Genomic DNA, 288,358 nt, shown 5'->3' with positions numbered 1-288,358 from the left:
AATGCTGCTTTGTTTAAAACAGACTGCTAATTAGTCTTTGTCCCTTGGCTCCATTTTTAGTGGGTCTGTGTGGAGGGGTGGGGGTTGAAGTTACTTAAACTACTACACTTTCTTAGAGGTAGTTCTGTATCTTCCTGATGTTCTCCCTGATCCTTGATTCCTTGCCCCCAGCCTCCTTTCCTGTACTGGTTTCTAGATCTTGAGTGTGCTGCCATGGAGCTATTGCACTTGGAAGCTCAGTTCCTATTGAGTGCATATACAGTGGCATGTTGCTGCTTTAGGTCTTTGCTGTCTTGTCAGATTTTGAATGCACTTCACACAGATGATTCACAGCAAATGCTTTTCTAAAAGTAAGGATGCAGCAGATTAAGTCAAATAAGACTGAATACTTGCTTACAGTTAAACTTTGGCATGAGTAGAGATGTTAGTTGCAAATCATGCCAATACACAGCTGAATATGCGTTAGTGTATTGTTTATCTGAACATCATAATAAGCAGACACACTTGGAAGTGCTTGCACTCAGTGTAAAAATTATCTTTAAGCTTTTTTGTTCTGTTTTTATTACTGACAAGGAATAGTTTTAATGAAAATTATATTTCTGGGATTTCATGAAGTTTAGGCAAGCTTTCAGGCTTTACTGAGATTCACTTACTTTTCAGTGTCTAACCAGTCCATTTCTTATACAGATGAACTTCAGGATGGAGAGCTACATTTCTTGCCTTTGCTGGATTCTTGGGATCATCTGACATAGTCTGACCTGCATTCACCTTACCTTTTTGACAAGGCATATCCATTCTTCAGGAGAGTTTTTTCCGTATAGTACACATTGAACCTTGAATAGTTAAGCAGCACACCAGAAATGTAAGTCTGATGCATACTGATAAAAGTTAAGATCAAATTTATGCAGAAAATGTTGCAGGGTGGTTTTGTTTGGTTGTTTTTTTGTTTGGTTGTTTGTTTTTTTTTGCCTACTATGTTCGACAAGCTATCATTTGGAAAAAGAATAATGAACTTTTTACATTGGTGAGGAAAATATAAATCTTGTGTTTAAAAAAAAATAAAATACCACTGGGAACTCTTAGTAATTACAGCTGTAATGAGAGATCACAGTATCACTAAACATGAGGTAAATTTCTCTTGATAGTCTTGGTGCTTCAAGTTCTGGAGAAGCTGACTTTTAAGTCTCAGCTCAGTGAAGCATAAGTTGTATTTCAGATAGTACTGATTTAGCATGCTGTTTCTAGCTTTCATATTGGTGGGGTTTTTTTTTTTGTCTGTGTAGGGCTTGCTTACAGCTGTATTTGGGGGATGTTTGCTTCTGCATTTCTTAGACCACTGAAAATATTTCATTTTGTGAAGGAAGGATGGAACCATTTCCATAACTTAATGCATTTTTTGCTTTTCTGCAAAGATATTTACAGTCATGTCTTCAACATCTCACCAGGCTCCAGTCGCTGTTAAAGTGCTCCTAAGACCGTTTAGTAGTGGTAATACTAATGGTGCATTTGGCAGACTACATCTTGGACTGTACACAAAACCCACCATGTTTTGAACCTACTAAAGCAGCAGTTCTAGACAAGATCAGACTTAATGTTCTTGATGGCAGTTTCTAGTACTAGTTCTAGGACGAACATGAAATATGCTTGCTCCTGCTGTATAAAAGCAAGTTCTGTAAAGATGACAGTCTTTCTGGTTTATGGTCTCTGCTTGGGGAAAGCTAGGAGTCTGCTCCTTTTTAAAGAAATGTAAACTTGAGATGGCTAATGCTCTAAACTTATTGTGAGACTTACTGGAAGTGGTGCCAACTTTATTTTTTAGATAGTGGAATTAGAGATGGAGGAACTTTTTTATCCCACTCAATTACATTGCTATCAATCATTCATCTAAATCAGATCTAATCTTTCTGGGCCTTCCATCAACTTTTCATTGAGTTGTTATACCTGAGTACAAAAGGAACAAAGAACAACAATTTACTGTAAAAATAAACTTGATTTTTTTTGAACCTGTTTGATCTGTACAGAGTTACCTTCCCTGTTTCTGGGTTCAGCTTCACGTAATTGGGAAGCCAATTACCCTGGATATGTACTTAATTCACCACAGTTTTTAATATTAGAATTCCCTTGTTCATTAGATGTATGGGACATTGATTAACATGGAAAAAGCTGTGATTAGTGTCTTTTATGAAAATGCAAAAGACTTTCTGTGTAGGCAGAAAAAGATACATGATTTAAAAATTTGTTTGCTTTTGGTCTGCAGATTTGGCCACATCACGTGGGATGTAGCTATATTTCTATAATAGATTGCCAGATGTGCATATGCAGTAAGGAATACGTAAAGAATTGTGTTAGTGTGTTTTAGTATATTAATAGATTATTGTGATGGGAAGGGGATGTGAGCTGGAAAGGTGAAAGTATCAAATGTGAGAAAAACGACATTTTTTCCTCTCAGGTGCTTGGCTGTGCTGCATTTGTTGACATTGCCAAGTGTGTGTGTTTTCACAAGCTCTATTGGGTAAAAATCTTTAAGCTTGATGTTTATGCCCAGCACTGTACCAGTGGCTTTCAGCATTTATTCACTGGTGGAGCTTTTAAGTTTTCTAACAAAGTGCTGGGTAATTATCATTTCAGTATAGTTTTATTTGTTGTGTCTTTGCTAGTCTGCGTTAATCGGAAAAGTTAAACCCTCATATTCAACAGATCAGTCTTGAGTACCACTGTGCTATGATGTATTGAGACTCAATTGCAAACTTAGATTTAAATTGCCATCTTAATAAATTATTGCAAGCACATCACAATAGCATTTAATAGCTCATTTACGTTGGCTTCTGTGGAGACATTTACTTGTATAACTACATTGACAAAGCCTTAATAGAATATTTGTTGCATAATGTGATTGATTCTCAAGCTGCAAAATGAGAGGCTTTCCCATGATAATTCCAGTTAAGGTAAGCTATAACAGGATTCTTCAGTAACTTCATGTTTTTTTTTTTTTTTAACTTTATGCCACAGATGGAGGAGGGGGACCTAAGTGAAAGAGGATTGCCACAAATTGCTTCAATCATGAGTAGAGTTAGAGACTTGAAAAGCAAATACAGAAATGAAGATAATATCACAGATGAGCTTAACTGTACTAAAATCTCAGCTGACACAACAGGTATGTGTGTTTTGTTACTCTGTTGTCACTTACGCAACACATATTGGAATCATGGAATAGTTAGGGTTGGAAAGGACCTTAAGATCATCTAGTTCCAACACCCCTGCCATGGGCAGGGACACCTCGCGCTAAACCATGCCACCCAAGGCTCTGTCCAACCTGGCCTTGAACACTGCCAGGGATGGAGCATTCACAGCTTCCCTGGGCAACCCGTTCCTGTGCCTCACCATCCTCACACTAAAGAACTTCTTCCCTATATCCAATCTAAACTTCCCCTGTTTAAGTTTTAACCTGTTACCCCTTGTCCTATCACTACAGTCCCTAATGAAGAGTCCCTCCCCAGCATCCCTATAGCCCCCCTTCAGATACTGGAAGGCTATGAGGTCTCCACTCGGCCTTCTTTTCTCCAGGCTGAACAGCCTCCTCAGCATATCTTCATACGGGAGGTGCTCCAGTTCCCTAATCATCCTCGTGGCCCTCCTCTGGACTTGTTCCAACAGTTCACTTGTCCCTTTTATGTTGAGGACACCAGAACTGCACACAGTACTCCAGGTGAGGTCTCAGGAGAGCAGAGTAGAGGGGCAGGATCACCTCCTTTGACCTGCTGGTCACGCTTCTTTTGATACAGCCCAGGATACGGTTGGCTTTCTGGGCTGCAAGCTCACACTGAAGCTGGCTCATGTTCATTTTCTCATCAACCAACACCCCCAAGTCCTTCTCTGCAGGGCTGCTCTGAATCTCTTCTCTGCCCAACCTGTAGCTGTGCCTGGGATTGCTCTGACCCAGGTGTAGGACATTGCACTTGGCATGGTTAAACTTCATGAGGTTGGCATCAGCCCACCTCACAAGTGTGTCAAGGTCCCTCTGGATGGCATTCCTTCCCTCCAGGGTATCAACCGAACCACACAGCTTGGTGTCATCGGCAAACTTGCTGAGGGCGCTCTCAATCCCACTGTCTATGTCACCGACAAGGATGTTGAACAAGACCAGTCCCAACACTGATCCCTGAGGGACATCACTTGTTAGTGGTCTCCAGCTGGACATTGAGCGATTGAACACAGCTCTGTGTGTGTGGCTGTATCCACTGAGTGGTCCATAAATCATAGCCTAGACTGAGTGAAAGAACCGTTAACCAAAATACTTTAAGGTTTAGCATTTCTTCAATATGAATGATCACACAATACATTTCATCTCCCCTTGTTTCTTTAACTGTAGTGCTCTAATATTTAAAGTCACTACTCATCTTGAATGAAAGCATATAAAAAGTGTTTTCCTCTGTTAATAGTTATTGGAGTTTTAATCCATCTCCTTTGTCGTTTTTCTGTCAGATAACTCGGGAACTGTTAATCAGATAATGATGACGACAAATAATCCAGAAGATTGGCTGTGTTTTTTGCTTAGGCTAGAGAAAAAGGGTATTCCTCAGAAGGATGTTAGCCTCCTAAATAGACTCATTGGTCGCTACAGTCAAGCTGTGACTGCATTACCTGCAGAAAAGTACAGTCAAAATGAGAGCTATGCTCGCATCCTTGTGAGATTTGCAGAGTTGAAAGCGTAAGTATGAATGTTCAATTTGAGAACTCATTATTAAGAATTCTGCATTTTATTAGAAGCTGATAAAAATGGCTTGTTCTCATTAGTGATTTGTGCAACAAAGTATTTTATGTGGATGTTTTCATATTGGCTTCTTCAAACTCTTGACTGGTTTTGACTCATCGCTTATCTGTCATCTCCAGAATACTTGCATTTTTTTATATATGCTCATAAACATAATTGTTCAGAGTTATTTGATTTAGAGACACTAACACTCCTTTGGGGGGTTCTGTGTGTGAGGTATATAGAGAAATAGTATGAGACTTTTTTTCAGCTTTATACTTGAGCTCAAAAAAAAACTGTGTGGATAAAATCTGATATAACTTTTGGTAACTATAATCTGTGTATTAAACTGTGTATGTGGTAAGTTAGCATTAGTTTCCCTGTGGTGTTCTATGTGATTTGTGTGTGAGGCAGAAAACTTGCTATTATCTAATCCATCTAGTCAGACCTTAGTGGTCTTATGCATATCTTGTCTGCTTTATCCCTTACCTAAGACTGATCCTAGCTACGCTAAACTAGCTGCCTTAGGGTAGGAAGAATGTCTTGGAACATCATTGAGTAATTCCACACTTATAAAATTAGTTTTGGTTGTGGTCATTTATTGCTTTATTCAGTCCAAGTTTGAACAGTGTGGGTTGTTCAGACATTTTCCGACATAATTTTGGACAGGGTTATAACTTGATTCTTTGGTAAGCAGTTCTTTCGTCACTTGAAATAATACAGCAAGTATTTTGATGAAGAGCTGTGTTTTAACTTGCAGCAATCCTTAAAAATTATGGTTGAGCAGGTGATCTTCCAGTGAATATAGCTAGTCTTTCTCACATGTATAACACCAGAACATGAAATTGTTTTTGACTGATCAAGTCTAAAAAAGAACAGCAGTGTTGCATGTCTGTAGCTTTTGGAGATTAATGTTATTCAGTGAGTAGTTAGTTGGATCTTCCGTGTTTGGCATGTTTACTTATTACTTGTAACTTTCTTGGTGTTTGGTTTTTCCCTAGTGTTTCATACTTGCCTTCTCTGTGCCTGTTTGTCTAGTACTATCTATTTTGTCTCTGCTCAATTTTAGTTTCTGTTAAAGTCCTCTCATCTCATGACTCCTTAGAGTGCTTCCAATATTTTTTTTTAAGCTATTGCAAGTGGAGTAACGCTTTGATACATAGGTGCTCTCATGATACTCCCTTTGGTGGGAAAAGTGCTTTTCATTAGACTTGTTTGTTCTGTGAAATATTTCACTGAACAGAAAAAACAAGTCAGTGTCAGAGATCTTCAGAAGCAGTGACAATGGCTTGAGATTTTAGCATCTATTGGCATCAGCACTTTTCTTCTGATCAAAGCTGGACTATTCCATTGTTCGCATTAGACCTATACCATTCTGGTATCTTCTCTAGCTGCAGTCTGATTATGCCAAAACCTCTTGACCTAGTATGATACTGAGTTTGTTTAAAGAATCATTAAATGTACGTGAACAGGCAGCTGCATCTGTGTTTATCTGTCTTGCACATTAACCATGCCAGGCCTGTTTTCATGCAATGCTTCTGGCTGTAGCACAGTGCCACCAAGTGTGTGGCACTTGATGCCTGTTGCTAACATTTAGGTCTTGTGTACATATTCTTATCCAAGTTATTGCTGCTATATACAGGAACTTGATTTTTTAACCTGCTTTTTGAAAGTGAATGTAATTAATGTTACAGCTTAATTTCTGTTACTCTGACTTGGCTGCAGATGAATTATTCTGTGCCTGTCCAATTGGTTTGGATGATCAGAGCTGTATGTGTTAAAGTTACTGGAGTTCAGTAACATGCCTAAACTGTGGCTTTTGTTGTTCTTAATTCCAGAGAATTCTACTGGAAACACATTCTCTTTAGCCTTGTATTGTATTTGTCTTGTATTTTTTTTTAAGCTATTGTATAAATTTTTTGCTGTCCCCACTTCTATGTGTTGCCTTTGCCTGTTGAACCAGGGTGGAATTCTGGAAGAAATTAATTTATTTCTTGGTTGTGGATTTTACTAATAAGTGTTATTTTTTTTTTCTTAAAAGGGGGAAGGGAGTCCAATGAAACATGACGTTAATCTGTTATTTCATAACGATATGGATCCAGGCCTTTTGTATCTTGGCTAGTATTTACTTAAGCTGCAGATCCTCTAGAATATTTAAATGTTGTACTGTGATGCAAGCATCTTAGTTGTCCTCCTGTGCCAGCTATAGCTGAATGCAAAACTAGAGTTAAAGTTTAGTAAAACTGTTAAATATGAAGTATCTTGTCTGGATTTTGTGGCACAATCTGTTTTTGAAGTATACCATGTCTGCTACTGCTGCTTCTGGTGTGTCTGCAGAAAACAGGCTCAAATTCACCTTTGCTAACAAATTTTAATAAGACTGTTACCTAAGAGTATGACAAAAAAGGGTGTGAATTCTGTACATCTTCGAAGGAGTCAGTGTTCCCATGGAACTCTATCAAGGATTAGGTGTTGGGTGAATGCCCATGTACTAGTTTTCTATAGGTATGGTAGTACAGATGTACCAACAAACATCTTCCTTCAGTGACCTACATCTCTGCTAAGGGAATCTGACAGTTTGGGTGCAGCTGAAGAAGCTCTTTGCAATGTAGAAAAGTTTGTAACTGTTCGCAAAATTTTGGAGTTCAGTATTGATTTATTATAATGGATTGGAAACCGTGTCCATATTGCTGCAGGATATAACTTAAGTGTATATAATGTTTCTTCTGACTGGTGAGATACACTTTTCCACACTTCCTGTATCTAAAGTAATCTCCTCCCTGTTCTTCTGTCTTGCAACCTCCTTAGTATAGGAGTGGATACATCTAGAATAACAGAGTTTTTGCTCTGGATAGTGTCGGCATGTAACCTGGAAGGGCTACAGGTGGGTGTTCCGAAGAAAAATATCTATGTTTTGCAAACGAAGTTGTGACACTTAATCTTCCGGTTGAGCACATTCTGGGTTTGGAAAAGTATCTTTCAGAGATTAATTTAAGACTCCTTGCTTATTTGTACTTTACTGATGACTCTAAGGAAAAGGAAAACTTCAGTTATAGATGGATTGCTTTTCTGGAATTACCTAAAACCATCACCTAGCATGTAGAACTTCATCCTTCTTACTCAGGCTCTCCACCTTCATGTGCTGTCTTTACAGTCTTCAAGATCCAGAGGAGGCACGGGACCAATTTCATCTGGCCAAACTGAACTGCAAGAAATTTGCTTTTGTGCATGTGGCTTTTGCACAGTTTGAGCTGTCACAAGGTACGTAGATAAACTTGTTTGGTGTTCTGGGTTTTCTTGTTTTAAACTTCTGCACTGTTAAATAGTTTGCAAAGAAACTGGTTTTGAATCAGAAAAGAAAAATCTGCATTTTCTTTTTTGATTGAAGTTTAGCAGGAATATGTTTTTAAGCCCAGTTCTTGGTAGTGTTTTCTTTTTTTCTTTTTAGAGATAAGATGAAAATTAGTGATTTCTTTTTCATCTTTGATCTCATGGTGGAAGTTATGTGTAAGGCTCTTGCTGCGTTTGAAAAATGATGCTCAAATTTGGATGGTAATTTGCCTTTATATACTTTCCACTTGCTTGTGGAAGAAATTGTCTCATTCCAAAGAATCTTCTAACTGGAGATGTGTTGGGTCTATGTTGTTGTGGATTTTTTGTGGTTTTTTTTTTTATTTGCTTGTTTGTTTGTTTTTATTTGTTATTTTTTTTTGTAATTAAACCAAAATGTGCTGTAATTTGGTCCAGTTAAATTTTTCCCTCTGCTACTCAGGTAGCAATTGGATTTCGATTGATTCTTCTGTTTCCTATTCCATTGTTGAACATTCATGTTGGGACAGTGGACATGGTTCATATCTTCTTTGCTTCATAAATGTTGTGGACTGACTTTGACGGTGTCATTCCTGCCATGCTCCAGCTGGGGGGCAGTTTGTCAGGATGTAAAATAGAATGATAAGTCTTTGCGGTATAGTGCCATACAATGTTTTAGGCCAGCCATTCTAATATGAGAGTGATGTGTCTCATATAAGATTCTGGTTTCCTACTTTTTTTCTGTTTGTCTTGTTCCTTGGTATACTGGATCTGGTTTGGGTGGGATTAATTTTCTTATATGATGCTGTGTTTTAGACCTGTGACTACAACAGTGTTGATAACACACCAGTGTTTTAACTGTTGCTGAACAGTGCTTGCACGGTGTCAAGGATTTCTGTTTCTTGCTTGGCCTCTTCTCTTCTTGAAGGCTGGGCATCGGCAAGAGGCTGGCAGGGGATGCAGCTGGGACAAAAGGGGTATTTCATACCATATAGCATCATGCTTAGCAATAAAAAACTGCTAGGGGATAGCCTTTCCTCAGCAGCAGATGATTGGAGACTCGCTGGGCATTGGCCTGTTGGTAGGAGGTGATAAATGATCAGTTTTGTACCACTTGTTCTTTTCTTCCTTTTTCCTTGTCTTATTAAACTTTGAGGTTTTTTTTCCTTTGCTCTTCCAGTTCCCTAGCTAGACTATTCTAGATTGAGTTATGTTCTAATATATCTAGAACAATAGGTCTTCAATACTTTGCTTCATTAGTCTGCAAAGCTCACCTGGGCTTATATCACTTCTGTCCTATTGTGTGTAGGGGATGTGGCTGTGGTCCTTGGTAGCAGGGTTGTGCTACCTACCCACAGGATCATATTTTTGTGTGTTGTCTTAGTCTTCCTTCCGTGGGTGATTTGAGCAGTGATCTGTTTCACTCTGTTTATCTCCTTCCTTTAATAGCTTGCTGTATCCAGAAAGATAAGCATGTTCCCTTTTAGAAGCTGTTTTCTTCTTTGAAAGAAGCAGCCTTGATGGGTATATTTTGAGGTTTTTGTTTTTTCTTCATGTTTTTTTGTCAGTATCATGCAAGTTGTTGTATACTGTCTGAGAAATTATCCCCCAAATTAACTATGATAAATAATTAAAGGAGATTAAACTTCTGTTTAATCTGTAGTCTGTTCTACACTATGTGAATACATCTATGTACTATATGTGCTATATATGCATCATATACTATGTTCTACACTATGTGAATACATCTGACTCAATATTGTGTTGTTTACTTCTGTTTTTTTATAGGTAAACTCACTACCAATGGAAAATAGACTTTTGGTCCAGTACTTTTTTTAAACTGTATTTTAGGATACATTTTTGATGTTCAAAGTGTCTCATGAAGCAGAGCCATTTTATTAAAACCAATAACTAGATGCTCATTTGTCTTTTCAGGCTTTTCATTACAGACTTTAATCTGTTTTTATTTCCTTGATTTGTAACTGTTTTTTACTGCTTAGGAAATGCGAAGAAGTGTAAGCAGCTCCTTCAGAAAGCTGTAGAGTGCTCTGCTGTTCCACTAGAAATGTTGGAAACTGCTCTGCAGAACTTTGATTCACAAAAAAAGCAGTTGCTTTCAGATGAGGAGAAAGAGAACATAGCAGGTAATTGCAGTTACTGAAGATGTTGGTTGAGTTTATGCATGTTTTAATTCTGGATTGGAAAAAGTCTAATGTTTATCTGTTTTAGATAATTCATAATCTGCTATTGTCTAATAAGCAGATATATTTATCTCTCTTGATCTTACTCCTTCAGTGCTTGGTTCCATTTTCAATGCAATAGCCTGTAGCTTGTAAGAGCTGTAGGATATTTTTGGTTTTTTCTCTTGAAATAAATACAATCTGCAGTATTATCTGAATAATCGTAACTAATTTACCTATAGTATCAAGCACACAGGAGTCTGGACTTCAGAGCATATTTGGAAATCACAGAAGCATAAAAAGGAACGATTGTGGTGAAAATTCTACTGTTACCAGACTTTTGCTTGGGTAATGGCTTGATTTCTTAACTTTAATTTCTCAAAACATCATTTAAACCAAAACTAAACAATGTTGTGTTCTTTTTTCTTGCTTTCAGGGAGGAAAAATCACAGGAGCTTGATGCTGTAGTTAATTACCAGAATCCATTAAGACCACTAAACAAATCTAACCAGGTAAAACATGTAACACTTTGTTTCAAAATCTTAAACTTACCAACTTCTGCTTTACACAATTGATAACTTTCAATTCCTCCTAGATCTGCCCCTTTGGGAGGGTTCCTGTTAAACTAGTAACTGATGATGATGTGGCGAAGACAGATATACCACTTACAGCTAGTGTTATGAAGAGGTATGGTTGCTGGGTTAACTACAGCACAAAGCACTGTAATACTCATTTTCAACAGTGTTTTTATTGGACAGTGGGAATGTAAGATGTTAATGTTAAAATTGATCTAAATATTAACAACAAGGTCTTGTAATGTCAAAAAATGTTTAAATGCTCATTTTTAGCATAATTGCATGATAATGATTATATTAAGAAAGTGGTTGTACTTGTTTAATTGTGAAGTAACTGTTCAGCGCGGAAGAATCTGCCAATTAAATTAGCACTCTGCTACATGTTACCTGACTGTAACAGAGCCTGAAAGTAAACAGGAGAGCTTTTTTCCCCCCAGTCAAGCCTGTTATGCTGACTTTCTTCCTCTCTTAATGCTGTGTGATTAAATTCATGCTGAAATAGGAACTCGTGGGAGAAACATCTAGCTAAAGGGTAAAACCCACAGACTCAAACTCTCAGAAGGTAACTAAAGCATGATATTCTGAATCTCTGAAAGTAGTTTATTAAGGTATTTTGCATAATAATATTCTTCTGTCAGGATATAAAAATACCACACTATTGGGGTTTAGGATCCTAGCCCATAGCTTATTTCTGTTTTCTATGGAAGACAACCAAGCCTGTTACTTCCTAGAATGATGTTGGCAGTGCTACGAGGGTTTTTTTTGTTTTCTCACTTGGCTGTCAGAGTAGATTTGCCTTTCTGTATATCTGAAATTTGTAGCCAAAAGTCTTTGTACAACTGCCTTTTTAATCTGGTTCACAAAAGGTAATCACTACATTATATGTTGGCATGCAATGTAATTAACAATGGTGTTTCAACAGGCAAATATCAGGCTCCAGGCTTACAGCCTTCATTGCACCTTTTCCACTATCAGAACCAAAATCCAGTGGGAGTGATTCATATGACCTGAGAGACTTGCAGGTAACTGGAATCTTATTTTAAAACAGGTATAAGGAAATCCACCTGACTGTCCTATGGTATTGAAAAATAACACTACTTTTTTTTTTCTTCCCAATTCAAGTGAAAATTGTACCTTATTTCTATTGTTAAGTAATCCGTTGTGAATAGAAATGTTGTAGCTTTTATGGTTGAAAACTGTTATGCATAATAAAGTCAAGAATAGAAAGCACTTAGTTCTTTATTATAGAAACTTTATGGTGGAATTTCAGAATGTTGATGGATTTAAAAATACTATCAGTAATACTTGTTTGTTTATCCTGAACTGTTTTCTGAAGTGTATTTGCTTTGTGATCCATCAGTCCTTAATTACCACAAGGAAATGCCTTTCGGACACTGTGCTTAAGGTCACCTTTGATTAGTTTTAGATGCTTTTTGTTTTCTTTAGTCCTCAAACAAACAGAAAAAATCTTTACATTTGCAGATGTTGGATGAGAGCAGCTCAGAAACAGCTACCAATTCAACTGTAACTCTCAAAGCCAAAAATGGTACAAATCTTGCAGTGAAAAAAGAAGGTAACTATTAATATGTGATGTTCTTGTAGTTCTTATAGGTTGTCCATATTTTCAGAAAACAGACTTAAAATTGGAAGTATTGCGATGAGCCTGTCATCAGCGCTTTACAAACCTGGGTCGTGTCCCCAGGATGTTGTAGTGCAAATTATGAATATAATCTTGGTTCTGTGTGTTGAAGGTAATAATTGAGTCTCTGTTACAGTTACAGTAGTATCCTAAGATTTTTCTACTAGTATCCTAAAATTTTCCTAAGTTGCCATGTTACTACACTGAACTGAATGTGAATCCTGAAGATCACATTAATGCCTTTTAATGCATGATTCCAGTAAGTCAATGGTGTTTGTTTATTCTGACTTGAAAAATGAGGTAAAAGTCTTCTAGAGACTGTGTGAGAAATCTGCCAGAAACTTTCAAGTACTAAATATCAAGTCTTTTTAATAATCTGATTTTTTTTTTTTTTTTCCTTCTTCCTTCAGAAAATGAAGTCCAGCATCAGGAGTCAAAGATACCAGAGCTAAGGAGTCTGGAAAGTCAACAGCAGCAATCTAGTTCTGGTGAAAGCTATAGAAAGCAGTTGGATCAGATTAGATTAAACTGTGTTAACAGCAGAAAAAAATGGTCAAGTCAAGAAGTGACACAGACAAGCTGCAATAGAGAGGTAAATTAACAGGAATATGTAGTGGTTTTCTGGCTGCAGTAGCCTTCACCTGTTGAAAAAATGATTTCTTTGTTCCGAGTTGTGCCTTCTTGTGTAGAATAATATCATGCTTTGCCCACTGTAGGGAAAACAGTCAAGCCTTGAACAATCTGGTCATCCCGTTTCAAAAGGATTATCACCGCCAGATGCTGTTACAAAGAAAGGTGATCTGTTACATGTCTGTGGAACACCAAGCACCAGATACAGGGATTATATGGACTGGTAAGCTACTTCTTTGAGCTACACACTCATGAATGGTAGTCAGTCTCTGGCAAGACTTTAGCAGTTTTTATAACAGAATTTAAGTTTCTCTTTAGATAGCAGATGGTTTCTGAGTGTTTCCAGTACTCGATATCAAATGCCTGACTTAAAATTCAGATTGCATTTAGGGAACTTTGCCTTGCCTGTCAGCTTTTCAGCATTTGAAAATATACCATCAAATTATTAAATCCTTATTAGAACATTTACCTCTTTAATACCTGCTATGTGACCCTGTCTTTTGGATGCCTTGTTTTCTTGAGGTTGACAGGCTTTTTAGATTGATAACTGCATATCAGTCTAGTTCCCACAATGCAAGTGTTTGTGGGCTTAAAAAAACAAGCATAAGGAGTCTAGGTGCTTGTGGAATTGAGCACTCAAGTTAGGAAATGCTAGCATTTATTTATCTATGTAATCAGAAATAGGGCATAAACCCCTGTGTGTACATTGATGAATCCTCCTAATTATATGATCAGTTACTATTTTGATAAGTCTCTGGGATGAATCACATAGGTGAAGTGGCAATGAGTAACCGCTATTCCTGTGGATATGACCTCTGTAGCTGTGGAATTTAAAATATAGTGAATAAAGTACATCATCTCATAGTGGAACTTGATAAAATCAGTCCTTGAACAGGTTCTGTTCTTGCTTCTTTCAAACTTCTGGTAATACATTTTTTTTTAATTAAGCTATCATTACACACAGTATATACAGCCCATAGTTAATATGCACAATTGTTGAGTGCTTTTGTGTTCAGTGAGAACATTGCTTTTGACTTTTTTTCCAAAGTTCATCATTTTATTATCTATAAAAAAAGTCCTAGGCATATGAATTATTTTCCAGTTCTGCTCTTATCATCACTTTATGTACATACTGTAGGGGTGGGGAAAAGTGTATTTGGTAACATAATGTACAGTAAATACACCAAGGGTACAAATTAAAAAAATTCAAGGATTTCTTGCAGTCTAATTTTTTTAAATACATGATGTTTCTGCTTATATACAGCATAGCTGCAGCTCTCAAAATATCCTCTCATGATTGCCTCAAAGTTGTTTGTCTCAATATGCTCACTTAAAATTCTTCTTCATTTAAAAAGGTTTTGAGTAAAGAACAGTAAGCTGGAGAAAACTAACTGTGGTGCAAACTGTCTTACGGTCTTCTAGTTATATGGTGCTTTCACTTTCCAGTTTGTGGGGAATATCCCTATATCCACCTGGTATCTGGATATAGGGATTTAATTAGTGACTATGTTAAGAAAAAATTCCCAAGTATGTTATAGTTGAAGTGTACTTCTAAAGGCCTTCTAAGTGAAGAAGTTGAAGTGGTCTTAATGCTAATTATTGAATGTAGTAGAGGCTTAGATTTTTGCTAGTCAAATAGGGTTTAACTTTTAAGGAGCACTGTAGCCTTAAATTTTCTTAGAAAAACGTAAAAATACAACTAAATGCACACATTGTTCACAATTTCTTTTAGTTTCAGAACGCCAGTTGTAAAGAACAACTTTCTACCAGGATGTCAAATTTCTACTCCCTACAGCCAGCTCCCATATTTCCTATCACACACTCCAGCAACTCCATTTCAAAACCAAGTTGGTTTGCAGGTAACAGTTTTAGGCTGTTTTCTGCCATTTTTCAGTATGTGTTTTTGTTGGAGACTTTTATAGGTTAAATGTATGAATGCATTTTTTTATCTAAAGTACTGTTCATTTTTTTCTGGGGGAAAAACTGAAATACTCTGCTTATTCTCAAGATAACTGTTTCTTCATATATTCTTCATATGTATTCTGAGTTTAGGTTAAAATAGGTAGCTCTTGAAAAATCAGTTGTGTTAAAATTCTGAAGTCTTTATGTCTGAAATTTTGTCTGTTTCATTAAATAAGATATGAGAAGGCTGAGAAGTAGAGTGGCTATTTTTGTTCTGTTATGCTTTTATAGTGGTACTACCCACTGCAGTGGAGTATCTATAAAGCGAAACAGCCTGTGTTTAAAAACCATGAGTCTGAGGGAGGTAAACAATGAAGAAGGAACATAACTCTTCATTTTAATGCATTTGTAGTGGCCTGAGATTATGCAAAATTGGTTACCTTAGATGGGTTGTACGTTCAGGTAGACAGAATCGGGGATAGGTTTAATTTATTTAAAGTTTGTGGCTGTTCTACAGCTTGGTGTAGCAGGTGTGGGCAATACAGCCTATTTCAGTTTCACAGCAGTGAAGTTTACTAGTTAGTAGCTAACTTCAAATAAAATAGTAGGTGCAGTACAGCTCTAAATATGCTGAGATTGAAAGTCTCTTAAATAATCTAGGTATGATAGTTTCCAACACCTCCTGTAAAGAGGGAGGTGTCTCTAATAAACTGAGAAGTCTTCTTAAAGAAGACCCTTTTCTTGACTTCCAGTATGAAAAGCATTGGTATCTTTTTATAAGGTCAATGTTAGATGCCAAGTGATGATCGTTATACGAATACTTTAAGCTATGATGATATTTAGCTTTCAGTTAGAGTTTAGCTTTATACACTTTATCTTGCTCAGAAAGACCAAGTCAACTTACTAACTTAAAAAGTAGAGCTCTACCAAGTCCTGCTGCATGTATATCAATAGTTATTTTCTTACTTCTTTCTGTATTTATATAGGTTCCAGCTTCTGTACCTTCACATGAATGTCTTGCCATCAAAGGAAAAGTTTATACAATATTAAAGCAAATAGGTAGTGGAGGCTCAAGTAAGGTAAGATGATTTTCTGTCCTTTTACAATCACTCATACACTTACATAGTAGTAGTTGTATTGTAAGCATACATGTTGAAGTCATCTAAAGACTGCCTAGTGCTAACAAGTACAAAGTGTTTTATCCAGAGAACCTAGACTTTTTTTCAATTCTGTGCTTAGACTTTATCCCTCATGGATGCAGAAGAAACATAGCACAAAGATTAGATTTGGTACAATGCAGTATTATGTGAGTCTTCAGATAGCCTGCAATAATAACTGAATTAATGTATTATTTTGAAAACTATTCTTCAATCATTACAGGATGTTAAGCACAGTACTGTTCACTTTAGTGGAGAAATAAAGTAAATCCAGGGAGTAGATAAAGGGGGTGGTATTGAAGTAAAGGATGAACAGTTAACAAAACCCTGAACAGATGTGGTCAGAACACTGAATGGAAGCTACAGATCTGGGGAAAAAGTGATCACCCAACTGTCAAGAGCATTTAAAAACATTTCACTTAAATCAGTAAGAAACGGTGGGAGCCCACTTCCTTTTGCCTTCTGCATGAAGGCCTGAAGGTAGATGTGTTGAATATAATTTCTGTGGTGGAGTGAGTATTAAAATTCCTAATAAAATTGGTTTTTCTAAGATGTGCTGCATTATTACTGTACATCTTAATTTGAGATGTTGTTGTTTAGGGTGATGTGATTACATGTTGGGAAATACATGATTTGTAAGGTTGATTTTCCTGGTTTGGACAGACCATCCCATGTTACTTCTGTAATTTGTGTGAGAAGTGGAGTTTAAGTGTGACTGAAGTGGTGAGTTGCTTTTTGTAAAGAAATTTGAGGCCATAGGAGCTTGTGTAACAGTTTTGGCAAAATCTCTTGTTCAGAAGAGAGAACTGTAACAAAAAACCAACACAGTTTTATGTTACTTAAATTTCTCTTCTGCCTCCCACACTTCTGCTTCACCTATTGCTTCTGTCTGTGAAGACTGTATTACTAACCACATGCACAGCCTAAGGATTTCTGTAAGGGAAATTTGCCGCATGCATTGATTAATCCTCACTAACAGCCTATGTAGTGCTTAATCTGCAGTACATGGAAAAATCCAGCTGCCTTCTGTTCATCCTCTAAGTGGGTGACCCTATCACTGAAGGATATAAAATCGGCTAAAAGGACTTGCCCCTTGTAAACCCATGTTGACTGTGCCTGATGATTGCATTGTCTTAAAAGCCTTTCAAGAGTACTCAGTATGATCTTTGTAATTTTGCAAAGAACTGAATTTAGGCTAACAGGTGTGTGGTTTCCTGTTTCTTCCCTTGTGCCCTTCTTGTAAATTGGAGTAACATGGGCTCCAGTCAGCGGAGACCTCTGGGAAGAAAAGCTTCCTATGTTGGCAGCGTACAGTTGTAGAATGAGACAGGATGCATGTCAGTTAGTCCAGTGGTCTTAAAGCAAGGCCAAAATAGAGCAGGTTGTTCATGGCCTTTTGCAGTTGAGTTTTGAGCATTGCCAAGGATGGAGATGCCACAGCCTCTGTGGATGACCTGTTCACCTGTTTGTCTACATGATAATAAAAAATTTCCTGATATCTAATTTAAGTTTTCCTTGACATTAGCAATGCCTGTTGCCTCTCATAATGCAATGGTTTAAGAGGAATCTGTCTTTTACATACGTGTCTTTTGAGTAGCTGAAGACAGCAGTAAGATTCCCTCTAGCCTTCTTGTCTTAAGACTGAACAGACTTGGTGCTCTCAGCCTCTAATGTGCTATGTGGTCTAACATCAGTCATCTTTGGTGTGATGAAATAGATGTGTGGTGGCAGGTCAAATTGTTAGCTCTGTGGGAGGTTTTATTTTGTGTTCTTTATCTTAGGAACATTTCAGACTTGTGATCAAATATGCCTAGTGTAATATAATGTGGTACCAAGATGGTTTCTGATAGAGGACTGTTTGTTGTAACTGGTGGCTTCTTTCTTAATTTTTTCCTTATGCTGCCTTGTATGAACTTCTTTGTAAATTTAGCATTGCTTCTTCCTTTTGATAAGGTAGTGTTTTCTTTGAACCTCTGGCTATGGTGAGGTAAAGTACCATAGTAAGTCAGAACTAGGATTGAATGAAGCTATTAACTGATAATGTTTTGCAGGTGTTTCAAGTACTGAATGAAAATAAGCAGCTGTTTGCTGTCAAGTATGTGAATCTAGAGGAAGCTGATCAACAGACTGTTGAGAGCTATAAGAATGAAATTGCTCATTTGAGTAAACTGCAGCAACACAGTGATAAAATCATCCGTCTTTATGGCTAGTGAGTAAACAATTTTATTAAACTTGTATCTTTTTACATAAAGAAGTTGCCTTAAATTTTACCATAAGTATATTTATTTATTTTCAGTGAAATTACTGATCGTCATATCTACATGGTAATGGAGTGTGGAAATATTGATCTCAACAGCTGGCTCAAAAAGAAGAAAAAAATTGATCCATTGGAACGAAAGAGCTATTGGAAAAATATGCTGGAAGCTGTTCACACAATCCATGAATATGGTATTAAATAATTATAGGTATTTGTATAGGTTACGGCAGATGTGTTTAAATTTTGGAGGTGTCACTGCTTTAATTTTGGTGTAAACTTGGTGATCTTCAAAGATGGGTATTGTCTTATGAAAAATTTTCAGTGAGACAAGTAAATCTTGATGCAGAGGTAGACTGATTTTGCAAACTCAAAGGGATCTCAAGGTATTACCCTTGTATAATACTTTCTATTTCCTTGCAATAGTGAGAAAATAATCCTTTTTTGTATTAGACTACATTGTATGCTCTAAACACTGCTTATTCCCCATTAAACTCAAATTTCAGCCACTCGTCCTCTCCGAAAAGCTATCATTAATGTCAAAGCTTCATACACAGCTCTATTGTCTTTACTTTGATACAGTGTATCAGCTTTTTCTCACAGTTCTTCAGGTCTTCCTTTCTTCTTTACCTGTGTAATTGAAGTGCATGCATATGTATTGTTTGGCTTGTAACATAAAGGAGAGCAGATTTAGATCCTTTTCCTACGTAAGAAAAAAAACGAAGAGACCTGCACATATAGCAGAGAACATCACCTCGTTACAGCACGAGAGCACTGGAACATTTAATAATACAGAAAGATAGCTAAAACACAGGCTACATGCTATTGTGGTGTGTCCTTGAAGCAAACAGTTGTGCAAAATATGAAGATGGATTGGTTGATTATATGGGTAATAACCAAAATTCATAATAAATCATGTAAGTAGGGTGTTTGAGAGGTCAGTCGTGTAATCCTCAGTGAATGGTACCTTTGAGATAAGGAAGTAGAAAATATCTAAGCAATGTAATTCCTTTAAGTACCTGCTTAGCTGATTATTGAAGAGAAACCTACAGGAGTTTAGAATTGCTCCAGAATGGCAGTTCAGGATGGCTGTGTACATATACAGCCTGTCCATAACTGAGAGAAACTATGCAAGTCAAGTCTCTTGGAGTTATTTTGGGGTTCCTGCCGATCTGAATAAGTAATAATTCAAACTATAAGCTCATGCAAGTCTTAACTCCTTAAAAAAAAAGGAAACACCTGTGAAATTTGCAAAGAATAATTTGGTTTTGACCTGTTAAAACTGATCTGCACCTTGTTTGTATGCAAGTTCCCCGTAAGGGAACTGATCATTAAAAAAGCCCACAGTGGTAACTTGGACTAACAACCTGCGTTGACTTTAAACTTTTCTTTTTTATACAGGCATTATTCACAGTGATCTGAAACCAGCAAACTTTCTAATAGTTGATGGTATGTTAAAGCTGATTGACTTTGGCATTGCAAACCAAATGCAGCCAGATGTGACAAGCATCATTAAAGATTCTCAGGTGAAATACTTCTGGAAAATCAATGTACACTTCTCTGTGGTGTATGTACTACTATACTGCTTGCTGATTATGTTAATGTAGTAACTTCAATAAATGCTGAATGCTTATGCTGAATGGTTTTTATATGTGAATATAAATATTCATATATATGAATTTTTACATGTTTTAATCTAAAAGAATAACAATGGCCTTCAGCCTTACTGGAAACAAATGTTCAGGATGCTTTTCAGTGCTTTGGGACAAAAATCTTAACTTTTTATTGAGTTAATTTAAGTGCATTCTTTACTTGAATATTTTTACATTTTTATGCCTAGGTTGGCACAATGAATTATATGCCACCTGAAGCAATAAAAGATATGTCTTCCTGTGGAGAAAATGGGAAATCTCGATCTAAGGTAACACATGATCTTTTTTTCTCCTATTCCCTTTCTGTTAAGAAGCAAGTGATTCAGCCATGTATTTTAAGACTTAATTTTCTCTAAATCTTCCACTGAAACCAGAATAGAGAAGATCCATTATGCCACAATGATGGGCAGAGAGTGAAGGCTAAGTTTATTCTTTTCCCTACCTAAAAACATTTTACAGACAGTGTTTAGAAAAATAAGTGCTGAATTAATCAGTAAAATTGTAAGCAAAACATAGTCGTACTTTCAAAGTCTTTTAAGTGAAAGGCAGGTTTTGGAAGAAATGTGTGCTACCTGATAAGGTCTTTTAAAAGATGATGCAATGAAGTTTAGTGTTTTAGGGGGAAACATGTATGAGTTCTGGGTATCTTATTTTTCTGTGCTACAGAGTACTGTGTATTGTAGAATTTCTTGTAATTCACAAGGGCAATGGAATGTGAATGATGAGGAAAGTACCGAAGGAAAGCAGTTTCACATTGGAAGTCAAACTTCAGTTAAGGGGGGTACATAGTTTTGTGGAAAAGTATTTTAAAAAAATCTTATGTGCATATGCACACTCAAAGAGTGTGACTTTTTCACAGCTAAATAGAAGTATTACTATGTAGTGAATCACAATCTTGTCTTTCTAAATACAAAATAGAATGGTTTATAGATGGATTTCTTTTGTTAAGGATGAGACTTTTTTTGCCTTTTTTACGCTTAAAAATTGCATGCCAAGTGCAGGCTTGTTCTGGAGCTTGGCTGATGTAAGCAGAAATCAACCTAACCATTATGTTCCCTGTGTGCCTCTTTCTCCACCTCCCTCTTCACAGCTCCCCCAACCTTATGTGCTTTTCTTAACGTGCTTCAGCTTCAATAGAAGAAGTGTAAAGTCCTTCTGTCACAAATAGCACAGGGGTGGTGGTTGAAATATGGATCTGAATCCATTAAACCCAGAGAAACTGAACTCTGGCTTCCCATTTCAGGGACATAGCTGAAATATCTCACAGGTTTCTGAATGCTTTTATTTGTATTTACTCATAAATCTGAAATCAGAATTCTGCGGTTAACAACTAATCATGATTTTAAGTTCAAGTAAAGTGATTTTCAAAGATGATAAAAATAGGTTTCTTGCAGAATATTAGTGAATGAAGACACATCACTCTCTTAGTAGATAATGGCATGCTGTCTTGGTAATTTTTGTGTGATAGTTACCAAGATCTGTTATGTTTAACATACAGGGTAAAGTGAAATGACTGTGTAATTGTATGATAAATTAACTGAAGGGGCAGTTCCTTAAGAACTAATCTTTTTTGTTTGGTGTTTTTTTTTGTTTGGTTTTACTTGTTGTTGCTATATTAGATAAGTCCCAAAAGTGATGTGTGGTCATTGGGATGCATTTTGTACTGTATGACATATGGAAGGACTCCATTCCAACGTATAACAAATCCAATGAATAAAATGCATGCTATTGTTGATCCTAGTTATGAAATAGAATTTCCAGATATTGCTGAGAAGGATCTTCAAGATGTGCTAAAGGTAACTGTCCCTTAAGATTAATTTTGTGTCAAATAATGGCAAGTTTTTTAAAGCATATTTTCATAAACTGAGTTATGCTTGAGAAACTTCTTTCATAATTAAATGCTCACTGCTACTTGTAGTGACAGGCCTTGTTCCAAAAGAATTAAGCTAGAGCTGCTTCATACAGTTTCCATGGTAAAAGTTTGGCTTAACTCCCTTGGCTGAACAACATAAAGTAAATACAGTAGCTTTTGTACTGACCATCCCTTTCCCTCACCCTGCATATCTGCCTGCTTTTAAAACTTGGTTCATGCTTTTACTCAAGCCCTTATTGTGTTGCTCAGCAGATAATAAACTGAAATCCATAAAATCTTACTCCCTTAACTCTCAAATCTGTGTCTTTATCATTTGGAATAAAAGGCTATTGTAAATTCTGGTCTTCACCTTTTCTAACGTTGCTTGAGTAAAACAGGATTCTAAGCTTTAGAATAAAGATAATTGCTAGTGGAAGCAATTAGGTTAATTTGGGTCTTTGAGTATGAATTTTAGCAGTAAGTAGTTCTGACATGCATCTACATGGTCCTTTAGAGATACTCACTGTTAATTAGTAGGAAAACTCTTAATTTATAGGCAAAGCATCTTCCTCTTTCTTCATTTGCAGCGCTGTTTAATAAGAAACCCTAAACAAAGAATATCTGTTTCGGAGTTGCTGGTGCATCCCTACGTTCAAATTCAAAGTCATTGTCAAACAGGTACATTTATTTTCAAGTATGCTTTTATTAAATAATATTTATAATTCTGTTTAAGAAAACAAAATGCTTTACTCTTACATGCACTTACCACCTGTTGGTGTAATGGTCTATTTTGTTTGCCTGTGTGTGTTTCAGAAAAAACTTCAGTATTTTAATTTTTAAGGCTCTTACAAACTGCCCTGGTAATTTATACATAGTTGTGTACAGCTTTAGCATAACTGTAAATTAATTGCAGGTGCTCCAAATGCAAAAGGAACAACAGAGGAAATGAAACGTATCCTTGGCCAACTTGTTGGCTTGAATTCTCCCAACTCTATTTCTAGAGCTGCTAGGGTAAGTAAATTGTTTGTGTGAGACTACATGTTCATGCAAAGGTTAGGATATTTGATAGTGAAAGCTGAAGTAATACATCCACCAGAGCATTAACTACAGCTGGAAAAAAATTGCACTCGTAGTGCTTTTGTTTACAAGCATGCAGAATCTTCACACCCTTCTGAATGGGAAGGGTGGAAAGGTTGATGGTAATTTTTTTTTCTTTCTTTTCCACCTTCTACTGCATCTGTAATGCTTTATTTCCAAGTCCCCCACTGCTCTAGCATCTCCTCGCTAAAACGGTCCTTACTGTGCAGCCTTGCTTTTAAGCTGCCCAAAGCTCTAGTAGGTCTTCTAATTTAAGAACCATTATTATGTGGAAATGATCTAGTGTGCAGGCTTTTGGACTGCAACTGTTCTTACTTCCTGGAAGTCGCTGAATTTTTAGCACATCACTATGTGTAGATCGGTCCCTGTATGTTTAGGTATTCGAGCCTCTGCTTACTGCCTGAAAGTAAAGCTTAGTAACTTTTTACCAGCTTGGTTCTTCCCACCTAAGTTGTCTTAAGGATGTATACATTTTCTGATTTTCAGAAATTTTAGTAGGGGTCTGGAATATTTCAGTACATGGTGACTTATTTCAAGTGGCAATGTTTGTTATAAAGATACAGTTTGAATGCATATGTGATACACCTGTTTTGATTAACTTTCAGACTTTATATGAACAGTGCAACAGTGGTAAAAGTCTCGATGTATCGGCATTTGCAAAACATGAGAGTCAAAAATCGTGGACCACAAAATGATGTACTACCGTTCAAGATGCAACAGAGATGTCTGGTCTGTTCAGAAGATATTTTGTGCTGCTAGCTTTTAAAAGGACACTCGGCATAAAGTTTGCGTTTTTAAATGTTCTTTGTATCTTCTGGTAACACTTGCAGATCATTACAAAGAATTTGACTGAATGCTTTTTCACTGTGGGCTGTTTCACTCTTTTCATGCTGCAGTGAAAATTACTAGTTGGTGATTATGGTCTTTGTTACTTCCAAAGCACAACAGTATTTGAAGTACAAAAACTTGTATGAGAATCTTCAAGCTGTTATCCCCCTGAAGCTAAAACAAAGAAGTTTGTAAAATGCCAACTGGTGTACATGAAAAAAAATATCCAAGTGTGTTTTGACATATCTCCTATGGTATGAATGCAGGGTATTATGCTCTTCTGTCCTTTACCAGCAAATGTCTGTTTATATGGGGTCAGTTACAATGCTGATATAAACATGTAAATGTCACCTAGTTTTTGAGGTGTTCCTGTGGTTAAATGACATGGTGGAATTGCTGTTCTGAAGCTATATGAATCAAATGGCTTTTGTTCTATTAAAACTGCTGCTAAAAATTCAGTATATTTTTCAAACTTCAGAATAATGGAACACCCATCAAGATTCATGATGGTCAGGGATCACAAATTTGGATTTTTAAAAGCACTAAGTACTCTTTAAAATGTACCAAACAGCAGGACTGGTTTTTATGTGATTGTTAGTGGGTTGATTGGGCATTGTTTTAAGAGTTAAATTTCTGGTGCAAGTGTAAGAATTCTAAATTTACCTAATTCAAAGATGTTAAAATATCCAGTAGCTTGAAATTGGGGAACAAAATCCCTTGCCTTCAGTTTCATGACAGCTGCCATGCTGCCCTTTGCCTTCTAAAATGGAGTGCTCTCTATTGATCAAGCATTTTGAACAGTCTGCCTATCATTCATAATAGCCCTGCTTATAAAGAGCCCAACTTCATTATTAAAGTGTCTCTTTCATTGTTTATCTATGTGAGTTAAGAGTATGACATACTTCTTGATCAGTGATGGCAAAAGCTGGTCAGCACAAGGGAAACTTTCCTTGACAATTTCTGCCTCTTGGATTACTCGGGTCGTGTTACCTTACCTTCAGATGAACACTGAAATATTTTAAGTCTTTGTGATAGCTTCTGTATTTTGTGTTTAAGTTTGGATAACTCCAGTTGGGAAAAGATGTCATAATGTAATGCTTCACAGAGACTGAAGTTGAGGGAAGTTTGTCTTTTATTGTAAGCATGTATTTAAATAGTCACTTCCCCCTTATGAGTCATTTTTTTCTTTCAGTTTTTCTGGATTCACAGTTGTTTTTTTTTCCATTTTGATCTTAATGTCAGGTTTCACTGATGTGTTACTGCCAGTTAATTTCTGTACCTTTTGTTTCTGTGACTCGTGAAAGATTGAGGCTCAAAAATCTGAGTGGCTTGGTGCCACTGGTTACCTGTGAATCTGAAACTGGGACAGTACTGCAAGATCTCCATAAGGCCTCTGAGTAAGGGATGTAGTCTAGTTTACTCTGCCAGGTTTTGCTACCTGACATTATGCATCCAAGCACTGGAGTGCAAATCAAGTGCCTGGAAGTTTTTTCTGCCTTGGCAGTGGAGGTGCGTGTTCATAGCACTTTTGTCATCCCTATGCCATCGGGAAGGTCAACTTTGAGCATCACAAAACACTGGGTAGTTGTGGTTGATATTCTGAGCATGTGAATATTGTTCTTGAAAACTTTCCTTTTGACCCTGTGAAAGGTGAATTTACCCTGCCTTTGTCATATGTATTAGCAGGGCTGAGATACTTTTATCTTCGCTTTGTCTAGGTAAGCTTGTCTTACACCCAGAGTAATAAGCATATTGTACTGCAGGCTGTAGTCTACTTTCCCTTAGTGTTTATAAGGGATCACTCATTACTGACACCTTTAAAAGATAAAAAAGTGCCTGGAATATTTGGGAAAATACTTAATTTCTGTGTGTTCTTGTTATCTTTCCTGCCATTGGTTTATCATTTTTTTTTTTTACTTGGCTGCCCTATAAGAACTGAGGAATGAGAGAAGAATAGTGCACACTTTGTCAAATGGTAAAAGAAACTTGGAAGTATTGTATTCTTCCCCAGACTTTTGCTTTGATTTTTAAATAAAGACTTCAGAGCATGCTAATGTTAATAAAAGCACCTCTTCCTAGGTGGGAAACTTTGTTCTCAATTATCTCATATTCAAAGCAGCAAACTAACTCTTCAAATAATAAAAAAAGAGTTCTTTAATGAAGAACAGTATTTGTGTAATTTTATCAGGCCTCTGCTTAATGTCTGTGTTTAAAAACCTCTTAAGCCCTCCCCACCTTCAATTGCCAGGTATGACTATCCTGCTGTGACAGAGCTGGCTCTTATAAAAGAGTGTTAAATATTCCAGGGTGTGTTCCCGTGGCTGTGCAACATGGGCCCTCTTTGTTTCAGGTTAGCAGTGATTGTCGGGGTTACACAGGGATAGTGATTAGGGATGGGAACTGCTCCTGCTATCCGCCCTTCTCAGCCTGTCACCGGAGGAGGGCAGAAGCAGGGGCCAGAGAGTGTGTGCTCACCTCAGTGCTGGGGCACACACAGGAACAGCACATCTCTTGTAAGGACAAACGTGGAATGATAAACTTTTATCTAGTTGTTGTCAGATGAAATGGATTGTGGAGTCTCAATTAGTCAACAGTGGGGGTGGGGGCTATCCCATATTTCTAGGGGAAAAACTTAAAGATATGTTCCATGTACTGGAATTTTTTTAATACCCAATGTCACTACTCCCATGGAAGTTCAGTGATATTTCAAGTACAGTGGGCACATACACCAGTTGTACCCCACTTCCACAATAAATGCTAAAGCTTGAAGCTACTGAAGAAAAACTACTGCTGTTCTGCACCTTTCATTCTTGACAGTCTGGGAGACTACTTAATGGTGCAGGAACTGAAACACTACCTCTGGCTTCCTCTGGAGGGAGGTGAGAAGTATGAGCCTATTCAGAGGAAGATCTTTACTCTGCAGAAACACCTTTTTGTGAAGTGTTACTGAAATATGCTTCTGAGGTGGGCTGATGCCAACCTCATGAAGTTTAACCATGCCAAGTGCAAGATCCTGCACCTGGGTTGGAGCAATCCCAGGCACAGCTACAGGCTGGGCAGAGAAGAGATTCAGTGCAGCCCTGCAGAGAAGGACTTGGGGGTGTTGGTCGATGAGAAAATGAACATGAGCCAGCTTCAGTGTGCGCTCGCAGCCCAGAAAGCCAACCGTATCCTGGGCTGCATCAAAAGGAGTGTGACCAGCAGGTCGAAGGAGATGATCCTGCCCCTCTACTCTGCTCTTGTGAGACCTCACCTGGAGTATTGTGTGCAGTTCTGGTGTCCTCAACATAAAAAAGACATGGAACTGTTGGAACAAGTCCAGAGGAGGCCACGAGGATGATCAGGGGACTGGAGCACCTCCTGTATGAAGACAGACTGAGGAAGTTGGAGCTGTTCAGCCTGGAGAAGAGAAGGCTGAGTGGAGACCTCATAGCAGCCTTCCAGTATCTGAAGGGGGCCTGTAGGGATGCTGGGGAGGGACTCTTCATTAGGAACTGTAGTGATAGGACAAGGGGTAATGGGTTAAAACTTAAACAGGGGAAGTTTAGATTGGATATAAGAAGGAAATTCTTTCCTGTTAGGGTGGTGAGGCAGTGGAATGGGTTGCCCAGGGAAGTTGTGAATGCTCCATCCCTGGCAGTGTTCAAGACCAGGTTGGACAGAGCCTTGGGTGGCATGGTTTAGTGTGAGGTGTATCTGCCCATGGCAGGGGGGTTGGAACTAGATGATCTTAAGGTCCTTTCCAATCCTAACTATTCCATGATTCTATGATTCTTTAAATGTCTCTTAACTACTTGTCTATAGATTACAGATCTTGAGATATTTCTGCATCATTATTATCATGTTATAGTTGTTAATTTCCACCACATTATTTTTATGGTTAGTGTGGAATACGCAGAGAAGCAGTGCTGCATGTCTTGGGTTTTTCTTGTGGGAGTATAAGATTTATCAACCCTTTCTCTGATTCCATGGTTGCTAAAGAACCCACAGGAAATAGAGCTGACATGAGAGGGAGCTTATGAAAGAGGACTGGGGCTGATGAGAGGCAGTGGGTTGTTATCAGTCATCCATTTGTAAATAAAAACTTCCTATTGCAAATAGGCAATTGATTTATACTCCTTCCCTGCCTCGGTGATGTGCTACAGGATGCATACCTATTCTGGCAGCTGCTGCTTACCAGCCCTTTGTCTATTAGTACTGGGTTTTTTGCTTTACAGGCAACCCATCACCCTTTTCAAAGTACAGGACAGTTATGCATGAGTAGCTTTAAAATTCAGAAAATACATATTAAATGTTGGGTAACAGGGGTTGCTGCCTGGCGCTTTGTTGAGATGACAAAAAAATCCATCATCCATTACTGTCACCCTCAAGGCCACAGCTCAGGACGTTGTCTATGTAAATGGAGAGAGAAGATGTCTAATTAAATTACAGGATGTCTGCTGTGGTCACTGTTACTGGATACATGTATATGAGATACCACAACTGCATCAAGAGCGGAAAGGTAAATGAGAACACATCAGTAAATTACCTGTTTGAAATGGGATTGGAAACTTACACCTTAAAATCTAATCTTGTCATCCAGAAAGCGTTTAATTGGCAGCTAGCACTAAGAAAAGCTGAACTGCAGAGAGATGGCTTTTATTATCAGATGGATATAGCATTACTTTGTCTGAATAGCTGTATATGTAATTGGAATTCAAAGACTTAAGTTTGGAGGCTCTGGTGTTATAGTCTGACTTGGTGTACCAACATCCAGAACTGTGTTCTGGGCAAGTGCAAGGGGAGCCTGCTCTCTTATGTAATTCCCTGCTTTCAGGAGGCTTGCCCAAGGAGCAGTGCAAGTCTGCCCCCATGGCCCTGCAAAAGTCAGACTTCTGTATATCATCTGGCTTTCTTGAAGGCAGTCTAAGCTCCTGCTGCTGAACAAGTAGCTGGGTGGGAAGGGAACCACAGAATGGTTTAGTCATTTCATCTAACCTCCCTGTCAGGGCAGAGACATCCTCTACTGGACCAGGTTGCTCAAAGCCCTGTGCAACCTGCCCTTGAACACTACTGGGAATGAAGCATCCACAGCTTCCTTGGGCAACCTGTGCCAGTGCCTCACCACTCTCATGCTAAAGAACTACTTCATTGTATCTAATTTATATCTGCCCTCTTCTATTTTAAAGCCATTCCTCCTTGTCATGTCACTACATACCTGTGTAAAAAGTTCCTCTTCAGATCTCTTGTAAGCCCCCCTTTAGATACTGGAAAGCTGCTCTAAAGTGTCTCTAGAGCCTTCCTTCTCCAGACTGAACAACTGTGCTCTTGGCCTGTATTCATAGGAAAGGTGCTCCATCCAGCCTTCTGAACATGGTTAAATCCTCAACAGTAGAGAGGGTATAGCAGGGTGTGAGTCTGAAAGTAAGGTGTTAAATTGTCATTCCCTTTTGGTCCCTCCTGTGGGTTTCTGTTCTTTAAGCACCTGGTAGTGGTTTCATGCTAAACAGGTAATTAATTATGGGACTGGTGATGACCATCAAATTCAAAAATTAAACAGTTGAACTAAACCTGAGTTTTAGTCCACCTTGCACAGTCAGTTTGCTCCTGAGCTCCTGAGCAAGGATGACAGGCTAAGGTATCAGCTGTGGCAAGAGCTGAAAGCTATTTGCTGCTTCCATCCTGTTTACATGCCTACTGTCTTGCTGCTCCCTCAGCAAGGGTAAAACAAATACTTTTAAATCATTTTTCTGTCTTGGACACTGTTATGACTAAGACACAACCTGTTCCTGCTAAGTATAACCTGGTAATTCAACTCTTCCCTTCCTGCTTGGTGTGTGCATCGCCTCCCAACTCGGTTTTCTGTGCCCGCCTGGCAAGAGCCAAAGTCCGTCTGTCAGTGAATTTGCAGAGTACGTATGCCCTTATTTGCTCAGTGCTTCACATAAGAGAGGAATCCTCTCGCAAGATAAAGGCTTTAAGGAATGGAGCAGGCACTGTAGGGTGATTCCTTGTAGGATATGGAGGTGTACACCTGTATAGAAACAGGAGTCTTTATACAGCCTCCTTTCTCAACTCATGGGAGTTGCTGAAATGAAACCTGTGATAAAAATCTGACTTCTCACCTCAATTCCTCCCTTGGCAGCTGGAATATCCGTAGCTAAACAGTGATGCAATGCCAAGATGCCAGCTCTAATCAGATGAATTGCTAAAATCAGAGTGCCTTTGCAATGAGAGAGATGACTAATTTAATGAGGAGTAGTGGTGCCACTATTTTGAACCTTCAATAAACACAAGGAAAAGGTTAAAGCATCAGCCCATTGGTCTTGATTCTTACAGTATTGTAAAGACCTGTGGCCTGTTTCTGTACCCACTTACTGTGCACATTATGTGGTAAGTAAGTGCAAGTAAACTTTGGATACATGCTTGTTACTTTGTCTACTTACCCAGTTATTTTCCTGTTTTACATAGCTGTTGAAAACCAATTAAGATACAGCTAAGTAAGTATATTTAAGGAAACATGAATTAGGTTCTTGGCATTTAAACTTGCTTCCTGTGTGGTCTTGGAGAGGATAGCTTAGGTTGGAAAGGACCTTTAAAGTAGAGTTCAACCATTAACCTAAGACTGCCAAGTGAAGGGTGAAATACTCCTTTGAGTTTTTGTTCTTTACATTCCTTGTCTGCTTACAGTCTGGCAGAAAGCTGCTTTGTACCATGAGTCTGTGCTGAGCTTGTTGAATTTGGTGACTCTGGGGGATGGAGGTCTTTATGCTGCTATTGCAGAGTGGCATCAAGCTCTGAAATACTTAGAACAGGTATATAATTCATCATCCACGTGGCATTTGGATGTTCATACAATGGGGGTCTGATTTACAGAATCACAGTTCTGTGCAGCAGATGTCCCCCCATGGTGGCTGAGGGGTGCAGAGCAGGAACTCCTGAGCCCTCCACCAGGAAGCACTGACCAAACTCTGCTCCTCAGGCAGAGGAAGGCCTGCAGCCTATGTGTTTCACCCTGCTGATGCATGTTAGCTTTTGCGCTGTAATGCAAAGCACAGCTTATATGGCCACCTCTGCTACGTGCAATTTGGACACAGCTAGTGGCCTGGGCCCTTCAAGGGACTCAGCTGCTGAGACGGCTTTCAGATTCATGATGATTTGGGTGAGAGGCAGCCAGGTGCTCATTTCTGACAAGCCAGTGACGCCTGTTGGCACAGGCAGTGGTGGCACTGTAGTGCACCAGTGAGTTACAGGTGAAAGTGCCCACAGACAATAAGGTACCTCAGTAATGAGCCAAGCAGGAATTTTAAGTCTTGAGCAGGACTTGGATGCTTGACTCAAAGGTGAGTGTCTGCCTACTTCCCATTCAGTCTGATCTTTGGACTTAGCAGAGGTCTGGGCAATGGCAATATGAACAAAGAATCTCTATTAGGGAGAGCAGATGAAGACATAAAGAAATCTTGGCTTTTGGTACATTGATCACCTTGAGTTAGAGAATGCTCCTGCTGCTGCTCCTACTGCCCATCTTCTCTTGGAAGGCTGTGACAGAAAGGCAAAGTTGTTTACCTGCATCAGTGTTCAGAGCAGATGAACTCGAAAGTTTTCATGTCAGAGCCTTGCTCTGTAAGAGATTAGTCCAAGGAACTATTTGAAATTGATGTGCCAGTAACAGCTTTTTAGGGCAGTTGATAAACTCCAGGCCCAGGTGGTATTGACTGAAGGAGTCTAAAGGAGTTTGCAATAGCTGTGCTAGACATTTACTGTGTGATTCTTAAATTAGCTTTAGGAACACAGAAATGGAAGGTAGTAAATGGGGTACTGGTCTTCAAGAACGCTGCATCTTGCAAATTGGACTACCAAGTATGACTTCTGTAATAAATAAATCAAAGGGAGAAATACAAAGAGAACAGAATGAAGGGAATGGCTTATGAATTGAGAGAGAATCTTTTGTGAAGAGATAATGTTTAGAAATCTTAGTTCTTTCCAATGAGTTCATGAGCCATGATACTTGTATATCATTTATTTGGGTTTTCAAAAGCTACTAATGCAAGGTCCTTCAACAGCTTTTAAGAGAAGTTAATATGCCAAGACAAGGCAAAAAATCTCGAGGCTAAATGGGTGGGAGAAAGCTATGGAATAAGTGGTCATTCTCACCTAAGGACAAATAACAGTAAGGTGCATCAAGGAGCCCTGGTAATGCGCATTTCCAAGTGACCCTAGGGTTAAATAGCAGATTGGCTGTTGATACAGGTCAGTTCAGAAAGATGAAACTTAGAGCTTCCTGTGCGGAAAACAGGTAGAAGAATCTCATATTATTGATGAAATGGCAGAGGAAAGCCTACATTGGCAGAACACAAAGACATTTACATGAGAGGAAAGAATCCTAACACACGAGTAGCACAAGCAGCTTCAAAGGGTATTTGGGGAAAGATCTTCTGCAGTATGCATAGTTCTCTGAAACCATCTGCCCAACCCTTGTACTAAAGGAGTCAATTAGAATATTAATTAATGGTAGAGAACAAACCAAGACATCAGTGTGCTGCTATAGAAATGTATTTGGTTTGAATGTTGCCTGCAGCCCTTGAAAAAGATCTAGTAAAACCAGAGAATATGGAGAGAGACAGTGAAGGTGTCCAACGAGATGGAGCCACTTCCACACAAGACTGCAAGCTGTGTGACTCACTTAGGAAACTATCACTGTGGCAGAGTGCTGGAGGGGAGAAATCAGCATTGCATGGGGCCAGGAGCTGATGAAATGGTCCGTCAGAATTATCAAATGGATGAAAGGAAGATACTGGGGTTTAGTGTGCGAATGGATTACATGTGAAATAAAGCTAGTGGGGGATATTGTGGAAGCCAAAGGTATATGCATGTTCAGAAACAGATTACATGCATTGAAGGAGGTTAGGATGATCCTTGGCACTGAGTAGAAGTGGTGGGGATGTAATCTCTGGTTTGGGAATTCCCTTTAAGTATCTGATCCCAAGCGCCTGGGATGTTTTGCCAGAAATGGAATTGCTTACCTTGCTGAAAGGGTTCATGTTGGAAAAGAGTATCAGAGCACACCTCCTCTTGCTCTGACCCACTGTGGCAACAATTTCATTCCTTCATCAAAACCCCACATTCGGGTTTCTTTGGGTACAGGACACTTGATTTCAATCTCCATGCCTGTCAACGTGACAATTTCTGCAAGCAGCTTTCAATTGCATTTATTCAGGTACATCAGTGTCAACTGGAAAGCAATTGTGTTTAGTAGGCGTTTTGTGAACTGGCAATAGCTTGACCATACCTGTATGATGTTATCTGGCATCTCACCTTCACCTTCTACCTGAGCCACTGCCTCAAGTACTCATGCAGGTCTGGTAACTTTGCTGCTGAGATCTTTTACGCTGTACCTCAGAAGGGCACCTGGAAGCTAGGATCACAGCAGAGGCACTTGCCTGGATGCAAGCTGGGAGCAAGGCTACAGGAAAGCAAGTAGCAGAGTAGCCAACTACCATGCTTTGTAGTAGGAGCAGAGGTTCTAACAGCCTCTTGTTAGAGGTTTGGTCTGCAGGTTTGCTCTTATGGGTTTGCCTTTATGTCCTATGCATGCACTATCATTTTCTCAACTCAGCTTGTAACCACATACTGACATAGTTGGCACTAGGCCTGCTGATAGTGCCGGCAGCAATTCCCGCCGGGAGCGTAGGTCTGTGCGGGTGGTGATGTTCCAATAGTCAATTTGGCACTCTGGTGGGTTTTTTCTACATGGGTAGGTCTATAACCAGTCCTGTGAAACTTGTTTAACTAGCCCCTTCCTTTGCATTGTTACCCCATAAGCTCAGCCTTCCCACAGAGCCTTGCCTCACACTTTGCTACATGCAGTCCCTGTTCTAGGGCAATACCTGGAAGCTTTCTGGTAGCGGTTTCATGGGGAAATGCCAGTTCAAGGAGTTTACAGTTTTCCTTTGAAATGCCTCTGGATTTCAATTTTGATGAGTGTCTGGTACACCCTGCGAAGACTCCTGCATAGTTCCCAGCATGAGGCCTCCATGTCCTGAAGTTTAAGTTCTTTCAGGATCTGGAGTAAGCCTGCTGGGAAAAAAAAAGCCCCACAGTGTTTCCTCACTTTGTGTTCCTTCATTATATTGGAGCACTAAATCTTGCCCCTTCAGCCTCTGGGCAGGGGTGTTTTTGAGTTCAGGGAGGTTCTGGTTCATGGAAGACTAATGGAAAATAAACTTTTGTGCTTGTTGGACATCCTTCTTTTGACCATGTCTGGAAACCTCTATCCTCCCAGAAGAGATGTGCATAAAGACTGGTTGTGTAATGAATTGATCCATAAACATTGCTAATGCATGAGCTGTGCATCCAAAGCTACTGCATCCAAGCACATTTTCTGTAACACTTTATTTATCTTACTTGCCTACAGTAAACAGTAGTCATTGCAAGTGGTGACTTGCTCATTCGGATCAAACAAAATATCGTATCTTTCTCTCTTAATTTTTCAATTATAATAATAACTTGAAGCCTATATTGAGGTAAGTTATCACAGAGGTTAATTGCTTTTCATCTCAAGCATCCCTTAGAACATGGGTCTAAAAATGAAGAATTTTCTTTCCCTGACACAGGCCAAACATAAAAGAAAGATGAAGGTATTAATGCAGGATTAGATGCAGCATCCACTTCCCTCTGCCCATAAACCGTGCTACAGTACCGTGTTTACGGTACCGCAAATGGACCCAATTTTAAACAAGGGGCACACAACAAAACAAACAGAGAAGTCCAGCCAGGATCAGGGAGGTGCTGTGTCTGCATTGTTCTGCCTTGTGAGCTGCTGAAAGCCTCCCTGGAAGGGTGAGAAACCATGCGGTGCCCTCCTGCTTTCTCCCAGCCTTCCATTTGGCTGAATGAGGCTTTTCTGTGAGCATTTTCCTGACCCACACAGTAACCCATCTTTGCCCTTTTGCACATCCTGGTTGTCCGCTTTCAGAGAAGATGAACTGAAAATGAAACCCTCAGAAGTCCCACCAGATGCCTTTTAGAGGGAATTGTTAACAGCGCCTTGTCTTTTCAGTGAACACAGAGTACAATCCCTAAACTGCATCTTTTTTATTGGCTTAAGCAGTCATGATCAATAACTAATAAAAAACAATTCCCTCTTTCACCTCTGACTGTTAAGCTCACAGCACACAGGTGAAATTCTTTGGCTTTAGTTCTAGGTGCTTGACCTGCTCCTTGTACAACTGAGTTTATTGCAACTTATTTTTACTCCTACCCATGAAAACAACCACCTAGACCTGAATTACTGATCCTGAATTGAGGACGATAAAGGCAGAGGTAATGGTAATTTTCATTAGAATGCTGGTCATTTGTCACTGATAAAATGACCTTTTTGTCACTGATAAAAACGTGAGTTGTGATCCTTAACCTCGAGCTCTAAGAGCCTCTTTTCAGCCTACTGAAACTGGTCTTGCTTTGCACCAAGCTCTGCAGGCTTCTGATTTCCTTATGACCAGCAAGGTGACATCCAAATCCACATGATGAGCAAGACCAACGTTAGTACTGTTGTATTAGATGTACGTTCTCATCTGTCTTAATAGTTCACTTTTTCCCATGTCAATCAGTGAGAAGCATGTTGTGCCAAAAGCTGTATGTGAAGATATATGCAAACACTTCCTGATCACCTGACTGTCCAGAGGAAAGAAATTCTATAGTGGGTCTGATTTGTCATTAACAAGCCCAAGCTGTATTTTGTGTCACTTCCCGCATTAGTATTGTTGCATATTTGTAAATCTAGATGTAGTTTTCAGATCAGACTAATTAGTCTTGCATATCTCAGCACATTTTTGCTTTTTTTTAAACCTTGGCAGTCTTCAGACAGGTAACATTCACTTTAAAATGTGTCTCCCTCACCTGCAGTTTCACATGCCAATCCACTTGAAATTACCAAGGAGCAGCTTGTTGGGGTCAGAATTCAGATCCATGTAGTCTATACCTTGTCTTTGACCAATACTGGATATTAAGGAAAGAATTGCCTAGGGCAAGTGTGCAGTGATGTTTCTGAGATGGTGACCAGTGCCTTCCCTTGAGCACAAATGAAGTTGCCCTTCCAATTCCAAAATAATGGAGTTGTGCAACACCACGTTCAGTTCCAGTGGCCCTCCTGCCTTTGCTCCATGGAGACATTATGGTCCTCACTGAAAACTGAGGCACAAAATTGGTTTCTTTGGGGGTTATATGTAAAATTTTCTTTTAATTGCTTAATGTTACATTTCTGCTGTAACTGCTGCTTCCTGGATGTCCTTGATTTAATGACTGCCAGCCTTTGATGTGTGTGGTTTTGACCATACCAAAATCAGATCTGTACCAGCAGCAGCCAGACTGAAGGTTTGCTTTCTTTGTGGTTATTTGACTGTCCCAGTGTCATGGTCAGAACAAAGCAGTGCCAATGTGTGGGGTGGTTTTCTCTTCATAATGTTGTCAGGTACTGTCCAGGGGTATGTTATGGTCAGCAATGATGTTCTAGAGCAATAAGTCATTGTCCAGTCAATGTCAAACTGATACCAGCACTGGTATCAGAGCTGGTATGCCACTGCCACCATTCTTTTCTGCTTTGCATGGGCGTGTATTTTTGGCATAAACTTGGCAGGTCTTGATAACGTCTTCAATCCACCTAATTCATTTCAGGCTAAATCAAAATGATTTCTACCCTTCTTAGGTCTCTATATGTAAAACGATTTTATTAGTCAGAGTTGAGGTGCCCTTAAACAGGTTTCTACCTGTACGGACTGTTTCCTCATATGCCAGTAGGAGGATGTTCATCATCTTTTGTGTTCATAGCTCTACCTCTTTTGGGTATGGTTTTGTTTTGAGTTCCAGCTGTTGTAATTGTTGTCTGAGCTGTACAATACTTCATTGACACACCACTGGGCTCTTAGCTGTGTTTTAGGTCACTTCTCATGGATCATTAGGGAAAAGCTTCTGACATTGCCAAATCTCTCCCAGGTTGACATTTGAGTTGCAAATTACACTTGTTGATTTCAAACATACAGAGCCTTTTGATGATGTCTGAAAGGTATAATTCTTCTGGCCATTGACTGTAAATGTGGTTTTTTGTCCACAGTCAGACAACAGTGGTCTGCCAGTGAACAGGCCTAAAGTTTGTTATGGTTCTACACTGTGACCAAACCTACTGTTTCTGCTCAGACACGCTGGTCACTGATACCTATTGGTACCTAGTCCACATACTTCTAACCACCCCCCTTGGGCTGAACCACGTGCTGCTGGTGTTTTAGGAGTACAATGCCCATGCACTTCTTCAATGTCTCACTGTAATCAGGTTCTTTAACTCCTTCAAAAGTTAAATCTTTACAAAGACTTGTGTCAGTGTGTTGGATATTTCTTCATGGAAGTGCTCTAAAGTAGCTGATTTGGAGAACTAAATGAGGTACCTGTTTCTGAACTTATTTTACTGTTTCAAATAAGTTTGTATTCCTTCCTGCTCTGCTAGACAGCTGTTTCTGCTTGACTCCTATTGACCATGATTTCACTATATACCTAAGAATGCTCCTTCTAATAAATATAGTTTGCTGTAGCTCTAGTATTATATTTCTAGTTCTTTCTACAGCTGCTCAGAAGATTAAGTCACACTTGAGCAATCTGATTACCTTCTATAATGAAAAGATTGGATATGGGGATGAGAGGAGAAGAAGAGGTGACGTTTACCTTGACTTTAGCAAGCAAGGCTTTTGACACTACCTCTCACAATACTCTTGTATCCAAGGCAGGATATTAGGGACTGGAGATTGTTCTCTTTCTGCCCATCTTCTGCTGTAATTGTGAAGAGCTGTGATTCTGGCATCTGTTTCCAGTTAGATGCTGCAGTGTCTCCTGATGACAAGCAGCACACTTGGCTCAGGACTCATGCTGGTTTCACAGATCTGCTTCATGCAGTCCCCAGCTTGCACCTTCACCCTTATTATGTGATACAGACCCCCCAGGGGAGCAGCTTTGCCTCAGTGGCTATGTCTGCTCTGGCAGGTAGAGCAGCCCCAGGCTCCCTCCCTGTTCCTGAGGGCTGGGGCACTGCATGGCTTGCATCCATACACCTGAACCCCTTTCTGTCCTAGTCTAAGGTCATCTCATCCAAACTTCCTCCCCTGAGCTTGTGCTGTCCCTTGAATCTTCTGGGAAGGCAGTAGTTGGCTCCAGCAAAGCTTCTGCTGTGTAGTTTGCCACCTGTGAAGCAGTAAGGGCAAAGTAGGGTGTTCCACTGGCACAGTGAGTTGACTGGATGGTGAGGCTGGTGTCAGGCAATTCAGCATCAAACACTGCATTCCAGAGGAAGGCAAACCAAGCTGCATCTGGGGGAGGCAGAATCAAGATCTTTGGCACAGGGTCTGTGGTTGGGCCCCAAAGCCTCTTGGATTTCTGCTTGCTCCTTGCAAGCATCAGGAGGGTCATGCCTCAACCATGGCGCATGTTGGGTTTTGTCGTAGATCAAACCATTTCTTGAAAAAGAAAGTTCTTTTTATGAAGTGGGAAACTTCTGGTCTGGCACTTCTAATGCTGAAGTGCATTTATGCCTCTGGCCTTGCAAAGGGCTCTTAGGGTGGGTTTGCAGTCTGGGGTAGCAAACCAGAGAGCGGGGACCACCCTCAAGAAGAGGACATGGAATATAGCACATATCTAAGTGTTTTGCATCCACTTGAGGGCACCACCGTATTGCGATAGCAGATTTTTTCCTGACCACATAGTTGACTGTTCCCTGCATATTAAAGGAATATTTTTTGAGGAAAAAAAAATACAAACCAGTTAATTTATTTAAAATTACCACTATCTTTTAAGAATGCCTGCATCTGATCTGTTTTATCTTCCCCCAGATTATAGGCATCCTGTGCTAGCACACAAGACCCTCTGTTGTGGTACATATCTTATACCAACCCTTTCAGTAACTCCAGACAGGGAGATGAGCTTTGTGGGTGAACAGACTCAAAGAAAGAGGAAATGAGGAGTAACTTAGCTCTGAGCTGTTGTGAGATGTGACCTTTGCTTGGAGAGCCCGGGTGGTGACTACTCATTCAATTGAGAAGGGCAGGGAAGATGAAGGCAGCTGCTGTGCCCAGCATTGCAAGGTGGGTCAGGCAGGCAGCCCCCTGCGCTGTTGCTCTAGCAGGCAAAGCCTCCTCCACTGAGATGCTGAACTTCTTCCTTCTTCTCTATCCCTCCTTTCCCATCCTTCCTCTCCCTTCACTGCTCTAATCTCAGCCTCTGATGCTTCCAGCTGCAACCAAGCTAATGCAGTCGTGGTGTTTATTACCCCTGCAACATCCCCTGCAGGCAGGGTTGAGTCCAGAACTGGGTGCAGCTGCATCTGCTCAGCAAAGAGTCCCTTATACCAAAAGGTCACCTTCATGTGGCTGCTCAGGTACACCTAGTATTGCACAGCTCCTGAGAGCAGCAGAGGATGAGCAAGCCCCAGGACCTTGAGTCTCCCTGCTTCCATCTGCTCTTGGTTTTGTGACTTGAAGGAGGGGGATGCTGAGGGTGGCTGATGGACTTGCGGGTTTTAAGGGAGTCTGAATTTTGCCAGAGAGGGTTAACTGGGGGTCTAACTAAACTGGAAAGGACAAAAGAGTGGTCTGCTCTTGCCAGGGACAATTGCTAACCATGCAGGAGTGCCTCAAAGCACTGCAGAGAGCCGCCTGGGGGAAACATGCTGAGGGGTACTTCAAACTTAAGCGTATTACCTTGGAAGAATAAAAAGGAGGAGGTGTGTACTTCTCTGGCAAGTGCTACAGGCCTTGGAGTTGTGCCCCAAAAGTGTTTCTGTTGATATTTCAGAGGCTGGGCTGCTTCAGGCTTGTCAGCACAAGAACAGGCTCTCAAATGCATAAAGCTTCAGTAGGAGTGTTTTGCCCTACAAAGCATGAAAGAGCGTGAGTAGATTTAATTTGTGGCTCAGTCCAGGACTCCAAAGGTCCCTGGCTGGCAGGGCACCAGGCAAAGATCAGGAAAAATGGTTCTGAGCCTCAAATCTACTGATGGGCTCTGTGGCAAACTGCTTGGCTTCTCTGAGCCTCAGCTTCACTGCACTTCCTTATGCTCAAATTCAGTGGCCTAAAATGCAAGGGTGACATTGCTGCCTAGATTTGCTTTTGTTATTTATGGTCTTGTTGAGGACCTTATCTTTCTCAGTGACTCATCTCTGCCATGCAACAGATGAAATTTCACCTGGATAAAAGGCTTTAGGCAGGCTGGCATTGCTCTAAGGGGTGGGAAAGATGAACGCCTCTCCTTACCAGGTCAACTGCTTGCTCACCAAATATTTATCTCTCTGAGATTTTAGCTTTGTTGAAAGAGGTTGGTGATCAGGCTGTGAGATTTGGGTCTGCCAGTTATTCTGGTGAGCTTGTGCCATCCAGGGGTGAGGTGCATCCGTGTTCTCTAAAGAGGTTGCAAATTGGACAATGGCTGATTTTTATGATGTGTTTGGAGAAAGAATATTGATAGGAATAAATCCATGGCTTTCCGTGGTGACAACCCAGGTGTCTCCCCCTTACAGGGCTGTCAGACTGGGAAAGCTGCATGAAGGTCCCTCGCCGACCCAGTCAGTCTGTGGTACCAGGACTGTCTCTTGCTTCACATGTTCCAAGACAACCTGTGGTTTGAAATCCCAGGGATCAACTCCACAGGTTGTCGTGTCCATCATCTCCTTCCTCTGTCAGGCTAGCTACTCAGTGATTTTCTGTAAAGAAGTCAAACTATGAACTGTGAACGCTGACTCCAGGAACATTTCTGGGTCACCTTGTCAAAGCAGTTTGGTATTGGTGTCAGAAGAAAACTGTTCTTGTTCACCATCATCTAAGAGATTACTATTTGCAGGCACCTGCACAGTTCAAAAAGGCATTGAGGCTTGACTGTATGCTTTTGTGGCTGTTTCTACCACCTTTGGAAGCCTGTAGGCCCTCCTCCAGCTGTCTATGAACTCTGCACTCTCCCTTCAAGGTGCTGGGTAGCTCAGCTCTGCTTCTCAGTCTTCAGATCTTTTCCTTTCCTGCCCAGTTGTTCCATCCATGCCATGAGGAGTGCTCACCTGTAAATCCCTCTTGATCCTTCTTTTCTTTCACATGACAGTCTCCAATACGTTTACACCCCATTTTCTCTGGTGCACGTTTTTCACATCAGTTCTTGCTTTGTCACTGGAGATCCTCCTACCCACCACCTCTGATGCGGTGAGATGAACATTCCATCTGTGTTGCTGCAGAGCGGTCTTTGCAAACCTGGTTTGTATTTCTGACTCCACCTCATATGGCAGCACTTCCCAAAATAACCTTTGCCCCCCCCCCCGTTTTTGCATGGAAATCTTATTAATTTAAACTGAAATATTTACATGCAGTGGAACAAAGGGATGCAGGATTTTGTCAATAAATTTAGGTGGAGATACACAGTTTGCCTTTGGGTTTTTTCTCTGCCATATGCCTTTTGCGAGTATAAACTGAAAAATTATTATTAGAATTGCATCACTGGTAAGGCATGCAGCAAGAAGGAATCAGTCATAGGTGATGCTAGCTTGGGAAAGCTGCCCCTGAACTTTCTCCTGCACTGCTCTAAAACAGGGCAAAGCATATGTAATAGCCTGACTAAAGAGGCCTGCTTGTGCTGCATGTGTAAATTATGATTTTATTTTGATACCCACACCCTTCCCCCCCCCCCCCCCCCCCCAGTTTGGTGTCTTTGCAAAATTGACATTAAAGCACTGGTTTCACAGTGTGAAGTAAAGACAAAATCAAACCAATCCTACTTGAGGCTTGGTGTGGAAAGGTACTCACTGCACAGTGGCTTTATAATCTATGTGACACCAGAGAGTAATGTTTTCCATTAATTTTACTTGTTGAATACACAAGTTGGGATTATGCATATTTTTGCTTCTGAAACTGCATATTTAGCAAGCATATGCTGCTGCTGGATCCCAATTAAAGGTTAACTACACTCAGCTGTCATACTGGTCTCTTATCAACTGTTTTCTATTGTGAAGTCAACCTGCATATCATTCTCTGTCCTTGGATTCTGCAATTGCATCTGGGAAGTTCGGTTTACTTTTAAGGCAGAGTGAAAAAAAACCATAAACTCCTGGAGATCATGGTCAGACCAAAAGCCACTGGGTTCATGCAAAGAAGTACCAGGTGTGTGGTCATCATCCTGGTCGTAGCTAACCTCTCTGCATGTTCAGGGACTCAGAAGCACTCCTGGATTTGTGAAGTGATGGGGTGAAAAACAAGAACTGTTGGAAACAGAGTGACAGAGCAAAGCTTCAGAATACTCTACAAACAGGGAAGTATTTTTTCATCACTGCTGCTCTTGCTGTTTGTGTTACTATAAATAGCAGCTGTTGCGTGTGATACACGGACATGAAGGTTTATCTCGGCAGGTATTTTAGAAATAATGAAATTTGGTAATCAGGGTTAATCTGCTTTCTGTTTTTACTTTCACATTTAGCAATGTTATGGGGCTTTTGGAGAGAAATGAACTAGGATGAACCTGCAAGTTGCTACAGTATGTTTACTTCTTATATTTATTTGTTTTGTGATGACCCCAAAGAAGGTCAACGTCCACTTGTTTTACCTGCTCTGCAAACACCCACTGATAACCAGGCACACACCAGAGAAGGCATAAAGGAAAGGGTGGCAGAAAACAGTTGATTCTAAGGGAAGGTAATGCATATTTTAATGTATCTTCAATGCTATTATTTCTTTTAGCATGTCTGAATCATACCAGCTATGTGCAGCTGAGGTACATCCAAAACTCAAGCACTTTTGTGCTTTCTTGTGAACATCCATGATAGAAATGTCTTATTCACATGGAAAATTTATTTTGCTATTACCAAAGAAAAATAGAGGGAAAAAAGAATCTTCCTGAATTCCTGGTTTTTATCTTCTTGGTTATTAAAACTTGCATAGTAAACTCCTAGCTCAGACAGTGAACTGTTGTTTTATTAATAAAAAATATCAATGACAAATAATAACCAGTAATAGTATTTTGTCCAGTAATTTCATGGTTTGGGTTGGAAGGGACCTTAAACCTCATCCAGTTCCAACCCCCATTCTATGGGCAGGGACACCTTCCACTAGACCAGGTTGCTCAAAGCCCCGTCCAACCTGGCCTTGAACATTTCCAGGGATTTCTTTTATTTGCTTTCTCAGTTTGCTTACTCAGTTATTCTCTTCTTCTAAACACCTCCATCTGTTGAGATTTCAGCGTCAGGATTTAATATGTAACAGAATGCAGGAAAACCTTGCTCTTAATCTCACCCTTATCCTTTTCAGCACCAAAGCAGTTGCGTGACCAGGTGGCATCAAAACACTTTTCATGGGTTTACTGTAAATGGCAGAGGTGTAATAAAACTGGGAATGGAACACATCAGCACTACTGCAATGGTGAAGTCATTCACTTTGATGACATTAACACTTTCGCATATGCTGTTCTGCCAAAATATCTTCAGATGATTTTTCAGAAGAAAGTTTGGTTTTCCAGAGACTTCTTTCTCTTCTGTTATTATGATGGGTGGGGATCTTCTATGTTCTACTCATTGTTTATTGTTCTCTTGCGGCCCCAAACAGTGTTTTGGGTCTAGATATGATGCTGTATTAAAATCTCCTAATCCTCCCTGCAGACTAAAACATGAATTCATACAGAACGGGTGGAAGGCTAGCTTATGGAACACCTAGACTCTGCTTGCTGTTTCTTCAAACCATACAGCTTGCTGTGGATATAGTAGAGAAGTTCTCACAAAAATAAATACTTTTAGCTAATCTATGTGGCACTTTTAATATATTCTACATTGTTTGTTTTAGCCTTAGAAGAGACATCTTGCTTTGTCATTTAAAATAAAAACAGAGTTACATTTTTCCCCATTTGTTTTGATTTCATTATTGCTCCAGATTTTGGGGGTTTGAAGGTGACGCTTGAAGTCGCAATAAACTGAACATCTCATGTTGACAGTTGCTGAAGAGAAAAACGTGTGTGAAACTAAAAATTCTGCAAATTTGTTTCCACTGTGTTTTCCATTATTCTCTTTGATCTGAAAAACAAGTCTGTTCTTTGCCGTAGTTCATATTTTATTAGCAAAGTAATGCTAACATGCACGACAGCAAACAGAGCAAACATGAATTCTGTCCTTCCAAACAGACCTTTTGTAACTGAACAGGCCACAGATTCTGGCTCCCATGCTCAAAACAAGAGCATGGCAAATAAAATCACTGGTGGATGCCCTGGGGTGGGAAATGTTGCTGCTGGCTGTGAGTGAGACTGAGTAGGACAGGGAGCTGGAGCAGGATCTTCTCTTCCAGCCACCTCCTACAGGTCCTGACACATGTAAAGGTATACAGGACCTTACTAGTCAGGTTAACATGCAGTAAAAATCAGCATTACTGCCATGACAAAAACATAATTTCTCTCTCTCATTTGAAAACATTGCAGTAAGAGGTGTTATCTGTCATTGCTGAAATACCCATGCTGTGCACAGTCATCATTTCCATGTCCCACATAACCTGAAGAGTTGGACGGAGCCCTGCTGCAATGTCCTGGTAAGGGTCTCACTTGAGCTGGTGAGACTCCTTCTTCTGAACCAGACACAAGGTTTTTGCACATTCAGCAGTCCAGCTTTGCTCTGCTCTCTCTTTTCACTGATGAGCAAGTTCAAGGTAATTTTCTTCTCTCTGCAGATGACTTTTCTCCTGCTTTCCAAAGCAGGTAAGACAAGCCGAGGAGTCTGGTGGGTGCAGAATTGTGTGGGACACAGCAGGAGCATAAAGCTCTGGGGGGGTGGCCTCCTATCCCAGGATGCGACCTGTTGGGTAAACTTAGTACCTTTGTCCCAGAAGCCTCTGCAAACACTGAGCTGGCAACTGGGCTGAGGTACCCTCCAAAATACTGTCACCTCCACATATGCAGTTGCCATCAACTCTAGTCTCAAATGAGATCAAGTAATGAGCTATGTTATTTGTTCACACTTAAGATATTGTATAAAACAGGGCTCATGGGTACCAGATTAGCAGGGTACATGGTGAGGGCACAGAATAGGAGGTTTCACATGAAACATTTGTATCCTAGGATATGGCCATTTCCCAGTTCAGCTCTATTTTACAATGACCTGAGAGCTTGTTAGGGGTCTTGGCCAGTTATGGGAATAGCTGGGACCTGTTCAGCTCAACCCTCCAGCCCTGTCCAAAGGAGATTCACATCTCCACAACCAATGGTATCAAGTACTGGCTTGATGGAAGGAAGTGCTAGAGACTTTCCTGCTTGACCTAAAGCATGAAGTATATGGGGCAGGAAGAGAGGAAAAGGAGGTTTGGACCAGCATGACCGCCACTGTTGGACCTGAGCTACAAAGGGAAGCAAGTTCTGAAGGTATAAATGCTTCAGTCCATCCAAGTTTGAATGTACCCTCCTAAAGGACTGCTGTGAAGCTCTTACCATCTTGTCACAGGAATTGGGGAGTCTAAAGTGTTGTTGGGCATTAACCTAAATGGCCGGCAGACACATGCTCCTCTTGGTCTTTTCTTTCCTTCTACATGTTCACACAAACCCTGCAGCTCTATTGACTGATCTGTATTTTCCACCACTCTCAGTTGCTTTCAGATGAATCTTGCCTTTCTGAAGATGATTTCAAATACATGGCTGGATTCTAAGCTGTCTGTTCCCTTCAGGGGTATATAGGGATATATAGGTTTGATACCTAGTTATAGGTCTCAGACACTCTGGTCTCAGATGCTCTCTCAAGGACAATGCTCCTCATACATGTGTTTCAAAGTGTAACTAGAGGAGAAAAAAGTATGTCTCCATTTCAAAGGCCAGTTTGAGAGGGCACAATTTTCCTCTTAAGGAAAAATACCTTTTGTTAGCCACTGCAAGCTGGGAGCAGTCACTGGCATATTGCATGATAGGATCACTCCTGAACTGTGTGTGTCCCAGAAGGGAATTTTACACTAAGAAGAAAGAACACACTTGATTTCTTTCCTACTGTTTTATAATGTGTTTGAAATCACTACATTGCATACATTTCAATTTCCATTCCTCTAATGATCTGACGGTTCCCTGAAACACTTTAATGGAGTTTCCACTGACCTTAAATAGTATTTTTTAAAAGTGCTTAAGCGCAGACTTCTTGAGACAAATGGAGCCAGGCTTCTTTTCAAAAATACGTTTTTTGCAAATGTGCTTGCATCTAAAAACCTCAGAGCTGTTTTTCAGAGAGACAAGAATAACATAAATGCCAGAGTGAGCAGCAGTTGATCTCAGAAATGCCAAAATCTCAATACTGAATGAGTAATGCATTCATTTGCTACATACAGAAGTAGGTCTAGAAGAAGGTTTGAATGTCTTTCAAACTGCCAGTGAATGGTGTGGAAGTGCTTGTGTCTTGTGGCCACTTTTGTCTCCATGGGCAACTCACATCTTCATATGAATATTTGCAAGTAACATTTACCTTGTAAAAATCTGCTCTTATTAAGTGTGCCAACATTTATCTTCTCATCATTTCCCTCCCTTCAGTTTTTAATCTGTTTAGGAAGAATCAAACCCAAATTATGTAGAATTTTCTATCAGTTTTTAAGCAGCCCGAGCTGTAAGGAAATCCAAATTTTGAGATAAAACTTCTTTCTTCTTTCCCCTCTCCCCAATCTGAAGAGATAGATATTCAACTTAAGAGTTACAGATAGAGAAATTATCCTGTGGCAAACAGTAAGGGAAGTTTGGGCATGTTAAATTTTGTCACAGGGAAGATTCAATGTATTAGTCTTATACCTCTGGTTGAAGTTAGTCACCCCTCATATATTTCAAATAAAATGCAAATGTCTGAGACTTAGGTTTTTGGACCACAGGTTACTTGGTACACCCTTGCTCACTCCATCATAAATAAAATGTCTAAAGACAAGACTAAAGATATACACTGCATATCAAATCTGCCATCTAAACTTCACTTGCTAATCACTAGATTAGACATTTACCTTCAGTGATATAAGACAGACTTAAGTTTAGTATGATAGTGGGCTCCATATTACACTGAATATTTTACATCTCAGCCACTGCTCTCAGCAGGGAAGGCGTCCGAAGGGAGGACTCACTTTTTCAGTGCCACTCTGGAGGTGGAACTGCCAACCAGGAACATTTTCCAACATTGCTTTTTTAAAACTGTACCCGTTCTCTACATTGCTTTCCAGTATTTTCCACTTGTAGAACAATAATAAGTGGTGCACCTATCTACATTTAAAATGACAGATGGTGCCTGTCCCAGTGCTGATAAGGGTGACTGTACAAACACCGTCTCCTTGGTGGGGGAGCTGCAGAAAAATGGCACAATCTGGTACAAGGTCATTTCTAGTTTATTTTACAATCTCTACATCCCAACCCCCAAGGTGTGCCCTTACAGAAATTCGCCAATTTGCCCTCATAAAAGTTCACCAATTTTTCTAATATGAAGAAATCGAAAGATTGGTGTTGGGGAGCTTAAAACTTACTCATATCTCAAGATTCACATCCCTTTAAAACAAACCCTAACCTTTAATCAAGGGAGAAATGGCCTAGTAACCAGGTTTTTTATCCACTTGCATACATGGAATCCATTGTTGCTTTAGAAGCAGACGTGCCTTTTCTCTTGCTTGGTCACCAAAGGTAGACTTAAAACAGGCTTAGTTTCAGCGATAGACACCATTTCACTGGAGGGCCTCCTGGGACAGCTACCTCTATTAATTTGCTACTTCTATTCAAATGGCTATCATCAAAAAGAAGTTGATTTTACCAGCCCTCATCAAGTAAAGTGTTTTAAGGACACATCAATCACTTGAGAAGTTCACCCATGGGCCTTCAAGATAGATAAGCTAAACATGTTTAAATTAACTGCATTTATAATTTACATACCCTTGCTTCGGATGTAAGGCCAGACTGTAGTTTGCCATGGCATTACCTGTTGGATCATAAGCTAAAGATGCTGTTTCACAGCTTGTTTCAAAACTGAGTGGGCTTTAACTGCGGGGTTATACTTTCCTCTATTTGCCTAGTGAAAGTAGGTAGTCTGAACAGCAGCTCTTGGCTCCTCTAGTTTAGAAACAAACACCTTTATTGCTCAAGAAAGAGGGTATGCAGCAAAAGGTAAGTAGGAGCTGGAACCCTTCTAGAAAGACATCAGTTTTATTACTAGCTGCTTTTGTCATCATTAAGGCTGTCAGTGAATCAGGTGTCCTCAAAAGTACCAGTGACATGAGATTCACCCAGCGCCTCCCTCTGTATAAAACTCTCAGAGAAAATCCTGTTCTGAAATCACGTAGATGTTTATAGACCAATTAAATGCTTGTTTTTTTTTTTTTAACAGGAGATCAGAGAGATAAGAGATCACTGAATCAAGCAATACGTGCATGTATCAGACTGGTGTGACAGGATGACCTCAAAAAGGCTGCTGTCAGCTTCCTAGGAAGATGTTTCTTTCTTGTAGCCCATATGAAGAAATAGTGTCAGATTTTTCTCCTCCAGAAATGCATCTTATGCAGAGGATGACTAGGGCTGCCGGAAGAATTGCAGAAGGGGGTTGGGAAAATCATCAAGTAGGTGTCAAATGATAACTCAGTGTATGTATATGGCAAAAAATGCACATAAGATAAAACACTCCTAACTACACTTCTCACTAAGATGAGAGCCTCTGAGCTGATGACTGTCACTCAGGAGTAAAACTTGGGGGCTGTGAATGTTTCATGGCAACAACGTCTCAGTATTCAGGAGTGACTTCTGGGAAAGACAAATCAGAGGACTTCATCTGTCCTTGTAAAAACCCATGTTCTCCTGAGTCCTAGATACTATGTCCTGTTCTGATACTTTTCCCACTTCTCCTTAAAGAATATCTTAGAAAAGATGTAGGTCTAAGAAAGGTTCAAAGAAGGGCAACAAGATGATCAAGGCACGGTACTACTCTAGAAAAACACCTAGGTTTGGAACCTACATCTCTTTAGTTTGGACAAAGCATGACTGTGGGACCCTTATCAAGATTTATAAAAGGAAGCAAGATACAGAGAAGGTGAAGAGGGGTTGACTGATTCCTTTTTTTTTTTTTTCCCCAGTGCCAGCAACAAGACATCAAATCCAGCAAATGTTATGTTTGATCCAGTTTTGTCTTACATACAGCATCCACAGAGCTCCTTGACACAGGCTGATGCGGATGTTCATGTGGCTTCAGGAGCAGACTGCATGAGATTATAGGGTAGAAATAAACAGAGAAAATCACTCTTGTTCAGGAATTCCATAAGTTGTAAATGATTGAAGACAGGAAAAGTACTCATGAGAAGAGCAGTATGTATGTACCTCTTTTCCTTGAGGACTCACATTTGGCTACTGCCAAGGCAAGGATGAGATGGCCACTTAAGCTCCTGTACTATCTGACAAGTCTCTTCAGCCTTCCAAGTAATCTATTAGGCAGATATGGGCTAAGAGCCAAAATCACTATATGCCTTATGCTTTTGCACCTGATAGGATATATAAGAAAGCGCACAAGTCACTGGGTATTTAATAGTAACAAATATCCCTCAGCTCCGGGTGACTTCAATACACTGACCCTGCTGTTACACACTGGTCAGAGAGGGTAGAAGCATGGGACCATCTATTGCTAGCAGGCAGTTTTTGCAAACCTGAGAAATACTGGGATTTTAGGAAAAAGTTTGCATTATGGGTGAATCTCCTAAACAGCAAAGACAAAGATCTGTATTTATTACTTGTAACAGTAACATACACATGTGCAGAGCAACATTACTCAAGGGAGAGATGGAGATGGCAGCCTTGCTTGCAGCAGGGCAGTTCCCAGCAATAGTGTGAATATCCATAAGCTGCCTATAGCAGTTTTGTTTGTGAACTTAGGATACAGTTTCTTGTTGTGCAAATGGTGGCACTTGTGCCTGGGGAGAAATTCTGCTGGCTTCAGAGAGCATATGGTGGCAGCAGGTATTTGTGAGGATGTGCTTGCTTTCCTACTGAAAAGGTGTATAAATTCAAAGCAGAAAAAATAACACTGATGTGGCTGTGTCTCACTGTTCTCAAGGCATCATGCTCGAAACAGCACGTATTTGTACAGCATACTTTCTTAACATTTGAAAGAAGTGTTACTACTGTAGCAACAAGACTGTAGATGCCTGGTATCTAAGTGCATGTGCTGGCAATCATTCTATAAGTAAGATTTAGAAAGAAAAATAACTATAGTCTAATATATAAGCATAGAGGTGAATTTTAGCTGTTGGTCCTCTACATTTGAGAAGATCAGGTCACACAGAAAGCTCATCTCAGGCAATTTTGGATCAGGACCACCAGAGTCAACTTCACCTGCAATTCCATATTGACTCATGATTCTAAGTAATCATTCTCGCAGAAAAAGCTGATGATATATTCTTAGCAATTGTATTGTGGCAGTAACCTTTACTCTCTATTTCTGGTAAACAGTCATAAAGCTATTATAATATACCAGGAATGCCTGTTAGAAAAATATCATTTGCTTTTCCTTCTTAGAAATATAGACAATCGAAGGAAATCAGTGATGACAGATAGAAATGGTATCCAATGCCATCTGTTACTGACATCAGGACTCTGCATGTGACTGACGCAGATCTCAGAGAAAAAACTAGGGAAGGAACTAATTTAAACTGGAGTAGAAATTTAACAAGCCCAATTAATAGGAACTATGAATGATGACATGAATCACGATGGTGAAATGATAGTGAACAGTGAAATGGTGCTGATTTCAGCTGAAGTCAAAGATTTTTCTTCCTTGGAGTAGAAGATTACTGAAACACCATCAGGCTCACCTGCAATTAGGAGACAGAACTACTTTTCACAAGCAATCTCTGGGTCAGAATGGTTCATGCAAGCTCAGCCCATTGCAGGGCTAAGTACTGTCTGAAGAACCTCAGACAGTATTAGCCCTGCAACTGGAGCTCATTGCATTGACCCTCTGCCCAGCTGGAATTTTACAGTGAGAATAAGAAGAATGAGACTTTCTGGGGACTTCTCTGTTGCTGTGTCATTTAACCTAAAAATGTCTTGAAACCTTAGCAATAGACAGCAGTTGAATGGATGGAGAGGTGAACAAGAAAATCCCATCAGGTGTTCAGTGCTCTGGGCCCCCTGACCCAGCAGCACTACACTTTCAAATTGCTCAGCTTTGAAGCAGTCACTTCTTCCTCCATTTTTATCTCCTCAGAAGGGGAAAATTTTGCAACATAAATATAACGGAGAGGCAAATAAATGGGAATTTTTAAATGGCCCAGCATGGAAAAAAACAACCAACTGTAGCAAAGGACAAATTTGTGGCTATGCATCTGGTGGCATGGCCTTTACACACCTGGGGCCTGAGACCTAACAGAAGTGGCTCTTGGAGCTGTTGTTTTTATGCTCAGTTTTTGTGAGGACATGCTAATAGCCCAGACGGTAGGGATGCATAAACATTATGCTTGGTGAAAAATAAACATTTTCCCCTGTATAAGAGCAAGCAAGAGAGAGCGAAGTAAAAAAACACTTGAACTATTGATTTCTTCTTATTCTGGTCAATTTCCTTGTATTCCTGCTACTTAATGCTCCCTGATGTTGGCTGAAGAGTAATGTAGCTCTTGCTCTGCTACAAAAGTTCCTACGTACAACAGTGCAAATTGCCATTTTGCTTTCTTTCTCCATCAGTTTTATTTCCACAGCTTGTATGAAGAGCATTTCATTACACAGTGAGTCTGGGAGAATTCCATATGTTCTGTGTTTGAAATTATCGTATGCGAAATGCAGGAGATAACATTGTCATGAACTATAGCAGCTGACTTTCTTTGAAATTTCTCTCAGATCTCCCAGCAATGTTAAGTAATTCCTACGTATGGGATTTCCATCCCTGGGACTTTCAACTGTGAGCTCCTTGACATAGGAGCCACATCCTGTTAGCTACAGTGTAAAGTACACACACACTGTTAAGTGGTCTGTGAAAAGCAGTGTTAGATATCCAGTGTCAGACATCCAGTGTCTCCAAGTAGCTCCTTTCAGCAGGAAATTAAAGTGTCTACTCAAGGTCCTGCCAGCACAGCATCTTTCATAAGTATAAAAATATTTCTGTGCATCCCAGAGCATTAGCTAGCGGGCAAGGCAGGTGGATCAATATGAATATCGACAACTTGCTCCTTCTTCCTTTATGCCGTTGCAGTTTTCACTGGGCTTCCCCTCAGGGGCAGGCTGTATGTGTTATATGGCTGTAAAAGTGCCAGTGGTGGCGGCAGCAGCACAGAGCCACTGGCAGAAGGCTGGGCACAGCCTTGCTTCACCAGGCAGGTGGTGAGCAGTGCCCATGCAGCCGGTCCGTGGTCCGCGGCGCTACCGCAGCCTCATGCGACTCCAGCTGCCTGCAGCCCCACCTCATATGGTGCAAATAAAGTTCAAGGTTGCTTTACAGATCAGGGTCATGCCACTTTTCACCCGCCTGTGTACATAAAAAGCACACAATGGCTCTCTTCGTGGCAGGAATGCTCTTCCCTGCTTGTTGATGCACAGCTCCACACGAGCTGCTTCCTTCCACAGGGACCTCTGGCTCAATGGCTACCAAGATCCCACCCAAGAAATGCGGGAAATGTCAGTGTGAGACACACCATGCAAAGAGCATCCTGTACCAGATCCTTAACAAAGAGCATGGAAGTGAGACCAAGTGCCAGCTGTATTGCAGCCCCCATGACTCCACAGGAAGTATGGGCTGCTCTTGTGCAGACAGAAGAGTTGTCCTAAAAATGCCAGAAGCCACGTGGAAAAGAGCCTCTGAAGTGCTCCTGAAGACTTTAAATTTCATTAGGAACTTGCCTTCTTTTTATCATGTGCCTTGGGAGGATCAGCTCGTCCTCATACAGCAGAACTGGGCCCCTCTTTTTGTCCTGGGCATGGCACAAGACAGGGTGGATTTTGACCTGAGAGAGATTTCAGCCCCTAGCTTACTGAAAAAGATCCTCCTCAATCAGTCTTTGACAGCTAGCAATGAACTGGACAGCTCGTCACTGGGAGCATCTTTCGCAGAAGTACAGAAGATAAAGAGTTTATTGTGGAAATTCTGGGACCTGGACATAAGTGCAAAAGAATATGCCTATCTTAAAGGAATTATTCTTTTTAATTCTGGTAAGTCCTCAAGGAAATCACACAGCTCATTATGTGTATAGAAGGACATTTTCATAGACAAATGTTTAATTTCATTCTTTCCTATGAATGTAGCAAAATGTGCTTTAAAAAAATCTATATTCCACAGTTTCATGATTTTCTGCCTGAAGTAGTTTATTTAGGTTCCTTGGATAGTCACCCACTGTAAGCCAAACAGCTTCTATTAAACAAATTTTAAGTCATAAAGAATTAACTGTGTCACTTCAAATTGATTTCCAGTACAGAAGCCTCACCCTTAGTACAGCAAAGGAGAGGTGGTCCATGGGTATGTATATGATGTATTAGAAGCAGTTTAACAAAGACATCCTCTGTAGCAAGAACACTGGAGAAGATGATAGCATAATCTATATCATCTGATTTTCATCAGTGAGGCAAAAGGATTCTGCGTTGAGGTGACACAGCTTTTATTTATTTATTTATCCTTTAGTACCTCTACATTTGAAGTCTGGGACAGCAGTCACAGAGCACACTCAGACTGGTGATTGCATCCTCTCACTTCTGGTGCCAAGTTCAGCCTCCTAGGAAGGAAGGTTGCCTAGGTGAGCACCATGGAGTGGGTGAGTCACTAAAAGATGAGCTCTAAGCCCACTAAAGTAAATGGAAAGACTTGCTGACTCCAGTCAGCTCAGATCCCCAACTCCTTCCATTGAAATCACTGCTGTTGGCTGCACTGTCAGCAGAGTGCTGTACTTGGGATTGCACCAAAAGGATATTTGAGTGCTTTGGTTATTCCATGATAATTCTTGTGGTGAATGGTTTATAGGCTACTTAAAGGCTGTAGTGACTTTATTTGTTTCCAATAGGATTTAAATTATGGTTCTTGAGATGTAATGTCATCCACATGTTTGTATTGTCTTGTTTTTGATGCCGCAGCATCAAACCAGTGGAGTTCCTTTCAGTGCAAGTTAGTTTTTCACAATAAAATCAGGCTGAAAAACCCACCGGTTATGGCCAGGCTGAGGGTAAGAGGAGAAATCCCTCCTCTGCAGTGGCTTACACAGTTTAACAAGCAAGCATTTTTATTATCTCTGTGGATAAAATACATTTTCACTTAAAGAAACAGAAGCAATGTAATGGTCTGGATTTGTGCCTTCCAATGCCTTCTCCTTCCCTGGGGTGCTGTATGAGAGGCCCAGCAGCCCTTCATGCTGCAGACAACATCCAGCGTTTCAGGTGACTCCCTAGTTCTTAGGTGGGATGACCCCATTTTCTGGCTGCAGAAGGAGGCTGGGAGGGCTTCAGCTAAGCCTAAATTGCCTCCAGATGAAATGAAGAGCTGCAGTCTAACTCTGGGCTGAAACAGGTAGTCAGAGCTTGCACACAGCCCAAATTACCCTTCCCCTACCTCCTTTGCTGCAAACAAGCCTGTACAGCTATTATTTCACAATTACTATTCTTAACAGTTTATGAACACTTTCCACCAAACTCAGGAAATGTTTTCTATATACATGCAGCACATTTTCAGCTTAGTTTTAGCTTGATGTTTGGCCAAATATTAATATTCTGCAGGCCTCAGTTCTAAGAGAATTTCAGGGAGCACCACAGTGACTTTAGGCCCTCTCCTGGATCATGGGTTACCTTGTGTGGGCTTCCACCAGGAATGTTTCATTCCTGTTAGGACCACTAAAACTGGCTGAGGCAAAGGGGAAGGACCAGGCACAGAGCAGTCCAGAGCTCAGCCACAACAAGGTGCCCAGAATTTCAGCTGTATCAGCACAACTAGGCCAGCGCTTGGGCAAGAGGCATGATGAGCAAGTATGGCAAAGCTTAGCTTGTACCCTAAATGATCTCATGTGACATAGACACTGTGCTCACCATCATAAAAAAATCTCTGGGGACACGGTGGCAGGCAGCATGGAATGTAGGTCCCCCCACTAAAGCACAATCTATGCAGTACTTCTGCATGGGAGGCTCTGTCTGGGTTACTGATTGACCATATCTGGGCAGGCAAGAACCTGTGAAAGAGTAAGTGTCCCATCATTCATGAACAGCACAGAGTGAGGTGAAAGTGCTATTGCTGCTTTTGACACTTGTCTGAAAATAGGAACTACACAGTGAACAGATGGGAATCACGAAAAATATTGCCATTATTGTATCAGTGCCATACATGTATGTTCATGGAGTGTGATATATATGTATTTATCTCCAACAAGACTGCGACAGGACTTCTGTTAAAATAGGTGCTTTTAAGAGGTTTACAGTTCAACTCGGAAGGTGTTTGACTGAATATTATTACAACAAATCTCAGAACAGTAAGTTTTTCATTATTTGAAATGGAAATTGGTGTTTGATTAGAAAAAAAAAAAAGAACAAAGGGGGAAATTACGCAAATTTGAATGGATATAAGCAATAATTGCAATTTCATCCTGAATGTACAAAATCCTGACAACTTCCTTTCCATGAAAAATATAACACTTGGAACCATTTCACAGCTTGCAGCTGCTGGTAATCATGTGGGAGAAGATGATTTTTCCAAACCCTTAATTTCTGGCTAGCCTGGTTGCGGCCTTGCTGAGGGTTCTCTGGCAGTGGTGTCTAGGGAGAAGAGAGCTGCTAAACACTGACAAAGGGCAGTCAGCCACAGACAAAAAACCCCAGCCAGCTTGGTTTTGCCCTGCTACAGGGCACTAGGCAAGAAGGCAGAACCTCCCACACTTAAACAGATAATCCTGTCTGAGACGTTCCCATCTAAGCTATTCAGACCCCATAGCAGGGAGATATGGGATCAGTCACTGTAAAAGATGCTAAAAGGGCCTGGAGTGTATGTTGGAGGATAGGTTAAAGAAAACATCAGAGGTCAGAGAGGCAGGAGTCAAAATTTGTGGATTCATGTGGCCCCTGTCCAGGCTGCAGCAATTCTAGGAAAGAAAAGATGGTGTTAGCCTAAGGCAGTGGAGACAGGAGGGAAGAAGTCGATGAGAGCTACATGACAAGGTGATACCACCAGAAGGAGAGGATGAACTGACCCCTGGCAACCACAAAGACCCTCAGTGAGCCAGAAGGTTTGAAGTCACATGCTATGGAAGGTAAGTGACTGAAGCTCAAGGCCATGTGTCCATAGGGCAGAGACCTCTCCCTCTTCAGAAATGACTGAGGAATGGGAGTAGAAGAACAGGAAATACAATTATCTATCCTACTCCTGTGGGTCATGATACATCTCACAGAGAACCTTTATGCTCTTTTTAGACTGCAAATGAAGGTATCTAGATAGTAGGGTGAACCATAGTGCCCCAGCTTAGTCTAGCAAGCAGAGGCAAGCAGAGGAAGGAGACAGGGCTGGGTAGGCTGTAAACTTATATCTTCAGACTGCCAGCCTGCTTGCTGCTTTGAAGCACCACCTCTATCTTCCTGATATTGCCTCCCTATTTTAGATTAGAACTGGCAGGTTTCCACGTACTCAGACTACAGTTTCAGCATCAGCTGGTGGGTGGACGACACTATAAAGCTTCTTCTCCATCTGTACCAAGTCAAAGTTACCTCCTGTTACCATTTCAAATCTGGATTTAATGTAATGGGCTGGATTCCAATGTGCTTATGATGCTGCACCATCCTCCTTCACATGACTGAACTATGCATACCAAAAAAAGTATGTTTAGAAATTGTTTAGAAAATGTTTTTATTGTTTTTTAGAGAAAGTAGTACTACAAGCTAGAAAGCCAGAAATCCATCATTACAAAGGGCACAGAATTAAAGCGTTCACGCAAGATTTATTATTTTGATATTTGTTTTGACAGGATGCCATGCCCTAAAATGTCTCCCGTATGTACAAACACTGCAGCAGGAAGCTCAGCAAGCCTTGATGGAGTTTATCTCAACAATGTTCCACAGAAATCTAAGCAGGTTTGCTTGGATTCTTCAGCTAATAGCCTCTCTTCAAGACATTGATGCAGATGTTATTGAAGAGCTCTTCAGGCCCATCCTAGGGGAGGCCACCCTAAATATATTACTTCTAGAAACTCTGTATATCAAGCCGGACTGGCTTTGAAAACAGATGACAACTGTGCTCTCAACTACCTGTTTTTGAAGAGATGAGAGGATTTTATGAGCTAAACACATTTCAAACAAATCATTGATTCATCTTTGTAAGCCATACATATTTTTTGTATGATGAAGTAATTTTGTAACATTTTAGAATTAAAAGCAGAGAAATCTATGCCTTTTATGATTCTGTGTGCTTTTGAAAACCATTAGTATAACATACTTGAAGACTGTCCAAGGGCACCAGCATACTTTCCAGTTGTGCCTGGTATTATTTCTAGTGAGCATCTTCATAGCTTTTCAAAACTATATGCTTTGGTTTTACAGAAGTTTTTGCTTTCAGGAAAAAGAGCAGGTAAATATTATTTACCAGCTGAAGATGAATACATACATAAAAAGCTGATCAATGGTAAGATCAGTATAAATCCTTCCTTCTCTTGGGATGTTATTTCCTGATCCCAAACCCTCTTCTGTTCCACTGTAAACTCTAGCCCTTGGCTGTAATTGCTTGATGAAGCACCCCCTTACTAATTGCTTTCTTACAGGTTCCTTTCCTAAGTCTTGCAGTAAACTGTGGGCATTAAATCCTTCTCCCATTATTCACCATCATAAGCAGCACAACTAATGTAGCCCAGTTTCCTACGTATTTAAGACTTTTTGCCTTTAGCCCTCCCCCCCCCCCGCAGCCTTCTATAATTACCCTAATTTCCCTCCAAACAGATGTCAGATGTTCCTTGGACAGCAGAAATGCTGAAATATAGTTTCCTACAGACGTGCACAATCTGTTCATCCCTCTCTCACTGCAAGAGTTCCACGTCTCCACCTCCAAGTGTGTTGTGGCATCACCTCTCGCTGTCTTCTCTCTGGATGGCTGGAAAAGAGGCAGCACATGCTGCGGCTGGTGCCAAGCTATGTGTGTGCTGACTGGTTATCCATCAGGATAAAATCACCATTAAGTTTACACTTTAGCAGCATGAAGGGAAGCTATTTGTATCTCTTCTCTGTCCCATTCCTCTCCCAAGTTTCCTCTAAGTTTCCATGAAAGAGAAATTAATTTTTGATTTTTTTTTCAGTAGAGGGTCCACTCTAGTTTTGTTTGCCAAGGGGGCTCAAATTCACCAAACAGGGACTGACAGGCAGATACACAGAAAGGAGGACAAAGGGTATGATAGTGTAATCCACACTTCCTTAGAAAATCAAGCTAAAACCATAAGAAAAAGACTCACATATATATACATGCACACATCAACACGTATTTACATAGAGATGGATATTCAAAGGACTTTAAAAGAAAGTCGACCAAGGGAAAAAGAAGTTTAAATAAGACAAAAGAGTTTACTACCTACCACTTTTGACCAAGTACCACACGTTTCTCCCCTTCCCTCCCCCTCCTCTTTGTAACTGAGGACTAAATTGTAAAAATAAGAGGAAGAAAGCAAACCCCAAACAAGACAAGAAAGACAACTGAGCCCCTGGGTATCAGTAATCATGAAAGTAACAACCTCTACAGTAAACATAACTCACCTTCTTGTGTTACAAGCTACCCAAACCTTTCAGAAATGCAGCTTTTTGGACTGATGTTTTCCATGGAAAGCCTTCAAGCTAGCAGTTTTCAGTAAGTTTTTGTTAAAATGGTTCAATAGTATTGACACAGATCAAGTGGTAAGTGGTAAAGGTATTTCATAGTTGCTTGTGTTAGTTAATGGAAACATTAGTTCAAGAGGTTTGCATTTTGTCTGTTCTTTATAAGATTCACCCAAGAAGTATACGTCCAAAACCTTTATTTTGGTATTGACAATACCATATGGTAGTTGACACACGAGTTTCTCTCAAACACTGCCCAAGTCCCAACAGCTTCCAACTTCTGGCTACTATAAATGCTCCACTTGTACAAGTGACAGTGGAGCACAGGCCAGGGCTGCAAAAGCAGGACCCAGCTGGCATGCAGCAGCTTCTGCAATAAGAATGGGAGGAAGATCCATGCTCTGATCTCAGTGCTCCCACTGCTGGCGTGGAGACAGCAGGGAGAGGAAGAAACACCCCCAGTGCAGTGGAAACAGTGAGGAATTTTGGACAGAGGTAAAAAGTACAGAACATGTCAAATGAGAAATTGTCATGGGTGGTTAGAGACAGGAGCAAAAAGGGAGGTCAAAAAAAAAAAGCAGGAGAGGGGGAGAGAAGCAGCTTATTAATAGAGCTAATTTCTGTGTAGTGTCCAGTTTACCTTCATAAGCCAAAGGGCCTACCCAGTGATTCACGAACAACCTGAACTCAGGATGAGGTTCATGACTCAGTAGCCTGAATTTCAAGCTACTGAGAGCACATCAGTCTATGCTCAAAGCTTTACTTATCAAAATCTGCTTCAAGGTCTTGGGCTTTATCTTCAAGATATACAATGGCTTCAATTCAACTTTGAATTGGAAGGCACAATGCCACCAAGTTCCCATGGCTTGGCTCACCTGGAAGACAATGCTTTATTTGCTGACTACTCTGTGTCTATGCAACCAGCTGTTTGGAAAGAATGCCTAGTGCTCCACAGTGAAGATCCTGGTCAGCATCTTGAGTTTTCAAGATGGTGTTATCTTCTACCACAAAGGCAAATACTAGGTTTCAAAGGGAACTCTCACAAGATCTGATATGCGTGGACTTCACCTCACTGTGCTCTGAATGCAAAATTCAGTCCTTCAACAGGCCTTTAACAAAACACATCTTTAGTACTTATGCAGTTAAAGAAAAACAACCACCTTTAGCTAAAGCTCTATGTAATCAAACATTCTCTATCTCATAGACATCACAAAGAAAGCATAAATATTAGCAATAATTTGCTTGATATACTGTTTAAAGGGGCTGACATACCATTGCTTTGCTGAGGACTGAGTAAGAATCTGTACCTAATGTAACTAAGCTGCTGCATATGACGTAGATGCTGTGAAGACACAAGAGGCAGGCAGGAACAGGAGAAGTGAGGGATCATGAGCAGAGGTTAGGAGCAAAAGCAGGAGCTCTCTCTGGAAGAAGGAAAGGTACAGAACAAGACAGCCTTTAGAAGTGGAGGGGAATAACGCATAGGAATGGAGAGGCAGAAAATAACAGAAGGCAAGAGGAAGATAAGGGAAAATTCTCTCTTTCCCTTCTACCCAAAGAACAAACAAACAAGATTAAAAAACAACGAGGAGAGAAAGGTTTGTCACTACTTAAGGAATTATTACTTCTGCTTCTGGAATGTAAACCATTTCTCGTCCTGCTGTGAAATCCACCAGCAAATCATGTGCATCCACCCCCCCTAGTGCCCACAAGACGACAGTATTGCCACCACAGAATGGAAGCTTAGCTGACGGAGACCTGCCAAATAAATTACCTAGCACTGCTGATAACCCAGGCAGAGCTTTCACTCAGAGGCACCTCTCCTTTCCCAGCTGGTGACTGCTGTATGACAGCATTTTTAAGTTGTCAGAAGAAACTTGCATTTGCAAAATCAAGAATGAAAAAGTAAATTTATTTTGCTTGTGAGACCTTGCTCTAGCCTCCTTTTGAATGTTATCATAAGCTCTTTTAACAATCTGATTACAAACTCCTGTGGTTTCCTCTCAGGACTCCCTACCTTACATGGGGCAAACAATTGCCTCTGCTGTGGGGTTTTGTTATGACTGTGCCATGGAGGAGCCTGCTGTCTGCTAAGACTCAGCTGCTTTTGTTGCAGCACCGACATTGCAGAACCTGGTTTAAAATGGGTCTGCAATAATAGAAACAATGCCCTTTAAAGTTAAATTGGATGAATGACTCCTTACAGAGTGTGGGGCAACCATGTAAAGTCAAGAGACATTACTCCAGGCATTCCAGAGTGGTATGTGTCCCAGAATAAATCTGCTGCTAACAGTGTTAACTGGAATACATGCTTTCTGTTTTCGTCATGGCCAACATGGGGCTGGGGGAAGCACGGTTTGTAGAACTCACAACATCCAAATTGATGCATAGTGCTGCAAGCACTGAAGAGTCAGTCTGTACACATCCGAAGCGCAGGAAAGCTTTCAGTGGCTCTAGTCTTTCTGCTTTTCATTCCCTCGTTGTCAAAAGAAATCACAATATTATTGTGATATCTGTTTTGTGACACATCTTTGAAGATATTAACCAGTGTTTTTAAAGAGCTAACAAATGCTCTACCTGAGTACCTAAGAAAATCCCACTGAAAATGAGTATTTCTGTGTTCTATGCTATATTCAGTATCACACAGTAAAATAATGTGGAAGCCTACACATTACAGGGAAAGAATAAAAAGAGAAGATACTGAAGAAGCACTAAGGCAGCAATCCTATGGCAAAAACAACATGCCATTTGCTATGGAGGGATCTACCTTGAAAGTAAGTCGCTCTCTCTGTACAGAACAGACATGAGCATGCTCTGAGGAAGAAAAGCTTCCCTTCTCTTAGACACCTGCCTTAGGTTTGGATGAAAGCACTATGACAAAAAAAAAAAAAAAGGATCTCATTGAAGCCAGTGTTACTAATTGTACAGATATCCTCAGTCTTTTTGAGTGGGTCAGGAGAAGGAGGGTGAGTCAGTAGTTCTGTTTTGCTTGGGCTTGTTATCAGTTGTTGTCCTAGGTGAGGTTGTGATTTTGAAAGTACAAGTTGTCATTTTTCCTGTGGGCTTGCTCTCTCTCTGCCTGGGGGGGTAGCAGAAATGTTGCAAGATGACGCACTCCACATCTCACCTAAGATAAGAACTCCTTCATCAAAGGAAGACATGGCCACATCTATCTCTAGCAGGTAGTCTTAGGAGCCAAGAATACAAAGTTTCAAGTAGCGTGAGAATAGTCCCATTTCAGTTACAGGAGAAACAGTGCAAGCCACGCACAGTCATGTAAGTCATATATGTTTACTAGGAGCATAGAATGGAATTTTAGTGTGGTTGTGACAGTAGTCAGGATGTCAGAAGAGGAATTTGCAAAATAAAGGTCTTCTTTATGGAGATGACCATGCAGTGAAGGGTCTAACGATCTATCACCACCAGACCTTATTAGCAATTAAAAATAATCTGTCATATGCCTAATATATACAAACATTTGTTTCCAAATATCCAAATGTCAGTCAGTGTACTGAAGCATGACTTGATGCAGTAGATGGCTGTGGCCACTGCAGCATGAGCAGTGGGCTGTACATTTGTCGAGGAGCCACGTAACTTCTGGGAGCATGACAAACAAGGAAGGGATGCTCTTACTAGGAGAAACAGTGGCATCACCTCCACTGCACAGTGTTGTCTAGGAACTCAGCACAACTGGGAGAGCAATCAAAGATGTAAGTCATCATTACTGGTGATATGTTGTACACAGTGCTGGTGAATCAGACTTCACCAATAAATCAAACACCACACTGTCGTACAGACATGACCAGAAAGATGTTGCATGCACCCCTGAGCATGCCAGTGCGGTACCCTGGATTACTAGATGTTGCTACGATGTTTCTTCTGGGATCTCAAATCACTTCAGCCCTGATATGTCAGCTTGTACAGTCCTAACCTAAGTAGTTTTCACACTTTTTTGAGGCACTGAACATAAGCACCCAGCACAGCCCTCTGAGTGTGTATGGATAGGTGGGGACTCCCTCGCCCACACTTCAAGTTAGGCAAAAGTAAGCCAGTTCAGATCTGAAAGTTATATATTTGCACACATTTAACGACTTGGGTACACCCCTGCGCCACTCCAGCTACACAGATTCCAGATGTGGGTGGCATTTAGTTGGCTTGGAAAGTGAGGCAAATACATGTCTGTCTGCACCTGCCATGGTCAATAAGCATGAGTCAACAGCATCATTATTAGGAAAATAAGATTAGGGAAGGGACTAGGAAGGTCCTCCTACAACATCCAGTCTGGTCTCTCTCATAATGGATATCAATCTCGTATATAATTACATCCCCAAATTTATCAAGCTCCATCTGAAGATAATCTAGGATGTGTCTGCATGCTCTGCTCCTAATAGGATAGTATGTAGAGCCTCCTGATCCAATGGTTAGGAACTTTCTAATTCCAATTCAAGATTATTAACAACTAATATATGCAATTCCTTTCTCGTACCAACATTGACATTCAATTCATTCAATTCAAATATCAATTAATTCAGTTCATTCAATTAAAATATCATCTCCAAGGTGGTCATCCAAGATACATCGCAAATAAAAGACAGACTAGGGATAACGTGGGCCCTCTCTGGAAGCTATCAGGAGAACTGGGGAGCCTGGATTTGGAGAAGGCTTGGCTTCCAAGTCTTGGAAGGCAGACACAGGGACTGTGAGAATGAAGACCTTGGGCCCACTGTAGAAGAGGAACTGGTTGGAGACCATCTAAAAAATCTGAACGTGCACAAGTCCATGAGTCCTGATGAGATCCATCTGCGGGGCCCGAAGGAGCTGGCAAATGAAGTTGCTAAGCCACTGGCCATCATATTTGAGAAATCATGGCAGTCAGGTGAAGTTCCCGATGACTGGAAAAAGGGAAATATAACCCCCATTTTCAAGAAGGGGAAAATGGATGACCTGGGGAATTACAGACCAGTCAGTCTCACCTCTGTGCCTGGCAAAATCTTGGAGCAGCTTCTCCTGGAAGGCATGCTAAGGCACATGAAAATCAACAAGGTGCTCGGTGACAGCCAGCATGGCTTCACTAAGCGAAAATCCTGCCTGACCAATTTGGTGGCCTTCTATGATGGGGCTACGGAACTGAAGGACAGGGGTAGAGCAGTTGATGTCATCTGCCTGGACTTGTGCAAAGCGTTTGACACTGTCCCACATGACATCCTTGTCTCTAAATTGGAGAGACATCAATTTGATGGATGGAACACTCGGTGGATAAAGAACTGGCTGGATGGCCGCACACAAAGAGTTGTGGTCAATGGCTCAATGTCTGGCTGGAGACCAGTAACGAGTGGTGTCCCTCAGGGATCGGTGTTGGGACTGGTCTTGTTCAATGTCTTTGTCGCTGACATGGACAGTGGGATTGAGTGCACCCTCAGCAAGTTTGCCGATGACACCGAGCTGTGGGGTTTGGTTGATATGCTGGAGGGAAGGAATGCCATCCAGAGGGACCTTGACATGCTTGTGAGGTGGGCACATGTCAACCTTATGAAGTTTAACCATGCCAAGTGCAAGGTCCTACACCTGGGTCGGAGCAATCCCAGGCACAGCTACAGGCTGGGCAGAGAAGAGATTCAGAGCAGCCCTGCAGAGAAGGACTTGGGGGTGTTGGTTGATGAGAAAATGAACATGAGCCAGCTTCAGTGTGCGCTCGCAGCCCAGAAAGCCAACCGTATCCTGGGCTGCATCAAAAGGAGCGTGACCAGCAGGTCCAAGGAGGTGATCCTGCCCCTCTACTCTGCTCTCGTGAGACCTCACCTGGAGTATTGTGTGCAGTTCTGGCGTCCTCAACATAAAAGGGACATGGAACTGTTGGAACAAGTCCAGAGGAGGGCCATGGTGCTGATCAGGGGACTGGAGCACCTCCCGTATGAAGACAGGCTGAGGAAGTTGGGGCTGTTCAGCCTGGAAAGAGAAGGCTGTGTGGAGACCTCCTAGCAGCCTTCCAGTATCTGAAGGGGGCCTGTAGGGATGCTGGGGAGGGACTCTTCATTAGGGACTGTAGTGATAGGACAAGGGGTAACGGGTTAAAACTTAAACAGGGGAAGTTTAGATTGGATATGAGGAGGAAGTTCTTTACTGTGAGGGTGGTGAGGCTCTGGAATGGGTTGCCCAGGGAGGTTGTGAACGCTCCATCCTTGGCGGTGTTCAAGGCCAGGCTGGAGAGAGCCTTGGGTGATATGGTTTAGTGTGAGGTGTCCCTGTCCGTGGCAGGGGGGTTGGAACTAGATGATCTTAAGGTCCTTTCCAACCCTAATTATTCTATGATTCTGTGATACTTATAGACAATGATTGTTCCCTATCCACCTACTTCTGTTAGCCCCTCCTGTAATGCTTACTCTGATAATTTTCAGCTTTTGGTCCATATCTCATTCTCTTGGTTTTGACCTAACATTACATTCACTTGATCTGTTTGAGTCAGGGGATGAATCTCTGGTAAAGAGGTGAATCTCATATTTGCTTCCATCTGTTCTCTCCTACACCTGGAGGTTGCTTTGTTTCCTGGTTTATGTCAGTCTCATGCGTGTCTTCATTGCTCTGTCTTAGGCTCCACCTCTTTGCTATCTCAATCATAGCTTCCTCTCCTCTGTTGCAACTGGCTTCCCTAATCTTCTCTTTTGCTGTTCCATCATCTGCTTGCTTTTTCACATCCTTTTCCTTTACAGGAGATTCATTTCTCAACTTTTGTACCAGCGAGTCTTTTTTACTTTTGTTTTGCAACTGCAAACTTTTTCCTCTCTTCAGGTTCTCTTCCTAGATCCCTGCCTTAAAGGATGAAAATCCCCAGACCTCCTCCTCCAAGTTACTACATAAACCACTCTTGCTGATTGTTTGTTTTGGGCAGGCAGAACATTGCTTGCAAGAATAGTTTTTCCTTCAGTGTTGTCTGTAACAGTGTTTCACAAGAAGCTGAATGTGTGCAGCTGTATGTAGGCAGTTGCTTTGACAGTACATATGAAACCACCAGTAAGTCTTGTACTACCTCCTGGCACACTTGAAGGAAAACAACCCCAGGCATTCATCTACTGCAATGTAAATCATCCCCGTATCCTGCACAACTGAACAAAAACACCCCTATTTTCTATCTCATCCTACTTCTCAGCATGCTAAGAAAAGTGTACTAAGAAAGCGTACTTCTCTCTTTCCGCTAATCTCATTGCTGGGTGATGTGATAAGCCTAGCAGGGAAGACAAAGCAAGATAGTATAGATCATGAGTCTTCACAGAGTAATCACATGCCTAGGAAATACACACTGTCCTGCTGCTCTCCAGAATTTTTTGACTTCTCCAGCTTCTACTGTCAGGCCTGAGAACTCCCTTTCGAAGGAAACTCATTCATTAACTTGAGTTAGTTCAGATGAGGGATTTTTCTTCCATCTTACAGTGAAATGCTATCCCTTCTTTGCATTCTGAAATATGTTTTAGTTTACTGGGAGCTTCTCAGAAGAAAGTACTGGAAATTACAAATTTACAGTTTATTACTTAGTTCAAGAAAAACAAAACCAATGTTTTGTTTGATGCTCTCCACAAAAGGAGATGAGACAGAATAGCAATAAAAATTAATATTGGGGTTTGGGTTTTTTCATTGCTGAAGCAGATAATTTGTCATGTTCTTGTCTTTATTACATTCACCTCAGAAAGTAGATGGAAGATACAAAATCCTGCAAAGGGGGCTGACCTTAGTCCTCTTGGACACAGCTCAGGAGAAATCAAGGAGGTTTGTGGCCATAACTCCTGAGGAGGATGCAGTGAGACTGAATCTTGTTTAGGTCCTTGCATTCTCAAATATGACAGTATCTCAGAACATGTTTATCCTTTTCTGGGGCAGGCTTTCATATCTGACTGTAAAACAATGAAAGAACCAAAGGAACAGGATTTGGGCCCAGCTGAGTAAGCAGTTCTTGACATTTCTCAAACAACTATGAAAAAAATCATATGGAAAACAGCCCGATAACAGATAAACAGTCTTACCTGGCTTCAGCCATTTGGTAACCCACATGTGAATCATACAGACTAAAAAGACCTTTTTTTTCTGGAGATCAAAATATTTCATACAACTTCTATGTTTTAAAAATGTAAGGCACAATAAGTGATCACCTTGATCTTTATGATTGTTCCCCCCTTTTCCACGAAGGTAAGTAAATCACCTCTTTCCCAGACCCAGTCAACAGCTTTAACCAATGTGCTGTTAGGCACCAAGCTGCTGAGAGCACAGCAGCATTGTTAGTATTTACAAGTGGAGATCACTTCATGTGAAAACCAAGGCAGAGGCCACAGTTTTGCTGTGGGCTTCAAAGGCAAATTATAAAGTGTACACAGCTTGCACTATGTATTGCACTGCATGACACTCAGAAGTTCCCAGCAGCCTGTCCTTCCTAGAGCATGACCAACCCCACTGAACACAGCCCCCATGACAAACACACTTGCCTAGTGACTCCCGTTTTTCATCAGATCTTTCAAAGACAGTGATTTTTGACTGATGAATGGCTCAGGGCACAGTAGAAAAAGTATCGCTTGTCTGGTTTCACACAGGGTCCAAGTTCAGCCTCCTTACACACTGCAGCTCCTCTCCTATGGGCTACACTGCATCTTTCCTAGACTAGGACATCCCTAATCTAGAGAGTTACAAGGTAGAAATAGGGCAGGGTGATCTATGGATTAACTGTAGCACTAATCCATTTGGACTAAGACTGCTGTCAGATGCTGAGGCTGACAGCATGCTGAATTAGCTTCGATCCATTTGGCAGCTTTCTGAAATCTGTGATTTATTTGTGAAGGAAAAAAACGGCTTGTTGAAGATGACCCATGTTTTATGCAAACAGCCATGGTGCCATGGGACTGGGATGTGCACAGGCAGTATTTCTATATTTTTGTAACTATATTCAAATTGATAGGATCTGTTACTTAAGTTATCTTGTGGTACCAGCATTATCACTGGGCTTGGGATTTTTAACTATTAAAGATTCCTGTTCGTATACACAGTTACCCACAGGATTGCCCCTGTCTGGACTGGGCAGATAAAACACACTGACAGAAACTCAGCAACTGAGATAAAAAATACTGAATCCAAATCCAAGTAGACATGTAGACCTCACAAATACTAAGACTACAGCTTGTGTGCTTACTGTCAGTGTTCTCAGGGAACACCGGGGGGAACAAAGAACTCCCTTCTTCCAAACCCAACTGCCTGGAACAAAAGAGATGCACCGCAAGTTGCTATAACACATTTTTCTGCGGATAATAGATTTCAGTCGCTCTGCTGTCACTCACTCAGACACATTAAAACTGCATTGAGCTGAATTTCTCTGCATATCAGACTAGTCAATAACAAATCAACAAAACATCCCTCCTGTGCTTTTCCTCCTCTCAAGTGTTAGCTTAACAAACGGGTATGGTGAACTGCAGCTGTAACATATTTTGTGGAATTGCTACTTCTTTCTTTGGCATGAGTTTGTTACGTAAACATACGGAAAAAACTGCACTGTGACTTTCCAGTTAAGCACATGTGATAATGTCTATGGCATGGCTCCTACCAATAGCACTAGAAGAATTTAGGAAATAAGAACAAATCTCTTAGGGGAGACTCCTGCCAGGCACTTGATTCTACATCTCTGGGAAATGCTAAGCATAAGCATCCCTAACTCCTACAAAGCCACAAGTAGCAGAATTAACTTCCCATTCATCAGTCATCGAGTGAGTTATCAAGGGGCAAGACTTGCTCTGTGATTCTTGCTATCTACCCTCTCACTCTGCAATTCTAAAATCAGCAGTCAGAGAAACAAATGTTGCTGGCAGTATAAGTTTGCTGTGTTTTTACACCCACCTGTCAGCCTACCCCTTAAAACCAGTTTAGAATCAAGATTCCCAAAAGAATAATAGCTTCTTGCCTCCCACTAATGCCTTCTTGAATTAGCCTGGCCTAGGAGCTACTTCCAGCAGTCAGATTTAGCCTGACCAGAAGCAGAAGTAGAGGTTAGAAGTAAAGATACAACTGTGGTGAGGTTTAATTTTTCGAGATCTCCCAGGAGGATGAATTGTATTTTCTCTTTTGACAAAAAGATTGCAAAGAAATGAAATCTGAAACAGTCTTTCTGTAAGTTGTGAGCCCTGTTGGTAAGTCATTCAATAATTAACTACACAAAGCTCTTGACAGTTCACAGTTGGAAATAATTCTGATTCAAAAAGGGTGGAGAGAACAATCTGACAGATCTGTATTTCAACATATGTATGACATTTCAAGTAAATCTTTATTGTTCCCTGCCACCTAATGGTGTGCGTGAAAAATTACAAATCAGTAAGACTCTTCTCAAGTTACGCTACTTCTAATAGACTTTGATATTTAAAGAAAGATCAAGGTTATGGATAAAAATGTGAATTACTACCATTTTTACTATCACTGGCTTTCAGTGGGATCCTAACTCAGTGAGTGCCTTATTTAGTTTAAATTCTGCATGTTAGAGAAGCTGTATTTCTACATTAAATGCCTGTGCTGCCAATGGGTGCCTCTGAAAGCCTGCTACAAGCTATTCTGTTCATCTAAATTACACTTATGCAGAATTTTGTCATATACCTACTTGAAACAATTCTTTATATAAAAAGCAGGAAGTATAAATGTACAGCACTGCCACAACTTAGTTGTTCTTTTTTTTGAATGAGGCACAAAAATGTTGAACTGATCTAAGGCTTCCCCAGAGCCATACAAATTGCATGAGTGCTAAGCATTCCTGCTTTGAATGGGAAAAAAACCCAGAATTTGCAGGGATACTGTAGTAATGAAAACCTGTAGTCATAGCATATAAAAAGATCCACACTTTAAAAGTTTAATTAAAAATACACCTACAAATTTCTTCTAGCATGAAGAAAATAGTAAGAAAATAATAATAATAATAATAATAATAATCATCACCACAATCAGCTACTTTATTTAAAGATGGCTGCAGGTGGGTTGACTGCATTGGGTGCAGATACCAGTGCAGCACTGACTTCAGCATTAAAATCTGAATATGATCCAGTATGTGAAAACTTTGTAATACAATTAGCTTAGGAAAAAAAAAAACAACCTAGAACATCTCTAACTTTAGAGATGGTCAAACTAAAGGGGTGAGGTACGTAGCAGGAAAAGAATATGCCATTTGGGTTAAATATAGGAGAGCTGATAGCTGAGTAAGGGGTTTTGCTTTTATAAAATTAGTAGCATAGGTGTCCCTAGAGTATGATCTAGTTTGGGGGAGTTTTGATTATTCACATCTTGAATACAGTTCTTTTTCAATCTCCTCATGTTTGAGAGCAAGGAAATGTGGGCCTGGATACTACACTGAGTTGTGCAATATTGCCTTGCTGGCTATTCAATAAATGGGCAACCGATGCATTGAAATTGATATACTTACTGGTAGAGTATGAATCCCGTATGTTTACATTACAGAAATTACTATTAACATTATGGGGTGAGATTTATTATTTTCATAACGGATTACAACTCCCACTCTGATCAGCAGCACAATGTCAGTCTGGCAAGGAAAATGGAATCTCATACACTTACTTAAACCTATAGAATGTGTTTCTTGGTACATGGTTATCTCTAGAGCAGCATCTGCTAGCAGCAGGCAGAACACTGTGAAAACCTGTAGAGAACCCATGTGATCCAAAAGTAACTTCTTTAGATCATATGACCATTACTTAAAGCCAACTAAACTGAACAAAACTGTATCTTCTGATAAAAGATAATTCATGGACAGTGGATTTTCCTTTTTATCTCCTCCTTTAACATACTTCTACCTGCGCATGTGGTAAGGTTTACAGATGATTATTATTTAACTCAGACCTCACAATATTGGTCTGAATAAAAAAAGCAGATAGTCCTCTAATAAAAATAATAGCAGAAAGAATAAAGAATTACGCTTTAGACTTAGGTACAGAAGACAAAATGCTTTATAAAGGTGGCTCAATTGAACAGAAATGTGAACTTCAGTGTGCTCTAGGGGAATGACTAACTATGGGAAAACAGTGAGGCTTTGGCTCAGTGGGTTCCTGGGACTTATTGACCCATCATACTTTTTCATTCTCCCTTTTTTAACTTTGACTGAACACAACTATACTATAAGCTGGCCAGTATACTGTAGTATATTGCCAAAACATTGGAGAGGCATTCCAGCATGTTTTATATATGATCTGTTGGATGGATATGTTTTATCACAAGAATTCTGAATATGGGTGTCCTGGGTTCAGCAGTAGCAGTCATTTTTTCTTCTCCTTCTTAGTAGCTGGTGCAGTGCTGTGTTTTTGACTTTCAGCCTGGGAACAGCACTGATAACACCGATGTTTTTAGTTGCTGCTCAGTAATGTTTACTCTGACCAAGGACTTTGTGAGCCTCATGCTCTGCCAGGGAGGAGGGGAAGCTGGAAGGAAGCAGAGACAGGACACCTGACCCAAACTGACCAAAGAGGTATTCCATACCACAGCACATCATGCCCACTATATGAACTGGGGGCAGTTACCCAGAAGGTAAGGCAGATCACTTCTCGGTCAGGCTGGGTATCGGTCGGTGGGTGCTGAGTTGTATTCTTTTCCCTTGTTATTTCCCTTATCATTATTTTCATTGGTGGTAGCAGCAGTGATTTGTGTTATACCTTAGTTACTGGACTGTTCTTATCTCAACCCGTGGGAGTTACATTCTTTCGATTCTCCTCCCCATCCCTCTGGAAGTGGGGGGGAGGAAGGAGGGGAGTGAGACAGAGACTGCGTGGCTGACTGAGTTTAAACCATGACAACAGGACTTCTGTGTACTTGCTTTTTGACTACTGTTTATAACATCAGTTTTAAATATGTATACATATATATATCTGTGAAGAATTCATCTCGCTGCTTGTTTCTGAATCTGAGATTTTTTGGCATACTTTCCTAATCAATCAAATGGTAGTTCTTGCTTATTAATGAACAGCAACAGATATTTTAGAATGGGAGGTGTTAATATTATTTCATCATGATGTCACCCAGTAGTTTTGGTATCAAGATCATAATTTTGTTCGAGCTACAGAACAGCTAAAGAAATATAGCTACTATTTGAAAAACAGAAGTGATGAGAATTCAGCATGTTCTCAGATAAATTGTTCCTACATTTAATTATTCTCAAGATAAAAAGTGTGGTTCTTATTCCATGTACAAACTGGATTTCATTATGACTTTTTTTTTTTTTTTTTTTGTTGGAATTATGAACTTGCAACTATTAGAAAGCATTTTGCTGTACAGGTATTTCTAGACTGAGTCACAGTCTAGAATACGCTCTGTGGTTTTTCAAAGCAATTAAAACTAATTGAATTAAACAGTGGAGAGTGGGATTGTTTTCCCATAATTATGAAATACCAAAATGCCTTATAAAAAACAGCTTAAGAACGTCTCTGTGGATAGACACCGCTGTTTCTAGCACTGCTTCACTTAAGGTTAGGAATAACTCATATAATTTAAAAATAGGATTGTCTTTTACTCAAGTGTGATCATTCTGGTGAAGTGTTTAAAAATCTAAGAAGCAACTGGGGATGACAGCCACAGTTACTATTCTAGACTGACAGGGAAGCACCGTGGGTGATATGGCAGAAGTAAGTGGATGATTTCTGATGCTATGTGCAAATGCATACAAAATCACTTTATTAAAGCTCTTTTTCCTTTTTTTCTCCTGCTCTCTGCCAGACTACAACTTGGATGTAGTGCCCCTGGTCTGGACTGCTTTTTATCAACAATATCTAAAATAATTTCTCTGCTAAACTGCAAAATGGTACCAGGCATTTATGCTACCTAAGATGAAACCATTCACTTCTAAGTCCCTTTGCTCAAAACCACTGCTGCTCTGCTTTTGTTCAGTTTGTCTTACTTGTTCCTAGGGGTAAGACTATCCTTTCCATTAACATGTCTAATCTGTACAGGACTGACAATAAAAGCAGCCAGGCCAAAAGCTGCATCTCCTCATTTCCATAGTGTACTTTAGAAAACAGTTCCTCAGTTATACGTACTGAAGAAAGAGATGACAGTCTAACCAGCAAAATAACCTATTTGCGTGAGCGAGGAAGTAGGGACAGAGGAGAAAACAGATCCAAATTACCAATAAATTACAGAAAAAGAAGGATGAAGCAGATCATAATTAGGGTAGGAGAACAACAAAAGACAGCAAACAAAGCAAGAAAACAGCTGCAGTGCCAAGACACAGTATCATGAAAGAAGTGCTTACTAGGAGGTCCTCTAAGAGGGAATGAATCAGCTAATTGACTGTTGGCGTGGAGAACATGCTACAGAATTCCTTCAATAAAACACAGAGAGGTGAGGAAAACTTACAGCAACACTACAGCATGACAGACAGAATTGATAAGAAAGCAACAGTGAAACTACGCTTGAAGAAATGCAACAGAAATCACCTGGATGCCTTCTCATCTACAGAGATAGAATTTAAATAAAGCAACATACTGGGAAACGTGGCAAGCTCAGAAGGACTCCGAGGTTCAGTTGCAAGCTATGTCCAAATTTTGAGAGATTTTGAAGTAGAACAGTAGGCATAGAGCCATATGCTCATGTCAGAGTCCAATACTTGCAGTTTGCTCCCAATTAGCTTCATGTCAATCAGAGGTAACAGCATGGACTTCAAAGGAGTTACATCTGATTAATGCTGGCATAAACTTGTCAGTAGGGTCTGCAATCATCATCAAATCCTCATTAATTGCTGTGCATGATTATTCAGAAATAATAATAATGACTGCCAGGGTTTTTTAATGATTGTCAGCAACACTAAGGATGCACATAATGACTAATACACACAGATGGGGAATGTAGCTGATTTCAGCTCTTCAAAGTCTGGTGTATAGATTTAATAGAAGTGGCCCTAAGTGGCTGAACAACTTCCAAATGAGAAAACTGTCTTCAAAATGTAATTGAAGTTGCTGGAATATGGTAATGTATACCAGGAACAACATGGATATAATTATGACCCCATCAGATCTGGAAAGACATGAATGCTAGGACTCATCTTCACTAACATACTAGTCAGCCAAAATACATCTGGATAAACCTTTTTGATTGCCCATTCATCCTGGGTTCCCTTTTTAGTATCAGTGCAAAATCCCAAGGCCATGTGGACAAACTACTTTCTCTACTCAAAAGGCAATGATAATTTACGTGGCAAGCCTCATCTCCAGACACTTTCTCTCTTTCACCTAGGTTTGAACAGCAACTGAATGGGTGTTACTGAAGGTATTTCTTCTTTCCACCCTTCCATCATGAATGCCATAATGTCTTCTGTAGGATACTGGGCTCCACAACCATTCTTTTGCTTTTCAAGTTTCATGGGTCACCAGATGTAGGAGACAGCAGTCACTGAATGAAGACAGCAAGAAGAATCCTTTTTCTGCCCATGTTGAAGACTGAAGCATCTCCTGGAATATCTGACCAAGGTTATGCCCACATTTTATAAATAATACAGCATGACAAAACTAACTGTACATAAACCAAATATATCGCATAGTTTACAGTCAGAGTTTAGCAATACTCTTCTTTCATCAGAGAGCCTGCTTGTATTAAAATTCTCATGTCCTTTAGATAGTCATCAGTATTTTGCTTCCATGGAATATACTGAGGCATGTCAGAAGAACTTGTTTGATCCTATCATCTTGGGTGCTTTGTCAGCAGTCTCTAAAGATAAAGGACATGTTAAAGAGCAAGTGACTGGTCTTCCCAGCCAGTAGAAAGAAAGGCTTTTCTCTTGCAGAAATCCCAATAATGAATAAATTAAACATGATTTTTTTTTTTTTTCACACGATACATAATGAAACAATGGTCTTCACTGCCACAGTCCTGTGGTCATTAAGCGGGATATTCCATAATGGCTTGGAAGTCAGACAGAAAAAAAGAGTATCTAATCATAATAGTAATATGTATTTCATACTAAGTACGAAATCTTATATTCCAGTGTTTAAAATAAGATCCTTTCCAGACTGGGTTACACATGAGCCCCCTCATTTGAAAGAGGTGATGCCATATATACATTATTCTAGTTTCTAGTCTTTTTCTCTGAGGCAAAGTTTTGGAATTAGAGTTCTTGGAGCAGGGTAAAAATGCTATCCAGTATGGTCAGTCTTAGAGATAATATCAAGACAGACAAGAACTGAAAGGGGATTGTCACAATGTGTTGGAGGCTGCATGAAAGGTGTTGATGGAGAAGCATGTGTATGGACAAGATGTGAAGCACTGGTAAAAGTGGAAGGATTGATGTAGAGGTGCCTTTCAATAGAAGCAACTGAAAGGTGTCAGTGATGGACATATGGAGGAAGAAAGGCTGCAAAGGTAGAGCAAGAACCTTCACCTGGGCAATGGGAGCATCTGGGGAAGGAGTGTGAGGTGGTCACTTTGCTAAGAACGTTAGACAGAATGTTTTATAAAACCTTATAAAGAGAATACATAAGAAACTGTCATTTCAATTGCTTAAAAAAAATTTAATTATGGTATGAGCAAGAGTGTGAAAAAAAGGACCTTGGAAAAGATGAATAATTAAATATGAGGCAGAGGTTGGATGCGCAGTTGCGAGGCCGTTTCAGGTCTATCATTTTTTATCCTTCCAGGACATCTGCTGGGGTAGAATTTGAGGATTTCTGACATTCGTTCAGTATTTCTCTCTGCTGGGATAGCAATATGAAACCCCCAGTGGAAGAAAGCATGTTTATGGGAAAAGGTGAAGCCTTTTGTTTCAGCCACGCTTGTAACACTTCTGTGAGAGGCGATGCCCAGTTTCGCACTGCCCAATGCGCCCAGTGTCTGTCACACCGGTATCCGCAGCACCATCGGGCCGGTAAAAACACCCGCTACCCTGCTCTGCGCATTCTGCGGGGCCGCCCTTGAAGGATACAGACCCAACCCCTCACACAGACCCAACGGCAACGGCAACGGCAACGGCAACGGCAACACGCGCAGGACCCGTCCCCAGCGCCCGACGCGCGGCAGCCGCGTGCCCAGCACGTACCCTCACCTCCCTCACCACTCCGCGGCCGTGCCCAGCGGCGCGCCTCCCGCGCAGGCGCACTCAACCCTTCCCCTGCCCTCCCCCCCCCCTCCACCCACCTCAGAACGGCTTCTGATTGGCCCGTCCTCCATCCGCCGCTGGCCAGTGAGGAAGCCCTCCCAGGACCCCGCCTCTCTACTACGCGCGGCGGCTGCGGCAGCCCCTGACTACGGTGGCGATGGCGGCGGCGGGGCTGGCTCTGGCGCTGCGAGGGGCGCTCCCCTCCGGGGCGGTGGCCGTGACGGTGCGGTGCCGCGGCGGGTTCTTGAGCCGCCTGCCCCCGCCCGCGCCCCGCCGGTCCGCGGCGCACTTCTCTTTCCAGCCGGACCCGGCGCCCACCGAGTACGGTGAGAGCGGGGCTGGGCCGGGGTCCACCCTGAGGGCCGGGCTCACGCTCAGAGTGCTGCCGGGTCCGCCCCACCGCCGTCTTCTTGGGGAAGTGCCCGGCCGCGGTGTGGCCGTGGGGAGGGAGAAGGGTGGGCGCTTCCCGCCTCCGCCCCCTCGGGCGGCACTGCCCCAGCCGGGAGCGGGGTTGTCGCGGTGGGGTACTGGTCAGCCCCAACGCTGGGGGCGAGACCCCGGGCGGCGGCGGCCTTGGCCTGGGTGTTTGTCCTCCGCTGTGCCTGCGGCTGTTCTGCCTGCGAGTTTGGTGTGAAAAAAACCTGGTTTCTGGTGAGAAGGCCCCGGAGTACGGCTGGCGGGGGTGCCCCAGGCCTGTTCGGTCCCTCACGGCCCTGATGGAGTGTTTTTGGGCAGTCAGTGCAATAGTTGCAATAAGCCTACCTACCCATCATGAGCTCAGACCTGCAAGCACCTTCCCTGACCCTCTTCTGTTTCAGTGGTGAAGCTTCTAGTAGGAACTTAATGACTTAATCCCTCCCAGTGTGTTATTGCATGGTTAAGTTATCAATGTGGTGATAAACTTGTCGTTAAGAAAGACTGCTGTATAGTGAAAACTTGGAGGTAATTGCCGTGATCATAAGACTGGGAGTAAACACGGATCAGTTGTAAACAACTAGCTCAGGATGAAAGTTGGTGTTTTTGTGTCTGAGATGCAACCCTGAAAATGAGTTGTGCTGAGTTCTGGAAGAAGCCTGCCAGCTGCATAATAGTGGTGTCTCTCGGGTGAACCACACTGTCTTCTAGACAGGTGCTACTTGACTGGATGCCTTTGGTCTTCCAGCTTGGTCATTAGGTCTGAGAAAACTCATGTCAATTTCTGTTAGTCACTGGGGGCTGGAGGCATCCAAGGTGTCAAGGTGTAAAGGACTGTGTCCTTCAGGTCCCTGCTTGAGATCATAGTAAAAAAGCTCTAGTGGGTCAGGCCAGTTTTGTTGCCCTATATCAATAGAAATCTATTTCCTTCCTTTGAAATTCTGTGAAAAACAGTGAAAGTGAAATAAAGTTAAGCTGCTACTCAGCCTGATTTGCTAAGATAATGCTTCTCCAACTCCATAGTTCAAATCTGAAGGACACAATTAGTTTCTCCTTTCCCAGGATGCCTTTATTATAAGTAAGAACAGCAGATCAGGACAGTCAGTATGAAGACTTTCTGACAGTTGCTAAAGCATTTATTTATAACAAATAAGCATTTATTTATAACAAATACTGGAAGGTTTGTATGTTATGGAAAAGATAACCTAAATACTAATGTGGATAACTTGGAAAAAAGAGAAACAACTGCTGTTCCCCAGCTTTCTGTCCCTTGAATTTGTAAATGTTGATTATCTGTAGCTTTCATATAGTTTGAACAGTTTCACATAACATGTTATTTTTTACAGTTTCCCCTTCTTAAGGGGCAGTGTAAAGTGTAACAGGTGAAGCTACCAAGTACAGAAACATATGGGAATGCAGCTACTCAGCCCTGGTGTGGCATGACATAAGTCTTGAAGAAAATTTGCTAATGTTAATTAGCAATACAGGAAGAAGGAAAGCTTGAGAGATAATGTCACTACTGGAAAAAGAATATTGTTTGCCTGTCTGATTTCTAACACCTGTTCTCATGTTTGTGTGGGATCATCACCTAACAGTTACTTTATTGTTTGTTTGTGTGTGTGTTCTTTTTTAATGTTTGTTTGTTTGGGATTTTTTTTTTTTTAAGTGCTGTGTGTGCTGGTAGGTAGGATTCTCCTGGTCTGTGGCTTCTAATCATAGCTTAGATAGAGGTTTTTTGCCAGTTAAAGAGCTACCAAATATCAGCCAGGCAATTTCTTACTCACTTAGTTTCTGGAAAGGCATTATTTTATTTCCTTGGAGAATTTGAGTTGGTCACAGTAGTGGGGACAGGACTATTGTTTTATTCCATCTTTGCATTTAGGCCTGTTTGTTTTTCCTTGCAGTGCTTGAGTGGAGAAGGGCATTTGGGTCTTAAAGGTTTTCTTTCAGTCTGCGCTCTGGAAGACTTTAATACGACAGTCGGGTGCATTTTTTTTACCTCTTTTAAGTATAGCTGTTCAGCGTCAAGTTATCTTTCTTTGCAGTGTGGATTTGATGCTTCTGACGCTTTCTAACTGCAGTTCAGAGAGAAGGCTGATCGGAAAACTTCTGACAATAATATGAGTCTATAAGGCTGGAGCTTTAAAAAAAAAAAGTAACGAAAGAATGATGAATTAAGCTTAATAAGATCTGGTGGATCTTAGTTGAAAGGATCCCAGTCCTCAAAACAATAAAGCTTTACTATGGTTTCTTCCTTTGAAAGACTGTTGTAATAGTCATTGTTCCTAGTGTTTGACTAAGCATTGGAAAGCTGCATTTGCTCTAGCCAAGAGCATAGTTTTTGTAAAAAGGTTTAATGCAGGGTAGTAGACTTATAGTCCTTGGGATTGCAAAGTATACCATGCTCAATCCCCTCCATATCATAATTTAAGTTTACTCAGCAAATGCCTCTCGGGTACTCCTAACAGGGATCTTGTTTATGACTGTTAACTAAGTTTTTAGTCGTGCTTTGTGTTTTCTAATATACTTTGTGTTTTGAACGAAATTAAATTGTTAACTAATCACTTTCACACAGGTGAGACACAGAAGATGAATCTCTTTCAATCCATAACAAGTGCCTTGGACAATGCTCTAGCCAAAGATCCGACTGCAGGTATACTGCACTTATTAGTGTCTTTTGCTTTCTTCAAATTTCTGGTTGTTTTCCCTGATTATTAAATGCATTTCTTGTGGCCTTTAAAGCTTTCTAGCAAGTTATTTCAACACTTTGATCTCAAATCTTAAAAATATGTTGTATTAACAGATTATTAAGGGATTATAAAATCTAAGATGCAGTTGTGTAACATTTTTGAGTGACATGGTGTCCTGAGTTCAGCAGTAGCAGTCATTTTTCTCCTTCTTGGTAGCTGGTGCAGTTCTGTGTTTTGACTTTCGGCCTGGGAACAATGCTGATAATACCGATGTTTTCAGTTGTTGCTAAGTAATGTTTACCCTAACCAAGGAGTTTGTGAGGTTCATGCTCTGCCAGGGAGGAGGAGAAGCCAGGAGGAAGCAGAGACAGGACACCTGACCCAAACTGACCAAAGAGGTATTCCATACCACAGCACGTCATGCCCAGGATGTAACTGGGAGTTACCTGGAAGGGCTGGTAGACGGCAGGGTTGGAGGAGGTATGGGTCAGTGCTTGGTCGTGCTGGGGGGAGGGCGAGTTATCGGTCGGCTGGTGGTGAGATGTTGTATTCTCTTCCCTTGTTATTTCCCTTATCATTGTTATTATTGGTGGTAGCAGTAGTGATCTGTGTTATACCTTAGATACTAAACTGTTCTTTTCTCAGCCCGTGGGAGTTGCATTTTTCATATCCAACCCTCCGGGAGCAGGGGGAGGGAAAGAAGGTGGGGAGTGAGTGAACGAGTTACCTGACTGGGTTTAAACCACGACACATGGTTTAGTGTGAGGTGTCTGCCCATGGCAGGGGGGGTTGGAACTAGATGATCTTAAGGTCCTTTCCAACTCTGACTATTCTATGATTCTATGTGTCTTCTGTGGTAGCTGGGTTAATTTCACTTTAAAATCGGGACAGAAAGATACATTTCTTAACATGCTTCTGGTATTACTGATGTGAACTGTAGTTAAGGGCAGTTTATTTAACTTAGTTAAAGGCACTAGTAGGTAAAGGAGTTTTAAAAATGTAAATCTTATTTTTTAACTCCTTCAACTCTCTATGCTCAGAAAGTTTTCAGAGACTATATATTCCTCACTTTATCCATTCTTCCTTCTCTCCTTCCTGCCCTTCTTCGCCCCTGCTCAAAAATTCCTTTCCAGGTTTATTGATTTCTGTTCATCATCATGCATAGGCAATGTAAGGTTTTTCTAGGCTTTTGCAGTCTGGATAACCTATAACTTTGAAGATGCTAGTTCATCATAGCTTGATTTAAAAGGTTTATCCTAAATTCTTTTGCACAAAGCTATTTACTCCACTTTTAATTCTTATACATAACAGGTCTCTTGCTTCTTTTGTTGTAACAAAGGCATGATGGTGGCCAGATATCTGAAAGAGATGTTTATTTTTTTTTTTTTTTTTTTTTTTAGTGTGTTAGTAACACTTTTTGGCACTGCTTGAACCACTGCTCAACCTGAAGTCTGACTAACTATCTCATCTGTTACGGAAAATTCTGTGTTATCGGTCCAGTAGTATGCCTGTATACATTTCCTCTCAATCTACAGTGTTATTATCACCTTTATTAAATTAAAGCTTATACAAGCGAGGGTGTGCCCTTGTCTAAGTGCCAAGAACAGATTTTCATACGATTTCTGTAGAATCAGCCATATAAAAATAAATAGACTGTTAGTAGACTATTAGTTCAGCAGTTAGTCCTCTGGAGGGAAGGAATGCCATCCAGAGGGACCTTGACATGCTTGTGAGGCGGGCTGATGCCAACCTTATGAAGTTTAACCATGACAAGTGCAAGGTCCTGCACCTGGGTCGGAGCAATCCCAGGCACAGCTGCAGGTTGGGCAAAGAGGAGATTCAGAGCAGCCCTGCAGAGAAGGACTTGGGGGTGTTGGTCGATGAGAAAAAGAACATGAGCTGGCTTCAGTGTGTGCTTGCAGCCCAGAAAGCCAACCTTATCGTGGTCTGCATCAAAAGGAGCGTGACCAGCAGGTCGAAGGAGGTGATCCTGCCCCTTTGCTCTCGTGAGACCTCACCTGGAGTGTTGTGTGCAGTTCTGGTGTCCTCAACATAAAAGGGACATGGAACTGTTGGAGCAAGAATATAGGAGGCCACAAGGATGATCAGGGGACTGGAGCACCTCCCATATGAAGACAGGGTGGGAAAGTTGGGGCTGTTCAGCCTGGAGAAGAGAAGGCTGCATGGAGACCTCATAGCAGCCTTCCAGTATCTGAAGGGGGCCTGTAAGGATGCTGAAGAGGGACTCTTCATTAGGGACTGTAGTGATAGGAAAAGGGGTAACAGGTTAAAACTTAAACAGGGGAAGTTTAGATTGGATATAAGGAGAAAGTTCTTTACTGTTAGGGTGATGAGGCCCTGGAATGGGTTGCCCAGGGAGGCTGTGAATGCTCCATCCCTGGCAGTGTTCAAGGCCAGGTTGGATGAATCCTTGAGTTCATGGTTTAGTGTGAGGTGTCCCTGCCCATGGCAGGGGGGTTGGTACTCTATGATCTTTAGGTCCTTTCCAACCCTAACTATTTTATGATTCTATGAATCTAAACTCATGTATAATCCTTAGCCCTTTAGTCACTCTGAGGTTCCAGTCTTGTTCCTCAGCTTTCCCAGGTTAGATCTTTGCAAAGCTCTTTGCAAGACCATGTTGGAGTTCTGCAGTCCAGCCTTGTCAGTTGTCAGTATCACCCTGCTTACTGAATTAATGAGTATTTCATGCAATAGAAAGCATGTTCTTCATATGTTTTTAGTTACATTGGAATTGATCAACTTTTGTTTAACTAGTGGAAATCCTCATATTTGTTTTGATGCGAATGGGAATCTGTCCAGGAAAATATTTTCAGCAGCTGACCAGAATTGCTAAATCCAGGCAAATTTGCTGATATCACCCTTAAATAGGATTTTCTTTTTTTTATGTCAGCTGGCTCAAAAGTGAGTAGTCACGTGGTCATGGAAAGGCCTTACAAAGATTTTAAATACATAAACCCTGAAACAAATTAATATTAAAAATGAATGGGGCACACTTCAGTCATATACTCCATGACTGCATTGTTTTTTACATCATTATACAAGTTGTTTTTCTTTAAGTGGTGTCATTTACATTTTCAGAAGTGTGTTAGCCCCTTTTAGTGCCTCCCACCAGAAATGTATTTAAACAAAAATAATATTTGAAGGGTAAGGAGTCTAATTTATTCTTTTTTTTCCCTTTAGAATATCTAGGATATCGAGGGATTTGGGAATTATCAGAACTGATCCCAGTTCATGCAAACTGCTATTGGTGGTACTGCTGCACATCTCTTACATGCTTAAAAAAAAATTGAAATGGGTAATACTTATTTCTGTGAATCAAATAACAACACTGTATTAAGAAAAATTAAACATCATTATTCCATAAATTCAAAGGAAAAATAAACAAGCCCAAGATTAGTTGATTTGAAGCAAATTTTAAGGGCAGTTACTTTTAGAGATAATACTTTATTGGCTACATCACCTGCACTGTAAGGTTAGTAGTTTGAATACTGAGAGTTGTGCTGGTCTTATGTTAGTGTCTCAAAAACCTTTGAAACAAGTTCATTAAAAGTGAGATGCATTGGAGTAACATTAGCCTCCTCTACTGTTCTTATTTTTCAGTAATATTTGGTGAAGATGTGGCCTTCGGTGGAGTCTTCAGGTGTACAGTTGGCTTGCGCGACAAATATGGTAAATTAACTTTTAAATCTGGCATTTTGATATTAGCCTGTTTGTTCTTTTGTACCCCTCTGTGGTTTGTGGGATAAGAGAAGAACATGTGGGAGAGAAGCCCTGTAAATGAACTTCTGTTTTCCTTTCTGTCCTTGGAAAGAGAAAAATTTTGAATGTATTGGCAGTTATGTAAGCTTTCAAAGCTTTCAAAACTTGCTGACATAATTTCTGGAGTTTTATCATTATTCAACTAACTTTACCAACGTAACTTTGTATTTTTTTTAAACTGCAGTTGGACCGGATATTCATAATGTGGCCCCATGTAATTACTGTAATCAAATTAAAGCCTCTTAGCAATGATACAGGGTGATGTTTTTTGTCCCATCTGTCAAGAAGTGAAAGAATTACATTAAAACAGATTTAAACTCTGGAGGACATGAGTTACTGCCAGCTTGGAGATCACCATGATCCACATCTTTCTTTTGGAGTGACCCATAAAAGGGAGAGGAGAAAGGCTACACTTTTAAGATGGTTTAAAAACATAATCACATTGTTGTATTTTTTTTCTGCCTCAGTTATTATATAGATGTTTTCTCACGCTCTGTTTTATATGTTAATATTCAAATAGTTTGGTTGTGACTTTTATTAGCAACGATCATTAGCGCTGCATGTTGAGGTTAAGAGTTCTGTAATTCTACTTTAAAAGACAAAAGGAATAAATTTTATATTGTTAGGCTGTTGCTTTGAGGGTAATTTGTTGGTTTTCTTTAACGTAAGAAAGTAATATAATATTGGAATGAAGGACAGACATTATTTAATTCCTTTATAACTTTTTATTGATGGTGTATTCAAAAGTGCTGTTCAAAGTCTCTGTGATAGCCTATGCCCCAGTTTGCACAGGCTACTGTTGAGATGTACAAAGAACTATTTACACTGAGTTAGTCAGTATGATAAGCAACAGTTACAGCCTATCAGCAGTTTAGCTAGAATCAGGTTTATTTTGTGGGTATAACAACAAAGGATTTTAGTAAGATCTTTTAATAAGATAAATCATTCATAAAATGACTTTGGGGATATTTGGAAAGAACTTTATGAGAGGTAACATGAGAAATTGTAGAAGTACTTAGATGAACATTGAACAAGGGCTAATGAAAGCTAGTATTGCTATTTATAAAAAAGGGGTACTGACCTCTTTATGTTAAATAAGAGGATAGATTTGATAAGCAAAAGCTAAGAAATGCTCTTGTTTCATGTGACTGTAAAATACAGTGGGTGGGTACATAAAGTGCTGGTAAGATCAAATTAACAAGGTACAGAACTGTCTCCTCATATTCATTCAGAGCATTGCAAAGATTATGTTTGATAGAGGAAAGTGTGTTAGCTAGATGAGGAGAAATTTGAAAAGGTTTTGCTGGTTTCTTACTCAAATAAAAACAAGTTTGTCTTACAGATTCATTACAGAAAGATCTTCCTAAGATCCATTTGTCCTGCAGATTCTGAGATTTAGGTCTGGATGAGAAGTGAACTGAAGATGCTGATAGTGTTTGAGAGAGAAGGGCATGGAGAAGGCATGAAAGAAAAAACAAAGAGTTCTTATGCTGCTAATTAGATGGCCAGAAGTAAATGAAAGCAGTTATCTGAAATACAAGTTTGGACAGAGAACCCTGAAGGTAACATCAGTTTAAGGGTTATTTATATAATGGTAATTCAGCTTTAAGGCAGGTCAGATGACACAGGTAACTTGGCTTCTTCACGAATAGCAAAATCCAGTAGAAAGCTGCAGTGGCTGAAAAGGGAATGGTAAAGCCGAACTAGAGAATGTACTGAAAATGCAATTACAATACTGAGAAGAACCAGGAAAGACAAAATGCAAAAACTGAAGGAATCCAAAGTTTTGAGAGAGGAGTGGCTGTCCATGTAAGTGTTGTCCTAGAGATTAAATAAGGTCTGAATGCAACACTTGTTTTATGCAAAAGCTAAGAGTCCATGTAAAATGAGGAGGAATTCCAGAAGGAATAGATGAACAAGCAATGTCGTGGATCTTACCTGTATGAGGAAGATAACATACACTTACTGACTCTTCTTTCCTCATTCCCCTCCTGCATTTACCATCAAAATAATAATAACAGGAGATAAGTGATATAACATTGTTTCTATATGTTCATATAAAATATGAAGGAATTATTATTTTTTTCTCTTTTCTCCTGGAAGAGGAAGGTTGGTGGTCTGTTCTTCTCTTTTTTTTACTCCCCACAGGTAATAAAAATCACTAGGTGGCAGTCTATGCCTATAAATAGCTATTTTGATACAAACGGATAGTCCCTTTTCAAACACTTTTATAGAGGTCAAGGTCTAAATATCACCTAATATTATAGTAGGGAGAAGTTAGGATGTTAATACTCAGTACTATAGAGATGTTGGTTGCTATCCAGACTGTTACTGGAGTGTCTGGGGAGATAGAGAAGAAATTTGCTTTTAGAATCCATCTGTCATCAAATCTAAACCCTTTTTATTTATTTATTTATTTATTTTTTGCCAGGAAGGCAATTTAAGCCTGAGTGTAGAGTAGTGTTGTAATATAAACACAGATAGAGGCCTATACTACTAAGTGAAAAAAGGCTCATTGACCTTGTGAGGAAATAATACCTAATATTTGATCGGATTAATTTTTGACATGCTGACTGGATTTTGTTTGAAAATGTTTAGTTGAGGAATCATGTGTAAACACATCAGTATGCGGAAGTTTATTTTGCACACTAGCCATGACTTAGGTTAGTATGTTTCTTCCTGTACATCTGGTGTATAGGAAATGGGCAATTCCATTCTTTTCTGGCATTGCTTTGCTGCTCATGATCCCTTTGCATTAACTGAATGCTTAGAAATCCATTGCTGTATAATTCTCCATCCTGAAAATGAGTAGAGTCCCTGATGTTTTTATGTGGAGAGTTACTTTTGGATAAGGGAAGGGAAATAAATCTTGTACAGTCTTTTTCCTTTGTCCCCTCTCTCTGCTCTTGCAAACTGGAAAGCATATTTTTGTTTTATTTCTTGTCTCCTTCTCCATCACCCCCTGCCAGGTTTTTGGTTGACACCATTTTGCGGAGGTTGCATACTCTAACCTGTAGAGTATCTTTATTGAAGTAATAAGTGTCTGCCATTCCACAGTTCTGCTGTCTGGAGATGTGTCCTGTGTCTGTAGCAGACGTAAACTGCAGGATTGATAGTCTGCTTCCTTGTCTACTGTACTTTTGAAGAAAATGCTATCTGAATGAAATAGCTTGTACATTTGTCTTTGAGTCTGCAAATGTATTTGAAACAGTGATGTTGGAGTGTGACTACATGTCCTATTGCTCTAGCCTGAAGTGTGAAATAAAGTTGCAGCATGTAAAGATCAGTATCGTCCACATGACAAAAATAGAGAGGAAATCAGAGTTAGGGATTAGATGACAGGAGGTAAAGAAAAGGGAGAAAAAATGCCAGAGGATAAGGTAAAAATGGAGAAAGTGGGCAGAAGGAAAGCCTGAGAAATGAGAATAGCAGAAATAGTGATTGACAATAAAGGCTACTTGGAAGAATGACAGAGCAAGTGTAGTTTTGCATTTTTTTCTTTTTTTTTTTTTCTTGTATGGGTTTTTTTTTTTGTTTGTTTGTTTTTGAATAATCTGACATTCTCCAAACAGTCCTTGAGGACTTCCTTACCTAAAAGTGCCTCTGTGTAGTCATCTGCCTTAGTCAAGACGTATCTTTAATATTATTCTGGTATATGCTTGAAGGGAGGCTCTAATGTGCACTTATTGCAATGTCAAAAACCTTTTCTTAGCGAGCATAAAGATCAAGAGCTTTATGACTATTTCAAAGCTTAATATTCTGAGAATGTGGAATAGGAGCAGTCTTTTCTCAGGACTCTGAGGATCCAACAGAAGTGAGATTGGCTTGGTAGGTCTTTCCCTATAACAGTGTTTTGGAGAGACTGAGTTTATTTGTTTGTGTTCACTTTTATAGATGAGATTTGGGTATGTGATAGAAACCAAACTCAGAAGAATTGGAGTAATTGAATTAATTTTAAAAATTGGAATCTTAGATTGAGTTACTGCCCATGCTTGTTATCATGTCAAAAAGTGATACACATCTTTAGTAATTCATGTCTCTGTGCTAACAGTTATTTATGTATAGGCTTTCCAATATTACAGCTGTTTGTAGGTCTTACCAATTACATGCAGATAATACTATAGGTGCACGAATGTGTATGTATGTGTTTGGATAGTGTGTTTCAGTCAAGCTACGTTTCACTCAGATGCTGAAAAGTTACTATTCTTGCCAAAGTTTGCACTATAGAGAGGAAAGTTGACCTAGTAAGGAAACATGAAGGACTAAAGCTTAGTTTTTCATGTTGCTAAGATTTCAAGCAAGTTTGAATAGCCAGGGAACCAGCAGTTTCCCCTTACAACAGGAATAGTGTTTGAGCCTTGTATCTCTTTAACTAGGCAGATTGTAGTTTATTTTAGGAACTGTTTTTGTATATGTGATGTTTAGAGTTCATTAGAGCTTTTCATGTTTCTTACTCCAGTCACTTCCCTAGTCCTGCGGGCTACGCTATCTCTGATACAAGCCAGGATGCCTTTGGCCTGCTTGTCCACCTGGGAGCAAGCTGGCTCATGTTCAACCGACTGGCAGTCAGCATCCCCAGGTCCTTTGCTACCAGGCAGCTCTCCAGCCACTCTTCCCCAAGCCTGTAACATTGCACGGGGTTGTTGGAACTAGATGATCTTAAGGTCCTTTCCAACCCTAACTATTTTATGATTCTGTGATTCTAAGTGCAGGAACCAGCATTTTGCCTTCTTGAGCCTCATACCTTTGGCCTTGGCTCATTGGTCCAGCCTGTCTATATCTCTCTGTAAAGCCTTCCTACCCTCAAGCAGATCAACACTCCCACCCAACTTGGTGTTGCCTGCAAACTTACTGAGTGTGCACTTGATCCCCTATCATACAGCAGCCTCCATTTCTGTTTCATGGCATGTCTTTCTGTTTGAGACCAAGGGAGTCTAGGTGTCTGCTTAAGTTAGATTTGGATGCTTGATTAGATTACCTTATAAGTTTTTGAGCTATTGGATTTTTTTTTTAAGTGAGATTTTTGTTTTTTACTTTTCAGTAGAGACGTCTTGGATAATGCCATTTTAGTTCATTTGCAGCTATTTGAAAATATGGCTAGAATGTGAATGCTTTCAATGGAAATCTTTATTTCAAAGATTCTCTCAGTTCCTGGAAAATGCCACTGTCATGTTTCCCACCAGAAGTAAGTGCTTGCCCAGGGCAGAAGACACTTGTCCTCAGTTCTGTCCCTGGGGAGTTTTGAACTTACTCCCAAAAGAGTTGGCTAAGGTATCAAAGCTGATCTCTGTAAAGATGCAGCAGAAAGAATTTTGACAGCAGTTGGTCTTTTGAAACATTTTGGAAGGGTTTTGTCTTTTGCTCATGTGATTCATTTGTCACTGTTTGGGATCTTCTGTGTGATAGCAGAGTGAACAAGAGGAAGATAGATTTCCTCTTTTCTGCATTAACGTTCCATTACTGGTTGGCCTTTCAGTCATGGCTTTTATTTTTGTCTGTTCTGGTTTCTTTTAGCTTTTCTGTTGGTCTCTTTTATTGCTGTCCTCTGTTTGTCAGTGCTTACAGACGTGTACTGCCCACAGCAGCTTATGGTACTCTCATACAAAGTCAATTAGAACAAAATGGTTTTTATAAGGTTTCTGTGTAACATTGCTAATATGTTCTGCAGTGATGTTTGCTGCCTATATTAGCAGTATGGTGTTAAACGTCAGTTTGTGGCATGCTTTAGTCCCCAAGTCCTTTTCCATTAACTGCCATGCAGCCAGTAATTGCTTCTTTTCCAGGTGGACAATTCATAAAGTGAAACTCAGTAAGAGCAAGCATTCTTATATGTAGGATAAAACAAAATAAATCTCAGATCATTTCCTTTCAGGTAATTCTGAATGGTTAGAGACATTCATACTTGCAGACAGTAGTAAATGAGGAGTAAGCATCTAAAATAGGTTTCCTTACATGGAGTAGAAAGGGTGCAGTTAAGTACAAAAAAGTAACTTGAAGTTTTATTGCTTTCTTGCCCTATTCTGTTCAAGCATATAGGCTTGTTTTATAAATAATCTTCCTATGCTGTATTATTTTGATGCAGCTAGAGGTGTAGATAAAGTTGGTCGGATTTTTTTTTTTCTTTCAACCCATATTTTAAAAAAAACCCGAAAAGTGTGAAATAGATGGGGAGCAGATTGTAAACAGTAACTAGTGTTTGTTCAGTTTGTCCAGGATATCTTCTTTCAAACTGGAAAATCATGGGGAAAAAAAAAAGGAAAATCAAGAGAAGAAATAATGCTTGTATTGAATCCCATGAGGGTGGGAGAAGTTGAGTCCAAGATTTCCCCTGTGGAAAATTTCCAACGCATCAAAAAGCAAGTGATCGAACTGCAAATGAAACCAAGAAAATAATACCTAATGTCAGAATGACCTAGTCACGTTAGCAATCAGCAATCAGCTGGATGCTTTAAAAATGATTTTATTTATCACTTCCATATTTGTTTTCCTCTACTTTCTGCCTGCCTTAGAGAATTAGAGCTCTGAAGTACAGGGCATGGTTTTGAACAGTTGGCAAAGGCTGTTTCTTAGCCTTCAGTGATCAAGATTCTCTGGCTTCCCTACACACACAGTCCCAGTGGAGGATTATTATTATGGTTTGAAGATTTTTTATTACTGGTTAGTTTTCTCTGGACTCTGCTTGATGCCACCGCTGGATATGGACCATCCAAAACTGGATACTTTGTGTCTTACTGAGTAAATCCCTGTTATTTACAGCTTTCTATTGATACTTCTCACAATAATGCTAGCTTGTTTTGTAGCAGTAGTGCTTATTGACAGTGTCTGATCCACTGTAATCCCTGGTTGTTATTCTGCAGACTTTGTGCCTGAGGTGTAAACACCTGTGTGTTTTCAGGGAACACTTCATTCTCAGTAAATGAGTTATTTGTTTATAGTAAAATAATTCAGGTTTTTTTCTTTATTTGACCAGAAGATGGCTGTACCTAGCCATGCCCAAGAAACATCAGCCTTTCTGAAACTGCAGTAGTCATTCTTTGAAGAAAAGTACTTACGTGAACACAGTGTTATTTTATGAGCTTAAACTGCAGAAAACTCCTGAAGGCAAGTTTTGTGTTTAAGTGAAATGGCTATGGAGGAAAACATGGGTGAGAACATAAGGTTGTCCCCAGGTTGTTATGGCATTTGTCGAAATTTATTGGCCAAGGATTGGATGTGCTTACAAAAACTGCTTAATGTCCTGATGGCTTTTAGTAGCATGAAATAGTGGGGGAACCAACCTTTTGAAACTGAGCTAATATTGGTAGAGATAATGTGGTTTGGTTTTTTCTTTTTTCTTTTTTTTCTTTCTTCTTCTAATAATTTGCATCAAAATCTATAAAATACTTTAAAATGTTTATATTATAAATCCCTTCTGTTAATGATTCCAGGAAATTGTTTATTGTGGAGACTTCACAGCATGTTACTGTCAAGGGAGCAAAGATCTGTCAGTGGAGGTTCTTTGTTCTTCTGGTGCCAACATTATAGTGCAAGAAGTACAAGAGCACAGTTTGGATGGGTTGGTTGGGGCCTGAAATGCAGTGTATTAAGGTAGTGTGTTCTGCCTCCCAGGAGTTATTAGTGGGTTGGTATTAACTTCAACAAGTGGGGAGACACACTGGGTTTTTTCTTTGAGATTTTTTATCAGTAATCATGGAGTCTTTTGCATGCTTTAAGAACATAGGAATATGCTATTATAGGGAGAGGAAACTCAGCACAAAGTAGCATCAGGAATAAGTGCTAGGGGTTTATTGAATAAAGAGGAAAGCTTAGTGCTTCAGAAGCAGACTGAAAGCTTGTTGGAGAAGCACTGTGCTTCCTCTTCTATGCAGATGCTGGTCCATTATAATGTATTGCGCATGGTAGAATAAAGTAGCTCAGAATTTTTGACATGGTGGATTTAAGGTGAGGGTGGAACGTTTTATTCAGAGTTAAAAATTACTAGTTCTTGTGTACAGATTGAGGAAAACATAAGTAGTCTGGAGTTGGATTATCCTTGTTTCTTTGTGGATGGATTTAAGACGGAGAATTCTGCAGCTTGCTTATCTGGTTCTTCCAGAGCAATTGGCAAGATCTGGATTTTGTTCTGATTTATATGAATGTCTTTGAACACTAACATCTGTAAAACATGTTCCAGGCTCATTCCACAATAGAACATTTTGTTCATTTTGATCTGAAATAGCCAATTCTTAAGATTACAACTAGGAAAAAAAAAAAAAGTTGAGAACTTCATACAATGTCCCGTTACACTGTTTGTATCTGTGGCATACTGATAAAAACCAGTTGGTGTCAGAACTAGATAGATTTTTGTTTTTGTTTTATTCTTTTATTGTTCTGATAGTGTGCCTAGTATGACAACGTTTTATTTCTTTGGGACTAACTAATATTTATTATGTTTCTTTTTATATATTGTAAACCTGTTTGAGAGAAAGGTAAAGGATGTAAGTTTCAGTATAGAACTTGATACTCAGTACAGGGCTTGTCCTAACACATTTTAAAGGTATTTCAAGATTCATTGCTGGGCAAAAGAGTATGTGCCACTGAACTTTACAAATGGAATTTTCCACTTCAGAAAATACTTGCAGTGAAACATGTAAAAGTAATATTTTGTAACACAGTGTTAAGGAGGATGAAACTTTATGTACTAAAGGCACAAGATGGAATCAATGAACGTAAGGTATTTGCAGTCTGTGTTAATACCAGGTTTGCAAGTACAGGTTGTTTACCTTGTTTTAGATATCAGTCTTAAGGCCTTTACTGTTGCTTAGGTAGAATTTAGTGATTCTCAATTTCTTTGGATAGTCCTGTGATCAGTATGCTCTGTTTCATTTGTGCTCATCAAGTGGCACTAATTTAGCATGTCTGCTGTTTTTTCTACCTCTGAGTGTAGTGATACGAGTGTATTATCATCACTCTGGTTAAAAAAGGTGCTGCAGACTTGTTTATACGGAGTAGAACTCTCAGTTTTCTTGGAAGTAATTTTCTAGAAATATAGAAGGGTCAAAAAAGGCAAGTCTAAGACTACTATCCAAGTCCAGTCAATTGCCTAAGCAGGTTTGCAACAGAAGCACCCTGAGGAGCTGGTTAAACTTCGTTAAACTTGATTCAGAACCATCTTCCAGTGACCATGTTGACATAACATGCTAGTCATTTATCATAAAAGATCTCTTCTTTTTTTTTTTTTTTTTTTTTCTGATTTGTAGAAACATTAAATCCTCAAAGCCTGGTAAGGAGTTTTCACACTTGTATAGAGCCCCAAGTATAGATCAATTGATTGATTTTTCTCATACATGCATTATTAAGGGCTGACATGGCTACAAGTGAGATTCTTGAAATGTTTCTCATTTCTGCAGATTGCTGCTTATTCAGCACTTTGTTCCTATGTACTTCTTTAGCACCATTATATCCTTGCTATTGAACAGTTGTTTCACCATTCAGGGTAGATCCAACATGCTTTCGAATTTCCTAGAAAGTATTTCTACACTGCTCATACCGAGTAGTGTTTGAGTGGCTGCCTCATATTTGACACAGTTTTGCTCATTCCTCAGTTTGTCATCCAGATAGTGTACCCGGCCTATTACAGGACGGTTTTCATTAACACCTTGTATTATTTAGCTTTGGTAACTGTTACATATTTTCCTGTTGGATATCTTGTCATGTCATGTAGTGTTGGGGACCTAAGGCTCTTAACCAAGGCACAATATATCAGCTTTATTTATACCCTTTATATTAGCCTTGTTTATCAGCTTTATTTATACTTATAAACGTATAAGACTTTGGTAGATGTTGATTTTAAGGCATATCTTTGCAAGTAAGCATTCTGTCATCTGGTGTAGCTTCACCAAGAACAAGTCAGTTATGCTTTTCTGTAAGTATGCTTCTCACACAGCAGTTTTTTTTGTGGTTGAACAAGGAATGTTATTAATCACAGCTGGAGTAACACTTGAATGCCTTGGTGTGGTTAGGCACTGCGCTTTTTTTCTTTAGGCTGATACAACTGGGTATATGAGCCAGATGATCAGAAGGAATTCAGTGTGGAGTGAGCTACCTGCATCGTCATCAGTAAAAAGATTCTGGTGAGCAGATCTGCCACTTTGGTGTAAGCTGCTTATTGAATACTTTTCTAGCAGTGTGGAGCTGAATCAGCTCTATTTTATCAATGTCATGAAATGCTTCCATCAACAGGACAGGCACAGACATAAAAAAATTTGGGCAGTCAGCATGTAACCCTGTTTAGGACTGTTAATGAGTCATAGAATCATAAGGGTTGGAATGAAAAGACCTTGAAGGTCATCTGGTGGAAACCAGTACTCAGCATAGAGCTGGTTTAGGTTGTTTGTGGTCTTGTCCAGGTGAGTTATGAGTATGTCCAAAGAAGGAGCATTTGCAACCTCACTGGGCAGCTTGTTCCAGCATTTGACTACTGTCATAATTAGTTTTTTTTCTCTTACCTCCTCAGTTTCCCTTTCTGCATCATTCTTTCACTGTGTACCTGAACGGAATCTGATATTCCCTTGGTTATACTACTGCTTGGCTGCTTTTCATGATGGAAGGATGAAATGACATGCAAGTTTATCAGCATTTGAAGTTATGCCAAAGCTTTGCATCAACCTTACCTGACCCTTACTGTTCCCACTTCTTCTCTGAGAAAGGGAGATAATTAGATAATACATTTTAATGTTTCTGTTTTTTTTTTCTTTACCTTTCAATGGGATGCTAGTTTGTTATACATGTCAGGAAATCTGAAGTGGAGGAGAGGGTCAAAAAGCAAATTTTCCCTATTTGCTTTAGGAAGGTAGAGCTCTTTATAAATAAATTCATGGGTCTTCCCTCATCCAGGAGGCCATAAGATAGACAGTTGAGTAAATGCTTAATGTTATGTTCATGCTGTGAGCAACTTTAAGAATTTACTAAGTTTTACTAGAAAGCAAGATTCCTTTCCAAACCCACAAATCAGTAACTGTGCAGATTATATGAACTTGTAGATAGTGGAGGACATTGCTCCCCAACCATGTTAACATTTTCTTTATACTTAGCAGTTCTTCTGCCTCTGAGATTGTTTAGGGTCTTTGAGAATGAGGATTAAATGAGAATGCAATAAAAAAAAAGAACTGTCGTGGTTTAAACCCAGTCAGGTAATTCGTTCGCTCACTTCCCCCCCCTTTCTTGCCCTCCCCCTGCTCTCGGAGGGACGGAGAGGAGAATCAAAAGAATGCAACTCCCACGGGTTGAGATAAGAACAGTTTAGTAACTAAGGTATAACACAAATCACTACTGCTACCACCAATGATAATAATGATAAAGGAAATAACAAGGGAACAGAATACAACACCTCACCACCCGCTGACCGATAACTCGCCCCCCAAGCCCCACCAAGCTCCAACCGATACCTCCTCCAACCCTGCAGTCTCCCAGCCCTTCCGGCTAACTCCCAGTTACATCCTGGGCATGACGTGCTGTGGTATGGAATACCTCTTTGGTCAGTTTGGGTCAGGTGTCCTGTCTCTGCTTCCTCCCAGCTTCCCCTCCTCCCTGGCAGAGCATGAGGCTCACAAAGTCCTTGGCCAAACCAAAACATCTCTATCAGCTCTGTTCCCGAGCCGAAAGTCAAAACACTGCACTACACCAGCTACCAAGGAGGAGAAACATGACTGCTACTGCTGAACCCAGGACACATGCTTTTCACCTCAGGCAATCTTGGAGAAGAGGAGGTGAAAGTGCAGTTTGGATCTGTGGAGCTCTCGGGGGAAAAAAAATGCACTCTCTTGAGTAAAAGAATGACGTGTTGAGAACACTGTGAGCTAGAACTGTTAGTTCAAATATGTGTGTCTATTCAAATGTATGAATGCTTTGGAATTAGTAACTGGAGGAGACTTGAAAGGAAAAATTGCCCTTCAGCTGTTCTTAATTTCTAATTTATTTGAAGTACTCATCAGAAGTATGGGTTATGTCAGTGGAATAAATTATAAACCTGAGGAATTCCTGTTACCAGTTACCTGTCAGAACAGGTGTCCTTTTTTTTGGGCAATACTGTGGTGATTAGTGCTTCAGAAGGGTGCTTTCTTCTGTGCAAGTGATTTTATTTTTATTTTTTCCTCCCCAAATAAAGCTTTATTAAGACTTCTGTTAACAAGTGAAACTGAGTAAGAAAGACTTATCAGTGATTTGACCTTTATAAAACTTTTGTCTAGAATATGAAGTTGGGTCATTGATTGCAGAGTAGAGTATGATAGCAGCTTTAGCTGACCCTGTGCTTGGTGGCTCACAGATTTCTGAATTATTAACTAATTTATGTATCTTAATTGCCATAACTTGACTTTTTGGAATATTTAAGGAAAACATAATGGCATTCCGCCATAGAATTAGTGGCCAATTAAACAAAACTTGAACAAATATTTTATTCAAAGTAACTAAATGTTGTCATTCTTTTCGAAACATCCACATAATGAATTTTGTGTGTGTGTGTATATGTTTCTCCTACAATTGACACTACTCATTGCACTTGATTTGTAAATTTTTACATTGACTTCAGTGAGAGTTGAGACCTGGCTGCTCAGCTGTATAGGCTGCTCTGATCTACACCAGAGGAATTGGTGAATCCTTGAAGTCTGCTGTGAGTGTATTGGCATATACAAATGGTCTTAGCTCAGTCTGTACAGCTCTTGTAGGATACAGAATTGGGAAAGAACAGGAAGGGAGTAAAGCTCAGTTCTGTAAACTGTGTTATTTTACACACAGTAGGTAAAATTCATCATGAGTTTTAAGCTACTTGCAGATGAAATCCTTTTCATTTCATACAATTTTTATCTGCTAGGTAGGTGAAATGATCTATTTTAACATGGGCAGCTCTGGAAAAAGCAGCTTTTTAAATGACATGGCACGTTAGTGTGCAAGGGTTCGAGATTAAGAGGTAAACCATCTCTGTATCTGTGAAACAGAAGCTCTGCTTTGGACTTGTAGGTTTGAAATTTATATATTAATCTGGAAAGCTAATGTGTTTTTACAGATGTTCACTACAGAGGAACAGTGCCCATTCCACACCCTTTTTTTAAAAGCTGAAGAACTGTGACTATGATATCAATAGAAGTGGCAGAACAGATTGATTAAAATGAATAAGAAATTACTAGAACATTTTAGTGTTCAGCCAGGAGCTGTACAAGAGCTGAGTTGTAGCCAGACTATTTCCTCTGATGCCTGCCCTCTCATATAGCGTTAGAAAAATGAAAGATGATGTGTCACCAATTGTGAAACAGGGCTTAAAAGGAATTGTGGTACCAAGGAAGTATGAATACTGGATAGAATATGTTAAATTATGTTAAATGTATTGAATTAGTAGACTTGTGTGGACTACAGAATTACTAGGGTTGGAAGGGACCTCTGGAGATTATCTAATCCAACTCCCCAGACAAGGCAGGATCACCTAGAGCAAGTTACGCAGGAATGTGTCCAGGTGGGTTTTGAATGCCTTCAGAGAGAGAGACTATGCACATCTGGGAAAGAATCCCAGATACTGTAGGATTAGAGCAGGTTTTTAAGGTAGGACTGATTCAAAATCAGTGATTTCTATTTGAATTTTCACAAAGTACTCCAGTGAGAAACAAAGAGCCCAATCTGCTGGGACATCAGTTTCTTTTCAGTCCTGTGTTTCTCTACATGCATCCACGTTGTTGCAGTTGAGGACAGAATGTATTTAGCTTCTTGGACTCTCCTGTTGACTTCTAGTGGATGCTTTAAATGGAAATTACAGAAATTATGGGCACAAATACAATGCTGTCCAGGAGTGTTGTTAATACTACTCAGTACCGACATCTTCTAAAATGTCTTTTTTTTTAATACAAGTGATGTATAAATGTATAAAAAATGAACTGAAAACCACCTTCCTTTGGCTAGATCACCAGCAGTACTCCTTAAACTACTCAAATTGTTCAATGTATACTCAAAGTGATGCAAAATTACCCAGAGTTGGAGCCTTGGGTGGTGTGCTAATGTTACAGGGGGTTTGATATTGTTTGGATATCTCATTTAACTTTTTGAAGTTAAATTAAGACAGGAACATGATTCATTGCAGATACCAAACTCTGAAATACTTTTTTCCTGATGGCTTGGAAAAAGTAAAGATGAAGCAGGCCAAAACCTTAATGCACAATAATCAACTACGTATGTCTGTAAACATGTTCTGTTAGGTTGCTATGAAACTTTTTATTGCTGGTGAGCAAGAAGATGACTGTAAGGCTGCCTTAAAGCTGTTGCCCCTTAGGCAAAGGGTTAGTGGTAATTTGAACCTTTGTAGGGTACTTAACTCATTGTTCCAAAAGTTGGAGAGATAATTTTTTTTTTTTTAATTAAAAAATAGATCAGAGGAGGATGAAGTAATTGTTTAAAAATTGTTTCTAATCAAATAGTGCATTTTTCTTTTAATCTTGTCCGGTTTACCTTATTCAGTGATACTTCTAGTGTATTTACTCTCCTGCTTAATGTACACATCTTCTTCCTGAGTTACTGGGATAGAAAGATGAGAAGAATCATCTTTTATGTGTTTTTTTCACATAGCCCTGTTTGCTACATTGCTTCCCTCACTGCTTGGAAAAGGGCACCAGCCTGTTCAGGTGGCTGAAGCTAGGGATGTTGATAAAGCTGGGCAGGTTAATTGAAATGGACACGAGCATAACATCTTTCTTCAGAGACTGACACACCTGGTTTCAGATAATGTGGAAGTATTGCTTTCATTTGGAGTGACAAGTCACCTTGTGGAGTTTGTGTAGCTTGTTTTGAGCTGCTGATGCAAGTAATTGTTTTGGTTGATGCATGTAATAGGAGAAGAGTACATTTTAGGAAATGTTTCTTCATTGCTACGGAAATGAAATATGGCAAGACAAAGTATCTCTGGGTTATTTGCTTGCTGCAGTCAGATTTCAGCTGAAATCTGACTCAGATGCTTTGCAAGGGATGATGTGAACGGCAGTTTATCAAAATTGACTTCCTTTTTCAGATTTTGAAAAAATGTGAAAAATAAAAAATGTGAAATAAAATAGAAATACATAGGCTTAATGCCTTTAAATGTTCAGTGATTACTAAAACCAAACAAAATATTGAATGTTTTTCATACTGTACCAATAACAGTAAGATGTTAAAGGCATGCCATACAATTTTTAATGTTCAGGGAAGTTAATAGATTTGTTTTAGCCCAATGATCTACATATCTTTTTGTCCTAAAGAGCTAGATTTTATGTAGAAAACCCCAAGACTTTTTTCACCATCTAGGGAATAGTAAAGTGCTCTAGGTTTTGCTTTTAAGGGTGTTAGCATTATTGTTTTAAATGTGCAATCAAGGCCATTTCTCACTAATAAATATCATTCAGTCACAGTTACTTGTCTCTTCCTTTTACTGTTTAAGCCATAGTACTTCAGGATTGTGCCTTTAGTTCTAAAAGTTCGAATTAGGTGCTTCAAGCTGATCCTGTTGTAGGTGTCATGTTGTAATTCATGTTTGCTTTTATTGATTCTCCCTTCATTTGCTTCATCATAGTCCATTGGTAACAGCATGATGCCTTTAATACTGCAGTAGTATTTCAGCAGTTTTAGTAGGGTGTATTTTATGTTTTCAATCAGAGTGGCACACTATTGTGCTTTTTAAATTCGTCTACCCCAAATTGATACTAAAGAATTGATTTTGAAGTTTTTATTAATTATTATCTAAAATTGGTCATTTTACAGGACTGAATACATTTAATTTTTTCGTGATGAAATAAAATTATTTATGGGACCAATCTGTAAGGCTATTTCAGTGTACTCTGAAAAATCTTGTTAATAAGGAATAAGGCTAGATGTGCTTAGTACGCTCTGACTTCAGGGCACTTCTCAACAGTCTGAGCTTTTTTGCTCTGCTAAGAGTAAATTTTGTAGGCTATTTGGTAGAGTCTTAAAGCAGACTTATCTGTATTTCAGTAAAGTGGTATGTGTTAATGAAATAGAAATGCACATGGATGGAAAAAAGGGCCAATTTAATATTTTCATTTCAATATAAAATGCTATATTTTTAAAGTTATTGTGAATTTAAGATTTTTTTTTTTGTTAATTCTGTCTCTTCTGTAGTCTTATTTTTTTTTCAGTGTTTTCCTTGCTGTTTATGTCCTATATAAAAATGTAATCAAATGAAATGGAATATATTGATCTGCCAATAGACTTTTAAGAAGTAGGAAAGAGCAATATGTCTTGGTAATGTTAATACATTTTTAGTTTATTAAAATCTGAGATGTTTTAATTTGAAAAATGCATCAGTGAAAGAGACAGAAAACAAGATGTGTAATTCATGGTACCCTAAATTAAATAAAAAAGAGGGAAGGAGAGGTTTGTCAAGTGAGAATAGTCTTACAGATGGATAAAAGTACAGGGACAGCTCTTGTGGTTGCTTCCTCTTGTGGTTGCAGGGCTTCCTCACCTTCACAGGTGGTGGTAAAGCCTGGGGTAACTATACATTGGCATAGGCAGTTTATGTTCCTCTTTCATTGACCATGGTGCCTGTCAATGGAGGGAGCACACCAGAGGACACTGTATAGCTTGGGAACTGTGATTACAGCCATCATTCAAGAATGAGAACAATTTACACAGTATGTATGCTCTCTAGGTTAAAAAATAATTGTGTTCTCATTGTTACGGAAGTTCTTTTGTCTTTGCATGGCATTATTTTCCTTCTCCATCCTATGGATTAGTTTACTGCTCTATTTATTCTGTAGAAATGGGACTAAATAGCCCTGAAAGGCAAAGTTTCTTGTTCTGGGTGGGAGAAGCATGGTACTGATGTGACTGAAATCCCCTTTTGTCTGCTCTTAAGGGAAAAGATGATTCTGTGTGACCCTTTCTGAACTCATTTTTGTTGTGCCTTGGGCTTTAATTAATTGATATGCGTCAGAATTTAGTATAACTTAATTATAGGACATGAAAACAAGTTCCATCTTCAGTAAATATCTTCCCCAGTTCTAGGTCTCCCAGAGCATCCTCTCTTTCTGCTGCTTTGAATGAAAACCTGTCAGGGCTGGGCTGTTTTTATGTAGTGACATTGCCAGATGCATGGGTAGTACTAGTAAAGAAAGAATAGAAATATGCAAACTAGTACTGTTACTGCAGCATCCTGGTAAAATAAATGCCTAGCAAGAGTAAGTGGCAGCACTGTGAAGTTGCTGCCATTCTTACTTCCTATGCCATCTTCAGTGTGAATAACCTTTGAGTACACTACCTGTAGAGATTATTATTTCTCTTCCAAGAGATGGAGAACAAAGTACAGATCGCCCACATCTAGAAATTACTGAGGTCATCTTGCGCATTTACCTGGGAAATGAGAGCTAGCAGATTTTTCTACTTGTAAAATGTTCTGTGATCTTCAAGGTGCTTTGCTGCATTTCATTGTTTATAGGGGTGTGTTTGACATCCAGACAACAAAATCCTACTTTCTTTCAAAAGCTATGCAATAATTTTATTAATCTGGAACTCAGTTTTAATTTCTGAGCTAGCTGTGGTAACATTTCTGTTCTTCAGCAGCAATAGCAGGACTTCTGTCATAAAAATTTAAAGTTTCTTGGACACTTATTTCTAAACATAAACCAGCCCAGTGTGTATGTATCTTAAAAGTATTGTCTCAGGGATTTTTGTTTCAAACAATGATTTGTAAGAAATGAGTAGAAGTCATAGAAGTTTGGAATGACTAATCGGAGAAAATGGGACTTCCCCTCTAAAAGGTGATATTTAAGGTGCTTGAAAAATGTTTCTACTGTTCTGTATGCAAAATCATAGAGTGTCCTACAGTTATGGACTTGGCTTGGTTTGTGTAGCCTCACTGACACCACCAGACTGTAGTATCATGTGTTAGCGTGTGGCTTTTTTTTTTTTTACTTGCCATAAATGAATGATGTCTTTGTCATGTTCGTGGTGGAGGGGAAAGAGAGTAAGGCAAAAGGAGAACCAAAGACTAATTACTGATGACATCTCAAAAAAAGAAAATCCCCTCCAAACTTAGCGACCAAACAAAACCCCGAAACAAAACCCAACCAAAAAAAACCCCAACAACCCTAACCAAAAACCACAAAAAAAACCAAACCCCAACCCAAAGCAAAGTAACCCTTGAAGCAGGAAACTCAAAACACCATATAAAGCATGCGGACAGGGTATAAGCAGTGACAGTGGTGTGCTGGGTGATGTGTGAAGATGAAAGAGGTGTACTTCAAAGATTTGTAAAACATGTCTCCGTTAGTGTATTGTAAATACTGCTGTGGGCAGTGGTTCTCCTCTTATCATCCCTTTCTAAAAACTTTTGTTATCTTCCTTTTCTCTAGTTTGTTAACTTGCAGCTATTGAAATTAGGAATCTTCATAGTAACAACTTGTATAATTATAAATCAATTACTTTAGTTTTCTTTTTAGTTCTTTATTTGGTGGTTATTTAGTTATTGCTTAATTTATTTCATAGCCACTTGTGTGCACTGTGATCACTTTTTTTCCCATCCAGTTTGAAGTCTTAGCATATTCATGCATAGTGGACTCCAAGAGAAATCTCCTGTCTATTTCCCAATATTCTAAACAGAAAATTTAATAGCATAAACTAGGTTCCCCTGCTTATCTGCCGAGGGAGAAAGCTGGCAAATATTGTAAACATGTCTTGTAGAGGATATTGTGGTTGTGTTTGAGACAGTATTGTTTATGTGGAGTGTGGGGAAGAGACAGTGTACTTTCATACAGATGCTCTTGTAGATCCATCTGCTTTGAGTATGGACAGTGCATTTTGACTGCCTGAAAAATATTGAAGTAATGGTACTGCTTTTTATTCTAAGCTTATTTTAGATGCTTATAAGTAGTCTTTATTTCTCCCATATAAGCATGAAGGGTATGTGTGCTTATCTCTATATTCATCAGAACAAATGATTTTCTTTGAAGCATTCAGAGCATTTTAAGTTACAGAAGCTGTTCTTATTTTGTTTCTCCTTGTCTTCCTCTGAGCTGTTACTATTAAAATGAAAGTACATTTACCTGTAATGGATGTGTATTGTTCCTACACCCATCTAAAGAGCCCATCTAAAGAGCCATATGCTTAATTACAGATGACTTGTTTATAACTTGAATGTTTCTGGGCTGTGTTTTTGACTTGCTGGCTGAGCTTAAACCATGACAGTGTGTTAAAGGAATGCTATTTATTTATTTATTTATTTATTTATTTATTTTAATAGGTAAAGATAGAGTTTTCAACACCCCCTTGTGTGAACAAGGAATTGTTGGCTTCGGTATTGGAATTGCTGTTACGGGTGCTACAGCCATTGCAGAAATTCAGTTTGCAGATTACATTTTTCCAGCATTTGATCAGGTTAGTACTAATAAATTTGAGAGAAGTAAAAAGAACTCTTGTGACTGTTTAAATTACTCTTCTGTTGGCATTAATACTTGGTTTGAATAATTAAGATTTGCAAATATATCCACAGCTGTATTACTAATATTTATGCATGCTTTAAGTAAACAGGAAGGTACCCAAGCCAGTTTGAAGGCTCATTAAATAATGGAAATTAAAAATGTGGTTTGAAGCAAATGTCTCTTTGTTTTCATTTTTGGTTTTCTGGGTGTGTTGGCTTCAGCAGCCTTAAATTTGTCAGCTGTGTCTTCCCAGCACCACCTCTCATTTTTCTATGCTGCTGCAGTTGGCCATGTGTCCACAAAACAAACTACAGATTTAAAGTGGGCTGATTGACATTGTGGGAATGGGGAAACAACTGGGTTATATGGCAACTCCCGAGGCCTAGGCATCTAACTTACACACACTGCATTATTGCTTCCTTTGCCTTGGAAATGGTTTGCCTTTCCACTGTCTTACAGGATTCCTTTGCTTTTAATTTGGTCCTTTGAATCACATGCATGGTGCAAATGATATAGTTGCATCTCATGTATTATAGAGGCTTAATGACACATAACTAAAGGTACTGGACTGAATATTACTTTTGTCTATAAATCTTCCCAGATTGTTAATGAAGCAGCAAAATATCGTTACCGCTCTGGAGATCTGTTTAATTGTGGGAACCTCACCATCAGAGCTCCCTGGGGCTGTGTGGGTCATGGTGCACTATATCACTCTCAGAGTCCAGAAGCTTTTTTTGCTCATTGTCCTGGAATAAAGGTACAGTAACTCATATTTTATGAAGATTAACTTTGTTAGTTTGTTTTTTAATGGACCTGACTAACAATGAGTCTGGGTGCAGGCAGGGAAAAAAGAGTGGAAGTCAGTCCTCACCAAAATATCTAAATATGTTAATTAAAAACTCTTTGAGAAGTTTTCAAGTTATAAAATCTAAACTGTGTTAAGTGTTTGAGAATTTATCACCATTATTGAAGCAATTTGTAGTAGATTTTAGTAGCGGTAATAGCATTTTGTATTTGTGTGCTTTTTGCTATAAGAGCATGCATTTTTAATCTGTGCCTAGTATAGCACAGAAACTAAAAGCTAACAATAAATAGTACTTTCCTTTTTTTTTTTTTTAATTTCTGCATCCGTCATGTTAAGTGCATTAATAAGTGAATAATCAAATTCATTTCTATGACTGACAGTGACTGGCAGTGGGCACAAACTGAAACAAGAGATTCTGTCTGAACAAGGAAGCATATGGCATAGGTTGCTCAGAGAGGTTGTGGTATCTCTGGCCTTGGAGATATTCAGAAGTTTTTTTGGCAGCTGGCTCTGGGTGACCCTGTTTGAGCAGCAACGTTGGACTAGATGACCTCTGGGAGTCCCTGCCAACATCAACTCTTCTGTGATTCTCTTATAATAACTTTAGAGAGGCTTTCTGTGCGAGATGGTGGCGTCCCTTGAAGCTAAGATTCCTGGGAATTAGATGGATAACTTTGCTAGAGAAGAGGGAGGGGTGGGATTTTCATATTGAGAGCACTATTTGCCAGCTCTCCATTTTTCTGGGTAAAATTTTGCCTATGGACTTGAACTTCTGGATTGACTGGCATCCAGTCCATTGAGAAATGACTCACAGCTTGATCAAAGTGGAAGACTTAAGCAAACCCAGTATTTGCATGCTGAAGACACGTGTTCATTGTTTATCTGTTTAGACTATTCTCTAATGATTTTGGTATTCTAAAACTCCAGATATTATTCATTTACAGGAAGGCCATAGATCTCCTACTTGTTTCTCTTTACTTAAATGAAACATCTGGTATTATTCATATTTCATGGTATTTGAGATAGAATGAGTTTTTGTCTTCGGGTATTCTTTAGGGTCTCTGAGGTGTTCCTATTTTCATCTTGAAAATGTTTCCCGATATAGACAAAAGCAGTCTAGAATGTTTTTTGCCAGGTATTTGAATCAAATGGTTTCTTGAGCTTGTTTAAAAACTAGAGTAGTTTACCATCATATGGAAGCACAATATAACTTATATGATTAAGACACTGATGCCAGGTCTAGCAAACTTATTGTGATCTTGTTGGTCAATCTCAAACCTTTATGTACTGAACCAAGTGCTGACATTTAGTGGTACACTCTGGTAAGTTAATTATTTAATCATTTAATTTATCTAATTCATAGTGAGCTAGTACTACTGTGCTTATTCTTCTAGTAAGTTAACAAGTCAGAATTTTATTTAATCACTTAAGGTGATTTAATTTCTTTGCTCTCATGTCTGATCTTTTGTCTTGTTGATTTTTCACTTTCTTTCACTTTTCCTTGGGTAAAGTGCTGAAATAGGTTGCTAGCTGTAACATCTCATTTAAAGGTATAGGGTACATTAAATTCTGTGAAACTGATGGAATAATATAGAATCATAGAATCATAGAGTAGTTAGGGTTGGAAAGGACCTTAAGATCATCTAGTTCCAAGCCCCCTTCCATGGGCAGGGATGCCTCACATGAGACCATGTTGCCCAAGGCTCTGTCCAACCTGGCCTTGAACACTGCCAGGGATGGAGCATTTATATGCTAGTTTTTGATGCACAGAGAAGTATTTCAGACTCTTATCTTCTGAATTTTGTATTGTTGTGAAAATAATGTTGTTGCTTTAATATTTTTTTGCACAGCTGTTCATTAATAGAGTTAATGTTTAAGGCCTTATATTCAAAGTTGCAGGTCTTTTTTTGAATGAATCCAAACCCAGCCCTTAATGTATGAATCCAAAAGTGCAAATGGACTTGTGGTTCAGATGCATTTGCAAAAGTCTCAATCTGTGCATATTTTCTCTGAATTACAGTAGGAAAGGTCATGTGTTACAAGCTGGGAAAGGTAGGGGACATCTGGGGAGAGAGGTTTTCAAAAGTGCCCTCTTTATTAAACTCTGACCTAACATTTTTTTTTTTGCCTTTCCTAAGGTGAAGTTTGGGTATTCCAAGCAAAAGGGAGTTTGTATAACTTTCAATGCTCAGGAGAAAGACTGTAATCATTAGTACTTAGTACAAGGCTTATCAGGGTGACAAGGACATTGCTAGGTGGTTGTATCTTTTGTTGTGAGGATATATGTCTTAATGAATCTGACTGATTTCCATAATCACTGTATTGACTCTCATCATTCTATTGTTCCAGAATATTTGCTGTCATGGCTGGAAGCTTTCTTTTAGTTTCCAGTCTAAATTTATTCCTGACCAACTTATGTATTTAACATCACTGTCTTTTATCTTCCTGTTCATATACTAAGAGAACAATTGTTTTCCCTTTAGTCTTTGTTTTATTAGACTAAGGAAATCAAAATATCAGAGAGATGTTAACAATTTCTGAAGCTTTATTGGCACCTTTTTCAAATTTTCTTCCAAAACAGTTGATATAGTCATGAAGTATTCCAGCTGAGTTTCTAGTAGTACTGACAATTCCTTGCCTATATTATTATGCTTTTTTTAGGGCTGCATGGCATAGTGTCCTAGTCATCCTTTGAGCAGATAATAAATTCAGATCTGAGTTTCTACTGCTGTGTTCTAGATTTGTAACAAAAATGCAGTCCTTAACTGTATGACTTTTCAGTATGTGTTGTTCATTTTCCTTGTGCTTTCATCAGTCATGTTTTCAGTGTGAACTAGGTCGTTTTGTTACCATCCTCTGTAGTGGCTGTAGTGGTAGTGACTCTCAGCTTTTGAACTGTTTTCTTTGCCATGTTCTGACTTAACGTCATGAGTGAATAAGGTAAATAAAGTCTGTCCTAAAAATGATGCCTAAGGAGCTGCACTAGTAATATCCATGGGTAAATTCTCATGTGTCTTGTTACCAAATACTTTGGTGAAATATTAATAGACTGCTTCTATCCCTTGCTTACAAAAATCATGTATTAAGTTAATTTGATGTGATAACAGATTTAAGTTGTATTTTGACTCTTTTCTATTACTTTCCTGTAATTAAATGTTCTTACTCTCAAAAAATATTTTGAAGCCTTCAAACTCCTGGAGGCAGTCAGTTACCGTGTCTAGTTACATGGATTTATTTACTTTTTTTGCTTTAAACATGTGCTGCAACTAATGCTTTTAGTCAGAGGAGTTCACAGAAGAGTTCACTTGTAACTTCGCAGCTATAAAAAATGTTTGCTAGTAGCCTTAATGCTGTATGTCCCAGCTCTTGAAGATCTCTGAGATGTAAATTAGCTGGACCTTCTGGTCTGAGGGAATAGAGTTCTTGGGTTCTATTTTCAGTTAAACTGTGACAATTTGGTAATATTCTGTTCATAAGCAACATTCTGTTAGATCATCCAAAATTAACTCTTCTGTTGGCAAGTAAATTATACTTGTCCTTCCAAGTATTCAGATTACACATGGAGGCCTTGCTTAGTTTTCTCTTTGTTTTATAATAGTTTAAGGCATTTTTTGGTATTTGTTCATTTCCGGAAATGAACATATTTCAGGCTTCCACCATAAGCAAAGGAAGTCAACTTTAAATAGCTATTTATTTTTTAGTCTTTAAAACTTACAGGACTAAGTCTGAATATCTTCTGGGTCTGCTTTGATGAATCTTTACCCAAGCAACTGAGGATCACTGAGCTGATTTTTTTTTTTTTTTGTTTATTTGTTATACATCTACCTTTATTTTACTAAACTCGCGACAATATATATATGTATATATATATTCTGATTCTATATATAGTCTGACCTACTTTCTTCTGTTCCTTCTACCTCAAAATGTGGTTGTTAAGATCCTAGTTCTACCTTATTGGAGGGGAGTCTGTTAGTATTTAAATCATGGTGTAGAGGGAACTATTCAAGCCTGATGAATGAATAAAGTAAAATTAATAATTTTGAGTGTATGTCAGTAACATCGCACTGATGTTACCTCACTTTGCAAGAATTGCTCAATCTATACATAGGTTTACATAAAGCAAATAATTTTTTTTTTTTTTTAATTTTTAATTCTGCTTGTAGCAGAATTTCGGTTTAAAGAAACTATTTTAAAAATATTTTTACAGATTGTTATTCCAAGGAGTCCTCTTCAGGCCAAAGGACTGCTCCTGTCATGCATAGAGGACAAAAATCCATGCATATTCTTTGAACCTAAAATACTTTACAGAGCTGCAGGTAAGGATTTATATATGTATTTTCCAATAAGCAACACTTTTTCTTATTTTTAGTTTTTCTCACAGATATATGTTGATAGTCACAGTTAAACCAGTACTGTAGCAAAAGTCTTGACTTGTTTATAGCTATGTTTGGGTGTTGTTTTTTTTTTAGAGGAATTATGAAAACTGATGAAGATCTCTGAATTTGGCTGCAAGGATAAATTAACATTAACAGTGTGATTCATGCTCAGTTAACTTTGGAAGTAGAATACTCTGTCCAGTCTTGGGTTAAAAATAAAAAGAATAAAATAAAAGAAATAGAACTAAGGCATTATTCCTTATGAAACTAATATAAATTTGACAGAAGTTAAACTGCCTTATTTTTTTTAACTTAGATACTAAAGTAAATTTCTACATCGTTTTTTAGTTTTCCAAAAGAATTGAACATCTACATCACTGTTCTTGAAAAGTTAGATTTCTTTTAAATGCTGTCTAAAAATCTTCAAAATCTGCTTGATAATGCTTGAGTTGGTTGTAACAATCGGCTTGTTACTTCTTCGGGCTAGAGAAATTGGACTGAGAACAGATAATGGATGAAAACAAATTTTGCATGTGGAGATAGGCAGAGTGATCTACAGAGCAACTGCTAAAATAAACTTCAGCCATCACTTACCTTCAGTGTTTCTGTGCCTGTACCTCTGTATGCCAACTATACTTGAATCTCTCAATTCAGTTTATAAATTGACTGAAGCTGAGGGAAGGACAAAATGCTTGTATCTTACTTTGAACCTTTTAACACTGCATTTCCATTTATCCTCTTCCTAGAGAAGAGATCCAAAGAATAACAAGGGAAAGAGAAAGCAGACATCAAAGCTACATAAAAATAGCAGACTAACTTGGGAGCAAATTGGATATGTACTGGAGAAATTGCTAATTTGCTTTTATATTTTCAAACAAGACCCAGAATACATGTTAGCAATGTATTTTTAAAAGTGCAGCTATTTTTAGTGTGGGGTGGTGTGATGTACCCAAAGAGTATTGCATTCCTTAATTTTTCAGTGTGTTTTGAGAGCTTACTGAAATTTAGCAATAAAGACGTCTGACCCTTCATTTAGATGAGGTAATTGAGAAAATGAACTTGGGTCTTTGAGTCATGTTAAACAAAGAAAAAAAAAAGTCCAAAATTCTTGTCTTTAAAACAACCCTTTTCCTTTTCCTTTTTTCCTTTTTTCCTTCTCCTTCTCCTCTTTCCCTTTCTTTTTCTTCTTCCTCCCCCCCCCCCCCCCCCCCCCAGTATTTGCAAGTCACAAAACCAGACTGGAGTTAATAGAATGCTTGCTTTCATAGTGGAATGAATGGCTGCGCATCAGTATCACACAGCTTTTGGGAATATAGGGAGGTTTTTGTGTCTGAAGAAATGACTTGTAAAGCAACTGCTGGAACATCTAGTGAACATAAATAAGTCTTGTGACTGAAATCTGGAGTGAAGATGTGCTGAAATAGTGGCTAATGTGGTTTATGTGCTGGTCAATAACCAACCTCAGTGTTGATGCGAGATGATGTTGGTAGTTTCTGAAAGCCTGTAATTTCCTCTTGTGTTCCAATGGCCTGATCGTCAGAGACATTCTCTACGTTTTTGTCTTAAAATTTCTAAGAACATCAATTAAGTGATGTAGGCTGAAATTTATCCTGCGTTTGTAGCAACATGTTATGAAGGTTATCATGACAGGTAGCTTCCTTTTTGGATATTAATAATATGACATAAAACCCTACCCAAGATTTGGGACCTCATTGTTCCAGGGGAAAAAAAAAAAAATCATTATTTCTATGACAATGGCTAAGGCACTGAATAATGGAATTATATTGACCCTACCATAAACTTTTTTATTCTAGCTTCAAGGGGACAGAGAACTTTATGACTAATGTTACAGTGGGTGTGTAGGAACTTCACTGAAAAATTAAGGTGTCAAAGATGATAATGGGAAGTAGTTTTTTCTGTCTGTAAAATTAATGTAGGCATTTGAGCTTCATCATTCTCCTCTAATGGAATTTTCTTTTTCCCTATGAGGCCTCTAAATAGCTATCAATGATATTTTGTTCACAGTTGTTAATATCTTTGAAAGTTTAGCTGAAAATAGGCTATAGCTGGGATAGTCTTAAAAACACAGGATAACTGTCCTTGTTCATGCGGGTTGAAGCTACTAATGCTCTGTTTAAAACAAATAAACAAAGCAAAACAAAACAAATCAAAACTGACATCACTCCCCACCACACCCCAACCAACCAAAAAGTGATACCTTCGATTTCTCCTGCTAAGTATTGCTGTTATTGTTGAAATTAGATGCTGGATGCTAATGATGGAGGATAATATGCATCTAGCTTAGGATGTATAACCTGAAGTTACTTTTTGAGAATGTTAAGCTGGGTGCCAGGGTAGGAGCTATGTAGGCTCACCAATTGCTCTCATGTTAAAGTGGAGTTTTTATGCTGGTAGATTTTTTTTTTTTGGGGGGGGGGGTGGTGGGGAGGTGGGTGGGTGGGTTGTTTGGTGTTTTTTTTTTTCCTAAGATTCAAGTATGCTTGTACAGAAAAAGAATTTTCAGAAGTGTTTTGAAACATAAGTCTGGTCTCCAAGGTAAATCAGAGCTATAGCACAAAATATTTCAGTGTGACTATCACATGGATGTTCTGATAGCTTGCTGTTTTTATTGAATATTAAATTTAGCTGGATGTCTTCCAAAATGCATACAGATCTGCTTATTCATATATGTTGTATGCTTATTCAGACATGATGTAAAACTAACCATGTTATTAAATGAACATTCATTTCTATATGAATATTTGTTATCCAAATGTGCCTTTGCCCACAGAAGATACAAGAATAAAATTAGGCCTTATACCTTCACCCTAGTTATCCCTGGAAGAAAAGTGGATATCGAAGTAGCAGTGCCTCAAATGCACTGCATTGACACTGTGATGAATAGAAGAGAAAAGGCAGCTTCTGAAGTGAAAAAAAGCTTTGCAAGAAGATTTTGAAGACATTTTCCAGTTCATTCAAAAGTCACTCATACCTTAGATATGAGAGCTGTGGTAACAGCAAAAGGAGGGAGTGGACTTAAAGCTAAAATCTGAAGCACTGCCTAGGTGTATGTTAATAGTAAGTTTTAAAAGTTACAGAAAGCATCTATTTTGTTTGAATTAAATGCAGTTGATAAATTTCATATTCTGCATTAGCTCTGATGTGCAGCCAGTTTGAAATTGTCCCTATATACAGATATATGTGTTTATATGTAGGTACATGTAGCATGTTATTTATGTGCATATATATGTATATATAAATATATATGTATGCAAGATATATGACAAAGCAATAATTAGATTGGAAAGAAAAAAGTATATTTAGCATGTGTACTTGTACCTAGTAATTGCAGATTTCTTCTACCTATGCTCTGAAGCAGCACAGTGCTGCATCTGTGGCTAAGACTCCCAGTGGCCGGACTGCCTATTTTTCTTGCACAGTCACCCCAGTTACTAGCAGTTTGTTTAACAGAGGACTTGCTGTTCCTCAGTGTGCCTGGGCTCTTCGGTGTGCTCATCTACTCTTTGGTTATTTGCTCAGTTTTGGCAGTGCCACTGCTAGATTGGTTGTACGTATGTGGGTGGGAATGACAGTGTTTCTTCTCCTGGACAACTCTTAAGTGGAGGATCTTAGCCAGTCTAGCAGCATTTCATGGCTCCCACAGGAGACAAAACAGCCTTTCACTTGTCTCATTCCAGTCATTGGTGGTAGCTCTTGTGTGGGATACATGCTATTACCTCCCCTGTAGCTGGTGGCTAAGACCCCCACTTGCTCCTGTAGCTCACACCACAGACCCAGGGTATCTGCAATCTGCTTTGACTCCCGTTGCTGCTGGCCCAGTGTCTTGTCTTCTCATGCTGGTCTCACCAGCAGCTGGCATTTAGTCCTCACAGCACACACCCCTGCACAGGTTGGGATTTCAAAAGAAGCTAGTACTGACCACCATGATGAGGCACAGGTCTCAGCCAGACGTGCTGACTGGCTCCATTTTATGTGCAACCGGCTCCTTCTACAACCCTTTATTTCCCACCTTGCTCCTCCCCAACGCCCTTCACCTTCATATGCCTTCATCTGCTGGTGTAGTTCCACACAATCCCTTCCAACACCCTGGGCCCTCAGGTTTGCATGCTTATCAGTTGCAAAGTCCTGATTTGCTCATAGTTACCTGATAGCTCGTCACTCACTGTTCCCGATCAGTTTGTTTCTTGGTTTTGTCTCTTTATGCTTATCTTCAGGTTTGTGTCTCTTGATATTTTGTTTATAGCTTTTCCTTTTTCTTTATTATCACATATGACAAGGACTTCTGTCAGATAATCTTACTGAAAAAAAACACTCCCACATTCCCCATCCTTATCAATAAGTGAAACTGAGCAGGTTTGATTCTTCTTACTGCCTCCCTCATCGTTTGCTGGCTCAGTTTGTGTCCCTGTGTATTCTTCCTTATGGCTTCTCCCTCCTGCCATTATCCTCTTTTGCCCTGAAAAAAATCCTTGTCCAGACATGCTTAAAGGAGCAGATGTTCTCTCCTTCCACATCATAACCTTACAGTCATCATCAGAAGTTTTGTGTATGTTGAATTGCCTTGTATAGAATTAGAAAGGAGAAAAGAAATACAAGCCTTTTCTGGGTAAAAGTCCAGAGGTAAATATACAAGTACTCATACAGAGAGAATTCTGTTGCTGGCTAACTTATGAGATTATAATGATATTGAAAGTGCTGTGGGGACATCCCCCTAAATGTCAGGGATACTAAGAAAATAGCTGAATTAAAAAGAAAAAGGAGGCTTTGATTTATAAAAAGTAGTTAACAGTCTGTGCAGTGTCAAGGACACATAATGATTATAAATCAAAGGAGAAGATGAGTCACCTTGACATTATCAGGTTCAGACATCTTGTGGAGAACCTACTCTGATGTTTTTTGACCTTTTCAGTTTCATTTAATTGTACTATATATGACATTGGTCATGTAGAAATAAATACAACTTGCATCAGTGGTTGTTATAGAGACAAGACAGGTAAGATGAGAAAACGTGTTTTCTTTCTGCTGTTCAGACTGGTCTTTTAGAAAAAGCAACAGATGGTGCAGCCTCTTAACTTGTGGTCCTTTTTTCTCTGATAATTACAAGTTTTCATTAATTGCTTTGTTTGAAATCTGTATTTGAAGTATTTTATTTAAAATATTTTGTTTATCTTTACTAATAAATTAATAGGCTGCTTTCTATATTAACATTGTTCTGGTTTGGTTAATTACAATGGAAGAATATGCATAGAATAGTTTAATATGCTACTTTTCATCCTTATTATTGGAGTTTCATAAAGCATTTGAATAAAATTCTCCCAAATCTAGATTAAATCAGTGTAATTTTTTTGAATTTTGCAATTAAAATTATTAGGAATCCTAGGTTAGCTTATCCAATGGCCATCTTGTTGCAGAATATTTTAGTATAGTAAGAAATCAGTTAATTTATGTAATTTTATGTTATATTTAATTTCCATGTGTGGATAATACCATGACACAGGAAGGAGCTCTTTTTGTATTCATGTACACCTTCCAGTTTTTCCTCTGGAGCATCTCACTGTCACTTCAAAACCTTTCTAGTCATGACAGTTGCCCATGATCCCACTCAGAGGTCCTGTGGCATCTTTATAAAAGGTTCTTTTTCTCTAGGTTTCAGGTAAATGACCATGAAAAAGACAATTATGCAAGGCCAATTAGTACAGTTGTGGGTTTCATTACTTTCAGAATCACTGCTTTCTTTTGTCTGAGGGTTTTTGATGTGCAAAAATCCTTAGAAGCCTGGCTTGCTTTACTGCCAACCAGTAATGTGCAGTGAGCAAGGGCTGGATGTACCTTTCCACTCTTTCTTTCTCTGACCTATATTCCTTTAGCCACTTGTTATTCAGATAAATTATTACAGGAAGACACTGATATTTTCATATATTAAAAATGCTAGCTTGCAAAGAGATCTGATTTTGTGCTATGCTTAAAAGCACCTTGAGTTGAATTTTTTTTTTCTTTTCTTGACATGTGTTGAATTATGCTGGAAAAAAACCAAAAATATTTCTGCTTTGTTTTTAGGAAGGATGATTTAGTTAATATGTACATCTCTTCTGTGTCTGCGCGGGTGAAGTGAGATATCTCTAACTGGCAAAAACTTTTTTTACTGTGAGGGTGGTCAAACACAGGAACAGGTTGCCCAGGGTGGTTGTGGAGTCTCTAGCTGCGGAAGTACTCGAAACCCAACTGGACATGGGCCTGAATGGCCATCTCTAGGTGACTTAAGGAGGGGGCTTGGACTAGGAGACCACCAGAGGTTGCTTTTTACCTCAGCTATTCTATGAAATTTGTAGTACTTATGCATCATTGCTGGCAAAAACCAAACCAACCAACCGAAACCAAACATCTGTAATTACAGTTAAAATAAATAAATAAATAGATAGATAAATAGAATTACTTGAGTTATTAGAAAGTTACATTTATAATTTGTAAGCCAGGAAAAAAAACTAGGTCATTCTACTTTGTATTGGAACATTCATACCAGTGAAGGAAAAATACAAAACACTTTATTTCTCCTGATGGTATCATTCAGTAGGATTCTTTACCATAACTTTAAGAAGCAATTTTGTTCAACAGGAAGTCAATAGCTATTTTATGAACTATGAAATATGTTAACAAAAAACCCCTAAAACAAAACCAAACTCTGCCTTCTTTATAAATTAGTTTTGTGTGTTTAGGGAGTTGAGTAAGATTCCCATACACTTATCATTACAACTTACTTTAAAAACTATTTTTTGACTTTCTGGTGCAGAGACAAGTTCACCTTTAGATCAAAACAATGTTTATTTTAAAATATTATATATGGATGCCTTTTATCACCATTTTAATCATTAAACATGTCAATGTATAGTGTGTTGGATCGTTGCTTCAAAACAAGCACAACTGACCTAATGTGTTTCCATCTGAAAAGTGGTAAATGGGTCTTGAGTGGAACCACCTTAATGCCTTTTTAAATACTCTCTCGTTGTGATGTATTTTAGGTGAATAGATAACTTTTTTTTTTTTTTTTTCAAAGCAGAAGTATTCAGACAAATTAAAACTGTGATCACAAGTTTTTGATGCCACTTTCTGTATAGGTCCTGAAAATTTTTCCTTCTATTGAGACATCAAACTGTGGAGCATCATTCTTTGCAGATATCAGGAGGGTGCTGGCACAACTTTTTCTTCTCATCTGATTATTGAAGTACACTTTCAAGGCTTTCTTTTTGCTTATTAAAATTCGCTGCAGTGATAACTTGAGATTTTTTGATCAATTGTAGTTTTGTCCATCTCCAAAACTGATGCTCATATTTTGGCTTGGGACACACCAGGACTTACTATCATTTTTTGTGTGTATATATATATATCTTATTGCTGTGATATCTAACGTAAATTAAACACTAGAGAGAATGTGTTTTTAACAATATAATTAAAAATCATGATTATAATGAAAAAAACCACGGCAGTCAGGTGAAGTTCCTGACGACTGGAAAAAGGGAAATATAACCCCCATTTTCAAGAAGGGAAAAATGGATGACCCAGGGAATTACAGACCAGTCAGTCTCACCTCTGTGCCTGGCAAAATCTTGGAGCAGATTCTCTTGGAAGACCTGCTGAGGCACATGAAAATCAACAAGGTGCTTGGTGACAGCCAGCATGGCTTCACTAAGGGGAAATCCTGCCTGACCAATTTGGTGGCCTTCTCTGATGGGGCTACAGAACTGATGGACAGGGGTAGAGCAGTTGATGGTATCTACCTGGACTTGTGCAAAGCGTTTGACACTGTCCCACACGACATCCTTGTCTCTAACTTGGAGAGACATCAATTTGATGGATGGACCACTCGGTGGATAAAGAACTGGCTGGATGGCCGCACACAAAGAGTTGTGGTCAATGGCTCAATGTCCGGCTGGAGACCAGTAACGAGTGGTGTCCCTCAGGGATCGGTGTTGGGACCGGTCTCGTTTAACATCTTTGTTGGTGACATGGACAGTGGGATTGAGCGCGCCCTCAGCAAGTTTGCCGATGACACCAAGCTGTGTGGTTCGGTTGATACGCTGGAGGGAAGGAATGCCATCCAGAGGGACCTTGACACACTTGTGAGGTGGGCACATGCCAACCTCATGAAGTTTAACCATGCCAAGTGCAAGGTCCTACACCTGGGTCGGAGCAATCTCAGGCACAGCTACAGGTTGGGCAAAGAAGAGATTCAGAGCAGCCCTGTGGAGAAGGACTTGGGGGTGTTGGTTGATGAGAAAATGAACATGAGCCAGCTTCAGTGTGCGCTTGCAGCCCAGAAAGCCAACCGTATCCTGGGCTGCATCAAAAGGAGCGTGACCAGCAGGTCCAAGGGGGTGATCCTGCCCCTCTACTCTGCTCTCCTGAGACCTCACCTGGAGTATTGTGTGCAGTTCTGGCGTCCTCAACATAAAAGGGACATGGAACTGTTGGAACAAGTCCAGAGGAGGGGCACAAGGATGATCAGGGGACTGTAACACCTCCCGATTGAAGACAGGGTGGGAAAGTTGGGGCTGTTCAGCCTGGAGTATCTGAAGGGGGCCTGTAAGGATGCTGGGGATGGACTCTTCATTAGGGACTGTAGTGATAGGACAAGGGGTAACGGGTTAAAACTTAAACAGGGGAAGTTTAGATTGGATATAAGGAGAAAGCTCTTTAGTGTGAGGATGGTGAGGCACTGGAATGGGCTGCCCAGGGAAGTTGTGAATGCTCCATCTCTGGTGGTGTTCAAGGCCAGGTTGGACGAAGCCTTGGGTAAGACGGTTTAGTGTGAGGTGTCCCTGCTCACGGCAGGGGAGTTGGAACTAAATAATCTTAAGGTCCTTTCCAACCCGAACTCTTCTATGATTCTAAATACTTTGAATTACAGCAAAACCTTTGATGTAAAGGCTTATACCCAATGTGGTTTTGGCCTATTGTTTTAGATGGCATTAACATTTAAGAATTTTTTTATTGTGTATTTTTAGGGGATAATACAGATTAGTAAAGTAATCTAACACTTATTTCTCCCCTTGTTTTATTTTACTCAGTGGAACAAGTTCCTGTGGATCCCTACTACATTCCCCTGTCTCAAGCTGAGGTACTGCAGATGGGCAGTGACGTGACACTGGTTGCTTGGGGCACTCAGGTCAGTAAGGATCTTACAAGCTATTTGTCATCCAGCAAAGCCTAGGCTAAGTTTTAGGTGATGTTTGAATTATGTTGCATTTGGTCTCAGGTGCCAGATAATAAACTGCGTTCATCTTCCATCACTGTATGCTTGAATAAATGATTACCAGTGCTTATATTTATATGAAACCTGCTTTTTATGATGTAAGATTTTACTTGATTTTGGTTCAAGCTGACTCTGGAAATGCAAAAGAGTACCTGCGCATGAGGTTAATGATTTATCCGTGATTCTGAAAGTGATATGTTTAAAATGGGGCAGAGATATGACTCTGAGGAAGACAATGGGAGAGTTCAAAGTAGTATGCTGAAAGAAAAGTACAGATTTTTACTATATCATTTAAAACAGTGCAGTCTGGGGTTCCCTTTATATAAAGAGGTAAAATCCACTGAATATTTAATACAACTAGGGATTGATATAGTTTTGATTCAAACAGTTATATTTGAAAGCTGTTTAAGAAGGACTGGAAAACCCTCGTTCCCCCTAATCCCCAAATTAAAATGTGCAAATATTGAAAAATGTAGTAAGAAAATAAATGCTCTTTTTCAAGAATTGTAGAGAAGAAATTTGAGTCTGGTTTGCAATTAGCAATTTTTTATTGCCTTTAACCAATAATTAAGAAATTGCTGTTTTCCTGGCCTATTTATATCTGAGAAGCTTTTAGAGGAGGGAGTGTTATAACTTTTCATCATTACAAGGGTATTGAATTGATCGCTGTGTTGTGCCTTTTGTTTGTTGCGTTTGTGTTTTTTTTTTTTGTTTTTGTAATCTATAATCTTCAGTGCTTTTCTGTGATGCTTTCCTTGTTCTCAGACTTCGTGATCTGCTTTGTGATCTTTTCTAGCTATAGTTGTTGCTACTAGTCTTTGGCATTAAATTATGGAGTACTTCAGTATCTTTACTTGTACTCATTTCTCCAGCAGAAAGCAGTTTCTATAGTTCTCTGTGTTCCCTTTTGAAAGTGCAAATTTCTCTACATATGGGTGAATTCTTAATGTTCAAAGTATTCCCAAAAATTTAATTGATAAAATAATGGCTTTAAAGCTGGCTATGGAGACTTAAAAATAATCTTGAGTTTACCCAGTAGGCAGTAGTGCAGAGAGAACTTGGAGTGACATCCGTCAAAAAAGATGGTATGCTTTGGAGCTTGGAAAATATAGGCCAAGTGTTCAAAGAGGCGGTTCTTTTGATGTGAATAGTAATAGGACAGATGTTCAGCCCTAATTCAAATTTGGGAGCTGACCAAACCATGGGTGTGGCGGTATAATGCAACACAGGGACAGATGCTTAGTGCATGCACAGTAAAACAGCATATTCTGGTTGTGTTGAGCTTCTGCAGATCAAATATGTTCAGTGAGTTTGTGCTGAGGGTGTTTGCAGGCTGTGTACATAAACTTGGAACTTGATTGCTAAATGTGCAGCCAATCCAGAGTTTATTGTCAATGGGCTTAGTGATTGCAGGTACTCACTGGTTACTTCTTGTGTGATTTCAGACATTAGGTAGTTGCTTGGCAGCTGCTGCTCTGGTGGAATGGCCTGATGCTTGCTTTTCTGGGTGGTACTAATGAGGAGAGGGGCAGTAAAGGCTTTTAGTCCTTCTGCAGTTGTGCTCAGTCTTTTATTGTCATTAAGTAAAACTTATCCCCTGTGAAGTAGGTAAATATTCTCACTTATACTTCCAGAGAAAAAGCAAAAATATCTATCCCATGTGTCATGTTAAAAATTCTCAAATCCTTTTATTACAGTCGCAGAAGTATTAGAAGTTTAAACAAAACCACTACTGCAAGTGAGATGTCATTTTATTATTGCAATGCTTGTATTGATTTACCTTTTAAAATAGTCCTTTGGTGTTTAGTTATTCATATTTGTGTTTTGTGGATGCATATTTAGATATTTAATCATAGAATGGTTTGTGTTGGAAGGAACTTTAAAGATCATCTGGTTCCATCCCTCTGCCACAGGCAGGGACACCTTCCTCTAGACCAGGTTACTCAAAGCCCCAAGCAGCCTGGCCTTGAGCAATGCCAGGGATGGGGCAGCCACACCTTCTCTGGGCAACCTGTGCCAGTGCCTCACCACTCTCACAGTGAAGATTTTTTTGCTAATGACTAATCTAAATATATCATTTTGCAGCATAAAACTATTCCCCTTGTCCTAATAATCCTGTTTCAGCATAGATTTTTGCTCTGTGTAGAAATTAATACTTCTCTCTGACCATCAACCACTTGACACTCTCTGACTGTGTCCATTCTGTTAAAATCTGTGGCCTTCCAGACCAAGATGACCTCCATCCAAATTTTGTTTTGGGGATGGTCCTTGGCCTCCAACCCCTTGTGTGTGCATAGAAGTTGCTCAGTGTAGGTCATCTGTCTCAGTCCAAACCTGTATTATTAGATGTTCTAACACTGAGGAAAATATCAGTTTATTTACAGTATCATCTGGAAAAGTTCTTTTTTACCCCTATATCTCATGAGCAAATACTTTTTGCAGAGGTAATTGTTGAGGGTAATCTGAGTTGTTATAACAGTTGTTACTTTCCATGTTGCAGCATTTGCTTGCTAATGTTTGCTTTAGGGAAGCCAATGTTTACAATATGTTTTGCTTTAAAGTGTGTAATATAATGTCAGGATACAATTTTAAATGTATGTAGTATTGCTTTCTCTTCATATCATAACGTCTTGTGAAAAGGGTACTGATGGATGTGGGCTGTTTTATATCTACATTGATGCACTTACATACGCTGCTAAATACATTCCTTGACTGATGGATAGTAAACAACATATATTCTAATTCAGTACAAGCCTCTTACTAGAGGGGAATACTTTTTTGTTTTAGTAAAATGTTAATTATAATAGATAATGTAACATTTGTAATGTTATTAAACTGTATTATTTATTAATTAAAAGACCAATGAATGGCCATGTTGTCAAATTGCCAACATGTTATTATTGTAGGGGTTGTGACTGGATGTTTACAGCTAATTTTTTTTTTATGTAGTACTTACTATCTCTCCTAACTCTTAATAAAATAATGCTTTAGAGATGATCACTTGGTAATCTATTGCATTTTCAGTAGATTCTAGTAAGCTTAGAATGCTTCTTGCAGGATTCCATGCTACTGCTCCATAAAAATATGTTGATACATCTGATACAGCTGCTTAATTGCAGTCTTAAATACTCCTTATCCTAAACCCCAGACTGACTAGAAATATAAAATAGTGATACTGATCACTGCAATATACTTTTCTAGATAACAAGTTTTGTTTTCAGTGATTCTTCACTGAAGTTAGTTCTTGAAGCACTCCTAAAATACTAGGATTAAGGAGTAAATAAGAATGAACTGAATAATAAATGCTTATTAGATTACGGAATAAAAGCATTTGTGCTAAACATGGAGGTATTATGTTAAGTCATTGCTTGTATTCAGTATGCATAACTGAGAAAATCTTAAACAAATTAAATGTTTACTTGGTGATAATACATTGCCTTTTCAGGTACATGTGATCAAAGAGGTGGCAGCAATGGCTCAAGAAAAGCTTGGTGTGTCCTGTGAAGTTATTGATCTGAGGACCATCTTACCCTGGGATACAGAGACCATTTGCAAGGTAAGGAAATGATGCATATTAATTTAAAAACACAACAAACCAAAAATCCCCATGAATAACAACAATTTAAATGTAAATAATGATGACCTTGTTCTTTAATTTTTTTTTAAAGGCCTACGTTTTGTTCTCTTGTGCATGTTGGTCTGTATTTTCTGTTCTGAAGAGTAAGTACTCATTACATGGACGAAACATTTGCTTTAGCATTGAAAGGGCATTATGTTTCAGGGTTCAGAATAGTGTTAGAACACATGCTCTTTGCATTGAAACAAAGAGCAAGATTTAATCAGTCTTGTGCTTGAAAACTGCATTTCCACGATTTCTGGTTCTTTCTGAAATCTTTGCTGTTTTGGGTCTGAAGAGATCAAGTGAGATCTTTTATTCCCTGATGTTCTATACCAAACCTTTATCTAGTTTTAGGTCTGTAATAATGTGCTTTAGTTTTGTTTATCCATATTTCACAAAAACCAACAACAGCAAAACCAAACTGGAGATCATTAAAGCAAAACCTTGTATCTGGAAAACTTGATTTCTCTCTTCCTGATTATTGTCTAAGTTTTTTTCTGTTTTCCTGAATTAGAGGTTTTTTTTTGGTGCATTTACAAGCCCTATAATCTTCCTCCCCCCTTTAATTTTTCACTTACCCATGTGATGAGGCACTTTTAACATTATAGATATATGAATAAACTTAGATTTTGCAAAATAAATGTTAGTATTACTGCTTTGTGACCACTCTTATAGCCAGGTCTTTTCCATAGCTACCTCATGAAAGTTAGTCTGAAGTCTCTTCCATGAAAAGACTTTTTACCAAGCTACTTGAGAACTGTAGGAGAAGAGAAGCTGCCTGGCTGCCATCCAGCAACACAAATGCTAGTGAACGTGCTTTTGGACTGCAGTGCTCCAAAAGGTTGTGCAGGAGTTGTTGTCTCTGATTATTTACAGCATTAACAATTAGAGATTAGAGCATAGCTGAAGTTTTACTCCTTACTTTGTTAATGGCTCCCTTGATTTAAGCTTGGACAAGTTGTGTGGGTTAGCAGAATGCTTGCTGCCTTCTGATGGAGCTGCAAGTTTCCTTCAGCTGGCAAATCCACAGTCCTACAGGAGTGCGGCTAACAACTCATTGTGTCCTAATTCAGTCTCTGTACACTAGCTCATTTTATGCTGCTGATCTAATCACTTTGAAACTTGAGAGATGTCTGCAGCTTAGTTAATTCAGGCCTAGTAACTTTAGCATACTGAGATAAAATAACATAGGGAATGGGAAGACCAATGGGCTTAAAAAAGATGTGTAGTTTCATCAAGTACCTTCTGTGCTTGCAGTTTATAATTTAAGACAAAAAGCTATAATATCTACTGCTAAATTGATTTCTACATACATTTAAATAGGACAGACTAGACACACCTTACTGACACACTCTCTCTATGTAGAATATCTTAATCATGTGTTTTGTCATTCTATAGTTGCTCAGTAAGGGGCTTGCTCTTGGAAAGGTAAAGTATAAACAGATTAAGTGTGATAAAGGGAAAGATAAACCATTGGTCTGCTACTCTATGGTAAGACTTGTACTTCTCCATGGTATTAATTTTACTGTTATATTTGTCTGAGGGGCTGCCAGTGGGGCTAGATGGAGCAGATTATGGGAGGAAAGATCCATGTTGGACATCCACTATTGGCAATGTCCTATTGTCCGGTTATGGATGTGTAACAAATTGTGTACTTGCATACATAGCTATGTGTTGCCTCATATAAATCTGATCTTTTCAATTGAAGTGTTTTCAATGTTTGTTTGCAGTGTATTTCACATTACTTGGATGTACTATCTGTAAAAATTGAAATGAGTTGTCATCAATAAGAAGAGAATCTTTGGCAGTAATAAATCCTTTATAATCCGTTATGAAGAAGTAAAGTTATTCCTATTTTCTTTCTTTTTTTTTTAGCAAAGTTTTTTCCCACTCTTTAAAAATTTGAGTTGACATTCTATGAAAACAAAGTATCTTTTTGAAAGAGCCATTAAGTCTGTTTTGTTGGACTGGACCTGCACTGAAATGCTGTCAGGAAAAAACACAGCTGTGCTTAGGTAGTGCAGAGCTTTAGTTGTACAATGTTTTGCAAATCTGTACATTAAAAATATATATTCTGTGAAGACTTTCATCTTATGTTCCATCCTGAACCTCTTTTAAGGTAACTGTGGCATAAATAGAATAATGGAACAGATAGACCTGTTGCTTTAAATCTGTTAATGAGTTACTATTAAGAATTATAAGAGAAATAAAGTGCACATGTCTAGGCAGCTGTTCAATAATACCAGATAGTGAATGTTTTTAGCATTGATCTTATGTTAGTATGTCTGCAGGCTGCCCAGTCTGGTGGGAAAAAATGTTAAATTATCTACTTCTGTAGATCTTGTATGTTTTCCTCAGTTGAAAATAATCAGTGTTTTGCATTTGGTACTATGCAGCACTTAACTTTTTAACTTAATTTGCCTCCTAGATAGCCAGCATAAATAGAAGGATGGAAACTATAGCTGTAACTACTTGCTGTAGCCTCATCCCCAGAGGAGCTGCTTGGTGTAGCTGTTGGAGATGACAGTGGCTTACAGGTCAGCTCTGGTGACGAGACTTGTTTTCTTTCTGAGATGCCAATGTCAAAGACCAAGAGAGCAGTACAAAAGCTGGCCATGCCAGAGAAAGTCCTCTGCTGTCCATTGGTCTACTTAAGTTCTTTTTGGGCCTCTTAAATGATAATGGGATTGCTTTTACTTTTGTCCAGCCAATAAGCAAATCATCAACTGTTACAGGCTGTCCTTTGCCTTAGATGATTACTTATGTCAGCCTCCATAAATCTGAGGACAAGTGTTTATGTTTTTCTTTGTCTTATATGTATGTTTGAGATATATCTATAATTTATTTATCCTCTGAATGCAGAGGAAAAGGACGGTGCATGTGATACACTGCAACCTTATTGCTGTTCTGCTGGTGCTTGGGTGCATGATCCTTTGCTGGTGGGAGTCTGTGCTGTGATCTTGTCAGAGAACAGGACTTTGGGTTTTGACATAAAGATACATCTCTCAGTCTTGACAGCTGTGGTGTAGGCAAGAAAGTGGGTGGCCTGAAATGGTTAGGCCTTTGGAGATGAGCAGTAATGTCAAAATTTTCACTGAAAATCTAACTGCTAAGTCTGCTGTCTGTAGCTGTTGCTATATAGAAAATTATGTCATCAAAATAGGTATTTCATAAATGTGCGAAGTTATTATTTACAACTGCCATCAGAGGCCTCTTTAGCCAAGTTAATCAGCTGCTTTGTCTTTCCATTGCTCTTTTGAGTGTGTTTATTAATGTATAGCTGTGAGTGAAACATAAATATAAATAATAACTTATAGTGAACATAAATAAAAATTGCTGCCTAATTTTAATAATATTTTCTTTGTGTTTTTAAGATTTTTGATGTTATCTTTAGTTTTGAAATAGGTCAGCATTTGTCATCTGTGAGACAAGTAGATGAGGGTGCATCTGCTTGTAGCAGACTGCCATGGGCTTTGAATGGATCCCAGGATTAATTGAAAACTTCTCACTGGTACAATTCCTAGGACAGGTAAATGTGCAAACAGGGTCTAGATTTTTCTTTTGTCAGTTTTCAGATGCTTGAGTACTGAAGTTTGAGCTAGTTACAACAGCTCACAGACTACCTCCTGGGGATCATTTATCCCAGCTGTTTCAGGAGCCTATTCTGGGGTGAGATAAATTTGCCTCTGGAAATGCCTTAGTTTAAAAGTTTGTTTTTCTTGCCTTTTAAAAGAAAAAAAAAAGAAAAGAAAAGTTAAGGGAGTCCTGATTGAGTGCAAAGTCAGGTGAGATAAATCACACCCTCATTGAAGGTGACACCTACTGCTGACAGAAAAGATGTAAGTAGTTGCCCTGCTAAAAAATATCTGACGCCTCTTTGCTAGAATAAAAAGAATCTCTGTGTATGTATATTTAAATACTTTTATGTAAGGTTTCATTACTATTTAACTTGGGAAAGCTTCTTGTGAAAAAAAGATATTGTTCCCTATTAAAGGCAACAGATACAAACAGTTCTTTGCCTCAGAAAATTGATCTAGTCTGTTTCATGATTCTCTAGCATTCTTTAAAAAATAGCATTCCTTCTCTGGATCAAGATAAATCCCTGATTTCAGAGGCTGACAGCTTAAAAAGACATACAGGAAATATTTTAAGTCACATAAATTAGTTTAGACCTGTATTTTATACATTGTTGCTTTTCACAGAAATCTAGACAGGTAAAAATTTGAACTACATAAAGTGTAGTATGTTTCTTAGTTGTCTATATTCAGTCTGAATTTGTCATTTTGAACATATTTCAAACTGCTGAAACTATGACTTCTGTGCATATGTTAATTTGATCGGCTCAATGTGAAAGCTTGATATGTGGTCTCTTCTGAGGGTTTTCATGTACTTAGAAAAATAACTTCTGAAGTGATTATTTTTCTGACTTTTGTGAAGTGTTTATACCAGAGAATTCCTCTTATTTATTTATTTATTTATTTTAAATCCCTGTTTTTTTGTTTTCTTATGCTGATGGCAAGGACTGGTTTAGGTTTGAGCTAGGGTGCTTGTATGTCATGATCACTTAAGGTTGGACTGTTCTTCTCAAAAGATTCAGATCACACTGAAAGTGTCAGTAGTTGAATCTGCCAGAATCTGATACCTTTTAAGGTCTAAAGCCTTTTAATAAAACACAGCACTTTGAAGACAAAGATGGGAAGCCAAGACCTTTTGGAGAGTAACCTCCTTACAGGAGTGATCACATTCCCATTTGTTTTCTCTCTTACTGTGGTTTGGTGCTTATTCTGTGTGATTTAGTGTAGTAACAGCAATAGAATATGAGCAGGCTGATCTCCCAATTTAACCTATAATTTGATAACAAGGTCACACCCTAGGGAGGATGAAGATTGGAGTGGAGAGCCCTTGTGCTGACAAGGGATTGAATCCAAGTCTTGCTCCTCTTCATGTGCCCTTACTACCATCTCTGATTGAAGAGTTGAGTACCTAATGAGCTTATGTCCACAGGGCCCTGACAGTTTGCTGTCAGTTCAATGTTAGCAGGTTATCAGCATGCAGAAAGCACAGTTCAGTCTCTGAAGGATATAATTTATTGTGGTTGCTTAAGCAGTGGGTCCTAAAAGGCTGAGTGTATGAACTGTGTGTTTAGGTTCTTAAGTAAGTCTTTCATCATGCCTTAGTTGAGAAGCACGGATCTACTGCACACTTGATGCAATAGATGTCATATCTTCCTGTCTATGTGATCTGCTTTTGTGCCCATGTCAGGTTGCTTTTTGCTCTCTTCATATAACATTATAATGTAATTTGATGTACTGTGAGATACCTGGGTGGTTACATGTAATTATTTTAGGTTACATGTAGTTATTTTGACTTTAGCAGGTTTTTTAAACTTTTTTTTTGATACATTTTTGCTCAGTCACCATAGCCACTTAGTTCAGCCACATGGAAGAAATGCAAGATCTTAGTAGTATAATACAGCTGTCCTTATTTGTAGATGTGTTCCTAAAAGGAAGAAAAATAGTTGTATTTATAATTCCTTTTTCATGATGGATGTTGGAGATTTCCCTTATGGAGGTGGGGGCTCTAGCCTTTTGCAAGGGAAGTCTATCAGCGGTTTATTTTTACTGAGTGTAGAAATAATTTTATGCACAGACTGATCTGTAATCTTTCTAAAGGCTTTCACAAGAAAAATGGAACGGGTTGTACAGGTTGTATGTGCATAGAGCTCTGGTATAGTGTTTCTGAATGAGATATAATGTGATTCTTTGTGCTTTAACTCTAGAGGATTGAATATAAATCAGTTGAATATAAATCAACTCCTAAAATGTAGCTAAATAGATCAGCATAAGAATTGTGTCTTAGGGAAGTGACATGAGGCTTTTCAAAAACTATGTGTTGCCTCTGCTGCCTCCTTAATAAACGTAACAGTGAAGGCTGTCTTTAGATTACTGAGCCTCTTGTCTATATGTACATTCTCAAAGCACTATGTTGTTTCATGGACAAGTGAAAAATTTAGTAAGACCCGTGTTTACTTTGACTATCTTTGCTGATTTCTGACTAAAACTTTTTATTCCCTAGGGCTGGAGTACGAGTGATACAGTGGTTGTGATTCAGAGGAGTTAGCTGTTCACAGAGTGGGTTACTTTCTTTTGAGGGAGGGAATGCATGCCCTGTGCTTATTGTAACATCAGCATCCTGCATCTTTGTGTTTTATTCATGTATGAGGGAGCTGGGATCAGGAGTGATTTCTCCCCTTTATACCTTCAGCTGTAACCTTGAATATCTGAAACTCGTGCTTCTCAACATACGCTGCTCATAAAGAAACCTCTGCCTGACCATGCTCTGCTGACTCCTCAGCTGTTGCATGTGGATTCAGATGTCTGCATTTAGTGCAGGCACAGCAAAGTGTGAGTTCCTACCCAGGCAGGTAACATTTTGCTACTATTTGATTGATTAGCTGTGTTTTTACTGGAAGGCTAAGCTATCACGAAAAATGCTGCTCAAGAAACTGAAACATGAGATGTATATGAAATATCTATAAAATATTTTACTTTACAACCTACAGAACTGTTTAAAGATGTTTTTTCTCCCTTTGAGAAATCAGGCAAAACTTTTTTGCCTTTAACATGCTCAACAGATTTGCTTGGAAGCTTTGGAGAGTTTAGTCTGTGTGGATTTTTCTGGCTATGAACTGTTGGGTGGTGTGGTATTGATTAAAAGCCAATGGAACACTTCCCAGTGCTTCAGTGGTCACATTCAGAGTAAAATTATGTGTTTGTAGTGGTTTTTTTTATGTTGAAATGCATGTATTACTGGAAGTAGGAAATCTATTTCAGGAATAAGCACTCTTAAGGGATTGTGTGAATTACTGCATTTTATTCACCCTGAATTGAATTGAGCATGTTATTTAAACTTTAAATTTATTAGTATCAATTTGCCATTTTCACTTTTGCAAGGGAAAACTTTCAAATGCATATTTTTGTGCTGTTGTATTACTTAAAAGGCAAGTATTTGGCACATATAATCATAAAGATTTGCATTTATTACCTAATTAGTCATCCTAACTTTCTGTGACCTGTTGCTACTGTAAATGCAAAGGAATACTGGGAACTATTCCTTTGTGAGTTCATAATAAAAGCACTGTAAATTGAACTGCAGCATTAAGGTTGACATTATCACCAGTAGTAATTCTGAGGTTGCTTTTTCAGGAGGCTATAGCACAGCCCATTGAAGGGGTGTAAGTTCTTCTGGGCTCTTGGTGTTGCTTTGCTCTTCTGTAGGAAAGGTTCTGTAGAGGTCAGAATAAATGCTCAACAGGCTGGGAAAAATGTCTGCTTTCTCACTGAAAAGAGCAACTCTGAGCAAAAGAGAAAGCAGCTGCAGTGAGAAATGGTGGGTACTACAGCACTGGGGAGCAGATTAGGGAAAACTCTCTGCCTGTTTTCTATTAACCCTATTTGCAGGGAGCCATTACACACTGTAGAAATTACAGCATGTATTAGAGCTTTCTCCTTAATGCACAGGTACCATTTTTGTCAACTTTTGTCGTGAGAAAGGTGGAATAATTGTCAGTTGTAGATCTTTGGTGTCCTATACTTAACTGGCAGCATGTTTTAGGAGATCAATTGGTCTACCAGCTTGTTGTTCCCATTCTTTTAAGTTTACTTCATCTAATTGGACTGTGAATAAAGGAAAATCAAGTTCAGTGAGCCTGATGTGGGTTTTTATGTATTAACTGCCCTCACCAGGCATTGAACTGAATTGGAACCAGATTTATGTTTCTTTGCTATCTGTTCTTGATCTTTTGCCATTTTACATATTGCTCCTTGGATTTCTTACTGAATGGATCTCATACCTCTAAAACGTGATTAAAGTTGTACTTCTTGCATGATGACATTTAACTTTGTCACTGTTTCCATAAGAAACTCCTGTCTTTTGGTCTTGTAGTTTCATGTTGCTACAGTGTGCTGTGGACTGTTGCTTGGCTTCCAGAAGCAGAACTCTGGAACCGTGCTTGCAGGCAGCAATGTTAAAGTTATGAGAATATATGTAACAATTTTAGAAAGCAGTTACTCACATCTTTTGCTCTTCTATATTTCAGGAAAGCTTTGAATGGAAGCCTTTTTATTTGGTCCCATGCATCTTGTTTTAGGGAAGTACTTCAACACTGAGGCGTTTATGTATGTGTAGCTCTGTTTTCTTCTCCCTCCCAGTATAGAAATAGTCATCAGTCTTTAAATCCCTGTGTCAGGTTTTCATGTACGTATTGGTAACTGGTACTTGAAAAAGAGGCTGACTATTGAAAACCTTGATTAAATAAATAAAGGCATTTCTGTGTAGTTTAACTATGTGTATAGTGCTGATATGGTCTGTGAATTCCTCATAAAACCTTTTCGCCTTTGCCTGCGATCATATTACAAGCTTCAAATTGAAAGGCACTTATTCACATAAATGAGTAGTGACATGTAGACTGTGTTTAGAAGTTATTTTATAGCTCTATAAATATATGATAATAAAAACATGATAAATATATTTTATAGCTCCAATGTATGGGTTTTTTCTTTTCCATTGCAAGTGGTGCTGATTGAATTCTAATGGTACTTGGAGTGAAGTTTCACAGTGGTGTAATAGTGTAATGCATTGTATTTGTCTTATTGTAAGTACTTTTCTTTTTATGGTGAGCTTTCTGTGAAGGCAATCTGAAATTCTTGGAATATGAACATGGGCTGCAGAAATTGCCAAATGGAGGTGTTTGATTTTTTTTTTCTTTTTTAAATTTATTTTTTGAATAATGAGTAGGTTTATTTTTCGTTTTTTTTTTTTTGGTGGTTTTCTTTTTTTTTTTTTTTTTTTTTGGTGTATATGTGTGGGTTTTTTTCCTTTTTTTACAATACTTACCAAAAGTCTTAGACCTGTGCCTAGTAGGTTGACAGGCTAAGTGCTGACCTGATAGATATATTGATTAGGCTTAGTTTTCATTATGCTATTACCCTTTCCAGTGCTACTAATATAGAACCGGGCAAACCATTTACATTCCCTCCTATCTTTTTTCTGTGCTAAAGAGCCTGGACTTATGGACTGCTTTCAATTTCGGTCTGCCACACAACAGTGCTCACCAAAATCGAAGGGTTTCTTCTAAATAAACTCAATATATTGTATGATAACTTTTTCTGTTAAGCTAATATGGAGTACTCCTGAAATCCCCCAAGTCTTGAAGATTTTTTAGCCTGTTTGCCTCTTTCCCCCTGCAAATCTGGTGAGTTGAATTAATGCATGAAATCAACATTGTAGCTTGTGAACTAGAGGTGCTGATGTTATATGGTTGTTTTGCAAGTTTATTTAATTTTTTAAAAAGGTAAGATTTTATTTATAAAATTTAGTTACAACAAAAAAGTCTTTAAGAGGGATTAGTTCAGGTTGTTTTGTCTTTGATGATAGAATACGAAAGATAACATATAAGAAGAAAAACAGCCAGAAATTGAATTAGTAAAGTACGTCTTTAGCAATCTAAAATAACTTTGTTAAGCATTAGAATAATCTTTATCACTTTTTAAAATCGGGTGATGTGAGGGGAATTGATCATTCACCAAGAGAAGAGACTGCCAGTATTATAAATACTTACAGTGATATCATTTTCAGATCATGAAATTCATTCTTTGTTCTGTTTGAACTCTATGTGAGGTATTTATCCACTTGCCTGAGAAATAGTCTGTTTCAACTACAGTACATTACTTAGATTAGTAGTGCAGTCTAGTGGAAGCTGAGACTGCACTTGCGTTTATGTCTTGTAGCTGAAGACTTGCAATTGTTTACAGACAATGCTAATCAAACGTTCTGGATGAGAAAAACACTAAGTGGTAATTTAAAACCACTTGGTTAGAGTATAATGCTTGTGCTGTAAGTGTACATGATTTTACCATCCAGCTGGGAAAAAAAGCATATTGACAGTTTTGTTAAGTAACTTGGTCTGCAAATGACAAAACTGCAAAACCACTGTTTTGGTGTGTGTTCAAACATTGCCGCTATGTACTAATGTATACTACATTATCTCTGGAATTTGTGGTGCATTGAGAGACTCAGTGCTTTTATAACTAAACATTAGAAATGCAGGAGTATAGAGGAAGAGATTGTGATTTGCATTAGTCAAGTGCCTTACAAGTACTTTCTGGCACATGCTACTTAGGATAATTGGTTAGATATTTAATCTCTTTGTGCCATGGTCTTACCATTTATAAAATACTTATAAATCTCTCATTTTTCCTATGTTGTGTAGTGCAGATACATAGTTTCATAGTTTTAGGCTTCCAGTAGCTTTAAAGATTTAGTACTTTGTCTAATTTTCTTGAACACACTACAATACAGTTACGTAGTCCCTTTTTCCAGTTTTCTGAATTCTGCATGCCAGCTGTTTAATATCTGCTTTACCAGTTCTTCTTTGAGGAAAATAAGTGACATCAAAGACTAAGCAACAGTCTCTCTCTAAAATTATATTTTATTCTAAACAATTTTACCTGAGAAATCTAGATGCTGTGATGAATCCGCTCATGAAAGCCTTTCTGCAAAAACAGAGCTCTAAAGAATGTCAGAGAACACAGTTTTTGTTACTGAACAATAAATAGATGAGCTTCTGTGAATGCGAGTGTATAGTGGTTTTCTGTAAGCAAATGCAAATGTTGCTCAGAGTAGGAAAATGGTAAGAACAGTAACCACATTTTGTTTACCACCTACAGTGCTGGGTAACTGGTCTTCCCTCTAGCCCTTCCACTGCCAAACTAAGTTTTATAAAGATCTGTAATAGATCGATAGCTCTGCTAAATTATTTTTCTTCAAGTATGTATTGTCACTCTTGTCAATACACTTGACATATTTGGCTGTGCTTTTTTATTGTTGTGCTCTGAGGTGTACAAAGCTTCTTGGTATTTCAAGGAATCCATGTGTAGTATTTTTTATCTCTGGTCCTTGCATATGTAGGGAATTTAAATGGGGAGATCTCTACAGGCATTTCAGTGATTACAGTGATACAGAATTAATTTCTGACTCAATGCTCAAGGCCAGGTTGGATGAGGCATTGAGCAACCTGGTCTATTGGGAGGTGTCCTCACCCTTGGCAAGGGAGTTGGAACTAGATGATCTCAAGGTCCTTTCCTAACCATTCTATGGTTCTGTTCATTATCACTGTGTTAGGAAATCAAAGCTTCAGACAAGAAAGGCTCATGTGCACCATGTATGGTTCTTACACCAACTTCATGGTTTTCTGTTTGCATCATATCTGCCATAGAACATAAAGATTTACTTAGGGACTGGGAGAAAAATCTTCCTGTGACACTTAATCTAATGCTAATCACATTTCAAAGTGTTTAGAGTAAACACTGTGTCTCAGATATGTTAATAATGAGCAGAAAGAGGGAACAAAGACTTTATTCAGCAGTATTCAGAACTTTGAAGTAAATGATTTACTAGCTTTGACTATTCTGTCACATACAAATATGACTTGTCTTTTAGTTACCAAGCATATAAAGGGTCAACATATCTTTTAAGTTGTTGCTTTAAGTGGAAAATTCTATTTTCTGTGAATCATTGAATACAAGAAATGAGAGTTGGTTCTTTGAGGAGCAGACAATAAATAGATATGGAATATTATAAATGCTAAATGCTGATAATTTGTTCATGTTGATGACTTTTTGATGCTATGGTGATCAGTACGATGGAAAAAACGTATATCAGTTAATGGAAGCAGGCTGTTTCTCTCAGGTTACTTTCACGATTTTTTTCAGGTCTTAGAATCATAGAATAGAATCATAGAATAGTTAGGGTTGGAAAGGACCTTAAGATCATCTAGTTCCAACCCCCCTGCCATGGGCAGGGACACCTCTCATCAAGAAAGGCTATTTAAAAGTAAAATGTTTCTTGGTTTATAGATAGGCTTTCTTTTGTGTACATTTTAAAATCACTATAAGTAGTGATTCGTGGGCTAACACTTGAATCTGTTAAAAGATTCGGTGGAGCAATTAAATGTAGCTTTATTGTATGTCAAGGTCTGTCTCAAACATGAGGCTTGATTTGGTGTTGTCCTGGGTTCAGCAGTAGCAGTCATTTTTCTCCTTTTCGATTCTCCTTTCCATCCCTCTGGGAGTAGGGGGAGGGAAAGAAGGGGGGGGAGTGAGTGAACGAGTTACCTGACTGGGTTTAAACCACGACAGGTGTTTGTCATTGAAGAGGCTTCCATTGACGTCAATGAAAAATGCATATATTTTGTGGCAGCTTCTAGGTCACTTTGTATGCTACTAGTTTATTGTGTCATTTGTATGCTACTAGTTTATAAATGTCATTGGCTTACTGGTGCTCTAAGTAGCGTGTTACTTGTGCACAAAGACCATTAAACTTAATGGAAATGGAGAATGAATTTGTTTGAGTATAAATAGAACTAAAAGGCACATGATTAACCTTTTAAATGTCTTTGGCATTGGGAGGAGTTCTTAATGTAATGTAATGTTTTTATTAGTTTTAGCCTGAATATCAAGACAAGTTGATGGAACAAGCTGCATGATTTTAGTAGTAGCATTTGCCAGAAAATGGATTAATAGGTTATGAAACTCAAGTTTATTTGTAAAGGAAATATTGCTGAATCTCAACCTTTGTTTACATCATGACTCAGTCTATATAAATTTGTAGTTTTTACTGAATTGAATGGGGTGATTCAAAAAGATCAAAGTGAAGTTATTGTAGTAGAAGCAAAAGAGATGTTACATAAATAGAAAATAACTATTGTTTCATGTTTCGTGGTATTTTAACGTAAATTTAAATTAAATGTTACAGGCATATTACTGAGTGATAGCTCTGTGTTAATGATGTAAAAACCCCAACAACATAGTAGAAATGTTCTGTGAAATGGAAACCTGAAAAAAAAAACCCACCAACCAGAGAACTCTCAGAGACAGGTTCCATGTTTTGATTTCGTCTATCTTTTCTCATGTGGTGCTATGAAGGTATAGAAATTCATTAATTTTTTTACTTTGGGTAACAACATAATGATAAAGAATGAAAGATAATTACTGCATAAGTAATGAAGTCTGGTTTTGTCTGGATTTATATTTATATATTTATATTTATACCTGCCAGCATTCCATATTCTCTATTTACCTACACTGGGATGCTCAGCTCCTTTCTAAATGGCTGCCTAGACAGAAGGTAGCAAAAAACCCCCAGTTTATTGGTGCTTCCTGGTTGCAGAAAGATCTGTGGGAAAGATAGCATTAAGTGCAGTTTATCTTTTATTGGATTATTACTAAATTAGTAGGAGTACTGATCTCACTGACCCAGAGACACTGATTCTTACCAAGCTTGCAGGAACTTAATATGTTTAAGACTTTCATTTGGCTGCAAAATGGCTGTCAGGAGACTGACAAATGGGCAGAAAAAGAAGATCAGGTTGCAGAACCCTCATTTCCTTGGGCAACAGGCTGAAAATGAATATATACTTCAAATGACTATTCATTCCTCCGTAAGTTGAAGTAGGTCAGATACTGAGTGTGTGTAACTGATGGAAAAGAATGGAGATCAGAGAAGAAATGAAGGTTTCTTACATGGTTTTAATGAAGAGGGAACAAAAAAATTGAAGGGATTGTAAGACAAAATATAGCACTGAAAGAATGAAAAGGGGAGTTGGTTGTTGCTTTAGAAAAATTAATTTAAATGGGAAGTAGTGTTCAGAAAAACATTAACAAGGGATACAGTAATTTTAAAAATACAGGTTTATAAAATATTTGCCACAATGTTCTGTAAACCATCTGTATTATTTAAATATTCATCACATCCATCAGAGATCTGCTAATGCTTATTTTTGAAAGGAGTCAAAAATGGCACAGGTCTTCTTTTCAGACATCTACTTAACCATCTTGGTCTACTTCATATTTTTCGTAGATTATGTCATAATTATTTTGCTCAGATCTTTCCATTGTATTGCCTCATGCTTTCCTGTATAAGCCATGTTAGTAATTCAGATGCTAAATCCAATGAATCCTCAGCATAAGTGGGTTCAACAGCTGCAGTGAAACAGATTTATCTGTCTTGTCCTGAGCTGTATGAATTTGTGCTACCTGAATTGGAGTTAAGTACAGGAAATAAAAAAGAAGCGACTGCTGTATGCATAAATGCTGAAGCTCTTGCTTTCTGTGGAGTTTTAGTGCTTCAGATTATAAAATGCACTAGCTTTCCCATTGAGCATACATACTGTAGTCTTCCTTGGTGTGATTCTTGAAGTATAACTTGAAAAAGACAGTTGCTGATATGAAAAGTGTCAACAAAATGGTTCTCCCCTCACACTTGAAAGACATCTTCACAGATGTTTATTGGTATCTAGAAGCTTATTGATGTTCCCTTCCTCTGTGTCTAAAACATTTAGTGAACATATGGCAACTAGAAAACAGTGCGTTAGGTCTGAGTTCATTGTTTTTGCCAAACTCTGGATATATGAAAGTTTGAAGATCTAGAACAACCTTTTTTAAACATCTGTGTCTCTTTTTGGTTGAGAAATCTTGTTTTAAATCAGGCTAATAGTGGACTTCTGTGTCCTGAACAAAAGTCTCGTTGCTGTCCTGGTCATGCTAGAACTCCAGTATGAAGCAGAGTGAAGAACAGACAAGTGTTATGCCACTTTTCTCTGTTCCTTTTACTTACCTTCCAGAACCCAGATCTTTCCTGCATCTTGGCATCTCTCTTGCCTTGGCCTTTTCTTTTTTCCTGCTGATCATTTCTTCATTTACATTTCTGCACTTCTCATTTTCCAGAATTCAGGTTTTTCTTCTGTCTGTTCTGCCTTTAAGTTCTTTTCTTTTTGTTACAGTTTTTTATATTCATTTACAGCTTTTAAGAAACAGCAGTTTCATTTTAATCTTTCTATTTGGAAAATAGAGAGTGCCCAGGTGGTAAATGACAGGTTAATGGCAGTAAATTGCAGGTTATCTTGTGTCTATCATCTCCTGTTGTTCTAACTGCTGGCTTTCAATCACATGCTACACTGTAATGACTTGATAGCCTTTGTATGAGATGTGTGTAACTTGCCATATACTTTTTTCATTACAGTTTTAATGTAGTTGTACCTGTGACTGTTAATAAACAATATGCCCATAATTTCTGAAAGGCAAAAGGAGGGCTAGTTAATCTGAGATTTAAATATTAACTTATTAATAGAAGTATAACTTCTGAGACCTAAAATAAACATTAGTTTTGAGCATGAGTATAGAAAAACTGAAGAAGCAAGATAACTTACGAAGAGTATTTTGTATGTTCAACAGTGTAATTTAAATGGTAAGAGAATAAAAAGCCTCAGAAGAAGACTGTGGAATGTCAACTGAATGTTGTTATGCCATACAAACTTGAAGGGGGTCTTATATGTCCATGATGATTTCTGGGATGAAAAGGATCTCTTTAGTGAAAAGGATCTGTTTAGGGCAGGCAGCATTGTCTTGCTGTATTTGCCAAGACTTGCTGCTTTTGCTTTCATTAGTAGGAAATTAAAAAGTAGTTTTGAGGGGAGGGAAGGTCAAATTTGTCCATGGTGTGCTATTATCTAGTGGTCAGACTGGTGAAGTTTAGAGGCTGCTGCTGAAGCTCTTGATTTCTGAAATCTTTACTATTAAGTTTTATGTTTTAGGCTACACACTCAGAAATTCTTTATATAGATGTATTTAATTGTGGTTAACTAGGCAAATACGGTTCAAAGTATTGAGGAATTATGAGTCACCAGTCTAGCGGATTCATGAATATTTTACATCAATGCAGTTGCCTTTATACTTAAAAAGATCATTTAAGGAATCTGCTCGTAATTATTTCAGACAACGACTGGGAGATTTAGAGGCATTTGGCCAAAAGCAGCTATTTTTCCTATTCATGTTACGTATTTCAGTAGTGTTACCCAGGTTGTATGTAGTGTCCTCAGAAATAAACAGGGAGTCCTTGCACCAGATTAAATATTCTCACTGTTAACAAGAGTTTCTGGCATCAGAAAACAACAGATGTGAAAAAGTGGAGGACAAGAATGCAATAAAAATCAGTATAGTGTAATGAAGTGATAAGAAGAGCCAGGTGAGTTTTATTTTCAAATTTACTCTTGACTTTTGAATCAGTTTTCTTTCCCAAACAATTGATTCTAGTGCATATGGAGCAATTTATCTTAAGACTATTAAGGGGTCATGCTATGAAATTCCAGCAGTAATCTTTCTTTGCCTGTCTCTTACTGAAGTTGGTTAGTATGTTCTTAAATATTTTTAGGTTAAGCAGGAGTATCTGTCTGCACAAAATGAAACTTTTCTCTACTGTCTCCACATTCTCTGACCATTATTAGCAGCTAATGTTTTCTTAGCAATTTACTGCTCTAGGATATATAGAGTGGTGTTATGAAAGCATTACAAATGGTTTGATAGCAGCAAACTGGGGAAAAGATCCATCCTGATGTGGATTTCAAAGTGGCAAGATTGTTGTATGTTGTATGTTATACAACAGCATAATAGCATAAACTATGCAGTCCTGTCACATGTCATCACTGAAAAGAGCCTGGCTCTGTCTTGTTTGCACCCTTCCTTTGGGTATGCGTGTACACTGGTGAGATCTCTTAATCCCAGTCACTTACAAGAGTAAGTTTACTGCATGGCATTAGGAAGTTAGTTACTGGCTGATAGAATATCAGTTTAACACTTTTCTATGAAACACTATACCAAACAGTGTTGAGATGCACCCTGCCGTGTGTCATGTCTCTTTTATCTTTCCACAGTCTCGGCTATTTAAATTGAAAGTTGTTCTGGAGAGGAATCCTCTGCTACTCTGTATTTTTATGATGCCTAACACATTAGTAAACTGTTCTTGGCTCTTGGCTTTTCAGGAAGCTTATAAATCTCTCTTGAACATCTCCGCTATACCTTGACAATGCTGTGTAGGACGTAAATGCCATAGCTGTTTTATTACCTACTCTCTTCATTGCTTCTTAGGATGTTCTGCCTAGCTCTGTAGCCAGCCCTTTTGGCTTTGACCATAATGTGTTAAACTTTTCAGGCTAGTTTGTATTACTTGTGTGTTTGTTTTCATTTCTTATCATCTCGTTTCACTATCTTCACACTACGGCATTATGTTTTCAGTGCTGTGCAGGAAGAAGCCACGTTAGTATTTCAGAATTTTTTTTGGCATTTATAGTGTAAAATGATACATATTGGAATAATAAAATCCTGGTGTGTTGAGGCAGTAAGTTTTATGATTGCACTAAAATTTTTCTGCAAGACATTTTATATGTGCATCCCAGCTGTGATCAAATTAGTTCTTTATGAACTGTTTCTGCCATATGTACATTTTAAACTGGAGGAAAGATCCATCCTGATGTGGGTTTCAAAGTGGCGAGGTTTAACCAGTATGTTATGCGACATTAGCATAAGAGCTGATTTAGAATATAGCTCTGCTGTATTGAGATAGCTGGGGTGCTCTTAGCTATGGGTCATCTTAGTGACAGCACTCAGACTGCTTAAAGATGCATATCTCTTGCTTCAGTGAGCACTCAGTTGCCTTTCTGTGATCAAATTTAGGAAAATGATGTAAATTCATAAAATAAATTATACATTTCATAAATGATAATTCTTAAAAGAATTAGCAATAAATTCCTTTCTGCTGTTTTCCATTGCTAAAACTAGTGTTCTTCACCGAGACTGAAAGTTTCCCATAATTTCTGAACATATAGAGGAGAAGAAAAGTATGATCTTACTGAGGCTAACTCATGCTCATCCAATGTGGTTGCCTTCTGTGATAAAAGTATCTGGATTTGTGATCAGGGGGTGAGCAATGGATAATAGGTACCTTGACTTCAGCAAAGCTTTTGATACTGTCTCAGAATACTCCTGTATCCAAGTTAGGATGCACAGCTAGCTGGGTAAAATCCTATTTGTGTGATTGGGCTTAGAGGGTCATGGTTAGTGAGGAGAGTATGGTATACTGCCTGGAGGTCAGTGAGAGGCAAATGCTGCAGGAGTCTGTACTAGGACCTCTCCTGTTCAAGCATCATTATCAGTCATGTGAGGAGGTGATGGAGTGGGCCCTCATCAAGCTTAACAGATGAAACAAAACTCTGGGGATTGATATGCTTGAGGGCAAGGCTGCCATTTGGAGAAACATAGACAAGCTGGAGAAATGGGATGATGAGGAATGGTCAAATGGCAGGTCCTTTACCTGTGAAGGAAGAGCTTGTGACAGCAGAGACTGGGAGTGCCTGGCTGGAGAGCAGGTCAGTAGGCAAAGCCCTTGGTGGCCCTGGGAAACAGCGAGCTGAGCATGAGCCTGCAGTGTCTCTGGCAGCAACGAGGGCTGACGGCATCCTGGGCTGTGTTAGCAAGAGCATGGCCTGGTGTTTGAAAGCAGAAATTGCCTCCTTCTACTCAATAACAAGTCTTAGGGACCCAATAAAAGAAAAATATTGATAAGGTGAGCAAGGGCAGTCAGGATGGCTGGGGGCTGGAGCCCTTGCCCTTAGGTAAATGGGCACAGTCTAAAGGATACAAACGCTGACATAAATAAATGGGGCAGGCAGACCGTTACACCAATGCTGATGATTTTATTTATAGTCCTTCTTATGAACAGGAGTTGTTTAGTCAGATGTGTTGCTTGGAAAATGTGCTCCCATATAGGAGGAAATTGGGATGAAAACCTAACCTGTTGCATGGACCTCCCTTGCGCTTAGAAATGTTAAAGGCTCATCTGCTTAATGAAGGACCATATTTCTTCCTGGGAACTGTTTTTATTCTGACATGAGAGGCTGTTTGGGTTTGAACAAGAGCACACTACTAAATTGGTTAAGCGGAGCTAATAGTCAAACTGGGAATTAGTTGTTGGATGTCTATTTTTATACAACATGCATGCTATTTATACTGAGTCTCAGAACAACTTGTGAACCTGAGCAAAATACTTTTATTGCTTTGGTGCACTGAATTTGAGCTATATGTTTTCAGAGGTTTTTATTTGTTTTGTTCTTAATCTTCTGAGACATTGGTGTAACAATGCTGTAACAAAAGAAATAAATATATAGACATATGCATCTGCATATAGATAAGTAGGTAAAAATATTAAAGCAGAAAAAGTGCAGAGAAGTCTCTTAAGTAACTTTTTTGAAAGTTTGGCTGGCACTCTAACAATTTATCAACTGAAACGCTTTTGAACTTCCTGTTCATTGTTCACTGTAAGAAAACGAAGCATAAAAAAGAACAATTCTACCTATTATGCTGATTTTCTCTCTTTCCTGCTTGGTCAGAGTTCTCAGAGAATTGTCTGAAAATAGTTTTTGAGATTTATTGCAAGCCTATTAACTTGCTTTCTCACTCCAAGTCATCTAGTAGAAATACAAAGTTATTCTGCAGAATGTGCAGGTCGATTTCTTGACCACCAGCTCAAATGTAGCTGAAAATCCTAGAAGTGATTTATTCACAGCCTTTCTAACAATAGAACCAAGGGTCACCAACTCCAGCAATAGGTGATACACATGTATGGGCATGGGAATGTTTACTGTCTTTGGGTCAGGTGAGTCATGGACGTATATGCACAATCTATATATATATCTAGAATTATATCAAATGGTAAACCTTACAAATTTATTATGAATCTCTGCTTTGTTTAACATATCAGTGTGATTTCATTTGAAGTCTCAAACTCTTAAAATTCCCTGGGACACAGAAACATAATGTTGCCTTTACTGTATAATTGATTTTTTTTTCCTACAGAGAACATTATTTATAATATGAAATCTTTCTTGATACTTTAAGCTTATTCTTAAACATAATTTTAAAGACATGTTGAAGGTCAGAGCTGTGATGGACACCTGGCTGTTCCTTCCTCATCATGCTGTTAGCATCCCCTCTTGCCAGTGTCAAAAACGTGGTCCAGCTTTTCCCTGTGTTCCAGACTGTTTGTTCCTTTCCCTTCCTTGGAGCTACCATCGGGATTTTCATCCAGCTATATTGCATTTATGCTATAGATTTGATAAAAGGAGTAGCCAGGTGAAAATACAGCAAGACTGACCTTTTAGGAAGAAGGGATTTAAAGTGGCCATGTAAAATTAACTTAAGGCCTTTTCTTGGAGCTTTACTCCTTATTAGAAATCGATATTTGAATGCACAGTAGTAACTTTAAAAGAGCTCAATGGACAGTAGGACAGCTGTATCCAACATGCTACACCGTAGTACATGTTTTGATAATTATTTAATGTTTTTTTCAATTTATTGTTTGTTTTCAGGTAAACAGCTCATTCGGCAGCAAATGCATCTCTAAGACTTCTCTTAATTTTCCTAGGTTTATTCTTACTGTGATATTTGGAGTTGTAATGCATTATACTTTCGAATCTTTATTTTCTGTAATAGCTGGTCTTCTACTCCGGTTTAAAATTAGTTGGGGTTTGTTTGTTTGTTTGTTTGTTAGGCTTTGTTTCTGTTTTTAGCTTTTCCATCAGAGAAGGCAGGTAAGGATGTAGACACCATGTCAGAGACAGGTTGTGCAGCAGGACGGCCTCTCTTATCACCCATGTGCTAAGGTCGCATGCTGTGTTGAACACTAGTAGAGGGCTGTTCTCTGTTCTTTCCCTTGTTTCTGTTTCCTGTTAGTGTTGTCTCCTTCTATGGACTGTGTTTTGCTTCTCTGTTAGAAACCAGAATCAATGCCTCTTCATTTCTGTGCACTTTGCAGCCTGTGAGCCCAAGTGGATCTGCCCATCCTTGCTATGATGTTGGTTATCGCAGATCCTTTTGCTTTGCGGAAGGTCATTCCGTGCTTCTGAAGCTGGCAGTAGGTCCGAGCTCTATTCTGGGCCACAGCCTGCAACAGGAGCCTCAGCTGTGCCATCTGCAGTCAATGAATTCCAGGCTTGTAGGTCAGAAAACACAAACCTCAGCTGTATCAGCTGAACAAGCAGACAGTGATGGATTAGAACCTTGAAAGACAAAGATTTGTGCTCTCCTAATATGGATCAGTTAAAATGATTGGCAACTTGTTAGCTATTTGTGTCAAGCTAAAAAGAAATCAGATTTCTTTTTCATTCTCTGCTGTTAATCAGCGTACTCATCTACTCTAAACTGCCCATGCCATTTAATTGTATTATTTGAAAAAATTTTGTTTCCTTTCCAAGTAGTTTTCTCTTTGATCTACATACATTGTTGCCAACATACTGCTAGGATTCTCTGCTACATTATTGTAATACTGTGATATACTTACAGTAGCCTTACGAATCTTAGCAGAATGAGTGTAAGGCTGACTGTCTTATTACCGGCAGTTGTGAAATCTTGTTCATACTTTGAGCTGTTGAGCTGTGTGTGATGAAATAATGGTTTTTCTTGTAATTTGTTTGTCTTCGCATCTTGAGTTGACTGATAAATGAGTTTCAACTTTTGGGAGTGTAGTGTAGACATCACAACATAGTAGATTTTAAGACTCACTCTAATTTTTCTTCTCTGGGAATTTAGTAGTGTTGAAAACCACACCAAATGATGTTATTTTATTCTGTTTTAATTCAGATTAATGATTTAATATTTTTTATTCAATGGTAAGGGTTATTTTTGTTGCTAGATTGGCGCTTTAAAGAGTGCGTACTATTCCTAGCTTTTACTGCTTCTAGGAAAAGGTAGTTCATCAGGGCAACTGTGACAGTTGTAATTTGCAAACTAGATCATAATCCTTAGGAAGTTACAGGGCTTTCTCATTTCCAGGTTATTAGGACACATCCTATTTCTCTTCTATTCCTTCTTTTGGCACCCTAGTAAAAAATGTTCTTCAGGATTTGTTTGGTTTTCCAGAGATCCCATAACCCCAGTAAGAATCTGATGTCTGGAAACTGGGAATGCAATAACTGCATTTAAGATTGTCAGTATATCATGTGCTCAAACAATTCACTGTATCTGGGATGTGTCATCCTATGGATATTTATGTGCTAAGTAAATGTAAACCACAGTGATTCACCTGTCAGGTTATGTTATGTATTTCTCTAGGGAAAGTGTTGACTAGAAATCCGGGATCTTCTGTCCCTGTGCTTATGGTGTTCAGTACAAAGAATGCTGCTATGCAATTTCATTTGTTATTGAAACATTAAAAGGAAAGTAGCCTCCCTAAGGTTTTTCATTGAAGCTGATCTAAAAATGAAAAAAAAAAAAAGTTTTTTTGAGGCATTTGTTGAAACTTTACCAAGTTGTTTTTTTTTTTTTTTTTTTTTTTAAGCTTCTGTATTTGGGTTTCTTTTCAGGAAAGACACACATCAATGCTCATTTTTGTGTAATTTTATAATTGTTTCATACATGCTTAGTGCAAAATGGATATAATAACAATAGAATTTCAGTGCTTTGCCAGCTTCTTTACAATTATTTTAGAAAGCAAGTTTTTCAGTTATGCAGGATACTTTTACACTCATAAAGGATACAGTGAAAAGTATGCAAAAATTTAACTGTGAATGTAAGCATCAAAATATTTCCTTTTCTGTGAGAGATGGAAATCTTTTATTTCTGAGACAATTTTCTTCTTAAAACAGGCAATTTGCCATTGTGACACAATGACAGCCATTTATAATAAAATGCTGACTTTGATAATTTCAATAAGGCCGTTGCTATGTTAGTGAAGCAGCTGGTTAAGCTGGAAGTAGTGCTGTTGCTATGTGTGGAGAATAATAGTGTAAAATGCAGTTTACCGTCAAACTAATTTTGGTTTAAGTCTGCTTTTTTCTAAGTAAGGGCATAGTATGTTATTGGTAGTGTCAGCACTTAGATTTCAAAGTGCCTGGAAGAGCCAGACTTGTGTTGTTTTCTTCTGTCATCAGTGCCTGTAGGAGGGGGGAAAGCGGCCAACACGTGAATTGAGAGTTGAACAGAGAAATGATTATAGAAACTCTTGGATAAAAAGTGTCACCAGGGAGGTTGAAAATAATTTGCTCAGCTGCTTCACTGCAAAAATCCTGGGCTGCAGTTCAGAAAGCCTTCAAAGTGCACTCTGAAAGCACTAGTCTGGCAAAGTCACTAGGTTTTCTTTTACATTTCATTATCAGGGTGATCATGCCACTAGCCTTTTGCTCTGACACAAAATCAGTGGCTGTCCTTGTGGATGACACTGATGTAAACCGGTCCTGACAATGAAATTGAGGTGGAACGGTACCTTCAGTATTGGTTTCTGGTTTTGTTTTAGGGTTAATTTAGTAGTTGAAAGCCCTAGAGTCTTTTCTCTTAATAACTGGATATAGCACAGGTGACAGTGGTGTGCCATGACCTGTGTGTCAGCTGCCTTCTGGAGAGAGGGAGAACTGCTGAAGTTCTCATGAGCAAATTCTGATTTGCCTTTGATGTCTGAATCTGTCTCTGGGGTGGTGGCTGCTGCTTTGTGCTAACTGTCCACTGCTGCAGGATAAATCCAGTTATCTCCTTCAGCTGGTTTACCACATGGCCCCTTTATTGCTTGAGGAGATGTCAGGGATGGGCTGGGAACAGGAGGTTCTGGGTAGGGTAGGACCTCTCCCTTATGGGAGCAACCAAGGTTGCATCAGCTGAACTTAGCTGTGAAAGTGTGGAGTGGCAGTGACACAAAGAGGAGCTGTGCTCTCTCGAATGCCTGGGTGTTGTTTTTTGCTTTCCTCTATGGTCTGTTATTAAAGATGGCAAAAAAGTTTTTCCATTTTGATTTAATTTGAAGTAGGTTATACCTACAGAATAACTTAGTACCCCCAGAAATATCTCTGGACTTTAAAGATCAGCAAGCAACAACTTCTGATTGCGCATGTAAAGAAGGAACGTTTTTATTGATGCCGATCTCCTATGCCATACCATATTTTTTTAAGATGCATTAAAAAAAGTATTCTACATGAGCTGCAGAATGTTCATACACTTCAACATTTTAATCTTCTATTGAGGTAAGAAGAGTGTAAAGACTGGGGTTTTAGCAGAAAAAGTGGGGATGTTGGGGAAATGGAGGAGTATCAAGCACTTACAGGATATGCAACAAGTTGTGAGGGGACAAAACATGCCATTCTTTAAAACACCATCCTTTTCTCTAATTAAGCCGAATGGAAAAGAAACCCACTCCAACTACCCACCTTTTTAAAAGGTGATAAAATGGTAAAATTATGTGCTGGCAAATTTGTTACACTGATTTACTCACTGTTTTCTCCAGTTTTATGTCACTGCTATTTCCCATGAATTTTGAAGGTTGAGAATGCCATTAGATAATGTTACTGTGCTGCACTTATTTGAACTGTAAATGCTCTTCTGAATATTGGGCTTCAGTTGGGCTGACTTTAACTGTATGGCACAGAAAGGCAGTGTTGGTGAATAGAAATACTAAAGTCATGAGGTCCTGCAGAGTTGGACTTTTAACCTGTTTTTCAATATTTCTGTACAAGATATAAAAACTTTTGAAACCATTATTGATAAAAACATAGAGGTAACAAACAGCTGGAGAAATAGATAAAATAAATAGTTACTGATAAAGAGGAGATACACTCTTTAACTGAGTTGCGTTCTGGCACACAGTGTATTTTTCAACATATCCAAATATAATTTTGTATCTTGAAATAATAAATGCACACTGTATTTCCATCTTTATTCCAGGAAGTAATTATCCTTCAAGGACAAACCCCTCTGTCCCAGGAACAGGGGATTGCAGTCATCAGTTGAAGCTGGACTCAGTGTTGTTATGTTTTGGCCAAAAGGCTTCACGCATCCAAGAGCTCCAATATTGAGGTTATATTATCTCCATATTTGGTGGTGGTGTGAAAAAGTCTGGAATGCTGTTTCCAGATGGGTGTACTTCAAGAAGGATATTGAAAACTGGAGGTGATTCGGGATATGGTCATAAGAGTGATGAAGGAATTGGAAGTGTGCTGTTTGGTGAAAGATTTAGAGCTCAGTGTGCTTTGTTTAGCAAAAGTGTGGTCAAGATACCATTTGATCACAATCTTAATGTATTCATGTAGGAAGCAGATACGTGCTGATGGATAGTTTCTCCATCTAGCAAACAGAAGAAAAAGAACCAACAGCTTGAAATTGAAGTCGGCCAAATTAGTCTGGAAGTAAGGTGCAGAATTTTAACAGTGAAGGCAGTTAAACACTGAAACAACTTACCAATGCATTTGCAAATGTTGGAAATACCATAGCTAAGATTGCACGTGTTTCTGAAAGACTGACTATCATTTAGGAGCAAGTGTTAATGTGAAGTAGAAATTGATGCAGAGGAGCCTATAAGACTCAGGAATTGCAATACTTGCGTCCTTCCTTAAAAGTTCAGGACTGTATTTGCAGTGCAGTGTAGTGGTTAATTTCTGCTTCTTTTGATTCTGGTTTAACCAGTGGGAGAATTTTTATGGTATTTCTGACTGGTATGATGTCATGCAGGTATCCATGCTGACCCTAAACAAGCTATGATAGGTACTAAAAACACCAAAGCTATGCTAGTTTTCCAACAGGAGTGACAAACAGTGCTTTTTTAACAGGGCTGAGATGCTTGTATACAATACTTGATCACAGCTGCTTACTCATTCTTAACAAGCTCCTACAGGTAAGGAATCCTTGAAGCCTTGGGAAGTTATATGTAAAACTAAGGCTTTCTCATATAGGAGAAGCAGGTTTCCAAACTGAGATTTTTCTTCTTTTTATTTTTTCCTTTATTGTTTACATGTGTTCAATTTGAGAACAGGTAAATTAATACAGGAAAAGTTACCAGCTACTTAGAGCAAGAAGCTGTACTGGACTCAGGAAACCTGAGATGTGAAAATATTTGGAGGTTGAGAAGCTGGGAAGGAGCACATTAAAGATCCTATTTTTACTCTTTCCTAAACATCAGATTATCTCCATTGTGTAGACAGGATACTGGACTGCTAGATTACTGGTCTGATCCCATGTGGATTTTCTTATATGAGTCCTAACAAAGTCTGTTTCATACTACTAAATTCTGAGAAACCGAATCTGTAACTTTGATGATAGCTTGTAATTTTTCAAAGAAGTGTGAACCTCTCACAATAAACACATGCAAAATAATATTTGTTTAAGAGGATTAAAAAAAATCTTTGAAATTGATTAATTGTATTGTTTTTCCCATGGCAACTGAAAACTGATTGTATCAGTTATATCAAATTAAAACTGGAGTGTACATTTTGTTCACTTAACTGTCATTTTAATTTATTGGACAGACTTATAGTGCAGTTAATGTCTCTGCTCTTTACATAGGAGTTTCCAGTGCTGGCAAAAGAAATTCAAGAAATGGGCCTGCATAACTGCGGGTTACTTTCCAACTGTTGAAATGCCTTTTCCTGCCTTGTTTAGCTCTGAATGTTGTCAAACCACTTCATAGTACAGTATATGGATCATCTTGTTTATAGGCCTGTGACTTGCCAATACATCTGTGGATGAGCTATGTAGAGCCATTGATTGAGTCATAGCTAGAAAAGCAAAAGAAATAGAAAAGTACTTGAATCAGAAGGAGAACTGTACAAATTAAGGCATTAGCTTTGTGAATTCTATTATGCATGCAGCTGCCTGACTGGAAATGTGCTGGCGTAGACATTAAATTGAAGATCACAGCATTAAAAAAGTGTGACCTGATAGCCTAGCACTGTCGTGGGCTTTTGCACTTGATGACTAACGGTGCGCCAGCAGTACACTCTGTACTTATCTTAAAAATCAGACTGTAACTGTTCTTGAAAGATTAACATACACATTATTCTGATTTTTTTTTTTCTGATATATGTGTCTCTAGAAGTTCATGAAACTTTTTTATGCACCTTCTGACTATATGTGTATTATGAAATGTGAGATGTTGCTGCTGTATTTCTGACCAAAGGTATCTCATGTTGTTCGATTCTAGGCAATTTAGCATGTAGTTGCAGTAAACTGTAAGATATTTGAGTATGGTGAAGCTTTATACTCCCACCAGATTAAAAATATTTTTCTTCCATTGTTATGTTTCATATGAATACTTTTTTAAATTAAAGATACTTAAATCACCTTCTATGTATATTGTGCTATGTGATTATTTATAAAGTAGATCACGTAAAAAACACACAAACTTTGAGATCTGAAATTAGAAAATGTTGCTTCTAACTGCCATGTAAAACTTAAATAAGCATCATGAATCTATATAATTGTTTCCTTCCTGAAATTTTTATTCGATAATTTTACTTTCTGAATAGTTATGATTCATAACTTTACCTGGAATCTGGTTGTGCAGAGATATGTGTCAGTGAAGGATTTCTTTACATGTTTTTCAGGATCCAAGTTTTTATCAATGACTTGTTAAAATCCTTGTTCTCCTACAGAAAAGTTACAGTTTGCATTGATAGGGTGAATTCATAGTCAATGGAATAAATTTTTATTCTTGATATTTACTTAAAATGGAAGATGGAAACACTTTTACAGGAAATATAAAAGCATCCTATTAATTACTCAATTTAGACTTTTGATTTATCTTTCAGTGAAAAATGCAAGAGGGGAGAAATAGCTGCATTCTAACACTGCTAATAATGACATATTTTTCATATATTCCATGTGCAGTACAAGTAATAAATCACAAGAGCTACAATTTGATTACATTTTTGGGGTTTGTTTTTCCTTTCAGTCAGTGGTGAAGACTGGGCGGTTGCTGATAAGCCACGAGGCTCCCTTGACAGGAGGATTTGCGTCTGAAATCAGTTCCACAGTTCAGGTACACAGATCATTTGTATGAAAGTGTTCTGAGTGGATTAATATATTTACTTATAAAAGGAATATTTATTACTACATTAAAAATTGAGGTTTTATTTTTTAAGTTATTCTTTTACATTTTAATTAGATTTCAGTTTTGTGGATGTTTGCAATACTTTACCTCAACATCTGAGAAACCATGTACCAACCAGGCACTGTGCATAGCTTCTGCTGCAGTAGAAATTTTAACTTTTAGTGAAAAGCAGGGAGGACGCACTGTCAGATGCAAAGGGAAAATCTTTATGTATGGTCTGATTTTAGCGTACTTTTTTTACTTTTCTCATATTTTTATCTCTAAAGCTTCTTTAAAATACATTCTAGGAAAAGTTGAAATCTGACACAGAAAAAGCACCCAAACCCAGTGCAGTGTAATGTGGTGTTACGCATAGTGTTCAGAGATTCAGGAAGTGATTCATGCATAGTTATGTAGATGCTCACACTTGTGGAGAGCTTGTATGCACAAGACAGCTCTGTAAAGTTGAGGTGCACGTCACTAGCAGTTGTTTGGAACATTAGGCTTTAACTTTTCTGGAAGTCCTTTTGAGCTTTCTGACATGTTTTATACCTGTACTTGCATACAGATTTTCACCCTAACTTGATTTCTTTCCTATGCACATCAGTGATACTGATTTATAGAAACATCTAAACTAATCGTGGCCATCACCATCTGATTAGCATTTTCTGATAATTCTGTTCTTAATTTAATTATAGGCCTAGAGAGAAATGGGATTCTAAATTTCACAAAATATAAACTATGGTTTATATTTTGTGAAAGTAGTAGTAGTAGTTAAAGTCTGGGAATTAGCCTTTTTGTAGGAAGGAATAGAGTTAATTGTTCTGTGAATGTAATTTTGAATTGCATATGCATAAGGAGTCAGAAATCTGTTTCTTGATCTGTAGTACAATTTCTTTTAAAGAGTAATTGTATTCATTTTAGTATCATTAAATGGAGGTCAGTATTTTTTTTTTCCTACCAAAATTTTGTCTCTGTTAAGAACCAACTATTTATCATCCTGTTAAATAATTAATATTTGACCTCCTTTCTCTTATAGGTAGCCTCTTTGATTAAAATAGGTCTAGGAAAGTCATAAGGTACTGCAAAATGTTAAAAGTAATGATTTTGCTGAAATTCTTACAAAAATGTGAAATAAACTCAACCAAAAGAACCTGACTTTCAGTGTCTTGCATTATTAATAACACTGGAGGAGAAAACTTTTAAGCCGTGCAGTATTCTCATAATTTACTGACATAGCAAAGAAAAGCATATGTGTTGGAGAAAAAAAAGTGAGTTGAAAATTAAGAATCCTCATCAGTAAATATTACTGGAAGAGTGCAAGATGCGAAATGTGTTGCTGAAACTACAGAATGAAGGTTTAATCTTCTCAGACCTCCATTAAGAAAGTTAATTACCTGATTGATCCATCTTGGGGGTGTTTTCATATCAGAGGTATATCTTGGTATACCACTCAGAAAACAGAAAGGAAAGCTTTAAATGCTTTAATAAAGAGCCATTTATTTTTTTTCTATTGAAAACAAATATTTGTTTCATGATAGCTCATAATTTTATATTAGTACTTTTTAGGAAAGCAGGATTTGTATCTTGAATTAATTTATCACACATACTACTTCAGAATACATTGGAATATAACTATGGCATTGAATGTATCCATAGGGAGATTCTTTCATATAAATTGCTTGACTTGAATCTATGTTATAACCATATTGTCATTTCTCTTTATACCCATTCTTGAAGATTTTATCATCTGTACTAAAATTTTGATACCAGTTATTTTTAATAGTATTCATACTGCAAAAGAGATTAGAATAATATTTGCAAAGCATTACAACTTTTTCAAGAAGAGTATTGTTTTAGGCATAATAAAGACCTTGCTTTTTTTGTTCAGTTAAAACTCTTTATCTCTAAATGATCGAGATAAGTCCATATGTCTAATATTACGGGGCTGTAAAAATGAAAACAAGAAGTGAAATTCTCCTGCTGGATACAGTGTGTACTGAGGATGCCAAATATTGGGGATTGCAGTTGGCTTTAGTTTCTTCTTGCACATGGAAGTAATAAGGCTTCAATAAAGTGTGTCCAGTTGGATTAGATGGTTAGTTTCCATATTGTTATTCCATCCTTGCTGTGGGGTCTTTTATCATAGAAATAAAGTGAATAAAAGTACATAAGTTATTTTGAAAACTAACTGTCCCAAACACTTCATGGTGGTGTACACTTCAAGGAAAAGAGTATGAATGGAAATAATGGCTTTCACCCATAGACTGGATGAAAAAACTATATTGAACAGTTTTCTTTTTGCATATGAGAGATTAAAAGCATTGTTTGGAGAGCATATTAAGTAAGATTTGTTCTGTGTCAAATAAGGAACATTTGAAAGGGCCACATTATTACATTAAGTAGTTATTTACTCTGATTTCTCACGTACATAAACCAGAACAGGATGAAGTGGTGTAGTTAAAACGTTGTGATATGTAATCTCAATGGGTATTCTGAATTGAACAACAGATGATTGGATTCAGCACAGGTGAAGTTAATCCTTTGCATTGATTATATTCTGTATAAAAGCTTGCAGACCTGTCATGCTCAGCAGTGAGGGCACTAAACTTCTGCTTAAGGCATATGGTTGGAGCACAGTTTGAGAAGCCTTGGAGAAGGGCCCACTGAGATGTCACTTCCAAAATAATGAGGCACTGGGTGTGGAAATCACCAGTACATGAATCATTTGTAATATAAAAGAACATAAATCCAGTATTTGTGTCCCTGTCCTTCCAGAGAGCTCAGTGTGTTTCCTAGAGTTACATACAGGTTTCAGTCTTGATATTAATCAGAGGATAGATCCCAGCAAATTCAATGGAATAACCTGTTTCTGAGGATTGAGTTACGTGATGTTATTTCCAATTCTTCCGTTCGGTGTCTAAAAATTGAATAAAATAATATTTGTCTATTTGGATTGGTGGTGCTTTAGGTTTCCTCCTGCTGCTGCTAAATAGGGCCTAATCTCCAGTAAGTATTGTAATTTCCTACTAGTGGCTAACATTAGGAGAAAATATTAGATAAGCTATTTTTGTCAGAAGCATTTCAGGAAAAGGAGGAAAGGATACGTCTAGGAATATCTTTCAAAAACATAACAGTTTTACAGCAATCTAGTTCTAAAGCAAGTTACCATAGACAGAATGTGCCAAAACAAAAAAAAATCCTGAATTAAAAAAAGTAATTCAGTGATTTCAACAGTATGAACATTCAGAGTAAAATGGCCCGAAGGCTGATATTGGACAGGGACTGTCAAACTATTATTTTACAGAGTCCTAAAAACAAAAATCATCTTTCTAACAAAAAGCTTTCAGAATGTTTGAACTGAATAATTTTTCATATCACTACGTGTCTTTAGAATCTGAGATGCTGAGATATTCCAAACAGTCCCATTATTTTTGTTTTCTCATGAGCAGAAATTAAGGTGGAATTTCCCAATGAGCTGTGACAGTCCATGGCTTTTTGTGATACTTTGTGGAAACAATCACAAGACAGTACCCCAAAATATTTTTGAGACCAGGTCTGGGCTTCAGTTTATGCATCTGTGTCTGTACTTAGTGCAAAAGGGGCCAACCAATAACATGGTCTGTGGGATTTGTTTTGAAATTATGGTGAATGATTAAACTATTTAACTTCACCACGTCCGCTCTTTTAGCCCATCTGAGCAGGAATCACGAGGTCTAAAAGCCTGGCTTTATATATCATATCAGTTTCTGTCACTAGGAGTATGAAATAGGAAATGTGGGTAGAGTATATAGAGGAAAGCTGGAATAAATACATGGAAGTAAATTCAAGTTTGGCATAAAGTGGATAGTAATTCCATAGAAAAAGAGCAGTGAACTGAAGGAAAAGAAAATCAAAAACGCATCGAATAATGAAAAAAAACAATGTTATTTCAGAAGTAAGGAGTTGGGAGTAGTAAGGGAAGTATCATCAACATAAAGTTGCCAGCCAGTAACTTGAGTCAAAGATGTATGTGAAAGGTGAATGAAGATGTTCCTTGTGTTTATAAAATAGGAATATAGGGAGTTCAGGAACCTCCAGTTTATGGTGGAGCATGTAGTAGAAGCAAATTTGCTATGCAAGTCTGAGTCTTACATTGTGTGGAATGTCACTGGCATATTTTGATAAGCAATGTAGAAAATAAAAGTAAATGGACAAAATGTTACAAAACCAAGATTTCTCAAAGGAAATAAAATGATATTCATAAAAAAAATTAATTTTGTATACTACAAAAAATGTTATAAAAGATTTCCCTGCCCATGGCAGGAGGGTTGGAACTAGATGATCTTAAGGTCCTTTCCAGGCCTAACTATTCTATGATTCTGTTTACCAGTGATACTGAAAAGTTCAGTAAAATCAGTATGAAAAAAGGATCTTTCATATTACAAACTTGACTTGCTAATTATCAAACTAGCTGTTATACTGTGTCATAAAGAGCTTGGACACAGCAATAAACACTCAAACTTTTCTGTTTTCTTTTGTAAACAGAAGAACCAGTTTAGTGCCTGTACTTCCCTGTGTGTCACTGTTTAGACCTCTGCGCCTTCTTGCAGCAGTGCTTGCACAGTACCTGGGGCTTGGGAGCCTGGCTCTAGGGTAGCTGTTTTTTTCTGGCAAAGGTGGTACTTTTCTGAACCTTTATCACTTCTAAAAAGAAAGCAAATTTGAACAAGGAATGATGGTTCGTAGGGTGGTGCCTCTAATTTCTCCACAGTAAATTTTTGAGGCAAAAAATTGTTCTTGATGTTACACCCAAAGGCTCTTATTGTGGTTTGACTCACTAGGTGGAAGTATCTTAATTTTTATTTTGTCTCATGTTCTGATGCCTGTGACCCATATGGAAGTCTTGTTTTATAGCTATAAAAAATGCAGCACAAGATGGATGGAATTTTAAGAAGTTTTGTGTGATGTTATCATGTCATAAACTCTATTTTACTCATGAGACTTTATGCATGCTTAGTGTTGGTGGGCATAGGAGGAACAAATTAAAATGCTAACTGAAAATCATTTTAATAGGGATATGTGTTATCAGTTCAGGATACAAGGGGGTGTTGTGTTCCTCTAGGTTGGAATACATTCAGTCCTGAGAAGAGAAAAATGATTTAATGAATTGCATATAGCCAGATATTAAGCAGGATACACAGTAACCTGTCTGTACTGTGTAAAACTCCCAAATACATTTCTTAAAACAAGCAAACAACCCTGAAATCCTAAAACAACATTCAAGTTGGAAAATGAAGTGCTCAAAGATCATGGTGGATTCTTATAAAATCTTCCCTGAAATACATACTCTAAAGTTGTAAACACAGAGTGTTTACATGCCCAATTAGTCCAGTTCTAGACGCAACAAAAATCAAAATGTCTTATTCATCTGCCGCTCAGCTTGACGTTTCTTCATCTTCTGTGAAACTCTTCATGGAAAGTTCTATGCAGGAGTGGGCACGTGTACTAAGAGATGTCCCAGGCATGGGGTTGCTCATGCACACTCTTGTTTTTGGAGACGGTCTCATGCCCTGCAGGAGGGGGAGCACAGACCCATGTCCTGTCTGCTCTGCCTGCGGGCTGTGTTTCAGGCAGCTACTCGTGGCATATCCATCTGATGGCAAATGATTAGCCCAAGCTTGAATCCCACTGGTGCTGATTTGGATGTGGGTTTCTACACAGTAAGTGTGTGCCCTGCCTACTTAGTTTTGGGTCTGTCCTTTCTGAAAATTATGGGTTAGAGTAAGCTTTCCCATGCACTGAGTATCCTTGATGCTGGCAGGAGTGAAAGCTGTTTCTTTTTTATTTTTTTTTTCTCTAGAAATACAGAGGCAAGAATGAGACAGGAGCTTGGCAGTTCCCATAGGCACTGAAAGAGAAGGGACAGTAAGTGGTGCCTCATTAGGAGTCTTTTATAAGTGAGAGAACAAAGCTACCAGTAAGGTTTTGAGGGGCCATTTCCACTGTTTGAGAATGAATGCCTGCCCTCTTGGAGTATGTGATACACACCAGATTTGCTGCTATGGGAGCAGAGTTCAGACATAGAAAGGGTGGGTAAGATGACAGGTATGTGCCAGTAAACAGCTGGCAATGCATGGGGCAGAGAAGGCTCAAGACAACAATCAACTTGAACCTGCCTGCTTCTCTAGACAGGCATTTGGGTAAGCAGTACCTAACAAGATCAGGCACTTTTTACAAAATCATTCATAGAGAAACAATATTTTAAAAGGTTGTCATTAACGTGCATGCTTTCTATAGATTTATTATTTTCAGCTAACATACTGAATAAATGCTTTTGGCACAGCAGCAGAACAACCTTCTCCTGTCCCATTTTCAGCTGTGCTGACGGTTAGACAGGGGCAGCATTTCTGCCAGATGCATCAAACCCCATTTATCTTCTCCTGTTTGAACTGGTTTTCCTGCATTGGTGGGGTATGCAAGTGTGGAGCCAAGTACTCTTTCATTCTTTATGCAAATTCATGAAGAGGCAAAGGAGTTTATCCCAGGACAATACAAACTGATAAAGTGGCAGAATACACTGAGAGTCACTGTGGTTCAGTGAAATCAAAAGTTCTGGCTACTGCGCGAGTTCATTGTTGGCTTCAACTTAATCAGTCAAGTGTATAGTGTTACGTATGCTCTTACTGAATTTACTGAGGATGCTTTTTCCGTGTTCTGATATTTAATTTGACATGCAAATGTTCATATGCCAGAGGCTGAGCTCCAGCATCATTGTCCTGCTGATGCATCCGTGTTTATTCATATTCATTGTGATTTATAACTTTGAACAATGTGTTTGGCCTTCCATACACTAATTCTGAAAAAGACCAAAACCATGAGCACTGAGGCAGAATTAAAATTTTCTTTGTTATGCACCCTTTCCCCACTATGTGCATGTTCATCTTTCTAGCTACTAGAAATTGTCCTTCTAAGAGAAGGAGATGTTTTTTATTTATACTTACTCCAAGATGCATTTTACAGTTTAAATTCAAACTGCTTTAATTAGAACCATGTTGTGATTCTGATAGCCCATGGAGATGATAGGAGTGAGATCTTACTACAAAGAGTGAGGAAGGCAAAAAACTTTGTGGAGTGCATATCCAATGTTTTCTGGTCTGTGGTATGGTGCTATTTTTCCATTTTAATCTCCAATTCCATGTTAGAGTTCAGTAGCGTCAGCATTTTAAACTGGTATTTAAACATAACTAATGATGATTTAGGAGAACATCAAAGCTATGAACTTTCCTACAGCAATTTTGTGTGTTAACGCTGTTACTGAGCAGGCCTTTATATTATGTCAAATTACCAACTCCTTGCTTGATTCAAATTAATAAGAAAAAATCCCTTCCATCTTTAGTAGCTTTTACAGTGCTTTGTAAAGGTGATCTGAGGCAGGACTCTAGAATAAGGCAACTGCAAAGTAATTGCTAACTCAAGGATATCAAACTTCTGCTTGACAACCTAACAATATTGTGTTTAACTTGCTTTATTTTGTTTGGCATTATCTTTTCCTCCATATGAGTTATGAGTCACTTTAGAATGCCAAATGGAGCTCTGGACAACAGTTTACAATGGCGTGCCCAGGAGTGCCTCATAAAAGTTTGGTAATGACCTTTCTTCTAATTTAAAGCTATAAAAACCTTGGGTGGTTGAAGTCACTCAGCCTTTCTCATCTTTTCTCAAAACACTTCAGTGAGATGCTATAGAATGCTTTATTAGCCGCAGGTATAGCAGTTCAGTAAGTATTAAGGCATCTTGACAAGTCAGGGTAAAGAGTAATGTGGAGTTTTTTAGTTGTGCTGTATGTCAGGTTTACTTCTTTGATGCAGACAGTAGCTTGTCTTCTTTACTTAAAAATTTAATGGGTTGATTTGGTGTTGTAAAGTGTTGACTCATGAAAGCATATTTTTCTGGGTTTTTTTTCCCCCCTTTTTTTTTTTTTCCCCTGTTTTTTCATAATATGATATGGCCACTAGAAATGGTCTGGCTAGACTGTCAGTTTAGAACAGCAGATGCAGTCAGAGTAGTTTCACTGGAGTAGTCTGTGGCATATAAAGATCTATGCAGAATAGAGTTAAAAATATAGCATGAAACAAAAATCTGTGCTTTCATGTTAATGTCTCACTGAAGTTTTTAAAATACTATACATAAGGAGTATTGCTTTTTTTTTTTTTTGTACAGGTTTAATTAATACATAAAAGGCCTGTAAACCAGTGTGTATTTATTGATGTTTTATGTATGCATACAAGATCAAATTATTTCATTTCCGTACTGAATGTGTTCATAGGAGAGGATGTAAAAAGAGCCTCTTGAACCCTTCTGCGCTGCTGTGCCTTTCCAGCATGCCATGAATGTTATACTGTTATTGTTGGCTACGTTAAGGTCTTTAATACTGAAGAGAAGATGGAGGCTGCTGTTTTACTGCCTGAAAAAACAAGTCTAGCAGCTTCTGCTGCATCCTGGAGACGGGAACTGCCTGCTCTCCCTGGGGACAGATACAGTTTGTCAGTGCCTGAGTGTCACCCTGGCTTAAGGTCTCATATGTTTGCAGGATATGTTATGACAGTGCTGAGTTTCCACATGATAGTTTAGGTAGGCACAGAAGAAGAAATTTTGGAATGGTCTATTTTGTTCAATAGTCCTTTTGAATGTAAATGGAGATATATGTTCATTGCTGTCATACAGGGATGCAGCAGTTTAAAAGCTGTAATTAGAAAGCTACAAAAGCAATTAAAACTGATTAAGAATTCCTGAGTAGCAGTTGTAAACCTGCAATTAGTTCCTGAGAAAAAGAAAATTTCTAATTTCAGTCATTTACATGAGAAGAATAGCAACGCTGAGGGACAGCCCTGCATGTTCCTTCTGTTTCCTGTGGCCTTATCTGAGACAATGCTTTAGGCTGCTCAAGGAAGGTCTGTTATATACTGGTAGCAGCAGTATGAGAGAATGAACATGAGTTATTCTCCTAGTTGTTGATATGATTCATATGCTGTATATAGGCAGCGCCTGTGATGCTTTATGTAGTTGTGCTGTATTTGCTACCACAGTGAGATTTTGAAAGGCAGTTTTATTGAAAGAGCAGTAGCAGTACGGGCATCTGTCTACTTCCAACTGGAAATGTTTGTTACTGTTACCACGCTTAACACTGAACATCTAAGCAGGAAACAAGTTGCAGGCTCACATAGCACATATCAATCTACTGACAGTCATCACAAGGAGCAAAAATTGATGAGGATTTAATGCTAGATGTGACTGAGTGGGGAAGGAAGGTCTGCCTCCAATGTACCAAACAGTGGTGATTTTATAAAACACCCTTCAAAACTGAAAAATTTTATTTAGCAAGAGCCAAACCCATCTTTTATTAATCTATATATGGAAGTTTCTGACTTTGGAAAAGTTGATATATGTGGCTGGAATAGTTCCTAAGATACATTGGCTTGGAAATAATTCTTTGCTCCCTGTCATCACTGAATAAGTGCCTTTTGTCAGTGTTATGGCAAGTGGAGTTCTGATCACCCAGCTCCATTTTGCTGAAGCACAAAGCATGACCAAATGACTAGCACTGCAATAACTTTGATGTTCAAGGAGTATATTTACTTGGATAGAAGTCATAAGTGGGAGGCAGAAATACTTTACTCTCTCACATAATTTGGTGAAAAAGTACAATTTCTCCTGTATATTTTAAAGAAATTGCTATTCTACGCTTGGGGTAATACAGATTAGGAAGAAATATAGATTAAATGGAGCTTTTCTATTACTCAAGGTAATATAAAATACCAAGCTCTTCAGTGGGGAGGCAGTAGGGAATGTAAGCTACAGAGATTTCAGAGGCGTTGTCTGGATACTGTATGCTCTCCCTTCCCATGTGTGTCTGGCACTATCAACTTGGCCTCAGCTCACACCGGGTGAAAACATAGGTCCAGGCGATGAAGTCAGTGGAATTAAGATTTTATTCTGAATACCTGTTTTTATAGTATTCCATGTGGAGAGTATGGTTGGCCCTAAATGTCACCTGTTATTTTTTTTCTTTAACTGATTGCACATGTGTAAAATTGGAAAGCTCAAGTTCTCTAGAGCAAAGCTGCAGTGCTTTGCTTTTTCATACGTTCTTTTGTTCAAGAACATTAGTTGTATTGTGCACCGATGAATAACCTTGCAATAAGTAAATCCCTAGAAAGTGCAGTGTTTTTGAGCAAAGAAAATACCAAGAATGTTTTCTAGTATTAAAGTGTTATGAGTAATATTACCAATATATTGTAAAAAAAATGAATGTCACCAGGTCTTCTAGAAAGGAAATATCTCCTGGTTTTGCTTTCTTTAGTTTTGTGGATTTCAGAAACATTTCAAAATCTTATGTGGCTTTGTACATTATGTTACATGAAAAAAACGAGCTTATAGTATATTAGAAGAGATGTGTGAAGCTGTTTAGCAGCTAGCTATTAAAGTAAACTTGTAGCTTGGACACACTTATTTTAAGCTATATTAGTCAAACTGTTACACATTCTTTGAGAAGACTTGGGTTTTCTCAAGACAGTGATTCAGTTCAAAATTGCACCCCTGCTACATCAACAGGTAAAAGCAACAGTAAAGAAGGAATCCTCATTATCCATTAGTCCTTAAAAAATGCAAGTTAACTATTAGAAGTGTGTTTTGCCTTGCTGGAAGTTATGAAAGGCAATGCAGTGCATTTATAGACATCGCACAAGTCTCTGAAATATAGGCCGCAGTTACAGTGGGTTTGTGGTGGAGAATCAAAAAAGGTAATTATATTTTTTGTCACCTTTGGTCTTAAAAGCTATTTGTGAGACTATAGTTTTCCTTTTTCCAGTTGTCGACATAGCTTTCTTTTTAAAGGAGTCTATTATTTTTCTTTATATGATACATGTAGCAAGAAGTCTGTGTTTGGTTACCTAAATATGTGGCCTGACTTATAAAAAATCTTCATCTGTCCTGAAGCTTAATGAAACGTTCCTGCTGGCTTCTTTTTCTTTGTACTTCTCATTCATGAAAAAGAGTGATTGTTCTATAAAAAAGGTAATCTAAATATCTCCTAGTTCTTCTTCTTAAAGTTGATATCCCATAAATCATCTGCTTCAGAAACAAGGGGAAAAAGGATGTAATCTCAGTGATACTTTTTCATAGGAAAGTGCTGAAAGAAAAAGGAAAGAAGCATCATGACTTAATGCCAGTGACATTAGTAATTGCTATTAATTTATCTCAGGTTATCACTGAGATCAACAAGTCATTAGTTAACTTTGGTAAAGCCAGCATTCACCAGTCTATATAGAAGCTTTTCTAGAATAACAAATCTTTAGCAAGGTACCTTTTGAGAGAGATCAGGTTTTCATGCAGGAGCTTTGAATTCATAATTGTGTGACTGAAAAGGACTTAGGTTTTGTATGCATATGCCTATTTATTTTCTGGTTTGAGAACATGTTTGAAATTTAGAGTGCTTTAAAAATAAAATAAGTAACTTGTTTAAAAGGTTCTCATAATACGGATTGTAGTTTAGGGAGTATCTTATTTCTTCCTGAGACAGCAGCGCTTTCATGGTTTACAAGTTCGATGATGAAATTCATCTTCCCAGGGACAGAGATTGATCCTTAACTTGTTCATGTGTCATGCTAAGAAGTACAGAATTCTACTATGCTAATATAGTGAGAATTGTTTTTTTTTTTAAATAAGAATATAATTAACATTTTGAATAAAATAGATTTAATTTTCTTCCCTCTGATTTATTTCCTCATCTATGGGCTGAACTTGCCTCAGAGTTGTATAATGAGTAGGTGGGATGGCTTGTGAAAAAGGATAGCTGAGAATTATTGCAAACTGTTTCAGGCATCTTTCCATACTAAATTCAGAATTTTCATATGTCAGGGATGTGCACCTTTTAATGACTTAACTTGTAGAAAGTTGTCTAACTTCTGTGATTATACGAGTACATAATTTTGGCCTCTGACTGTTGAAAGACTTGCTTGTTCAGGAGCTGGTTGACTTAAAAGGTGCAGATGTAATCATCTCTACTATGTACCTAACATTTGTTGGACAGCGGAATATCCACTATGATAAAATGTTTTTTTTCCTGTTAAATTGATCATACATTTTACATTTAATGTGTGAGAATAGTCTAATAAAAATTAAGCAGAAATAATTGAAGCTCCATTCTGATCCCATGGTGAGGGTATTAGTCATTATTGTTTCTTCTGAGTATCACAGTTAAATACACTCTAGATGGCATAATAAAATTGGCTGCTTGTAATTTTGAGGAGAATGCCACATACCGTTTTTTAAGTGGAATACAGAATTGCAGTGATACATGCTAGAGTTGTCCTAGGAAAACTCTTGAAACTCTTACAGGCAAGTGACTTTATATTGGAAAAGTAAATTTATGGTCTGATTTGGGGTAGTACATGCTACTATTTGAATTAAAGGAGAAAGAAAAATATGCTTATGAAACTTGGGTTCCAGTGCTAGTAGCCGATGCTATGATCAAAATAAAATGTATTTCTAAGCATATAAACATGTATTGCAAAAGAGAATCTCAACACTAATCTTAACTGCAGCCTGGTAGTTAACTAAAATGGCAGAATATCTTAAATAAAACAGTTTTACAGTGTTAAATAAAACGGAGTTTTGGTTTGTTACTGAAATTTACGGGCTGCACAGTTTTATAATTACATGGGTGATTTTTCTTTAATCAGCTTTTAAAATATTAATTATGCCTATGTTTCATACTATTAAAAATAATTCCTCACTGACATTTTAAAATATTTTTCTGGGGGAAAAAAAAAAAAGCTGTTTGGCTGAATATGTTCCAGTGTTTTTACTGTGGGATGCGGTTCTGTGTACTGTTAGCCCTACTCTGAGTCATTAGCTGGGAGCTCTGCTAAAAATACGATGATGATCATTTATACCTGTGGAAGTAATTCAGCTTTATCTGACTTGAAAAGCCCTTTGCAATATTAAAAAAATATTGCAAGTGTGAGAAACAGTTCTCTATTTGTGTGCTAACAGGTATTGTGCCAGCTTCAGTTGGGAGCCCAGTGCTCTGCGCTGTGGGAATTACCTGGCACTTTAAAATATGAGAGGTATGAGTGCTAATTATCAGACCTTGTGTAATGCGAATCTTAGCCCAGTCCTGCTTCTGCAATTGTTAAGATTGGGTAGGACTGAGACATATAAAAATAGTGCCAGTGACTGCAGTGTTTCAAAACAAGGCTGAAGTAAATAATGAAATATATAAGGGTCAATGTATAGGTTACTTCTATTCTTGACGGAATGCAACAGTGCTAGCATCACAGCCAGGACTGCAGCGAATCAAGTGAGCCTTATCAATTTGCTTGGAAATAGCTGCATTGCACAATAACTTTATTCCTGGTAACTGACAGTTTATGCAAAGGTGTAAAGGCAAATTCCTGGCTGTATTCCTGGCAGCCCTACTGCTTAGGAGATTTCCACATTCATCATTCCTTCACCCGTAAGTTTCACAATTTTCTAATCTGTTCGCTTCTAATTTTGTCATAATTTATTAATAGTAGGTATATTAAAACAACAAAGCAGTTGAGGAAGATGGCTGATGTAACGAGTTTTCAAGTTACGATTAATTTTGTCTTTATAGCTGAAGAGATGAAAAGCAATACTCTTTTTCTCTTCAGTGAAGTGGCAATGTTTGTGCTTTCTAGAACCTTAGGGTACACAAATCAGAAGGAAAAAGAATGAAGAAGTGTGGCTGCAGATTTTACTGGCAATTTTCAAGTTCAAAAAGAAACAGTGAAATAAATATTATTGTGATGTGCTTTCAAATGGAAGAATTCCTCTTATTTTTTTTTAACTGTAAAAAGATTCCTTAGCTTTTTAGGAAGGCCTTGTTCTTCCCAAGATTTCAATTGGATTAAGTTAGACGAATTATTGCTGTATAGTTTCTTTAAGGCTGAAAAGTTTGTGTTCATGCTACTGTTCTTTTGGGCCTTTTTCCCTGCTTTCTCATGTGTGCTTGGCAATGTGGGCTGCATCTCTCTAGAAGATCATTAACAGATCTCGGGGACATTTTCACAGCCATGGCCACTCTTCTGTTTTTGCGTGCCTTGGCGATGGACACAGAAGGCAAATAATGGCTCTTGATTAAACAGAGAAATACATCATCTTGTACTCTGTGTTTATGGGTTTTACATTATATTGAAATTCAAGGATGTTATGTTAGCAGAAGGCATGAAGGCTACTGACAGGCAATGCCTGGGACTGTGCCTACCATAGCAAAGAGTGTTAATTAGGGAACCCAGGGCAACAAGGGCTTACGGCCATCTCGGTTCTCACAGTAAATCCGTATCTGTTATTTTAGAAAGATTCAGATCATGAAAGCTTTTTGCAAAAGGTTGTCCAGTGTTTAATAACCCTACAATACTGATGTCAGTGACTACGCAAGCAGGCTTTCTAGTTTACTTTGCACTTCCCCATATACAATGCAAACAGATAGCTAATGACTGGGTAAATACAAAGGAAATGTACTTTGTGCACTGTGTGTTCTGAGCTTGAGTGTTTTGGTCTTTATTTGGTTTGCCTATTTTTATATTCTTTCACAAGCACATTTTGTAATGATGGAATATTACAGAGTTCCTAGTACAGTACAGAGGAATAGCACAAGGAATGTATTGTGCTCACTCTTTTAAAATCTGAAATCTTTGCTGATGCCAATTATTTTTGGCTTTCATTCTTTTAAACTAATACAGCATGAACAGGGGTTATGTGTTATGATTCTTTAGCACGAGTGTTCATTCAAAGCAAAAACATCAGACAAAAACATGTCTGTCAGATTATAGTGTATCATTTTCTTTTCTTACCTTTTCAACTTATTTTCCTTTTAAATGAAAATCCATAAAAAGTTTAAATGTGTGAAAGAAATGACAGTGGGAGCTGAGGAAAACATCATTAGCTGAAAACTACTACCAGTTGTAGTATTAACCCACAAGGATTACGTTTGAGTCATGCGAGCAATATGATTTACAAAACCACAAAAGACAGACATTGAAAGCAAAGTATTTAAACTCAGGATAATCTTGGACTAGCTAACACAGCCCGGCACACTGGTCCGTGCTGCTGCTGGAAATGCCTGCTGCTGCCTGGCACGCAGCTGCACTGCCCAGCAGGATTCCCAGCTTCTTTTCTGCAGAGCTGCTTTCCGTCTGGCTGCACACAGTGTGCAGTGGTGCACAGGGGCTTCAGAGCCAGGGTGCCGGGTTTGTGCTTCATGAGGTGCCCGTCAGTCCTTTTCTCTGCTTGCCGAGGTGCTACTTCGTAGCTACTCCACATTGCAGCTTACCATTCCTTTCCCCCTAGTTTGGTATCACCTGCTGTCTTCCTCTGGGAGTGTATGCCATCCTATCATTAAGATTTCTAATAAGGATGTTGATGAATGTTGATCCCTGAGGAACATGTCTACTGACCTGCTGCTGGCTGGATTTTCTCCTGCTGATCACCAGCCTCTGAGCCTGACTGATCAAGCCAGTTTTCCACCCATGCTCACTTTCTCAAGGTGTGTTTCATCAGTTTGGCTAAAAGCGAGACTATGGGAGGCTGTTGATAGCTTTGCTAAAGTAATGGTAAAATGGCATCTGCTGTTCTCCCCTTGTCCATTATGAAGGCAAGGCATCTTAGAAGGCAACCAGTTTGATCAGGCAAGATTCTCCCTTTTTAAATTCATGTTGTCCTTTCCAAAGGACTATATAAACATGGCCATTCCCAAACAGCTTGTAGCCCTTGGTGTTCTTGGACATGGCATTGAGGATGGCTTGCTCCATCTTTTTAGGAACTTGATGTTAAGGCTGACTGGCTTACAGCTGCAGTCACATTTCTGCAGATCCTCCTTCTTGCCCTGCATGAAAATGTGAGTTAATTATGTTGCTATGCCTGACTGTGTCTTGTTCCTGAAATCAGACTGGATTTGAGGAAGAAATCGCCTATTATAAATCTCTCTCTGGTATTAGAAAGTTCCTTAGGCAAAAAAAAAAAAAAAAAAAAAATCCACCCTGTGTCAGCTACTTGATCTAGTTTAAAGGTTGTGCAGGGTTTTGTTTGTTCAAAGGCAGTGGCCTGAACAGAAGGGGTTGGCAGAAGTGCATGAGCTAGTCTGTTCTTATGTAACTAATTTTCCAAATTATTTTAGAATATTATGGTGGAAAGAAAGGAAAACTAATGATAGCATTTCTGTGGAAAAATCCCACCCCAGTGCCCAGCAGTTATTGTGTCAATATGAAAAGCTGCAGTGACAGTGTGAGAGCAGAGTGCTTTTGCCCACATATTGTGTTAATCTTTCTCACTGCCTAAATTACCTGTCATATGTCTGTCAAGCCCAGCCATCATCAAACAGGTCAATTTGGGTTTTGGTGTCTCCTGACATACTTATCTTTAAGGTTCAAGCAGTGACGCTTGCAAATAATTGGAAAAGATAAGCTAAATGAATATTTGATCTGAGAAAAGGAAGGCATTTATTTTGGAAGTTTTGCAGGAAGTTTTGAATCCTGGAGTGAAGCGTGAGTTTTAGCATTAGATTTCTCTGAAGGTTTTTTGCATTGCAAGCGTTTGCACCAGCTGGAATTAGCCTCAGAAAGTGGACAAATGGAACAGTCTCTGAAGAAAATTTGGAAAATTTTCTTTCCTAGATTGCTGTTTTGTATGCTCCTGGCTGATTTAGACAAAACTGAGCTACAATTTGGAAAGTTTGGAAGCTTGTGATGTCTTTGTGTGGGAATAATCAGCATCAAAAGCACAGTGTTGCAGTTTGGGTGTTTATCTGTTACTGGGATTACTTGCACATGTGTCTACTGATCAGTTCCTTGATGCTGGATAAGCCCTGGCTGCTCTTGACAAATAGCTTTCACATTGTCACTTAGATTTTGGGGTAAGAGAGTTTCTACAGAGATTTAGTGCTTGAATTCATTTTAGGTTTGAGATTGCTGGAAGCTATCTGTGTGAAACATAATTGCTTCTTCTTTATGGGGCAGTGGACTCGATGTTCTGAAGAACACTTAAGATCTCCACACTGTTGAGTTAATATGGTGATGTTACATAGTTAAAGAATTGCCTTTGTTTTCTTATTCCCTGTTTGTAATATACCTTTTTCATTTTAATTTCTGCCTTTTCTCAAATTCAGCACTGTTCACTTATTTTAGCAGCTCTTTCAAATGTTCTTGGATGGGAAGCAATCATATGGTCTCATTTACAAGAAAATATTTTGAAATGATCTAAGGAAAACCTGTAATGGTAAACTGATTTGTTTTTAACTCGGGCCATAAAAAAGTAATTAAAGACGTGTGTTGAAATTGCAACTAAACCTGTTATTGTCTTAAGATGAATTGCAAAGTAAGCATGTTCCATAAGGGATTTTGCAGAATGCAGCACAAAATATTTCTGCAAATCATAGAGGTGCTGTGACTTAGAATAAAGGATATGTCTCCTAAACCTTGGCAGTGTGAGCAAGCAGATAATTGATCTTGCTGAGACTGCTGCAGTAGGTGGGTGTTCATGAACAATTACTGTCTAGTTGTATTTAATTACTATTTAACTGAGCTCCACTGCTCATCTAATTTACCTCTACTTGGCATCAATGTAATCCAATAAAAATGTAAATAATTGATAATAAGTTCCTTAAAATTTCAGTTGTACAAGGTTTGCTAGCTTCAGTTACAAATGATAACATATGGTCTTTGCGGTTCAGCTCAAAGATGCATTGGTGTGATTGGTGTACTTGCTCATTTTGTATTACTTAAAACAATTAAATAAAATTTTTAATAAAATTCAAAGATGTTTGATTATATAAAAATCAATAATATATAGTATGCTATAATATGTATGCTACATATACCTATGCTTGAATGTGAATGTTCTCCAAAGGCAAACATGCTGCTTCTGTAATTAAATATTAACGAATAGTTTTAAGTTGCATTGTGGATAGTCAGTTTCTGAATACAATCTACTTTGACAGAGGTTTAATCAATTAATGTCAGTTTTGTCTCATTTTTTTTAAATAGCAGATGAAACAGACTTTTAAGGCGAATAGCTGACCCTTTACAGAAATAGATTGACATATGCAAAGGGTGTGTAATCTCTGCTGTGTTATATAATTCCTATCTAAAGAACTTTGATGCTAGGTTAGTTAAGATGCCTGACTTAAGATGAAGTTAGGCAGTTCGACATATAGAGGGGAAGATAACAGATAGCTGAAGTAAACACACAGCACAGAACAAACTACATTGTTCAGAAAAGACGATTTATGAATTCTGTGTCTGGTAGGACATGCTGAAAATCTCAGATGTTGAGGAAAACGTGCTGATGTCATCTATTCAGACAGTTCATAAACATTTAAAAGACAGAACATTGATTTCAGAAGTATTTTGCTTGGTTTTATTGTTGAAAGGCAACATGGTAATAATAGTAAATTATTTGTAATTAGCACTTGGAGACACTCAGGTTTGTCAATTTAAAGTCAAACAATTTATGTCCAGAATAGACATTTGTTGCCAAATAAAAGAGGACTATTACACTATTTCAAAGGACAGTTGTACATTTAGGATACTCTCAATATTTTTAATAAGGTAGATAATGCATTTAGAACTGAGATTAACATGCTTATCTCTGCAGGCCAGGTGTGGAGGAGATTAGCTTTAAAATTAGAGGCCATTAAGAGTTTTGCGCTGAAGGCAATATCTAATAGGAGTAAGACATGAGCTATAACGTGAGGAACCTATTAATAAAATGCAAACAAAGCAGAAGGAGCAGCTGCCCTTTAAATATATGTGTGTATATATATCTTTTACTGTATCTACATACCCCTAGATTTCTGTAAAATAAGGACTCTCAGCTATAAATCTCAGTGAGGGAAAATGCTTTCATGTGATTAGTGTGTGAATAGGTATTTATGGGACCAAAACCCAATCAAAATTACAATTTAATTTACCATAGCTTTTTCAGCGAGGTTACACGCTACATGATCTAGCAAGGTCTAATTTCCTAGTATCTAGAAGGCTTAGTTGTGTATGATAGCTTACTGACTTGTAGGAGCACCTTGCAATGGTATCTATGAAAAGGAAGAATTAAGGGCTAAAGAAACTTTTTTTCTGAAAATGACTGCAAAACCAGTCCCTTCCCCGATAACAGCAAGTATTCAACATGAAGTTTTTAAGCAAAATAAAATTAAATTTTCAAATGTCAACCTTAAATTATTCTCCCAGAAGGGATCACATAGCCTTTAAAACATTACTTGCTTGATGAATGACAGTTTTGAAATCATTCATAAGGAATAAGCAGTAGTGTTTTACCCAATGCAGCTGGGAAATGTGGGGTTTACAAGTTTTTGAAAATGAATTAAATAATAATTATCTCAGAATTTATAATACAAGAAGTTGAAATAGGTCTGTCAAAAATGTGACTGATTTAGTATAATGCCATGGACAAAATGACACTTTACCAAATGAAAGTAAGCAATTACTACTTAAAGTCTTTAAATATTAGTAAGAAACAAATTAACATTGTGAGTTGACACGTCTGGTACATTTGCCGGATGCTCGAGTTTTCAGATATCCTGAATGAGTGACTTGGAAATCTGAATTTCTGTGGGAAGCAATTACTCTAATTCTAATTCTTACTAATATTACAGAAAAGGTATATGGAGTTGAAAATGGAGTCCAAAAGTAGAACTGACTTTGGGGAATTCAGGAGTGTTTGCAAAGTTCAGAATTCATAATGAGAAAAGGAATGGACACACAATCAAGATGATAGTCTTGAAAATGACAGATGGCATTAATTTTGGAGGACAAGCATATGAAGCACAGCAAAATAAGTGTGATTGAAGCGATGATATGAAACTGGATCTGCCCTTGATTTATTAGCTTTAGTAAACATGTAGACTAAGAGGACTGCGTACAGAAAAATATTCACAGAATGTATTTAAAATGGAAGTGGACTGTGTCAAGTAAATATATTCCATTGTTGAGATGTGTTCTTTCATCTTAGGCTTTTTTTCACAAATATTTTATTTGGAGAGTTGTTTCAGTGCTTATAATGGTTAAATTCTGTTGACACTTTTCTGGACTTTCAAAATGTGTTTTTTTTTTCTCAGTTGAGAAGCACAATTTTTGGAGAATAAGATTAAGAATAAAACGTACTTGATTAAAGCTGTGAAGGCTCTTATTTTTTGCTCAGGTTCATAGGATCCAAATTTCTATGCGTGTGCCAGATTTTTCAAGTGAGCCGTATTCAACAGATTTAAGGCTAATCTTTTGTAGCTGAATTTTTGAAAATCAAGGTATTTGCAGTAATTTGCTCTGCAAATGCCGTTGGTGCTGTGATTCAATCATGTACTATAGTGTCTGCCTACTTAGTTTGCTGGAAAAGCTGATGCAGATTTAGCAGAGCAAAACATTCAAGCCGTTTGGAATCGCTGACAGTTTCAATTCCATAGCTGGGAAATGGTGAGCAGCCCATTACTTGTCTTTTCCCTGCAAGTCTTCACCCTTGAATATTAGGGAGAGAAAATTCCTTCTCAGCTCAGGAGTGCTAGATATTTATAGCAAGAGAGTTGAAAACAAGGATTCTCAGCTGCAAAATGTGGGACTTTGTATTAAACAAAATGAGGCCAGAGCTGTTAATTCCGGATAGATTTACTTATTATCTAGACACTGAGCGATGCCATAAAATGGTCAAGTGCTGGAGCTGGTGTCTGACACTAGAGAAGTAGGAAAAGAGTTGATCTTTGATATAAACCAAGTTAGTTTAAGACGCTGCTGTGCAGATAAGCATGCTGATAGTCGAGTGTGTTACAGTGGTATAAATTGCTGAATATTTCAATACCACAGAAGTATTTTTATACTTTCCTTTTACGCTTAGCACTTTTTGGCATGTGGGAGTTTTTAGTCCTGGTTGTTTGCATTCTTTGGCTGGACAGTTTTTAGCTATTCCTCAGTGGCTCTCTTGATTTAAGACCGGCTTTATAGTGACATCTAGCAGCATGTATTGATTTATTGCTCTGTGTGAAAAATAAGGATATCACTTCACTGTGTAAGCAACCGTTGGGATGACCAGGGCTCATGGTAATTGTGTACACTGTATATGTAGTTCTGTGTGTTCTTTATGGCTTGAATAACTTAAATTTGGTGTTGATAATTTCTTTTATAACAATGATGCTTAATTTTTGATATAAGTGTTGGCTGACTGGACAATTGCCTGGACCAGATTAACTGAGGGCTTTGAGAAGTTTTGCTGCCGTAACTCCCACTGCAATCGTAAAGCAGAAGTCTCGGTCATGCAGAGCTCTCAGGGACTGCCTTGCCCCTGCAGAGGGGGTCTTGCCTTCTCCCTCAAATTGTGAGGAGGTTTCAGACAACTAGCTTAAACCAGATCCTGGCTCTAAAATAGCTAACTGAGGTTAGAAGCTGCCCACTCTAATGGACTGATTTCAGACATTTTATTGATGAAACAGTTTTGAATTAAATATTTTAATGTCCAAAATGCATTTTTAAATTCTTTCAGGTAATACTCAGCTGCGGTTGCTGCCATTTCCCTCTGGGTAATACAGTAACACAAATTTATTCAGTGGCTTCTGAGTAACAAAACCTAGTTTTAGATGTCTTAAACCTGCCAAACTGGGGGTGCAGTGCTTGCTTTGCAGCTTCAGGGACCGAATTGTGCCACCTCTGGCAGTTTGTTAGAGAGAAGGGGTCTGTCCCCTCTGGCAGTGCTCTAAGTGCCTCCTGAGCAAGGCGGAAGTTTTGGGTCCGGAAGTCATTTGCCTGGAGAATTCGCAGAAGGTGTTTGCCACTTGAACTCCGAAATAAATATGGAGTTGGGCACACAAAATTTACTTAATTGAAGCAAACTTGTGATGAATGGAGCACCCTACCATTGCCTTCAGGGCCTTACTTCCAGACAAGTGGTTGTAGAGGACTGATTGCTATATTCCAATCAATTCAATTACAATAATATAAAGTGTTAAGCATAAAGCAAAATATTAACTATTATTGTATTAAACAAAATCATTATCTTAGCTTTTACAGTTTTTGACCAGATATCACAGAATGAATATTTGATAGTGTGGATGTCTCTTCCTGTATGGCCAAAACACCTGTGGTGCTGAACTGGAGTCCTGCCTGAGGACACAAAAAACAAACCAGGGAGTTGTTTTACAAATGTTTCATGCTTTAAATCCACAGTTTAGTGGGCTGTAACATGTTCAATCAGTAATACAGGTAAAACCAGGACTGGTTAGTACATTAACATGTTTTGTAAGGTTTCTTTCACAAAAAACCCACACCCAACCATCAAACCCAGCCCTTTGTGCTGTTTATTTATTTGCTCACTGAGAGCAAGCAAGTGGCTGCGTGGCATTTACTTGCCAGCTGGGATTAAACCACAACAATATGGAAAGGGTTTCACAGTTTGACTGTGTACTAGACTTGTTACTCTCTATGTTAACCTTTTTTTGACAGTTTTGAGCCAGCTCTTTTGTTTACATAGCAGGAAGAATTAAGAATGGTAATCAGTGAAAGTAAGAATTAAAGAATTCAGAGTGTCTTTCTACATAAATAGTAGTAACGATTATGAAATATATTCCAGAGGAAATGGATGGTTTTGTTATATTTCTTGGCATAGCGTGACACTAAAAGATAGTAAATTACCTCTAATTCTCTTTATGTATACAAGCGTATTTACAAATTATCACCGTTTCAAATCAGTATTTTTAAAGCTTTATGTTCTATAAATACAACCTAAGATAATTGCAGTTTGAGTTAATTGCTTCCATGTGCTCTGGTTTGTAGTTGCACTTCAGCTTTAAATTCTGAAAGCCAGTCTCATGCCTTTTTCATAGCATGAGATTTTACAGTCGATTATGGAACATAAATACAGAACTGAAATACAGGACTGCAATTTTAAAATATATTCTTTCCATGCTAAATTAATCTGTTTATTATTTAGCACTTTTTAACAGATTATTAAAATTAATTCTAAAGCTCAGGAAAGTGTTGAACATATTAGCATTAGCTGTTCAGAAGAAAAAAATGTTTATTTTAGAAAACACCACTGGTCAATACGTAATAAACCTGAAATCTGAGTTTTCCATATGTAGAAAGTATGATATTAATTATGGTATTGTACCTGCAGCTCTGTATTTTTAATGTTATGTTTTTTGTTTTTTTTTTTATACAATTAAAGTAAAATTTCTCAATTTTTCTAGAGCTGTTCATAGATTTTTACGGTCAAGAAAAGTTCTGAATAATGCAATTAAAACTTCATGGGCCTGCATTTGTACTTTTGCCAAATACTGTAATTAATCCAGTGAAAAAAATACATTAGGGTGTAATATAATTATAAAAATACACAAACTGTAAAATGAAGTGCAATCATCTTATTTTGAAACAGTTTGCTGAATGTGAATTGTCTGTTAGCTGAAGCTCAAACACAAGTCTAGTTCCACGTGCTTCATAATCTGATCTCAGTGTATAAAATCTTTGGAGCAATATAAGCGTGTGTAAATGAATTGTTTTAACATTCAGTGTTTGTAATATAATTGCCTTGAATCATGAAACCTCAGAACCAAGATGTTCCATCAGGAAGGCAGGAATATTGGTAACAGTGAAATCCAAAATTCATACAAGAAACAGCTTTTGGACTTATGAGTCCAAAGACAACTCATGTGGTATTCCTGCAAAAACTTAAGGGGGGAAAAAAAAAACCCAAACCAGCAGAAAAAACCCACTCCTTAAATCCTGCTTTATAATGTGAAAGCTGCATGCTTTTGTTGGACAGCTGAGACGATGAATCCTAAAGTATTTTAAGATTGGCTGCTGTTCTGAGTATAGTCAAACTTATACTGTTCAGCATTGTCACACAAAATAAGTTATCTGCAAGCCCAAGTTTCGGTAATTAAATCCTGGAAGGCCCCTTGGGTGGCTAGCACTGACTGGTGTAATTCAAGAGCAACAAGCATCGCATTTCATTTATGGAACACTTGGATAGAAATATAATGTATCTGTCTCTTTGTCTAACATAATTTTGGATTTTTTCTTTAAGATGAACTGTAAAAGATGTGCAGGCTCTTAGATGTGTCTGTAAGTCATAGCTAGATCCAAGGCAACAATGATAGGGAAAGAAGACACAAAAATTCCGAGGACCATCCAATTCCAGTGTTTTGGGGCTGTTGCTATTTAGTCCCTGCAAAGCTATTATTTCAATCAAGCAGGAAGCTAATTACATGCAATGCTTTCATCCTTTAGCAAAAAAGATAAAGACCTCTATTTTAGGACTGGCTGTGAATTTTTTGACAAAATATTGTTCTGTCAGAAAATGCCAATGTCAAATCTTTTTGCTGCTTTACCAGGCAGTTTGTCAAGAAGTAGTTCTGTCTTTCCAGGTGGAATGTCTGACAAACCTGATGTTCTTCATAGAAAATTTGAGTTTCTTCCCTGGGCTGTTCCTTTGTTTTGCATTTGCAGCTAGTGAATAAAATGTATGAGTAGGAAGAGGACTTCAGGAGCTGCCATCCCTGGGTTGAGCATCTTGGCCACCGGGCAGAAGTGTCATACTTGTGTTCCCTTCTTTGCTGTTTGGTGACACTGCAGCTTTTGGGGTGCCATAAAGAGAAGGCTTCTCTTTCTGCTTTTACCCTCCTCTGTAGCTAGTTACTAGGGTGGTTCTGTATTCATGTGAGTGCTTCAAAAATAATTGAAATGAAGTTATAGGAGCAACTTCAGAATAGCTTCCACAATAATTCCGTTTAACTGTGAGCATTTGTCTTATCTCTGCAACTACCCATGTAAAGATGACAGCTGCTGCAATGAGGTGACACGGATTTGAGTTTTCTTCATAATTACTCAGGATTACTCAAAAAATTGCATCTCTAATCCATTCACACTAGGACTCTTTCCTAGTCAGAGTAAACATCTTCAAAGGGTGGCATATTTCATTTTAGAGTAAATCTCCCTATGGAAAGATTTGGAACTTTTTAGCAGTGATTGAGAATTAAAGATCCTGTTGAATGTCTCCTCAAGTAACTATCTCCCTTACAAGAACATCAGTAGCATTGCACATCCATCTTCTAGTTTGTCAGTGCAGATATATGGCAATTGAGATTATCCACTTTAAATCTGCTCAGCTGTTCTGCAGTGTTAGCAGACTGTCTGCAAGGTACATTGCAGTTGTCTTGCAAACTATTCTAAATCGCCATGGCATTTATGTTTTTTTTTTTTTGAGAATGGTATTAAAGTTTGGATTTGCTTTTGGGTTTAGTATGATTTTTTTTTTTTTCCAGTTAAATCAGTTCACTCCCCAAAGTACGTACTTTTTAAAAATTTTAAACAGCTTATTGCTCTGTTGTCCTGTTGTTCAGACTTATTAGTTGTCCATTACCTTATTACTATTCTGCAGTTTACTTAATTAAAACCACTCACACCCTTTGAAATAACCCATCCTGATCGAAAGGGACAAAAAATTCTGTCTTAATAGATTTGTTTCTGTTCTCAGAGAAGCTGAATGAATGACATGTAACAGCATGGAGAAGAGTATTTAAACACTGGTTAGAGCTGAGAAATTCAGATACATATTTCATATTCCCTTGGGGGGGGGGGGGGGGGGGGAAGAAATCTTGAAAACAGCTCTTGTAAACTGTAAACAGCAATAATTCAGAAAAGTTACACCAAATAAGTAAGAAAACCTTCAAAATATGTTTGGCTATTGCAAACCATTGTGTGCAATAAGAAAACTGCAAAGCAGCAGCTTGAATTTCATCATGCTTTGGTCACCATACTACACTAAACCTCAGCCATTGCTTTCTTTGGTCAGAGGGTCTTGTAGGCTCAAGTTGTTTATTAACCACGAAAAACTAAGCTTTTCTTTCTCTGTATTCTTTGTGGTGACCACTAAAATAAGTAGAAATATCTTAAAAAAAATTTGCACAGTGTTCAGAGGAAGCTATTTAAACCTCTGGTTTTGTAGAGCATTCAAAGTAATATTGATTTTATGATGGATAGGAAACTATGCAGCCAGCAAAACGCATAATTTCTGGAATATCCCTGAATTCATAGCCGATACAAACCATGAAATAGTGTGTTACATGTGAGCTTTATTTCTGTGGCTGTTTGTTTTTTACTTTTTACGAAAGACATTTGAGTGCGTGTTTCTTGTTTTGATCAAGACTAAGTACAATGTCAGATGCTTAAAGCTGAATGTTCAGTGATATAAACCCATGCCTGCAGTGTCTGCAGGATTCTTTCTTATATCTGTTAGCACAATTGGTTGACTGTATTTATTCTGGCTGACACATGAAAAATACAAAATTAATGCAGTCACCAAACACAATGATGAAAGCCCCAATACGCCTTCTGTACCACTTCCATTTTTCTCAACACTGGTTTTCCATCCAGTGTTCCCTCCAAAAAGCATCAAGTACTCATTTTCTTCAGTTACTGTATTCTGATAAAAATTTTTGTCAGGCTTATGTTTTCTGAAACTTAATTTGTTATTGAATTTGCTGGGCTTTATAAAGCAGGTTTGTGTTGTGCCAGGTTAATTTGACAGATTAACCCTAACATTACAACATTTTGACAGTACAAGAACTAGAAGTTATATGATGAAGAGACTGTAGTATGTTGGGCTCTCAAAAATGTCACCAAGGCTACTGGTAATGTTTCTTCAGACTTGGTTAGATCTTAACACTCTCTTTAGTTTCTTAGTTACAAAAAATAGAATTACAAAAAATAGAATTTGTGAGTCATAAAGTCACTCTATTCTTAATATAATAAAAATTAAGAGTCTTGTAATGAACCTGGATGATTTTGTGAGTCTCAGGAGCAGGAATAGAGTACAGTCTAATCAGGTAAAGTACAAGGTTATAATGCTAGGAGCTAATAACTTTTTTTTTTTTTTTTTTAACATAAACTTATAGTCTATTAGTTGGGCAAAAGAGGAAGAGCTGGTGTATCCTTTGCTTTCTGCACCACTATGAACCACCACTATCATGCGGTCGGATAAAAAGACAAATGTGTTTGGAGAGGCCTTTACTGTAGAAATAGCAAGGACTTATTTTGTTGTAGAAGACAGTGGTAGGATCTCCTTTTGGAGTATTGTGTGTAATTGAGATCAGCTAGTTTTAAGAAAAAAAACATTGAAACCAGATGATGTGAATGAGGAGCTAGTAGGGTAACCAGAAGCTGTGGAGAGCCTGCTGTATAAATATAGCTTAACAGTGCTTGCCTTCTTCCCACTATCAAAATGAAGGCTACAGGAACATTAAGTCCTGTTTATAAATTTACTGGGGAAACGAGCAAAGGTAATGAGCAGAAAAGGACCTATTTTACTAAAGTAATGCTGGGGAAAATGGTATATGAATGAATTTAAAATGAATGGCTTGAAATTATAAAAAGGGTTTTAAGGTAAACTGTCATAGAGAAGGAGTGTGGATAAAAAATCCCCAGTAACAGCAATATCCCCACAGTAGAGAATACACAGTTAAATATGATCACTTTATGGTAGAAACTATGGCCTTCAGGCAGAGACTGTATTTGGATTCTGAGACCTCATCAAGTCTTGTGTCTTTATGCTTTCTCAGAAGTCCGGGAAAGGAAAACTTTATCTGGACATGGCCTGGCGGTCTCGTTATATTGGTAGGAAATCAGATGCATGGGCTGATGGGCACAGGAATTTCCCTGATTGGATAACCGTTGTTTAAAAATGTGTTTTGGTTTTGTGGTTGCGCAGCTAGAACAGCACATCAGTGTCAGTGCACCTAAATCCCTGACTTCCAACCATCAGTAGTGACTTTATGTGATGGAAAATCTGATTTCAACAGCAGATTGCTGTTTGGCCACCAGCAATTGAAATGAACCTAAATAAAGTCTCAGACTTCCACAGAATTTCAATTTTGGCTTCTTTCTTAATTCTTCCTCTTTTATATCATATATTGCAGACTGTAATTGGAAATGGCTAGAGTTTATGCTATGGTATAATCACAGTACTGGATACGGGGCAAAACAAGAAGAATGATGTGTTTCAAAGCATATGTTGAATATTGAGAAAAAACAGCAGACATAGAGACCTTTAATTCTTAAATGACCCTGCTTTAATATATTAGCTTTGGATTTTCTTTTTTTTTTGGGGGGGGGGGAGGTTGTTTAGGATTACTGTTTACTAATTAGCTTTACAGAATCAGAGCTTGTAAATATGAAAACAATCTCTATTTATACTGTAGTTCTGTTTTATATTTGTCATATTGAAAGCCGTTTGTTACTGGTCTACAATCTTCTCGAATGCAGCTTGTGTTGATAGAATAATCTCAGCATAAATTTTAGGTAGTGAATGAAGTGAGAAAGAACTTCCTAACATACTTATATGGGGGAAATATTTTGATTTTTACAGTTAGCAGTCACATAGGGGGAAAAGAAATCTCAGCTTGAACTTTCCTTTTTGCAATATTACCGATAGCTTAGTTTTACATGTCACTCATGGCAGCTGTACTTTAAGTGCTATATGTAATTTAAAAGATGAAAATTATGCCAAGTGCTTCATGGTAATTTAAGCTATCTCTGTAGGTATTTTACTTTTTACTCAGTTTCTTCATGAAGAAATTCACTATACAGCTGATAACATAGGTGGAAAAGATAGGATAGGTTCCATAAAAGATTTATAGTTTTGGCTTTAAAGCTGAAAGTTCATTAGCGGTGTGAAAATGAAAATTTAAGGATTGATTTAGTGTAAAAGGAAAGTTCATATCACCGAAATCCTTGTAGCTTGATGTCTAAGTTTCTGTATTCAGTGTAATACTAATTTAATTTGATATCAATTATACAGTGAAATACTAATTTAATTTGGTATCAATGTAATCATTTTAACTATGAAAATTATTTAAGTGGTCAGTTCTGAAACACAGACCAAGTTAAATACTTGCACTTAATCCAATGAAAACTTCAGTAAGACTCCTAGAATAGACAGTTAACCTCTACCTGTATGTTTCTCTAGTGTATAAAAAAATATGTATTCTGTTATTTGTATTTTTGTTCTTACATGTTGCTGGGTATTTCACAGGTCCCATGCATTTGTTTTTATATATGCAGTTCATTGACTCTTCAAAAGGAGGTCAATAGCTTTAAATCATTAATTCTGGGAAAAGGCAAATAAAATTTCATAGCCTCTGAAATATATTATTCCTATTCTTCATTTTGAGACCAGCTTTTTAATTAACATATGCAATTGTAGTGGGTAGATAGTTTCATTAAACGGTTTAAAATGAAAGTACATCATTGGCAGGTTGGTCTTTTGTAACAGACTCACGTTAACTTTTAATAGTTGGAAAAATTAATAAAGTGTTAATTTTTTATTATCTTAGACCTTTTGGTTTGGTTTTGATTTTTTTGGTTGTTGTCTTTTGGTTTTTATTGTTTTATTACCACTTTACCATGGAATAACAATGTATCTGGTTTGTTTAAAGAGTCATTTAGGAAAGCCAGTAAAAAAATGGTCAGAACTATATATGTATATATAAAATACATTTCTAGAAGAGAAGCTAATAATTGTAAGAAAGTTTGGCATAACTTGGTATAAAAATTTAAAGGTTTATGATAAAATATTCTTCATGCTTTTTAAGTCAGCCTGTACCCAAAAGCTCAGCCTCCAGTATGGTACATTCAGTATTTCTTAGTAATTTTGTTTTTTATAAACCTTTATAGTTTCTGTAAATCCTCATTGCATTTCCCTCCATTCAATTGTTTTTATTTTTTCTGTAAGATTTGCCTCTCTATATTCACCAGTCTGTAACTGTTTTCTAACTGTTACTTTTGCCTTTAAATGAGAGAATATTTAATATTAGTTGAAGCTTTGCACTAGAGTTCTTCTACCTGGGGGTTTGAATCATCAAGCAGCTTCCTATAAATTGAATACTTAAGTAAAATGGCAACTCGGTTTAAGGAATACACTATAAGACTCCTCCTACATCTGTTTCAAGTAATCTAATATTTTTCCTCTGCTCCGAGTCCATTTCACAAAGACCATAATGTTAAAAAATGCTGTGGAAAAAACCTAGATAAACCCCAACCTTTTCATGGGTGGACAAAGATATTTCCTTTGTACTTGCCTCTCCCTGTTGCCTGGCCAAGCTGAGGGTTTGTGCTGGGGAAGCATTTGGTGATGGTCAGTCAGAGTGACAGCATCATTCTCACTGTGGTTGTCCCAGAGTGCTTTGGTATAAAATGGGAAATATGCTGGTTTAAATTGTTTAATAACAGGAGTTGAAATTGCATTTCCTTTGAATTTCATTTGTATGTGTTGAGTGAAGTACTTCTGTGAGGATTTTACTGTGCCAGATATGTATATTGAAAAGGCTGTCTTTGCAGGAATCTCTCAGCTGCCTAAACAGCTGTAAAAATAAAAATACCACTCACTGCTATTAAAACTCTTAGCAGCAAATCCTTCCTGTCACTGCTGGCATGCTGTGCTTAACCAGAAGATGTTTTTGCAAAATGCTTGTTTAAGTAAGTAGAGTGGTAGGTGATAAATGATGATCTACAAGTTTAAATCTGATTATATTGCTAAGATATTTCTAGGTTTGTGATTAAAAGGTGTAGTATGTAATTAGAAGGAGGATAATCCTCGCTTTATCATCTTAACAAATATTTATTCTATCGCTCATTCATGCAGAAAAATGACTTGTGATCTGCAAACAATTTCTCATAAGAATGATTTTATGCAGGCATATTAGCTCCATTGATTTCACTTAGATTATTGTCTGTGTTAATGTATATGTAACAGTTTGCAGGATCATTAACTGAACGGATGAGTTAGTAATGCCACATAACAAAATAAAGCAAGTATCTTCAGATACTCATGGGTCTGGGAATTAATTCAAACTGTCTGTGGGGCTTTGGGCATGCTTTTAGAAAATATGTGGGTCCCAGTGCAAGTATTCATAATTGATGCTTCAAGAAATTAGGGTAAACTTGGAATATCCTATAGAATAATAATTTGTAGTGAATGTGCTCTAAGGTTGTTTGCTACTCTAAAAGGATAACTTCTATTTGAAGAATTTTGTCATATTTTGGGTATATAATGTATAGCATAAATCAGTAGGAAATACCTTGGATAGTTTCAGATATCGTGTAGGAATAATTGCTTAGAAAAAAACAGTATTTCTCATACTTGCAGAGAAAAGATGGGAAGTGATCACCTAGTAGATTACAATTAAATAACAAAAAGCCCTACTTGCCAAAGAGTGGTGTTATGATTTGTTTAAGGCTATTGTGTATTCCAGCAACCTGGAAGTCCTGTTTTATCCCCTGGAACATATCCATCTTGTGCCAGGTTTGGTTTTTTTTTTGTGGAGAAGAAAGATTCCGGCTGCTGCCCCTCATCCCTAAATAATGCAAATGATAAATTTACTGGGAAGAACTTGATTCTGAATTAAATATATTGCAGTTCTGATCCCAGCATTCCACCAGGCTGGATTTAAATTGTGTAAAATTTTCATGGGAAGTTGTAGCCTTTTGAATAAAACATAGGATGAGAGAGAATGAAAATTACTTTTTATTTGTTTGCCTCCTTTTGTGGGAAGGATAAGCTCTTTGACATAAACAGAATGGGGTTTTTGTTTGTTTGGGGTTTTTGTTTGTTTGGAGTTTTTGTTTGTAAATACTTTGAGGATGCAGTGGCGATTTTTAGTTTTGCCACCAAGAAAATTAAGACACTGACCAAGGCTCTAATCCCAACAGCTTCAAGTTAATATTGTTGCTGTGAATGTTTATTGGTGTGGTTGTGTTATAAGCTTGATAAAGAAAATTTAACAAGTCATATCTGTCTTGCATTGGGTTATTAAGCCCAAGGTTTGTTTGTGAAGCTGAAATGAAAATTGAAAGCAGTCTTCAAATCCATGTTTGAATGAGAACCTCTCTTCATTTTTTTACAATACTTAAATTTGACTTCATTTATAAATATTGCTTTATGTGATTCAGTTCTATAAAGACAATAATTACCATTAATTGCTTTTTAGTGGTAACAAGTCATTGAATTACACTCCCCCAAAGTGCTTCTTTATTTTTTAATTGCTGCTATATTTTTTAAGTAAAAATATTATCTGTTTTTGCAACTGTAAGATAAATAGTTTTAGCAGTAAACTATTTCTTTATATTTGACAAGATACTAAATCTGCAAGTTCAAAGAATTGGTAACAAATAAAATCTCATTATAAGCTACGCTGAGTTCTAAAGGATTGTTTTAAAGTGATCTTGAAAAGGAGAAAACTCTTTGGTAAAAGTTAAACATTTACATCCAACTGGAGAGTTCTCTGAGGAAAAATTGTATCACTACTGTAGCTATCAGAAAAAGATTTATAAAAGTATTTTAAGATGAAAATGGCTAAGCTGTTGGAAAAAAAAATGTTCCCACTAAAAAGGGATATATATATCTCAACTTGAAAATATCTCATGGGTGGATAGTCATTAACTAGCTCATAAAAGTGTTCATAGGAATGTAACATATATATGTTGTCAAAGCAAATTAGGTTTAAAATTTGTAGCATTTAGTGCTTGCAGCTGTCAAGGAAAGTACAGTATTACAATTGAGACATGAAAACTGCAGATGTTTGACTTTTCTTGTATTGCAACTATTCAAATTAGACTTTTAAAAAATTTTATTTTTATTATTTTTTTTTTTTAGTAGAAACCAAAGGAAAAGACCTTTAATCTGTATCTAGTGTCAGCTTTATTGCATGAAATCCACCTTTTATAAAGTGGGAGTTGATCAACTACCTCTTTGGAAAGTTTGTTTTGAAAACAGTTATCTAAGCTTTGGCTTAAAAAATAGTTTTTGTTGTAACTGAGAACTTCATGCTTAGTATTAAGTTATAGTAATCTTACCTCATTCTTACAATAGTAGGTAATTTACAGTTAAAAATCCACATGGGGAAGTAATAGAGAACATAAATGTAACAGAGACCTACAAAGTGATACAGAATAAGTTTGAACCCCACACTTTAATTTATGACAACATAAATCAGAACAAAGATATCAGAAAGTGAAACTCCAATATGATAAGAGTTTTCTCTCTGAAAAATTATTTAAATATGTATAGTTTTGGTTTTTTTTTTTTTTGATTTTAGAATCTATAGATTAAATGGCACAATTCAAAGTTCAAATTGACAGAAACCACAATTAAATTCAACCTTTTCAAATAGTCACTAAGTTCCTGGGTTTAAGTTTTGTAGCTGTTGTCAGCAGTGAAATAAACAGTCTTGCCTGAAAAATATTCCTACAGTTTTCCTTGTGTAATGGACCTGAACCTTGTGTTTCGTGGTTTTCTTATGACAGCAAAAATACCAAAAGAACTATTAAAATTTTTATCAAACTCTACCTATTCATGTTAGTCTTTAAAATTGACTTTTTGTTTGTCATCTTACAGAAAGTTCCCATACTGAAAAAAGGAGTTGCAAAATCAGTGTTCTTATGTAGGAGCTCTGAAGTCATATGATACTCTTATAGCTCTGAATTTTTTTGAGAACCTGTAGGGTTGCAAAATAAAAATAGCACAGAATAGACCCCTGGGACAAAAAATGTTGCAGCAAGAATTGATTTTTAAAGGAAAGTGTTCTCCCCTTAGGAAGTATTCTGCAGAATAGTAGAATTTAAAAATAAAAACTATTTCATTTTTACTGATTTTAAGCCATGTCAGTCAGAGGGGAAAAATGAAATAGATCCAAAAGGTACAGAAATAAATAGAATAAGACCAAAATAGGGGCAAAATACCAGTTAGGTAGTGTCTGTCTTGCTAGCTGCATGTTAAATAGTCTCATTTACAGGTACTTACAAAGTGTTTGCATATGGAGGTTTTTTTACTGTGAATAGAGAATGATAGAGATTATCTTCAGAGGAAGGATAGTCTGGAGGAATAAACTCTATTTTCTTACTGGCCAGATGCCTAAAAGCACTTCCCCTAAACTGCAGACCAGATTGCTTTATTTTGATATGCGTTGCAGAAGGATGAGTAATGTTTTCTTTCAGTAGTGCCTGATGGTGGATTTTTTTCTTATTTTGTCCTTTTTGTACAATTGTGTATCTCTATAAATGCCTGCAATTCTCAGTTGTATTTTTTTAAGAGTTTTGCACTCAGAACTCTGATATAGCAATGAGTAGCTGAATCTCTGATATGAGTAAATTATACACATAAATAAAGCAAAAATAAACTTGGATAAAGTTCCCCATGTTAGCATGCTAGCATATTATAATTTGGGGGAATAGAGGGAGTATACCCAGTACTAGAGGATGCATTTCAAATGCGACCATGTAATGCCTAAAAAGTCCTTGATTTTTAGCATCTATTCTAAGAATCAAGACGTAAGATAATTTTGAAGTGGTGTGTGTGATACATTTGACTGATTGCTATAAATTTCAAGAACAGATTTTTGGTGGGACTTGTGCTTTTAAGCTGTTTGAAAAGTCTTCCCAAATGTATGTTAAACATCAAATGTTTAGGTGAAATAGTGCGACCAATTAAAATGCCTTTATAGAATATAATAAGATATTTTCCAGGACGCTTAGAGGGAAATTCAGGCAAATGAAGGCAATTGGCAAAGGTCATATTGAGTAACTGAGGCCAGAATTTGACCTCTGCAGTTAGGAAGCAGTAAGATCAACGATTTAATGCTTTGTTTTGTTTTTTTTTTTTTTTTAATTAAGACAATTTAGATATATTAGACTGTTAACTGTATCTGTTCCTTTATAAGCATTTTTTTTTTCCTAACAAAACAGTAATTTTTTTTACTCCTGTTGAATTTTGGAAGTTCGTGGATATTCTACTGAATAAGTGTGACTTTTTCATACTGATTTTCAAAACTGCATTTAAAATATTTTAGTCTGAATTAGAAATCCCATGCTTACTACTTTACTTTTGAAACCATTTAATTTTCAAGTTTTTCCCTAAGGTCTTTCCTTAAAAGATGTCAGATTGTTTAAGCAATTCATCTGAAACTTATTGAAGACTGTAAGTTTCCACTCCCTTATTGTGCAAGAGTGCTTTGGGCCAGTACCAGCCCTTATATGCCCAAGTAGTATGGAGTAAATCCACTTAAATTTAAATTTTGATTTTTTATCACTCTCTTAAATACTGTGGTAGACTTGTTCTGAAATCTTGTACAAGGGATGTCTGCCAGTGTCTGTCTTCAGAAGGGCTGGATGTTGTGAATGGAATAGTCTCAGTACTGTTTTTCTACAGTGTGGCTGTACAGGTGCTAAAAATCTGGCACTGCAATATGTACAGCAGATGTGGAAGTATCGTATTTGGGATGAAGTGGATTCTTGTTAGTCCTGCAGTCTTTTAGCAGCAGGTGTGAACAAAAATCTGTGTAAGACAGGCTGTTTGATGAGCTCATCACTAAACTGCTCTTCAAGCTCAAAAAGGAAGATGACTTAGAAATACTTCCATAGACTAATATTCTTTTTATGTTAGGGTATAAACCTTATGCAAACAGGATTTTTCAAAGTCTAATGCCATCTAATGAAGAGTGCAATCTTGTTTGCTCAGATTATGGCCATTAATGCCATCAAGCAGGCCGTTTCAAATTCTGTAACTTTGAAGAAGTTTGGTTTGATTTGAGGGACACAACCGAATAAATTGTCCCATAAACTAGAACTGATACCAGAGTTAAATCAAACCTCCATGAACTGATAAACTTTTTAGTTGTTTTTTAAACAAAACTGGCTCCAAACGTAAATGGAGACAGCTACAAGCAAAGACCTTAGTGCTACAAAAAACTTGCTGCATACCTAGGTGCATCCAAAGAACACCTAGTAAAGTAGTAGTATCTTCTATCAGACCACCTTACATGATAAAAAAAGAAGGATTTCCCTCTGAATCATCTAGTTAAGATATTTAAGCTTGTTTTTGGTGTGTTCAAGGCCATGTTGGACAGAGCCTTGGGTGACATGGTTTAGTGTGAGGTGCCCCTGGCTATGGCAGGGGGGTTGGAACTAGATGATCTTAAGGTCCTGTCTAACCCTAACTATTCTACAGTTCTATGATTCTATGTCTCCTTATGTGTAAAACGTGTGGATTTGTGAATTTTGGTTTGTTTTTTTTTTTGAGGACCAAATACTTAGCATATGGTGGGAGTATCAGTGTGTTTCTGTGAGTAAACCCAGCTATCCTACTGTAAGCATGGTGAAAGTCATAAAAACGTTAGCTTTATTATGTTTTGAATAAGAACCAGGATGGCAATGTCAAGAGTTTGCCATGCTCTCAGCAAGATCAAGACTTTTATCTCTTTACTTCTACATTGTAAAATAAAAATGCATTTTCTTGATTGTTTTTGAATTATTTTTGGATTATAATTTTATTGCTACTCTATTAAAACCCCCAAGTCTTAAATGCTTTGATTCTTTGCAATTTGCTCTTATCAATATTCTTGCAATTATTTTCAGTAAATCTGAAAGAATTTAGTGTCAACTGAATCATCTTCATATTGCTAGGTATGCAACATTTCTGTTGTTACTGTAGTCATTGAGAGACTTAACTCCAGTAAGTTCCATAGCCAACACACCACCTGACCCAAACCTGCATTTGTAAAATGTATGTGTCAATAATCTCACAGTCCACTGCATAATAGCATATACACTTGTGTAAGATTTATGTATGAGTTCAGGTATGGCTGGTAACCTAAAAAATACATTGTAAGATGATCTTATAATGGGGAGAATGGACTAGATGATCTTGGCAGTCCCTTCTAACCCAAACCATTCTATGATTCTGTGGTGGTAGAATCCAAAAATCTAAAACCTGTAAGCAGTTTATTCAGTGTGTTGTTATGCAAATGTTGTTACTTTGCTAGGAATACTACTTTTTCCATGATAAACTATTGCAGTGTGAAATTCTGTGCCTGGCATTATTAGAGCCACCTGGGTTTGAATCTCTCTGAAACTGTGTTGACTTCAGTCAGGTAATGTGTAAGTAGAGAGTTTCCCTCATGGGTTTGATTGGTGGCTTGGGTCTATTTTTTTCTGTCTCTGAAGAATTTTATAATATTTTATAAAAATATAAAAATATTTATTGCACTCATACAGTGCAATAGCTTAGTTAAAAATCTGCAAACACACCCCCCCCCCCCTTATCTCCAAAATGGTAATAGTAAAAGAGTTATGTTTGTATGCATACACACAGAGAGTAGCTCAGACTTTAGAGCTTTTCCACCTTTATCAGGCTGTCATTCTTGAATGGTGCGTGACAACACAATACTGCTCATCCCAGCTGCACTCTCTGACTCCCCCACTGACGTAAGGGAGTCCCCGTGACTCCCTGGAATCTGTACGAGTTTCAAAGCAATAGGGGTATGCTTAAAGTGAAAGCTGTTGCTGAGTTTTAAAACCCCAGAAGGGGTGCTTGTAACAGCTGGTTTGTGTTCTTGAGGAGAAAAGTATTAAGTGGAATTTTGGAAAGTCTTATGACTTACTTTTTACTCTGAATTAACTATATTAGTAATAGAATTACTAAATATGCATGCTTGCAACTATTCTATATGGCTCGGGTTTACCAGCTGAGATTTATATTTACAGCCAAGCCCTTGGTGTTATTCAGGGGTGTATAGCACCCCACCTGCCAGTCACGGCTGACATTTCTCTGCTGCTTGGGCTGCTGAAGATGCAGTGCTGCTGTCTGCACGCATGCCCAATGTATGTGGAATAGTGCAATAAATATTTTCAGTGAAACTAATGAACTTTCTCTCTAAGCATCATTTAGGATGAGCTTTTGTCACAGATCTGGGTATGATGTAAACTAAAGGTCTCTCTTAGGCAGCGGTACTGTGTTGGGTACTCTGAAGCAGCAGTGCAGAGTTGGAAGGCTGTGGGTCTAGAATATACTTGTATGCTTTGGTGTAATGAAACTTCACAGATGGTCAGGACAGTCAGTTTTGGGATGGTATGAAAACTACTACTTTGTTTTATTGGGTAGTCACAACATGGGAACTAAGGATTGATTAGTAAGACAAGTATTCTTGCCAGCAGGGTACAGAAGGACATCATGATCTACCTCATGGGCAGGTAAAGAGTTAATACACTGTACTGCACAGCATTTTGTACTGATGTGAATCTTCCACTTTACAAAGAAAAGCAAAGATGTGCCTGAAAATGGAGCTCAAAAAGTCTTTTAATTGCACGTATTTTTTACCTCAGACCTATTTGGACTCTCAGGTTTTCTAGGTGAATTAGTTCACAATTAAAGGTAATGATACAGTACATAGTCACACAACTTCTTGGACTTGCAGGAATCGTGTAGATTTCTGTCTTACAGAAATACGCCACTTCACAATGCACCAAAGTGGTAGCTGGAGCGAAAGGTTATAATCTCAGTGTGTTATGAGTACCTTCTATGCTGCCAAATACTGTGTTGTATATAAAGCACAGTAAGTTAGACTTGGGCTGCCATGGACTGCAAGGCACGTGCATTCAGAACAGTTCATCAGTCTGAGAAAATACTTAGCACTTTGCTGCAGAAAAACATAGCTCTTTGTGGGCCTGGTTTGCCTTGTGGGCCTGGTGGAAAAGGACTGGTAGATAATTCTTCACCTTCGGTTTTGCTGAGCCAAGTGCAGGGGAAGTTGGCCAGGATGTCTCAGTTGCTGCAGTCCATAAAGGAGAGGCCAAGAGGAGATGTGTTTTGCCTCTTCATTTGTCTTCCCTGGAAAGCAAATACGTATGCTAAAGATAGGGGGAGAAAGGGTGCTTATAATTAGTGTCACCATCAGTTTGATCTGGCAAAGTTATTTCTGTATCTACTTCTTGCAGATTTTCATAGTCTGTGACTCCTAATACTTGACAGTAGGAAGATTGAAACGTCACTATTTATTTAGTTATTAAAGCTGATAATATTACACGTATTTCCATAGGTTTCTTTCAGATTAACATGGTGCATTTGTAATATTTTGTGTCCTACTAGGTCAAGTAATGAAACTCTCACAGTCATTGCCAAATCTGATCTCCAAATAGAACACAAATTGAGGGGTTTTGTGTACAGCACGGATTTGACTCAAGGGTGGAGATACAGAAATCCACTTGAGTTCAAATTCGTAATTTCCTAACTGCTTAATGCTTCTCAAGCAGTCTCAATAAGGTTCAAAGAAGTTTGAATCTGATGTTCATGTATCCAACAAATAATATTTACTCTTAGATTATGTAATTTTTCTATAAGTTTCAAAGTGGCACAGGAAAGAAACTCTTATGCTTTTTTCCTAAAATATTTGTTTCTTGGCAGCATGTGTCTGGATGTATAGCAGACGTACTAAATATAACCTGCGTATGATTTAATGTAGCACACATGTAGAAAATGAAAATAACATTAGTACAAGTTGTTATTTTAATATGGACCTTTGGGCAAAAGGAGACACTGTTCTGGTCTGGCCTACTTATGCTGTGATATAAATAGAAGGTTTGAGTTGCCAGGACTGTCAGTCTGGCAAAGTTCATTCGACCTTAATTTGTGATGCAAGACTCCTGAAAATAATGGCCTCTCTAACATTGTTCTGTGTTTCTGTTAATAGGAGGAATGCTTTTTGAATTTAGAAGCTCCTATTTCAAGAGTATGTGGCTATGACACTCCTTTCCCTCACATCTTTGAGCCTTTCTACATCCCAGACAAATGGAAATGCTATGATGCTATTCTAAAAATGATTAACTACTGAACAGCAGTACAGGTGAGAAATAATGTCCTATACTCACAGTTTGCCTGTAAGGATTCTGTCAGAGTCACTGTAAAGTCTGGGGATAAGGTGCTACTTTTTTAGTCAGTTATAACAAGAATTGCCTCTTATGGCTTCAGTCTTAAAGGTGTCTGAAAATTTTTATGTAGTGCCATTGAAGTCAGTGTTTAAAATTAATCACCTTGCTTAATCAGTCTGAAAATTGTCTTGTATCCTGAGAAGTGAAAAGAACATAGGGTGAAAGTAATGCAGAGAGAATATGTATTCACCTATAACAGAAGACCTACAGTTACTTCATAGGCAAATCGTAGTGTTAAATTTTATAGTTTTTCACTCTTCAGGGTGGCCTGTAATCCTGTGGGGTATTAATAAGGCCCACTTTACACCAAATACAGGCACTGCATTGCAAGCATACACAGAGCATTGAAAATACACAAAGTATTGGTAGTATCTTACTGCTCTGTTAAAATAAAATTATAAGGCTTCCATGTAATATTTATGCTAAAAGTATTTTTTCTGTATAATTGTTTCTGTAATTTGGTCGCGCTTGCAGATTTCTGTGTGCCGAGTGCATCAGGCACCACGCCTGTGAACTAATACATATTTCTATTACATGACTAACAGTCTGTAACATCCTTTTCCTTTATTTCATTGTAATATAATACTAAGTAGCATTAGACCATGCAGTGGCATTGCTGTGGAAGAACTTCTGGTGTCTAATGACCAAAGTTTAATGATTAGGAAATATGTCAATACGTTTTATTCTCTACTTCCTTTAATTAAATGAATCAAGTAGCCTAGTTTTTGAGATTGAGTCTTGGTAAGTCGTGTACCTCTGAACTAAAAAGAAAAGGTGAAACCAGCAGGCCTGTTTTCCTTTGGAACGAGGAGATCAGGGGGGTTTTAGCTGTTGACACCAAAGATGGGAGATCCAAGGTGGACCCTACATTACAGGTGCCCTCTGTTTTACCTATGCATTAAGCCATGAATTAAGTTTAAGGCCAGGAATAGAAAGAAGGTTGTTAAGTCATTAATGTTAATCTTGTTTATATGCATACTTACTTTCAGGATGACTTTTTGCAGTTCACTCTCCTTTGTTCCCCGTGATAGCTGATAGTGGGGTGCCTGTATGTGAAGTAGGAATGCTACCAGTGAGGCAGTGTCTCTGAAAGTTAATGTAGTTCCACTTAAAATACTACTCAAAAATCACCTGTTACTGACAAACTAGAGCATTTCCTTATGATCAAAACTGAAGAATGTAGTGATCTTTTTTGTAGAGTGTGTGATAAATGCTCTCTTTTTCATTACAGTTGTCCTTGCCTTTGTGTTGAAGTAAACTTGTTAAACATTTATTTTCTTTTTTTGTTTGGCACCTCTGTAATAAATTCAGTGAAGCTTTCCTAAAGAGAATGGGTTGTATCTGCTCTTTGAGGTGAGTTACTAGGCCTTGCTAGGTAGCCTCTAATCTGCCCTTTCCAATGCAAACTAAAGGACAAAATATTCTTACCTCTGTGTAAGGAAAGACCCAGTTTAAGTGGGTTCTGGAATTGCATTGAATTTGTAGATGCTTTGAGGTGTCCTGCTCCTGCATTGTCTCATCCACAGGTCACAGTTCCTTTGACTTGGTTCACACTGGAGTTCCAACCTGTCCAGTACAGCATCACAGGAACAGTAGTGATGCCCTGTCCATACAGCAGTACAGCAAGGAGTGAAAACAAAAGGCAGCCACTGACAAGTACTGGATCCCAGCAAGCACAGGAGCCTTCCAATTAATATCTAAACAGCAGTAACAGCCATAAATTCTATATGGCATATTACAATCAAACCTGGCATCTTGAGCTCTTTGAGGCCATGCTGGGATCCAAAAAGGACTGTCGTAGTTTAAATCAGTGAGCAACTAAGCATCATGCAGGTGTGCTCACTCACTCTACCCAGTGGGATGGGAAAAGGAATCAGAAGGGTAAAAGTAAGAAAATTCATTGGTTGAGATAAAGAGAGTTTAATAGGTAAAGCAAAGGCCATGCACACAAAGCAAACCAAGGAATTCATTCACCACTTCCCATGGGCAGGCTGGTGATTGGCCATCTCCAGGAAAGCAGGGCTTCATCATGCCTAATCCACCCCCCTCTTCCTCTTTCCTGCTTCCTTCTTCTTCCCCCAACTTTATATGCAGTGATATGATTCCCTTCCTCCCCTTGTTACTGGATAATACCAAGTTGTGTAATGTTTCGTGGACTGCCACTGTTTGAACATCCTGTACAGACCTGGAAACAGGTTCTAGATGCATGGTGATGCTAATTCCAAACTTATTTATACCAGTTACAGTTCTTTAAGTTATTTGTTGTGTTGAAATCTTTCTGTCCTTATTCACACAAGTGTTTCTCATTTAACAAAGAATACAGCCGCATCTCCTTTAAAAAACAAAAGAATAAAACCCTCCCTGAAATATGGTCAGCTGTGTGTACAAATGTACCTCATACCCAAAAAGATTCTTGTCAGGCACCTGAAGTAACTTACTGCTTTGTGTCTAAGGTTAATGTGGGGTTTCAAGCTGGATGCTACAGTTAGTCATTTCTAAAGTTAGCCTTATTATCTTAATGTACATCTGGTTTTATTCAGTCTGTGTTGACAGTGTCTCACACATGCTTAGTTGCTTATCTTGAGGTTGACAGTATAAATGGATTTCCTGCTCAAAGGCAGTGTTTGACAATGCATACTGTATACCTCACCAGTGAGACAGGCAAGAGCAGAATCTGTATCTTTCAGCAGCTTCTTAGCTATTAAGATTTACATCTATGTTAGGTATAAGAGAAATGGCTTCCAGGTAGGCAGCTGTGTTCCAGATAATTCTTTATAGCTGGAAAAAAATAAGAGAAAAGAAGCAGTGAGATTAGAATGGATATACATTTCTTGGAGAGATGGAACAGTGTCTGGCTGTTTATCTGGGGAGGGATGGGGTGAAGATAAAAGAAGAAACAGAAGAAAACAGCCATAACTTTTATAAAATATACTCCTGGGATATTTATTGAGGGGTGGCTGTAGCATAGAAATATCAAATAGCCAAGTGCTTTCCTGTTACCTTTTGCAGCTTTCTCTACCACATTTGCATATTCTGTTTTCTTATCAAATTCTGAATTCTGGGTGTCCTTGCCAGGTGATGGTTTACCTCCATGAGATTGTGTCTGTTTGTAGGGACACCATTACTATTACAAATTTGGTCTCTAAAAATACAAAGTTATCACACCAAACCTTGTTATGGAACTATTTTACGGAAAGCTTAATCTTGGTGCTTAAAGGTTAGGCAGTGTTAGGGGATGGTAGGGTGTTGTTTTAAATTGGTTTTTCTTTCCAAGAATGTATTTGAAGTTGTATTTCAACGTGCTATGCAGTTTGCTCAAAACCAGTGCTCCAGTTGGGAGAGACTTGCAAATGACAGCAATGCTTTTCTGTCTCAACCAGTAAGTTGTGCTGGGAAATGGGAAGGGACCTGATAGATACTTTGGTTAATAATTGTCTGTTCTTTGCACTCCTAGTTATTAAGCATGGCTTCATACAGGTAACTCAAGGTACAGGAAAAACATAATTGCTCTCCCTGTTTGGTAAATAAAATGAGAGACTGTGCAAGATCATTTGGTTTTAACCTAACAGTCGGGTTTTTTTTCAGCACAGAATCCCAAGTGTAGCAGGCTAAACTGCCTGCCTTTTGTAATGCACTGTCTGTAACCCAATAGAACAGCCAACCTCCTGTGGCTTGAGTAGGGCACAGCATTCCTGGTTTATAATGTTTTCCTGCTGGATGGTGAAAGTTATGGAAATGGCCAGTGAATCATGTCTTATTCACAAGCAGTGAGTAGTCCAGATATGAGAGTCTATTAGTGCTATGAATTAATCTGTTAATATGGCCACTGAAAGTCTATATTTGTATACAAGCCTTGACGAGAACTCATGCAAGATCAGGAATAATTAAATTACCTTAAAAAAAGCTCTAAATAGGAAAGGTATTGACTATAGGTTTTTTACAAGATCCCTCTTCACTGTAACAGTGGATTGATGGTATGTTTAGTAGAGCTGTGTCGTGGTTTAAACCCAGTCAGGTAATTCGTTCGCTCACTTCCCCCCCCTTTCTTGCCCTCCCCCTGCTCTCGGAGGGATGGAGAGGAGAATTGAAAAGAATGCAACTCCCATGGGTTGAGATAAGAACAGTTTAGTAACTAAGGTATAACACAAATCACTACTGCTACCACCAATGATAATAATGATAAAGGAAATAACAAGGGAAGAGAATACAACACCTCAGCACCAGCTGACCGATAACTCGCCCCCCCCAGCCCGACCAAGCTCCGACCGATACCTCCTCCAACCCTGCCGTCTCCCAGCCCTTCCGGCTAACTCCCAGTTACATCCTGGGCATGACGTGCTGTGGTATGGAATACCTCTTTGGTCAGTTTGGGTCAGGTGTCCTGTCTCTGCTTCCTCCTGGCTTCCCCTCCTCCCTGGCAGAGCATGAGGCTCACAAAGTCCTTGGCCAAACCAAAACATCGCTATCAGCTCTGTTCCCAAGCTGAAAGTCAAAACACTGCACTGCACCAGCTACCAAGAAGGAGAAACATGACTGCTGCTGCTGAACCCAGGACAAGCTGTAATGAAACAACGTAGCAGAGTGGGATGGAAGGCATCATAAAGTTTTTGCATAAATGGTGATAATTAGTATCGTCTTCACAGTAGATATCAGTTGCAGCATTTCTAATTTCCAGGTGTCTACCCTGGCAGCTTTAAAAATTTAATGTAATTTTTAATATGTATAAGTAATTATTTTGCTGTAATTCACAGACCTTGAGGTTAAGAAAAAATTATAAATGTAAAAAGTAAGATTGCCATGGAGGGCACTGTGTGTTTAAGTTGTGGATATTATTTTCATCCTTAAGATTTGTCATTTATTTTGTCATCTTCTTCTGCAGAGATGAGAACAACAGGGAAATACGGAAGTTGCCTTCAGAACTCTTGACACTTTACTCATATCTTTTGGGTTTGGAATTCACATAGCAGACTGTTTTCTCTTAACTCAGCTATCCTTAATAATCATCTTGACTATTCTTCAGAAAATTCAAATCTTCCTTAATTATGAAATCAGTGTTGGGCAGGTGATTGCTATAAGAAATAGTTTCAGATGTATTTAAAGATATTCCAGATGTCGTATGAATGTTGCACCTTGCCATATTTCACTAGGTTACATCTCTAGAATTCACTGTGTAAATATTGGAAGCAGGATTTTATTGAATAAAACATATCATGCACATGTTGTCTCTTGGTTTTTGTTATTGTTTTGGGAAACCTGAAGAAGTTATTTAAATGTGACTGTATTTTCAATGAAATAGGCAGCCAGAGCAGCTTGTGCATCTGGTCTGACAGAGACCTTCTTTAACCACTGTCATTAGCTGTCTCTAAGTGGAGTGGCTTTATGTAAAATATTACCAGATACTGATTTTCCTTTTTGCAAGGGAAATGAAAACTCAACTTGTCTTGCGAACAGAGGAGATACTCTTTTTGCAGTGTTGCTGTAGGTGAGAACCTCCATTGGTACATCTTTCCTGCAGTATCTTATTTAAAAGTATGTTTAATCTAGATACAGACTGTGTTTGCTGCTAAGCAGCTGTGCAAAATGTGCCAGTTTGTTGAGGAAAGGTAACAGTACTGTGGCATATGCATGCTAGTGGTGGGACAAGAGGCAGCGCACATTCATTTTCTGTTGGTGAGGACACAGAAATACAAAATTACCAAAAAGACTCTAGTCTAGTGTAAAATTAAACCTGAATGTTTATTTTTCCTGTGCTAATATAAAGGGCACTGAACATCCCTAAGTGCAAAAAGAGGTCCAAACTTTCAGACTGAAGGCTTCTGACCTCAGTTGAGGTTTGCTTAATTTTCAATACTGCCCTTCTTTTCCATATGACATGCCAAGGGCACAGCAAAAGCGTTGTGAGAATTATCCTCTCTTGTCCTACATTCCAGCACCGCTCAAAGGGCAGCAGATCTTCCAGCACAGTAGTTGCAAAGCTTATTACTGAATTCCTTTGGTACCAGCTCTGCTCATTTTTCCACCAACTAAATTAAGTGTGAATTCAGCAGTTCATAGTCTTTTTGTACAGAGAGCAAAGCAACCGAATCAATCTCATGCTGTGTTGCTTCTAACTACATGGGGGAAGGAGTGAAGGGGGTGGGAAGATGTATGCCAGTAGCCAGATAACCACACTTCCGTTATTATTCAGGGGAATCATTCAAGGAGAAGGGTAACTTTGTACACAAACCTGCGTAGGGCAGTCCTTAAGTTAGTGGCTAAAACACAGCAGGGAGGAAACTCAGGAGGATAACTTCACTCTGAATATCAGTGGATATTACCCCCATATCCCTCCATCATCTACTTTGATGATTTGTGAGGTTGTTAATGAGGTGATCCACTGAAATCCAAGCGAAATATGGCTTTTGATTATGGGTGCCCAAGTGCATACACTTGCACCTCAAAGTGGTGTGCTTCTCAGGGCTCTGAGGCAACTCGTGTCATGCTTCCAAATCTCAGGAGCAATCCCTGTAGTGTGATTTCAGTGTTTGTAGCATGGGGCAATTCTTGTGCTCCAGAGAACTCAATGCAAAAAGGACTTGTACAGGTGGAAGGTGCTAAATGATCATCTTTTCAGGGCTATTTTGTGTAAGACTGCCTTCCTAGTTCATACATTGCATGCAGAATCCCACAACTTGATAATGAAGCTGTTAATGTTTCTAATCAAAGTAAAATGATATTATTAGTCATCTGTCTGTAAATCTTCTGTAAATGACATGTATAAAACTTTATTATTGTTTTAAAAAAGATAGATGCATTATGTATTTTATATTTTTTGTGCTGGATGTAAACTTTTGGTTTTATGAAGAAAAATGGTTTAAAAATTATTTCTTCCTTTTATGAAAATCAGTAGATATTTGAGCAACTATCTTCTAAAAATGTACTGTTACTGCATTTTAAAGCATATAAAATAGATACAATTATAGTACTGCCATAGTAAAACATGGTTTCATAATTAATATCCTTAATACTATACACTTTGAGGGTTTTAAATTTAAAAGCAGTTTGTAATTTAGTGCAGAGCTTAAGTTCAAGTTGTGTGTATGGAGATAGAGAATAATGTATTTCTTAATAGACATGCAGAAAATATTTGCTCTTAATGTAGACTACTACAGTCCGGTTGAGGGGCTGGTTTTGCATTTCAGTGAGTGGTGATGTGTCATTTTTAATAGTATAACAAGTTTTCTTTTCTTCTCCGTTTTGGATGATAGAATATTTTTTCCCTGGCAAAGACAACTGGTGTTCTAAAACAGGTGCTGCTCCCAGCAGCCTGCCTAGATGGCAGTATCCACTCACGTAACTTGTGCTCAAGGATGGCAGCTGTTTAAAGTGCATATTATAGAAAAATGACATATAGTTCTAAACTGGACAGGAAGGCCTATACTGTTAGACACAAATAACTGTTTCTCATTAATTTCTTAATAATAAAATCCATAGATAAGTCATATTATCTGTTTTTTAACTACTTAAGTCTCTTAATTAGAGTATGCAAAAAATTTAACCTGGACAGTGATTGCTTCCCTTTAAGTAACACCTTCTAAAGCAAAAACCATGTCAGTACTCCTTGCTGGTCGTCCAGAAAATTAATAATTGATCTAGTCATGCTGGAAATTGCTGGAAATAATTATGGTGCATAGTTTAATGCTGGATCCTGATGCCGGAATTCAAGAAATACACAGGCTTATTGGGATCCCAGATTTATTAACTGCAGAGGAAAGACTTGTATACTCTTTGCCTGTCATCTAGCTAAGTTAAGAGTGTAGTGCTGTAACAACTTCATCATAATAAACAGTGTACCAATTAGTGAAAATTGGATTTAAATCATTAGAGGTATTCTCCCTTGTGGAAGTGCATGTGTTTATAAGAGGATTAGCCAGTAGTACATTTCTGACTGCAGTAGCCAGGAGCCTTGACAGAGCCTTGACATAATGACCTTCCTCTCCTCTGGTCTGATAATCAGTTCTGAGTTCGTGAATCTTTTCAGACAGTTCTCTTGCTCCTGTAGCTAAAAAACAGTGTTCCCGGTGCACTGGTGTATTGCAGAAGGTCTGTTCTAGCCACATAACTTCAGAGGCAGCAACTGAAAGGAATCCATTCAGCAAGCTGGCAGAGATTGTTATCACAGCAGCTCATGGGGTTCAGTGAGCATTATAGTTCATAACAAAATAAGCTGACACAGTCTGCAAGCTCTGCCAGATTTCAGTAGACCTGAAATAAGGATGTAATTCTTTTGTAGCTCTTTTGCTGCTTAGCTGCTCTGCAGAATATATGTTTGTTAGATATGGGAGACATACATCTGACTTCAGTATAAACAAGATTTTTAGGACTTAATTCGGTTGCTTATACTTTGGCATCAAGTACCATTTGAGACACCCTGGGGTAGCCTGCGTGGTCTCCACGTCTCCAGCTGCTGCTTCCATAGGCCCTATGTGATATCTGCCAACCCCATGTGTATCTTGGGTGCCTTAGGGCATCTCACATGGCACAAGATGCCTGCATTCAGGCATCTAAATGGAGCCCTTTGTTTTCTGAGGCTTGGATACCTGATGTCTGATGATTTTTCTGTGAGCTTGTATAAAATTCTAGCACTAAGATTGGTGCATGCCTCAATTTTCAAAATAAATTGCTCAAATCCCCAGGAAGTACATGAAGTGGGATATATAACATGTTGTGCATGTGAAAGAAAGGATTGTCTCCTGGATGACAGGCTGATGCAGAACTGTTAGTTCCTTGAGGTGAGTAATTTAGAGCAAAACCCCAGCCTTATAAATGTCCCATGGCTGGAGTTGGCTGCTGTAACTCACAAGGTTTCTAATGAATATCTGAAGATAATATGTGGGCAGGACCTGGTTGTTCAGCAAAGCCATGAACAACAGTGGTGAGTTAATGGGGGATGAGGGAGCTGCAGTCCCCTCACTTCCTGCAGGAGCTGTATGTGGGATTCTGCTCAGGATTAAGACACCTAAATTTAAGTGTCAAGATACAGATGTGTATGGCTGAGCAAAGCAGGTGAGCTAGCTAGTAAGTGCCTTTAGGGTAATCTGACTCATTCTGTAGGCTGAAACTGACTCTACTGACTGCCTCGGTTTATTGTGCACAGTGCCACATGAGTTGCTGTAAGGTATGCTGCCTGGCTTTCAGCTTGTCTAGAAGTGTTCAGATCTCCCATTGGTCCTCAGTCATACCTGCTAGCTCAGGCATATCTTTCATGGAATCACAGAATGGTTTTGATTGGAAGGGACTTTAAAGCTCATCTAGATCCAGTCCCCTGCCATGGGCAGGGACACCTTCCACTAGACCAGGTTGCTCCAACCCCCGTCCAACCTGGCCTTGAACACTGCCAGGGATGGGGCAGCCACAGCTTCTCCGGGCAACCTGTGCAGTGCCTCACCGCTCTCACAGTGAAGGCCTATATCTCTCCTCTTTCAGTTTAAAGCCATTCCCCCTTGTCCTACAGTCCCTTGTAAATAGCCCCTCTCCAGACTTCCTGTAGGAACACTTTAGGCACTGGAAGCAGCAATAAGGTCTCCCCTGAGCCTTCTCTTCAGACTGAACAAGCCCAACTCTCCCAGCCTATCTCCAGAGCTGAGGTACTGCAGCCCTCTAGTCATCTTTGTGGCCCTCCTGTGGACTCACTCCATCAGGTCCATGTCCTTTTTGTGTTGGGGGCCCTAGGTCATCTTGGGTTTTGTTGCTAATGCTTGTGTGGGCAGCAGGATCTAATTCCCCGATGGCTGTGGCTGTCATGGGATCACAGCCCAAATGTGAACATTAGATGGTTAACTTTTCATTGCCTGTTCCATCCTTCTGACACAAGGGGAAGAGAGTGGAGAAGCAGCACAGTGTTAGGCAGGTGCTGAGGCTGTGCACTAACTGGTGCAAGAAGCTAGGAAAAGATCATCTGTCCCTCAGTTCAACTGCTACAAACATCAATGGCCTAACCCATACTTAACATCACCTTACTCATCCCCAGCCCTCTAACAGAAAAAAACGAAGCCTCCTTATTAATAATACTGATTAACTTGATTTTTAGCTTATTTCATATTATAAGTGCAAAACTTAATCAGCACCAGCTTTGGGGTTATGTTATTTGCTTTGAAACTGTTTTATGGTCTTTGGTTATGTTTTTAAACCCTTTATTAGGGTAGAAAACCCCCAACATTATTGTCTGTCTTGGAGGAAAAAAATGAAGCCAAAATAACTGAACTACATTAAGAGTAGAAACTAGTGTCTGTTCTTGCTCATGGAGGTCTGTGGCTAACTGTTCTACAACTGACAGTAATGCGCCACCAATGTTTGAGAAGGACTCCCTGTTGATTCCTGCATCTAATTAATTACTTTTATATGATAATTAAATCATTCCTGCTTACTTGCACTCCGTTTGCTTGCAGCTGAGTACTTGCTGAAAACAGCAATTGTATGAATTTATGTTGCCTGTGCGCTTCTTGCAGAGTTTGTGAGCTCTGCCATGCCTGAGCCGCTGCTACTTTCAGTTCTGTGTGGTTTTGGGCAGTGTTGAGGTAAGTGACCCAGCCTGCAGGCAGATGGTTTCTTTCCAGTCTTTCCACCGCACCTCTTTCTGGTATCCTCCTTAGCCTGGGTGATGAAGCAGCACAGACAAGCACAATTGTTCCCCCTTCAGGAAAAGCCTCTCTGGTTAGCTCCCACTATGTATTTGGGCTGCTCATGCCTGACCTGGACTCATCCCAACCTTCCCAGGGGGAAACCTGAAGGACGAGGGAGATGGTGGAAGTGCAGGGCTTCTCCAGTGGCTGGTGGGGAGCTGGCAGGGAGAGCAGTCCCCACAGCCAGCACCAACTGCAGGTCAGTGAGAGACCCCTGCATACAATGCAGTTTGCTTGGCTTCCCAGGGCTCTGGCATGAACGACAGGGGTAGTAAAGCTGATGTACCCTCTTCCCCTCTGCTTCCCTGCCCATTTAGGCTGTGCTGACCACCTTGAGGCAGCCCTTGCCAAGGGCCTGATGGGTGGAGGGCACCATGGGTTTGCAGAGCAACTCCAGGATCCCAAGTAGCTTTTTTCTTGGCCTGAGGAGAGAGCAGGAGCACTGCCATGAACCCTCCTCTGTGTGAACTGTGGCAGCGGGACCACGGGGGTGACACAGGGACTGTGACATTCAAGGAAGGGGAGAAGCAACTGGTGCGAGGGCAGGTGATGGCAGCGTGGGCAGCAGCTGGCACGCAGACGCAGTGGTGCATCCCTCCAACATCTGAGTCAGAGCATTGTGGTGCCCGACAGGAGCAGTTTGGTACATGACAGGCAGGAAATAAGCCATGACAGGAGACAAATGGAGGAGCTGGCTCACCCCTGTGAGCTGGGTCTAGCTGGTCTGGAGCAGCGCATCCTGGAGATAAGTCTCAGTGGTGGTGGCACAAAGGAGACATTAAAGAGATTGTTGTTCAGTGACAACCTAGGACGCAACAGGCACTGCGTGACTCCAAGCCTGCATGCATTTGCAGTGTAGCACCTCAGCTTGCCACAAGCTCAGGTAGCTCAGCCTTCTCACGCTCTTTATTTGCTTAATCCAGGGGTTTGCAGGAAGGAGACAGCCTAGAGATGTTTAAAATTTTGGGCTGGTTTGTGAAGGAGACAAAGGGAAGGTGCCTCCAGCAGGACCCATGGCTGCAATGTATTGCTATAGGCTCTCCTCTACCACCCAGCCTGATGCAGGGCAGTGTCTCAAGTCAAAGCAGAAGGTGCTTGAGCAGAATGTGTCACATAGTAGAGTGTTTGTTGGTAATTATTTATCCCATAAACCCCAGGAAGATTGTGTCTGCTGTGATGATAAAGCTGCAATGCCTTCTGGCTTGATCTTGGCAATTTTCAAAGATGCCTCTTGAGAGAGCAGTGAGGCAGTGGAGGAACAAAGTGCAGCCTTGTTGAAGTGCAGCTCCAGTGGCTTAATCACATCTCACGTTGTAAGCCACTGGTCCTGTGTGTTATTCACAATAAAGAATTTAGCTTGGGAAGGAAAGTGCGAGCCGGTTGCCATTCAAATGTTGATATGCAGAGAACAAAAAGGACTAAGGACAAGGTTAGAGTAACCATAACTCTTACTCCTTTCCAATGATTATTTTTCTTGTCATGTCCCCGTCTCTGCAGTAGAGTTTTCCTCCTCCCTTTTTGCCAACAGCCTGGCTACTTTTTCAACTACAGCACTTAAACTTTTAAAATGACTTCTGTCTCACCTGTAACAAAACCAAAGTATAGGTTATTGAGCTGTCCTCAGTAGTGTTTGTTACGCTTGAGACAGAGACGGCTGAAGCAAAGGCGAATGATTGTTGAACTGCCTTGCAGTGCAGAGTCAGTCTGAACCCCACGCCTTCTCCCTCAGTCCTTTGCTTCCTGGCTTTGCCCCGTGACACAACCAGCCTGGGTATGGGGGTCTGGGGCTGAGCTGGGGGAGGTGGTGGAGCAAATACTGCAGCAGTGGCTGCTGCTGCTGCTGCTGAGTGAGGAGAATGAAAGGGTGAAGGGGTGTGCGGTGGGCACTAGCATGTCATAGCGGGGTCACAGCCCTGCCTGCCCTCAACCAGTGGTCCCAGCTTCCCCGGGCTTTCCTTCTGCTGTTAGTGTTAGCCCTGGCCCATCCGGAGAGGGAGCTAGCCTGGCCATCGCAGAGTGTGCATCTGTTACCTGCCTGCAGCACCCTGCCTGCTACCATCGCATACCACCCCGTGCATTCCGTCTTGCTCCTCCTCCCCCAGGGTGGAGGCAGTTTTGGTGATCTGCGGCTCCTCACTGCTCAGGACCATCAAGATGGTGAAACACTCACTCAGGCTGTGATAGGGTGTTGTCATGTGCACAGTGTGAGCCTTTGGGAGATGGCGCTTGATCTAATTAGCTTTTAAGAGAGAACCTGTGATTCATCTTGTGCTACGAGCAGTGACATTGCTGAGAGTTTCGCTGCTGACTTTGCTAAATGAGCCCTTAGCTACCCTAGTGCTGTGGGTTAAGCGAAGCCTGGCAAAAATTTGCCTGGGTTTCTGCTGTTGCCACACCAGCTCACTCTGATGCTACCTCTGATCTTGCAAAGCCGTTTTGTGGCGGTGCAGGGACTGCCTGTGTTCAGCCTGCTGGTTTTGGGGAGGAGGACGTTCACGTGATTGACATGGTTAAAATAACCTCAGTGAAGCATAGCTGCAAAAGCAAACTGGTATTTGTATCTATCTATGCACACTGAAATGGATGAGGCTGCTTGTGAAGTAATGTCTCCCTGAGGCTGAAGTTTAAAGTATTTTTCCCAATGAATTTGATGAATTTTACTTTTAAGGACAAACAGTCCTTGGGTTTTAGTCATTTCCTTCTGCTGTGTCAGTAACATCTGTCCATATCCATAATGAAAGCTTACAATCCATCTAGGTATGAAATACGGGGACATTTTCTAAGCAGGTTCTTTCAATGTATCTGCTTATTTTTCAGCTATGGGGAATGGTGGAATTCAGGTGGGCTTTGTTCCTTTATTACCTATTTATAAAGCTCTTTAATCCTTTCATTAACCCTGGTGCTGCGCTGTGAAATCTGCTAGGCAAGCCTTGCTGCAGGCCCTTCCAGCCAGGTGAGTTATGGCTGCAAGCACTCCCCTTTCACTGCCAGGGAACTTATGGACCTAATGCTGTATCTGAGAAATAAAGTCACGACTATATTGTCCTGTGCTCCTGGAAACCATCAGTGTTTGCCTCTCCATCACCAGACCCTGGCTGCACCAGCTGAGAAGATGACAGGGCTTGTGCAGGACCGGCCTCCCCGCAGAGTGTCCCTCTGGGTCTGGGAGGATGCTGAGGGTGCTGCGCGCTAGCAGGAGCACCAGATCAGAAATATTCCCACGTGCATTCCCATGTGAATAAGTGGTTCAGGTCAGGGCCACCCCCACCAGCTACCTGTGGTGCTTACTGAGGCTGAACAACGTTAGCTGCTCTGCTGATGTGCTGTGAGCCCTCACTGGGATGCGGCTGTAGGCTTGCTTTCTGCCCACCAAACCCATGGAATAGCCAGATTTTAGGCTCCCATTTGCACATAAACTCTCTTTTCTTTCCAGGTCTGTTGAACCGTGTGGGTGGCTTCACCAGCCGCTCATTTCCTCTGCCCACAGTGGAAATGATTAGGTGTCCCTGAGATGGAGGATCCTTGCTTTCTAATTTGCCAGCCCCACCATGACAGGAGCAGGCCAAGCCTGGTGGCACAGCGCATGGCTCCTGAGGCAGCATCCCAAACCGGTGCTCAACCCTGGAGGCTGCCACTGATGCAGAGCTGAGGGTTGAGCTCAGCTGGGCTGGTCTGGGGCTGTTTATACACTCCTGATCGGTTTGGTCAAAAAATATTGGCAATGGAGATCAGTGGGGTTGTCCCCATCCAGCTGGTGTGGAAGTGCATGAACTTTAGGCTGGTGGAGCAATGACTACTGGCTGTGTGTGCATGTGTTGTATATACATTTTTGGTGAAGAGCGTACTTTAGATACTTGAGTAACTTGGAGGAAAATAAAATACAACAAAACACTGCTCATACATTTTTAAGAGGCTGTATACAGTATGGCTCTCTAGCTGCATCCCATTATCTGAAATGGGATGTTCAGAAACATCTCAGTCAAGAAACAAGAAAGTGACAAAATGTGGTGAAGAGTATAAATCATAAACTACAAAGCAAGCCCACATCTTGCAACAAAAGCTGCTTTATTCAGGCAAGGAAGTGCACTTAGGCATAACTTTAAATAGCATGAGTCAGAAAAACTCTCAAATTCTATATAATTTGACATAATTAAATGTAGGTATTTCATCCTACTACAATTTACTGCCGTGCCCTTGTGCCTACAATGTTGATATTCAGCATAGGCTCGAGCAGTTTATTTCAGTGAAAGCTAACCCACACTTGCAGAGCCTAGATTATAATTATCCTACTCCAAAGCGCCAGGCACGATTCCCTCTGTTGCCCATCTGAGTACTGTCAGGTCCAACCCCAGGCAGGGGCGTTCACAGCTCAGCGGATGCAAGCTCATGCAGACAGATCCCCAGCAAGCTCCTGCCTGCCCCATACCCTATCTTACTTCTGGACTCCTGTTTTCAAGGCTGCTCTGTTTTCCTCCTGGTTTTGCTCCCCTTCTCCTCATTATAACTGGAGCGCTGCCTTTTGACTGCTGATGTCCGGGGTTGTCACATTTCTATGAGAAGAAACAGTATAAACAGGATGAGAAAATCCTAAACCTTTTTTGTGCTGGCTGTAATCTTCAAACCAGGGAGAGCCCAGTGATGGCAGCTGTGAGATGCACAGGTGGACCATGGCTTCTCCTGGACTGGAGAGCTGTGAGGGTTTGGTGCAGGACTTCACAGGGCTGGGATATTAAACATGGAAATACAACAGGCCATGGGCATGACACAGTGGCACAGGCGCCCCATTTCCGGCATGTACCCAGGAAGAGCTGCCGGCCCATGAAAGAGCGCAAACTTCCCCAAAGGCAGTGTGAGCGCTCAGGGGTACGGAGGGCATGACCAGAGCACCATGAGTTTGCCTGGAGTGTTGTTGGCACACGGAGAGCATGTTTCAGCAGGGGTGACATGGATATGCCAGTGCCTGCAGCAGCTCTTGTTTGCATGGCTGATGGGCAGGGGTTGGCGCTGAGCAGGCAGGCAAGAGCCCTGTTCTGCCATGCGGCTGGGAGCAAGAGGCCATTACCCAGCCCTAACTGCAGTCACAGGGTCACTTGCTGTTGCTGGTGCAATGCTATTGGAAATGTTGAATGACATCCAATGAGCAGGATAAGATCCTCACCTACTCCTGCAACTGGGGAGGCACAGGTACACCAGGAAATGTGAGGAGCTTTTCCCTCAGTGCTGTCAGCACAATCACCTTAAAATCTACCTCATCACTTGCATTTCTAGTTCAAGCTTGCCATAGTATTTTCACCAGATGTTGTATTCTGGTATATGTCTGTATTATATATACTCAGACTGGTATATACTATGAGCCTGACTATATTTCCTGGGATGGAGTCTGCACATGCTACCAAGGTTCTGCTTAATTCCTTTGTTTCTCCTTTCCTTGCTCATTGAATTGTTTTTGGAAGGGAAAAAATGACCAAGAGGTTTCTCCAGTGATTTATATGGAGAACATCCAAAAGCTGACCAGCAATAAACTAAATTAATTCTTTGATGTGGACTTGACACCCAGATCTGTGTTTAACAGAATGGAGTTGCTTTAAATTCTGCTATATTAGAACTTCACCTAACACCCCCCCTTTTCTTTTCACCATTACTTTTTCTTGCTTTCGTAAATGTTTTTTGTTGTTTTTTTTTTTTAATCTTGCTTTTACTTGTGTGAGAAAATATACCTGAAAGAAAAGAACCAAGTTTCTGCCACTGTGTCAAATGCCAGAGATTCACCCAGGTAAATGCACTGGAAGAGAGGGATTAGGCTTTGGTTTGTTTGCTGGGATCTGGTTTTATCTCCAGAGACTTTAAGGCAAGGCCTTGTAGCAATGGTAGCTAAAAATACTTCCATGCAGATGTAAGATTTCCAAATTAACACCATTTCTTTAACAGAAAAAAAAATAAATGTTTAAACAAAGCCCTTGATTCATTTCTTTTCTTGCCATTGCCTCTCAGACTTGGCCACCCTCAGCTCGCAACATAGGTACAGCTAAGGACAATGAAAAACACGCAAGAAAGTGTGATGGGGGTTAGCTTGCTTGTTAGCCATTCCCTAAGCAGCACTGGCTGGGCTTTCAGGGAGGGATTACCATATCCATACGTTTCTATTTTTACATCCTGCGGCAAACATGTCATTACCGCTAAACTGAGAGACAAAACTTCAGACGTCGCCTCTCGCACACCAGAGGAAACCAGTGTCACGAGCCCCGCCAAGGGGGGTTGCAGCATGTCAGCTCTGGAAGCAGTGGTGGGAATGGGATCCAACAGGAATGCTCGACCCAGGGAAGCTTGCTCCTCACTTGGCCCTGAGAGAGCCTCAACCTCCTCCTGCCCCGCCTGCGGCTCCTGGTGTGGGAAGGGTCCATGTGTGAAAATCAGAGCTGGTTCTTTGTTTTCCATGTAGGCCGGCACCTGGACTCAAACCTACTGGAACCCGCAGGGCTTTGCAGAGAGTAATAACTTTTATCAAGACCTTTGTAAGTTTTCTAGTTTGCAACTATCATGCAGGCCAGTGGTTTCACTGCACAATTCAGCGTCCATGATTAAAGTCTTGAGAGTGCTGTTGAGCTTCCAAAATAATAATCATAATTAAACCACTTGCTGGGCTTAAACCACGACACCGCTCCCCCCATTTTTCCTATTGCATGAACATGCCAAAAGATACAGGAAACCCATGGCAAGATAGCTGGATTTTTCATTTTGGCAGATCCCGTGAGATTAATACACTTGCTGAAAAGCCCTTTTGCAAGCAGTATTCATGCCAAGCATTCCCTTCTGAAGCTCACAAAACATATAAAAGCATTAAAAAAATCCACATTCAGTACCTGTATGGCTTCCAGTTATAATAAAGTCAGCCATGTGGCAGATATGGCTGAGCTGATCTTTTGTAGCGTTCTGGGGTTGTTTGCATATTTGAAGTTTTCTAATTCAGATCTCTGTGCCAGAAACATGAAGCAACGTTTTCATGCCGAAATAGTTTTGAAGTATTATTTTTCACTGTGTTCTCCCACAGCCCCACTTCACGCTTTGAGAAAGGCAGTAAATGAAAGGTAAAACTGGGCGTGATGCTCACCACAGACGTTTGCTGAGGTGAGCTGTCCTGTACGAACCATATCAGCTTTCCTCTTGGGACCTCCTTTGGGCAAAATCATGTTTGTGGAAATATGGTGCCAGTTAACAGGAAAACAACTGTGGGTCCCAGAGGAGCGTTTTCTGCAGTGGAGAGCACTGTGGCTTGGCCAAGCCAGAGGCACATATGCTAACTGTAGTACTAATAACTGTGAATGTCTTGATTCCAATGAGATCTCCAACCAGCAAGACAAGCTTGACTTTATAGGAAAGGACACTGGCTGCCAATGGGGATAGATGAGAAGGCTTCAGGGAGGGGAGGTCATGTATGGAGCAAACACAGATGCTAGCAGAGACTCCAGAAAATGTACTAGAGAGCCAGGGCCAGCAACAAGCTGTACTGCCTTGGCAATGGTCTTCTCACAGTTGTGGTGGTTTGAGGGGAGCTCAGGGAAGGTTATAGCACCTGGGAGATGTCAGAAGAAATAGAAAAACAAAACTACAACTCTGCACCTGTGGTGAATGCATGTAAAGCCCCAAACCCAGCAGGCTGGCTTAAGGTAATGACAGAAATTGGGCAAAGGTGATGGCAATTTCCTCTTGGTTTTTTTTGGTGGGCTAAGGGATGCCTCAGGAAGCAGCACTCAGGTGGTGCTGGCTGATGGCAGCAGCCCTGGATGCTCAGGTGAGTAGATGCTGTGCAGCACCTACTCCTGGCACGTAGGCAAAGGTGCCAAGCAGTGTCAACACAGGAAGGAGGCCTGGATAAGTCTTGATTGCTTTTCACTGGAGGAGAACAGCAGATGCAGCTCAACAAGAGAAAGTAAAGGTCAGTGATGCTGAGGAATTTTGTTTCCTTGGTGAGCCCATATTGATATGGCAACAACAGAAAAGCCAGAGGAAAGGCCAAGGAAAGAAGCTGGTGAAAACCCTTCAAAAGGTAAAACATTGAAGCAGTGAAGAACCAGCACTGCTTTCTGGTGGAAATAAATATGGATGGTAAGAGTTAAAGCCATTCACTTTGTCTCATAATGTCGACAGAGGTTAAGAGCTGAGAGAACATGATGTGTTATGGGTCTGGAAATGTCTGAGAGAGCTGGACCACAACCAGTAAGCTATGGTAGGAAAGCTGGTTAGGCACATAGTGGAAAGCTGGCAGGGTCCTGTGGCCAATATGGGTCCAGAAAATGTTTGGGAAGAAAGGCCATGGATGACCAAGAACATTGTGTCAACAAAACATTAATGAAGATCTAAATGGAGCTGAAGATCAGCTGGGAAGAAACATGAAAGGGCCGACCGCTGGGGTTTTGGAGAAATCATCTGCTGGGCTTATGAGTCACAGAGACCAAAACCAGACAGGAACAAGAACTAGGCAGTCACAGTTATGGTCCGCTGGTTCTGGGATGAACCACTAATTTATTTTGCATGTGTTGTATTGCTGATTCCCTCCATGCCTCCCTAAAAATTAGGGCTTTTTACACCCAGAAAAATGAGCAACGGTTATGAACTTAATTCATACCACTTGCGTCACTGCTTCAATGAATCTGGTGGCCAGCAATCTCAAATGTACGTGGGAACCTTGGGCTGTTCCCTTGCTTTCATTTCATCTATTTACAACATCTATGGTGAGACACTGAAAGTGGTGATGAGCACTGCAAAACCAGGTTGCTTTTGCTGGATCCCACCGCTTTGCAGTTCCAGCTACTTTCCTTTGCCATGAAGCCAGCGAGTCCTCCACCAGTGCAGAGCTTTCTGTCCCAGGGCAATAAATAGCTGGAGAGGTGACAGCTGTCACACACTCATGGCCAGATGCGTGCACACGGCTGCATGTGTGACAGAATGGGATGCAGCAAGTTATGATGAACTGTGTTTTTTCAATGTGCTGAGCTTTTGTGGAGCCTGGCTGAGGACAAGCCTCTTCTGTCACATTCCTGAGAGCCTGGGGCAAGGTTTCTGAAGGCCTTTTATGGGGTGTTACTGAAGGCAACCATGACACAGTAATTTAAGTATGTGACAGTGACTGTTTCTCAGTCACTAATAGTCTCATGGTGCCTGGCAGAGGGATATACCAGCATGACTGATGTATCTGGTGTTTTCCATTAATCCTGATGTTTATTGACTTTAAAGGGGGAGGTCTCCAGTGTGGTCGTGGTTTCCTCTTGTTTGTATAGACAGTGGCATATCAAATCTTGTGATTGTAATTTCTAATAACAGGAACAACCACGGTAAGCCTATAGTACACACAGGAAGAAAGATGGAAGAAGAAACACTAATGGTGATCTAGCTGGGTTCAGTTTCTACAACTCTAGTTGACAAATTCATGATTTACCCCCACAGACAGAACAGAAAGTTTTGTCAAAATATCTTTTACCTATTGGAGGAGGTCAGATCTGGTTTTATCCTGAATGAGACCTTGAGTTATGGGATGTTCCTGATTACTGCAGTCCCAGAAACATAAGTCACATGGTTCCTTCACAGGTCATTTCAAATAGTTCAGCTGAGCAGAAGTTTGGCTTTTTGCTAGAAAAGGTAGTTCCCTTTTCAATTGTCATTCCAAAGTAACGCTAGGAATGCGGTCGGGCAATGCTATGATGTGAACCTTGGACTGGTTTCAGAATAAGTTCTAAATGTGTTTTCTGCATAACCATTTCTGCTTAGGCATAGACTTTTCTTTCCTCAAAACTCTGATGACAGTTTGGAGACCACAGTATCTCTCTTCACAGTGAAGTAAGTGCAGTAAGTGCAGTAAGCTCCTAGCCCACAACTTCCCAGAGTCTGCCCTGTCAAACTTACTTGCTCAAATCCCATCAAAGATGCCTGTAGCTCACTAAAGAGCTCCATTTTGGTTACATTTCCATAATCATGCAAGGGGCACAGGATACGTCTCTTCCAAGCACACTTATTTTTCTGCATATCAAAGACACTTGTTCCCTTGTTCAGCTCGAAGACACTTCTCAGTGTTAGAAGTTTCTTACTTTAAGAACTAAGCTGAACAATTACAACACACTTGATACCTCTATCAGTCAGTACCTCGGTATGTTCATTACTTTTTACTTTGTGCTCTCTCTGCTGTGTTTACTTTTTGTTTGTTTTCTTTTACCCTCAGAAGCACAGCAGGGCTGCCACAGCAGCTTTGGCATTCCTGTTGTAATGTAGTCCTTATCTTAGGGAGTTTTTTTGAGTTTCATGAAGTGCTTGGGTATGTATTCCAGAATGTTATGACAGGTATTTAAAACTGGACTATGGGCTCCTACAGATAACTGTATTAAGCTCCAGAGTGGAGCCTTCAGCACTGGAGCTAGGGGAAACACCACGTCCAGGAGCCTCACAAATTGCACAAGGAAGTCGTGAATGCTCCGTCCCTGGTAGTGTTTAAGGCCATGTTGGAAGGAGTCTTGGGTGACATGGTTTAGTGTGAGGTGCCCCTGCCCATGGCAGAGGGGGTTGGAACTAGATGATCTTAAGGTCCTTTCCAACCCTAACTATTCTATGATTCTATGAAATAGGGACTAAGTGCCCCGCCAGGTGATGTGGAGCTTGAGGGAGCTGTTTCTTATTGCAGTGGGGCATATTCCTTGGAGTAATTGCCTCTATGCCCTTGAAATTGCTCTGAATGTCAGATCATATGCACTTCCAAAGCACAAAACTCTTCTTTGCTATTTCCTAATTGGTCAGAAAGCTCTGCTAACAGGGTTAAGGAAAAAAAAAAAGGAATCAAGTGGGGCTCTGCTGTCTTTTCTCCTTCTGTGGAAACTGACTAAAATATACAGAGGTGGTTTCAGCACCATGGTCTGGTGAATCAACAAGACAAGTGTATATTCCCTCTCAGCACTTTCCTTACCAAGAGGGGACAGGGGAGAGAGGATGGGATCTCAGAGCAGCAAAGTAGCTGTGATGTCCCAGAGCCTTCAGGAAATCTTTTGTGACTGGGAGCAAAAGACTCAGACTTATGGGAGTTGGTTTTTGAGACTCTTCATTATTTTGGCCTCCTGATGATAACTAAAAGCGAGGGTGGTTTTCCTTCTCTTTCCTTCCCATGGTGCCCACGGACACTGTTCATGAAAGACCCCAGTGCGTAAAGTCCCTGAAGTGAAATATGAAGTGGGTGCTGATCACGGGACTGCTAGACATACAAGAAGCAAGGAGAGCCAGACTCCTTGTGCATCTTGAGCAGTCACAGCAAGGGAGCCCAGCTGCAGGAGACCTAGAGGCTGCAGACAAAATGTGGTCTAAAGAGAGCTGAAGTTTTAGGATGAGACAGACAACATCTTCTCAGTAGATATGGGAAGAATTAGCAGTGCTGTGCAAGGCTTTATGTGTGATTTTGTTTAGAAAACTGTTTCCAGCTCTGATTAGCTGTGTTTTAATAACAGATAAACTGGAACACATGGTGAAAGGCTTTAAGGGTGGTGGAGGCAGTGGGAAGTTTATCTTCCTTGTGGAGATTGAGAGTGACTTGTCTTAATGATATGAATAAAGCAGGACCTTCATGCAAAAATGATGAAATCATGGGGAAAGAACAGAAATATTTAGGTGAAATGATAGTAGAAAAAAATTGTTGTTGAAGAAAATCAGGCCAGAAATGGAAATTGTCTGGTCACCCAAGGAGAGGCATCTATAAGGAGCTTTCTAAGAAGATGGAGCAGTGAGGAGTTGAGATGGCTTCAGAAGGAGGTTGCTATGTGTACAGAATGTGACAGTGGGGATGAGCCTTCACCTTCCACAGATATCCTTGAACCCTCCTGGTGCAATGACATGCTTCTTGCTGCCCCATGTATTGCAGTCCCTGTGGGGCACTGAAAGGACAGTTGCTTGTTCCCGTACACCCCTGAGCTTCTCTGGGTACTGTAAAAACTCCTGGCCTAAGGCCATAGGTGCTGCCAGATGCATGTTATGTTTCATAGTGATGGGCAATGCAATATCCAAATCTTTCTGTGGCTCTAGCCTTTGGTCTCTGTACTTGCTATAAACCAGAGCCGTCACAGCTGGGGTGCTTAGCAGAGGCGCTGGGAAGATCAATGCGTGCAAGACAGTGAGGTGCTCAGCTGCTGCAATCATGAAGGTTATGGGAGTATGTGTGCAAAGCAAGCAGGCTGGAATTTCAAAAGCTTGGAGGAAACTGCTGAAAGCCAGTGACACCTGTACTCCTGCATCCCTGGGGAGCTTGGAAACCCTTCTTTCCGACAGACAAACCTTTCTGACACTTCTCTTTTGCAACTGCTCTTCTCAAAAGTTTAGTGGGGAGAAGAGAGCAGGGATGCACTACCTGGTCTGTGGTTAGCATACTCTGAGCAGTTCTCCCACGTTTCCGTATTCCACTGCTGTATACTCCAGATCCTCACTCTGCCCTTCAGCATCGAACCATTTCTGCTCAGATTTTCATTCCTCCATAGACTTGCAGAGCTGCTTGCAGCACGCGGTGCTTAGAAAGCTAACACCTGCCAAACAAAGTTGGTTTCTGTCCTTTGCCTTTTGGAAGATTGCATTAATGCCCCTTCCCATTCCCAGAAAGAAATCTGAGGCTAAAATTATTATCCTCCAGATGTTCTCTCCCTCTGGCTGGAGGTCAGTCCCACAGTAATCAGCTGGTCTAAGTTTATCTGTACAAATGTATACTCTAGTGTAAACAGGAAGCAAAAGTGACACAGTGTTTGTGGTGTTTGGGTATTCTTTGCAGGACTCCTGAGGACTGCTAAAGAACCATGGCAAGTAAGAGTGGGATGATGATTGCTCCAGTCTGGTGGTGATCTTCAGGATGCCACTTGCATGTTTCTGTCAAGCACCTATGTGAGGATTACACTGATCAGAACTTACATTTGGTGCTGGTTAGGAGATACCAGGAAAGGAAAACAAAGGATCAAAACTAAATTGTTCCCCAACAAAAAACAGAGCAAACAACCTGGGACAGAGCTTCATTCAACTGAAGCAGGCAATGCTATGCTGCCACTGTCCTATTTCTTGGATGTGAGATGAAGTAGCCCAGAAAGAATATCTCTTCCCCTACCCACCTCCTTGGGTTTTCTGCTTAATTTTCTGTCTGAGAACTAGTTAATGATTTTCACCTCACTTTTGACAGAAGATACATACCCCACTTGCGTGGCTCTGATTCCTGTTTCATTTATCTCTATGTGTATTGCATCTGTCACTTTACTGAGGTTATTTCTCATAGTACAGGTCCTGTGGTGCTGTAAATGTTACCCAAACACAGCTCTAAGGAATTAATAGCGAATCTAGTCAGCAGCCTAGTCAGTTTTGTCACTTTGCTCTTCAATCAAGACGTGTTTGGGCTTAGGGGGTTGTTGTTTGCTGTTTGTTGCTTCAGTTACTTCTTTGATCTCTTCTGAGAGAAGTACCTGTAGCTGAAATCCTCACTCACTTCGCCTTGGACATGAGCAAAGAACACATCAGCTGCAGAACTCTCCTTCCTTCATTTCCTGGGATCACAATAGCAATGTGAAGTGTGTACTTATTTGCACACACACCGACTGCATGCCATTACTCCCTGCTGAGGGCTTTCAAATGCAAGCACAAGTTGCCTTTTTGCTCCATGAACCCCAGTTATCTTCTGAGCACCTCTCACTTCCCCACAATGACACAAAACTCTCCCAAAGCTTTTCCTCAGACCCCACAGCTGTGATGTGCTCTTCCGTTGCAGTTGCATCGGATAACACGAACATGCAATGTGCCATGATAGAGACCAGTGGTCAGATTTCATTCCGGATAGAGCCTCAGGAACAGCAAAAAAATGGGTTCCCTGAAGGAACTGCAGGCTCGTATTTCAATAAAACTCCAGAAAATGAGCAGTTTTGAATACCCAGACAGCAAGTCACACAGGGCTGCAATGGGTGTCTTGCAGAAGATACAGGCTTCTCTCAGGCAGCTCTGGCTTGTTTCTCTCTCAGGGCATTCAAGAGCGCAAGACTTTTTTGCTTCCTTTTGAGGACATAATATTTGCACTAATATTTGAAGGAGACAGCTAGTAGGTTCAGCTTCTGGGACCCTCTGAACTGGATGGCAAGTATAACAAAGATATGTATTTTTTAAGTCAGAATGTCTGTAGTACCTAATTATTTATTTTTAATTAGTTAGGAGATCCACAGCTAGCTGTAGCTATTTCTTGTCTTGGTTATTGTGTTGTCATATTGGTGGATATGATTTTTTAAGCAATAAGGACATTATTGTAACACATTGATCAGTGTGGTGAAGAAATGCTTAAAGATGTGTAAAAAAGGCAAGAAGATATAAAAACACATTTAAAGAACTAGGTCTTCAGTGATTGTCCCCAGTCTCATTTCTGGACTCCATGCTACCTTGCTTTTCCTAAGCGGTGTGAAAATAAACAGGGCAAACAGTGGCACTGATTTTAGCTATAAGAAACATTCATCTCACATCTTGATGTACATTGAATGAAACTATGGCTTTGTAGGGCAGTTATGTTCTGTTCAGCAATAATCAACTCTTCAGTAAATCTCATTTAAAGTCAGTCTGACAGTCTGCAGTGCCCTAACCATGAAACCAGCCCATCCGAAGATTTCTGAGCACATCTCCACCCTACCTAGCTCTTGGTTGCCCAGCATGTTGCTGTCCTCATGGACATGTCCTTACCCGAGGTTCCTGCCTCTGCCTTCTCTTCTGTCTCCCCAGAATTTCTGGTCTATCTAAACCCTTCCCACATTTCATTTGCACGGGGCTGTTACTCTGGCCCCCTCCCAGGCCCTGAATTAACCTCTGAGAAGCTGGTCCCTGTAGAAGTGTAAAAAAAAGCTCATGTGGAAGGCTTTTTTCTGCAGGGATTTTTATTCCCTGGTCTGCAAGCCTCATTTTAGCTTGAACTCAAGTAAACTCCAGAGCTATAGGCAGGATTTTACATGATTAAAAATAATACTTTTCTGTTACTTTCAGCTTGTAGGTCTCCCCATTTCTACGGTAAATTGCTATTCCATCTATTTTAGTTCATTTTTAATTCCCTCAGGACTCTGGGACTCATCTCACCAGGTCCTATAGACTTACATATGTTCAGGTTCCTCAGGTGGTCACAAACCTGATCTTCTCCCTTAGGAGGGACTTTGGTCCCCCAGTCCCTGTCTTATGGTCCATCCACTCACGAGGTGTGGGAAGAGAAACTGTCAATGAAGACTTGAGGCAAAAATGTTGCCTTAGCCACCTTCTTGTCTGTTGTTATGAGTGCACCAGTCTTGCTCATCAGCGAAGGCATGCTTTCTTTGACCTCCCTTTTTGGGCTGACATACCTTTAGAAGCCCTTGTCAGTCTTCACATCCCTTGCCAATTTCAGCATCTGTCTCTTGGCCTTCCTGACTCCATCCCTACATAACCAGGCAGCATCCCTATACTCTTTCTAGGATACCTGTTCCTGTTTCCACTGCCTGTGCATTTCCTTCTTGCCCCTTAGTTTGACCAGATGGTCTCAACTCTGCCATGCTGGTTTCTTGCCTTTCTTACCCTATTTCTGACACCTGGGATTGTGACCTCGTGTGCTCTGTGGAAAGCGTCCTTAATGATCTGCTAGCTCTGTTCTGCTCCCTTGTCCCTAAAGGCAGTTTCCCAGGGAGTCCTATTGACTAGCCCTTTGAAGAGCTAGGAGTTTAGGAAGTTTACTTTCCTAAAAATCAGGGTCTTGACTTTACTCTTTGCCTGACCCATATCCATCAGGACTGTTAATTCCACCCATGTGTGAACACTGCAGCCCAGGCTGTCTCCAATCTTGACATCACCGATTAGCTCACTTGTGCTGGTGACCAGCAGGTCCACTATCATATCCCCTCTGATAGGGCTGTCTGTTACCTGGCTTAAGAAGTTATCCTCAGTGCATTCCAGGAGTGCCCTGGCTTGCCTGTAGCAAAGTGTGGTACTTTTCCAACAGATGTCAGGGTGGTTGAAGTCCCCCAGCAGGATGAGAACCTAGTTTCTTGCAGATTTAACTGAAAGACGTATATATTTTTCAAATCATTCAAATCTGCATTTTAGAATTAACTCTGTAGAGACAGAACTGTGTAAAAGGTATTGTCTAAAAATGTAGTTTAGACATGATTTTAATTTAAGAAAAATCAGAAAACATAACTAAATGAAGAGTTGCAAAACGTTATTTACTCTGGAAACATACTTTTCCTGAGATTTCTACATGTTTATGCAATTCTTTGCCTACAGAAATAATCTGTAATTTATTATTGAGCTGGGGCATTTTAGAAGATTGTACTCACATGATAATAAAACATACTTTATGTTTCACTTACAGGTATCATCAGAAAATACTACTGAGCTGAAGATGCTCATGACACATTTATGATTTTCAGCTCCAGGTTCAAAGTGTTGAGGAAATATCAAGTATATGTTTTAAACATGTCACAATCAGTATCCTGATTACCTTTTCTTTTCCAAAGTCATCCACTTTCTATCTATCGGACTCGATGCTACCTAAATTATGCTAAAGGATGTAATGGCATTGTAAAAGTTGTAACTGATGATTTTGCAGAAAGAGTTATGACTTTCTTTTCTGCGTGTTTAAAAGAGGAAGTTATAATTACTGTAGGCAGCAAGAGAGATTTATAATTTCTTCATCAACAGGAAACTCAACAACAGTGGAGCTTGGGTGTGCTTCATTAAGTTTACTGTGGTTTCAGTATGTGCTGAACAGTCAGAGTCAGACCAGCTCCAGTGACACCTTAGTGCAGTTGTCTCCATCAGAGAAATCTTTCACCTTATTAATTTACTCAATAAAAGGTAGGCTTGCTGTGGGTTAAATGCTGCCGGTGTGATGGAAATGAAGCATGTTTCATTCCCTGCCCCTATCCCTTGTCCCTCATCCCCATCCCTTCTTCTGGGGCCACAAAGGAGGAGCCAGGATTTGGAGCCTGTCAGTGGGAGGGATACTGCAAGTGTCACCTCCAGAGCTGCCTTTTTGGGAGGCATTATTCACAGCCAATTTCATTGCATTTTTACACACATGGTCTTTGTAAATTAGGACATAGACTCACTACCTTAGTGGGCTTTCTGAAACTGGGGGACTATCTATATTATTTAATTTTGATAAGGGATTATGGATGTAATTAACCCATTAGCTTTTGTTTTATTTCTGTTTAGAAGTGAAAGGTGTTTGCTGGCAGCAGTAGACATTTTGTTTGTCAGTAAACAGTTGTGTTGTTTTGGGTACTGAGGGTTAAATCAAGTTATCTGTCTGGGCTGGTGCTCTGAGGAGATCCTGCATGTCTGAGTATTTTTCAGGATGAAGAGAAATTACAGAGGAGATGGCAAAGTATTGTATGTATGCATCACTGTGATTACTGTGATTGTCACCCTAGGCTGATGTCTGGCCCCAGGGGAGACAGTCAGCATTTTAGTGATATCTTTGTGGATTTCAGTTCTGAACTGAGATCTGTGTTTGTATGGTGTCACAAATGGAAACAGACTGGTACTCTCTGCTGAGTCTCTCTTAGGCATTTTTCCAAATCAAGCAGCCAATGAAGATTTAAGCCAATTCAGTCCATTTTTTCCCCCTTCTTTAAGCAAGAAAAGAATACCTGAAGTAAATATTTTATAAAATCAGTGCTGGCAACATTGTGTTGCAAAGTAAAATATTCCATTACTTCCTATTAAACAATCATGACTATGGTGTTGCAAAATGGAAATATCATAACCATGCTGGGTTATTTAATAGAATATAATGAAGGATGTTGTGTTATTTAGTTCATGAAGCAGGAACTAAATAGATATCCTTTATAGGCTGTTCTTAGTTAAAGCAGAGCTAGTGGATATTTAGGAAGGTCTTTATGGAGCCAAATGTCAAAGCTAATGGCTATATACCTGGTTGTCACTGTTTTATCTACACACACTCACCTATGTAACACTTTTTGTCTGTTCCTCTTGCTTGTAAATACATTCCTTTGCTCTGCTGTTTATGAGGCTGGTTGAAAGTGTTCCCCTGTACACAATGTACATGGGGTCACTTTATGGGATCCCAGTTTTTGGAGCTATGTCTTGCTGCAGCTGGACGGAATGTGTGTAAAACCTAACTGCAGACTGTGAGCTTTGGTGGCATTTGGATGTGCAATCTGTGAAACAGCAGGCTGATAAACTTTGATCACATTTATGGGCATTTTGCTTCCGTCAGAGAGATACTCCAGAAATGACCTTTCTTTCCCCTGATGATTTCATTGTGTTTGTTCTTCTTGTCAGCACCTCTGATTTCATTGGTCTTCTACTATAGAAGTATTTCATGTGTTTGCTTGTACCATACCCTAAGATACCATTACTGCTTAGTTAAATGCACAACAACCAAACATACCTATAAAACTAGGTTTTATTCTAAGTCTGATGAGTCTGAAACCTAATGAAATTATTTTAGATGTATGAATATGCATTTATGCACACAGCCCAATCAGTTACCTGATATTAAAAATCTCCATCGGAGGAAATGCTGACTGTGCCCCTGGGGCTGCCATGGGCTGCACTTTGGGGAGGGGCATAGAGATGAGTTTGAAGTCCAGCTGGGACGAATGGCTCATACAGTGCTAAAGGATGCAGGGACACCTGCCCAGCATCCCTGCCTGTGGATCCGAGGTGGACCCAGTCTCATGGGTCAGCACACTGCTGAGCAGTCCTTGGAGCAGTGGTGCCCCACAGTGTAATGAGAGATGTGGAGTTCAGCAAAATGCAAGTAAGGATGGCTCTTGGCTCTCTCTTAAGCTGTTTATTCCCAAAGTGCCTCCTTAGCCCCTATCGCTCATTTGAATCCCTGTTATATTTTTAGTTGCAGCTGGGAGCATTTTGTGCATGAATTTAGAGGAACAAGAAAAAAAATTTAATAAGGAAATTCTGAGAATGCTCATTAATGTAAATGTTTGGATGCGGGCAGTTGTTTAATCCTTTACAGGGAACTTAGACATTTGTCTTTGACGGCTATCACAGTTTTGCTGGGAAAGAACCACCAGACAGAAGTGGGAGACCTGTCAGCAGCTCCTCAACAGTGTGTCTCTGTCCAGAAGCAATCTGCATTACCTGATGTAGCATTCATGCCTTCAGCAAAAATCACCCTTCCTAAAAAATATGTAGGTATTGCAAAACTGTTCATGTGTGTGCATCGTGCAGCAATACCTGAGCGGCAGTGGCCATCAGCACAGGCAGAAGTGGGAGAACAGAAGAGTCATTTATGTATCTGTGAAATATGTGCAAAAAGCTGTACAGCTCCAATTAAATTTAACCTCCCAAATGCACTATGACACCAGCCCTGCTCTGTGCAGCACTGGTTAAACTAGGAAATGAGGCCCGCTTTGGAAGTGGCAGGTAAATCAATAAAGTGTTGTCCTGCACACCCAGTCCCATCAGAGCTCCAGTGAGATGCCAATGATGACAGAGCAAAGGGTGGCTCTATCACTGCACAAGAAGGGAAAGAAAGAGAATCAAAGTGCATCAAGGAGCACAGTTTCTTGACACAATGGGAAAGATCTCTCATCAGAAAATAATAAATCATGGCTGTCTGTGTATAAATAATAAAAATAATAAATTAGAGCTATCTGCAAAGTGGCAGATGCTTGTACAAGTGTCAGAGGATGAACTCTGAGCTTTCCAAAACCCAGTGACAAATGTGCTGCTACTGAGTGGTGAAGGCACTTCAATGACAGCAGGGCCCAGGAGCCAGTGAATGTGGGTAGCAATGTGTGTGCCTGGGGACAGGTTCCCCCCTCCTTGCCACTTCCAGTCCCACCACCTGTGCTCAGGGTGCAGGACTGGTGATCATCTTCATGCACAGCAGGAGCAGCAAGTGGGCACAGCAGAAATCCTAAAGCACCAAAAGTGTCTGCTCAATACCCTGCCCAAAGTGTCTGCGGAGGCTATGCAGTGTTCAGCTGTGCAGCTGCAGGATGTTTACAGTAAGCTGACTCACCCTCTGAGCTCCATCTGTAAAGGGATTTCAGGCATCTACTTCACCAAAAGGCACTTAAATTTAGGTGTATTAACCTTGAACTTCATCCCAGCCTAAAGTGTTTCCTGTAGGAGAAACAACGGCTTCATGCAAGTGATTCTTTCTTCTCTGTCTCTCTAAAATGCCTTTGAGCTCACCCAGGGGTGAAATCCAATAGCAATTAAGTAAAGCCCAACAGGAAGAAACAATTGTGATGAACGATGACTTCTAATGACTGCCTGTAACCAAATAATTTAGTCTCTAAGTAAGTGGACCAGTTCCTTTCAAAGTCTCCAGTGCAGCTGTCCAAAGCTCCCTTCGGAAGAGGTGAAAACAGAATAAAGAAACCTCTAGGAACCTCTAAAGGAACATTTTCAGAAAAGTCAGTGAGGGTTTCTAAGCTGCTGCACAGTTGAGGTGAGAAGAAGGGAATGGTGGTTTTCAGGCTGCAAGGAGAAAACAAAGTACTGGATTTCCAGAGGTGCTGAGTACCTGCACTGATTTTGCCTGGAACCACATGTGGCTGGAGAGTTTGCATCTCTCCAGGGCCATTGTTTCTATGCCATGTGAAGTCCATGAAGTTGGATAGTGGGTAACAGTTGTGTTTGTGTAACCTGCTAGCAGGTTGCACAAAGTGAGTATTACCAGTACTGTGCTGCTGAGTAAAGCCACAGCACCCCTTCTGTTGGAGCACCAGGTCCTTCACCTGTCATATGGGATTGGGACAAATTCTGGCTTCTGGTATATACGCATTAGCTATCCATTTCTTTATCATTGCATATTTAAGGATCCTTAAACATACAGTAACAGCCATAGCCACACATGGCAATAAAACTGAAATGGTGAGCTCTGTTTCAGAAGAGCTTATACTGAAATTTCATATGGCAAGAGCAGAGAAACAGAAGAGAAGGGTGAGGAGCATTGGGGTTACAGCAATAAGTTCCTGCAGTTATTTGGTTTGAGCAGGTGTGGGGAATGTCCTTGTTTCTCTTCTCTGACAGCAATGACTGCTGCTGTGATTAACCCCCTTAAAGGACAGATCCTCTTCTGCTTATGGCCAATAGCCCACGTCCCCGTGACACCTTGTACTACCCAGACACTTCCACATGTCTCATGTGAGTGCCTGAATCCTGGCCAGCGCTACGCGGTGTGGCTTGTACCTGCCTTTAACTTGTTTTTTATAAGATGTCTTCACTATAACATTCTGATTAGATGCACCCTATATTACTTTTTTTTTTTTTCCCCTAAACCCTGCCTTATAGCTTTTTTTTTTGTAAATTTTGTATTTATTTTTTTAATAATCTGCATCTGTAAGAAGAGTGGAGCTGCAGGGCTGCATGTTAGATCTGCTTATTGCTGGGGAAGCACAGTTCGGATGGGGCAGCTGGTGTGTTCTGCGTACATCCTGGTTGCCAGGCACCTCGGCACACTGGCTCAGCACCCCTGCTCAGCTTGCAGCAGCTAGAGGCTCTGGTGGCATGTATCGAGGCATCATCTCAAACATCTGCCTGGTAAAGCTCAGGCTAAGGCACCCTGATGGATGCAGCCCCACTGTGGTGGTCCTCCCTCACCACCGCTTCCTTCATGTGCTGGGTGTAATGGCTCCTCTTCACTGCCTGACCTCATATCCCTCACAGCAGGACAAAACCCAGACAAAAATATCACCTTGTTCGTACATAATAAAAGAGTAATTTTCACCCTAAACTAGGACTGCTTTTGCTCTAAAGCTGGCATGCTCTCAGTGGAAAATGGGTCTGATACTGCTTTAGTAAAATGTGCAGAAGTGAACCCATTTGTTTATAGTGAACTAGGAAAATCCCTTTACTTTGCTGTAGTTACAAATGTTTTTCACACTACTGTTCAGGACTTCTGTTTTTCACGTCTGGCCTAAAAGACAACTCTCTCCATCCATCTAGTACTTGTTAACCCCGTTTATGGGAAATGGTTGTACACTGAGTCAGAGGGAAGAATGACACTTATTGAATCACCAGCACCAGTGTCCCATGGGTTTTCCTTGGAGGACTCTCAACTAAATATTAGCTAGGAAAACACAGGGCCATAGGGACTGCTGCACTGACTGCAGCCAGTGGCTCACCAGTCATCATTCTGTCCACACAGACATGCCTATAACCGATGGAGCCCAGGCTGTGCTTTGGCATGAGGTCAGGTACCACAGGTCTGCATCCAGAGCTCGCGTCTTACTGCACGTTCATTCTTTCCAAGCAGTGGATGATGTTCTATCCTCAGCAGCAGCCGGCTTGCTGCTCCCTGACAGCAAGTTAAAATGCTTCAAGGCAGTGTTTCCTGCCTCACCACCCACCCCAGCTCTGGCTATGGCAGGGGGTGACAGCACCAATAAACAGAGCTTCCCTGACCCTTGCAGCCCCAGCTTTTTCCTCTGGGCGCAACGCTTGCTAAAGCTGTCCTTTCAGCACGGGCTCTGGTTGTGGCACCCCAACACATCTCTCCCCCTCCATCCTTGGTCCCTTCTTCTGAGGAGGTAAGTTATGGCATTCCAGAGCTGGGAAAAAAAAAATGCAGCACAGTGCAGCTAGTGCAGCACTAGCTCATAGTGCATCTGAGACCTCAGGGGCACAACTGGTCACGTTGCAGGAGTCCTTTGTGCACTGAACTTGGCTTCATGCCTGACAAATCTGAGCAAATCATAACCAAAAGAGGATCGTGGTGTGTCTCTGAGTCCTTTACATACTCATTTCTTTCTGATCTTCCAAGAATTCAGGTGCTCAAACTGTTTCAATCTCTGACTCAGGTCTGTAGTAAGCAAGAGACATTTCCATGGCAAAACAAGCTCTTTCCACCATCAGAATGGCAAAGCTGTCTAGGTGGGATGTGTAATTGCAAAAGTGGGTGCCAAAATGCATATTTATCAATAATTACTGAGAAGAAAATGTTTTTCTTTACCTGAGATCACAAAGCAGTATCAAGTTGATGCACTAAAGAACCTTTTTATCCTGATTTTTTAGAGTAAAAACATTCTTAAAAATAATGTCCTCTTTGCTACTGACTTATGTGCATCTAGAAGTTTGTTATTTTCTGCTACATAATAAAATGGGTAGTATTTGTTATTCTGTCACACAGATGCCTTTTACAATTTCTAACATTTAAAAAGCATGATGGCAGAAGATATTTTATGCAGTCTGGATGCACCCGTTACACAGGAGATGTATTCTGTAGTCTCTTATGTAGGCTTTGCATTCTTTAATTCACTTGAATATGTTTTAAAGTGCAGACAACAGCATAAAAGACATCCAGGTGAAACAAAGACTCTTTCTGTGTGTGTGTGTTTGAAGATAAGGAAGAAATGGAGAAAAGACGTCATTGACAACGCTTTGCAGGTGTGAAAACTGCTCAGGTCTTTGCCCAGATCCCAGTTGCTCCCAAATTATGCCAAAATGCCACCAATCACACAACTCAGGAGTGCTGAAGGATGTTGTGGGACTGAAGACTACAATATTCCTGTTGGCCAGTAATGAATCAATTCATCAGCCTCTGTAAATCCCAGCAGGAGATTTCAATGTGTGGTCAATAAATGCCTGATCCAAGCCAAGGTCCTTGATGCAGCTGATATTCCTCCTGTCTCCTAGAAGAGTCTTTGAATATGGCTCTGGTTATGTTACTAATTCTCTGGCAAGGCCAGGTGTTTCATGGCTGCCCTCTGCCAAATGGAGTTTATCCTGATAGAATACTTTCATGTGCAGACATTACTGTCTTCTTTTTCTTTAAAAAGCCATCACATAGTACTGGCAATCCAAAATTACTTTTCCAGTGTAGCTCAAACCTGGACACACTTCAGTTGTTTGTGAGGTTTTTTAGTACTCTCTCTTATGAGGTCTTGTTCTTAGGCACCCGAAATTTTGTTAAATTTTAACCATTTGGTCTGACATATTCCCTTATGGGCATTGGCCTCAAGGTTTTTGATTTGGGTTTGGTTTTGGTTTTTTTTTGTCATTTTTTATAGGAAGGTGAAGGAAGAAATGGAAATTTCAGTGATTTGACATGATTCTTGGGCAATTGTTTCCAGGAAGGAGGCTAAAGGGAAAGATACTGATTTACCAGAGGGATGTGGGTGGCAAAATCTTGTATCCTTTCCCCTGAATGAGTGTCATACCTTTGGGATGGTAGCATTGGTACAGGCTGGTTGAGAGATGGTACAGGAGGCACAAGAGAGAGCCAGGGGTTGTGAGGAGGAGGGTTGGGATCCTTCTCTGTGCTGCCATATGGAGCAAGGTCTAAGCACCTTGGCGAACCATGGTCTCATGGACCCTATGAGGATGGGAAACATATGCTTGTTTTTCTTCTGGGAGGACCATGTCCAGTTATACTTCAGAGCTGCTTGCTGTCTGTATTTTACAGTCTTTTTCCCCAACCCCAGCTTTGAACAGTATATTCATAGATGCTAAGCTTTCAAGCCAACAGCAGTGTTTTCACTGATTTAACATAGCCAAGGTTTAAAGCCATGTCCAAAAAGATAAATAAGAGGGTTTTTCTCTCAGTTCAACAGGAGCTAAACCATAGCATCTGGAATACTCCCATCCCAGCCTGTCTGTGGACTGAAGGATTGAGCATATGTTGTGCAGAGTTTAAATCAGACAAATATTATTAAAAAATCTGTTGTGTTGGCTGTTGCTGGAGAATGATAACAAGCCTGGGGTATGTAACCCAGGGTGAGAAAGGGTTTGACCTTGGCTTCCAAAATCTGATACGCCTGTGGTCATAATGTTTGCAACCATTTATTGCAAGTGGTCAAACAGTTAACTTGTTTCACAAGGCAAACTTTAATAGCACTGAAGAGCAAAGTAGCAGTTTCAGGCCTTCTCTAGCAGGTTAAGGCAGAGCTGTTCTCCAGGAAGCCCTGGTTGCGTTGACATGTTCCCTCTTTTTTGTTTCGTTTTTCTGTTTTATGATTCTTCCACTCTGAGACTGTGCAGCAAATCCCGTTGGCTTCGCTGCCTGACTGGTGCATCTCCATCTTCTCATCACCCAAAGCTGATGGGCCATTTTACCTCCTGGCCTTCTCTTCATCACATTGGCTGGGATCGTTATGTCCAATGTCTTTATTTTCCACCTCTTTAGTAGCTAAAGGTATAGACGGTGTTATTATCTCATCTTTTCTGTGATCTGTGATTGTTTTTCCTTTTGTTTAGCAATGGCTCCAATCTTTTTCCCACTTTCTGCATGCATCTTTCTTACATTTAATTTCGTGAAGAAGGAAATTATTTAGTTGAAGTTTCTGTATTTAATAAAAATACTTGGGTGATTTGTGATGACTTGGGTGTACCAGAGATGATACTAAAGTCTCCTTTGGAGATATTTTCAATGGAAGTACCCACATAAAAAGAGGCAGGCCAGCAGGGAAAAGTTGTGTAAGAAGGTAGGAATAACCGTATTGGGTCTGACTCTTTTTTCAGCCTAGAGACCCTGCTGGAGACAGAGTACTGCACCATATAGACACCTGGCCTGGTCCGGCATGGCTGAGCTCACATGTACTTGCACGCAACTTATCGTAGAAGGGACTTCTGTAGGTGAATGACCTGTTGTGCAAATAAATGTTGGCTTTTATTTAGCTTCAGCCTGACCCTTTCTCCTCTCAGCTGATGGTCCTCAGTTCATGTATCGGAAGAGGTGGTGAAAAATTTATCAAGTACAGTAAGAATAATCAACAACTATTGAAAAGTTTTAAACATAAGAGTCGTTACCATTCTGTTTTAATAAATTTTTGATAACAATATCAGTTTCAGCAACATTTCCAGAATCACAGACACATCTTAAGAGTTTTCAAGATTCAAAAAGTAATTGAGATAACTTCTACCACAGACACACATCTTGGTTATTTTGTTTACAGTCAATGCCTGTTTAACGTCGGTGTGCCTATGGACTGGGGCTCTGCAGACAGCAAACTTAGCTGTTGTTTAATCCTTTGTCCCCATTTCATCATATATTCTACTGAATGTGCAGAAGAGATACAGAAACAGCAACCAAGGTTTCATTTCGGGCTGAAATGAACAGCTTATATTTCATATAATAGCTCATGAGCTCATATGACTACATGAACTCATATGGACTACACTATTTTGTTCAGTTTAAATTAGTATTTTACATTAAATTACTTACATATAGCGGAAAAGTATGCTTCTCTACAGGTCTGCCTATTTGCCTTTTCTGTACAAACTACCCTGGGGAAGCGGTTTGGGAAATATAAGTAAAGGTTAAGCAGGTTATTTCTACATTGTGTAACTACTCTAGATCAGCGTTTCTCAAATTTATTTAAAAGGAGGTCTGCATTGCTTTCCTGTCACTCATAAATATTGACAGATAGTATTTGGCTAAATAAATAATTAGGACAATCAATTTCACTTTGGAAACCAGCTGAAGCTGCTCTGGCTAATCTCTCATTAGCTAATAAATATGGGCCAGCTGTGTTTGGCAGTGTCTTAAGAAAACCAGGAATGGGGGTATTTCTGATTTAATGCAGTACAATTCCATTATTCTGGTTTAGTTGTCAACTTCCCATGCAGATATTTTCATCAGTTGGTAAGGGAAATGCTTATTCTTTAGTGTTGCCATTTGAAGTACTGTCTGTCATCCAGGGGAGCTGGTTTAAGGAAACGTAGGTATCTGGGGCAAGGAAAACAAATAGGTTCCTACGTGCTGCAACAGTGGAAGAAGAGACATAAATTTCTCTGGTCATTTAGTGTTCTTATGGGGCTTCCCCTGAGCTGCAGCAATCCATACAGCTCAAGAGGTGGTATGTGTGAGTTTTGGGAACGTGGGTATGTTACCCTGAGGTATGGCAATATGGGGTTTCAGTGCATGCTATTTGATCTATAACACCCATACATACCTTGCTCTGCCTTTAATGTGAAATAACTGACTCATCTTTTCCAGGAAAAATGGCTGGGAACCAGCTTATGAGAAGTATCTTGGTGTATATTCCCCTTTGTGCCCTTATCAAATAATATTCCTTCTGTCCTGGATGAATTTAAAGTTGCCATAGAATCTTGAAAAATTAAAGATTTTTTAAATAATAAATAAAATGAATAATCTTGCCAGGCACTTGTTCTCACTAAGAAAGTCCAAGCCCCCTCTTTCTAAAACATTTGTTCTGATTTCAATCGCAGCCTTCCTTAACTATAACAGAGTTCTGGTGTTCAGCTGCAGCTCAGCTCTTAGGAAACACCATTTTGCAGCTTGACTGCCATCTTCCAGGAATAAAAAATTCCCCTGCTGTTTCAAGAAGTAAAGCAAATATGTATCTTTACTGTTTGCACAGCGCAAACTTTCATTTAGCTAGCAAAGAAAAAGAACCTGACAACGCCAACTTCCATTAGAAAAAGAGTATTTAAATTAAAGCCAAAGTAATTAGTGCAAGTTATCTCCCCAGATCTTCTATGCTAAAGTCAAATTCTGTGGGACCCAAAACAACATAATAACATTTTCTAGTCATTTCTGCCATGGACAAAACCTCCGAAGGAGGACTGTTTTGTGTTTCAAGGAGTGCAAAATGATATTCTACTTCAGGAATGTATTTATTAAATAAGGAGAGGTTTACTGTGAGTCATTAACCAAATAAAATTTCTGTTAGAAGAATGGGTTTTGGGAGGTAATATCTATTCTAATTTGGGCTTAGGTTATCTGAAACCATACTAGGGTATAATATGCTTTACTATATAGCATATATACTATATAGTATCTATATAGTAGTTTCTTCTACTTGCTGGAAAGCTAAAGCTTTGGTAGGATAGAACAGGGCTCAGGTTATTTGGTTCTTTGAATTTTTTTGAACAAATCTGAATGGCATGATAAAGGCAAAATAAGTGTCCAGAGAGAAATCAGGAGGGAATAACTCCCTCTGGCCATTCCATGTGTGTGTCCCCATGGTGGACTCCAGGAAGAGGTAAGAGCAATTACATGGAAAGTCCTGACCAAGCTGCATCAATCCACTATGGAGCATGCTCAGTGAAATACATTTTGGAATAGTTTTGTTGCCAAACACTATCAAGTATTTGCATTTGCCTTTTTTGTCTTCAGAGCCATAGCCAGATGTGGGCAGCTTTTCTTGGGCATATAATTCCTGCCCACTGTTAGTTCAGTCTATCTGCCAAATTTCAAGCTTTCAATACAAGAATGGGAGGCAAAGCTAGAGATTTTCAAAAATGGACTATATTATCACAGAGTAATTCAGGTATAGGTACCGTTTCCAAGACATCTGAGTACCCTCCAGTGTTTTCCAAATCTTTGTTGTTGTAGTCAACCATAACTTTTTTCATTAAAATATTCTTTTAGTGCTTAATTACATACATCTGCATCTGAATACACACAGATCTATCTGTTATTTTTTCTGTTTTGGAAGAAACTAAACTTGATTACAAGTGTTTTATTCCATTCCCTGTACATTTTTAAAGGCAGTGCATGCAGTTCTGCATGCAGTGAGGTGACAGACATACATTGTCTCAGACATAAGCACTTTTTAAATGCGTATGAAGGAAAATACTGTCTTCACTGTCAATATAGTGTTGAGACTGATTGTATTTTAATTTGATGTTTGCCACCTGCATGTCTCATAAAAAGCACTTAACACCAAACCAGTAGAGAAAGAAAAACAAATCCCTGACTTCTTGCCTTGCCATAATAGAGACGGAGTTATTTCAAGAACATGCTGGATTGGTTTTCCCTGGGACTTAAAAATATACTAGGGACAGTGGTTTCCAGAAAAGAATTGAATGGAACAAAAAGCCAGCGCTGGAAGAAAAAGACCCTTCTCAGACTCTGGGTTGTTTTTCACTGGGTTATGCTGGTCTGGACCTCTGGAACATGGCGTTCCACTGACTGCGCTAGCTCCTAGCTAGTCACACATCTTCATCTCCCAGGGAGAAGAAAGCCATGGAGACTGAAAAAGATTAGTCTCTGAGAGCAGTGTGCTTGTTAGAGAAGCACAATATAGCAAAGAGGAGCATCCCTGTCACCAGCCATTGCTTACACTGCTTTTCACCAGGAAGGGCTGATAATGATGTACCAAGCAGCATCAGGTCCAGAGCATCGTCCCTTACCTTGAGTGAGTATGAAGAACAAACTCAGGATGACTACCAGCAGCATAGGGTAGGCTTTCCTAATCATAATAGGGTTACTGATAATCTTTCCCCTGTTAACAGAAATAATAGAACCTCATTCCTTGAAATTCCTTACCATTGTTTGAATGCTATATCCTTTGCTTCAGCAGTTCTCCTCAATTTTTGCTAATTAAATGGGCAAAACCTGAGCTCGTGCTCTTCTTCTTTCTCCTGATGTGGGTAAAATGCTGCTGACAGTGAAAATGGTGGTGCTGTATCTGGAGGGTTTAGGGGTTGCTTGTGTCGCACACATGAAGATGCAGGTCTTATTCCACCAACTCTGCCATTATCTTAGAATCATAGATTCATAGAATAGCTAGGTTTGGAAAGGACCTTAAGATCATCAAGTTGTAACCCCCCTGCTGTGGACAGCTTGTCCCAGCTGTCAGCCACCTGAGATATGCTGACTATCTCCTTTCATCACGGATGTGGTAATAGTAGCAAAAAAAGGAAACCTATGCCTATGTACAGCAGAATCTGCTAACACAGGCAGCCCTGACATGGATGATGATGTTGTATCACACATTTGAGATAAGATTCGCTGAATGCATCAAAACCAGTACAGTGGATCATGCACTCCTTGTGTTCCACAAGAACATAAACTCTCTTACTTTGTAAGATGGTTATCTCTCAAGATAAATTTAGAAGTTTCAGATTATAATCCTTTTGAACCTGGGAAACCTGATGCTGACTTGTCTTCATCTTGTTGTGATGCTCAGGACAGCCAGTCATGGGTCTGCATCTCATTTGAATAAGCACTTTATGAATATAGAATAAACAGCTTCTAAGTATGAGGCAATAGATGGATACAGACTGAGCAGGAATGAGAAGATGTACCTTAGCTTTATAAGCAGTCATAATAGCATTGCCACTTTTTTTTCTTTTTTTTTTGTGTTGGCAAAAGACAGCGTAAGGAAGGATTTGAAGGATGATAATGAAGTAACTATCAATCTGCACTGTAATTACAAGCATGCAACGTAAAACCACAGGACTCCTTCATTCTAGCGGTTTGGGTTGTCCAGTGTCTGGAAGAGAAATGTCTTTGTTGTGTCCCGAGCTTTCCTAAAATCTGTGACTCCGTCCCAGACATCGTGGTTAGCAGTCACTGTTTCAGCAGAGGGATTCCTGACATGAGAGATCTGACTTTTGCTTATACAGTGGCTGATGACTGATTCTGTGGTACTTTGGGGTTCAACTAGGTTAAAGCCCACAGACTGCCATGGATTGGGGCTAGACCCTGTTCTCTGCTCTGTTTCTCAAGTCAATGAGTTTGTTCTCAAGGATTACATGGTGTAAAAAGTGTTACATGTAAGTGGGAAGATAAGGCAGTCCATTTCTAAGGATAATTTTCCAATGAATAAGCACTGAGTAATTTAGAATTCAAAGGAAAATAAAAAAGGCCAAATTTTTTTTTTTTTTTGGGGGGGGGGGGAATGCAGAAGTCTTGGGGAAGGAGTTTCCATGGGGCAGAGAAGACCTCAAATAAGAAAAATTGTCAGCAATTTTTTTCCTTTTGTAAGCCCAGTGCTTTATTTTTTTATTATTTTTTTTTAAATCAGATGGACTGCACTTGGGTTGGTTTCACTGGAAATAAAATTCCAGAACAAAAAAATAATTATTTAGACTTACTGTTTTGCAGAACTCGGTAAAAAAATATCTAAATACCAAATATGCCAATAATAGCAGTACAGTATGAAATATCCAACAGAAAACTCCAAATCTCCAAATCCTGTCTAAATATTCCACGTAATCAAGTTTGACAAACTGACACAAAACTAATTGTACCTTAGTAATTTAGTGGAAACAATATCGGTGCCCTGTAGAAACAGTTGTGTACCAGGTGCAATCTTGTGCGTATAAGACTGCCTGGTCATGTCTGGTGCATTTGTGCACTTGCTGGATACAACTATTCCATGAGTTTATTTTGAAGAAGGAAATCTTATTTTTAACTGTTGCAAATACCGAAGGAAGTGAGTTTTTTGGTTGGTTGGTTGGTTTTTTAGAAACAATATGTTTCAAGACTGCAGTGATTGCCTTCGTCTGGATGCAACATAGGCTTTCATTCTGAACTGAAACTACTCCAGAGCAGTCTGTACAGCTTTATCCTGCATAATATAAGCAAATTGGAGGAATATATCTTCTCCTTTGGATCATAAGAAATTCTAGAATCTTGTCGTGGTTTAAACCCAGTCAGGTAATTCGTTCGCTCACTTCCCCCCTTTCTTGCCTTCCCCCTGCTCCCGGAGGGACAGAGAGGAGAATCGAAAAGAATGCAACTCCCACGGGTTGAGATAAGAACAGTTACCTCCTCCAACCCTGCCATCTCCCAGTCCTTCCGGCTAACTCCCAGTTACATCCTGGGCATGACGTGCTGTGGTATGGAATATCTCTTTGGTCAGTTTGGGTCAGGTGTCCTGTCTCTGCTTCCTCCCGGCTTCCCCTCCTCCCTGGCAGAGCATGAGGCTCACAAAGTCCTTGGCCAAACCAAAACATCTCTATCAGCTCTGTTCCCGAGCCGAAAGTCAAAACACTGCACTGCACCAGCTACCAAGGAGGAGAAACATGACTGCTACTGCTGAACCCAGGACATTATCCACCCCTTATTCCATACCATTCACGTCATGCTCAGATCCCACATTTTCAATATACCATCACTCTTATCTCGGTGCACTCTTATCTTAGTGCATGGACCAGTCCCTATAAAGCTGCTGAGTCCATCTGGTCCATGATGTCAGGCTTCATCTCTTGTAACAGTCTTCCAGAGCAGGAGAGATTGTGTGCAGTGTTCACACTTGTGAATAACCTGGGCAATAGTGTCCATTGCTAAGTCCACCCCTCGATCATGAGTCCATCTTTGTGCTGCATCTCTGCTCTGATGGCCTGAAGTGCCATGGGCCCACCAGGCTCAAAATAATTCACTGTTCTCTTCAGCAGTTTCTGCAGCTTGTTGCTGGGGACTCCATACAGCTGCCTTCCATCTCCAATGCTTCCAAAGCACTGGAGGGGCCCAGTGGACTAGATACTTGCCCATACTGTCCCACACACCCTGCCACTCATGACTGTCCAGCCTTGGGGAAAATCTCTTGGTCTCCCTATATTGTTGTCTAACCCCAGACAAGACCCAAACCTGACTCTGCTTAACTTTTGAGATCAGACAAAATGGTTGTGTGTAGAACACAGTGTGTGTGTGTGCCAACATGCCGATCCCCATCACAATCAGCAGGCAGGTCCCAAGGGTACCCAAAGGCCATTCAAAACCTTCAGAACTCTCAAACGATGCTGCTGTGCTTGTCACTGGGGCTGGTGTAGCTGCTGTGCTTGCCGGCTCTCCCACCGCCAGCTTCTCTTTTCCTGAGTCCAGCTCTTCCTCCTCTGCCTTGCTGGGAAATGCTGCGTGGTCTCCTGCATCCTCCTGGGGCTCGGCGGGCGGCTGCCGGGGAATGCTCTCGGCCGTCGCGGGGCTCGGCTCCTCCGCGGGGCTCGGCTCCTCCGCCGCCTTCTCCCGCTGCTCGGGAGACGCCTCCTTCCGCTCCGCGACCGCCCCGGCCTCCTCCACCGGCAGCCGTCCCCTGGCGGCCTCCGGCCCCGCTCCCGCCACCGCTTGGTCCCCGGGGCCGCTCTCCCGGGCCGCTTCGGCTGCCGCCGGCTCCCGGGGCCGCTCCCCCTCGGCTCCCCGCAGCCTCACGAAGATGGAGAGTAGGGTGAGGGCCAGGACGGTGAAGAGCAGCCGGACGGCCAGGTACAAGTCCCCGGCCACGTCCGTCCCGCCCTGCTGCTGGAGCCCGCCCGTATTACAAGCCATTGCCATAAAGCACAGTGAGACAAGAACCTTAGCCCAGGCCCCACACTTGATAAACACTAACACAGCGAATACCGGCTCTAAGTAAGTTACAACGGTCTGAAGCTGTGAGATCAACAAGAACAACTCTGAGAGCCAATAAATCAGCATTGTGACGAATGACTATTAATCCAGTCAAATCTGTCGTTATCTCAACCCTTCGTGCCCCACGTTGGGCGCCAGAAAGAACTGTCGTGGTTTAAACCCAGTCAGGTAATTCGTTCGCTCACTTCCCCCCTTTCTTGCCTTCCCCCTGCTCCCGGAGGGACAGAGAGGAGAATCGAAAAGAATGCAACTCCCACGGGTTGAGATAAGAACAGTTACCTCCTCCAACCCTGCCATCTCCCAGTCCTTCCGGCTAACTCCCAGTTACATCCTGGGCATGACGTGCTGTGGTATGGAATATCTCTTTGGTCAGTTTGGGTCAGGTGTCCTGTCTCTGCTTCCTCCCGGCTTCCCCTCCTCCCTGGCAGAGCATGAGGCTCACAAAGTCCTTGGCCAAACCAAAACATCTCTATCAGCTCTGTTCCCGAGCCAAAAGTCAAAACACTGCACTGCACCAGCTACCAAGGAGGAGAAACATGACTGCTACTGCTGAACCCAGGACAAATCTGGAGTAGCAATCCTGCCTCTTTGGGCACAGGGTTGGTTTGTATCCTGACCGATGGACACTGAGGGTTTCGTTGCTATTCTGTGTGTCTGCCTGAGCCTACTCCATAGGGACAACATGTAGATGGAGGGAGATTGAATTTTATCTTCATGTGCCTTGTTATGATCAGCCAGTTTTGCTGCTGTTACACTTTTGTTGGTGTGGACCAATTAATACCTTTTCTACGATATGTTGTCTTAAATGTGTTAGGATGGAATGTTTCATAGAATCATAGAATAGTTAGGATTGGAAAGGACCTTAAGATCATCTAGTTCCAACCCCCTTGCCATGGGCAGGGACACCTCATACTAAACCATATGATCATGAATGGCTACAGAGTAGAAATGAAAAGATGTTTTCTGGGAGCAAAACAACAAAACCCTTGAAGAAGAGATAAGTAAGCAACCTTGGTTTAGATTGACTTAAAAAAAAAAAACAAACCAAACCAAAACAAACAAACAAACAAAAAACCCAACAGGATACAAGAAATAATTATTTTTATTTGAAACTTTTTGGGGTTTTAATTTTTTTGGGTTGCACCTTCAACAAATAGAAAATTCTTTATTTTGTGAAGAAAGCAACACATGGTGGATTTTTGATATTACTTTATCGAACTGAATGACTGCCTTGGGTATTCTTATTTTTCAGAATCACTTCTGTGGGAAAACATGCATCAGGAAATAATCCTTTGCAAAGCTGAAGAAACAAACTTGGTCTCCTGCTCTTCTTTTTTCTGATATGCTTCATTTTGTTTTATTAGTCTCTTCAGTCTCATTTATGTAGTTTTCCATTTCCACCCCTTTCAGACTTTATTGTTCTTGTTTTTTAAAGTGTGTAAACATAGATGGAAGGGCTGGATTCCAGTTGCTAGTTTCATTTATCAAAATGTGTGATGATAGTCGAGGATCCCAAAGGATATGATTGAAATCAAACCTCTGAAATGATTTTAAGGCATTTTTAACTAACTGCTGAACTGAAATTTATGCGGCTGTGTTGGTAGATTTCTCTTGTGGTGTCAAGTCAATGACACGGTGCCTTAAAGAAGATAAACCCAATTAATTTAATTTTTCTATAATAATACTTTTTAGAAACAACAGTGTTTAATAAAATATTGTTTAGAGGTCTTTATATACAAATAATTATCTAATGGATGAGGATCACAACTTCCCCCCTCAACCTGGAATGTAGATTGCCTTGGTCTAACTCAGATTCCTGCCTTAAAAATCTATATAAACAGATACCAATGACGTAGTGATTCCTAAAATTTCTATGATGACAAAAGTCAAATAAATTACAGTTATTTATGAGTATTTTCTGTTCTCATCTAAAATTGAATTTAGAGATGCAAATAACATACGAAAAATACACCCATTCCACTCCCTTAGTTTAAAGAAGGCATTGTACGTGAAATTCAGACCCTATGCAGAAGCTCTCCAGTTTTATCTGAAGAATGAGGTATTGTCATGGTTTAAGCCCAGCTGGCAACCCAGAACCAGAATCTTCAAAATTTGGAGGAAAAAACATCATCTGTTTTCAGCAGAGTAGTGGTATCTAGTATTCCTATGCAATAGCTTCCTGCACCCTTGCCTCCTTTAGTTTAATTTTGCAGCTTCGAATGTATGCGCATTCCCTGGCTCTTCCTCTTGGCTGATGTTGAAAGACCTGAATGTTTTCCTGAGTAGGTGCCATTACAAGGGTAGCAGCATGAAAATTGCTGTTGATAGAAATGATTAATAACCACCCTTTTGTACTATGTATGTCTGTAACTCCAATAGAAATGAAGTTATAGATGTTACTTACTGTAAAGGATTTTTTTCTTACATCACAATACATTTCTTTACCAGTTATTTTCTTGGCTTCATTTGTTCTATGTTCTCTGCAAAGCAGGCCAGCCTCATCCTCTGGTGCAATTTCACAAAAACTTGAGCTTTCACAAGGGCTGAAGTTGGATGGTGATCAGTCAGACGGCGTTTGATTAATATCCTACTCAAAGGCTTGAAGAGATGCAAGACAAGGAAAGAGCTACTAGTGGGACCAAGAAGTTTATTTAATGCTGTTGACAGATAGGTTAGACTGCCCTGTCTTAGGTTCTTCATCTATTTGAAGTATCCAAAATACATTTTAAGTGCAACAAAGATTTATGACAGCACTCAATGGGCCTAGAAGAATGAGAGCACAAACAAATGGTTGGAGTACTGCAAAGTGGTGAAAAGCACAATAAGACCACTGTGAATTTTTATCTGAAAGATATGGTTCTCTCCAGAGCAGTGACCAGGTTGAATCAGCATTGGAAGTGGCAGGAGAAATGTCCTTGTATCTAATGAGAAACAGTTCTTCCAAATGAACAATCTCATCAGCTGTTTCCACCCTTCCTGAAAAGATCTGTGCAGGACTAGGGTTTTTATTCTTGTTTTCCCAGTCCTCTTCCCTTTCCTTCTTGGCACACTAGAAAGTTTTCTGAAAGCTCAGACTAATGAACGTCTCTTATAGATTAAAGTGTCTGATCCTAGACATTTGCAATATATTTTTGGAGGTGGGGAGGGAAGGGGTCAGGGTGAAGAATGCAAAGATTATATCAGGTTTGCCTAACTCATGGGCCTGTGATCCTTGGAGTCAAATTAAGGACTGTCAGTGAGGAATCCAGACTCCCTATCCATGTTTGGGAAGAGAACATGGAGAAGTGGTGATAGAATAAACACCTTGTAAAGTGGCATGACATCCTTAATACTCCTGAAAAACATAGAAGGATGTGAAACTCTGCTTTATTTTCTAGAGGTTATGCATACAAAGCATGGTCTCAGATTCGTCAATCACAGCAGACAATTCCTGAAGCACTCTTCAGTTACTGTAGCTAATGCTACCCTGCTATATATATGACTACAGCATAGCATCGATGTCCTAACTCAAGACGGGAAAATACTGCTGAACAGCAGGACTCCCTTCTATTATTTCTGTTCAGAAATGTTTCTCATGATGAAATGTCATCTTGGTTATGAAATGTTGACATGATGGAAGAAAAAGGCTGAGCTTTTGGTGAATTAATAATGTCAGAAACCCATTGCCTGTGGAAGGGCTCTTCAAACTCCAGATTTTGATGCTGTTTGGTGCCCAAATTGGATCTCCTGCATTTTGGACTTCACAAAATTTTACATGAACAAGGGACAACCATGAAAGCCAGATCAGCTCTTCCACATCATTTACCACAAGACCCTACCTATTACTGTCTCTCAGCGAAACAGCTCTCATTTGATTACTGTACCTTGTGTCATCCTTCCTGTGCATATTATTACCCTGCTGGTGGGTCTGATGGGGTTAAAGTGTGTTTTGATCCAAATTGATCTAACTGTTGTATCCCCCAAATTATTTGTGATTTTGCAGAGAGCAAAATTATAAATTTAAACTGTAAACATGATTTTTCCATTTTCTCTCAGGTTAAGTTTAAAGATACTGAGAATAAGGATGCTGAGACTAGAGCAAGTTATTGCTCATTATCTGGAGTAGCATTCTGTTATGTCTGAGAAGTCTTTTTTTTTAATAGGAAAATATATAGATTTTTTTAACTTTCTGCATTCAGATACCAAGGTGATGACTGATGTAAGGGTTCTGAATAGAATAGCCTAGTATTATGAAATATGCCATGTGGACAATGTTTTTAATAGTCTCAAACTTGGGAAGTTTAAGACATGCTGGTTTATGTAGGAATCATTTCCAGATATTAAAGAAAAGTGTTAGTTTTCTCAGAAATGTTCAAGTAAAGTTGGCTTTTATATAACTGTGAAAAAATGTGCTTCCATGTGCAGAAATCTTTAAGAAAAGTGCCAATTTATAGGTCTTTCCCCTAATATTCCTAAAATGGTATTTATTTTCTCAAAGAAAAGAGCCAATATGTCTGCCTTGGCCAGAAATATTTATTTGAAAGCACATTTTGAAAAGTAAATGTCTTGATTGAATCAATACATTAAATTAACTAGAGAAACAACAAGTTCAAATGTTAATAATAATGATTATTATTATGATAACAACAAAACTCCAAACAATATAGCTGTCATTAAAATTTAAACCCTGGTGAAAAGTTAGAGCTTTTCAAGTGAGAAAAGACACCATGGTCTGTGCAAACTGTGAGAAAAAGCAATGTGCTGGGATTAATTTATTTATTATGATATTCATCATTATTGGGATGTCCACATGCAATGGAATTCACAATTGATGAAAAAGGAAAGATGTCTGCAACATGATTTTTTCATTTGAAGATTCATAATGGAAATGAACTTGTTTTTCATCAGTATCCAGATTTAAGCATTTGTCACTGATTCAGGGATTAGAAACAGTGCCATATGGTTTGAGTGGCCAATCACACAGCACAAATAACAATGAAAACTGGTCAAAGTGAACATCTGGTGAACATTCTGAATCTGAAGATTATCCTGATTATTCTATGAATATTTATGAGTAAAAGCAAATAATAATGAACTAGTCTATTAGTCCATAAGCTGTTCACAGTGAAAAGAAATAATTACATAAGCAATCAATATTATTTCAAGTGAATAATTGAATCAGCTCAAATTTAACATACTTCTGGTTATAACCAGCCTTTTTCTCTGCTGGAATCTGAATCTCTCTGAATATGGAATCCGGAGGCAGTCTCTGCCAAGAGATTTTAAACCTTTCTTTAGATTTTGTTATATATTGTATTCACAAACAGTGCATTGCTAGAATAGAATTAGAAAATTTGTTTCAGTGTGTTTAGACTATATCTCATAGACTCGAGAATGCACCAAGCAGAACAGCAAAACATAATTGTACACGTTAAAATGTGCAATAAATTAAGAAGTTCTTGGATTCACATGAACTCAGTATTTTGGAAAGCCTGATTAGGCATACTTCTTACAAGATTTCCTTCCATGCAGAAAACTTGAGAGATTAGAGAGACTCACTGAGTATTGATAAAAGTTGTTTGATTATAACTTTGATGGATGGAGTATCATAGTCTTCAAATTCCTTTTAGAGCCATAGAATCATAGAATGGTTTGGGTTGTAAGAGACCTTAAAGATCATATGGTTCCAAACCCCTGCCATGGGCAGGGAGACTTTCCACTAGACCATTCTGCTCAAAGCCCTGTCCAACCTGGCCTTAAATGTTTCCAGAGATGGGGCACCTACATCTGGGCAACTTGTTCAAGTATTTTGCAATCTTCATCATAAAACATTTCTTCCTTACACCTAGTCTAAATCTATCCTCTTTCAGTTTAAAGTCATTACTTGTCATCCTACCGCTTCACACCCTTGTAAAAAGTCCCTCTCCCTTTATGTACTGGGAGACCGCTTTAAGGGGTCCACTGAGCCTTCTCTTCTCTGGGCTGAACCCCCACCTCTCTCAGCCTGTCTCCATAGGAGAGGTGTTCCAGCCCTCTGACCATCTTGTGGGTCTCATCCAGACTCACTCAAATATATCCATGTCTCTTTTATGCCAGGAGGTGTGTGTGTGGGGGAGACAGAGCTAAACACAATACTCCTCATGGGGTCAGGGTCTCACCAGAGATTTTAATTCTTAGTCTGAAACTGGTGAGAAATTCTGCCATTGATTTTACTGGGCTAGGATTTCAGCCTTGCTATTGTACCATCACCATATAGACAACACATCTTCTTGGGCAAAGCATTGCAGCGAGGGTTAAGATTTTAATTTCATCTTGTCTCAATTACATATCTTGTGTAGGTCACTCCTCCCTCTATAAAATTTGTTTTCCCCATCACCTAGCCTTCGTGCTGCTTGTTCATCTCAGACATGAAGGCTTTGGAACATTGTCTCACTTTCACATTACATTAACCCGAGGTTTGAAAGTAATTGAAATATTTAGATGCTATTGCTATATGAATAATAGCAATTAAAATGCTACTCTTTGGAGAAATCCAAGCTGACCTGCTGAATGGATTCAACTAATTCTTTATAAGAGCAAGACATACATTTTTTTAAGTATGTTTAATTTTTAACACTGGCTTTAAGCTGTTATTACAAGTCTATGCACAAATGTATATATTCTGAATTTTTACAAAAATAAGTTTGTTTTCTTTAAAAATAATGAGTTTATACTAGTTATTTTTGGTTATGTTTCAGACCAAAATAACACTATGACTAGCTGCAGAAAGTCTTGTGGCTCACACCACAGCAGGTTTTAAATCTTATGGAGTCAATGGTGCAGTTTCATTTAGAAAAATAGGAGAAAATAAAGAGCTTCCTAGATTTGTTTTCGCAGGCCAGGATAGAGGCGTGACCAGCCTAAAGTAGTTTCTGCAGTCAAACACTTCTTTTGTTAGTAGAATAATGTTGATCTATCAAAACCACAGCATTTTTCTTCAAAAAGGTGCTCTTATTTTGTTCTGTCTGCAGTGTGTTAAGCAGCAACAAGAACTCCATTTGAAATTGATACCTCTAGAAAAATTAACTGGGGGTAAAAATCCTCCAGTAATTAATTCATATTCTACAAATGCAGTGCTGTCAGTAAATTTCAATATGTAAAATGTTTGAGAAATAAAATGTTTCTGATGCCAGTATTTCCAGAGTAGTCATTGGCTCAGACTTTATTCCATACCTTCTGCCATTCTGGCAAAAAAATAAAAGAGTTAATGTGATCAAGGTGCCACTGAAGTAGATTTTAAATCAAAATATGTCTCTGAGCTGGTAACAACAGTTCTGCTCTCTTTTTATTTAGATGTCTTTAAAAATCCAGACTTTACGATGATCCAAAAAAATGGGAAATATATTTCATAGTTGTTTAGAAATACTTGGTTTTCTACTCCTTCATGATGCACAGTAAGTCTCAGGGAACAGCAGTACATAAAGTTCATACTTGATTTTTCCTTCCTGCTGAGTTTCTCTACTGTCAACAATGTCACCACGTCACATGTACAAACTGCTGCAGGTGGTAATCTGTTTTTTCATATCTCTGTTTTAAAGCACCTTGCTCCTTCCTGGGCATTGTCAAATAAGCAATAACAAGTTACAATAATTTCCGTGGGAACAGAACCTTGTTGCTAAAGGAACACAATGGTGAACTTGTTTCTTCACTTTAAGGACCATTCAGAGCAGGTATTTTTTAAGAGCAATGTTCAGATGGACCTCGAGACAAAGGAAAGCATTTAAGAAGATTTTAATTCAATCTGAATATCTTGTAGAAGGTAGTCTCTAACCCTAGATTTCAGCATCCCCAGAAAGACCAAATTATGCCTAAATTTAGTAAAAGTCTCCTGTAAGATAACGTGAAAGCCTGCCTTTTTGATTGCAAGTTACTCAGCTAGCAGGTGAGTGGAAGAAAGGTGATCTATGTTGTATAAGAGAGAATCTGAACCAGAAAAGCCTGAAATGGTGAAAACAAAATTAAAGAGGATTAGACTTCATATCCACCAAGAGAAGAACTGCCTGAATCAGACAGATGTCATTCAAGCTCTTTCTTTCTGCTTAGTATTATGTTGCAGCCTAAGCAGCAACAGAAATAGAGGAAAGGACAGAATTAGGGATTCTGGTGTCTGCTACTGTTTTTAGCCAAGCTCCCTCACCAGTTGCACAAAAAAGAATAGAAATTCCAAAAGATTCCTGTTGTCTCCCAAAAGCTAAGCGGCCAGGTAGAGTAGAGAACAAGACGTTCCTGTCAACCTGTGTTTATTACACATCAGCAACTCACACAAGAAAGCAGCATTAGAGCTCTCTGAAACTGGAAATATTTTAATGGAGTATTTAGAATTGGGGGGCACCAGAAAATTCAGTCCTGAGAAAAGTGAACACAGGAAATGTGTTTGTTAGCGCCAGTGCCCAGAGAATTACTTGTTTTTGTTGTGTTGGTAACATTGCCTTGTGAGGGCAAATCTTTTACATTTTAATTTTTGCCTCTGCCTTGAGAGCTTCACTTTCAGGTGAGTCCCACTCTTCAGCTGGTCAAAGCAAGCTGCCATGTTAATCTCTACAGAGACCAAAAGGATTTCTGGTGATGGCCAAGACACTTTAGGACCTGGAGAGCTCCTAAACTCCTTTTTCACAGGATTTGGTGGTTGATAACCACCTGTTGTGTCCCCACTCACAAAACCTGTCATTTCAAGTTAAGCAGATGTGCTTTTCCTGGCCAATGATGGTGACAGCAATGAAGGTGATGGCAGGCCAGAAGTTCTACATGAAACCAGTGCTGCTTAGTGCTCCCAGGTAATTTTAAACATGAGGAAAAAAAGAAAGAATAAAAGGAAGCAGGGGCATCCTATCCTACCCATCTTCTGGTGCCTCCAAAGACCAGAGGTCTTGCTTGGCAAGGGAGGCACAGGATGAATACTCTCCTGGAAAAGACAGTCTGAGGCAAGAAGGTCTTTTCCCATTATGTCCACCAAAAATGAGGTTTCACATGGACAGAAACCATATATGATGGTGGGCTGAATGCGACAAATCAATGACTAATAAGATATCTAAGGGCAGAAACATTAATATCCTTAAAAGAAAAGAACTTCATTTCTGCTAATAATTTTTCATTTATTTTTGTAATGTTGGTTTCTGTTTTGATTTGGTTTGAACAATTTTTTTTTAACTTTCTTGATTCAGCCCCAGATTATAAACTCTATTATTTGCTGAGCTCAACAGAATGTAGTTTATAAAGGGAAACTAAGTGAGTTATAGGCCTGTTGGTCCAGAAAAAAATATGTTTACAGCCATTGCAATATTTCACTTGGATAATGTCAAAACTGCAACATAAAAAAATGAAACATGCATAGGAATATAATGCTAAAATTACAGTCTAGGGGTTAAAATAAAATAATGGAAAAACTGTTGAAAAGCAAAATTTTGCCATAATAAAATAAATTTCATTGACACTTGAAAAGTTGGAACTATTAATTTTTATTGCCTCCAATTATATACTGTCAAAGTTAACACAACTCCCAAGTTTCATACTTGATAAAACCACAGTTTTTGCTGTAAGATGAAGCATTTTTTTTTAATACTACTGGAAGCTTATAATTACAATAGCATAATATTGACCTGCTGTGATCTGTGACAATCCCAGCTGTATTAAAAAAATATTGAAGTGGGATTCAGTTTTTTTCTGTGCACCTTAGAAGGGAAGGGGAAATGAATACATATGAATATTTTACAGTGGCAAAAAACATTGGTGAAATTAAATGGAAGCTGGCAATGGGAATATACTCTGAAGCAGATGGCCTGGGGCTGGGAGATTTGAGTGCCCTATTACAGGAAGAAGCGTGATTTCCTGCAGCCTTAATCTTCCTGGGGTCACCAACTGCACCTCTCCACACACATCCTCAGAAGATGATGGGAACTGAGTAACTGGGCACTCACCTGTATTTTAAAGTGCTCTATCCACCACCAGACTCCTATCCAGGACAAAAAAGGTAGGAGAAATTGGGAGGGAGAAGGGAGGAAGTGGCGGCCTTGAGGGTCATGCCCTATAATAACAACAGATGTGAGTTAACCCATACCACTTGGTCCAGGGATAAGGATTTAGCCTATGTGTTGTGGAAACACTTGAGAGAGCTGGGAGCCCCAGTCTTCTGTCCAATTTAACTGAGCTCATCCAACAGCTTCAAATTACTGGACTGGGAGAGAATGGGCTTGTGGGTCTCTGAACAGGGACATACATGCACACAGTAAATGTAAGTTGAATGTAAAATAAATATAGAGAACAGTTTGTGATCACTTTTTTTCTTTGCTATGTGTTGCAGTGACTGTCAACTGACATTGTAAACTTAATGAGGTGTTAAAAGTCTTAAGACATAAACTTGCAACATGGAAATCCCAGCCATTTTCCCCTAGCTTTTCTGGGAAAGCAGATGGAGGTGATGAAGGCACTAAGCCCCGCTTCCCATACTTACACAGGAAACTTAACCATCGCCAGTAGTCATGCAGCATTCAGTGAACTAGAGAAAGAAAAACCACATCTACCCTTGGGATCCCAAGCTCCCAAGCACTGCTTTGCCTTCTTTTCAGGGAGTATGTGACACACAGATGTTAGAAATGACAGGGGAAATAAACTTGAGCTTTTTCTCACAGGGTATCTGGATGCAGCATCTTCTCTAAGACAGCCCACCTAGTGTGAGTGAGGAGAAGTTCAATCTGTCTTTGTGGATGTCATGGGTATGACTTCATTGACCAAGGCTGGGAAAGGTTGGACTGGATTGCCAAGAATCACATTTGGTTCAGAAACATCAATAAGGTTGTGGGGTAAGAGCCTGTCTCTTCCTATGTCAGCTTCAGTCATGTTACTAAGGTGGTGGAGGTAAATAAAGTTCACTAAAAACTTATAAAATAGTGAAAAAAAAAATAGGAAAACATTTTGTAAATTGCATTTGTCACTGATCTGTAAAAAAAAAACCCAAACAACTCTGTGAGCCTATAGAAACAAATGTACAGACAGAGGGATTTTGTTGTACTATCCATGTACAGGAAAGCAGTCACACAACTGCAAGACTAGTAATGGGAGTTAGAAATCTAGAAATAAGAAAAGGCAAAAAAAATGTGGCTCAGTTTTAATTGCACTGACTTTTTTACAAGACACCAAGATATCAAATCACTCCTTTGTATTAGCTGACATTTAGACAGGAGTCTGGAGGACTAGGCCTCCTCCTCCTTTTTGTTTTGGGAGCAGACTTCAGCCAACTTGCGTTTGTGGGTGTGTGGAGGCCCAGGAACTAGGATGCTCACTGTGGTAAAACCTTGGGTGGCTACAGGGGTCCAAACTATTCTTGTTGCACTGTTGCATGTGTGGGAAACAGCATGTGGCACTGTGGTTCAGCAGGCAGTCAGGCTTTTGGAACTTGTGTGGTAGTGGAAAGATTGATGTGCATAGAGTGTGCACAGATGATTTTTGTGCAGTCCTTAGTGATATGAAGAAGGCAATCACTACAGGGTACAGTGCTGGTCAAAGCTCTGCAATGAAGCAGTTAGGGCCAGAAGGCCCACGTCTGCTGCAGTAACATAGGCATGCAAAAGGTTCTTCGACACACCTGATCCTAAATGGTGGGTTTTTCTGTCTTCCTCACTCCACTCTTCACTTAAGTGCTGAGGGGAAAGATGATGTTGATCATATACCTGTGTCCCATCAAAATTGTTTTTGGTCTAGTCTTGCATGCTTCCCTATCAGCATGAAGTGCAGTATGCAGCTACATTAAGCCAAACCCATCACTAAGAAGGTGTACCACCAAAGAGATTTTTTTTTCTCTTGCTTTTCTTATGAAGTTTGCCACTGCCACATAAACAGCTCCGAGCACTATAAAATTGCTAATCCTATGTGGTGACACAGCTGTTTTGACTGATCCCATAGGATCTCTATCCAAGACATCTAGATTTAGAATCATGTAATCATAGAATCATAGAATGCTTAGAGGTGGAAAGGACCTTAAAGATCATCCAGTTCCAACTCCCCCTGCCATGGGCAGAGACACCTCCCACTGGACCAGATTGCTCAAAGCCCTGTCCAATCTGGCCTTGAGCACTGCCAGGGATGCAGCATCCATGACTTCTCTGGGCAAACTGTTCCAATGTCTCACCACCTTCATAGAGGGTGTGTATATATGCATATATGTGCACTTAGGTACACACACACTTACTTGTGATTATCTTTTCAGATAAAGTCTTCCTGCTTATTTTTAATTTGTAACTAAATACTTTAAATTGCTTTTATGAAACACAGTTAAAGTTCACAGAGCAGTAGCTGGAATTCAGGCATTTCTACCTTGTAACTGTGGATCCTTACTAACACAAGCTCACAGTATCCTGACACACTCCATAGCCTGATGTTCTGGGGCAATATTTCCCCCCAAAGTAAAATGCATTTAGTTTCATGGGCCACCAGAAGCCTGTGTGGAAGAGAGTTTTCCAGTGACTTAACACAACACTTAAAATCTGAGGTTCCCATGGGAGTTAGTGATGCACAGCCAACTGGAATTACAAACAGCCTTTGAATAGAACGTCTTAGGTGGAACGTATGACTAAATATGAATACCTTTCCATAATAATCATAAATATCATCCTGTTTCAAGCACAATCTTCTTGCTTTCAGTCATTGCCAAGAAGTGAGATGCTTTGAGACCGCACACTGGCTTTGAAAGAATGCCTTTGACATTTGTTGGATTTGGTTTGATTGGTGATCCTTTTTATTATGAAAAAAGGAAGAAAGTTAAGAAGTGGAATGTCAAAAGCTCTGGGCAGCAAATGTAACTGAGGGGTTTTCTTAAATGCAGGCTGAAACCTGAAAACAAAGTTGGAATCAACATTTAACCATCAGGGATTAAGTCAAACCATTTCTGTGCCATTTCACTTCCAACTAGTGTGATTGACACCATCTTTCTGTTTATATTCTTTAGCTGAACTTCTGGGATGCTGATCTTAGAGAAACCACTTAAACCACATTTCTCATCCGCTTGGGTTCTAACCAGCTCCTAGGATTAAATGACAGGCTTGTTTTCTACTAATTGCTCCTTTGCCTGTCATGTAATTTGCCTTATATACAGTACAAGTCCTTCAGTATTTGTCTAAAATCCTGTTTTCCTTCTCTCTGTTAATCTATCTTTTGTTTTTTCTCACCATTCATTGCTTCAGAATGCATGCCTATTTCTCTGCCTCTGTCTGGTTTATGAGTGTTGCTCATGCAGTGCTTTTTTTTTTTTTTAATACATCTTTTCTCAAAGCCTCTTTATTATGTGATATTTTTAAATATCATCTTTTGAATACACTTTATTTGTAATGTCTTATTTTTTGGCTCTCCTACACTCTCACCTTTTCCATTTGTAGATATTTATTTCCCTTGATTCAGTATTTACAGCTCAGTACATTTTCTGTTCCCTGGGGCTTCCTGTATTCCCCTTCTCTGTGCTCATGCTTTTTGATCTCTTTCATCAGTCATTCTATTTTTGCCTTTAAAGATAATTTTTCAGTAAAGTCTCTTGGTCGTTCTGTCACTAACCTCTTCAGACTCCATTGTATTTAAGAGATCACTATTTTTCTGGTGCATTATAATAACAATGACTTAGTTCATGTTTATTTTGCAGCCACCAAAGATATGCTCATCATGCAATAGCAAAACTAGAAAAGAAATCTTATAGATTTTATTACAAAACAGAAGCAGAATATCAAAAAGATCCTCATTTTAGTCATGGTTTCATAGTAGTGTTTAGCCTCTTATCACCATCAGGACATGTACCACCTAATAGCTTTAGTCTGATATTTCTGTGTTCTCTCAATGGTAAAGGCATAGAAAATGCTAAAAGAAAAAGTCTTCCCAGATTCTGTGGTAGGAAGTAAATAAAGAGAGTTTTTATTAATTGTCATTGGGTGCTTGCTTGCCATCTCACTCTCTGTTCCTTTGCCACAGAGAGTAGTGGTGTTTGTATGGCATATCCACACAGATAAGAGTATTCCTCTGGCTAAAGCATGAAAAGTCTACTGTTGCCAATGAAAATCCTTGGTGATGGTGAAGGCATATTTTTGTGAGCCTACATTCTGCTCTCATTTCAGACAGATAAAACCTGTGTTCCTGAAAGTCAAATGACAGGTAATCTGTGCTTCCACAAGGAGGTTGCATTATGATCCCCCTGTGTTTGCAGGAGTTTTGCTCAAAATACTTGGGACTAATCTTGGAACAAATCTGCAGAAACCAAACAAGTTGTTTGAGATACACATCAGAGCAGGTAAGGAATAGAAGCTTCCCATTTTTCCAGATCTCAAAAGCAATCTTGCCCTCCTTTGGAATGGTATTATACCACTTCTTAGTCGTAAAACCGAATTATATGAAGTTCCTTCCCTAGTTTTGGTTTGGGCTTTCCATTTTTCACATCCTTAGTTTGAAATATTTTTCTAATATATTCATATTTATTTCCAGGCATCCAGCCTACTTTTATTCTGGCTTTTGCATCTTTTTTTCCTTCTCTGTTTTAGTCCAACGTAAACGATTCCCTTTCAGCACACACAGTACCCTGCCATTTATTTAAGTTTGGAAGAAGGCAGGAAAACAGTTTTCACATGCAATTTCTAGGACATCTTCAATTTTGTGGCATGTTTTGGGCAGTCCCTAGGTAAAGACCAGTCATGGTCATCGGCAAAATAAGTTAGTGTGTGTGGCTAATAGAACTTCTCTGCAGAATAAACCGCTTTGGTCTAATCATAGTCGTATTTTAAGAGTTACTTACTAGCAGGTTTTTATGTACTATTTAGTTGTATTTGAAAACAAGTGGTGCAGTGTTGTATTCAAGTAATTTTATAGTCAACTTTTACATTACCTAAATTTGCTTTTCTAGGTATGGGGCCAGCCTGGCTCTTTGGAAATCACCAGCACAGAAAAAATGCCAAAGAAAAAGAGAGTTCTTTTGATGTTCTTTGTTTCCAAGAAAGAAAAGCACATTGTTGTTTGATAGAAATGCATGTACTCATTTTCATGGTCAACCTAAGTTTTACAGCCTGGTGTTGGATACTTCCCTGGTTTTTTTTTTTGGGGGGGTGTCTTTTTGATTGTAAAAATGTATAGATGGTTTATTCGTTAGGGTAAATTAGCTGCTGCTCTGCAGTGTGAGTAATCACACTAAAGCCAGTGGGTTTCTCAAGCTTATGTCAGGAAGGATATTAGTTCTGTTTTTATATATCATCCATTACAGTGGGGCCCTGGCCCACAGATATGGTTCTGAGGCTCTGTAATAAAACACAAATATAATAGTTAGTAATGCTTTGGCTCCTTGGGTGGAACATCTGTCTGACCTGCACTGTAACCGAATTCGGCTTTCTTCTTTAGAATAATACCAAGATTGGAATTTTGTCCCTATTTGTTGCAAAAGTAGGTTGTACCCACATATTTTCTTGAGGCATTAAAGACTTTAGTACCAAGAAAGAATTCTATTTTCAGAGTTCTCTTTATTGTAATATGTGAAAATAACACATGAATTTTCTAGGGTTCCAATCCCTCTTTCAGCTGGATTTGCAAGGTGGGTATTTAGGTATCTATTCATCTGCAGGGGTTCAGAAGTGAAAGCTCGGTAAGCCAGTTCTGTCTGAAGTGCTTCAGGGGGATTTTGGCATCCCAGCTGTGATCTGAGCCCACATAAGGCAGAACATGGAGTTCTGTCTGGGTAGGAATAAAATGGAAAACACTCAAGAGAAGAAATGATGTTTATACTTTGCCCCTGTGTTTGGCATCTTATCCAAGATGTCAGAAAATTGATATCCTACATGCAGAGTACTTCATGAGTGAGCAGTCATTTCCAGGATGGGGCTGACAGAAGAGGCTGTCTATTGTACATTTGCTAAGCAGGCAAAGAACTCCCTTGGCAGGTAGGAGACTGAGAGGATTCAAAGATGTGGTGGCACTCAAGAGAGTACCCTGGTCCCAAAGGCAGATCCCAACCCCTCCCTGGAACATCTGGAGTTGTGAGGATGCTCTCACCTCCCCCCTCTTTATGGAACTGGGCCAGTGTTCGTGAGGCAGAGCAGGTCCCTATCCGGCAAGCTGTGGCATTAGCAGGAGGGTGTGGTAAATCAAATTAATGAAAAGTTAAACAGCATCAACTGACAGGAATGGTAACATCTCTTCCCAGCTCCCTGCTCCCTCCACCTGGGTAGAATACCCTCTGGCTCTGTAATTAATGCGCTCATGAAGGACTGAGATGTGGGTTTAGATCCTAGTTACAGATATCTCACAGCTCTAATTAAAGATTAGAAATGTAGTCTTCCTTCTCCCCCTGTTGTGTTGGTGCCACTGCCAGACTTGGCTCAGCAGGAAGAGTACTGGTTTGTGATGCTGCCTTCCATTGCTTCGTCCTGAAAAGATGCTCAGCACTGCCAGGACAGAGGCACTTCTGGAGACACTCCAGTGCAGGACTCTAAATGCTCAATATATGCTGGTATCAAAGAAATAGAAAAATAGTTATCTACCAGGACCACAAAAAGCTGCACAATGCTTTTGTAAGTGGATGGTTTTAGCATGAGTACCTAACATGCTAAGTCAGGTCATAGGTCTCCTCCTTAAATCCTTCTGGTCCTGCGCTGATTTTTTTCCAAAGGGCCTCAAGCCTGGCTCACAGACTTCTCGGTACCCTTGGAAATCTGGCTATGGGTATTTCCTGTGAGTTCCTAACTTTAAGACTCCTACAACATGAATATTTAAATTTTTGAGATTTTTATGAGTCCTGTCAAATTTCTCCACTCTTCTCCTCCTTTCTGCCTCTTATTTTGGAAGGTAAAGCAATTTTTATACCTGAGGAACTCAAAATGTTTTTGCATCTTTCTTGTGTTATATTTCCTTCTCTAGACTCCACTAGAGCTGCTCAAATGTACTGACAATGTCTGTAGGATTGCTTTTCTCCATTTTAATACATTTAGCAGACCAAAGATTTTAGCTGTTATGTCAGTTTGCTGTGCCAGTGACTTTAATATTTTTAGCTCCCGGTATAAAGAATGTGTATGACTGAGGATGCTTAAGAAAGTTCGAGGCTGTCTTTGGCAAGAGCACTGAAGACTGAAATTCCTATTACAATACCTTAGCTGAGAAGCAAGATAAAGTTAAATCATCTGTATGTGACACCCCCACAACCCTTCCCCCCAGCAGGTCAACAAAAACTGAAGAAAAGACTTGGCTGGGAATCTAAGGGAGTGTGTACATGTGTGTCAGTTGATGCTGGCATAGGGCGGTTACAATTTTCCTGTGCTCCTGATTCCATTCCCCCTTTCTTCTTCCTTCTCCCACTGCAGCAGTGTGATGAAGATGTACTTTTAGAAAGATAATTCACTTTCTTTTTTTTTGCTACTGCTGAGCACAGTGCAACAGAACGCCCCTCTGGGCATGGGTCTTGGGTCTTAGGACGAAACCGTAGTCTAGTCCTTACTGATAGAGCCAAACTCTGTGTGTTTGTTTGTTTTAAAAGCATTTGCTACAGTTGTGTCATGAAAGGTTGCATAAACCGTTCATTGAAAGTAGCATAAACATGCTTAATGATCTATTAGCAAAGACGGTGGGGAAAGCTGATGGTGGGAGAAAGGCAGTTCAGTTAGTGCTACAGCTGCATTTAGTATTTTCCTTAAAACAGCCTGAAAATGAAACTCTTCAGTTTCTATCCTAGCAGAGAAGAGCAGTTCATAGCATCATAGTGTAATGCAAGCGTGAACAAATATCAGGAGGTCTCCAGTCCAGCTTCCTGATCAAAGCAGGTTCAGCTATAAAATTATGAAAGGTGATGAAAGAAGAATCAAAGATGAAAGAACTGAGTAGAGTTCACACATTCAGATAAAAGGATCAAATCTCAAAAAAAAAAAAGAAAAAAAAGAAAAATGCCGGGGTATACACAGGGAAGCAACGAAGTAGTTACTAATATATTGGCACAACAGAGAGTCATAGTTTGCAGAGGTGTTGATCCAAAGTCTGTTACAATCCCCTGAATGATTTGCAGCAAAGTGACTGAGCTATGGATTAGGTCCACAGATTGATAGTTCATGGAAAGACAAAGGAGTGGCTTGTAGTGCAGTTTGGCGATAAGAATGCATTGGTAGGCTTGGTAGGTTTTCAGCAGCATTGCTACATGGTAGGGAGAATCTAACCTTGTTTCTCATTACAGGCATGAGGAAGGGCACAAAGCAGAGGTCTTTCCCCTGTCTGGGAGGGAAAGAGCCAGCTCTGAGTCTCTGTAGCTGTGGTGTGCATCACAGTCATTCTCTTCTGGGGAGTCCAGCAATTCTTTGAATTTCACAAGATTAGCCCATTCCTCCAGCCTGTCTAGCTCTGAATGGTAGCCCTGTTCTTGAGCATATTGTCTGGTCCCCCTATGTTGGTGTCAACTGCAAATTTGATGAAATTGCACTCTGTCACCTCCTTCAGATTACTTATAAGGGGACGTTAAACAGGACAAGTTCCATTATAGACCCCTGCAATGCTGGCTTGTCACTGGCCACCAGGTAGAGTACAACCCATTAACCACTAACCTGTGGAATCAATTGTCAAACCAGTTTTTTACTCACTTGTTTTTCCACCTATCGAGACCTTAATGTCATAACTCGGATACAAGATTATTTTGGGAGACTTTCCTGGGTTCAGCAGTAGCAGTCATTTTTCTCCTTCTTAGTAGCTGGTGCAGTGCTGTGTTTTTGACTTTCAGCCTGGGAACAGCACTGATAACACCAATGTTTTTAGTTGCTTCTTGGTAATGTTTAGGCTGGCCAAGGACTTTCTGAGCCTCATGCTCTGCCAGGGAGGAGGGGAAGCCGGGAGGAAGCAGAGATAGGACACCTGACCCAAACTGACCAAAGAGGTATTCCGTACCACAGCACGTCATGCTCGCTATATAAACTGGGGGCAGTTAACCGGAAGGGTTGGATCACTGCTCGAGTTGGGCTGGGTATTGGTAGGCAGGTGGTGAGCAGTTGTATTCTCTTCCCTTGTTATTTCCCTTATCATTATTATCATTGGTGGTAGCAGCAGTGATTTGTGTTATACCTTAGTTACTAAACTGTTCTTATCTCAACCCATGAGAGTTGCACTCTTTCGATTCTCCTCCCCATCCCTCCAGGAGCGGGGGGGAGAGTGAGAGAGCGGCTGTGTGGCTGACTGAGTTTAAACCACAACAGAGACAATGTCAAAAGCCTTGTTGGAGTCAAAGTAAACAACACTCACTATTTTCCTCTCAGCTAGACATCCAGGAAATTTATCACAGAAGGATAACAGATCAGTCAAGTGTGATTTACTTCTGGTAAATCCATGCTGGCAATCTGCTTTTGCTTCTCCATGTGCCCAGGACCAGTATTTTGTGTGGATCAGGTTTTTGTCTGTAATCCCTGACTTGGTCCTCATACTGTGCTGTTAGCAGCTCTCCTTGCTGAACTCTTTCACTTAGCACAGAGGCCTGGGAGAACTTGTTGGGCTATGACATCGTTATATGCAAGCAAACAAGTTATTAGGTACATCAACTTGTCTGCTATTACTCAACCACTGCTCTGTTTAGCAGCCTCTTCACATTTACCAATTCAGCCTTTTAGTACCGATCTGGTTGCAGAAGTTCTTTTTGTTGCCCTTGACATTCCTTGAAAGTCTTGACTCCAGCTGATCTTTGACTTTTGTGACACCTTCTCTGCGTGGGGCAATGTATCCAATTTCCTCCTTAATATCCTGGCCCTGTTTTCCCTTTATGTTGCCTTTTTGCGTTGGAGCTGTCATGACTTTCCTGCTAAGTCTTATCCTGATAAGTCTGCTTGTTTCCTAAGGATTGTGATGAACTGCTCTTTAAAGACCTGCTAGCATCTTTGATCAGCTCATCCTTTTTAGTGAATCTAACTGTGAATTACCCTTAGTTGCCCATCTTGTACCTGAGGCAAGAAGTTATCTCCTTCCACAAGCCCCACTGTATAATCTTTCCAGCAGCTGCCAGGAAGGTTAATTTCCCTTTGAGATCCATGGTCTGTGATCCAGAGGTTTCCATACAGTTGAATTACTGCAATGATAGAAATACAGTGCTGACCAATGAGACGTTAGTGCAGATTGCTTCAGCTATAAAACTGTAAATAATTAATCTTAGGACCATAGGATCATTGAAGTTCAAGTGCAAAAGGACCTCAGGTACCATTGCCTCCATCAAGGGCACTTGTGAAATCAGACCATATTGTTCAGGTCTTTATCCATATGGGTTTTGAAAATGTCCAAGGATGAAGAGTGCACAGCATCTCTGGGCAATCTATTCCCATATTTGACTGTCCTCACCTTCTTATGGTTAACAGTAAACAAGCAAAAAAAGAGTTAGAAGAAATGGATATGTTCATCATCATTTTGTGGGTGACAATTTAATGCACCCACTAGCAAATATTCATAAACTTATTTTAATAACTAAGAGATCATGAAAGAAATTATAAACCATTCTGTGACATAGCAATTGAAAGATAAGTACAATTGTCTTCAACAAATTAGTCTTCGTTTTAAGATGTCATCAGAAGAATTTTAGTGTGTCAGCAGCTTCTTTTCAGAGGCTCCCTCCATCAGATCTGCAGTGAGTATGGTCATTGCAATACTGCACTGTATAATAAGTATTAAGACATTTTTAAATTGAGCCTTATTTTGCTCCTGGGGTTTGAGGTTACATTGCCACAGACTGCGGGAGGCACAACATTGTAAAACAGAACATTATCTCCTATCGTATCAAAGGCATATGTCTTACAGTTACAGTGTCACCACAGAAATTTTGTAGAGTAACAGAATGATATTGCATTGCCATCATATTAGTACCAGTTGCACTCTGACATAATTTTATACCCTCCTTTTCCCACCAGTGTTTCAAGTCTGGAATTGGTATGCAGCAATTTGGGACATACTTCAGTAATGATGTAGGTTTGCAAAGACCATAACATGGATGATTCATGCAAAACTTTTTTCCTCTCTTTTTTCCTTATTTCTGGACAACTTCTGGCAAAACTTCCAGAACCAACCACTAATATAACATAAATATAGAGGATACTTTTCTATTTCTAGAGGTAAATGTACTTGAAATGGGGCTTTATTTTAGCACTTTAAGGGCTGCCAGCATGCAGTCATGTCCTACCATCTGGAGTCATACTCACTTGGAAAGCAAAGCAACGTCCATTTGCAGTCGTGACTGTTTGTGCTAGTTCCTACTTCCCCTCCCCAAGATGTTTTGTTTTTGTTTCTAACAATGGCCATTTTAGCTCCAAGAAAGGTATGCATTTCTAACAACAATAAGATCCAAGAAGAGACCTCACCCTGAAATGACTGAAAGTGCTCTGTGAAAGAAGTGGTGACCCTCCTTATAATGAGACTCTCTATTAAGAGGAGAGAGGTTTGGCAAGGCTGAGGGACAGGCTGAACAGCTTCCTCTGCGTGAGGAATTCACCCCTTTTAGTAGGGAATAGGTAAATATTCTCCCTGGACTGGTGCAAACACATGACATACCCCTGCACCACTGAAAAACAATCAGATATGAAGCTGTGACCTGTTCATGAGGATATGCTGTAGCAGAGGAGCTTTCAAAAAGACTCTAGTTCTTTTTTCTATGTTCTTCAGCCTGGCCCTGCCTCTGCTCCTGAGCTTACCTTTTGGGAAGATGGGCGAGTTGGAGAGGGCAGGTGACAGAAGGCATTGCACACTAATCTGAAGAGGTATGCTGTGCCAGATGCTTTCCCTTGGACAGTGTGTACTTGACTGAAGCTGTGCCATTTCTTTGGTGCTCCAGAGACCAGAGGCTACAAACTGCACCACTGTAACCAACAGTAAGAGAGAAGAGTGTCGACATGTGTCAGCTGCATCTGCAGCCACCATTGAAGCGACTGATGGGCAACAAAGGAGCTGAAGAAGGTTGGGCAGAGAACCAGAAACTTTTCCATCTTACAATCCAGACAGATATCCCAAATATCCTGCTGCTGGCCTCTCTGAGAGACTGGTGTTTTTGAACTTCTGACCTCTTCATATGGAGAGGTGAACTGTGAAATATTTGAAACAGGGAGCTCTACCAGGCTCTCCCACATTCCAGCAGATGCCTTTTTTTGGTGGGCCTTCGCTCTGTTTCTGTGTGGCTTGTAACTGATCTTTTTCACAGATATAAATCAGAAATGCAGTGGCGCAGGCTTCCATGATATTTAAGTTCCTTCTATCAAAAATTAATCAGAGCACTGATTCTCGACTATCAGATGTACGCTTTTCCATGTAGATTTTTGTGAATACTGGCTAAAATATGATCTATTCCAATTTAGATTCTCAGAAATAGGTTTTCACTGCAAACCTGGAACTCAGCACAAATCCAGGCCCTGCTCACCAAGCCACCATCTGCTCTTTATTTAAGTTACTTCAAAACCAAATGCTTCTCCCATGTTGCCTGCAGTATGTGAGCTGATTAACATAAGTAAAATAAATCAGTTAATAAATTTGCAAGTACCATCAGGACATGCCTGTGTAAAAAACTCATGAGTACATAGTTCTTCTGACATAAATTTTATTCAGTTTCTTGCTGTCCCTCCCCTTACTTATCGGTGGCACCTGGCACATCCCACATGACAGAAGTCTACTTTGTCATAAATGTCAAAGCACTGAACTAGTAATGAGCCACTGCACTTCCAATTTGATGCTTGCATTTTGCCTTCTGTTAATTTCAGTAGGAGCATCATCCCCTGCAAACACCGCAAAAGCAAGAGGCAGACTCCTTCAGAAGGCTATTTAGTTTCTAGGGAAGCTGAGTTGTCATCTGATAACCCTAATTTTAATGTGAGGTTCTTTAGAGAGAATCTGTGTTGACTTGAATCTTAATTTAGGATCCATTGGTTAGATGAAATGACCCCGGGCTCTCGGTAGGACCTGAGTATGTAAGACTTTGAGGATTTGAGCTTAATCTTTTTGTACAAGAGCAAAGTCAAATCTTTCCTATTTGCACTTTAATGCCTGACAAATTTTGATTGCTATTTAAAAACAGTAATCTCTGATAATGACTCATTTGTAGAAGTTATTACTTGCCTCTAGTTTTCTTTCAACAGAGCTAGAGAAAGAGCAAAACTGGATTATAATATTTTTATAACACAATCTTGTTTTTTATTGGATTTTTTTTAAAGCAAACAAATCCAGAAAATCTGATGTTCCATTTTAATTTGAAATGCATGTATTAATGGAATTAGGTACAGATCAGAGTTTAACATCTTGAATTTATTAACATTTTTGCATTCCTTTTTACTTACTTAAGTGCCTTTTTGGCTAACCATGTAGAACTGAAATGGGGAATTAGTAATTACACAGAGACCTGGAGTATGGTACACAATTGCCCGTTATCAGATAAGAAAACCAAGGCCACAGAATGAATATAGTTTTTGCAAAGAGATATTTGTTTTTACAGAAATGCCTGTTTTGACCTGCTGGTTTGGCAGATAACCATTCATTTAAAACAAAAGATAGATGAAACAGCTTCTCTTTAATCTTGCTCTAACGTCTAAAACAGCTGTTGCTATGGGAAATGTATTTCCCGTGCAACTCTCCTGAATATTACACGGTGATCCTAATCCTTACCTTATGCACACGTTCAGAAAAGAGAAAGGTGGTGGGATTTTGTGTGTCCTTCCCTTATGCCCTCTGTTGTATTTGATCTGTTCAACCTGCAAATGTACTGCTTATTTCCACTGCATTTCACTCTATAGAACATGATACATCTTTTAATAAGCCGCTTTCCTGCTATCTTATGAATATTCAGATTACATTTGAAATCACTAGGTGAAAAAAAAGGCAAGTTAAATACCAGTACCCACTTGGTTAAGCTGTCACGCTATTGTTATATTTCTACAGAAATGCCAGCCAAACTTCCCAGGTGTGCTTTCCACATCTCTCACACGACATCAAAATAAAACCTTTGCATTGAAATAATGCATACAAACATACTGGTGTTTATCAGGAAAAAAAAACCCAAAACATACATGCTGTAAGTTCATCCAAAAGAAACTACATTAAAGATCTGGTGTGAGACAGCATTTTGGATGAGCTCTAAGCAACTTTTCATCAGCATGGTTCTCTGAAGAGAAACACTTTCCAGTGTTGCTCCTCTTTATAAATGAACTAACTTCAGACGTTACCAAGCATCCAAGCAACTGGGCTGTTTCAGACTTGCAGTACATTAATAAATGATGATGTTTATGAAAGATATTGCAGACATTTTCAGGGCTGCGCAAAGCCCGAAAAAAGAGAAATCCAAAAGAAGTCTCTAAGGTCTTTTGTTTTTATTTTTTGGGGGGGGGGGCAAGGACATACAAGCTTAATGCAGGAAGTCCACTATGAGTTGAAAGGTCCCTGCCGACTGCCTGTGATCTTGGTGCTAGAGAAAGAGCAGATGTCCTCAGAGCGAGCACGCCGGCTGTCTGAGCTGGCAGCCCTGTGTTTGTTTATTTGTTGTGGCAGTTTCTTCACCAGTAGCTCAGCAGAAGGTTGCTAAATGCAAATATAATTAGAAATGTCTGAAAATCCTTCACTGTAGAGCCTAAGCAGCAGAGGGAATGAGTAAGCAGATCCAGAGGAACAGGCTGTGTATCTCTTCAACGGACTCCTGTCAGAGAAGGTGATACAAATCCTCTCACCTTTTGTTTAAAGTCTCATCACGCAGCTTTGAGTGAGATTTCAGATCACTCATTACGTTTAATGAATGGGATTGTTTGTGTATGAAGTCATCAAAATGTCACACCTCAGTTAATTACTGCAATAGGGCTTCTGTGGTGGAAATTAAGTATGAATGCATGAAGAAATCAAGCAGCAAAATACAGTTATGTGTGCATGCACACCTACTCTCTCGGCACTACCTGTAGTTTTCTATCTTGCTCAGTGACATCTTTCTTCTGTGTGCTGTGGCTTACTGCCCTCAGTGCCCTTGAGTGTGCAGAGACAGACAAACCTCTAAGGAGCAGGTATGTCTGCAGGTCAATCTCACACATTTCTGGTGACCACCAAGTGCCTTGGAGCTTCCCTGTTGCTCTCTCAGCCTTCTGTGGGGCTATGTGCCTTGCTGTATGGTCTGCAGCAACCAAATCACAGGTTTCTCATGAGATACTTTGGTATATAGTTGTGTTCTAGCAGGTTCTGATATTGCTCTAACAAGCTTTAAGTGGGGATTTCAGAGGGCCTTTAAAGTGCTTTCACAGGCCTTTACTTCATCTTTCTCTAGCAGCCCACCTATACAGCATGTCAACATTTTTGGTAGCTTTGGGTTCTTCCTCAATGACTCTATGACCAACTGACAGAAATTAGAGCTAGAGAGGGGGTACACATACCAGCACCATTGCTGTGAAATAGAATATCAGTGTTTGTCAAACACTCATGCAATGGATGTGCAGAATATGAGTTAGGCAGACATGATGAAACAGTTCAAGTCGTTGGATTGGCAACTATGCAGTTTCCAGGAATCTGGCTTATAGAAAAAAACAATATTCATGTCCTTGCAAGTGGCATTTATTCTAAGTGTTGTACTTGCTCTTCACTCCAATTTTGCAGATGACCAAAGAATGAAGATTTTAAAAGGAGAGAATTTGTCATCAATTACATAGCATGTATGAAATATATGTATTTTCAAGTTGTTAACAATTTACAGGAAGATCTTTGCTTTACACGTGTTCAGGACATTGTCTGTGGAGTCATTAAAAGAAGAAAAGTTCTAGACTGAGGGATGCATAAAAAGCATGTAATGTAAATTCTTTTGTGGTGTTCACCGTCCAGAAAACAATCCACTCAGTATTCAAGACATGCATCTTGACAAGAAGGGAGAGGAGAAGCAGTGGAAGACAGCAGTCATCTGTAATCTTGTAAGACAGCAAACACATCACAGGTGACAATTTGTCAATAAGCCCAGATGCAAATAGAGGAAAAAAACACTAAGGCTATCACAATATCAGAAAAGAGAGGGCTAGAGGATACATAGCTTAAAGAAATGTAGTTTATGTGAAATGGGGAAGTAGAAAACAATTGCCTGAACTGAGACATGTGATCTTTTAATTCTGTTCCTTCTCTTGATAAAAATATCAGGCTAAATTAAGCTCTGATGTAACTGCCACAGTCAGTGGAGTTACACTGAGGATAAATTGCTGCCATAAACCGTCAAAATCAATGACAATTGTGTCTTCATGCCAGAAATCAATCTGGTCCATTACAACAACAATTTTTTTTGACACCAAAGCTAAATTGAATTTGTTTTCTATGTAACAAAATAAACTTAAGCTTTGATATGTAAAGAAGTGCCCATGTCCTGGCAAACATACCTCCAAGCCTTAATTTACCAGCTACTTGTATGAGAGGGTACAGCATCCCCTTTCTGCCATTCACTTTCCCTTCACGTGTGCCTGGTTCCATACCACCCTCCTGCATCTGCTTGGAAGGCAGGGTTTTTGGAGTGCATGGAGGCAGGTGTGAGATAAGGAAACATGCACGCTGTACTGTGCCTTATACCCTGATCTTGCTTTGTGCAAATACACGCGCACCCAACACTTGGTGCATCCCTAGAGTGGTCAAATAAAATTTCTGTTCCTCTGCGTAACAGCACTGTAGGAGGGTGTATGAATGATGGAAGGGAATGGGAATAAAAGAAAGGAGTTTTGTGTGCTGTCTCAGATTTCTCATAAGAAATAAGCTAACATGAAACAAACCAACCCAGCCGAAGCAGGGAGCCTTTACGTTTCATTCAAGTGTTTTAACGGGTAGGTTAATCTGACATGCTCTTGGACCTTGCCTCAATTTGTTGCCATGGGATCCTCCTCATAAACAAAAGGAAAGACCATTCCTGCACATGAGCGCAGTGGTAGATATGAGATGGACAGAACTGGAGATGAGAGTCACTTCTTAATGTGGGGAACAGGATGTGAAATGTTTTCTCGTACTTGCTTCACAATTTTGACTTCAGGGCCAAGGGTGAAGGGTCAAGTGTGGCACAGTTCTTATTCTTCTGGTGTGTACAGTGAAGATTTGGGTATGCCCTCCGTCCTCATTTTCTCCCTATTCTGCTTTGCAGGGGGAACTTATGTTTTTTTCATATCTTGTTCTAGACAAATTTTCCTTTTTTTGGAAGAGACGGGTGTTAGGAGCTAATTATTAATTTGCTACTCCAGATAATCCAGTATTCACCAGACACTTGCACTGTAATGTGCCCTGAAGTGTAACTTCCTCCACTAGCCTTACTCCTTCTACAAAGAGGGATTGACCTTAGTGACAGCAGTCTCCAGGTTCTCAAATGATTTAGTACCAACTCCACAATTATACCTTAGAATCATAGAATCATAGAATAATTAGGGTTGGAAAGGACCTTAAGATCATGTAGTTCCAACCCCCCTTATAGCCAAACTTCCCCTGTTTAAGTTTTAACCCATTACCCCTTGTCCTATCACTACAGTCCCAAATGAAGAGTCCCTCCCCAGCATCCCTATAGGCTCCCTTCAGATACTGGAAGGCTGCTATGAAGTCTCCACGTAGCCTTCTCTTCTCCAGGCTGAACAGCCCCAACTTCCTCAGCCTGTTTTCATACGGGAGGTGCTCCAGTCCCCTGATCATCCTCGTGGCCCTCCTCTGGACTTGTTCCAACAGTTCCATGTCCTTTTTATGCTGAGGACACCAGAACTGCACACAACACTCCAGGTGAGGTCTCACAGGAGCAGAGTAAAGGGGCAGGATCACCTCCTTCGACCTGCTGGTCACGCTCCTTTTGATGCAGCCCAGGATACGGTTGGCTTTCTGAGCTGCAAGCGCACACTGAAGCTGGCTCATGTTCATTTTCTCATCAACCAACACCCTCAAGTCCTTCTCTGCAGGGCTGCTCTGAATCTCTTCTCTGCCCAACCTGTAGCTGTGCCTGGGATTGCTCTGACCCAGGTGTAGGATCTTGCACTTGGCATGGTTAAACTTCATGAGGTTGGCATGTGCCCACCTCACAAGCATGTCGAGGTCCCTCTGGATGGCATTCCTTTCCTCCAGGGTATCAACCAAACCACACAGCTTGGTGTCATTGGCAAACTTGCTGAGGGTGCACTCAATCCCACTGTCCATGTCAGCGACAAAGATGTTGAACGAGACCGGTGCCAACACCGATCCCTGAGGGACACCACTCGTTACTGGTCTCCAGCCAGACATTGAGCCATTGACCACAACTCTTTGTGTGCAGCCATCCAGCCAGTTCTTTATCCACCGAGTGGTCCATCCATCAAATTGATGTCTCTCCAATTTAGAGACTAGGATGTCGTGTGGGACAGTGTGAAACGCTTTGCACAAGTCCAGGTAGGTGACATCAACTGCTCTACCCCTGTCCATCAGTTCCGTAGCCCCATCATAGAAGGTCACCAAATTGGTCAGGCAGGATTTCCCCTTAGTGAAGCCATGCTGGCTGTCACCAAGCACCTTGTTGATTTTCATGTGCCTTAGCATGCCTTCCAGGAGAATCTGCTCCAAGATTTTGCCAGGCACAGAGGTGAGACTGACTGGTCTGTAATTCCCTGGGTCAAAGTGTGATTCTTAAGAAGAGTGATTCTTAAACTTTCTGACTGGAACTTGAATTCCAGATGGAACACCCCCTTCCCTCACTATGCCACCCCAAACAATCATATTAATGATTGTGTTTGTCAGGCTTGCAGCTTCAGTTGTAGCTGCTATGACCTTTATGGGAGCCAGCTACCTCAAAGTGGGGGAGTGACTACATTTTCACTTACAATAGTAGGGGAAAACTCAACTCAGGTGGCTGTGTTTCTCCCACCCCTCTGGTCAGCCAGTGATGGCTGGGCATCTCTTTTCCATTTGTGGGTTAGAAAACTGCCTTCACATGGCATACACCCAACATCTCACCCCTTAGATTGCACACTACAGACACGGTGCTGGCGTTGTCTACTTTACGAGTCACTTTGAGAAAAAAAGTGTTATTTTGGCAAAACAACAACAAACAGTATTTGATGTAGCCTTTGTCTTTTATCGAAAACAATAGCAGAGGCAAACTGAGATAATGTAGGTACCTGATTTTTGTGTGCATGTGTAAGATTCCAGGTTAAGTTAATTCATTCTGTTTCTATTAAAAACTCTGCTAGTTTGAAAGGCTTCATTTACATTCCAGCTAAAGTGAAAGTTTTATTTCTAGCATGAATCTCACCATTAATCAGAGCTAGATGCAATTTACACCACCTTCAAAGAGCCTGTAAAAAGATAAAGAAAAAAATATTAATCAAATGGCAAAATCCACTGGGAAAAATTAGACTCAGAAATAAATTGTTTCAGCATGCATGATTTCTGTAGCATTGCCAATGTAAATCTATGCAGTAGGTCACCACAGTGGAGTCCATAGTGGCTAAGTCTGAGGTTTTGCTTTAAATATGTTTTTATAAAAGCATGGCTATCTAGCTGCAGAGTGTTCTGGGGGAACTAAAAATGTGTCTTTAATACCCTATATGCAAAACAAGCCAGATTTCTTTGCTGCCATTACTGAGATGTGCATAATGAAATCATACACATAACTTCTCTAATTTACTCCATTGTACTACTCCTTAAAATCTCATTATGGTCTTTGTTGGTCATGGCCACTGTTCATTTGCTAGGCAGCCTTTCTTCACAGTGATTAAGATAATGAAAACAACATTATAAGTCAGGCTTTCTAAGGACAGCTGAGTTTTACAGGATATTGATTATGTTAGGGTTAGATAGATATATATTTAACAAATTGCGCATGTGTTTTAAATTACATAGACACAAAATTTAGAATAAAATTTTAAAAATGAGTTTATTTTTATTATTTATAACCATTTCAACCCACAACTGTCTCCAACAGTGCACAATCTAACCTGCTTCAGGTTCAAATTTTTATTGCGGATTTCCTATAGGAAAGAACCTGTGGGATGTAAATACTGAAATGAAATCAATTGAGAGACCTCTCATTAAAACAAAAACAAAAACAAACACAAACAAACCAAAACCCAATTACTATGTTTAACAAACAACCAAAGCATTTCCTTGTATGCCTGGGTTTTGCAGAAAGCCTATGGGCCTGCAGCAGCTGTAAGCCATTCCTGTGCTGGCAGACCACGAGCTTGCTGAGGTGCAGCAGTGTATGGAGACACGCAGAGCATGCTCAGACTTCCTCTAATTTATAGTGGCTGTGGGCAGTTCTTGGATCCACACATCACAGTATCACAGTATCACAGTATGCTAGATTGGAAGGGACCTCAAAAGATCATCTAGTCCAATCCCCCTGCCGGAGCAGGAACACCTAGATAATGTTACACAGGAATGTGTCCAGGCGGGTTTTGAATGTCTCCAGGGAAGGAGATGCTCCACACTTCTCTTTATCTTAAATATAGGACAAGGAGGACTGACTGGCAGCAGCGAGTAACTCCCCAGCATTTATGGCTAATTTAAACTCAAAGTAAAAGAACTTCAACCAGATTGACTAGAAAGAAGGTGCTTCAAATAAAGGCTATAAATACCCCTGTGAACACAAGTGTCCTTGCTGACCTGGATTTTTGGTAGTTAGGCGTGTTCAAAATTTAGATGAATTAACTTATTTGAGATGCTGAACATATTCAGAATATCACGACAGCACTCTATTTAATAGTACTGCAACATGCAATATATTACATTATATGTACCCTGATGTCATTACCCCATTGACTTCGGAAATAAAAATTGTGATGTGGAAGTGACAGCATTTTTGCACACAGGTGCATTTTATTTCCCTGGGAGTAGGAAATTTGGATGCATATAGGCATTTTCTCAGCATCTTGCCCCCAAATTTCTTCCTAAAATGCACGTGTTGTTGCCATCACAGCTCATGTTTTTAATAACTGGAAGCATCAAACCATTCAAAATAAGATGCAAAATAAGCACTCCTAGGTTATGTCTTTATAAACCATCAGAAGAAAACTGCAAGCTACAAAGATGAAACAAAAATGTCCTGTTATTTATTATATATGGTGATGACATTAGCCCCCAAATGTAAAAATGTGATGGTCTTGTATTGAAAATTATTTTTAATGTGTTGCTTAGAAGGGGTGAAATAGATTTCTAAAAAAGCTGAACCTTTAAAATGCCAATTTTAGGTATTTATATGAAAATAATAATAGCACTTATTGGATGCTGGCAAAAGTCAGGGGCTAAATTAATAAATTACATGGTTTGTAACTGTTTTGACATTAATTTTGCAAATTTGTCTTTGGGTCAAGATGTCCCTGGTTTGTGCAGTCTTTGCAACTCACTCTTCCTAGTAGAGAAACAAAACCAAAACGTGAACACTTATACCTGAAAGTAAATGTTTTGAAGAGTCTTGGTCTTTCAAGGTCATTGATGTGGTTTGGAGGCCTTACTTTTTTTCCTGTATGATACAGTGCTAGCAACCCTGGTTTTGTTGGGCTCCCCTGAATGCCGAGAAAACGACCACTGTGGGTTGTATGACAGACCTGGAACAGCTGCTGCCAGCTGAAGCACTGTGGAGCACTAGTACTACAAATTGGTTTTTCCCTTCTTGCAAGATGGTGATCTAAGGCAGCCTGGGTATCCAGAGGGGCAGATGATCTGTTACAAAATGCGATGTTTGCCATTTAGAGCTGAAAATCCCATCTGTTGGTGGAGGACAGAAATGGAACATCAAACTTTCCTATGCTGCAATGTGAGGTTGTTTTGGGTTTTTTTTTGCACTTTCACGCACATTTTTCTAATCTGAATTCAAGCCTGATGTCATTTGCCTTCCCTTCCTCAGAGCATATGTGGGTTTTCACACACGCTCATCACTTCAAGGACAAAAACACCAGGGAGTGGATCCAAATGGCTCATCCATTTTGGCGAAGTTGATTTATCATCAGGATCAAAGCAAGTCTCTGCTTCAAGATATTTTCCCTGCTGCTTCCCCAGCTTCCCAGGGACTTGTTTCTCCCCTCTGTGCTTCTGGGGAGGTACACCCTAAACCCTCCTTTCCTGGTTCTGTGGTATCTTGGTTTCCTTGCAGCAGCTGTGGTGGGTATGGCCTGAAGCCCAGGATCTTGGTGGAACTGTTCTGCCACTGGAGTTTTCTTTGTCCTGTCTGGGACAGTCTCCCTGGGTTTCTAAACTTCTTTTTGTCTTTTCTGCTAATATTAGCATCACTCATGAGTGTCATGTCAGTGTTTTGAGAGAAAAAATTTTCTTCTGCAGAGAAGTCCTTGCATTCCCTCATGTGTGTACTGAAGTAAGACCTAGCAAATTCTGCCATGTATTTGCTAGGTAAAGGTGCTTTTCCCAGAAGCAAGCACAGGAGTCTGCAAGGCCGACCTATGTATCCTAGTGCAGTAACATGCAGACTGCATTAGGCTGACCTTTGCCATGCACAACTTCTTAAAACCTTACCTCTCTTTGTTCTGTAGAGATATTTTTATACATGCCATTTGTGAAACTAATGAAGCTGTGTTGTGATGATGAGTTAAATTTCCTAACTAGCACACAGTAGCTACGCGACTGGCTGGACTGGTTTGTCTAGGTCTTTGTCCATGTGGAGGTTTATTTTTCATTGGTAGAACCAGGAATTCCCTGTGCAGCAAATAGACACTGGCCACTTTTAGTGCAACCACTTTGCAGTAATCTACGTTCCCTACAGAGCTCACTGTGGGCCCTTTAAACAGTTCCTAAATGATCTCCTGGGAAAGTTTAACACAGAAAGATCCTGGGATATGCTTATATCCCTCCACAGGGGAAGACAGGACTATTATTCCCCAACATTTGACGACCTGCTGCAGTTTCTGTGCACACTTTCATTTTAGGGGTATGAAGTCACCTAATAAATTCCAACAGCAGAGTTTTTGGGTCTGCAAACAGGAGCTTTGCACATAACTGCTCGGTGTGTGTAAAGATCTTCTCTGCACACACTATAGAGATGCTTTTGAAAATGTTCTTGAGGTTCACCTCAAAACGCCATTCAATAAACCTGTAAGTCCTGGTTAAAATGCTTTTGTATTACCATTGTCATCCTCTCACTGTGTTTATCAATTTTAGAGGGAGAGAACTGATAGCCAGTATATACTTTAGAGTAAATACAGCAGATGATGTTGAAAATGAAAGGATAGGAGAGCTACCACTAGAACTAGTGAGAAAAACTTATAACTTTTATAATTCCTTGAAACTTTTGAAGAATATTTTCAAGCAATTCTATCTATCATCTGTAGCACCATGGTGTATTTAATACTGAAATAGGAAACCACAGTATCACACACCTCTGGGAGATAATCTGTGGCAAGCATACAAATCTGAATGTTGGCACAATATCACTGATTAGTTGGACTAATGTGTCTATTGACAGGTGTCCATATAATGTTTGTAGTTGCCTATGTAGGTTACTGTTAGAGGAATTGGTACAGCAAAGATGCTTATCACTTCTAACAGCTATGTCACCGTTGAAAATAAGTGCTAGCTATCATTCTGCTCAGGTGTCTTAGAGATAGGAAAATTTTTCCCAGTCAAGTACAGGTGAATAGGGCAGCACAGTCTGCAGTGGTGGGAGAAGGAGTTCAGTCGCTGATAACACTGTCTGTGCTGCTACTCAGGGAGCAAAAATGAAGTTCCTCCACTCCAGAGGGAAAAATAGAGTTCCTCCAGATTTCAGGTATCTGTAGCAGCCAAAGGTGGACTGCTTCTGCAAGTATACTTGCCAGTGGAACACAAGTGAAGATGCTTCTATTGAATCCAGTGCACAAATATTAAGAAATATTTTTGTCCAGTCACAGAAGGAGAGATGGAGAAACATGGGAAAAACTCCTTTTAATCAAAAAGGAGACCAATTTAAATTACTGTATGTAAGTCTCTTGATGTAAGAATATATACTAGAATTCTCTGGTCATAGGGTAGTTTTATTCCTATAGTTTGGTGTTCCTACTACAGTTCCTGTAGTCCCATTTTATAGTGAAGTATTTAGCTGACAAAGTAAAAAAAACACTAGGTTTTTATCTTTTGTCTTTATTCCGGTTATTACAGAAACATTAATACAGTTTGTATCCCCAAAGAGAAAAAATATGTGTACACAATGTGCCAAAAGCAAGTGCTGTGTTCTTTAAAAGAAGAGAGAAATGAACAGAAAGTGTTGCTTTGATAAAAGTGCTAGAAGAATTTAAATGAAGGTATCTAAATTACTGTTTTACTGAAAACAGAGAATTAAGTGCATAGTTAAATAGGTATTCCCTGGCATTCACATATCTTATCAAGCAGTGATTTGAGTAAACACACAAAAATGTTCACTCTGTAATGGCGCTATGTAGTATTTTCCTCTAGTTCTAATTTATTTTGTCATGTTCCATTGGTATGAACAAATTAAATACCACACATATCTCAAATGTCTCAAATAATTAGATTTACCTTGGTTAATCTTGCTAACTATCTGTTCTTCTGTCTGACAATATCAGGTCGATGCTCGTGAGAAGTGGCATGTAGTGGGAGTACCATGAGCTAAACAGATCTTACAGAAATGGAGTTGGGGGTGTCCCTTGAAGCTGTTGTGGATTTTCAAGAGGGAAAACCAGCTTCAGAAACAGTGACAGTCTGGGAAGTTCTGTTGAGACTGCAAGGACACAAGCAGGTCAGACAAGGCGTCTGATGCCTGGAACAAAAGCACGTGCAAGTTTTTTCAGACCTGGAAGGACACCACTGTGCTAACCCTAGAACACTGCCAGAGGCAGCCTTCCAGATGTGGTGTCAGTACATGTTGCTATCAGTGAAATTTTTTTACCATTATGTGCAGGGATAATCCCTCCTGGAACTATCTTCCTGCTTAATCCCCTCTTAGCCTGGCCTTTCAGTGCAAACCAGCAATGTGGCCCAGATACTATAATTCATTCTCTGAGACAGAGTGACCACCATAAAACAAGGTAATAGCTATGTTCTTACATAAAAGCACATGGCTTGCTTTGTTTTGTTTTAGTTAAATCTTCTCTGCATGGGTGCTGGCCAGTGGTTGATTGTTGTCTGTTTCTCTCTGCAGAGTGTATTGGCAAGACCCCGAGACATGCAGGCACACCAGATCCAGACAGAAATCTTACTAGTACTTGAAAAATATGAGCCAAGTGACTGGCTGTGTGGTGCCACCATGTTAGGCACCAAAAAGGACTATTGTGCTTTAACCCCAGCCAGCAAGTAAGCACCATGCAGCCTTTCATGTTGTCCCCTCCCAACCCAGTGGGATGGGAAAGAGAATTAGAAGAGTAAAAGTGAGAAAACCCATGGGTTGAGATAAAGGCAGTTTAACAGGTAAAGCAAAAGCTGCTTGCACAAACAAAGCAAAACAAGGAATTCGTTCACCACTTCCCACAGGGAGGCAAGTGTTCCGCCATCTCCAGGAAAGCAGGGCTCCGTCATGTGTAATGGTGACTTGGCAAGACAAACACCATCACTCCAAACAACCTGCCTACCTTCTCCTTCTTCCCCAGCTTTATATGCTGAGCATGTCGCCATATGGTCTGGAATATACTTTGGGTCAGGTGGGGTCAGCTGTCCAGGCTGTGTTCTCTCCCAGCTTCTTGTGTAACGCCAGCCTATTAGCTGTTGAGGTGGTGTGAGAAGCAGAGAAGGCCTTAATGCTGCATAAACACTGCTCAGCAGTAATTAAAAGATCCCTGAACTATCAACACTGTTTTCAGAACAAATTAAAAACTTTGTCCCATAGAAAAAAAAACACAACTTTCTCAGCCAAAACCAGGTGGTTCTGGGCCAGAGCTGCAGGGAGTACTGTGGGATTCCCTCTGTCTCATAGCACAAGCACAGTGTAGAAGTGTTATCCCTTGAAAGCTGAACAGATGCTACACATTATTGTGTGGGACCAGGAGTTGTGTTACCAGCACACGGATGCTCAGGGTGGGCTGGCTGCTCAAACCAGGGCAACCGCTCCAGCAGGAACGGTGCTGGCTAGCAATCCTGATGCTTCCCAATGGCCTACAGATGGGTCTGAAGGCTGCTGTGCAGACAGCAAAGTGTGAACCCTGCAGCTTCAGTGTCTTCACATAACCTCAAAAAGAAGCTATTTTTATTCCTACAGCCAACAGTGTTGCTCTGAAAGGTCAGTAAACACCGGCCTTGGCTCAGTGACAGTAAAGTCAGCAGAGATCCAGATAAAATGAGACAGGTTTTGAACAAGATACTGTACTTTTTTGCTGTGTAATGATCCATAGTTGCATTCATACAGACAGCATGGGTTGTCAGCCAGCTTCATGCATGACTCATTGCCAGCTCTGAAAATACAGACTGCTGCCTGGTGAGGTGCTCTGGTCATCTGGCAGTAGCAAAGTCATCAGGCAGGGGTAAAAATGAGCACTGGCCAGCTGGAGAGTCCAAGAATCATAGAATCATGGAATGGTTTGGGTTGGAAAGGACCTTAAGACCACCTAGTTCCAGTCCCCTGCCATGGGCAGGGACACCTTCCACTAGACCAGGCTGCTCAAAGCCCCATCCAACCTGGCCTTGAACACTGCTAGGGATGTGGCAACCACAACTTCTCTGGGCAACCTGTGCCAGTGTCTCACCACACTCACAGAAAAGAATTTCATCTTCATGTCTAATCTAAATCTACCCTTTCAGTTTAAAGCCATTCCCCTTATCCTGTCACTACAGGCCCTTTTAAAAAGTCCCTCTCCAGCTTTCTTGTCAGCTCCTTTAGGTACTGGAAGATGCTCTAAGCTCTTCCCTGGGCCTGCTCTTCTCCACTCTGACCAACCCCAGCTCTCTCAGGTGGTCTTCATAGAAGAGGTACCCCAGCCCTCTGATTATCTTCGTGACCCTCCTCTGGACTCACTCCAATAGGTTCAAGTCCTTCTTATTTTGGGGCTTCAGAGCTGGATGCAGTACTGCAGGTGGGGTCTCACAAGAGCAGAGTAGAGGGGGAGGATCACCTCCCTCAGCCTGCTGGTCATGCTTCTTTTGGTGCAGCCCAGCACACAGTTGGCTTTCTGGGCTGTAAACACATGTTGTCAGGTCATATTGATCTGCTTGTCAGTGAACACCCTCATGTACTTTCCATCAAGCCTGCTTTCAATGCGTTATCATCTGCCCAGCCAGCAAGTTCCATGACTCATGGAAGTTTGTTTTCAAGAAACTCAAAAAGCACTCATAGATCTAGATCCAGCTCCTAGACCTGCAACAGATTTTCTGCTACATTTCAGTCATCTGCTCCCTTGTACCTCAGTTCTCCATTTGTGCACAAAAAGGGACCAATAAAACCTAACTTGTTTTGCACTTAGCTTAACTTTTTTTTTGTTTGTTTTGTTTATGATTCTTTAACTCATCAGAATATTGCAAAAAGTTTAGAAATAAAATCTTGCTCTACTCCTAGCAATTGGAATTTAGTCAATAATTTTACTACTGGGATAAGGTATTTGGCCTGAACAGAAAGATCACTAAAACTACCACTCAGGATAAAACTTTGATGCAGACATTAACTCCAAAACAGCAATTGAGTTCATTTCCCTCAGTCCCTGCTTATGAAGGAGCTGCAGAACAGCACATTTTCACAGACAAGATGAACTAAGAAAAAAATCTGAATTTAGAAGAAGAAAAAGAAACTGAAAGATCAACCTAAACTAAATTAGGAGGAAATAGGGAATATGATGGGAAAATATAGAAATTTAAAAATGCTCACTTTAGAAAACAGAGTATATGGGCAGTATACCATGTGCACCACATTTTCCACCTATCATTCAGGATAAATGGAGGAGGGGGAATAAAATTCAGAGCTTCAGGTAGATGAAATGAGAGAGTTCCAGAGGTGCAGGAGCAATCCAAGATTAGTCAGAGATGGGGTCAGAGGGAACATAATGCAAAGATAGTTTGTGATTTTTTCTATTGGGGGAAATGAAAAAGTGCACTTGTGTTAAAAACAGAAGCAGACAGGGATCAGAGAGATAGTTGAAAGCAACCAGTAAAACCAGTTATCTGTGATGGAGGGAGACCAATAACTGTAAACAGTGATTGCTTCCTCCCTTTTGATTCCTGCTATGTTCAGGGAAAGAAGACTTTGTGCATTTATTTTTCCAGTGGCACAGCATCCTAGAAGAATCTGGTTGCATCAATTGATTAATGATAACATATTTTTCAGAACATCCTCACTGATACCTTTCCAAAGCTCCTGACAATTGTAGACACACAGCATCTGACAATCAATATTTTGTTATACATGACATTAAGGGAAAAAAAAGTGATCTCATTATGTCAAGGTGGAGAGTATCAGTGGGTGGGTACTTGGAAAAATATTATTCTAATGTTAGTTTTAAAAATCAGCACATTTGCAATGTAAGTTGTTAGACCATGAAGATGATGTTGTGCAGAACAGGATGCTAATTCCAACATGGCCTGATGAAATAACATTTTTAAGTAAAATTTTACTTTACTTTTAAGGCTTATTTGTCCAGTAATGCACTTGGACAATTTAAAACATAAAGTTGAGAAGTAGCATTGAAGACTCAAAGCATCCCTTGGCTTATGAAAACAGAAAGAAAGGTAAGACTTCCCATTAAACTTATTTTTCTACATTATTTATTTGTCTGTAGTGTAAAACTATATGCTGCCTATACATTTCACAGATAAGCAAAGTTGCTGTCCCAGAAAGCCTATACTCTAAGTATACTCAAGATATTCAGCAGTAAGAAGGTGAAGACAGGCAGCCTTCTTAGGTTTTAAAGAGGAATTTGAAGGCAAAGGGAGCATTTGACAGGTGAATAAAAGTGTGTTTAAAATGTACTGGAAAGCAGGAAAAGAGGGTGAAACTGCCAGTGGAGAAGGTACTTTCTAAAGAAAGGAGTATAAAGCCACTGTGCTTAAATAAGACAAGCAGAGGTATACTAGGGTTAGGTCCTTGGTGGTAGAGCAGAGGAGAAGATGGATTCAAGGGTATGGATTCAAGGAACATTGAAATCTGAAGGGCTCTGCAGTGATGAAGGTCCAACCCCCTATATTTGGGCTGCAATGAGTGTTGGTAGATAGGAAGGGGACAGAAAAATGAAAAGTAAAAGGTGACTAAGGAGTGGACATCAATCCAAGGAAAGGATGTTTCAAGCTCACGTTTTAGATGTTCTCTACTCCAGTGTTTATCAGCTGGCTGTTCCTACCTCTATCTATCTATCTACCTATCTATCTTTCTATCTATCTATCTATCTATCTATCTATCTATCTATCTATCTATCTATCATCTATCTATCTATCTATCATCTAATGGTGTTTTTATTTGTCACAGATTTTCCTCAGCTGTTGGCTTTTGGGTGTAGTGCTTGCTTTGAGGAAAATATCAAGTGTAACCTCATGCCGAACTCCTGCTCAGGGCTTGCACACCATTGAAATTCTGCTTAAATCCCATTTTGAAGACTTCAGTAATTCACAAGTCTTAAATTCCTTAAGACCAGGAGCCTGCTATTTGCTGTTTGCTTGTGCTTTCTGGCTGGGTGACACCTCAAGCCATAAAGTATGTTTAAATGAGTTCCCTGACCCACATCATATTTATAGACATATTTGTGGGATTCTCTGTTTCTGTTAACAAAACTGCACTCCCACTGGTGCTCACCAGCTGTGCCCCTTCTTGGCATCTTTGTTTTCTCACGGTCCAGCGCAGTTTTGGTGGATGAGTACAGTGAGTGGGGCCTGGCCACTGGCTCCCAGTGAGACAGCTGGGGTGAATGGTTTCTGACAGAGTGATCATAGTCACATTTTATTTTAATCCTTGAAAAATCCTCCCCTTGTGCTGTGCTTGATGCTGTGAGTCCATTCTTGAAAATGAAGCCTGTGTACAAATAGTGACACTTCAAAGTGCCTGTTGCTACAATTTCAGACACACCCAGCAATTTAGACTGGTCTGTGGTGAGGTCCAGTTAGCTTAAAAATTATATGAGCAATGCTGCTTATCTTTAGCCAATAGCTGATTGACTGGCAAGATTGTGCGTGAGAACAGGATAAATGCAAAGTCTGTAAGTGTCTCCTATGATGTGTTTAATCTCTCCTTAAAAAGCATGTGTGGTTGTGCACCCTGTGTACAGTTATTCTACTTTTAGATATGGCTTTCTGCTTCAAGTTAGTAGTCTCTGTGTTCTGAAACTCTAATTTTCTCTCTGCTGTTCTCTTTTCCTTAGTGCTCTCTCCAGAAGTTACATTTCTCTTGCAACTTGTGTAGTTTCAGAGTTTAAGGATTAACGAATTGTGTTACATTGCAGCCTTGCCTCTTGTACTGGAATTACATTACAAATCAGCAAGATATATCTCCTACTTCTCTGCAAGTGCCTTATGAATAGACACAGTCCTGCTGTGAGAGCATCTAGGATGACAGGAGAGAGAGGTCTCCAATTTATATATAAAGAACCAGTAAGGTTTGTGCTCCCCCTCCCTCTCTCCCAAATGCAATCACTAATGAGGAGGAGTGGCTAGTAAGTTGCTAGATATGTTCATATCAAAGTCTCATAAAATGGTTTATTTCACCAGGAAGCATTTTTTTTTTCCTTTTCCCAGTGAAGTGAAGTGGGCTGCAATGCATTGCCAAACCACCCATCCACACTAGTAGGAATGAGCACGGAGTTAAATCAAAGAAACAGATGTGGCTGGGTAAGGCAGATTCCCTTTCACGTGTCAAAAAATAGGAGCATGTTCTTCTGTTTTATAATTTGCTGATAGTGTTTTGCTCGGCTCACTGGAAAACAGCAGTCAGACAAGCACTCTTCATACAGTATTTATACTTCGTGCCACCAGTGCAGGTCTTGGTTCCTTAGAGCTCACATGCATATCTATCTGACTATCCAACCTCCAGATTTTGTCCACTACTAGCATGTTCGAAGGCCAACAGCATCCTTTCTGGCTTGCTTGGATTATGCAAAGGAGTTTCCAGGAGATCCACAAAATATTAATCTGCATAACTGTACAGCAAGGAGGCAACAACATACCAAAGGAAAGATTAAAGGGCAAAGAACTCAGGCATACCTGTTTCTGCTGTCTCTGTTCCCCTTTTCCTGAAAATACTGTGCAGCTGGGATTTTTGAAATAATAATAGCAAGTTGGGATTGTTGAAATTGGATGTACATCAAGGGAAACCCATCTGACCAATATTTATATATGACGGCTGTCTTACTAAGATGTACACCCCCCATTTTTGTTGGGTTTAATTCAGAATTGGCCAGGCTGTCTTCTCCTTATGGAACCACAGAGCCTGCCTGTTAAATTCCTCTGAACCCTCCAAAACAAAGATACAGTAAATCACCTTTTCTTTTTCTTGGGAGTATAAATCCAGCTGTTTTCTGCAGCCCTGCTTTTTAAAAGGCTCTGTTTCTACCTAAAAAAGAGCAATGGACCAATTTTGTTGATACAAGTGTTGAATCAGAACATTATAGCATGCTCACAGCCCTTTTAGTTCTTATTCTTCACCAATAACAGTGCCAACGTGTCTCCTCCAAAAATCAATAAAATGCATTCTCAAATAGATTTCAGACTAGGGGTTTTAAGGAAAAATTCTTTAGTTTGTTTTTGTTTTGCATCCAAAAAATCTAACTCTATACCCCAAATCTATTATTCAGGAGAGGATGTCAACATTGTATTAGCTTATCTTTTCCTAGATCCTGTCCAAAAGACTCAATACAGAAGGGTGAGTGTATCCTGGACATCTCATGGAGTGCATGCTAGCTATGAAATGACTTGGCTATACTCTGTTTCTTGAACAATGAAGTTTTGAGGATCAACTGTCACCTCCTAAATGGAGACCTCTCCTCAGGAGAGTTGATGGGAATGAGTTAGGATTTTTCAGATGAGTCACTAACTCAATTCAACTTTCTGTAGGTTATATGAAAGAGAATGAAAGAGTTAAATTCCCTCACTTACCTCCAGCTGTCTTTGGCCAGCAAATAAGAACCAACTTGATTTCACACTTCAAAAACTATAAAATACAAGATAGCCTCCAAATACTGATTTTAATACTTTAGTAATTTAATTTTAGACTTTTAGTGTATCCATAGAGCTGCAGCCAAACACAAGTTCTTGTCTTTACATATTTTCAATACAATCCAAACCCTTTTACTTCCACAACATAAAAAAGTTCTCAGCAGAACAGTAGTCCTATTCAGAACAAAGTGGTTGTTTTCAAAGTCTGCATGCATACTTTAAATTGTTAAATATACTTACAATTTTCCAGCCCAGTAAGCATGGGAGTGTTCCTCCTTGTCCTGCCTGTTAAATTTAGTTAGATGCTCTGAAAAGAGGAGCAGATTGTTCACCACTGGAAGGTAAAATCAGGAAATAAAAATATTGACTCAAGACCTTTGCAGGACAATTAAACAGCTAATGAAAGGACTGAAGTTCCTGAAACCGCACTGAACAGGAAAGAAAGATGATGTGTCTCAGTTTGGCACTCCTCTGGGTCCTACTTCTGATACCAACGTGCTTTGGCTGTGGAGATTATAAAGTTATTCTGGCAAAGCACCATGAGTAACAGGCAAATGCTTCCTGAAGTATCTCTCAACCAGAACAGACATTTTATTCCCTATTTCTATTCTTTCAGAGAGGATGTTAACATTGCTTTACCTTTCCTTTGGACAACTGATGGCAGCGAAGCTGTGGCAAAGAAACTGAACACTGACTGATGCAGACAAAGCCCAGTCCTCCTGTGCAGCTGCTTCCCTGACTGACAACCAACTCTTCTGAGGCAAATGTGGGAAGAACTCTAGATACCAGGAGCAGGAGTATCTGTCTTAAGAGCCTGTGGGAAAGCAATAGCTCTTCATTATCATAATTTTTCCAAACCAGCCAAAATAAGCAAGTTCATTGAAATCCTGATCTGTCCCATAGACTGTGATTGGGAGTGGAAGAAGCAGAGTCACAGTGTCCCTTCTGGGCTCTTTGGGCCCCAGCACACACATGCAGAAACATGTGCCTGCTAGCAGGAGAGAACAGCAAGGGGGAAGGGTCTTCTATCCCACTTGTAAAAACATCAACCAGCTTAGCTCACTCTGGCCCCACCTGTGCGGTTACTAACTCCCTGAGTCATGTGTCAGTCCTAGGAGCTCAGGATTTTCTGATGGACAAGTAGAACTCCAAAACTCCAAAGATAATGTTTTACAACTATAGCCTGGCACGGGTTTTCATTTAGCTGAAAAATATTATGCTCGTTAATATCTGCCAGCTAAGTTCAGCCAGAATCCAGAATCCCAGTAAATACAGGTGGTTTGAGGTTTCAAAGTGACAGGCTGAATTTAAAGCATCTATACATGTGTAAGTAGAGGTATGGGGAGAAAAGAAAGGGAAATAAGCATGAAGGATGGTAAAAACGCATGTTCTTAAATCCAAAATGTCACTATATTTCCTCAAAGGATAAAAGGACCTTTATTTTTTTTTTTCTATTTTTTTTATGCTTTTTGTCACACTGGTGAGAGATTCAGATACTACAGGCTATGCTTAGAGCTGTAGAGAACTAGGAGGAACAAGGGAACTTCAAGGCAACTAAATTCATATCCTAAGATTCTGTGTTTCTGCTGTTCTTGGGAGTGCCAGATGTAGGGACATGTGTTTCTGGGCTCCATGATTCTGTACCATGCACTAATTTCCCAAACTAATTCATCCTTGTCATAAAACCCCTGTATTTTAGGAGAACTAGAAGAAGATATAGTCATTTAATGGTCATCTGGTATCCATATTCCAACAACTCTGTAAAGACAGGGGTGGAACCACCTGCCTGAAGAACAGCAAATATGGAAAGGCAAATAGACATGTCTTTAAGAAAGCTGAACACTGGGCTGGACAAGAAGTGATTTGGTTAATCCCATGAGTGGAACTGCCAGGGCTTGCCTTGTTCAGCAAAGGCTAACAGGGGATGAGTTTGTCCTGTGTAAATATATCAGGAGGATAAACATCAGGAAGGGAAAAGAGCTGGTTAAGCTAAAGGACAATATTGGCTCAGGAGGAAATGGTTATAAACGAGTCATGAATAAATTGAAAGTGGAAGCCAGAAACAATTTTCTCACCATCATAGAGAGGCTCTGGAGCAGCCTGCTGGTAGGAGAAGTAGACATGAACTATTTCTTTCAAAATAGAGCCCAGGGAAGGGAATATATGACATAACAGCCTGTGGTAGCAGACGCTGGGTTTGATGTGTTCCTAAGTGACAAGGAACAATCACTGGAAAGAGCCCACTGCCATTTCCTTTGAATGTTAATGCCATGTTTACCAGGGTTATCTCCTGGACTAAAGCTGCAACTCCCTCCTGCTCCCATTGCCACATGTTGCTGACTCCACCTTGCAGCATGGCACAAGGCTGCCCTAGCAGAAGCTGACCTAGACAGAGAGACTGAATCACAAGGGTGTTAAGACTTATTTCTGTCAGAAACTGAATGCTGATTGTTTTATGTGTCTGGGAACCAAGAAGGAGAATATTTCTGAACTGATCATGCTCACTGCACTCTGGATAGTTACGTTTCCCCAGAATTGTGCTAATGCCCTTGAAAGAGACAGAAGTTCGGTGACCTGGCAGAAGGCTGAGCCTAATGTGACGTAGTTCACCAGGTTTTCCATCTCTTTGTGCTGCAGGGGAGCCTTAGCAGTCTGGTGAGACTTATTCTGCTGCACAGAGCAGTGCCTTATGTGTTGCACTGGCTTACAGTGAGGCTTCCCCCACTTTTGTTGCTTGAATTGGAATGGCTTAACCAGATGTTTCCTACTAACACAGGAAGAACACCTTACTCGTAAATATCTATTTGGCAAAGGATTTATTTGATAGAAGGATCTTGCAGATAATTTTACATCAGGCATATTTAGAGTAGGGGTTTGTTGCAACTGTTAGCCCTCAAAAGGCAGTTTTCAGAGGGCTCCTCACACAGATAGTAAATAGTTAACTTGAGTATTGACGACTATCAGAGTATGTGTGTTTGCATATGGAAAAGAGCTTGGTAAGGGTGCTTAAAGACAGGGATAGCCTTTCTTATACCAGAGCATTTCAAGTGGTTGTTCTAATTCCCATTTTCTGTGGCCTGTTGTTACAGGAGGCTGTAAAACTCCCTGTCATGGCTGATTTGTTTTGTCCTACTATTAATCTTCACGTTGTGTGTAAGGAAACATGCTGGTAATGGTTCTATGCCCGGAAACACAAAGTCTGATCACATTTGTAAATTGTCTTTGTTACTGTGCAACTGCCAGCTGCAGATATTTTTGCTGGGTTTTTCTTTTTAATTAAGCAGCATGGCAAGGAGGGTGAGTAGAAGAAGCCCAAAGTAACAGACCAGTGTTTATTTGCACTGACATCTGATATTGTCTTAAAATGGTTTTGGATTCTGTCAAGAAACTGGGAGTCTTTGAATCTTTTATTGCTTTTTTTTCTGGGTGTGATTTTTATGTTATCTGGCAGAGAGACAACTATTATTGTTGAAAATTACTGATGACCCACATATAACTGATTTTGTGTTGCTATCCACTTCTTTCTGGAAATAAAAATAATTTGTTTTCCTTTGGTTTGGATTATATTTTCTCTGAGATCATGGAAGAGAAATAAAAATATTATGCTTTATTCATAATGGCATGTAATATATTTTATAAGGGGGAAAATGAATAGTATGACTACTAATAATGAAAGAAAAGACAAAGATGCCTTCAGAAAAATGTTTGAACTTACTGTAGTATTGAGACTTTAGAGTTGCTTCATATTTTATTTCTAGAAGAGAACCTTCATGCATCGTTCATAGCAAGCATGAGTTTCTGTTCAGTATGCTGCTTCTTCACATATTACCTTCATTCTTTATCAGTCATAGATGACTCAACTCATTCATATAGTTTAGGAAAAGCACAGAACTACTCTTTTGTACTGCAAATAGATGAGAAAAATAACTTTGAATGCTAAGGAAATAGTTTGCAATGGTAAGCAGGTCAACTGAGCTCAATGAGAGTGTTATAATAAAGTAGTTTTACCAAATTTATCTTCTGAACAATACACTTCTGCAACATTCTCCTTAAAGCAGAAATTTCCTTTCACTATAGGTACATGTATGTGATGTACTTAACCACATGGGGTCACTTGCAAAACAGTCTGGATCTCATGCTGTTTTCCGTATCCTTCACTTTTTTTGATCATTTTCTGGCTCCTCCATTTGTCCCTGAGAGTTTGACAATGTAAGAGTCTGAACTTTAGAACCTGTTTCTGTTTGAATTAGAGTTGATGGGCAGAAGTCACATAAAAGAACCCTAGCCATGTGACGAATAAGTGAAAAAGCTGGTTTGGTAGAGCTGTCAAAAAGTAGGCCATATGCAAAGAATCTGCAGATGCCTGATTTAGCACAAAAACTAGGTTTGATCAATGAGTACTCACCTTCCAGAGGTGCTAGCCCTGCTCCCTTATGGGGCCAAAGGAAAGAAGCAGGCACAGCGATCACCCATGTCTTGTAAGCTGGCAGACTTCAGCTTCAGTCACCCACATCTTTATGGTCTCTATTTTTAATTTGACCTTTCAGATCTAATTGAGCCCCATCAGGTTTTGGCTAGTGTTCCTAACTTATTAAAACTAAGTTAGGAAGTCCTAACCAGTGTTTACTCAAATTAAAGCAACACTAAGGTCAAAGAATGAGTAAGAAAATAAGGTTTTCAGAATTAGGCTGGTGAAAAGCATCTGCATCCATTGTGGTTCTAAATGAGGTTTTTTTCAGTATCAGTATCAGCTACATGATACATGTATCATGTATCAACTTCAGTTTTGCCTGAGCTCTTGTAGGATTTCTGTCTATGTCTTACAGCTCCACAATCAGAAAAGACTGTGAGCCTTGCCTCTTGTTCATGAGCAGTTACAAAATCATATTACTTTGTCACATGCTACTGTAAGGAAAATACGCTTTCACGATAGAGGGGTTTCTATAGTAAAGATTAGTTCTGTTCTCTGCAATTACTGATCTGAAAGCAAGCTCTTTTGGCAGGTAACAGTAAGGTCATTCTCCTGCACTCTTTTCATAGTGATACTTAACAAAAAAGAAAAAGAGTCAAGCAAGTTACCATAATAATGACTGTTTCTCACCCTTGACTTCAAGAATTTGGGTTTTGGTGCTTCTGTTTAACTTGATCTTACCTTCATGATGAAAAAAATATTCAGCCCTAAATGAAAACATGGCCTGGCCCAAGAAATGCAAAGAACAACAAAATAAATGTTTTCCATTTTTCTGCCTTTCCTTCCAATAACGGACCCCATTCAAAGGATGATTTGCCATTGGTTATACTTCAAAGTGTTATTCAATTATGAAAGGGATCTCAGTATCTTAAAATAGATTAAAGTTTTTCAATAAAAAAACCTTTATGGACACTTATTATCTTTTCTGTTTGTTTTAGTTCAGTTTTAATTCTGGCAGTCCTGTAAAGTTCAGTTCACCTGACATTAAAAGTTCTTAAAGCCAGTGTAATAAATGTAACAAATACTTCTTTGACACATGGGTATTTAATATTTCCAAAAGGCATAAAACAACATTTTCTGATGTTGTACACTGATATGTGTCTATTGCACTTCTCCAATGTCTCACCCTACCCTAATTATAGAATTAATTTTGATATAGTAAAATAACTTCTGAATTTTATTGTCTAGCAAAATTGCTTCATTTACAGATTACTGTGAGCACTCAAGCTAAACAACATGTCCATTAACAACTATAAAATATGTGCATCAAACTCCTGAATCAGTTCCACATGCGTTTAAAGTTAGTGGCTTCTAAAGCTGTTTTTTCCACTATAGGAAGAAGAATTTTGCACTTGTAAAGTCATACCAAATTAGACTATGCACCATGTTTCAACATCCATTTATATAACCTAACGCAGACATGTTAAACAACCTTTTTGCACAACATACAATGGGGTGATTGGTAACAATTAATGTAAACCAAGCTATTTGACTATAACATTTTGATTTACATGGAATGAAGTGAATCTAGCAAAGAAAAATTGCTTACTTCATAATTTCTCAGAACATATGTTAAAATTTGCAGGTTTAAATTGAAAGACAATTTTTTGCAGGACATGTTGCCTTTTGGCAACAAAAGAAATAACTGGAAATGTTGCTTTTTAGTTAGATGAACAGTGTAGAAAAAACATCTAGAAACAAAGACTTGTTGGCTGTTTGCATATTTCTGTAAAATAAAATCTTATTAGAATTTATTTTATTCCATTTGTAGCTGGAAATGAATAGTGGCCTCCTGTAGATGGCAGAACTTCAGCATAGTGTCTTATGCATGGTGAATGAAAACAGCATTTAGCAGTGTGGTAACACTCCCTATTTTAAGATTAAATGAATGACCCTAATAGAAATATCCATATTTCTCCTCTGATCATCAGTAAAACCTTATGGTGTGGTTTTCTGTATTCTGGTAGTCATTTAAGTTAAAAAAAAAGGAGAGTCCCTCTATATGAAAGTGAGGTGGTGGTCAGGCTGCCTCTCATCTGACTGCATTAACCTAGAGCTGCAGCTTTGCAGCAGCACCAGAACTGTCCATACAAGAGCAGTGGGAAGTCCAGCACCATGTGTACATTGTCTCTAAGCCCCATACATTCTGCCTGGCCTGTCCTGGGCTGTTCGGCAGGGACCTCTGGGTTGTGGTATGAAGCATCTGGTGCTTGTTGTGGGGCATCTCTTCACCAGGGCTCACTGGAGCCAGAAACATCCATCTGACCCCTGCAAAAGAGTTTCCTGTTCATGTCATCTATTAACATCTAACCTCTATTTTTTAAGCGCAATCACTGGCAATTGTAATATATGCTTTTTCTTGCAATCTTTTTTTTGGAGCATGCTTCTTCCTTTCCAACACTGTGGTAGTATATGTTAATTTACCATTATAATTTGCCCTCATGCCCTGTACCAATAGCCTTTCTCTAATAAATGTATGGCTTCTTTCCATGGCTTTTTAGTCACTACACTGTTTGAACATGCTGAGCAAGTAATATTTTATATTGAAATGGGGTTCAATCAGAATGTTAGATTGTAGCTAGATCAAAAGCACCAGAAAACCCTGTTTCTCTTCTGATGTGTATTCCTCTGAACTGGGTGCGTATCCTCAGATTCATCCCATTTTAAAAGAAGTGGAGTAAAATGAAAAGGCATGGTGTGTTGGAAATGGTTATTTGCCAGATTCTGTAGTAAGAAGACAGAGCAAGTAAGAATGAATTTAAAAGTTTGACTAAAACTCAGAACAAAATATAAGAACAGAAGATTAGCTCTAACCAATTGGAGTGAATGCTTCAGTATTCTCTTTGTGACAATGGCCAGCACATGAAAACCAGTGAAATGTAGAAACCCCAAAGTATGTACTGGTTCTTTAGCATCGATCTCTCTTAATCAATTTGAACAATATTTCTTTAAAGAAAGAATGAGTTATTTTTTTCCCTTATTGTAGTTAGCAGTAAGATCCCATAGCTTTAGATACTAAGAGGAAGGGTGTTAGGCAAACAGGGTAGACTAGTCTCCTTGAATATACTATTTTACAATGAGCAGCTTTGAAGAATTCTTTCATTTTAGGTGACTACAGATTTGGGGGGAAAAATACCTCATTCTGTAACATCTGCTTTAGTGGAGGCGGAGGCATGCACTTGCTGGAAGTCATTTAGTAATTATATCAGCCACTTCAAGCAACAGCATAAAATCTTTATTCAGAGGATTTAACTGAAAGTATGTCTGTAATGGCTCGAGCAGGACTTGGCCATAGATCAGACAGTACAACTAGAAGACAAGGCTGAAGACTTTAAAATAATAGATTTCTTATTTAGTACAGCTGTCTGCAATACAATTAAGACGAAAAACAAGGGGAAAGGTTTAGTTCATCTGAAAACCTCTTTCTCCCAGTTCACAAAAACGTACAGTTTCAAATAATATATGGCAACAGAACATTCTTGGGCACAAGCAAATATGTATTTGTATTAGAGGATGGTTTAGGTTTTGAACAGCCCAGTTATGCAGTCACTGCTGTTGTATTTGAACATGGAAAAAAACCCGCTTCCTTTTGGAGACAGGACAATGTATTTGCACAATGCATCTTGTTGATGCAGTGACAGAAACAGCCATCAGTGTTCTTTTATATCTTCTGAATGTCTCCTCAATAGCTTTTTTACAGTAGCTGCTTATTTCTTGATGGTGGCATTTTACACTCCACACTAGCTTAACACAGGTATGAATGGCTTGCAGCCCAGAAAGCCAACCGTATCCTGGGCTGCATCAAAAGGACCGTGACCAGCAGGTCGAAGGAGGTGATCCTGCCCCTCTACTCTGCTCTTGTGAGACCTAACCTGGAGTATTGTGTGCAGTTCTGGTGTCCTCAACATAAAAAGGACATGGAACTGTTGGAACAAGTCCAGAGGAGGGCCACGAGGATGATCAGGGGATTGGAGCACCTCCCGTATGAAGACAGGCTGAGGAAGTTGGGGCTGTTCAGCCTGGAGAAGAGAAGGCTGCATGGAGACTTCATAGCAGCCTTCCAGTATCTGAAGGGAGCCTATAGGGGTGCTGGGGAGGGACTCTTCATTAGGGACTGTAGAGATAGGACAAGGGGTAACGGGTTAAAACTTAAACAGGGGAAGTTTAGATTGGATATAAGGAGGAAACTCTTTCTTGTTAGGGTGGTGAGGCACTGGAATACGTTGCTCAGGGAAGTTGTGAATGCTCCATCCCTGGCAGTGCTCAAGACCAGGTTGGACGAGGCCTTGGGTGATATGGTTTAGTGTGAGGTGTCCCTGCCCATGCAGGGGGGGTGGAACTAGATGATCTTAAGGTCTTTCCAACCCTAACTATTCTATGATTCTATGACTGTGAAGCCATTTGCTAGACTGGGGAAATAAGCCCCTTAACCTGTCCTACAAACCACTGTTTCTTGTACAAATACAATACATCTGCCCTGAAACCTCATAAAATGCTTATTTTGATGGGATTACAGAGTCAAGAAAGCAAGTGCTTGACAGCTGTGTATTTCCTCGAAATTCAGCTACAGTAGAATGTAAATGAAGTATAAAGGTTTTCCAGGCTTTGGTAAGAGGAAATAATTGCAAAGCTAAGAAGAAAGATGGGAAAGGAGAATGGCTGTTTGAACTTTGTCTGATCTTTACTTTTTTGTAGAGTTGAAAAGTCTCTAAAATTTATTAACTTTGTAAATTGCTAATATTTTTGTACATCACACAGAAGTTTATATATTACTGCAGTGGAGCTATGTTGATACTCAGAAGAGAAGAAAATCTAGAGGAAAAAAGTTTAATAATTTCAGCTGACATCGTGATAACATCCATCTCAAATTAAATGAACGTAGATTCATGCAAATAAATAAACACACATATATGCACAAATATATTCTAATCATTGAGTACTCTCTCCTTATATAGCCAGTGATTTGCATGCAAAGATAATGCAAAGTATCCATAGATCATCATAATGCCCAATTTACATCTATTTTGATTTGTGAAAAGCAGGCAAGGATCATGCTTTATAAGTTCTGTTGGGTTTGCAAGTTAAAATTTAATATTTTTCCAACTACCAGTACTACAAAGTCAATTGAAGAAATGGGATCAAAGCAAATGAGCTTCTTACCATCTCCAGTGGTGATGATAAATAACCTGTAATGAGAACTTTGACTGAAATTTTTTTCAATACTATGTGAGGCAGAATAACATACCAATTGCTCGTTCCTGAGCATATTGGATTTGCATTATTAACAATGACAAAGTTCTTTTTATCTGCAAGAGTCAGGTGGGTTGGGTGAAAGCAAACATGAATTCAAAACAGTATTTTTCCTTAGTGCATATATGTTTATAGAGGGTGAAATCAGAAAGGCCAATTCATTTACACTAATGTGACTAGTATAAATCAAAGTGGTATTAGAGCCAGGAAATCAACATGTTGAGGTAAAGTCCAATGTTGTGTCCAAAGAAAGTCAATGAAGCTGGTGAAGGGTCTAGAACACAAGTCTTACGATATGTCCTTATATAAGATGGGCAAATGATGTCACCCATATAAGCAGAAAATAGAAAACTTGATGTTTGCCCTTGACAGAGTTATAGAAAGGTAGTTACTGAATAAAGTAAACAAAAAATTAATGGGTCACAGCATGGATAATTAATTTTTATGATTTTTTTGGAGATGAAGATTTTTATGAGGTGATTACAAGTTACACTGAAACAGTAATGGGTAAATTAAGCTTAAAATGTAAGATCATGTTTTAGCTTGATTAATTAGGTGATCATCTCACTGCAGTTCATGCTCTCTTATTTCATTCCAGTTTGAAGGGAAAGTTTGGTTTAAAGTTTAGAATATATCAGAGTACACCAGAAATGGAGATAAAAAGCATGAAGCAGTTTTAGCTGCTTATCTTGTGGGTGGTAACTTAAACTTCCATATTCAGTCACAGTTGAGTACTAGAACCTAATGGAGACTCCTGTAAGAGGTTTAATTTAGCCACAAATGATATTCTTACCAAAAGCTTAGCAACACATAAAATGAATTAAAATCTGTTCAAAAAGGAACTGCAAAGGGGGCATTTATTTCTTTACAGGTTTGTATCTCATGAGCTCCTCTGAAGAATATGTATTTTTTAGTATCACCAAAGCATGGAAAGGCAGATGGCTCAAAGTGAAGGTCAGAGCAGCATTAGAGGATGGCAGACAAATAGCAGCAGTGGTGCTATTGTGACCGTAACAGCAAAGAGCTCCCTGCTCTGCAACACCCCATGGAGCTGCTCTTTTAATGCCATCTCAGTTCTTTTCTCAGGTAACTATCACTGCAGGGCAGTTAGTCTAGAACTGCCTCCAGTGCCTTCTGTCAAACAACCTGCTGCAGCCACGTGGCTGACCGTTGGGTGTTATTCTTGGCAGGCACCTAAAAGCCTCTTATTCCTCAGGGGTACGTTTGGAGACTGATTTAGCAATGTAGCAGTGCACAGTGATATTTGAAAAACATAATATTCTTCAGCTTTGCTTGATTGTATCCCAAGGCTACATGGGTTTCATGTGAAGACAGCTGTGTTAACCTCATTCTGTGGTAGACTCTATTCCCAGAAGATAGCTCAGAGAACACCTGCTAATGGTAAATGTCAAACATGGCAGGAGACAGCATCACAGTGGCATCCTTAGTATTCTGAGAATCTCTGTGGGAGCTTATGGGAGGAGTGAAATCCTGCCAGTGTGCATAACAGATAGTGAGAGGGGAGAAAATAGCTTGTGTCTGCCATGACAACAGTATTTCTGTGCAATGCCTGTGCAGCTTATTGTGAGCCTATCATGAGCTGTGTGCTTCTCTGTGTGCCCTTCTGCAAGGCAGAGGTAGCCTTGCAGGACACTGTCATCCCTGAGTGACACGCTGCACTACTGCATGCCTTATGCTGTTTTCCAGTCAGGAACAGACTGATTGTCGTGTTCCTGGTCTCTGCTCCTGTAAGTGCACTGCTGGCTGGAGTGCCTGCTGCAGAAGTTTGTCTGCAACATCTGTCCTGAGTGCTCCATATCCAACCCACCGCAGAAGAAGTGACCAAAGAAAGGGTGAAAGTCCTAAGAAATCCTGAGGGTGGTAAGTGGAAGAGACACCTTCCATGATCCTTGTATCTAGAGGCTGCCCTACAAAAGTAAATTCAGGGGTGTAGCTTAATTCCTCTCACTTTCCCCAATGACTGGACCTGCTATGCTATGCCCTCTGATGTGGGCAGGGAGATCACCTCCTGGGCCATAGGTGGACGTTTGCTGGGACTGGATGGTTAAGATGGTACTTCAGTGTGGGGTGAAGGGAAAGTGTACATAAGTAGTGGAGGGCAGGGATTAAAATCAGGCTCATTGAGCCACTGCTGTTTTTGTGCGTGTGCAGGGAGAGTGTATTTTGTTTGGGTATCTGGTGCTGTTTTGACAGTGGTAACATGTTATTCAACCCATTCAAGTGGTATGTGATTGGCTGTATATGCAAATGCAGCTGTTTCAAGGTGCATCTCAGGCTTTTATCTTACTGGTATAGTTTCCATGTCTTTTGGTGAGCAGAATGCTGAGTGTTGGTTGGTTTCCCTACCGACATTGACCAGAATGGTCATTTCTGTTGTGTCCCACACTGTCACTTTCAGCTGTGCAGAATTCTTTTTTTTTTTTTCACAAAGTTTGAATCTGCGCCAACATAAAGATTACCTCATAGCCCAGATGACTTTTGCTCTGATGCTGTACTGCAGAGGGGCACTCTCCTTAAGTGGCAGCACGGTGTGATGTTTTGATGCTTTACTGTGTGATCCTACTTGTGATGCTGGGGTTGTGCTGGAGGACTGTTTCAAGTAGAAGTAGTAAAATTTAGCTAAGTCTGCAACTGTGCTGCTTGTAGGCTACTTAGTCTGGACAAAGCTATGCCCTTTGCTTTATTCTGGCTTCCCTGATGACAGAAGTTTGCAGTTCCCTGCAAATCATAGGGCACAAATGAACTAAGGTGTTCAGTGCCAAGCTCAGAGGGACCAGAGTTCCACAGTGAAATAGGGTCTGAACCAAAATGAAGGTACAGGTATAAAAGTCATACTAGTGTGGTGTCCACCCTTCACAAAAGATCTAGAGACATTAGACAAGGTACAGAGAATAGACCCTAAGTTATTAGAGTTTGGAAAATACACTTGCATGTTAAAGCTCCTAAGAAGCTGCCTGTTTCTTCTAAAAAGCCATAAGGAGTGATATGATAACAATTTTAAAATAGCTACGCAGAAAAGTAGTTTCTGATAATAAAAGAATATTGATTTCCGCAGTAGAAGGCTTAACATGATCCATAGCCTACAGACTGAAGGTGAATTGGAAGTGCAGGTGATCAAATTCTGAAATAAAATTATACCTTGAAACATGATGGATTCTATAGATTTCAATCAAGATATTTGTGTTGACTTAAATGGAGAAATCCCTCACTGATTTATAAGTTATGATATAGTTGAAAGAGAAATAGTAGGGCCTTTGCAAAAATAGTTGAGTTAGGGTCTTTGTTCTTTGTTAGATGGGAGGTGAGATTAGTTGATCATTGCATTGTTTCTTTTGGTCCTCACAGTAAAAGTATTTGTGGACTTGATGGAATGATCAGGACCCTTCTGCATTCACACGCACTTGTAGGAGTGTTTTTCTGCTGAATGCTTTTTAATAGATAATAGAAATAGAAAAAACAACATTCTATTATTATTATTATTATGCATCAAACATAAATGCTGATATGATTTAAAGGTCTGAAGAGCTTTGTGTATGCAAATGTGGAGATGATTAAGAAGCCTATATAAAATAGGGGATGAAAAAAGACATGCAAACTGGTCTTGAGTATCTTTAGGATAATTTTAAATAACTCATGCAATTTTTAAATAAAATATTTCAGTTGGTAAACAAGTACTGGTGCTTTCAAGGATTACAATAGAGAAGGAGCCTGGTATGAAAGGAGCAGCAAAATCAGAGCAAGAATCATTTGGCATTTGATTTGGATGGAAAAAAAAATGAAGGTTGTTTGTGTAAGTCTGTGTTTTTTCCTGGGATGAGGGACTCAGAACTGTGTGGGCAACAGCAAAAATACTTACGAATGTTATAAGCTTGAAAATTTGACATGGTGTTCTGTCCAGAGAAAATATGACTGAGATCTCAAGGAAGCAGAAACAGAAAGAGGAGATATTTTCACAAGTTCACTCCGTTCAGGGGACATTCCTGAGGACTAGTCACAAGAGCTGCATAACCTTCAAAAAGCATGGGAGTGTATGAAATACGAGAGACTAGCTGATATATAAGAAAAGTGTAAGGAAATGTGTTAAGGAGCTTGAATGGAGAAACTTTTGTAAAAGCAGTGTTTGAAGGGGTATTCCCTACTTCCTTTTCAGAGAGAAGACTATGCTTCATTAATTTGACAGAACCATTTCAAACTCATTATAAATAAGATAGGGAAAAGAGTGAGAGCATGATCTCTACTGAAGATTTTCAGCAGAAAGACTACCCTCTAACCCATCTGGGGTTAGCTTATGACATATAAAGCTGTAGAAAAGAAAACACATTAAAACAGGTTTGACATTTAACAAAAATAGATGGCTTCACACAGACTGACTTCACTTTGAGATTTTTTTTTTTTCTTAAAAGCCCCCAAGAATCCATCCACTCAGAAAATCAGAAAACGACCAGAGTAAGCGAAGTTACAACCCTGTAATGTGAAAAATGAAAACCACCACTTATTCTAAGAAGCCTATTTAAGGGGAAGATCAAATGAGGTAACTGTTCTGGTCTTTGTAGTGTTTCACTAGAAACATGGGAGGTTCATGTTAGATGTCTAAGACCAGAAAATAAGTACTACTAAGAGTGGAATATGTATACCATAGCAGCTGAGGCTGTCAAAGTGCTGTGATCAGCCTTGGACCAGGACAATGAGATTCTGCTTGTGGAGTTAAAAGTTGTTATAAATGTGAGCCTTGATCATTACCTGTCCAGAAGCCTAGCTGTGGTTCAGCATTGGAAAAGTAATTTCACCAGAGATTAAAAAAGTGCTTGAAATGTATGTCTCCTGAGACTGCATAGATTTGGGGAACTTAAAACAGCCACAGTGCATTGCTGTGTGTTACCCTTCTCTGTCATTTTTCCTCCCAGGCATATTCTAGTCAAATTCCTTTCTTGTATATAGCATCTTGTGCAATGAAGCTCAAGACTCATTTTACTCTGTTCAGCTTTAGCAGTCTCTACCAACTCCAGAGAAAGTTTGGGAGCAGCAGTCAGCTGCACACGCTGTTGGCTCTGGATGTTTTATTATTTGCTGTTCTGGCAAAATTATGAAACAAATCCCCCAGACAGATTCCTGTTTCTCCTCTATTACCCATCTGGCATCCAGACATACCTGTGATGGTCTGGCAAGGTGGAAAAATCAGGCTTAAACAGATCTGAGTCCCTTAAAAATTTGGCTAAATATTGTAGTACAAAGTGACAGTCTGCTGTACACCAAATTCTCACACTCTTTTCCTTCAAACCTCAGACATATAATGAATTGCTTATATGACTTGCTAGAAAATGTGGTATGGATAAATACATTTGTAATTTGATTTGTCTGGCTGTATATAGTAAGCCCTGTAATAATATAGCATTATCCTGTATTATATAGCTTGCTCTCAAC

The 288,358-nt window shown here is 39.4% G+C and overlaps 3 protein-coding genes and 1 long non-coding RNA gene across 7 annotated transcripts; all 4 read left to right on the top strand.

The window, feature by feature from the left end:
• The first annotated feature begins 643 nt into the window (after nt 1-643).
• On the top strand, nt 644-24,328 carry TTK (TTK protein kinase). Its single transcript, XM_061460420.1, has 22 exons — nt 644-862; nt 3,010-3,154; nt 4,483-4,708; nt 7,905-8,011; nt 10,060-10,203; nt 10,482-10,587; nt 10,676-10,751; nt 10,835-10,926; nt 11,737-11,836; nt 12,297-12,387; nt 12,864-13,045; nt 13,170-13,306; nt 14,816-14,942; nt 15,972-16,064; nt 18,194-18,351; nt 18,439-18,590; nt 19,798-19,922; nt 20,237-20,317; nt 21,668-21,844; nt 22,488-22,578; nt 22,814-22,911; nt 23,604-24,328. The coding sequence occupies exons 2-22, from the start codon at nt 3,010-3,012 to the stop codon at nt 23,691-23,693; spliced, it is 2,598 nt and encodes an 865-aa protein (XP_061316404.1). The 5' UTR covers nt 644-862; the 3' UTR covers nt 23,694-24,328.
• Nucleotides 24,329-52,329: 28,001 nt separating this feature from the next.
• On the top strand, nt 52,330-56,977 carry LOC133273431 (nuclear receptor subfamily 0 group B member 2-like). Its single transcript, XM_061461811.1, has 2 exons — nt 52,330-52,953; nt 56,727-56,977. The coding sequence occupies exons 1-2, from the start codon at nt 52,386-52,388 to the stop codon at nt 56,975-56,977; spliced, it is 819 nt and encodes a 272-aa protein (XP_061317795.1). The 5' UTR covers nt 52,330-52,385.
• An 18,776-nt stretch (nt 56,978-75,753) lies between these two features.
• BCKDHB (branched chain keto acid dehydrogenase E1 subunit beta) lies at nt 75,754-192,780 on the top strand. 4 transcript variants are annotated; one of them, XR_009744582.1, is made up of 12 exons: nt 75,754-75,975; nt 78,639-78,716; nt 82,378-82,446; nt 101,786-101,919; nt 102,565-102,720; nt 106,976-107,084; nt 116,228-116,325; nt 119,858-119,968; nt 147,623-147,709; nt 187,326-187,478; nt 188,875-188,916; nt 192,443-192,780. XR_009744582.1 is itself a non-coding variant. In XM_061460417.1 (11 exons), the coding sequence occupies exons 1-10, from the start codon at nt 75,807-75,809 to the stop codon at nt 187,464-187,466; spliced, it is 1,152 nt and encodes a 383-aa protein (XP_061316401.1). In that variant the 5' UTR covers nt 75,755-75,806; the 3' UTR covers nt 187,467-187,478; nt 192,443-192,780. The 4 variants fall into 4 exon arrangements, 3 of the variants coding, with proteins under 3 accessions (XP_061316402.1, XP_061316403.1, XP_061316401.1); XM_061460417.1 differs by lacking the exon at nt 188,875-188,916 and having other exon boundaries at nt 75,755-75,975; XM_061460418.1 differs by lacking the exons at nt 147,623-147,709; nt 188,875-188,916.
• A 47,845-nt stretch (nt 192,781-240,625) lies between these two features.
• Nucleotides 240,626-248,058, top strand: LOC133273430 (uncharacterized). Its single transcript, XR_009744791.1, has 3 exons — nt 240,626-242,069; nt 245,361-245,533; nt 247,892-248,058. It is a non-coding gene; the product is annotated as an uncharacterized LOC133273430 (long non-coding RNA).
• Nucleotides 248,059-288,358: the final 40,300 nt, after the last annotated feature.

Source organism: Pezoporus flaviventris, unplaced genomic scaffold (assembly GCF_033815535.1).
Source record: "Pezoporus flaviventris isolate CSIRO_AGI_PZ_B2104156 unplaced genomic scaffold, CSIRO_AGI_Pfla_v1 ptg000031l, whole genome shotgun sequence".
NCBI classification, from domain to species: Eukaryota; Metazoa; Chordata; class Aves; order Psittaciformes; family Psittacidae; genus Pezoporus; species Pezoporus flaviventris.
The sequence above is the reverse complement of the archived record's forward strand: the minus strand, read 5'-3'. Positions and strand labels throughout refer to the sequence as shown.

Excerpts from the sequence above, each read along its gene's own strand:
- LOC133273431 (XM_061461811.1), top strand. The coding sequence starts at position 52,386 with ATGGCTACCAAGATCCCACCCAAGAAATGCGGGAAATGTCAGTGTGAG. Across the intron at positions 52,954-56,726 it reads AATTATTCTTTTTAATTCTG|GATGCCATGCCCTAAAATGT; the intron begins GTAAGTCCTCAA and ends TTGTTTTGACAG.
- TTK (XM_061460420.1), top strand. The coding sequence starts at position 3,010 with ATGGAGGAGGGGGACCTAAGTGAAAGAGGATTGCCACAAATTGCTTCA. Across the intron at positions 10,204-10,481 it reads GGAGAAAGAGAACATAGCAG|TATCAAGCACACAGGAGTCT; the intron begins GTAATTGCAGTT and ends ATTTACCTATAG. Across the intron at positions 14,943-15,971 it reads AAAACCAAGTTGGTTTGCAG|GTTCCAGCTTCTGTACCTTC; the intron begins GTAACAGTTTTA and ends GTATTTATATAG.
- BCKDHB (XM_061460417.1), top strand. The coding sequence starts at position 75,807 with ATGGCGGCGGCGGGGCTGGCTCTGGCGCTGCGAGGGGCGCTCCCCTCC. Across the intron at positions 101,920-102,564 it reads TTTTTCCAGCATTTGATCAG|ATTGTTAATGAAGCAGCAAA; the intron begins GTTAGTACTAAT and ends AAATCTTCCCAG. Across the intron at positions 107,085-116,227 it reads AATACTTTACAGAGCTGCAG|TGGAACAAGTTCCTGTGGAT; the intron begins GTAAGGATTTAT and ends TATTTTACTCAG.